Genomic DNA, 261473 nt, shown 5'->3' with positions numbered 1-261473 from the left:
ATAAGATGTTTGTTTGTTGAAATAAAATATTATTCACATTTTCGGCTGAAGTTAGGGTGTGCTACCCTTGTTGCAAATGTCTTTTTTCTTTTTCTCAGTGGTGTTTTTGCTGTGGTCTTTCAAAATCAAGACAATAAGGCAATTTTTAGACAGAATTAAGCTCACGAGTCAGAAATCAGCAATGTTAAAAGATGGCATGTGGAAGTGATTTTTCTGCTGCTCTAGAATTCTGCCTTACTATTCTTTCACGCAATTAGAAATTGATGCGTAACTCAGGTTTCTATATTAATATTTAAAGTACCTTAAGAGCACAGACAATATTTCCTGTCACTTGGCAGTCAAATATAATGTTTTTCATAATAAGGGATTTCATTTCATAGCTGGATATTTCTCAGTTGATGGTTTCTGCGGTGTGTTACCGCAGATTGAGTTTTTAGTTCCACATCTAATTCTGCAGATTGATCAGAAGTTCCAACAGTAACCATTAATTAGGTTCTCTAGCCATTTTTCACTTATGTTCATGAATTTTAACCAGAAATTCTGCATTAACTCACCTTTTGCATACACTTTTATTCAGCTAAAAGCTGACTTGTAGGTATGCACAATCTGTTGTTGGTGACAAACATTTGGGAATTTCTTTGCTATAGTAAAAACATTTAATAATATATTTGAAACAAAGGGAAGAGAGGTAATAGCACTTTAATATACCAGTCTGACTGTTCTGTATTCTGTAGCAAATGGCCAGTGCTGAACTTTAAATCAGCGTAGTTTATAGGTAAAAGTACCTAAATGACAACAGCTGAGTGAAGAACAGTTGTTGGGCGATATTATTGATGGTATAATTTCTTAGTGATCTAATAGTGTAGCCAAGTTAGAAATATACAGCTGTTTGTGTTTTACAACATTCCAAATAGAATAGTCTTAGCTGCTTTTGTGAAAGTATTTCCTTGAGTCAGGAAATCTCAGTTGCTGCCATTCAGTTTCAAAAATGAAGTTACCAGGCTACAAGGCAAGTTTTAAATATAAAAAAATAAAAATTTATTAACTTTTTCCAGAGTTCAGTATTAGAATTTAATATTTCTTGGCAGCTAATTCCATCAATAGTTCACACCTTGTTTTGAGTTTGAAAAATCCAATGTTCACAAGAATCTCTACCACAGGTAACTAAATGTGCAAATTACAAACAAACAAGCAAATAAATACTCAAGTAGAAGTTTAACATTTGACTGGGTTATTTTTTACTTCCTGACTGCCTTTTCATCAACAAAATAAGTCTGTTCTATTGTACAATAATTGACGTAGGCAGTAACACAAATTATCTGCAGTGAAAGGCAAAATCTCTTTTTAAAATAAAAATTGAGTAAGTCTACATATGCTCATAAATTTGACCTGTCTTCTTGGACTCTGTGCACAGCTGCCTCTGTTTTTTTTCCCAATGGGGTTTGCAGGCATCATTTCTTGTTTTATTTGTGCTTTTGCATATTTACCATCAGATATAAGCATACAACAGAACAGTGTGCTCAGCACTGGACACTCACATTTTGGTATATTAATGCAGTTGTGATCTCATTAGAAAAAAAACAAACACAGAGAAGTGCATTTCTTTCTAAAACTTCAGGTTTCCCAGAAATATAAAAAGAATACAATTCTTTTTTTTTAATTCAGAATTTATATAGAAGCCCTAATTCTCTACATTGTTGTCCCAGTTCATGTAACAGAACATTTGGCATAAAATTTATGTGGCTAATTGGTGCAAGTAGAGCAACTGCTAAAACTTTTTAGTTTATGCATATTTTCTTCCTTGGATTAATATCTTAATCTTAGAACATTGGTGCTCAGTTTCAACACCAAAGTTGAATTTGCAATTAATAGAGCTTTGAAATTGGTATTGGCAAGTAATATTATCGTATGGCAAATATCGATCAATTTAAATAAAGACCAACCTAAATATCATTTTAGATCTAATAGTAAAATTACATTTTTCTGAAGGCAACACAAGAGAACAGAAATATGCAGAGTACAAGCACGCTCAGTTGAAATCCAGTAGTATGAAGAACATCAGCACTGAGATCCTTGCTAAAGCATAGGGGTTTTTTTCTACTGGCTGGTTGAAGTATACACTGAACTACAAAGATATTCCCTTTATGGTGACAAAGTCTTGGATAAGAATTAATAATCAGCGATGACTGATCCATTTCATGGTTGCTTGGAGAGTTAATGTGAACAGTTAAGCACACTCAGAATTGCTCATCATGTAATCCCAATGAAATCCTTCTTAAACCTTGTAAAAACATTCCCAAATCCTTCAAAATTAAGTCTCTTAATGCAATTAATCCAAATAGTTGCACTGTCCAGGGAATGTGTTCTGGTTATAAATTCCTGGTCTGCCAGTGATTTTTGTGGGTCATGCATAGTTGATACAGACACATAGTCAATTTTTTTTGTCAGTTATCTGAAAAAAAATAATGCTATGAGTGTTTGGATTCTTTTATTAGTAGAGAGGTCTTACTTTCCTTTACAAAAAAACCCTATACTATTGTAGTTTTGTTTTTACAGTTGCAGTTATTTTAAAGATAAAGATCAAGGTGGTTTTTTGAGAACTGTAGTGAAGCATCAATATAAAATTATTAACCAAATTGTGAATAACAGCTTTAGTACTAGAGTTTCTTGCATTTATTTCATTGTTGCAGCCATACTAAAATGCTACAATGTAAATACCATTTTCACTGAACATGGGAATATGTGTTCAAAATGGAATAAATAATGGATTAATGGTTTGGAAGTAAAAGGGATAGTTGAGACTTAGTAGTTTTGTCCTAATTTCTACCTATTGAAAACGGGTCACAGATAAGCATATTCTTAGGGCTCTAACTCATATACTAAAGAAGAAAGAAAGATACTTATAGAAGTGTATAAGTATTTGTGCTCGAAATTTCCAGAGAGGACATGCTTTCAAAGTAGACAGATAGAGGATGCAAAAAAACTAAACTGCTTAATTATGTGTGCAATTATATTTTTTTAAAAAAACTATTTTTTAATATTGTCACATTACCAGAATTTCCCTGAATAGTAATTAAGAGTATGAAAAGTTCACCTGTCAATGACTTGTTGGCTGTAAACAAGACACCACTCTTTTAAAAATAATAGTTTTTTATCTCTATAGCAGTCCTTGATTTCCCTAGAGATAAAAAAATGCAGCACCTTTAAAAATCTAGGCTAATTTGACATGCTAGCTTCAGCAGAGTAATTTTGGCATTTTCAGTCAGGAATTAGATATGGAATGCTTTCAAGCACCAAAGATCATAGTTCTTTCCAAAGAGATCTTCATGCTGTATTAATTTCTTTGACTTTGCTGGGTGAGGGCGGGGGAGCAGAAAAAATCTCTCTTAAATTTGAATTTTTCTGCTGCTCCGACCAAAGGGTTAAATGCACTAGAGGGAGTTAGGATTAAAAAGAGACAGTCAAGCTATTCACACTCCCTAAAATTCAGTAATAATCGGTGTCCATCAACTATACTATATATATCTAAGGTAATGGAAACTGTGAACTCTCTAAGTAATCAGTGGCAATAGGTAGGCACCTCACCAGACAGTGATTTAGAGCAGGGGCTTCATTAGTTCTCTCTCTCCATTAGCCACACAGGGAACAATAGCAGTTCCTTCTATTGGATACCCTGCTGTGAACCTTCAAGCAGTCACCTATTTCCCTTGTGCAGTGTAAGGGGAGAGTCATGTCAGAGAATATGACTCAGTTGTATGCTGAGCCAGGAAGTGCCAATGGAGATTCCGAGATGCCTCTGCCATCTGGATTTATAGCAGTGAAGCAGCTCCTTTGGTTAGAAATCCAAGCAAAGCAATAAAAAAAAAAAAAAAAAAAAGAAAAAAGAAAAAAAAAAAAAGAATGCAGCAGCTTCTTAAAGCTGCAGGAGCAATCCAAGCAGTGGTGCCTCCTTCCCCTAGGAAGTGGAGAAAATTGATCCTAGAAATTTTCTGAGAAAATATACAGTAGACTAGAAAAGACACTGTTCTAAACTGTTCCTCTTATCAGAATGCTTTTTCTTTTTGTAACATGCTTTCTTTTTCACTAGAGCTATTAATCTATCACCAAGGTGATAGATTTAATAATTTACATTAGACTGGAATTACCAAATATAACTTTCAACATATGACTTCTGAACATAGCCACCTCAAACTTTACATTTTGTAATAGAATTACCTCTGGAAGGATATTCTGATCTAAGACTGTGATCTTGCCATTATTTGTGACAGGGGCTTTTGAGATTATGAATTTAATTTTGGCTTGTTGGAAGTGAATCTGTGTCTTAATTGTGCTATTAATAAGTTATATTCTTAAGTATTCCTTATCCATCTGCTTTTTTTGATTATTTTTTATTGCAATGTTTTACTAAAAGATTCCTCTTCTTTTCTCCAGCAGTGTACCTAGTAATTCAGTGAAAATGACAGCTCCTTTGTTGACACCAGATCAACAGTCCATATGCTGCTTCAAATCATATGGAGTACTTTGAAGCTAGATACAGTCTAGCTATAGACTTGTGTGACTGTTTTAAGCCAGCAGGGGAGAGACTTGCAGAGACCGCTCCAAGTGAGACTACCCTCCTCACCATTTGCTGACAAATGCTGACCATGTGACCATTACAAGAAACTACATCTCTTGGAGCACACTCCAAGATATAAACAAGATATGTAGAGGTAGTTAAACAATTCCACCTGTGTATGAGGTATAGACAAAATGGTATCAACTCTTGATTCGTGAGCACATTCTAGAGATAATTGGCTGCAGCACAAAGTTAGCTTCCTAGGAAAAGACTTGGCAGTAGAATTAGAATGTCTCCTCAGCAAGTTCACTGCTGATATGAAGCTGCGAGTTTAGTTAAGTGAGGGTTTTTTGTGTAAGTAAGCAAAACTCGAGAAAGATCCAATAATATATAAATTTGTTCAGAGATGCTGACTGTAGTACACAAATGATGCATTTAAAATTTCTTTCCTAAGTGTTTCTTCTGTAGATCAGTATTGGAGTAGAATTGACTTAGACCCTACTTAAATTCAGAAATAAAATGTTTGGGAAAAAATTGAAGAGAAAAAAGTTACTTCATAAGTTTGTAATGAAACTTAAGAACCTTAAAGGTTCTTATTCCCTTCCCAGATACATACTCTTGTTGCTTTTAGATACTCAAATCTGTCAGCGTAGATGTCTCTACCCATTCAGAACTGCATAATCTAATTTACAGTCATAGTTTAACTTCATTTGAAGGAACAATATGACAGCAATATGCAACTGCCGCAGGCTGGGGACAGCAGATCTTACTGAAGCTGGGATAAGTACAGACAACCTTCTTGGCAATTTATGAACACTGCTCATAACTTTACTGCATTTTGAGACACAGTTCAGGGCCAGTAGTCTCCCTTGTTTTGTTGATGGATATTGGCTCATCCTAAATTCAATAAAAGTTACTTCACTTGTCTGGAGGAGAAAAGAAAACATTTAGACCTTGCAGTAGTTTATTCAGATGGTTAAGTCTTTAAGCTCTTTAAGATAAAGTGTCCAGCAGTGCCTCTAGGCTATCTACACGCTAAAACAGATGACAGGAGAGAATTGGTATCTGGAGAGAGGCAGAAAAATTTTTTTTAGCCTTCTCACCTCTATTGCATTTTTAGCTAAGCTGCTCTGAGGTGTATTCACTTCTGCTGTATGTTTTACATTAAAGATTAACACCTCAAGGAAAAATAAAAGTTAGGAGAATAGGATTCTGATGAAGAATTTACTGTATTTTCTTAGATGTTAAATGTTATACTTTAATGCCATATTGGAAAATATCTGGATAATATTTTTTCAAAATCATAGGTAGTATTAATGAAGCATGGACAGAAGACTCTTCAACTAATTAAAGTTGAAAAGTGGTATGTTTATTACAGCACTGGACACAAGCAAAATTATTTCCAAAAGCATGTGCAAGAAAGTCACCAACTCCCGCTCTCTATTTATCCAAAAAGGTTTTACATATTCAGATGTTTTCCATATGGTTTCTACAATGCTTATTACATAAACATTAGCCCCTGCCTGGTATTATAATCAGCTTAATAGCCATTACAGCTGTACAATTGTTCTCTTTTGGTGGGCTTCTGGGGAGGAAGTAAGATGTCTTCTTCATGGTAAACTCTTCATCCGTGTCAAGTTGGCCAGGCTGCTTGACTTGCAGGTCACAGTCCAAACCCCCTCTCATTCTTAGAAGTCAGTGGTATTTATGGCTCCTGTACTCTACAATACTTCATGTATCACCTGTCATTCCAAGCCTTGTTTCAGTTATCCCCACCTGGTATCAACTGATGTCCTAGTTAAGCTCTAAAGCTCTAATCACAGTATATGATCTTTGCTAACTACATTTCTAACTTAACCCCTTGACTCATTAGAAGTGGTCAGGGTGACATGGCTTCAGTCGGTTGAGCACCATGGTGAGCATTTTTGCATGTGAATCACTTTCTCTCTTGTGAGCTTTTGCTTTTAATATTGTTGCTTTTTTTGTCGTTTTTTTTCCCCCTTATCTCATTGCTGTTTCCAGTAAATTGTTATCTCAATCCATGCATGATCTTTGCCTTTTGTGCCTCCAGTTTGCCTCTCCAGCCCTCTGCAAAGTGGGAGGGGAGGGCAAGGAGAAGCGAAGGAGTAGCACATCATTTGGAATGTCTCAGTGAGAGTCCTAGATTGGAGGATACTATTCTTAAACCATGAGAGAGGACCATAGCAAAAATTTTGCTCTCTCCTAGCAGATGCCATGAGTTTTTACTTCTTTTTCTGACACAAATAGTATGATTCTTAGTACCTTGCTATAAGCCTTTATCAGCTACATGTGCCTATGCAGCACTCCATTTTAATTAGTCTGAAGATTCAAGGCTTAGAAGGAATAGCAGGGGTCTCTAATTATCTTCACAAACTAGTGATCTGCCCAGAAAATGAGGAATGAATAAGCATTAAGCAGTCAGAGGCCAGTACTTAATCACAGAGAGAAGCAGGAAGAGTGGAAGATAAAGAAATGCAATTTTTACTGATTTGGCAGTGCCCTGAAAATTACTAAAAATAATCCTTCTTTAGTAAAACACAGCAATTCTAGATATAGAGATTTATGATTTATTCTTATCTGTAATGTTTGACTAGATATTTTAGAATATTTGTTTTTCTCCTTATATCTGTGCCATACTTCTGATCCTTTTATTTTACATGTGTCTGTTTAGGCATCAGTAGCATTTCTTGAAGGACTCTTATGAGAATAATGTTTTCAAAACATTGTTTGTAATTTTTCAGTCCAAGTTCCAAGGAAATAAAGACCATTCTTTCCTTCCTTTGAAAAAAAAAAAAAAAGATGACATTGGGATTTAAATCATTGCTATTCACAAACTGGCCCTGACAAAAAAGGCTGAGGATTATCTCTTTAGCAACTTTTGAATCAAAGCTGCATTATTGATATGAAGCTAAAAAGGCTTTGCAATTCTTTATATAATTAAAAGCAACTGTTATTATGGAAATTTTTCAGAACAGCTGTTGTATTGGAAGAAAGGTTACACTCTTCTCTATCAGTAATCCCTTTAAATCTCTGACATGATTCATTGCTCCTCAGACAATGCCAGTGAATTAAACAAAACTGGATGTCTTCCATACATATATTTATTACTTGCAACCCTATCAACAAGGAAGAATGGAAAACAGAACTCAAATTGGCTAATGCAAGTAATGTGAATGTCCCATTTTATGAACTTTATTTCTGTTTTTGTCTTCCAAAATACTCATTTTACCCAAAAGTGATGTCCAGCTTCCTGCCTGTACCAAAGAGCTTGCAATCACTGCTTTATTCTTGAGCCTTAGTCAATGGTAACAATCTGGAAGGAAGGGATAGATCTTGCTGAGTTTGGTAAAGGCTAGAGACAGTTTTGATGTAGGATAAAAAGCTTTAGCTCTTTATGAATTTCTGCCTGTCCTTGTGCAGATTCAAAAAAAAATTTTTCTCCTGGCTAGAAGGAGGAAGCATATCATTACTGCAGCTGAGGTTTTCATTTTGTTCCTGGCTTTCAAGCCGGGAAAGCGGAGAAGGGCCAGCCAAGATTTTTTTTTCCTCAAGGAGCTAGAAGGAGGCAAAAAAATACAACAAATGTGGGCCTGAAGGAGGAGAATTGGTAAATGGCTTGCTGAGTATCAGAGTGAATAGACGTATTTTCTAGAGGTGGGGAAAGTCATAAGCAAAGAAGCCTGGACTTGTACAGAAGCGAGAGGATGCCTCTTTTTCAAAGTCCAGCTCTTGGGGTGGAACAACCCCACGCAACCAGTGCTGGCCGGGGCTTTGTGCAGCGGTGAAGCGGCGCAGCAGAATGGGCCTGCTGGCGGCCCGCGGGCACGGGGAGCGCGGGACAAGGGCTCCCGCAGCGCTCCGGGAGCTGCGGGTGCTGCTGTGTCATGTCACGGGGAACCATGGGTTCTGCTAGGTTACATCACGGGGATCACTGTCACAGGGAGCCACACCTGAGCTCCAGTGTGTAGCTTTGGATTTCTCTGCACAGGAAGGCTTTGACAAATTAACGCAAATCCAGCCGAGCTCCACTAGCTGGCTGGCAAGAAGCTGAGAGAGCAGTGTTTGCTTAGCGGAAGAGAGCAACAAGGCTTTCTGCACTTCTCTGATCCCTGTCTTCACCTGCTTAAGAAAAAGTCAAGTTGTTAAGGATGAAGAGGCTCTTCTCAGAGGCTCACAGCAAAAGGACAAGAGGCAATGCAACACATTCAGGAACAGAAATATTTTTCTATCTAAAGAAAAAAGAGAAATTAATGAAAAGAGTTAAAGAACTGGAGTGGGTTGTCCAGAGTGCATGTGAAATTTCCATATTAAGAGAGTACTCTTGGGCAAAACGCAATGGAAGCTGATATTACTTAGAATATTGCCTTGCTTTGAGTGGGCCTAGCTGAATAGAGGTTTCCTCCAATCTGCTTGTTTCCTGTGGGTCTAAGATCTACACTCTTCATCAGCCAGATTGCTCTTGCTGTGGTTTTGAATTCTGTGTGAAATTCTTTGTTACTCAAACAAATTCCAAATCATATTGTGCACATGCTGCCTACTCAGACTTTATTTATTTTTTCCCTTCCTGATAATGAAATATTGTATCTAAGAGCTGTTGGAAGAGGACTGTCAAAAGCAATTGCTGATTAAACTGCTACAGCAGTAAGAGGTGGGCTTCTGTGCAAAAAACTTTCTGATGTTTCGTGAAGTGGGGAGAAGGTTGCTTTGGCAACAGAGTTATTTGGATGAGTATAACGTGACAGAACTTGAGGAGGAAGAGGTTTGACAGGAGTACCAGAAAGTTCAAAAGGTACAAAACCTTTCTTTAGGATGCACTTTTTTAGTGTAAGGGTTGGCAACGCTGCAATACTATGAATGATTTATTCCTTTTGCTTTCTGGTATTTTGAACTCTCTCTGTATTTCAGTCTTTGGCTTTAGTTCCCTCATGCAGATTTATGGTGATAATGGTGAGATTTTTATTTGATGTGGCCCATCACAGATAAGAGGGTCGTTGATAAGTAGTTGTAGACTGTACCTGTTCTGTTGCCCATTTTTAAGTCAGATCTAATGAAAAACTAAAAAAGGAGGCTGCATAAATCAGTGAATAAAAGTGCCATCATTGTAAAAGGTTTTAGACAATGCAGTACCTAAGGGAACAATGATGTTGGCTAATACTAAATAGAATCTGATGAAGAAAATGGAAAAAACTGCATAAAATAAAACAAAGCCTTTAACTGGACTACAGAAACACATTAATAGGATTTATATCCACAAATAACATAAATAATATCTGAATCATGAAATTACACAGTAAGAATACCAGCTGCAGTAATCTTGGGTTTAAGCAGACTGCTGTTTTAAAATGTAGAGCCCCTGGACTCTTTTTGTAATAGTGGGAAACTTCCACTATGGCTTCTGCTGTAGAGATTATATAGCACTAACTATAGAGATTATTTATACAAATGGAATAAGAGCTGTTGAAACTCACAATGACCACTAAATGTCTTATTTTTTATTTATTTTTTCAGAGGGAGAAAGACCTTGCTTTAACCATCTGTATGCTGACTTGGCAGCAAGGAAATTGACACCAGAGATTTAACCACTGAAAAGCAGCTGGCGATGCCATGTAAGTAACAATGTTACATAGATCACTACCCGGGGTGGAAACTTATCCAGAGAATTCTGCACCTGTAGAAGTATCTTTACAAAGTAACTTAAATACAGTTCAACTTCAGCTAAATAGAATTTGCTACCAAAGATTCAAAGGAGGTTGATTTTCAGCTTAATATGCTCTGGTTTGGGAGCATTTTCATAAAGTAAGTTCCTTTCTTTTATTTCTTTGGATGGGTTTGAGCTTTCTTCTTCCTTTTTTTTTTTTTTTTTTTTTTTCTTGTTTCCTTTAACCTGGGAATTGGCATCTCTCTACCTCCATTAATTACTAAGTCTTCTTTTCAAAAAGTAGAAATGTGCTTCTATGAAAAGCATTTCCAGTGATCTGGCTGCTGAACTATCTCTCAGGTATCAGGAACCAAAAAGTTCAGAGATCTTCTCTAGAACCTTGTCAACACTCTTCATTTTCTGTCTTGCAGCAAGAAGCAAAGAAATTCAGTGAATTTCTCCTCTAATTGGTGTGATATGTTCCCTGTGGATAACATATCCAAGCAGGTGGGCAGCATTCTTTTACATCAGCTATATCATCCAAGTAATCTCCAAGAAAAGGGGATGATGAATTATGTTGTGAGGAGAAATGTCTGCCAAGGCACCCTGGGAATAGTGTTAAAACTGGTTTTATTTAACATCTTCATTAATGATCTGGAAGAGGGAGTAAACAGACCATTAATTGAATTGGCAAATATTGCACAGAAATAATTCTAGGGTCCTAGCTAGACTAGAAATAAATGCAGACTAAAAGCAAAGACAAGTATTAAGAAGATAAGAGCGATTTATGAAAACAGATTGTCTGCATCCATCTTTGGGTTATTTTTCAGATTATGGTTGCATATACTTTTTGTGAGCCACACATTGAAGCACTGTTTAGATGCAATGACACACTCAGCAGCTTGAGAGAAGTAACAGCTATATAAGATACATAGTTTCCTATTTAGCAGGGGTGAGGGGGCAAGGTAGTGGAAACTGTGGTTTGGTTCTTTCTTGGGCAGAAGAGTAAACTACAGTTCTCTTCAGAGACAAAGTCTACACTATACATTTACCTGTCAGTATCAGTATACCTTTTATCAGTATAGTAATTTTTGCCCAATTCTAAAGTGTTGAAGTGAAAGGAGATGATTAGAATTTGACAGACACCTCTGCAGGCACCCCAACTTCATACTGGTAATGGCAACTACTTTTTTAGATTTTTCAGGTGGATTAATTTACTTCATATTTTTGAGCAGATTTTAGACAAAATTGCATATAGTCTAACAATGTCACAAAACCCATTTGATGATAAGATTTTCTAGAAACAGTGGTGTGTTTTTTTAATTAAATCTCCTTAAATTCCTTACTGAAATAATGTTCTATGAGCAGTTTTATGATTTTGATAGTTCCATATTAATCTATCCATGCTACAATCACCATGATAGTTTCCTGTTTGAAAATTATTTTTAAAAGAAAAATGAAGCTCATTGTTTGTTATATGCCAGTTTTATACAAGGTCTTGTCAAGTACACATAAAAAAGTAGCTCTAATCACCAGCCCTAAAAATCAGGCTCATCCAAACGACATAGAATGAAAATCTGCTTGGTTTTTCATAGGCTGTGAATGTACTTCATGTGTAATGATCTGTGTGGAATGTGTATAGGTAAGACATGTTCCCTTTCCCTGTCAAAGAGACAGAGCTGTCTAGACCACACTAATGTGAGCTGTATGCATTTCCCTTGGAAAAGTCCCTTGTTTCTGTAAATCATGGATAAATCTGCGCGGCATGTGTTGAGTTGGAAATAAGCAGCCAAACTGTAGGACACAATGCTGCAGCTCTTGTGGTGCTTGGAGCTCTGCTTTAGTGCTACGTGCAAGCGAAGGAAGCAGGCTCCTGATCCAGCAGCGCTCTCAGGAGGAAGCTGGCAATATAGCAGGATCTGAATAAGTCAAAAACTAGAAAAGTATTACTGCAAGTGCATCTGTCAAACCAGGGGATGCAGGAGAAAATGAGGTGATGACAGGTTCGGCAGAAAGAGAAATAGCATAATATGAAGTGAGTTAATGATGCCAGCAATTTTTAGCAGTTGAGAAAGTAAGGGCTGCACAGGCAAGGTGGCACTCTATGATTTATGTGCAAGAGGTAGGCAAGGTGATATTTTTTGAAGTGTAGGTTTTAAGCTGCTAGGCTAAGTTCAGATGTTCGATTTCATTGTTGCCCAGGATATAATTTTAAAAACAGTTTTGCTGGAATTATTTGGTTATTCGATGATTTGTTCTTTCTTGTGTCCCAGACTAAATTAGATTACTTACTACAGAGAAATATTTACTGGTAATCAAGGGGTTTGGTTTTTTATGCCATATCTATGCTGAAAAATTTTATTTTAATTGAATTATTACTCCTGATTCACCTATGAAAAAATCTTTAATTGAATTAAAAATACTTATTATGAAGATTTTCTTTCTGTTTAAGTCATTTTTATTGGCCTGAGATGCCTGTTGCTTTCATCCCACTCATAAAAAAACTATAGCATGGGCTGTATAGCAGAAATAAGTCATGCCATTTGAGGTACCTGAGTTATTATTTATATTAACAGGATAAATATTAAAGGAAATGAAAAGCAGTAGAATACTTAAATTGAGCTGTTTTATTTTCCTTATGAAAATCAGTGAAAACTGAAGAGATATAAAATTTGACAGAAAGCTAAAACATAATTCTGAGCATTTCTAATAATGTGAAAAACAAGGGGCCTCTCACATTTCCTTGGCAAGAATTTCTTTTCAGTATTAGTTTGCTACAGCTTATTTCAAGTTATTTTGTGTGCAAAAATGAGTGCACTTCACTGTACAGCTGTGTCATCTGTGCAATGTATGTTATGTGAGCTGAGCAGGTTATTTTAACAATGAAGTATAAATGTTGTAGATATGAAAATATTATTAATGTGACCTAGGCTAGAAGATTTCTATAAATTAAAGAAGATGAAACAAATAGAACTGGGTATTGTGTTCAGTGTTCATTTGACCCTCCATATTTCAAGGCTTGTTTAGTATCTCAAACTTATTTTCATGCAAATTACAGTCAGGGTATAAGCTGCTAAAGTTTTTTCTTTAGGTGATGACTAGCTACTCTAAAAAGGGTTTGATATCTCTAGTTGATAGATGTCTAAACAATGTCTAATGATGAAACTTCCAGCTAAAGAAAGAGGCTATCCAGATGTAATATTACTCAGTGCATTGTGTGATAGGGACATTTAAAAATAATAGCTGTTAAAAGAAGCTTTTGAAATAAGTTTGCAGTAAATAATAATCAATAATCCCAGAGGACAGCAGTTGAAATTTTAAAGAAGTATAAAATGGCATAATATGTTTTGTACTACTGGGCTCTTCTCAGTGTAAACTAGTAACAGACTTTTTTTAATTCCAACTTTTTGTTAAAAGTTGTTACAATATATTGCGCAAAACAATCTGGTGCTTTTCATCTGCATAGTCCTATATTGAAAATTTCAATTTCTGTGCTAATAGAAATCCCTGAGTATGAAAATAAACTATATGTAATTGATGAGTGACACATCTAGTTCTCTTTAGACCTAGTTACTTTTAAAATTAAGAAGTAACTTTGTCCTTAACTCTGTTAGCCTAAAAGTAGATGCACCATTACATGTACTTCCTTTTCTTGATTCTGTACACAGAAAAGGCAGGCTTCCTAATGAGCATCTACTGAGAAGCTTATCAACACACCTGCACTAATCTTAGAACAGCAAGCTACAGAAGTAAATAGGCTAGTCTGTCATAGGAATTGGTGTGCCAAACCCTATTTATCTATTATTTTATAGGAACTGATGGTGGCCAACATCAAATACTCCAGCAAAGTTGAAATAAATTGCACAGGAATGACATCCATTAAAAAAAATCAAAAGAAAGATTTTTCAGTTAAGCTGAGCTTGAAAATAACTTTTCACATTGCCTGATATCTCTTTGTCAAAGTTAGAGTTCATACTTAAGAACTTCAATGAACTGATAATTTCTTTTTCTTTTTTTTTTATTTGTGGTGACTTTGATATCATTATACCTTTAGGACATTTAAGATAATCTACAGTTTACAACACAAATCTCATGGAAAAAGGAGATTATTTACAGCCCAGGCTGTAAAACATAGCCTCCAAACTGGCAGTGCTTGGGCTGCAGCAATCTGCTGGATGAAGGTTGGACACGCACCTATGTACACACTTAATCTTCTTTAAAAGGGACAATGCATTTTCACCAAAATAAAGGAAAAGGTTCATGTGGAAAAAATTATTTAGCTAGTGTACAAAATATTTAGCTGTTCTACTTCTGTTAATTAATTCAATTTGAGCAATGTTAGAAGAAAATACTTTTTTGATGTTTAGAACCATTGTGTTTTCCACACCATGCATCACAACATTAATTTTGCCTGTCAAAGACACCACTTTATCTCATTCATTCACTATTTACAAGTCTTCACCAGACTACCATACACCGTAGAACTGACTGGAAAAAATCCAAGATATACACATTTTTCTTGGAAAATGAATAGGGTTGAAGCATTGGAGAGATCTAAACTAAGAGATGCATAATAAAAGTTCAAGCCTTTCAGAAGCTGAGTGGTGGTGCACGATCTGTTTTGCATAACAGCTGTAATAACAGTGATGTTTGAATAAGGGGATTTAGTATTATTTCACTTTCATTTCTGTGCTTCTTTGCTTTGTCAAAAAATCTGATATGACTAGCAATTCTCTAATTGATTTACATCTATGAAAGTATATTTTAATATTCTGTCTAGTGTAACAACATTCATTAAATTACATGGCTTTTCTGTTTCCTGCTATCATTGTTATCTTGTGGAGAGTTTAACACATTAATTATGTGCTTCATAAAAATATTCTCTTTTAAGTTCGAGCCTGATTTCTTGAATGAATCCTTACTCTTAGATTATAAAAGACGATAAAGATGTGTTCCCATTTACTTCTTAAGATTCAGCTTAGATTCACTGCTTTTCAGAAGCCATTATCAGTAGAAAAAAATGTATATCTAGAACTGAAAGATTTTAGAAAACTGAATTTAAAATACAAGCTTGTGTATGCATTCTTGTTTTCCCTACAGCTTATTATACTTTAGGAGCACAGTTCAAACTCCAATTTACCTGGTAGTTCTTCTTCTTTTAGCCCTGAACTCTACTGGTCACCATCTTCCATTTCTCAGCTTTTTTCTTTTTTTTTTTTCAATGCATTAGGCTTAAGCAAATAAATGTATACTATATGGAGTACTGTCATCTTTATTTGCATGTTGTATCACCTCAAACAGCCTGTTTCTTTACAATTACTTTAATCTGATTTTTGCTTCTTTCAAAAACAAGCCGATATTGAGTATACCCAATACAAGAAATGGTTACCAGTGCTTGTCTTACTTTGTTAACAACTGTACTGAAATCAGTACTCCTAAGGTAGTGAAAAGTACCTTGACATCCAACATACAAGGTTTTTTTGCTCCTGCAAGTTAATTACAACTGCAAGATCACTGATGCCTGCCACAGACCTGGCAAATATAAGTAGTTGTCTGTATGTAGTCATACCTTAGAGGTAGGAAGATTACTTAGCTGAGCACTTACACTTTCTGTATGGTGCCAGATGTACAAGTGGAAAAGGATTTGTGTTAACATGGGAACACTAACTGTACCATTAAAGACATATCAACTGCTGTGAAATATCTGAAGAATTTCTTCCAAATCTGAGTTTAAAAACCTCTGGTAGAAGGGAATGATGAGGATGTAGAAATTATCCATCTTATAAAAAATGACAAAAACTTCAAAAAAAGGAAAAAAAGAGGCAGACAGATGGTGGCAGGTGTCGTCTTTGGATGACAGGTTGCTTTTATAGTCATCTGACTCATGAATTTCTCTCATTTATTACTATCAAAGAGAGGATGAAACAGCTTAGCTTCAAGGCAATACCTAAGCCCTTTACATCGAACTCCAAGCACCTGGCTCACTTCAGAAAGAAAAGCTACTCATCTGTCAGTCTCCAGCTTGAAACTGGCAGTTCCCATGCACTGTTTGCCAGGTACAATTACATCAGTTGGCACAAGACATTAGACTCCCTGGTAAACCATCACAGAACTAAGTTCCCTAGTTTCAAGAGTTATTACTTTGAATTCTGTTAGATACTGAGTTTTCTGATAGGAAGTTGTCAGAAAGATTGATAACAAAGGATATAATAATGAGGTTGCAGTCTTCTAGAATCCATCAAATCCACGGCAGATCTTCCTTAAGACAATTATTACTTGTTCAGTCTGCATTTAAATGATGTCATATATTCATCAGTGGATTCCCAGGTCCACACAGAGATGCATTGAGATAGCTAGTGCTAGCTAGATTTTCTAGTTAGACAAGTTATAAAAACAATAAAGAAAAAATGGTTTACTAAATGTCATTTTACTATACATTAGAACAAAACAGAAGTATGTACATGGTAGTTACCGCATCTCCATATATACACCATGTTTCAGGTGAGGTGTAGTAGTTAACAGCTGGGAAGCAGCTATCTCCAGTTGAACTCTAACAGAATATTCACAAATTATTAGCTTTTCTGAAACTACAGAACATAACCTGTTTAAAAAAAACCTTACATTTGTTGTCCACAGAGTACTTAATCCAGCATAGCTAGACTCTTAAAATTAGCTCAAAAAATGAAAAAAAGGGATCAAATAAATTGTTTGCAATAAATAGTTCCCAAACATACCTCCTTTGATTTTGTTAGGCATACACTAGGGAAGAACTTGGTCTGCTCTTTCTCTGGCTGACACTAACCTCCAGTTGCTGATGCCATTATTAAGTTAATTGTTTGGATCATCAATCTGTGTCAACAAAGCTTTCAGAGTGCTTGATGAGATATCAAGCATCAAGCTGCGATGCATTAAAAAATGATGAATTTACATCCAGGTAAAACAATGCCCTTCAGCTATAATAATGCATCACTACTTTGTTTACAAATGGGTATTCATCATGAGACATGGCAAGCACAGACAGTTTTGAAGGGGAAAGGCATTAGCACAGTAAATGATCTTTGCAACTAAAGCTGAATACATAGCAAAGTGAAAAAGGAGGGCATGTCAAATTATCTTTTCAAAAAGGAATTATGAATGCAGATTCACACTGGTGTTGCCTGACTCACATTAAATATTAACAAAAGATACAATTCAGTATTAAGATGTCCTTTATCAGAAGAGATGAATCAACACAATAGACTTCTTCCAAAAGTTTCATTATTGAATAGAATTTCTCAGTATACACTTTTAGATCCTAGAGTAAATTGTTATTCTTTTACTCAAAATTAAAAGCTACTTCCTCTAACAGGCAGCAGGTGCCAGTGGTCTACCTCCCACCATTCTGGCAGCCAAGGAAGATTCAACCATGTTGGCTGTCCCTCTTCATGCTGCTTCTGCCATTGGTTGGGAAGATTGATATTATTTTGCTAGGCCTGTCAGCCCAAATAACTGTGTGATCACATCACAAGTAAATTTAGTGTAATTAATCTCACAGAGGCAGTGAAGATACTACTGCACGGGCTCAGGAAGCCAGAAAACATGCAAAGAATTGCCAATTGCCTCTGATTTCCAGCAAATGAGTAATGCTGGGCAGATTATAGATATCAAAAGTATGACTGCCTGCCTTATAATCATAACCAGATCATTATATATATATTTCTAATCTAATTTATTGCTATTCAAGCTCTGGAATCATCAGTAATGTCTAGAGGATTACCTTCCATGTGATAAAGTCTGAATTCTTATGACCCATTTCTAATTGTCCAGAAACCCTACTCCAGTGGTATTTTCCAGTAGGTTATTCAGCAGGGCAGTACCAACATCCAGTGCTGTGGACATATCAACATAAAGAGTTCCACAAAGCAGGAGTATAAATTAGAGACTCATTAACACCCCAGCAGTAAACTTCTGCTGTAAAGATCTGAATAAATTGTTTGTTGATTCCAGAAGCACCAAGCCTCTGACAATGTATTCTTTGGGAGAGGAATGTACTGTAAAAAATGTAACCATGGCAGAAATCTTTAATCATATTATTCAGGCTAGTTATCATCTTTCTTATGAATAAATTATAAGACTCTTGAAGCAGCTTTCTTAGGCTGGCCTATGTCTGAAAATTCTTAGAGTAGTCTTGGTTGACATCTTCAGCAATTAGGTTGCAATTGTCTCAACAGCACACTTTGACAAGAAAAGAGTTCTCTGGTCAAAGTGACACATTCTGATGGAAGTTTTGACAGACAGGCAATAAGTATTTCTTCCAGATACCTAGTGATTCTCAAGTTAAAGAAAATTTGTTCTTTCCTCGGGGTATGAGAAAAGAATTTGTGAAGTCAGTAAGCTACCAGCGCTCATTGTTCTCCTTTCTCTGTGCAAAATACTTGTCAGCCTGGCCACTGAGGAGAAGAGGAGGAAACCTCAAAATGACCAGCAAGACTTTCATGCTGTTAACACCTTAGTTGCCTTTTACAATAATCCTATCTATCTCAGAGCACATTAAATTTAAAATAAAACTGACGCAAACTTCAGGACAGAAAGTAATTTTCGAACTTAAATTTGAAGTATGCTGGCAAATATTTTGTTTCTAAAAGGGAACAGGGAACATTTAAAGGATGAACAGGAGATGCCATTGCATGTTATAGAACATGCAATGGCATTCAGAATCATTTTGTACAGCTTCAAGGCAGTAAGTAATGTCTGAAGCAACAATATCTTAAGAGTGCTCACTACCATCATGCATTATTGATTATTTTTCATAAAAAACCACTTTTTTCCCCCGTAGTTGCAGGATTATCTGCCAAAGTTCTGTGAAAAATTACAATTAGCTCTAAGAATTGTTTGTATAAGGCAGAGGAATGCTTGCAAAGATAGTCTGGAAATGTTGCAACAATTCCCTTTTCTGCATTACATCACTAAGGAATCACCTTTATGTTCAGAAATTTAATTTGCAAACACAAGTGTTTACAGTTCATTTGGCTGAAGCAATTATTGTTTGTGTGCCTGGTATTCATTCTCTTGGAGGTTACTGCTTCTTTAGCAGGAGCAGCCACACACGAAACACGTTCTGAACTACTGCTGTTTAGTACACAGGATATTGAAGTAATCCTAAACAGCATCAATATAATTTGTTGTGGGTGAGATAGTGAACCATCTGTGATAGTTTAGGAGTTATTCCCGCTGTGGGAGCAGAAGCTTTCAACAGAGAGGTAGGGAAAACAGCTGAGAATGGTAAATTCTACTGTTATCTGACTGTAGCACGAATAATAAACTTCCACGGATGTTTCTTATTAGAGTGGGTTAACTTAATTTCAGGTGGAAGTGGAAGTGTTCTTGTGCTTCATCTGAAATTCCAGTCCTGTAACTTCCTAACAACTCATGTAGTACAAAAATCTTACATGTTTTATCCTGTAATTCTTGTCTATTGGTATTGGGGGGAAAAAATATTTCAGTCTATTGCTCGGAACTCTGACTGTTTTGAATAATTTTGTTGATTGGTAATATGCATCAGTCACATTCACAGTATATTGTAAAATAGATTTCAGTACAACAAAGTAATGTATCTAGAGTTGCACAGAGGGAGCTCTTGCTTTGTTTTTCCAATGCAGTAATGCAATATTTCTGGGCAATGAGACATTTTTGTTATTTGTTATAGGCTAAAGCAGTAGCACCCAAGATATTGTGTTATTTGCTGACATTCTCATATATCTTACCTAGAATATATTTTTTTTTTACATGTAGATGTTTTCCCCTGCTATTTGTTTCATATAAAGATAAAAGAATAAACTCTGTGTGAAATTGATACTTCATGATCCCCCATGGCTCAAAGAAATTTTTCATTCTAGAGTGTATAAAATATGAACAGGAACCCTAAAAACTATCAGTAGAAGATTTAACACTTGTGTAATTTGGTTCCTCCCTTTTTCTTGGATTTTTAACTATGTATTTGGTTCCCATCATTGTTAACCTTTTATTTAATCTGCAGTTGCAGTTCAAAACTTTTCATGTGTTCAACATGCTTGTTGTGTTTCAATTTTCCTTTTCCTGGAGTTGTTTGCTTTTCAGAGAATGTTTGAAGTTCAGCTGCTAAACAAACACTAGAAAGAATAAGGTTTCCTTCCCTGTTACTTATATGGAAAGCATTCTTTTCTTTTTTCCTCACAGGGAGTCAGAGAGTACATGCTTCAGACACCCTTAGGGTGGCAAATAGATTTCTGTGCAAGGAAAAGAGACACTTGTACCAGAATCTTATGCTGCATGTACTAACAAAACAAATACTCTTATGGGTGTGATATTTTAAAAGTGGCTGACTTATGTACCTATTTTCTACATGATATTGTATTCATTTTGTAGTTGTTTACAGTCTACAAGTGAGAAAAAGTATTTTTAAAAGCTGTTAGTTACTCAGCAGTTTTTAAAGAAAATTACACCTGCCAAATAAAGCATAGCTTGTGAAATTATATGGTATAGTATCTACAAGCTTTGACATTCTTTGCAATTCAGTGTGCTAAGTTTTTTGCTCAATAAACCAGAATACTTTTATGAACTAGCAGACTGTCAGTCCTGAAGGACTAAATAAGCTGGCTGCTCAGACTGGATGCTGTAGTAAGTTCTTTTAGCTGTATTTTGAGGTGCAGTTGCTCTCACATCATCATTCTGCCTGTCTGAGTTATTCCAATAAATCTGTATATCATGAAGAATTTAACACATATCTAGAATAAACTGGGATAATTCAGAAAAGTCAATGAAAATCTTGTTCATAGAGGTGAAAGAGTTCCAAAATATTTTTAAATACTTTAGAAAGCAGGATTTTTTTGTCAAGGTAATGATTTAAAAATTCCTAGGAAGTAAAGCCACTACTTTGCATGTCTACTTTAGTTTAAAATAAAGGTATGTGCCCTTGCATTTTTAAAATATTTTATGGGTTTCCAAGTCAGTGTTTACTTTACTAGAAACAATCTGAAACTTTAACTGATTCACCAGCATCAGTAAAACAGAGTGAGTGGTACTAAATCAGTGTTGTTGAAGGTCAAATACTGTTCATCGATTGGCAATAGCTGACAAGGCTCTTTTTGAGGTTCTTGTCTGAAAAAGTATCTTCATGTTTAAGGAACAAGAGCCCAACACTCCTAAAACATCCAATTTCAGATTATCCCAGGATAAGGAGACAAGGTTGGTTCCTTTTGTTCCTTCTTTGGTTTGGAGGCTTTTTGTTGTCGTTTTGGTGTGGGAGTGTTTTTGTTAGGTTTTTTTATAAACTGCAGTGTACTGGAAAAATATTTGGAAAACATTTGGAAAAAAACTTGGAAAACATTTCTTTGGAGGCTGGTTATAAGTTTCTGTTCTTCTTGAGCTCTGAAGAGGAGTATTTTGGCCTGGAAAACAGTAAATCATATCCCTGGCTCTCAGTGGGAATAAAATGTGTGTTTCCTGATCCCATTTCCAAGTTCTGCTACTGTTACATAAGCTAAAAGAGGAATTTTTTCCTACTTGGTCCTTGTAGGTGTCCTGCTCTACACCACTGTGTACGTAAGCTCTGTAGAGTCCAGGTTAGGGCTGTAGATTGGCTTTAAGGCATAGACTGGTACAATGTGTCAGGTGATGAGGAGAGTCAGCAGGTGAGACATCTGGCATTCCCTACCCTGCATGACATGGGACAGCATGGGATGGGACAGGAAGCCCTGGTGTGTGTGATGGAGACATTCCATCAGGCCAGTCCTATGAAGACAGACTCAGTGCACTCTACCTCATGAAGGCTGTTATCTGCTAAGATGCTAATGCAGAGGTACTGCCTTGGCCCAGGATTTCCAGCACTTTGGTTATGGTGGGGTGAGGTAGAGCTCCTTATGTTGTACTGTACTATGAGGTTGTGATAGTTGTGTTACAGGAAGGTTGAAACTGGGACAAATCCTAGAAGGTCTGCTGTGTGGATGCAGAAAGGACACTTTATGGAGAAGTGCTTTTAAGCATATACTTATACTAGAATAGCCCATGAAAAGGTGTGGCCACAGTCTTTATCAAGAACTGAAAGGAAAAATACCAGGGACACAATTGTAATATATTCTCTATACATCATACAATCCGTGAAAAATACTGTAAGAGAATGTTACTCATGGAAGAATATGGGATTTATTTTTAAGCGAATTGGAAAAGTTGAAGGCAAAGAGAATAATACAAAATGAGAGTTTCTTGCAATTTTTCTCTTTTTTGTCACCATGAGATTTCAAGTTGGTCAAAATTTAGCAGTATTTCAGCCAATTATACAAAATTTCTGGGTTTAGCTGAGTCAAAACATGCTGTTCCCCAGATGCAGAGGGTTTGTAGTTTACATTCTCTGAATTTGCAGTAAGCTTTTTTGTTGTTATGGGCCAAGTGATTTGTCAAAAAGCCCAATAACTACAAAAAAAAACCCCCACCCTATATCAAAATACCACTACAATTAAAATTAAAGAACTCTAGCCAGTGTGTTTTCTATGCCTTCTGTGATATGTGTAGATATTTGTTAACATTTCCACAGTGCCAGTACTAAAATTCTTTTACTTTGGAAAAAAAAATCCAAGTTTGTCTTTTGATTTGGTTACATATAGTAATCTTATAGTCTGTTCTTCATTTCTTGCTGGTGTTTGCTATAAATTGACTTTCCCTGAGTGAAGACTTTATGTATGGCCATAAAGAAATAATGATGTGTAGATAATAGTACTTAAACAGGAACATTATTCCCAGAGGGAATAAGTATATTTCCTTGAACTTGAAGATCTAAGAGATCGTGTGCCTTAGCAAATTGTCATTGGTTTGCTTGGTTAAGCAATCAAGAAAACTGACACTCTGTCCTACAGTAATAACCTTTCATAATCGTGCAATCCAGAGTCTTTGATCCTAGATGAAAGAAATCTCTTATTTTTCTACATACACTTACTGATAATTGTCTTGGATTTGCACATACAGATTTATATGTGTTACAATATTTCTGCTTTATCACTGTAAACATTAAATGCTTGTGTTTACAGTGCCTGTTTTTGAGATAATTACATTAGCCATTGAGTTATTTGTGTGTATGAAGCCAGACCTGACTGGACTTAGATTTTGTCCTAGCTTTTCAATATTTAATCTAGAATTTACTAGTTGGTGCAAGGAATAAAACACAAAATGCTGAACTGAGATATATCTGTTTATCCAAATGTAAAGCTTTCCTGTTATATAAAATTCCAGTATTTTATACAGATTATTTTGGTAAATGCTTTTATTTGATGCATATATATTACTCAGAGCAAATGCCAAAAGATTTGAAACAGAAATTTGTACTGGAACTGGCAAGTGAAATAAAAACAGTCCTGGGTCAAAAAACGATGTAAAGCTTCATCCAAGAAAGATGACAGTTTTGATGCATAATATTTAATAACTGTTGATCAAGTTGCAGTGCAACTCTGGGTCTTGTAGAGGTCACAAGTAACTGTTGTGAAATCACACTTTGACAAGAATCCTTGGCAAGAAGCAAGCATTTCTTATTACTTTTGCTCAGAAGAGCCAATGAATTAGATCATTCAAACTTGCTGCAGATAAGAGTGACAATTCAAGCTACTTTTGTATAACTAATAATAACTAGTTAACAAATTCAAATGAAAATATTGACCCTAGGCTGGGATTTACTAAACCTTATAGTAGTAATTTTTGTTTATATGCTGAATTTAGTTTTCATTTATCTACATTAATTTTATGGTCAGTATACATATAAATCACAAAAAAAATAGGCTCACACTCACAAAGCATATTATAAAAAAAATCCATTACATACCCAATGCCCTAACACTTATTCAAAACTGAACAATGACTGGAATCTATCCAAATGCAGACAAATGCTAAATACTGCCAGTATACTGCCAGTATAAAACCAGTCTCTCTTGCAAGTATGCAGTGTCCCTAAGGGAATAGTGACCCGTACATTGCCATCCATAATAGCTACTTTCCCAGGAATAGGGGGGAAGAGAATGTTTGTACAACCAACTTTGGTAAGTTGAACTGCTTTTTCTTCTATTTTATTGTGGTTTAGTGGCAATCAGTGCACTCAGAGAAAGGACTGTCTAGCTAGTTGCAGTGTCAGAGACAGAGGCAGAAGAATCAGTCAGAGCAAGTGTTAACTCTCTACTCATCCATTGCTCTATCTTGATTTCTAGTTGGCTTTTAAATTGCCTTTTCTGTCTAGCAGTGAGTTTCTTCTTGTCCTTCTGATTTTGCTATAACTTAAAACTCTTTGTCAACATACTTGGAATATCATTACACAGCTCAGTTTAAAGGTGGACCTTTCAAGCACTGAAATCTAAGACCTTGCCATAACTGTCCAAGAGCCAGGATGGTATAGAGGAGACAAAGAAGAAAAGAGTCCAGGAAGTTTTAAATTAGGATTTCCCCCATCTCAAACAAGGCCTTCCAGACAAAAATACCCCCACAATTCTTAGCAGAGGAGGATGTTTCTGATAGCAATCGTCTGATTCAGACAAATTCTTAAAAAAGGATAAGGATAAGCAACATAACTCATTAAATAAGTAGGCTTCCCCTTTGACACCAGTTTCACATTCACTCCAGAGTTTATGACCATGGGAAAGGAAATACAAAAGTTGCTAGACTTTTATGGGCCAGGCAGACAGAATCTGAGCAATTCCAGAGGAGCCTTATCTTCCTCTTCCATGTCACTGTTCTGTCCTCTAGTTCATGAAGAGAAGGAGCTATTCAAAGCATGTCTAGAAGGATTCAAGAGTTGAAGAAAATCCCATGCACTGTAAAAACACTGTGGGTGGGAAATGCCTTCTTCACAATGAGAAAATAGCAGGAAAAGATTTTTTTTGTCTTTAATCAATATACACAGCTGCACTCATTGATGGAGATGAACTGTAGCATTTTGCCTTAGCAGAGTGAGAAGAATTCACTGGTATCTCATCTTTTTTTCTCTTATTGGTTTTTTTTTCCTAAAGCCAGAGCACTCATGTATATTAGTAGGTGGAAAGAAAGCAGCAGAAAGCAATGTGAAAGGCAGGGCTCCTAAGAGGAGAGAAAAATGTTGCACAGAAGATGTTAAGTCAGACTTACATAGACTTGCAGGCATAAATGTTCCTTAGTGAGATCTGTAGCTGAAGGCACACATCACCTCTAAGGGGGGAAGCTCATTCAGTAGAGAAAGTGTGCAGCAGGCAGTGATGATGAAGGATGAAAATGATCATGAAGACAAGTTTACATCATGCTGTTTCTTTAATGCTACATAGGTTTTGTGAAGATTTGCTCTAACTCTCTGCTGGATGTTCTTGTTTCTGATGCCATCAGCAGTGATTGGTAGTATGCTAAATAGATACAAATGATGCACTCTGATTGGTTGGTGTGTTATGGAATAATGTTTACTGAATACTCAAATAACTGTTATAAATTTTTTCTGTGATTTTTTTTTTTTGTGTATGCTTTGATTTTCTCTAGGCCAAATTAAAATGTATAGAACAAGATAAAGGGAACTGGGAGGAATAAGGGGTGATTCTCAAGTCGTAGTTGCTTCCTATAAAAAACCTACCACAAAGCACATTTGATGACAGTTGGACTGAATTTTCCAGTTGGGCATCCTGTGAGAGGGAGGAAATTCTCTTGTCTTATTCAATAAGTAGGGCTGATGAGGAGATTTATGTGAACTATAGGTCTAAACTAAAACCTGAATGCACATATGCCCTGTGAAGAATAGCTTGGTGGTATTACAGGGACAGGTGAAAGTCCGAAGTAGGGATCAGGTGGAAATCTGAGCATCAGGAACTGGACAATTGAAGTTGTAGGCTGTGATTTCTTTACTCCTGATAACGTTCCTTGTGATCATGTTCCTTGTTTCTCTCCACAGACATAAAGCAATGATAAATGAGCTCAGAACTAGGTTACTCCTGTCAGTGTATGCTAGTTGTGATCTTAAAAGGCCAGCTAGATCTGGATTCTGGATTTGTACAGTGCTTGTTTTCTGAATGATACCAGGTTGACACGGAAATTAGGAGTTAATCTTTAGCATATCAGCTCTGGATTTGAGCAAGAACCTGCCATATAAATGCTTTGAGCACAGCCCAAGCACTGCAGCACTCAGGGAATCCAGCACTTCGGTCTTTGGCAGCAATAGGTTTTTATTGTGACTTGGTTTTGGTTATTCCTGTGTGCTTTAATCTCTTTCTTGAGAAAGACAGAATTCAGAACTGGTGGTTATGATTAGGATTTGGGAGCTGTCCTATTAAGCGCTATACAAAATATACTGAGGGACAGAGCTCTAAAGATAATATCAGGCAGAAGAAAAAGAGAAGTGAAATACCTTGTCTTGTTTCTCTAGTAAATCAAGGAAAAGAGTGTTTTCTCATTAGTCTTATGGCACATTAGTCCGTGTTGCTGCTTCTAATAGAACTGTTCACTCATAATTATTTGCAAAGTAACCTATTTGTTTTCAAATATGCTTCATTCGTTTAACAGCTTCTGACCCTTCTTGTGCTGCCCTTATAAACAACTATAAAGTTTGCTTTCTCTGGCCAGATTGTGTAAAGTACTGAGTTCTGCTAACTCTACTATATCGAGCCTTAGCTCCCTCCATGATCAAACCTTCCAAATCAAACTGCAATATAAATGATGAGTATTAAAGACCATAATAAATGGTTGAATTATATTTCATTGACAAGTAAATCAAGTTCCAATTGTAAAATTAATTAAAAGTATAGACTTCCTAATGTCTCAAATGCTGATGTCCAGTCTGCGCTAATGTAAATTCGTAATCTGCTTTCTGAGATTACCTTACCCATATTTTGTCATATTATTATTTACTCTTTATTATCTTTATTAATAAAGAAACTGTATTCTCATATATCTAACTTAAAGATTGATAAGCATGGACTGTAGATAGTGGAAAGAGCTGCCAATCCATTCTTGTAAGAAGTGGAAAGCAGAGAATTACCAAGAGAAAATGTTTACACAGATGCCGAAAAAGAGCATTTAGACACAACAGCTCTATTAGCAGAGTTAATTGATAAGCATGACCCAATTCCCTTCAGTCTAATTACACCAATTCCCAAATTCCATGAAAAACCAGCAGCTGAGTAAGACACAGCTGGAAGAAGGGCTTCAAATGCAGCTGTCTTGCTCCTTTTAACAGAGGATTAAAAAGATTCAAGACATCATCATGATAAATGGAAACCTTTTCCTCATGTAAACTGTGGAGAGATTCTGCTTGCTCTCTGCTTTCTCACGAGTGTTGAGAGATAATGAGAACATGTAAATCTTTTCTCCAAAACCATATGAAAGGCAAAACCTGGCTTGTTACTGAGCATAACAAGTTTGATCCTGACTGCCATATCATTCATAGCTCAGGAAATTCGCTATTCCTCTAGTGATTGTAGCTGAAAGCAGAACCTATTATTTTGTCATATGAGAATAGTTCTTTCTTTAGGCATTTAACCTTTTTTTTGAAGTTACTTTTTCTGTCTCTCTTCCAAATGCTTCCTACAAATTTTGTAAATCTCTTTAAAAATAAAAAATATGTTGCATTTTTTTGGTTAAATTCTTATTTCTAAAGTACCATTTTAACTGACTTATTATATGAGGTCTAAAACTAAGATCTTTGAAAATACCTTTTGTGGACTGATCTGGATTGCATGTGTATATATATAAATATGGCTTCTTTTTTGTGACACATTCATTCAGTATGTCTAGCTCCTTTTCACTGACATTTCTCTTTTCTCTATAGAGATGTATATGAATGTAAAAAAAAATTGCAGTAATAATTCAAAATATATTTGAAAAATGTGGAATTCTGTTTCCAGGGGAAAAAAATCATTAATCTATCTGTCAGCATTTTTTTTTGTTTTGTTTTGAGGCTTTTTTTTTTGGAGTATAAATAGTATGAGTATTGTACAGACATCCAGTACTGAAAGGGAACTGCTAGTGCTAGTTTACAAAGAACTGGATTTCACTGAGCAGCAGTTCTTGTTAAGTCAAGGTACTAGTCAAAAAGTCACCTGGCCTTTAAAGCCAGTTAATCCTCCAAATTAGACATCTCTAGATATGAGATGAATATGGAAAAATCTGCCACAAGATTGCATGTCACCTTTGTATGATGAGAAGAATTTTCAGTCCAAGCTGTCTCAGTTTGTCATCTACTTCATGTGATAGTATTTGGTGAGGAATTACAGCATCAGCTGACGTACTGTGCAGAATGGATGCAACACACATAGAGGTACTCTAAAGTTGGAGCTGAAGTGTCCATGCTCCTTTGTGTACCTAACAATAATCCCATGTGAGAGTATACTACATGTCTTCTCTCTTTTTTTGCCTGATCCTGCATTAGAATATGATAGCTTGAATTTAACTGTGAGAGTTTTTTTGAATCTCACTCAGTACAGAAATAGGAAACCCTGTGTCCTTTGGGAAGATGGGCAGTCTGGCCCCTACAGTCTGGACTCCCACTGCAGTTTCTTGGAAGCTGTAGAGTTAAAAATTCACCATCTCTGACATGATTTTGTACCTTTCAAGTTTTCTTGTCTGTCCTGTTCTTGTCTTCTCATATTGTACTATGATGGTATGCAACTTTCTTCTGGGATCCTTTCTCATATTGCACTATGATAGTACACGACTTTCTTCTGGGATCCTTTCTACATGAGGGTTCAATAATGATGTACAAAACACTGATAAGTTAATTTTTATCATATTCAAATAATGCTCAATTTTAAATGGTATTCTTCTGTGGTTTTGATATCTTATGCACTATTTTCTTACAAACCAAACTATTTTAACTTGAGTTTCACTTAATAATGGCAAAAAAACCCTACATGCTGATTCTCTTTTAATTTGATTATTTTAAAAAATCCAAAGCAAATATTTGTAGGATTTCTTCTGTTGAGTTCAAAGAATAGACTTCAAATTTGTATGCAGAAGGCTGTACTTGTTTCAGTTCTACAGAAGGCTGTAATTGTTTCATTTAAGTGCTGACTCCCATTGTACTTGTTTAATCACATTCAAAGATCTAATATTTGTGCCTAAATTGTATTTCTCTGATCCACCCTAAGCAAGGGGATAATGAGATCTATAGAGTCTGTGAGAACACCAGGAAATTTATCATGACTCAGAATTTCTCTTGTGGTTTCCTTTCCTGTTGTGTGGGACTGTGGGACTGCTCCACTGGTCTGTATGGAGCAGATTACTCACTGTTGTTTAGATGGCTATGTGCTTTGGCTAACAAGTATCAAAACCTTACCCTCAAGCATGTCTGTGGGGAGGGAGAAGAAAAAAATTATCAATATTCAGTCTGGTGTTCTACTGAACAGCTTATTCATGAAAAGTAGTACTCAGCTTTTGAGGGCTAAACAATTGTCTGTAAAGTATGGTTCCTTACAAACAGCAGCAGAACCTGTCTTTGAACTGTTATTGCAGTGATTCAGTATTCTAATCAAGGTATTCTTTGAAAGAAGGAATGCAGCTCAAACATGAAAAACTTTTGACATTACTTTTTCATGCCTATGAGCTGCATGTATTGAATATGGTATCTCACCTGATACCATATTCAATACATGCAATGTATTGAATATCAACCCTGTCATGTCAATTCTGGTTCTGAACAGAACAGTTCTTTGTATGTCATTCAATTGAATGTGAGAACTTAACACTTTCTTACACCTCCTTAAGCATTCTCCTATTTCCATATCTCCTTACCTTAAAATTTTTCTTATCTCCATAAGCACAGTCAATAAAAAGTCATAGCAATGTATTGTTTCTCCAACAGTACAGGGGAATAAAAAAAGTTTCCAGAACTAAAGAAGTAAAAGAGTACATTCTATAAAAGACAACCTTGATTTTTTTTGACAGCTTTTTGCTGCCAACCCAAGCTGAGCAGCAGGATTAAAAATATCCCAGATTGCTCTCTGTATTCAAAGGCCATGTTTCCAAATGAAGTGAAAGTAGATAGTCCTTTTATTTGCATGTTGAAAATCATTAGGCCAATGGGAATGCCTTCAGAAACATACTTGCCTTAGTGCCTGTCACATTGTGTTGGATGTGAAAACTGTGATTGATATAGAAAAATAAACACATGAAAACAGTTGATTTTCAGCTGTTGCACTTATTAAAAGCTTATGCTAAAGGTGACCTATAAAGATTTAGCAAAATATACATTGGCACAGGTACAAAGCTTTCCATTGTACTAATAAATATTCTGCAACTATAGCTGAGGGCTGTGTGAGCTACATGATTTTATGGGCACAATTGGACCTTTCTAAACACATTGCAATATAAAATAGAAGGTCAATAGTAAGATTTTCTCTTCTAGATAAATATGATTGTTCCTATAGGAAGTAATGTTCATGCTTTAGAAGTCCAAGCATAGATTTAAACAGGTTTGTTTATCTTTTTTCATTCAGATCCAGACCTTTATGTACTGCTTTGCAACAGAAAGCAAGCTGATTAATTTCCATGGGAGCAAAATGCAATTTATTTCCTTTAACAGCAAACTCTGATTTATATGGCTACTATTACTCCAAATCAATATCAGAATTAGTGAGGACAAGATCACTTTCTATGCAGTATGTGCACAAGCAAATATGCAGATACTTCCAGATAAATTTTTTTAAATGCCAAGAAATTACTAATTGAGAGCTGATTGCCCATTACAAGTGTGGGAGCTGGTAAACTGAGCAGCAAGTGTCACAATGCTGGGGGTTTTAATCACCCAAAGAAATATTGACACAGGGTGATAATCAGGCCCTTCTTTCAGTGATTAAGCACAAGTGGACTTATATCTTCTGATTTCTTTGTAATAAAATGCAAAACCAGTCTGAATTAGTAAAACTCAGGATCTAATTAACTGGCAGTTTTTAGTAAAGCTTGATTAGTTTTAGTCAGTAGAATCTTTTATTGACTTTGCAAGGTCCAAGAAAGGAAATTTGTGACATCCATCAGAGTTAACATGAAGAAAGAAATATTACTATCTCTTTGGATTCAATTTGGTTTTGGCTTTTGCTCTTGTTTCCAAACCTTTGCTTGAAGCTCAGATGGAAGAAGAGAACAGAATTAAACTGAACAAAGGGAGGCTCATTTTAAATAGAGAGAAGTATCTGGTTGCCGATATTTTTGTACATTTGATTTTTGTAGCTCATGAAAGCATAACTGGACATCTGAGCAGCTACTCCCCCAGATGGGACACTAGTTCTGATTTTTCTTTGCATTCTTAAGGTAGAGAGAGGCTCTCAGAAGAGACAACACCTGTTCCAGCTCTTCAGAGAGCCCATTGGCACACAAGGCTCCTGGCATGGAGGCTCACATCTCACCATTTCTCTTTGACAGTATGCATATTCCTGATGGAAATATTTTGATGCAAAAACACCCTTGCTTCTTGAGGTTTTCTTCTAAGAAACCTTTTTAGATTGTGGAAAAAACTAATTTTACATTATAAAAAGCACTTAAACAGTCCACTTAACTGGCCTAATAGTGTTTTATTGTACTCATGAGGACCTGGGCATGTAACTGTGCAGAGTAGTTTTCACACTCTCAGTATCCACAGAGTTTTCTTCAAGGCACCATCTTTGTGGTTGAGAAATGAAATGAATAATGTAACAGCCTTCTCCTTAGCTTTCATGCCTGAGACACATTTGTAACCACATACTGAATGGTTATATGATCTGAGGCAAAATTTTCAATCAGAGGATATCTATGGATAGTTTCTAAGACTGATTCAAATTAGTGATAGATAGAACAACTTTACCTAAAAGGGAAGAGAAAGGCAAAAGAATGGTTGATGATAAAGTAATAATACAAAATCTATTTATATTTCTATTTTAAAAAGTATGATAAAAAATATTTTGCTATTGCATAAATTTTCTCAGCAAAGGATGCTATTTTGAAACATCATAAAAAAGAACTTTTGTAGAATTGTTGCTTTCTTATTGTGATAGACATGATATATTGTGATAGATTTTAGCTGGAAATAGCTTTGCATGTTCACTTATTTAACATAACAAATTCTGGACTAAGTTCTCATGCTTTTGGCATTCCAGGCATGAAAACATAGGTCCTGAAAATGGAGACTGAATGCCATGGAGATTCTTAAGTGTGCACAAGCACCTTCATTTAGACAATAGAGTAATAAATCTTCAGGTTTTCTTGGCCACTTCCTAGCAAACAGAGTGTTAGAATAATGTCGACAATAAAGTTATTTTTGTTACTTGCATTCACATATATCTGCATTTCCATTTGAAGTGTGCCTTTATTTAAAAAATAGGGAAGCTGTTTTTCAAAACAAATGTAGTAACTCTATATATATGTGTGTATAATGAAATGTATGGAAATTTAAACACTTATTTACCATACTGTATTGAAATCAACTTATGGTATTTTTCTGTTGTTTTGTTCTACTGTTTTGGTCAAAAATCATGAAACTTTACAAACATTGAATATCATTTACACGCTATTGGATGAGGCTTGGTTTCTTTACTTAATAATGCTTGTGTATTCTCACCATTTATTCTGTGCATATTCATTTAATTGCTTTCTACCTAATAGCTTGTTCATGCAAGTCTTCATTGAAAGTGAACTTAAAAAAGTAAATTTTTGTGATTGACCAAAATTCATTCAAAATACAAGACACTGATGAAAGAATAAGTAATCAGAAGACTACAGCAGAAATATTTTCCAATTAAAATAGATTTACAATGTTACTAAGTGGGAAGCTTGATGGGATTTTGAATTCCTAGATGGTCCCTTTGTTTGCATTGCAGACTTATAGCTAAAGTTTTAATATACTGCCTGATAATTTTAATTCATGAGATATAAATTAAATAGTATGAGTATAGAGTATACAATTATTCAGACTAGTAAGGGAATAATGGGACAAGTATTAACTGGCAGAAGAACATTCTGCCTTTTTCAGATTTAGATACCTAGGAAAATATGGTTTAAAATATTGCTTCATATCTGACTCATAAGAACCAGTTTTTAACTTAGTTTCTCTATTTTATAAAATATGTTGAATAATTCTGCTAAACAGGGTATTTTTCTGTGCATGAAAACTAAGAGAAAGTGTCCTGCAGAATTCAAAACTAGTACACAAGTGTCTTTTCTTAGGTGAGATAAACAGTGTAAGAAAATGAACATTAGTATATTCAGAAGTAATAACTACTTTTATTTACTCTGACAGAGACAAGATAACTTCTAACTAGATAACTTCTGTGAGTTGCATAGCAGCGTTTTCAATACAGAGGATAGTAGTGATTCTGTGCTGGCTCTGTGAATCATGAACACTTTCTGTTTCAATTTGTGAGCACAGAATAGTTGTGAACCTGCATTCAGTTACATTTGCAAATGCAATTTATTGGATGAAGGTAAATATTGAAAGAATTTTTGTTAAAGTCTATTTAAAAGGAATTTATTTGTCCATGTATCATCATCTTAGCATTAAACAGCAATAACTAGAACCTGTGATATCTGATAACAGCAGACGTTCAATATGACTGAGAAGATGTACTGCAAACATGGTTACTTATTTTCACTTCAAAAATAGTAATAAAAGGAAATAGGGAAAAAGATGTATCTCTGTAAATTTCTCACATCCTCGCATGTGGCACTTTGCAGGAGGCCACTTTTTTGGAAATTCTACCAAAACCAAGTTTTTGTGATTCAGGTAAATCCAAACATAAATTTCTCAACTCACCTCTAGTTTTTATGGTGATGTGGTTTTTCACACTGAAAAGATTTATTTAAAAGAGCTTAATAGGATTTTTTTCCTATTGAAGAAAGAAGTTAATAAAACTAAAATAAATGCAGGAGAGATCAAAAGAATAGTCAAGACAAAACAGCCTATTTGAGAATTACGTTTATGCTTGCTTTGTTCCTCTCTTACTTTATTCAACCCCCCACCCCATCAAAAAATCCCGACAAAAACAACAAAAAAAAAAAAAAAAAAAAAAAAAAACCTTAAACAAATGAACAAACAAGCAAAAACCCCACAATCCAATCCTAAAATTGCTCTCTATTTATAGCATTTGTAGGGCACATAGAAAATAGCTCAATTCAAATCTAGTTCTCCTTCCTTGAATTCTTTGATTTTCCTTACCAAACTTTGGTTTCTGCACTGACTAGAACCTCTAAAATCCAGTTAAAGATACACAAGACAGATAAAGGCACTAGGGGGAGACATGAGCACATTGACTTAGTGCATTAACATAATAATTGTCTTGTGAGAAATGAAACGCTATTTTGAAGGAAGACTTCAGATGCCAACACCCTAAGGGTTTAACGTATGATTGGTAATATTTTTTAGAGCACTAATGAATATTACAGATCTTAAAATGTAAATCAAGTTGCTTACCACCAAGTGAAGTTTCCACTAATGTTCCAGCAGTTAGAGGTATTCTTTCAAATGTACTACAATACACTAGTTGAAAATTTTAACACAAAAATACAAGGTAAAAAGAACGGGTTCCAAAGTCCTGTACTAGCTCTCCTGTTTAGTTCTGCTTGTATATCTTTTTTTCTGTATACAGAGGTCTAGGAAATTTGAGAAGAGAAACAGACTGATGCCAGACAAATATGTGACATCCATTGGAAGGAAAACTTTTTATTTTCATTTGCAGAGTATTTTAAAAGAGAAAGATGCAGATTTTCCGGTAGGTTTATGATTTAATATAAAAAGCCACCATCTGTTTTTATTTTTATAACCTCATTTGGTAAAAGATAATAAATACATTGTATTATTATTGTAATTACAATTCTTTTTCATTACTTGAGAGAGATCACTTTACATCAAGCTGCCTAAACTGATAATGTGTTAGACACATGGAACATGCACAGTTTCTAAAAATCTAAGCTTTAGCTGGTAAAGCAATCAGTTAAGGTCCAGACATTTTGTGACCTGTAATGGGATATTGAAAGATCCATACAATTTGTTTGCGCAAGCCATCTGTATAAAATCCAAATGCCCAAAGACATGTTCAAATCAGATAATCTTCTCAGCCACATTCAGCTGTTTGAGAATAAAATACTGTTTTCTGCTGCTTTGTTTGCTTTCTCTAATTCCTTCAGCAACATTGATTTGTGCACTTAGAATACGATTCAGATGAAGTCTTTTAAAAACATAATATGTTTATTTGACATTTGTAATACTTTCTTTTTTACTGTAATCATTTGGGGTGTTTTTTTCAGCGTAACAAAAATATATTTGTCTGGTATACTAACTATGGTAAATTTTGATATAAATCAGTGTTGGTAGACAGTGCTGCCCAATGAAACAATAAGGTTTGGGAACTATGCACTTTGAAGAGAAATTTAACTTCTACTAATAGCTCTGTGTCTGGCTTTGGATAATTTTTTAATGGTCTCTCAGAGAAAATTGTCCTAATCCTAAAGCTTCATTTCCAAAAAAGCAATTTATGTGTTTTCTGATCTATATATACAGTATCATAATATTACGTTGATGGTTCATAATTCCCTGCAAAAGGTATTTCTAATTATTCAATAAAAAAGCAAGTAGAAGAACTATGAAAAAAGTCTCAGAATGCAGTAAAACCATTCAAAAGGCATTAAAAAATGTCAGCCCAGTAGAATAAAATACTAAAATCATATTCTATTTTATTACAGCAGTCTACATGCCTGAGGAAAAGCATCGTATAAATGTTAAGCTTTTTCATAATTAAGTTTATTTCTGTTGTTGACTGTAAAGCACTTATAAGAGCATGATACCTTCATGGACTTAGTATAAAGGGGGTTTTCAAAAAAATCTGCTCTTTGATCACAGAATACAGATACTTTTGTCAGAAGAAATATGAATATAAGTAAAAATTGCATATATGTGTATATATACATATACTATATCTATATATCTATATCTATCATCATCATATATAATATATATATATATATATATATATATATATATAAACTAGATGATGCATTTTTTCAGTATCCTGGACGAACTGGGATTTATGATTACTTGTACATTCATCCAATATCCTGATGAGTATTCTTAATGTTTGACATCAGCAGCAGGAGACCCTAAGAACCTTTCTGCCTTCAATGTGCAGCCAAGCTTCTCGGCTAGGGAACTGCTGGGCATTATGTAGAAAGGAGACTTGAACTTGTTGCTCCCATCCAGATGAGTTTTCTAGTTTTATAGTTAGGGGAGTCCTTCATACTTCCTACTTGGTAAAAAAAGAGCTTCCTAAGCAGATGGTGAACATTAGAAAAGAAGATTCAGGATGTTTTTGGCAAAAACCCCAACTGTTGTGAAGTAGTTATTACCAGTCAGACTAGGTAAACTAAGCCTTACTCTTTGCTACCTTTCATTCCCAAATATTTATCATTTTACCATGATTTTTTCCTATGTTCTTGATTCATATTATGCATTACACCAGGAGCTCAAATTCCAGTTCAGTGTTCAGAATTTATCCTCCATGCTCTTCCATTAAACCTGTACCTTGTGTCTTCCATGCTGTAAATTCAATTACCTATGTTTTCATATCCAACTACCATAAAAGGCATGTCAAGTAACACTAGATTGCATCTTTGTAATAATAGACACCTATTTAACAGATATACAATAATCATTAGGGTAAAAATGAACTGTTCTCAGTGGAGACAGCATTTATATGTTGGGAAGAAAATATCCTCCATCTTTGAAAGTGTGCACTTCCTGTTAATCTAATGCTGTACAGATAAGAGTTCCATAAGAGCATGGTTGGGCTGCTAGTGTTTTTCATTCATTCTTTTCTAAAGTGGCATGAGAAAATGAAAAGCTTCTTTAACAAATATATTTTGATTAAAAAAAAAAAAAGACGTTTAACTGTGGTTTGTGAATTAAAAGCAATTTCCTTAGTGCCAACAGTTCTCACAGTATCAGTTCTTTGCACGAAGTACAATATATTAGGATCCTAATGTTTTCACTAGGAGGTGGATTCACACAGATACTTTATAAAGACCCTAAGACAAATATCTGTGGTTGGCTTCTGCAATTATGATTACAGCAGGCACTACCATAGTGTGCATCTCACTAACCTGCCCTGTCAGCTCTGGGAAATTGTAATAGTATTGTAAATATTTTTATTTACAATAAAAATGCTTAGATGCCTCTGAGCACTCACTAGATATTCAGGTGACTTGAGTTTACTCTGTGTTAAACTATTTGTACCTAATGTATTGCTTTATTAGCACTTGATTAAAAATTGCTTCATAGGGATTGACTATTACAAGCTTTCTTCCTGAAACATAAGCTCTTTATAATTTAAAATACCATTAACTAATGCTGGGAGCCTTATACAAATATAGGCTGTTGATTTTGGTGTAATTCACCAAAATTTACAAATTCACCAAATAAATGTGTTATTTATTTAACACAGTGGCCCTATAAACTCAGGAAATGCCAGAAAAACTTGGTGCTTAATTTGCCTTACAGTATAGCTCTATGTAGGGTCAACTAAATGTCACAAAGACTGTCCCAATTAGGTAAACTCTTGGAGGGATTACATGCATATTCCAGTCAATTCTTAGCCAGAAGAAAATCACTTTGAAGTTGGAGAGCCATAAGCTGAAGACAAGCTAAATACAAGCTTTTGTATATCTCTGACATGTTGGTAGATTAGATTTACTAGAACACTCTATAGATTTATAGGGCCATTTTGGAACAGCTGTTTTAAATGCAGCCACTAATCAGCTTGGAGTTGCCTAAGCTGTTATTTGGGCAATTTAGTTTCTTTGAAAACTGGTAAAAAAATCAAGCTACGTATCACATGCAGGGAATTTCATTAATTAATCTAAGTATAACAAAAATGTGTTTCAAATGCATAAAGGGAGTATAATAGTTAAAAATTAATCAAATTAATCAAAGCTTTCACTGAAGTTTATGCTTTCTGGTACAGAGCTGTCATAATTTTATGTCAAGGTAAATCCAAAGTAACTTTTAGGAGACGAAATGAATGAAGGCCATGGTAAGGGACATTTCTCCTTATAGCATTGGAGTTTCCATGGACAAAATTCTCAGGTCTTTAACGTTCTAGCTGAGAAATACCATAAGTTGAAATGTAATTTTATAGCAATAAATAGTCACAAAAACAAATATTCAGCTTTTGAATTTGTAATTGGTTAATTAATATAGCACACGCTTGACTTATAATTACCATCTTTGAGAATGTTAAACCAAAGTTTAGACTTGCAAAATTATGAATTCATCTTAAAAACATCTTTTGATATGCTTTTTATAGCTGATGATTTTAACATTTTAAAATCATGGTTTAACAATATAATAATAACTATGAGGGTTCAAAATACCATTTAATTTTTTAAAGAGAGATTTTATCATTTTTCTTATTGCTTTTTAGAGATATTAGTAATAAAATAATGAAGCATCCTTAAAGCTCCATAGTGAAAAACAAAAAAGACAAATGTCTTTTCTCAAAATGCTTACAATTAAAGTAAACAAAACAAAAATCAGCATGAGGAAAAATACTTAGCAATGTAAACTGTTGTTTTCAGGAGGTAAATTAAACAAATCAGCAAGTTACACAATTCCAAGCTTCCCATTTTATTTTTTGCAAAAAATGACCATGCACAGAGTACAAAACCGTTAAGGCTTCACTTCAGTAAAAGAAAGCCAGCAAAATTAAAGAAATTGCTTAAAAATATATAAAAGCTTTTCTTCCTACTGCCTTTTCAGGAGTCCTTTTGAAAATTGTAACACATTGGGTTTAAATGTCATGAGCTTGTATTCATGTTTTACGGCCAAATCTAACAAGTCACACATTTGTTTGAGTACCAGAAAAATCAAATGTTGAACAGAAAACTGGTAGTCCAGTCCAGTTGCTGAATCACAGGGCACTTCTGTGACTGCACCTGAGTTATACAGCAAATTAAAATTGTTTAAAAATGTGAAGAATAAAGTACAAGCTCAGATCATATATTTATATTTTAGTGATGTCCTAAAGGGACACTCTTGAAGAGGGTAACTGATAAGAACAGTTTCATTTGAAGTTAACTCTCACTATCAAGGTCAGTTGCTTCATTTTTTCTGAAAATTTGGTTTTCTTTGATTTTGGTGATGAGCAATTTGTGACACTGTTTCTGTATTCAAGCCTGAAGTTAGATAAAAGGACATTATTACAACGTTCAAAAATAATATTTGCTATCTTGTCTAATGTCATTGGCCTTCTGTGATGCCAGTTTAGCTTATTGAACCAGAAGACACTCGTCTATTTAAAATATTTAAAGTGTCATTATTCCAGACAGACAAAAGAGCATTATTTTATCTAGAAATTCTACTGGGAATTCATACTGACAGGGACAAGCCATTAGCAGTAGTCTAGCTATGAATATGCTTGGCCTTCCCATTGAAAAAGAAGGTAGAGGAGAGTATTTACACAGACATACTCCTTTTGTTTCTCAACAAAAAGAAGACTCTGGTCCACAAAAAACTGTGGAATTAGAATATGAGGTAGGACATTTAAAGTAATTGGGAAGAGGACCTTGTGCCTGTAAAAAGTAGGCTTCCCAATTGACAGTTGTTATAGTTACTTTTACACTTCCGTACATTGTTTCTAGATGTCTTAGAAAGGTTTTGTATGTCTTATACTTAGCATGTTTCATAGCTTATCACTTGTCATGTGTTGAATTGAAAAATTAGTTGATGATACTTCTAGTTCTTTCCCTGTTTAAGCTTTGACATTGCTTTAAAATATGATAAAAAGCAGACAGTATAATTTTGTGGTTTTGATCCCTGAAGAAACAGTTTCTGGAATTCATAAGTTCTTGTAGTCCCTTATATTTCAACTTTACCTTTAAAATTTCTGCCACCTGGAGTTCCTTCCCTGGATCTTTGCCTCTAACTCTGGCACTAAAACCCATGTCAAATCAAGGATAACCAACACATTGAAGCATTTTTATCTTACCAATTCAGTCAAAAAGTGTTATAAGAATTTTGCTGGATTCTGTGTAGCAGTTGAGCAAACAGAGGGATTGTTTTTTCATTTGTTCTTTTGGAAGGGATAATTCTTTAAATAATGCAAGAAGTCTGTTCTATTTTCAGTTACATTTTTCTGAGTCAAGAGCTCCTCCATTCTTTCTGTTAATGAGATTTAATCCAATGAGAGACTACATTAAGTGTATTTTTAATTCCTTCTGAATTAAACACCATACTGTGTTGTTTCATGTGCTTTCATGTCTGTCAGACATTTTGTATAAAAAGAATGGGAGGAATAAACTAGAATATAAATGTATCCATTCAGAGTTCCACTGTGGCATATTGACTTGAAAGCTAGATTATCCAATGTACTACAGAAAATATTTCTAGAACCTTGCAAGATGAGGTAATACTTAGCATTTCTGAAGAAGGAAAACCACACAGATCACCAAAATGTAAATTATTATATTTAAGGGGTCACTGCAAAAATCAAATGAAGGTTGTAGTTGATAACAATTGCAGTTTCTCTATCTCCAGATATTTTAAATTACACTAGAGGAGGAAGATGATGTTTCTTTGTTTGTTTGTTTTTCTTTTGCACTAAAGGGAAAATATTTTTGCCAGTGAATGAGGTCTGTGTTTTAGTAACTTTGCCACCAGGCATTGATTATTCTGGGTTTGGTTTTTTTTCAGTACAGATTTCTTGCATGTTACTTTTTTTACCATCCCTAAAATTCATGATACTTACATATTCTTCTTCATTATGTGACTGACCAAATGTCTAATGGAGTCTTTGATGTCTTTGACTGATTTTGATGGATCATTAATTTTGTATTGTGAAATAGGAACAAATACACTAATTCCTGAATTCTCTGAAGAATTTGTGGTTTAAAATTTGATCGCTCTCAGCATTAACAGCAAGAACCCTTTATCTGGTAATTTCTGTTAACTTCTTATAAGGCTGATCTGAAACTTAGAGATGTAGAAACTTAGCTCCTAGGAGAAATAACATTTCTTCAAGAATAAGAATTGGAGGCATTTTAATAAAAACTCATCACTAATGCAGCATTAAATAAAGAATAATATAAAATAGTAAGTTTTATGTTGTCTTTCTGTATTTTTTTTCAAATAATCAAAAAGTCAGATTGGTAGACTGGTATCTGACAAAAAGTTGCAAAACTTGTTTTGCGCTGCTATTCCCCAAATCCCTGTTATTTGGTGTTAGAGGGCCATTCACATTTTTGGAAATTAAGTGAAGGCAAATAGTTGTTTCAAATTCTTATGACCTTAGCCAATAAACACATTTCATCACTATGGTTGCAAAAAACAAATACCCACTATTACAGTGTTTTTCATAGGCACATAAGAGTTAGTTGACATGGAAGGATTTGTTTTCTGATACTAGGTCAAAACCTGAATTCTTAAGGGAGAAAGAGTGAAAGTAGGGCAATATGATTAGATGAAATCCTGGGTATAATATTTTATTCTTAATGTGGTTTTATATTTGATCAGTTTTGATGTGTTCTTTCAAGAAAAAATGTCTGCTCAGAGCCCTACTTTGAGTGTATGAACAATGCTTGAACAATGACAGATGAGCTGTTTCATGGCATCTTTTCCAATTGCCTTAATCATTACATTATTGTGTACTTGGCCCCTAGAGGGGGAAAAAAGCATGTAAGGTAGAGTAAAAAGTCCTAATGTGGAATCCATGTGGGGGACAATAGAACTAAATAATAAGAGGGGATGGGAAAGAGCAGGATTTAATCTGAGTGTTTGAAAAACATTGCAGTAGAAATGTCAATGTTGCAAAGTCAGGAATTTTAAGATTAACATTTAGAGTCCTTGTGCAACTTCAGTGGAGCTGCACATAAGTTATGATTCAGATTTTAATTTCAGAGAAATGCTAGCTTTCTCTGAATAAAAAAAGTCCAAATAATGTTCTGTACACAAATACATAGTATTTGTTTAAATTCCATCATTTAAAGTATCCCTGAGATTTATTTGTCAACTTTGGCCAAACCCCTTTTGAGGAAAGCAGGCTACGTTTCTCCATAGACTTTCAGAATACTTATTCCTTATAATAGTTTGGGTACAGATTTTGCACACACACAGCTAGTCAAGATTTCCCAGTTTCCAATGCAGACAGAATATTGATTTTCCCACCCAGGAAAGACTTAGAAAAAAATGTAATAGAACAGAAGAGACTGCACTGATCTATTCACACACGACCACCCCTTTTTTATCCTCTTACCTTTCTTTTCCCACACTTGTTCCTCCCTAAACCATCTAAACACCTCCCCTTTTCTCCATCTTCTTTCCCTGAAGATCCTGAAAAATTCTTGTGCAGTCCCAAAACACTCTTCCCCTGAATGCCATGGCATGTCTCTGGACAATGGGCCCGTGGCTGTACCCCGGCAGTTCTGGAGACGGCCCAGATAAATTGTCTGCTCCTTGGAGTCCTTAATCTGTGCTCCATTGGGCCATTGTGCCCCTCTGCTCTCCTGGGGCTGGTGGCTCTTATCTGAAGCAGACGTTTTTAGTCCTTTTCATGTCCACACTCCACCTACCTGAACTGTTTCTGCAGACAGAAAGCATTTGTCTAGCAACAGACAGCTGTGGCAAAAATGTAAATAATGTTTCCGATATTTTCTAGCAGGACTGCACAAAACTCAAGTGTATCAGTGTAGATGTGTGCCATGGGCAATCTAGAGGTTTCTAGAGACTCTGCTAGCTTGATCACAAATGAAGCATTCCAGTCTTGGGCACCTTCACTGGTACAGTCCTCATCCATGTCTGAACAAAACAGTGTAGAAGCACCTAAAGTAACTGATACTTTCACTGTCCCTGTTTTGGGATATCATCCTTCAGGACAACTGATATTTAAGGAAATGGATTTTATATTATTTTAATAAGCCAGTATTTTCTAGAGGTTGGAGTCTTTTAAACATTTTTGGAGCCATTTAATTATGCTTGAGACAAGAAATCCAGATCCATAGATTTTTGAATCTAATACCTGATTTTTATTTTTTTTTTTTTCATAAAGACTAAACATACATTTAAAGGACACATTACATTTTTGTTTTAGCTGCTGGAGTAATCTTCTGTGAGCATCTGATTCTTCTTCCACCTAATGAGAATTGCTATTTCTGTGGATGTTTGTTGGCCCTCGTCTTTACCTAGTAGGATTTTATCTCTTCATAAAATGAAATTTTAGTCTCTTTAGTGAAAGAAGGTATGTGTCCTTTATCACATTTGAAAATTGGTTATTTTCTATACAAATATAGTTTGAACAAGGCTGCACTAGATGAAAATTGAACTAAGAGACCAAATAAACTGTATAATGAGCATGAAATACTTAATTAAATAATGACATGCTAAGAGAAACAGAGGGCATAATGCTTGCAGCATGAGTAATGCCCTCCAGAATACATAAATTTTCATATAAAATTGTGCTTCTACACTCAAAACAGGGCCAGAGCTATGGTGTTCAAAAGGCGTAATTCTCATTTTCAACATCAAGATAAAAACTGCATAACAGCCTAATTCTAGAAACAAGACATGAAAATATTCCTACCAATTTTTGGCACAGGAGAATATGGCAAATGTAGTCATTCTTCCCTGTTAGGTTTTGTCTTCACATGTAAAAGACAAATTCCCTGCTCAACCTGCACCACAGTGGCTTTATGTTCTTTTATTTTCATATCTACTCTGCTGAAAACTGTACCAGAAGGTATGCAGAATAATCTACAAAGCTTAGTCAATATACAGGGATTTTTTTTCACTTTAATAATGTTCAAAGAGGAAAGATGTAGGTTATGACATCCATTTGAGCACCATATAACATTTACAGGGATTTAGAGGAGACATAGGGTGGCTTAGCATTAGAATAGTGAGGTTTGTGATAGCAGGGCAGAATACAGATTATCAGATGGCAGAGGTCTGAGTAGCAGCTATTCTTCAGTAATAATTTACTCTAAATTCATATAATTTTTTAAGTATCCAGGTAAAGTTCCAGAAGCTTTTTATTTTTCTTCACATATTCTGATTTTTCCATTTGAAATCCACTTGATCATTGTTTTGAATGGATGCTTTTTAATCAAGTCTATGAACAGTCTACACAAACCTTCAGTCTTCCTGAAGGTTTCCTTCAGGAAGACTAAAGGCTTGTGTAGACTGTTCCTTTTCTGCTACTGTGGCATTGTGATTACCTACATTACAAACCCTACAGTCTTTAAAAATTGTCATAAGAACAGAGTATGAACATTCTGTTTGCCTTACTGAGCAAACTGTTAGAAACAAGCTAGTTCAAACTTGTCCATAATGCCAGGGATAGAAAAAAAGATGTTGATTCAGTATGCTCTGTTGTTCTCTCTCCACATCCCACACCTAAACCTACAAATATTCTTGTAATACTGCCTTATGCAATTTACACCTCCATTGCCTGTAACATTTTTTTCTGAATAGTGCAATCCAAAAGGACACCAGTGAGAGCGAAGACATAGTAAATAAGCTGGGAAGAATAAAATGTATTTACAAAGTTCATAAAAATAAATTTAATAATTTCTTAGTCTAAAAGAAAATAATGCTAAAAAGTGTAAGTTTACGTGCAATGTCTGTTAGCTGAAAAAAAGTCATTGTTGAAGAAAATATCTTCAGTGTCCAACTGCAAGGGAAAACATGTTTTACACATTTAGGTGACAGAACTCCCATAGTGAATTAGGAGTCTAAAATTTGGAACAAATTGTCCACTTGACTGTTTCTAATTGAAGATTATTAAATTATGGAAATGCTTTTGCTTTTGAGATTATGACCTCTGCTGCTGGGAATTTCATGTATGAAGAAAACAATGAGATGCCCTGTTGAGGACATAGGAAAGTAAATAACCAGGCAAATATTCCTCATGTACAGTCAATAGTGGAGCATTCCTTAGAGAATCAGGCCTCAAGTGTTTAATCAAAGCAATTTTTGAAACCCCTTACCGTAGAGCTCATGGAATGCTATGGAAAAAAACCCAGAGTGTTTTACCACTACTAAGCAATGACTGCAAATCACAGATTATTACATGACTACTCTAGATAATGCTTTTAATGTTGGCAACACCCAAACACATATTGAATCTGAAAGAAATCATGTGTTTTATCTGAATTTACTCTTTTAGGAATGTAAATATTTCCCTACAGCTATATTGAAAGACATTAGCTTAGGAGTTTGATTTTCCTTTTAAATATAGCAAAGGCGACTGTGAGGAATATAAAAACATTAGGTTAATTCTTCAGTTGGGGGGGGGGCATGGCACATGTAAACTTTTCTCAAATCCCTTAACCTAAAGGGATTGCCTCTAAGTATGAAAGTGGTATTAATCACAGTGCCTCTTCTGTTTTAATTTTGCTTTAGCAAACCAAAAGAATTCCAATTAGTTCCAAACTTTGTGAATTAGTTTCAGTTAAGACTGACCTTTTTTCATGTGGGAAACTGCAATGTACATAGAAATTTATCAGTGAATGTCAAAGGTTTAACAAACTGCTGTCAGTCATCTCTGTTAATCCTGTTTTGCTGTTGATGTCATGTGAAAGTCAGGACCAACCCAGAGAGAATACAGCACACATAGTTTTTTCAGAAAGCAGATTTCTTGTACAGGCTCTTAGAAAAAGGCATGGGCATGTGGAGATCTGAATCAGAGACCAGTGCAGAGCAGAAAGACACCAGTTTTCCTTTTGAGCCATGGTGTACTCCTTTGAACTTCAGATATTGCAAATTCATTTTAGATGAGCTCTGCTTCATCTTAGAAAAGTTGGGAACTGCCTTGAGTAAAAACAATGGTAATGCCTAGAAAAAATGCAGGAGTGTGGTGAAAAAGGCAAATAATCACTTTCTCTTAAATTTTTGCTTAGAAATGACAAATTAAAGCCTATGACTATACCATTATTTTAAAGAATGCTTAGCTGAAGTTACTGAAGTTACCATGGTTCCTGCTACAAGGTAGTATTAAAAAAGACAGGAGAAAAGTAATAAGGAATGAATAGAATACATAATCAAAGTTATGGAAAAACTGACAAAGATATGGCTTTTCTGCCTGAAAAGCAGACAAATGCATTGTGATATCACAGAGATTAGAAGTTGTTGGAGGCTAGAAGTGCAATTGAGAGAATGATTTTTCCCCTGTTCTTACATTCTCCTCTGGGGATCTGGCTTTAGTTATTGTCTGTGGCCTAATAGAAGTACCTGTACCTACAATGGAAACTACTCTGATATAATTTTTCAAGAAGGAGACAGAGTATAAAGAAAAACACTAAATTATTGGTAAAAGAACTACAAATCTGTTTTTGTGTAAGCCGATCTGTAGTAGGATTAATCCATCAAGCATTTTAGAAAAAGTGGGAGATTATAGGGTCTGCAGACAGATTTCTCCTAATCTGTAATTTATCAGAATTACAGCCCCACTTTTGTGAATTCCCCTGTGGCACTAGCTAGTCCATTTTTCAAGGAAAGCAATAAAAGGGAAGCAAAGACATATTGCTGCCCCACCTGGATTTGCTGTTTGGCTTTTAAGGGTAAATAGTGTAGTGGCCTTTCAAAAGGGGCATTTTTCTTGAGCATTTTTCAGTTCTCTGTCTTTCTGAATCACAGAAACTCATGGATTGCATAAAATGCTTCAACTAAATGCAGTTAAAATCCATATTTAGCTTTGTTTGTCACAAACCTATAAAGGTAAAAGATAATGTTGATATGAAAGATAATGTGGAACACTAACAACCACTTTAGCCCAGGTAAAGTACTCAGAACAACAAAGAGTGTCAACTGGACAATTCTTGCATACTTTGCAGATGTAGGCATATAATTTGAGGTTTAATAGACAGGGAATGGAAATGTTGCTATATCTGTTCCATAAATGCCTTAAAATAAGCCCATTTGCAAACTACTTAATTTTACTTTATTTATGCAAATGTAAAGCTTAACAGTCATAGCAGTGTATTGCTTTTATGCTTTTGGTTCTTTGCTACTTAAAAAAAATCACTCAAAATTGTTTCTTCCAAAATTATAAAGTTTGTGATTAAAATTTTGTGGTCTGAAGAGATAACGGAAAGCAAACAATTTTTTGCTATTTATGAGGAGTCTCCATTGATAAAGCAATATGCTCCTTACTTATTGATTTAAAAGATCAAATGAGGGATTCAGGTTACATTTCTGTTTTGAATGCCTCTCAACTGTGACTTGGTGTTTCCAAATGCATTTCCCTGGTCTGAATTTTCTCCCCATTTAAAAAGTTACAATCCAATCAAGTTATAATTAAATATCAATGTTGTACAATTGTATGTATGTAGCATCATTAATTTCTGTATTTTTTGACTAAATCTTGAGCTTTACTTGAGACTTCTGCTTCATATTTTTTTCAAATGCAGTTGCTGTCATATGTTCTGAAATATGGGCCAAACCTACTCTTTTTTGGAATTGAATCTATATTGCTTCTGTTGAGCTCCTTAGGCATGCTCTACCATCACCAAAAATGTATTATGTTCGACACAATGTGGAGCACTTCATTTTCTCTTGAGATCTCATTCACCCTCCTTCCATCATAAGGAAAAATAGCTCATACTCTCCTCTCCTGAACCTGTCAAACCTACCTGTTTGAGTAGCTCTCCTCTTTTTTGCATTCACTTTTTTCACTTTTTTTTCACTTTTTTTTGCTTTCTTTTAAAAACAATTTTGCTATTCTGGTAAGTCTATTCCTGCTGCCAAAAGTTCTTGTTAGTGATCATGTGAAGTTTCACTGCAATATATTCCCTATTTCACCCATTGCTGTGCTATTTGAATGCCAAAATATACAAAATATTTTCAACTGTACTTCTGTTTTTTGAAGCTTTTTTGATTTTTTTGGCAACGTCTTTATGACAGTTCTTATTGAATATACACAGCTTGTTAAATAGAAATCTACAATACTCAGCTGTAGATTGATAATGTTAAAATATTATCTCTCCCATATTTTTTAATGCAAGGCAAAAGAACATTCCTGTAATTTGATTCAGCTTGGTGTCCAGCCCTTGACAATGGATGCATAATCCAATTTATGAAAATGCAGCCATTTTTGTTTTCTACGTTATTCAACTTGACGGTATAAAAGTAACGCTGTCCTTTGTAACTGCTGAGGTTTTTCTAAGTGTGCTCTGCCTACTGCAGTATCCAAGCAAGTAATAATTGAAGAAACTGAGCCCCAGAATATTTCATTATGCTAATGTAAATTTGTTTTGGAAAAGATGATTGATTTTTATTTTTACAGTGAGTATAGAGAAATTAAAATTTCATAATTTAGAACAAACAACCAACAAATAAACCCCAAATCCACCAAACCCAAACTGTTCAATTAACCTGAAGAACAAATAAAATAACTCTTAACATCTCAGCAGAGTTGACTTGTCCAGAAATTGCAGAAGTAGCTATTTGTCTCCAGGACATAGGTTTGGCAGTCAAGGTTTAACTACTCTTCTGACTCTTTCTTAAACCATGTTGTTATCTTGGGAAATATTTTGTAATTTTTTCTTCATCTATGAAGTGAATGTAATCATAAACTTTTTTGTAAAATGTCACATGGTGCACCGATGGAAAGCAGTGTGTTAAAGCTAGCTAACTGTTATTCAGAGTATGTCTAGCCTGCCACTTAATGTTTTATACTTCACCACACTCTTACTTTTCTGCATTCAAGCTAGCAGCAGCATCTTCCCTGCCCACCAATCACATTGGCAGGACAGCAGAAATCTTGGTTTTGCCTAAGATTGAGATAAAAGTTCACTGCTAAAGCAACAGTACAGTCTAGAGAGCAGAGTATGCTGGAAGCAAAGGACATATGTTCCATGATCAGCAGTCTCCCAGCAATCCCAGGAGACTCTGGCAGAGTATAGGTCATGGAGCCCCAGTCAGATTTTACAATACAGAAAGGAAGTTGCTCTCTGCTGACAGTAAATTACATTCTTTTTTTTTTTTTTTTTCTTGCTGCAGGTTTGTCTGTGAGGGAAAGCTGGAGAAAGAGTGACTAATTCCAGCTTATCTTTTTCACTAGTATACCAAGAGTTTCTGGAGCATGCATTTGAACAGTGCTCTACTGTAAGTCAGGATACTACTGATAGGGAGAGTCTGGACCTAGAGGCCTGGGTCGCAGCCAGCCTCACCTAACCACAAGACATGATCTAAAAGCAAAAATTCAAGCCTCTGTTAATAAAAGGAGTAAAACATCTTCCAACTCTCACTACTAATGTGGTAAACTGCTTTTAAATGTGTGATTCAATTGCCTTCACATAAGCATTTAGTGCCCCTAGATGTACCAGGGTACCCTAGAGGCCTTCAGCTGCCACTCCAGATGGCAAAGGAAGCCCAAAACCCACAAGCCTAATCTAAAAGTGCAGCAGTAGTACCTCAAATATCCTAGGGAACAGAATCAAGTCCCATGTATTTTTCTTTACCAAAATCACTTGTCATTTTCAAGGAGGAAGGAAGTGCAGTGATAGTTCTTAACACAGTGGTATATTTGGTTTAGTATCAATCACATTCAGAAGATACAGCAGAAACCAGAGCTCAGAGAGGCATCTTTTGACCCTCAGCATGGTTTACATTACATGGCTTCCCTGCATGGTATCTTCTCCTGAGCAGCTGTATCTTTAAATTTGTCTCAAAATGAAGCTGTAGTTTTAATTTAAAATTGTAATGAATAATAAAAGTCTAGCAACATGAATATAATAATTTAAACAGAAAAGCACTGATGTATTTATGGTAACATGGTATAATACAATTTTTAATATAGAGAGGTGTACACTGAACCCACAGTAAGTTCACTTATATTAGACAGAGGAATTCAATTAAATGGCAGCAAGTTTCAGTCATGTCCAGAAACTGAAGAATAGCTACATGCCTGTCATGTCTTTGTCCTGTGCTAGAGAAATATGTGTGAATGTATCTACATGCATTACATTTGGAACCCATGTGTATGTGGTTTTTTATGTGCGTGCTTTTTAAAAAAACAGATAGAAATATGTTACATAATTTTGAATTTAGAAATTTGAATTTTGAATAGGAATTTTTTCAATTACTAAGTGTCCCACTCTGACTTAAAGTAGTTAGCGTCTTAGATGCTGACTAGACCTTTGAAGTCAGAACAATCAATGCTTAAAAGTTAGCAGAATATTAAATACTTTTCAATGCCATGAAATAAGCTTTTAAATAAACTTTATCTTAGTAAAAGAAACGACCATTTCTGGCAAAACTTTTCTCCATTCATCTGTACAAAATCTGCAAAAGTAAAAGTGTACACAGGCAAAATCAGGCAAGTCAAGTATTTTCAGAATATGGTTAAAGAAATCTAAGATGCTAAAAAAACCCCTTTACAATGTCACAGCCAGTACTCTGCACTGAGGTAATAAGGCTGAATGACTAATATTTATCAGATATGCCAAAGTGCCTGACTATTAGCATAGGATTATTTATGTTGTTTTAACTACTGTGTTTATTTGTGGTTTCTAAAAGTTAATAATTTCTTTGTTCTATTTTATATTTTTAAAAGCTGTGTTGTGCATCAGGAAATGGCATTGTGCAACAAAATCAGTTCTGGATAAACAAGTAAAGAGTTTAAACAAGTAATGAGTGTGCTATTCTGAGGTTAGTTGGCTTTTCAGCATACTCTGTTTTCTGTAGGATAAACATACGTATGATTTTATGTGATGATAGATTGTCAAAACAACATCTCTACTCTTGCCCTTGTGTTTCTCAACATTTTTAGTGAATGCCAAGTTAAAGGATCTATTATTCAAGTAGACTTTTAAAAAAATCATTAATAGAATAACTACTTGTTGAGAGGGGGAAAAAAAAGTGATTTACAGTTACCAAAAAAGTCTGAATGTTGAAAGACAGAGCCAAATAAAAATGGGTGAAGTGGAATGTTAAAAAATAAAAAAAAATAAGTGATAAGAAATGAAAACAATTTTCAAAGTATTATTTTCCTCTAATGTTATGTAAACATTTCAAATCCAAAACAGATGTAACTGATGCCAAATCAATTTCTGTACATCTTTTCCTTTCAGCAACTTGGAAAGTGATGTGGTTTCTGCTTAATGAAAACGAATATTGGTCCAAGAGTAGAAAAGCTATTTCTTATGGCTTTAAATGACTGAGCTGTTCCCCATCTCTGACTGATTATACAAGAATTATCTGAAAGAACACTGACATAAAACAGTGTTTGTACAAAGAAATCTGTTAAAAATTGTAGATTATTGATAAAGAGAGCTAAGTGGAAGGTCAAAGCTCAAGTAGACCATCTGTAGAACACAAGCAGGACTAATTTTAATATACCTTTTAGGAAATAAATTGGAATCCTTATGAAATTAATCTTGACAAATTTGCATATTCATGCTGATCTGTGATGGGCAGTAATTATTTTATTTAATCCAGTAATTGTTTTATTTAATCCAGTGTGAATTCTCAACTGAATAACCTAGGAAATGCAGAGTTTAGTAGTAGAAATATTTCTCAAGATTTATTCTGGTTAATCAAACCAACAATGGAGATAAATTAAGAAAAAAATGACATTTTTTATGTATCTCACGCACTATACTTCCCTAATCAGTCAATATTTTTCTGTTCAACTCTCCTTGTAGACAAAACTGAATATTTAAATTTTTTGTTTATGAAACTCTGCTTTCATGAATAAAAAGAAAGGTACATATATATAAAATAGCCTGATAAAATTACAAATATGGTACTTCGAAATTTATCAGTTCAAGCGCGCACACTGAAAAGAGATACTTGATAAACATTCCAGACAAAATTCTAAGTCACTGTAACTTTGCCATTTTTGCATTCTTTTTTCCAGTTTAATTTATTTTGATCAATTTGTTTGGCAAAATGGGATTAAAAATTCTGCCTTTTGAGCTGTAAAAACCATTTTGTATACAGAAGAAATTGGGAAGTCAAAAAATGTAGAATTTACTAAAAAGAGTACTTAAATGCCTGTAGATTGTCTGTGGATATTGAATAGTGTTTCCCACGAAGAGACCATTGAGAGTGCTTTTGGAGTAAAAGTATCAGAACTGAATGTAAAGGTGGAGATTGAACTGAGACAAGCTGCATGTATAAGGAGTATTTATACTCAGTGCATGGAATCTTCTAAGTTGAGCATGTGAATATTTTCTCTCACATAAAATCAGATAAATGACCTACATTGTGTTAGAATGTCATGCAGTTACCCCTAGGTACATAAGTGTAAATTAACAAATTCTGATAACTCCAAAATTATTCTAGATTTCCAAATTTACTTAATCTTGGCAAAATAGACACCAGTGCACTTCAGGTTTGAAGCACATATGTTACATACATCAAACAAATTGGATTTGCAAGTTTTATTTTTCTGTATTATCTTGCATCAGACCCTGTTGTGTGTTTCACAAATGAAGAAGATAATGTCCTCCAACATTCATATTTACTTATATACTTACACATATATATACTTATATACCTATACTTAGCCTGTCACGTGAAGCTGTTTTCATAGCCAATAACTGTTCAACATCACAGTCAACATAATCTGAAGTCTATTTCACATTAAATCGGCAGCTATATTTTGTTAGGTGCATCACACTTCAAAAGTGCCTATTTCTTCCACTGGAACACTAGAATAGATGTTGGCTGTTCTGTGCATGCCTGTGCTTCAGAGCAATGATTCTGAGCTTTGTGAGTGGGTCTGAAGTTATGTGCAAACCTTTGGCTCGGCAGAGATTCTACAAAACATGTATGACTTGGATGTTTGGTACATGTACTGTCCAAGCAGTCTGGGTATTTTCAGCGCCTCAGAACAAGCCCACAGGACTTACTGTAGGCACACAGGCTATTCCCATTGCATATATCAGGTTGAGGAAATCCAAGATTCTAAAACCCCCTGATATCAGCCGGGTGCCAGGTCTGCACGCGCACAGAAAATGTGTCTGGCATTTCCCGATCAGCTGCAAATGCTCTATCACCTGAAACACTGGACTTCCCAAGTAAATGTCCATGTTGCCATGTTCTTCTCAGGCAAAATTACCAAAATGAGAACTTACAGAATCCCTGGATCACAGGATGGATAAGATTGGAAAGGAACCAGTGAACCATCTGGTTCAAGTTCCCTGCTCCAGCAGGGTCATGCTAGAGGACATTGCACAGAAGTGCATCCAGACTCTTCTTGAATTATTATGGGGAAATCTCGAACTTTGTTAGCTTTCATACATTTCCTGAAAAGCACACCAAGTACAGATATTTCACCTGCACTCCAACTTCTGGCAGGGATTTCTCACAATGCAATATAAGCATAATTACATGCATATGACAAGGAAGGAAGGATTGGTCTTATGAAAAAGTAGTTAAGGTAGTCATAAGTCCTCAGAACTAATTTTTCAAATTGGTTTTATGAACCACTAGAGCTGAAAAGCCTCGGAGACCTCTTTGCAATTTCTTGGCAGAAATAATAGTTGGCTGAGCCTAATAAAACACAAAGTATCTCAACTAGGTATGAAATTGTTGGTGTTATTATTAGAAAATCACTGGCCATCTGGTTGGGCATTACGTGCAATAAGCTATAGACTACTGATGTAAAATTCACCATTATAAAGAATTTCTTGAAAATAGAAGAGCTAAATATAGTCTATATCATCCATATTCATAACTAGAGAAAGAAACATTTAAGGTCTGAACTCTGCAGTGTGAAAGCTAATAGAGGACAAACAAATGAATCTGTTTACTTGAAGATAAACAAGCATGCAAGCAAGGTGAAATTCTCATTAAACTCAGATACTGAGGGATAGTACAGTAGCACTTCAGATATAATTTAAAGCACTTAGGATAAAGCGATTGTGGGCATCATCTTGGAAGCTATGCCAAGATTATGTGAGTCAGAAAGAGCCCATTTTTCTCAAAAAGAACAAAAAGGGTACAAGAAAGACATTTCCTGTTTTCTTTTTTTTGCAAACTACTTTTAGAGTTTTAAGTCATCTTTGCAATTAAGGCAGATCCATGGAGCCATATAGCATCCAGGTAATGCAGAAAAATAATTTCTATTTATCCAATATACTATTCAAATCTTTATGATAATCATTTACAAATAATGTCTGATAAATTAATCCTTACAATTAATTCTGTGAGTTAAAAATGTGAAGTATTTGTATCATAGTCTAAATTACTCTAAAACTACACATTCCTTTTTAAAATTCACATTCATTTTGCTTCCAGCTGCCTTCAGTGCATTTATATAGCTATGTAATGGAAATTAACAAGAAATTGCTGTTTATGTTAAAAGATCATTTGGACTTCAACAGAAATTTTATTATAATTTTTGTTTGATTTAAATAAGTCTATGAAGAAAGAATAATTTTTAGGAAATGGAAAGTTAGAAATAATGTGACTAAAAAGAATTGCAATCCTGGAAAAGCTATAAAGCATTTGGATTTTCTTCAGGTCATTTTTAAGTTTGGACACAGTGGGCAGATCATTGACAATCTGAACACATGTATCCAGGAATTTCATGTTTTTCTGGGAGGGGAGCCTCTCTGGCTGTTCCTCCTGTGCCAGGCAGGAATACTTTTCACTGTGTTCAGAAGTCCTTTTCCCCCTGATTACTGTATCAGGTACCTGGCTGGATCACCCTACATCTTTTGAATACACATGCTCTAATTTTTGAGGGAAGCTGGAATATGTGTATGTCTTGAGGGAGTACAAAGGAAAAAGAATACACAGGTCTTCTTCTAGAAGCTGAGAAGCATTTTTGTGTTCCAGAGTTCTCTTTCTCTTGTAAAAAGCCAACTCCAAAACAAGAAGAGGATATGATTATAATCCCGAAAAAGATAAAAGGTATTAGGTCTTACTGTCATTATTTCAGAGTCAGCTCTTAGGGATAAAAGCCATCTGGGTCTCATATATGAAATCTGAAGTGAATGAATCTATTTGAGCAATTTGTTAAATGAAACTGGGGCAGTGACAACAAAAATAAAAGGAATATGCTACCTCCCTGCTGTATAATACCCAGCATGTCTAAGAGTAATTTGTCTTTTTTTCCCCTTGGGAAATCAATACTACATGAAAGGGAAATTCATAGCAACTGAAGAGCAATTTGTATGCCAGCATTCACCATATATCTTGAGATATAGGAAAGTCCTGCCAGGCATCAGCATTGAATAGCTTGTAGCAGAAAATATTTTTCAGAGTAGCAAAAGGCAGAAGGGATCTCTTTTATAATTTAAAGGGAAAGTCTGTGTAAATTTTCCTTCTGAATATTGATTGCAGTTGCTTTGGGCAAAGGATGAATTCAGTAAAATATTTAGTTTGTTGCATTTGAATTTATATGAAGGTGAAGCCACATGCTGCACAAGGGATAAATAGTGAGGGAATGTAGATTTCATAAGGAAACCCAAAATTATCTGTCCATTCCTTATACTTTTCTGTCTTGCTATATGCTCATCCTATGTTAAGGTGAAGATCTTTGAACACTGCTAAGTTTACCAGTATCCAAATCATGCAGATCTAGTTCCCATTCACAGTCATTAGTTCCTTTCATGTATATATTTAATTCTGATCAGCACATTTGTTTATTGTTATACAATAACAATAAATGCTAAAAAGGACAATGCTAAAAAGCTCAACCACTGAATGCTATGGACTACTGAATTAACTTTATGATGTCAAGTCTCCTTTATATAAATAAAAGAAACTTGGAACAGGGTGGTAGGGTAGGGTGGTGTGGTAATAGTTCTGTCAGATGTTCCACTCATAACTGATGCAACATATTCCTGCAATTCTTTACTAGTTCTGTTAATCAATGTAATATTGTAACATGATATTTTAAACATGTTCTGCTAAACATAATATGTTGTACTGTGCATGTGCAGGCAATCCTACACACATCAATGTAACAGAAAATATGTATTTTCTGAAAATTACAATTAAATTAAAAATTGAAATTAAATATTTAAAAATGAAAAACTAAATTAAAATCGAGGAATAAGCAATACAGAATGTTTTTAAAACATCAAGAACAAAGGAAAGCCCCAGATTTTTGAGGAGGTCTCTGCAATTTTAGTTCACTAAGCACATACATGGTTGTTAAAAAATATTGCTCTAGGATAAATTTCTGTGTGTAACCTACTGTCATAAAAGCATGGGGAGATATTTTAGTAATCAAAGTAAGGTTGTCTTGGTCATTGATACAGACAAAAATAGCTAGATTTGAACATTGTTTTAAAGGATGAGACATTTAAACCTCACAATATGTTTGTGTTTAGCAAGAAACAGGGGGTGAAGGGCATATCCAGGATTGAAAACTAGTGAAAGTAGTTGTTCATTTGGAGCAAAGAAAAAGGCATAATTTGATTTGTCATACAATTAGTGAAGAATTCATTTGGTCATGATTTCAGGAACAGTTAGAATTTTATTTTGTTTCATACAGCTGTATACAGATATACAACAGACTTTAGTCACAAGTAGGAACTCTAAAACTGATCCAAAATCAAATCCTACTCCTAATACTGATGGAAATATTTTTATTTGTGAGGCCTGCTGCACCACAATACATCATTGTCTTGTTCACTTATAATTTCCTGATGGGTTTTTAGAAGAATTTTGCATTATTTCACTGGGGAAGCAATGTGGTTTAAACATGTACATTGCTCTACAAATTGTAGGTAGATATTTTAATAGATGACTTATTCTGCTCTCTAAGTAGCATAAACAAAACTGCTTTAATGTCAGAGCAACAGAAAAAAAAGTTTTTTAAACTATACACTTTACAAAACCACTTAATATTATTTCTCTAAAGGACCTAACAAAACAATAAATAAAAGCAGGAATATAAAAGAGAATGATATAGTGCACCTGTTTCCTCTGTCATTCAGAATATTTATAGTATTTCCACACAACTGGAAAGAGACACAAGAAAAAGAAATGCTATAATTTGAATATGTACAGCACCTAATATAAGTGTGTCTCAGCAAACCATACAGAGTGGTTCAAATCAATTGTCAACATTCTTTCTTACTATGAAAACCAAAGGAATACTGGAATAAATTTACTGGTATGTTGTTTGGGTTTCTCTAAGTTCTTATTAATAAACAACAGTTTTAAATTTGGCATTAAGAGTAATATCTTCTACTATCACACCATTATCTAGATGGAGTCTAAAAACTGCATTTGCTTTGCCAACACACCTAATACAACACATGGCTAATTTGTAAGAAAAGGTCGCATTACAAGTATTTGTTGATAAATGCATATTACTGCAATTATTTAATTGAGAAAATATTTTGTGTTATATATTTCCCTAAGATCTTCTTAGGAAAAGTATAAGAGTAAAATAAAATAAAAAATGAAGGATTCTATAGTTTAAAAACTCACCTTGTGCATCTCTGCTCCTGATTTATCTATCCCGAGTGCCCAGCATTGCAGTGAGTCCAACTTCACATCACCAAGTGAAGAGGTAGCATGGCTGTGTGTGCTTTTCAAAAGCCTGGTATTACCTGCCTTCTCAACACATGCAAGCCTAGGCTAGTACATATTGCAAACATGTCTCCAGTTTAGAGGAGCTTGTCATCTCTCTACCATTCTCCCTTCCCCTTTCTCTTCTCCCCTTTCTTTAGTTCTCAGTCTTAGAGCAGACCCAGAAGAGAAGCAAACTTCACCCTCACCAAATTTCCTACATGGATGTGTCAGAGTGATACTGAGTTACAGAATCCCCTATGTATGGCTGTAAGTTGTTATAACTTAAGAGTAGCAACCAGAATTCAGAGAGGATGATCCTATTGGAGAAGTGATTAAAGAAATCTAGGCTCTGCTTGTTTTTCCCATAGCAACTAAATTACAGTATGCTTCATTTCTTTCCTGGGAAGACACAGAAAATATCTTTCTCTTGTGCTTTGATATGACAACTAAAATACAATTGTTGTAGGAGTATAGAATAATCCATACAGAAGACTGGAAAAGGGTGTGTCAGTGTGCTAGTGCCTGAACACAAATATAAGATATAGTGCTATACATAGAGTCACGAGTTTCACTTGGCATAAAAGACACTTCAAATGCTGATTGAAGTAGTCAGAATTACTTTATTCAGCTGGGTTTCAGTCAAGCTAAGTATAGTTTAGATGACCAAATGTGATTTTACTAGAAATAACACTGTTTAAATGCAGAAGCAATTTCAGCGGAGTGAAAAGTCCCTGCAGTTCTAGGGGAAAACAAGAAGTAGAGGTTTGGGGAACAATGTCCCAGCACTATGCTACCCCAATAACAGCACAGCATATTTTGTAGAATGTACATTTATAGGAATATTTACAGTTGTATATACAGATACCTAGGCACTTTATTTCCTCAGGCAGCAGGAGAAGAATTATAAATGCTTTGTGCTGCCTTTTTTTTCCCCCACTTGCTGTGTTGCCACCAATACAGAGAGAATTAAAAAAATGTTTTATGGGTGTTTTTGATGAAAAGTGTTTTAAGGCTGCCAAGTTCACAGTCATTTGTGCCTTGAAGGCTAGATGAGAAAGATTGTCAAGGAAACACATAATAATGAGTTCCAAAAGAAAATGTTGCCTTTAGAAAATTAGGGAAATAGGAGCCAAATATCTAGCAGGCTAATCTGTAATTGTTGTGGCTTTCACAATAGGACAAAACACTGCATGGATACATGCAGGTTTTGATGTAGAAAGTTTATTTGTGAGTGCTTTAATGAATTTTCAAGGAACATTAAGATGATGGGTGTCAAAAGACAGTTTTTACATCATGAAGAAAGGACTGCAATAATTTTTTGAAATGTATTCCAGTAACTGCTTGGGTCATTTCTATGCACATTAAAGATTTTTTTAAAGCAATAGCGTTATGTGAAGAACATTTTATTTCTTCAGTCCAACCTGAAATGTGATGTGATTTTATGGAAATTTTGTGAAGGCCATGTGAATTAATTCAATAGGAAGGGATCATATCTTTTATGTAATTGTTGATTTTCCAGAAGTCTGTCAATTTACCAGAGGTAAGAGAATCACAGAATGGTTAAAGAAGGGTCCACTTGAGTCATCTGGTCCAACCTCCCTGCTCAAGAAGGTTCATTCTAGAGCACAGGATTTTTTCCAGGTGATCATAGAATATCTCAGTGAGGGAGACTCCATAATCTCTCTGGGCAATCTGTTCTGGTGCTTGGTCACCTGCACACTTTCCTCATGTTTTGGTGAAATTTCCTATGCAACAATTTCTGTCAATTGCCTCTTGTCCTGTTGCTCGGCAGCACTGAGCAGAGCCTGGCTCCATCCTCTTGGCACACTCCCTTCAGATACTGACAGGATTGATGAGGTCTCCTCTCAGTTGTCTCATCTCAAGGCTGAACAGGCCCAGCTGCCTCAGCCTTTCCTTGTGAGAGAGATGCTCCAATCTCTTAATCATCCTTATTGCCCTCTGCTGGGCCTGCTCCAGGTTCTACACATCTATCTTGTACTGGACACAGCACTCCAGATATGTCCTCATCAGGGCAGAGTAGAAGGGCAGGATCACCTCCATGCCCTGCTGGAATGCTCTTCCTGATGCACCCCAGGACACCATTGGCCTCTTGGCCACAAGGTCACACTGCTGTTCATGGACAGCTTGGTGTCCACCAGAACCCCCAGGACCCTCTCCACAGAGCAGCTTCCCAGCAGGTTGGCCCCAGCCTGTCTGATGTCTGGGGTATTTCCCTCCCTAGGTACAGGACCCTGCATTTGTCTTTGCTGGATTTCAGCTGGTTCCTCTCTGCCCCTCTCTCCAACCTGCCAAGGTCCCTCTGGAGGGCTGCACAGACTCTGGGTTATTGGCCACTCCTCCTAGCTTTGTGTTGTCAGGGAACTTGCTCAGGAGGCACTGTTTATTTACATCAGACTTTATGATGTTATTGTAATATTCTTCAAGTTTGAAGTGTTTAACAGAGCAAAAAATTTAACATTGATATGAAGGAAACTTGGACATATTGCCTTCTTCTCTTTACCCAAAAATTTCCTGTTTAGAAGCATGATCTTGCTTGGCAAAGCAGTTCTAGAAGAGGATTTTTTGTTTGTTTAAGAGCTCATTGTAAGAGCTGTTGATGGGCAATTAACCTAAAATAACATTTCTATTTCATTGAGTCAGAATGGAGCCCATGTCTTCCAATGAAATGTCTAAAATACTGTCAGAAGCATGCAAAGAAATCCAGCTGCTGTAAAAGATAAAAATAAAATCTTCATTTCCCAAAAGAGTTGATTTTTTAAAAATGAAAATACTATGACTTTTCTGCTTTGTTTCATTTTGCTTTTTAATATAAATTATATATTAGCCCCCTGAGAGATTACCATTGGAAGGAAACAATTAAATGGAACCTGGCTTAGGAAGATGTCATCTGACTGAAACATACAACTTTTTTTTTCAATCTATCTTTCAAATGTAACCAAGTAGTGTCTTTTTGTTAGATACCATATTTAGGTTGCAAATATAGCACACAGGTTAAGCACAAGGAATAAAATCAGCTGGAAAGGCAATATATACAAATTAGGAGAGAATTGACATATGAAGAAAAAACTACATTGAACTACTACATAGTTCTTAGTTCAGTGTTGTTATCACCCTTTCTTGCTTCTAATAAATCTGAATCAATATGCATAATCATAATTGAGGTCCACATTAACTGGGAAGAATTTTTATACCACCTCTCTGGTACAAGGGGGACCCTAGCAATTTTCTGGAATGAATATTTGCATGTCAGCCCTGCAGGCTGGGTGTGCTGAACAAGCCACAGGAGCCTAAAGCTTTTTGTCATCCAAAAGACTCAAAGAAAGATGATGTAACAATCACTGGACACTACATATATCCATACATTCAGCCAAGTCTTTTAGAGCTGCTGAACCAGCAGGCCTTACAGATTTTGGAGCCAATAAAGTGGTGATACAATGTCAGTAACTTCAGAGCTGTAATTTGTCAACTGTCTAACTCTATGAACTGCTAGTCTGAGAGCCGTGAGATATGGAAAGTTCACAGACCTGCATTTAGGCTCCAGGATTTTGGTCATATGTGATTTCAGTTAAATAAAGGCAGTGGGAATAGCTCTGGCCTTTTAGTCTTTCACTGTATGACAGCACATATTGATTTAGTACTGAAAAGAAAGGACATAGAAAGCAGGTTTTGCACTACCAGAAAATTTTTTGTCAAGTTACTCATTTTCCTCCCCTTACTGCAATGGCGGTGGCATTAGGTTTGGCACTGTGAGGCATATGATGGCTTTTCACTGGTTATTACCACCTCTTTTCACTCCTCCTCTGTCACCTTGTAACATATTTAGGAGAAAGATATTCCAGATACCATCAGAATGTAGGAGGGGAGCATGAACCCTCTGAGAGCTGTTATATGGAGCAGTGGTTGTCCAAGTAGCTACCCTTTGATCACAGAGGCAGAAATGCACTTGCATCCAGCTGGACTATCATGCTAAGCTTGATCTCATCCATATTTGGGATTGTTTTGATGACACAGTTTAATTCCTTGTTTTGTCCTGAGTAACCATGACTTCTCAGTTGTTCTTTCACACAGAAGCTGGAATTAAGGATTTTATGAAGTCGATGTGCTTGTGTAAGGATACTGACTTTGCTCACACTCTACCAGCGAAAAAGCTGCTTTACTTTTCTTTTTTAAAAAATAATTAATCTAGCTTAAAAATGGATTAGTGTTGACATCTCTTCTTAACAATAAGGATAGAAACTCAGAATGAACAGCTGTTTGGACAATCTTGGATGAAAGCCTTTCCCTAGGCAAACACAGTAGATGCACAGGCACATGCAAGGGCACATTGCTGCCATTATTGATGCCCATCTGTCAGGCTGGCATGGTGCCCACTCAGAAGCTGAGACTAAACAAGGTCTTAGTGACATAGGCTCTGCCTCCTCTATGACAGTACTGCCACCTGGGTGCCAAACAACTTTTCACAACAGCTTCCATTTTTAGGTGAAAAGCACTATTTTTAAAAGGAGGGAAAAATTAAATCTAATGAAATGGAAAACTTCTTTTACTTTCAAGCAAATATGGTGCAATTAATGACTTTATATATGTGTGTGCAGTGCTTAAAATATATATACACACACACACAGACATTTATATGTAAAATCACATTGTTGTTGCCTGTTGTGACAGGGGACTAGAGTTACTTGTTTTCATGAAGAATGAGAATTTTTCATTTACCAGGCAAGTGATCTATTTCAGATTTCTCAGAATTTTAGGGGAAGGGGGAATTCAGAATATTTAGCAGTTTTACTTGGAAAGAGTTTACTTACAGAAAAATAATTTCATTTAAGTATCTGAGGAGACTGATTCCTTCTATCCCTGGAAATTCTTCAAATGACTACCTAAGAGATATTTGATTTCAAATGCTTTTGAAATGTCCATTCCTTACTTAGTGTTTCTGATGGACCCAACATCACCAAACACCTAGAGGTAATCTTTTCTAGGCAGTACATAGAATTCCAAGTAATTCCTACTGCCATGCATAATCTTCCTCCAAGCAGTTAAATGACCTTAACTATTGTGTGCAGTATTATAGCAGCAGCATGTTTCATGTCCTGTGAAAATTAAGCTTATTTTTCACACAGAGTATTCTATTTAATTATGTTTTCTTTAGCAGAAATATTTATTGTTGTATTTCATTGCAGTCTGGTAAATGAGGTGTGAAGTTTTGTGCCATGTCTAATAATATTCTGTAAAATATGGGTCAGTTTTTTTTTTTTTTTATGGCTATGACTCTAAGTATGAAAGTGATTCTGAGTTTGGAATAGTAGTCTATTGGCAATCTGCCCTGGAAATCTCACTAATGAGATTAACAAGAAACAACTTCTGGATTGTCTAGCTTTATTTTCCTGTGTAATGAAATCTGAGTATTTTGCCTTTAAATGCATACATATTTATTGTTATTAGAATTGTGCTTAGTTGTGGAGAAGAATACTATACAAAAATTACAGAAGTCAAAATTTACTTTAACAGTTTTCAAATAGAAATATTACAAAAAAATGTCACCAGGTGGCAATGTTACACAACCTCTTCCAAGTTATTTTTGGTGTGTAAGCAAAGAGACTGTAGTTGTGAAAGACTCTTGCAGTAACAACAATTCACCCTGAAGAGAAAACTTGATGAGTATCAGAAATGTTTACATCTTCTTGACTTCTGATTAGAATTCTTAACTGAGTCAAACCTGGCTGTGGATAAGCAGACAGTGTTTTCTGAGCTGTGTGAATGGCACACAGCTCGTGCCCTACAGGCTGCTCAGGTTACACGGTGTAGTTCTGACACTACCACTGACCTCCTAATTGGCTAAAGGGGCAACTGCTATGAACTGGAAATCCTCAATGTGGGGTTAGTTTTACTGTACAAAGAGCTTTCCAGAGCCCTAAGTAAAGACTCTGTCATCGTTTTTAGTTCTCTGCATTGCAAAAGAGCTACCTCACCAAAAAAAAAAAAAAAGGCTAGGTTGGAAAACAGGGATTAGCTTTTTACCAGCTGGTAGTGGCAGCAATGTCTCTGAATCTGCTGTAAAAAATAATAAAGGTTAAGTTAGTGTTTCAATAGGGAGAGATGGTTCATGTGTGTACAAGTAGGAAGGACATGCTCCTCCAACTGGTGAGAAACTGTCCTGGTTCTGTGGCTGAAGATTGACCTTTCTTATATCTGTGCAGTGGAATTAATGAATATCACACTAGATTAAAAAAACCAAATCCAAATACAACAAGATTTGAGTATTTTAGGTAATTTCCAGCTCGGTTTTATATTTAGTCAGTTGCATTTCTAAGCAGAAGTTACATCATTTTTTGTATTATTCAAAAGTCATAGAGTACATGTCACAGGGAAGATAATAAACATTAGCTTGTGGCCATTATTTAAACCTCACAGATATCTGAAAATAGTAGGGCAGAAGATAATTAATATGGTCTTGAGAAACATAGATGGAAATATATGTAGAATTCAACTCACTTCTGAGTTAACTGATTCAAATTAAATACCAAATGATATGGGAAGATAGATTATGGATTAGGGCTAATTTGCATAATAATGTGAATATTATAATTTACTGTGTTGCTGTAAGCTGACTTCAAGTAATATAAGCAGTGTAATGAATGCACAAAACAGACAGAGACACTTTGGGCCCAAGTCAACACAAATGACCCAATACTTGGGTTCATATACCTGTTTATTGGGCATTTCACACTGCTTTCATTTGCCTCTAACGTAACCGAATTTCTGTGAATTTTCAACAGAAGTAATCCATGTGAATAGCTATTTGCTGACTGTAAGGATAATCTCTCATCTCTAGCTGATAGACTGAGTCAAATAAACCAAAATTATATAATGGATTAGTTCAATTAATGAAAAAATATTTATGTTAGAAAATATAATATTTGTTATATTCTCTTATGGACTTTAAACTTCTGGAATTATACAGTCACGATTTCCCAGCTGCATGTATTGCTCAAACCAGGATGACCAAAATGAGTCTGAATAAGACATTACCATAGTTACTTTTGGCAAAATAAAGAGTAGGCTCTGGAAGAAGTCCAAAGTCAAAGAATATTAGCTCTGCAAATAGATGTGGGAAATCCAACTTCTTGCATCCTCCAGACATGCTAAGATGCAGTTTGTGAAATATCGCTTTGTTTGATGCATGAAATTTTAGATGTCCTGAAATAGTGTGACAGGAAATCTTTATTTATGAAAATCTTGGCCACTATTTCATTTTAATGCTTTAAATGGTTATTTCCCAGTGAGGTGCACTGGAAATAATATTTCTTAAGTTAATATTTAGAGTTTAAAAATATCCAAAGAAATTACTCTGTTTTTTTCAATAACTTGCAAAATCCATGGTGATAGTTGTGATAGACATGATTTTGCAGCCATGATTACCATTTGTTTAAACTATTGTTTCATCATATTTCTGCCCTAGAAAGTCCAAATCATCCTAGGGTTTATGCAAAAGAAAGAGATTTCCAGATTTATAATTTGATATTAGAGAGAACTCCTGAATTACCGTTGGTACCTCTAGCACTGATCATTTTAAGCAAAAGGGTGTTGCCACTACATGTTTATCATCTAATAGTAATTTGTTATGTGACTTTCATAGAATAGACTACTGCATTGTTTACATACCTCTACAATGTGCTTTCTTTGCAATAAATTGGAAGTTTCAGTTTATTCCATTTGCAGTACAATATCCAGGCCTGCTGCTTTAGGTGATCCTCATAATTTTCTTACCACAGGGTCCTTTTTTGTATTCCTACATACACACATACCCCTACAGTGTCATCCATCTGGAATTAACTTTTACATAAATCTGGCTTGGAGTCTGACTGTTTTAGAGACTACCTCTATTTCTCTAGCAGCTGAAATTAATAAGAATATTATGTCTACTGAAAAATGAGACTTTTTGAAAGTAGGAACAGGGCATTCTCAGTGCATGCAATTTATATTCAATCTACATACGATATGTGGATGTTCCCTTTTCACAGAGTTTGATCTGTTTGGAAAAAGACATTTGCCTTCCTCAAAAAATGATTTCAGAAAACTGAGATCATGTAGAAAAGGAATGTAAGTATTGTGTTTTCAACGAAAAGAAATTAGAAAAGTTCAATAGCTTTTCTATAAAACGCAGTTAACTTTGGGACTTATTTTTGGTTATATTAGAAACTGGAGCCAAGACTCGTACAGAAGTTTTCAGCATAATCCATCATTATTTTAATAGAAATCAAGGTAAACATAAATAAATCTCAGTCAAATAAACTTTTCTTTTCCAGGATGAGCATTGAAGTAATTGCAGTTAAACAGCTTATGTAAAAATTTTAGATAAAAATTAGGAAATTGCTGTACATATATATCAGAATATTCTACAATATCTATTGTCTTCTTTTATCTTGAATTCAATGTTTTTTACAGAATAAATAAGTTAAATGGAAGGAACTACTTCAAGATGAAATATATAACAACGATAAGCTTATTTAAAAGAAGAGTGCAGTAAGTGTAAAGGAAAATAAGATAGGAAATACTGTTAAACATGGAGGAAAAGACAGAATGTCTTCTATTCAGATTTTGGAGCCTGAAGATGGTGTAAGTACCTTAAGAATTATTCAGAATTCCAACATGATAATTATTTTTTTCTTTTCTACTAATATTTAATAAAACTGTATTGTATGTTTGGTAAGATTATTTTTCTACTAGTATCTGTTGGAATCCTGTTTTTTCTTCTGGACGAATGAGTGATAATTTCATTCTGGATTATGCAGAAGGCTCCATGACAATGCAGGTTCTTGGATATTTGTATCATCTACAAATAATTAGAATACATTTTATTAATTTATTTATAAGTTATTTGTGTGTGGGGAAAATGTATGGAATGCTAAAACACAGCAATGAATACTTTCAGAATATAGAAAAAAAAATCACCTCCACCACCCCTTTGGCTTGTGTATTTAAAAAGGATATGTGTGCTTTAGCTAACATATGTAACTATAGGAACTTACTGGTTTTTTCAGTACGAAAAATACAGAGGCCTAATAATCTTTGCTTATCAAAAATATTATCAAGAAAAAAAGATATTAAAGATATATGCTTGTGGTTTGAAAGTTCTTATACTTGTTGATGATTTTCTTTCATGTTATCCGCAGTCAACTATGACTCTTGCATCACAAGTGATGAGGGTCTGAACTAAATTTGGGTAGATCCTTTCAGGCCTATGCTTGCAACTTTCCAGTAAAATTATCACCTATACTCACAATAATAGATTCAATTACAGGACTGATTTTTATGAGGTTTCCTAAACACACCCATTTATTCTCAAAAATAATCGTATTTTGCGTGGGCTAGTGGGCAGTGTGGGAGGATACTATAGGGGAAGTCAGGCAGGGGCAATAAAACCAGGTAGTTCCCTCAGCAAGCCCTTTCCCTGTGAATTCCCTTTTCAAATGACAACATATGCATGCAACATTCATCCAGAGCTTTCTAGCACTAAATACAAGAGTTACTATGACTTGCTTATATTGAAAAGCCAAAAAATAACTGTTGTGTACAAAAAAATCAATTAGTGTCATAAACATCACTTTACAACTGAGACTAGATTGCTGCAATACACTTGGTGCTGTTCTGTTATGACTAGCACCATGTGTGAAAAAGAAATGGTTTGCTTCAAAGACCATAGAATATATTCACTATAGGCCTGTTCATAAACTGAATCATATCTCTTGGTTACAAACAAAATTTATACACACTGCTATATTTGGTAACATTGCTAACTTGAAAAAAATATTGTATTTCCTGTAAGTTTATTTTCCAAAATTTTTCATGGATGCCCGGCAAAGGACTGAAATGTTATTGGTTCTGAATATTCTTACTAAATCTTTAAATTGTTGTCAAAGACAAACCAACAATTAACTGTCTGTCTCTGATCTTGGCATAAGGCAGGAATTTAAATGTGTATTTATCATAATATGTATAAAATATTGAAGTTTGAAAGCTGGTAGAAGAAAAAGTTTCTGCCTAAAATCTGATGACAGATATAGAAGTACATGGAACTTCACAAACAATTTCACAGAAGTACATGCCCCAAGGCTGAGGCACCAGATGTGAGTTCTGTAATTTGTGAGGAAAGATGTCTAATGTGACCACTGCACAGAGAGTGTAAAGTAATACTTGGACTAATTACTTGTGGTTTACATAAGAGTCTATGAAGTGATAACATTAAATGAGTACACTTTGTTGAAAAATATTTATTCCAATCTGTGGTGGTCTGAAGTGAATAAATTTGATAGATATCACTCTGTGCTCCTGGGAATCATACCATAAAGGTCTCCAAGACAACAGGAGAGCACAGAGCTGATTTTTCTATAATATTTTTGCATAATGGTTTTCTTTATTGTGGGGAAGCATATTTTCTGTTGGCCAAGAACCAAATGTTACTAGAATTGTGAGATAAACTATAACAGGAGGGCTGCCAAGCAGCCCATTCCCTGTGATCCTAGTTGTAGAAGAAGACAAGAAATATACAAAATTTAAGAAGTAAAAACCCAGTTTTTAAAGTATGATATCAGTATTTTGTGAAAAATTAGGAAAAAAGCAGTCAACAGTTTGACTACATTCACATCTCTGATGTAGGTACATCTGTCTTACTTTTGTTAATCACAAACAGTCTGTTGCTACATTGTATTTTAGGCCTTTGTAACCCACATGAAAGGAGGCAAATTATTTCACTAGCTGTCTTCTAAAGAAACTAGGTAAAAAAAATTAGTCTGCTGCCAAGAAAGAACTTTGTTCCCAACAACTTACTGATACAACTAACAGGCTCTATAACAGAAGCTTAGAAAGTATTTAATTACCATATTAAAAACATTTCAGGCATTGTGCAGAGGAGGAATACATTTATGCATAACACCAGAAGCTTAAGTTATCTTGTAGAGAACCTTTTAATGAGTTTATTATTTCTTCACATATCTACAAAATACAGAATTTTAAAAATTAATCTGAGTAATGTTTTTAAAACTGGAAGGTACAGCTCAAAAGTCTTTTGGTAGTCAGGATGAACAAACATGGTTTAGAAAAAAAATATTTAGAAATGCCACTAGGCATCTAGTGTCAAATGTACACAGATACAAACTGAGGTTAGGAGGTTGCTTCTAATGTTTTCTAACTCCATATTCCTTCACTGTACAATTTTGCACATAAATATGAACCTTGGGAGATAGAAGATCTTGGGAGATAGAAAAAAAAGTGGTTTAGCTTCCAGTGATGCAGAAATTCAATGAAGTTTGGCTGCAGAATTCATGAGTTAGAGAGGAAACTGTACTGAACTCTGATGCTCCTTAAGGATCCTTCTTCCTATTGGTTCCCTTTACCTTTAGTGTTCTGTGACTCCTGTTCCTGACTTCAAGGCCTTCAAGATATCTGCCTTCCTTGGTTCTTCCTTTCAGTGCCTCCAGCACTGCCATTTGAGGAAGAGATGAGATTTAGAAACACTGACTACATATGCCCACTTTTTAGTTATCAAGTGGTTCATTTGGCTCTTGATCATCTTTCTTTCCATGTAATTTCCTTCCATCTTCTTCCATATTATTAATGCTTTCCAACAGCTGTACTATTCCTTCAGTTTCTTTCCCATTACAATACTTTTCTCCTCTATTTATATTTAATAATCTAGATTGCTTTTTTATCAGTCCTTGTTATCAACCTTTCCATCCCAATCATCTTCCAATTTCTTTTAGCAGTCAATAAAGTCTATCCTTAATGTCTCTTAGTCATTTGTATGTGCTTCAGCTCATTACTCACATTCCCACCTTCTTACTTTCTTGGTATAGTTTGTCTAGCTAACCTCAAATTCCTACTCTGCTCACTGGAATATATTTCTCTTTACTGTTTCCTTCTCATCTTTAAGCAACCACTTTCCTTACAACTCAGATCTTTTCTCCCAATGTTCAAACAACTTAAAGAAGATCTTTTAATGGGATAGAATTTTTTTTCTTACACCTTAAAAAGTGTATGGGACTTTTGTTACTGCTTGTCGAACTTGTCAGAGTAATCTGAAAAACTTGTCAGAGTAATCTGAAAAAAATGGAGGCAACCTACTAAGTTTTTCAGTAACAAAAGAAATGTAGCATATGTCATACTGAGAGCTCACACATTGGGCCAAACAGAAAACCTAGACATCCTCCCCCAACAACTTAATTCCCATAGTCTGCTCTCTTTTTGACATAACAGTGTGCCTCCCTTCCTGCTAAATAGCAGTGGTCCCATGCCACTGGAGATATTTACAATATGACAAATGTATTACAGTAAAACTCACTTATTTATTGCCAGCAGTAAAAGATCTTGTAGAGGTCAAAGAATGCTGTTAACATTGAATTCAAGCATCTGATGGTTTCAGTGATCCCCAACTCAATTCAATTTTATAGAAATGAACTAAACTTCACACAGAAAATATTTAGTAAACAACATAGTGCAAAGTCTCAGATGCAAAATTGATGCAGCATAACAAAATGGATTTTACGTGCTGGAAAAATGTACTTGGTGTCATATGAAACTTAAAATCAGACAGTCTCACAATTTTTATAATACCAGTTGTCAGGAATACTTTTTAATTACTTTGCCACACAAATTAAATATTTACATATGCAACGTAAGATTCATAAGCATGCTAACCTTAACCATTTAACAAAATCATATGCGGCTGGAAAGTCTAGAGAGAAACAATACTGTGCTGATTACAGTTAGGCCATTTATTAAAGTGCTAGTGGGGCTAAATAACACCCATCCAATTAAAAAAAAATTAATAGAAATCAAATATGTAAATTATTATCCTGCCCAAGACTTCTTCCCAAATGGTCTTGTACATGCCACAGTCATGTTCCATTAACAATGAATTAAGTAATTATATATGATTGTCAGGCAGCAATAAGATTCCCAGAATTTATGGGAAACAATCTCTTCCTACAAGGATTATGCACACAAGGAAGTGAATGCCTTGATTTGTTTCTCTGTGCATTCTGAGATTAACTTGAGTAAAATGTAACTCAAAATATGCATCAAAGCAGTTCTGTAATTTCTCTTCTTCTCACTGAAGTGTACAAAACCAATAATAAAAGATGCTGCCTGTAAAGATTCTACCTGTAAAGAAAAGTAATGAAAGAAAAATTATTTTGAAATTTAGTTATTGTGGGTACTGAGGAGGTAAGATGTTCTGGTAGTAGTTTCTTGTTACCTAGGCAAGTGTTCTGACCATTACCTTGTTAGCTAAAATTTCCTTCTGTGGCCAATTTATAGTATAAAGAATGCATGTCTACAATTTCATTGGAGACAGATCAGGCATCCCAGAAATTCCACCTTCTTGTTGGATCCCAGATGGGATTAAGTGGGATAAAAATGTCTAGATGTTCAGTCCCTATGTTATTGTGGACTACGTTTTTGGACATAGATTTTAGATGTCAAAATTCTTTTACAGATACAGCCTTTGACATATTGTTACATGTGATTGAAATCAACTGCAGTTGATAATCCAGCAGCTAAATAAATTGTAGTTCTAATCTAAAATAACCAGACTGAATGACTAGGAAGCTTTCCTGCAGATTTCTGTGGCTAGAGCTGTCTGAAGGGTTTTTTTGTTTGTGCCAAGTGCTTTTAATTGTTCATTACCAAATGAAAGCTGCTAGTTAATATTTCTTTAGCTCTTCAGTAGGTCTTTGAGGTTCAAATTATTTTTCATTGTAGTTCATTGCATTTCACTATATTCCTCATGTGGCAAGTTAAAATTCATAAACAATCTGCCTAGTTTCTTTCAAACAGTGACTAACACTGCTTTTTTATGTGTGTGTGTGTGAGAAACACTATAATAATATACACAATATTTGTGAAATATTAAAAAGCATACTTTTAACAGAAATCAAGTGAATATTAGGTTTTCTGAGTCTTCCATAATTCTGAAGCATTTCCTTCCATTTCCCACTCTTTTAAATGTGTTACTGCCCTTCACAATGCTATGGATTAATCTATGTCTATATAGTCCCAAAAATCTAGACTGTATTATTAAAGCTGTTCAGTAAGTTTTTGATTGCTTTTCTCTGCTTTGTTTATTCTGCATTTAAGCATAAGCAATTATTTTCAGAAAGCTTTTCTGATTTTAGATGCATGTATATCTTCGGTACGAACTCAAATGACTTTCACTGGGCATGAATCATCTTTGGGCATGATTCAATTTACATCCAGAAACCTAAACAATCACAGTCAGATTCAAATTCTGGAAAAATCCTGGCTTATTCAGATATGTCTAACTAATGCAAGATTATTGCAGCTGTAGCAGATTTGAACATTTGGTCATGAGACTGAAGGGTGAATAACAAAATACTTGGTTTTCAAGACCAGATTGGGTGGTGCTCTGAGCAACCTGGTCTAGTTGAAAATGTCCCTTCCCACAGCAGGAATGTTGGAGCTAGGTGGTCTTAAGGGTCCCCTCCCAACCCAGACCATTCTATGATTCTATGATACTTCCAAAATGAAAATACCTAGAAAAATTTTACTTTTCTCACTCTGGTTGCTGATGTTTAGAAAAAATCTTTAATAAACCACATCTTCTTGAGAAATTGTTCAAGTTTGGTTAAGGTTTCACTTCTGTGATTGTCTGTGTGATCAGAACAGCATCAGGCAGCTCCCTGGGATGTGGACCCAGTTTGGGAGGGCCCTGGTCAGGCAGGGCAGGGCTGTGGGGAGTGAGGGGCTTGCCCTGCTGTGGTGCCAGTGATGCCACTGATGGACATGGAGGGAAGAAGGTCTCAGTGGTACCCTCACAGCCCTGGTAGCAAGTTGGGAAAGACAGAGGTGGTCACATGCACCCAAATTTACTATTAATTCTCAGCATCTCTTTGCACTGACAGATTATCACCAAAGGGGTATCGGGGACAGACAGAGGTGATACAGAGACTCCATCATCAGAAGGCATGAAAAAGCACTTTATCATTAGAAATCCACAGTTCTTATAGAAACAATGGAGGACCTCAGACCTGATTGCCTTTAGGAATCTCCTCTCTCCTATTGGTCAAGAAGGGACAGCTCCTTCTTGCAAACATCTTTGACGGAGATTGCCTGCCAGGTGCAGAGACTGAGATAATAATTGTTTTAATTCTTTCAGTGAGCTTTTTCACAGCTTCCCAGGAAAATCCTGGGAGAGCTATCTCTCTCTCTGTTCAGAGATTACCATATCAGGTTACCTGAATTACCTGAAGCTCCATGATGACATCTATTTGCACTTTTTGGTGCTCTTTTATGATGTCTCTCTTTACAATCTAGTGAGAGATACTGGATGTATTACTCCCAGTGAGAGCTAGGTTTACTAATCCTCTTTCTTTTAATAGTATTATAAGCAATTTTTCTCTTATTGTATTTGGGATTCCTACTCATGGATAACTTCCTATAATTCACCCAAAATGGTTTTCAATGAGCCTAAAGTGAGTATTTCTGCTTTTAATACTGAAATGGTGGGTTTTGGTTTTTTATTGTCTGTATAATACCTGAGAAACTGACTTGCCACATATTTGCTAGTCATTAATTCATCTCATTTCTTTCCTGGCTACTTAAGAAGTTTTGACTAAAAGACTCCAAAGTTTTGCTAGCAAAGCTTAGGTAATTTTTCATTACTGAGTTTGTATGTATATTAAAAGAGTGGATATCGTAATCTAACTACAGGTGGTAGCAAAAATACAGAGCTATAAATCAGATTAGGCTGGGTTTTTTGTGTTTTGTATTTCAACCTAAACTTGTTGAGGTGGTCTTTGTTCATAGAATAAGATTTGTTGAATAAACAGTAATGAATCACTGGCTCTGACATCAATTTTAATGGAGCTGGACTGGCACTGACAAACATGACCTACACTGCTTTTCAAAATAAACTTCCAGTAGATCCTTGCTAGTGTTTCTCTAAGTTTCCTCCAATGTCAGGATGAATTAGTCAACATGTGATACTCTGAATCCCATGTAAGCCTCAAAGCTGGGTCAAAAGTAATTGGCTCAGGCACAGATCTGTGTTGAGCTGCAGTAGATGCACTTCTAGTCGCACTCCAGCTAATCAGCCAGGAGATAGCACAGGTATCTCACAGAGAAGTCAGCCACACAAACTGACTGTCAAATGAGTTGGCTTGCATCACTGAAGTAATAACAGCTATAACCACATAGCAAAAGCAAGTTCAGTTAAGCTTCTGTTGTCAGAGATGTAAAAGAGTTCAAAATAATTCTGTTGTCCTGTTCAACTTTTGTTGGAATACAAGTATTATTCAATCTGTTACTTCAGAGTGAGATACTTAACATTCTCACGATGAATTTAGGTAACATGACCCAGGGGTTGGAGGAGGTGAACACACACACACACACACACACACACACACAAAGACACAACTCCCTGTTCCCTGATGGCTCAAACATTCTGATTGAGGCTGGCTTCAAACTCTTCTGCTGGATTTCTTTCCACCATAATACTGCTTCTCTGTTCAGGTTGAATAAATCTAATTCAGCGTCATTCTTAATGAAATATTCCCACTTTGCTGTTCAAGCATGTGAATCTTTCAGAATTCCAGCAGGTTGTCTGCTGTCTTTAAGACTTTTGTACCTGCCTAAATACTAAAGAAAAAATGTAAGCTTACCTACTGGAGTTGCTATGACACTGGTTCAAATTTTCATCTCATGGTTTTTATATATCCTCTGTAATTTCTCAAAAACAAAAGACAAAATTCTGACTTCTATGACATTGAATAGATTATTTTGGCTTACTGATATATTTAAAACTCTATCTTATATCCTAAAGGATATAATCCAGTTTAAGTAACTTTAATTTTTAAATACGGCAGTTATAAACCATCAAAGGGCTGTTTCTCAGGAAATACTCTTTTTATATGATGTCTTAGTTTGCAAAATTCAAACAATGAATGCATGGTTTCTTCTCCAGTAGCTTAGTGATTCAACAATGAATGGCTTCATATTAAGATTTTTGTATATATTCTTACATGTTTTAACTGAAAGAACCACAGAATCATTTAGTTTGGAAGAGACCTTCAAGATCATGGAGTCCAAATGTTAACCCAGCATTCCCAAGTCCACCACTAAAGCATGTTCCTAAGCACCATGTCTACATGTACTTTAAACACCTCTTAAAATAGGGCAAGAAGTAGGAGTTGGGGATCTACAGTTTGATAACCTTCTGTAATGAAACAACTGGTTTGGTGAGGTCAGACCAGTAGATATTGTCTGCCCTGACTTCATAAGGCTTTTGACACTGTGTTCCATAAAATCAGAGAAGCAAAGAATTGCATAGAATGGTTTAGAAATAGGTAATCTTTAAAGTCCCTTCCAACCCCCACGTCATGGGCAGGGACATCTTCCTCTGGATCTGTGGAAGACCTCTAAGAGAGAGCTGAGATTCTTCATCCTGGAGAAGAGGAGGCTCAGGGAGAAACTCAGCAATAAACATATCTGATGGGAGCTCATCTCTTTCCAGGAGTGTCCAGCCACAGGACAAGGGCAACAGGCACAGACAAGAACACAGATTTGGTCTGCATGTCAGGAAGCAGAAGGTGCCTGCATTGGCACAGATTGCCCATAAAGGTTGTGGAATCTCCATTGTTGGAGTCATTCAAAAAGTGTCCTGGGAAATCTGTTCTAGATGGTCCTCCTTGAGCAGGAAGTTTGGACCAAGTGACCTCCAGAGGCCCCTTCCGACCTCAAGTGCTCTGTGATTCACTGAGCCAGATGTAGGGCATTTCTGGTGGACTGTAAGAGGAGCTGCTTGTGGTTCACTAAATCACACTAATTTTTATGAACCCTATTCAGTTTTGATTAACTGGATTTTCCAGCCATGGAAAATGATGAGCTAAGATTTGAGGAAGCTTTACCATCACTGATGCCATGAAAATTTTTTCTTTGGCTATTCTAAATATACAGTGTGAACTCTGGGCAACTTGGAGGTTTGCAAGCCAAGGATACAGATATAAGAGAGAGACAAAATGAGTAAGTTGTAGTAAAACCATCAAATGTCTTCTAGGAACCTCTAACACAAACAAAGTTTTATCAGAAACAATTTGTGTATTTTAAGGAAAAAAAGTTTCAATATTTCACAGACTCCTTTAATTTCATATAATGAAAACACAGTGCATTCCCAGCACTGTATTTCCTGCTGAGTGCCTTTCAAGAACTGGAAACCTTCCCTCAGTACTTTTTATTTTCAGAAATAAACTCCCTGATTTAGACATATGTTACTACTAAAGTAATCGCATCTTGTTCCACATCTCTCCCATAAATTTACAGAAAAGGTCTCAATTTTTTGAGTATAGCAAAACAAGAAGTTTTCTGCTGTGTTGGAAAATGAGCATAGTGACATTCTCTGGACAACTGTAACCAAGTGAAGAAACAGCTGGATGAAGAGGCAAGCAATGTCTTCCTGTTGAATGGAAAGAATTTAAATCAGAATTTGTAAAATACAGTGCAGTATTGGACAAGTTCATAGGAGCAAGAGAAAGTCAAAAAAGCGCCAAAAAATGTAAATTTTCACATATTTCTGGAAGACAATATCCCAATTTTACAACTTTCCCAGAAGAAATTATTTCCTCCAATCCAATTTGACCCATATGCATATGGTTCAGTGCTAGAGAACGCCTGCCAAATGTTACTCTAAATGAAAAAAGTTGGGAATGCAATTCTTGCTACAACTGCAGATTGCAGAAACAGAAAGAGAATCGTAGCATAAGCCAGGAACAAAGAAACATAACACTGGAAGAAAACAATATTCCATAATTCTAAATTTTTATCCAGTCAGCCTGTCCTGTGAAAAAGATTACAGCAACAATGAGAACCTTCCAAATGTAGATGATTGTCACTGCGTGTTCTGTCCTACAAAATGTACTGTAAAATATATTATAACTGACATTTTGAGGCAGATTCAAAATGTTGCAAATATCTTTAGCTATGTTAAAAGAGGAAAATAATTCTTAAGTTTCAAAGAAATTATAGACCTCCAAAGCAAAAACTGATTTTCATGCAATTTTTTATGAAGTTTGCATTTCTGGTAAATAGGATTTTTTTTCTGGCTGCAGAGCTTGACTATCTAATCAATGGTTTGAGACATTAACATAAACACATTTCTCAGGTTTTGATATGCTAGCAGAATTATCCAATTGCATAGGAATGTTACTCTATGATGCTTCTTTCTGTAAGTCAGAAGGAAGCATCACAGAGTAACAAATGTTATAATTGATCTAATTTTGGTTGGTAGCTCAGTCATTTCACAGTTCTGCTCATTTAGAGCTAAAAATCATAATAATTTTCTACCATCTTTCCTTTAGTTTGTGAGACTCCTTTACAGACGTGGAAAAAATAGGTATGAATAGAAGCTGGCTTAAATGAAAAGAACATACAGAAAGATAGAAATAAATTATCATTAATATGGCAAACACCTCCCAGTTTACACAAGCTATGGCTATGCTTTTTGAACTCCAGTAGAAGTGAGATTTTTCCGTTCCTTATGTGGGACTCATTCTGGTGAAAACAACTTAATTAATTTAGAATAAGAAACCTTTTCTCCAGAACAGGATACTTAGTAGATAAAGCTGTGTGATGTATATGTAATAGAAAGCTGGTAGAGCCAATGGGAGTCAGGGTAGGATGGTACATGAAAAGATGTGTACATGTATATATTTATTTCTTTATGTTGATAATTTATATATTTTGATGGTTAAAGATATAGGTATCAGATGGATGCCTAGAAACATCAAAACTTAGCTTGTTTGCAAGCCAGAGTTTTTTCTGTTGATAGAAATTTGAAACTATGAAGTAATAGATGTTTTATTTATGATGAAAGAGAGCATTCTTCTGATAATCATATGAAGTCATAGCTCTTTTAACTGTATCTTTAATGATTTTCTAAATCTTCTTAAATCTGATATAAACTATAAACCCTCTTTTTTAAAAATGGTGGACTAATTTTTCAAAATAGCTTATTTTTTATTGATAAATATATTTTTTCCTTTGAAATCTTGTCAACTTTTAGAAGGATAAATTGCAGCATTTACTTTCTGTAGAGAATACTTTATGAAAATACTGAGATTTGAGCCTGTGTCTGAGACAGACATTATTATTTTTATTTAGAGATAAACTTCGATTTAATAGAGTATGATAGTTTCTGAGCAACTGAGAAAGATCATAACAATCTTAAATCACCATTCTGAGTTATCTGAAGCAGCATTGTATTTACTTTATTCATTGGCACAAGCTGTATTATTTTATTCTTTGGCCCTTCCATTTGACATGTCAAAACATGTCAAATGAAATGGCCAAAGAATAAATATATCTATTTTCTTTATGGTATATCTATTTTCTTTATGACCACCCTACAATGCAACCTTGCAGTAATAGAAATTAATTTCCTCCTGTGGCCAAGCTCTCTGATTTATCATTTGTTGAAGTGAAGCTGTACTTCTGGATTAGGTAATTTAGAATCTCCACGTGACACCAAGTAGTGGCTCACTACAAAGGTGTCATATAAGCAATGCCCTAGAAAAATATTTTTACCATGAAAAACTTCAACCATATTGGTAACTTTAAGAATTCCCCGGAGAAAATTTGAGCCTTGAATATAAAGGTGACCCGAACCACAGCCATAAATCCAATTGTTATCATAAACTACTAAAATCTTATGCTGTTTCACAGAAAGATACAATTTTTCATAACAAATAGAAAGATATAATAATTATTAATTATTTTTATTTCATAATAAATAAAGAAATTCAATTTTTTTTTTTCACACGTACTGTATAACTGAAGGCAAGTGATTCATACTCTAGTATAAGCAGTTTACAACTAAATTTCTTCATTCTAGAAAACTGCAACACAATTTCATAAAAGCAGTAATGTACTATAGTTTATTCCATGGTGTTACTATAAGACAAAAATCAGAAATGTTCCTTTTATACCTTGAGGTAAAAAGTAAATGTGACAACAAACACAGAGCAATCAAGTAACAGAATTAAATCAAGATAGTTAAAAATGAAAAAAAAAAAAAAAGTAATATTTATTCAATATCTGCTTCATATTTGTTAGTAGTTTCTGCTTTTTAATAAATATTCATATTCTAAATATTCTCAAAAATCAGTTATTGAGGTAGCTTGATACAAATCTAAAAAATTAAACCCAAACTAGGAAGTGACCTAAGAGTCAATCTTATGATAGTTAAAATGGCTTTTTTGTAACTTGCCTTCATTCATGGAGCCACAAACAAATTGTTCTAAATCCCCTCTGTGTACATTTACAAACACTGGTCATTCCATGTTGTTTCACTCTGATCTGCCCCATGGCATCTGTTAACAAGAACCTGGGTTACCTTGCTCTCTGGGTGGGTCATAGCAAGGATAAATCTTATTTCTCTGACTTTTTGGGGAGTTTAAATCTGGTTAGGAACCTTTTCTGTCTATTAGCTTGAATAGGCACAGTAAAACATTAGCTCCTTAAGGAGTTGCATAAGTGGACTAAAGTAGTTTGAGGTCTGGTGACATGAGTTTTAACACTTTTCTTACTGAGACAGCCATAATGTCACTTGACATGGGTCAAAGAAAGGAGAAAACCTGTTGACAGTCTGTCATAGCAAATTGTCACATTTTGTATTGTGTTTACCTCTTTGACCTCAAAACACTTCATTTGTTGCCTTCAAGGGGCACACTGCAACCACCTACCTACCAGGGTTTGGAGGTTTTCAGGCATTATATTTTAGAGGGATGGTGTGATCATTACTGCTTCATGAAAATACTTTGGGGTTTTTTAATGAAATAGAAATAGAAATAATAGAAATAGAAATAGAAATAGAAATAAAAATAGAAATAGAAATAGAAATAATAGAAATAGAAATGAATAGAATACTTTTTTGGAAGGGATCTACAATGATCATCTTGTCCAACAGCCTGACTGTTGAAAGGCAGGCAAGAATTTAAAACATGGTTTTAAGGGCATTATCTAGATGCCTCTCATAGGTTCTTGTCTCCACAAATTTCAGCTTTGAAATCCCAACTCTTTGAAACCCCAAATTCAAATAATGTAATAATTTGGAATACTCCAGCTTTTAAGTGCTTTTTATTTTATAATTTTAATATAAACCTAGATGCATGTCTCATTAAATGAGTTTAGGTAGTTATGAGTTACCCACTAAAGCTAAATAGGAAAAGTTCCTGTGTATTTCAGTGACAGCAATAATAAGCTTAAATTTTTATTGTTCTTGGGTTTTGCACAAGTTGGATTCAAGCAGAGTTTAAATCATGACAGATGTTTTGAAACAGACTGCAGGAGCTATGAGCAATATAATAACTTTTAATTTTGTGTTTCTAAGGTGTTTCTAATTAGAATACATGTTCTTCTAATTTTCAGAAATAATTTGTTAATAAAAGAATTCTTGAATGCACTGTGTATAAGAAATTACTATCCTGACTATTTATGTCATGTGCACATATAATAAGCTGCTACAGGAGGGAAAACTGCATGGAAAAATTATATTACTTTGTCCTTATGATAGTATGAAAGATCCAGATTTTATTAAAATATTTTAAATGGGTGTGTGACAATGAAATTTTATATTCCATCTCTTTATTTTTATTTCATATATAGGTTTCATAAATACTCCTGTATTTTTATGTTGTATAATGTAATTTTTATAACTTACATAACATTTTAGTTGCCCTAAGTAATTTCTCATCACAAGGAGTTTCTCAGAATACCTACTAAAATGTATAAAGGGATATTTTCAATAATGTTTGTAAGAGAAAGATCATAGGAAAGTAAAATTAACCTTTTGTGGAAGCTATATAAATAATCTATTTACACTGGAGAAAACGTTCTTTTATTGTCATACTCTTATAAATATGGACCAACTTTTTTCTAAAAATGATTTGAAGTCCTTTGAAGTACTCTTCAAAATGTATATGTCTGGGTTTTTAATGGTAGATTTGATTTTGGTCTGTAGGAGAGTGTGTAATCTAAAAGTTTGTGTGTTTTTAATAATTAATATTGCTTTTCCCATTTTCACCTGAGGCTATATCAGAGAAATAGGAAATCTAAATCTATTTTAAAATTTTATCAAAATAAGTATACTGTAAGCTAAGTTTAAATTTTTCTGCTTTGGAAAGATAACCCAATGGCAAATAGCAGTTGGGTTAGAATTCCCATATACCTACTTATGCTACTGAATCAGGCAGTCTTTTCTGACCATTAAAATTCTCCATGATGTAGCTAAGTCCAGTAATTTATTCAAGCATATTGAAAATAAGGTATGCCTTATATATAATATATACACAAAATTATGCTAAATAATGAGCATTGAAATTCATTCTGACTGAGATGGAGAAAGCAGAAGAAGGGAATGGACATCAAGTCTTTGTCTAATAGACTAGTGTGGTTCAGATTACTGCAATGGTTTTTCATTGATTCATACCAGCTGAAGTGCTGGCTTGCCCACTGATTTTACAGAATTGCATCTGGCTAATTGAAATATTTTTTTCTCCCCATTCATCTACTCTTAGCTCTATTGTGCTTACACTATTCTGAAATTCAATGTAGCTTTTTCAAATTTCAGTTTTCAGTTTAGATTTCACACCAAATAAATGCAAAATCCATCATGGCAAGGAAAATTCTGATAATAAATACCATAAAGTTGGTTCACCATGGTGAAATGGACAATGTGTCAGAAGCATGCATCTAAAACTGTCCTGCTGCAGGAACAATGTGCCAAAAGAATGTGTGTGGGCAATCCCCATAGAGGCTACTCAATTTTTGTTATTTAGAATACATGTATGACATTCTGTAATGTCCCAGTGGTTATAGGAAATTAGAAATCAGTTGCAATATCACAGAATGAAAAATATTTTAATGCAAAATTATATTAAAAAATAAGCTTCTCAATTCTGTGTCATGTGCATACATTTATGTTTACATTATATATTATTAATTGGATTTTTTGAAACCTGTGGGAGATCTGCCTTTACCTTGAAAGATGCCAGAGTTTCACCCCAGTGTCAAAGACTTGTGAGAATGCCTTTAAATATCTTTCTGTGCCAGAATGAAATGCCTTGGAGGATTTGATGGGTTTAAAAGCTTCATGGAGTTTGTTCAAGAATGATTAAGTGACTTTGCTAAATAAATACTATTCATTTATGTTTGGCAAGGCAACCTCATTCATACCCTCAGGCTAATGAAAGCTGAGTTAAGAATACATAGAGCACTTACACACCCAGCGTAAGGGGATTTGAGGGTCATTGGCATCTATTTGAACATTGAAATATCTGTGCCCAGCACAAATTATTTCATTAACCTTCTCATTCCCTAATTCACAGATTAGTTATCATGTTGTTATCTTACTTACTCGTCCCTTCTGGCTAAAACTATGATGTCAGCCCTACCACATTCATAAAAGAAGTTTTCTTTTCATGTTCTAGATTGCTTTCATTGATTCTGGCAGTACCTTTTAAGCCACCCTCTTATTCAGAACTATTACAGAATATCCTCTTTCTATTCAGTTTCTACTGAATACTGTTCAGTATTGATTTAAAAAAAAACATTGGAGAAATAATTGAAGTGGGGTAACTGGTATAATAAATAGTGACATAATCAGAGAGAAAAGTGATAGAGGAAAAGAAAAGGAGGTAGAGGAGGAAAGGAGAAAGGAATGTTCAGATGGCAGCAAATAGATACATTTACAGATTTGTAGGGAAAAAAACAGTTAAAGGAGGAAAAAAAGAAGGACCTCTTCTTATGAAAGAAGGACCTAGTAGATAAAAAATGTGAAGGCAAAATCAGCTGAAAACACTTTGCTGAAGGCAAAGTCAACTATGAGCAACATATGCAGAATTGATCTATTTTTTTAAGATTAAACGAAAAAAGTGAAAGGAAAATGAAAATTGAGCTGAGCAGTTCTGAGATTGCACAGACATCAACTTCTGGGCCACTGAACTTAAAATTTATATGTAGTGGAGACTAGCAAGTAAACAACAAGTTTCTTGCTATAAACTAATTCATTTTCTCACATAAAAGGGAAATTAAAAATTAAATTTATTGTAAAGAGTTTTGGAAAGCTTTGAAATTTTAGTGAAGATGGTAAAAAGGGAGACGAAATTCTATACAGTTAAAGGCACTACACATTCCAAAAAAAAAAAAAAAAGGTTATCCACTCTCGGGGCAAAAAATTGAAGGTATGAGAGAGAATTATATGAAAACATCAGGTCACCACTCAGAAGCAATCCCAAAAATATAATCAGAAGTTATAAAGTAAGCAGAAGGGACAACCTTTAGTATATGCTCCAATACACGATCAGGGAATATTGATGAAATTGTCAGGCAACAGGTTACTTTTCCATATATCATTTGAAATGTCAAAATTTTGTGGAGGTTCAAAAACCAAGAGATGAATTAATGAAAGAATATATATTAATTGAATAGGAAATCTGATATATTAGCTCTGAATCAGTTCCAGTTTCATGATGAGGTCTTCTAGTAGAGTCATTCTTCAAGGACTGAAGTGTCATGGATTCTGTGCTGAAGATCAATCAGTAGTTCTTTATTATATTTGCTTTATTTATTTTTTCTCTAACCTATCCAAATGGTTAGTCAGGAAAGAAGGAATTCAAATGCCTCTCTGACAGTTCTGATGATTGAACTTTGTAGTTTAAATATGAAGCAGGCACACAGTTTGTGGTCATTGGGAGTGGGGCTATGTCCAGCCTCAGCCCCAGTGGGTACAGCTGTGAGCAGCAGGTGAGCAGCACTGACAGCAATGAGCCATAGAGTGCCCAGGGGCACTGAGCAACCCCCACAGGGAACAGAGGGCACACGGGTACAGTGCATGGACATGGGGGTATCAAAGGTTGGGCTGAAGAACAAGAAGGGCCAATGCCTGTAGCCCTCTGAAGTGGAATGGTGTTACTGTGTATGGGCAGATGCTTAAAGTCCTCTGAAATTGTGTGGTGATGCTCTGTGTATTGTGGCCATCTCAAATGTGATAATATGAGACAAAAATGCAGTTGCACACAGATAAGTTAAAATTTGATATATATTATCAAAATACTCTATATTTCACTCAGTAAGAAAGTTAGTACAAAATTTGTTACAGCTAATCAGTGATGGGCAAAGCTGGAGGCCAAGTTAAAGTGCTTTTCAACTCTTTATCTTATACTACTTTTCAGTTGTTAAAGAAGTTATGTGGATGTTCCTGGGTTTTTTTTCTTTTTATATACTTTGTTAGGCTCCCAGGAGTTCATGTTCACATTCTGTATATGACAGAACATTCCCCAAGGGAGCTAGTCCTATATCTAATTATTGACTCTCTCTCAAAATTGATTCACAGTGGTGAGAAATATTGGGTCAATCTCTAAATATTTCTGGTATTAATACACTTGGAACTAAACCCTGTTACTTCAGCTGGTTAAGACATTCAATTTAAGTGAAATAGCTTGTCTTTGTCCTCAGTGCAAGTGCAGCTTATTGGCATGAATCATCTCCAAAACTGCTTGGGAACATCTTAATATTTTTCCCCTACAAAAATGTCATTTTGGCAGAAATAAAACCTTTTTGGAAGAACATTTCTGTTGGAAAAGTATTTTTTAGATCCAGATGGCAATTTCTAGCCAAATCTGTGAAAAAATAGATCCATCTTACGCTTCCTAATTGTTCCTAGGACTTCAGTCAGATTGGTGAAACTCTGGATTTCTGCATTGCGTTAAACACTACAAACACTGGGGAGTGATCCAAGCAGTGTCAGCCACCTTCTCCATAGCTGTGATCTACCATGTGCATCTTCAGAAAGAACTGCTAACAGCACTGCAAGTGATATGAAACCTTCAGCATATACATATAAAACACAAATATACTTTGACAGACTCAGTAAATTATGACTTAAGCTTGTTGGAAAAGTTTTTTGTTATTCACTTCAATGAGACCAAAATTTCAGCTTGCTGAAGGAAATAGCTAGATCCTCATGGAATTTCTGTTTAGTATTTGGTAGAAAATATAGCTGCCTTCTTTCCTCTAAACATTGGGTTCCTAGTAAGACTATCTTTGATTTACTATGGTTTGCTCTTGTAAAGTAATTGACTCAAAAATCGACTGAGAGAAGTGCTTTCTACATGAAGAAGAATAGTAAGAGAGGAAATTAAGCTACATCTTTTATCAATCTGTACAATAGCATATATACACAATACTTTGAAATGGATTTATTTTTACCAAAATAAAAATTCAGGTTTTCGACAGCTCAGTTTCCGTCATGTAAAAATACTTCAGGAAATAATTTTGCTGCTGTCAAAATCTATTTTCCATTAGAAATCAATGTTGAGAAAAATATTAACTTTAGCATATTTCTAAAAATATAATAACCTTTCTAAAAATCTAACATTTTCATACTGGAAGAACCTGATTTTTTTTTCCCAGTAGTTAATTCATGCTTTTGTCTTTGCAAACTTCACTTTCAAAATGTGAAAAATAGTTTGGATACTTGTATCAGCACAGTGTTTCATGTCACAAGATTCAACAGCTTAATGAATTTCAACCAACCACTTGGACAGAACTAGTCTAGGTATAGCAGTACAGCAGCAGTTGCTCTTCTGTAACTTTTTGATCTTCTTTTATCATTTATTTAATGAATTGTTGTCTGTGAACCTTCAGTTTTTAAAAATAGGTCCTAATGATTACATAGCCCATTATGAGCACCTACATTCATAATTTCTAGGTTGCTTATTATCTTGATAACAACTTTCTATGCTAAACAGCAAAAATTATATAGGGAAGTTTTCATATAGCTCTTAGTGTTTCTGTCTCACTTGAATTAGAATATTTTAAAAAAATGAGATAATCACTTATACTGGAACTATTTATGCCAGTTAAAACAAAATACACAGCTGCCATGGCAAGGAAATCTATTTTCATAGAGCTTGGAATCTACAGATCTTCTCAGACAGAATATTAATTTCAGCATTTCTGTTTAGCTTCACTACTCCTGCTAGGGGACTTCTCCTTGTGCAAAAGATCAGCAATACAGGATAAAATCACCATTGCTTTCAATTTGTGCAAAGTGAGACAAAACTGAAACAGGTCACTGAGCAGCCTTCTAGTGACCAGGCAGTTGGGGTTTATTTTGAAAGCTTTAATCAGTCAGTGTCAAGCATGTGATCAGTATAAATAATAATCCATCCTGTGTAAGTGTTGCTTCTACTGGCATTCTTACCAAGGTCTGTGTTGAAATTTGTCCTTGGAATATCTCTAGTTCCAACAACCAAATCATAATTTAGAAATCATAGAATTAATGATATAATTATGAGAATTGTAGATAACACTTGGCAGTGAGAAAGAATGGATTGCTGATATTTTCCAAAGGGAAGTAGAAAAAGAATGTATATCTATGTGAACTGTTCCATATAAAATATATTGGAAAAAAATTGTTGACATAGCAACCATTTTCCATTGACAGGAAGGAAAGATGAGGATGAGAAACATATGCAGTAAAAGATACAAGACTTAGAGTAGGCACAAGAGAAATGTAAAAATGTAAAAATATTTCTCACAACTAATCAGGAAAATTGCCAGGTTAATATTTCTTTCCCTCTTTGTCCTCTAATGAAGTCTCATTTGTTTTTGAGAGAAAACAGCTTTGTAAAACAGTTTCACATCCAGAGAGAAACAAAGCCAAGGGTGAATACAATGCTTTAGACATGAAGTCCAGATGAAGGAAGGATCTGTTTTAGAAATTCCAGCCAACATCCTTCTCGCCAACCTTTTCCCTTCAGTCTTGCTCTATGACTTTCATATTGTCAGGAAAGAAAAACTACTTTTTTTTTTTTTTCTTTCTGTTCATATTGAGTCATACTGTTACCATGCATATGATGCAGAAGTGAGGCACAGTTCTAATACTGGGATGTTTCTAACTTTGCTAGATGGTATTGCCTCCAGTAAAGCTGTGAAATCTGTGGCTTTATGCCTTTCCAGGTTCATCTTGATGAAGTTTCACATAAACCTCAGTTGAAAATCTACTGTGTCATTTCAGTGCACTTGCTAGTAAATAAGATCACACATTCTCACACTTGATACAAGCATTACTAATAAATGGGACAAAATTATGGTCATTTAAGGCATATGCAGCATTAAAGATATCTGTATTAAAATGAGAATTAATGTTTTACCACTGAAGAAGTTTCAGTTATTTAGTTACTCTGTTTCTCTGCAAAGAAATGGAAAGAATTTACTTCTCTTTGTCTCTGCTTAACTACATATTGCATAAAAGAGTCTGTCAATGAAGTTGTTAAAGCTATTGTTGAAGCACTGGGCTGGGATTCAGCACACAGACTATTTATCCATAGCTCAGATGACCTCTGATCCCCTAACTGTTCTGAATTCCATTCTAATTCTTCCTAGACTATAATTAAGGGTATACATTTGGCTTGCCTAGCTAATGGCTGCAGTATTTGCATGAGATGTTAAAAGCCAAATGTCGCAGTGCCCACAGCTCAAAGATACTATGTGTCTGTGTATTTAAGCTGTAGATTCACTGTTTTATGAAAGGCAATTAATAATGATATCTACTCAAAGGTATGCTAGAGTGAATACAATAAAGATGAAGAAATTTCAAGATATTTACTAACCGTGGATTCATTACTTTAAAACCACCTGTACAGGTGGTTTTAAAGTAATTGCTTTAGGCAAATTAGCACTAGACAGAATCTGTAAGCAAGTGCAAGGAATAGTTTAGGTTAAAGGGTTTGGTAGCTGTACTGAACAGACACAAGTACTTTTTTTTCTTTTTTTTTTTTTTTTGTAATTATTAGCTGAAGACTGCAGAAGTGCATATATGTGCATACAACTTTATTTATTTATAATTTCCTGATTTACTTTGTGAGGGATGCATAGAAGGGGTTGCATTTTAGGTCAATAGTGCAAGTGAAATGTTAATTTGACCAAAACTGCAGTGCTAGTATTGTTAAAAAAATAACAAGTGGTAAACTGCTGAACTCCTCCAGATTCTACTTGTTGGGTTTTTTTCTTACTGTTGAAAAGCTCAAGAAAAATTCCAGAAACCAAGAATTCATAATCCTGTGATCAAGGATTGCAAAGTGTAATGGTAGTGCTGGAATATGAATAAGACAGAAATAGAAGTTACATAAACAACACAGCTGACCTCTTTATCAGAGTTTACTAGAACAAATACCGTGCCTGAGAAAAGAACAGATAAAGTCAAAATATGACCAAAATAAAACTGCCATGTTTCAGTTGGAAGATACCTGGAGACAGACCTATGGTTGGATTTTCACTCAGGTTCCTCAAAAGTACTTTAGTGATAATGCTGACCACTTTAGGCACTTAAGTACCCATTTAGGCTGCACTGATATCACAAACTGCCACCTTTCTCCAAAGCCCAGTGCGTTCTCTGGGATTTCGGTTTCTGTCTATGAATTTGTGTGCACATCAGTTCTCATTCCAGCCTGCTATTATCCTAGTTGATGTTCAGTCCCAAAGGAAGACTCCTAACCTAAGCTCAGACTTAATTCTGAAGGCATGTTCTGACCACAAATACAAAACCAGATTAGAATGAAATTGCTCTAGGTATTGAGCAACAATTTTTACTTTCAGACATATTGTACCTGCAGAACACCTAGAAAGTGTTACAGTGAAAGGACTTTCTGTGGATAAGGGACCTCAGATGAAATTCCTTTGTCAGATTAGGCAAAGAATGGATCTGAAGCTATTTCCTGAGTATTTAATCTGGTCTATTTGTTACAGAAGAGCTGTATGTTTCTGCTTATACCTTGTTTTGGGTTCCCCTTCTGCCTATAAAAACACAAACAAGTTAAACTGGAATCTGTCACCTCACTTCCATGAAAGGAGTACATGGTTTAGGATTGCATCATACTTCTTGGTTAGCTCATGAGATATTTTTTATGATCCTTAATGTATATAGTTAGGTAAAATGTAGCAGTTACTGATTTTACTAGGTAATAGCTGCATCAAAATTAATGGACAGCTGTATAAGTATTTTAGAGCAACTTTAAACTGAAATATTCAGATTCATATGTCTGCTTTGAAAGTCAAATATCTTAGACCAAGTTTGAAGATAGACATAGTGAATCAGTAAGAGATTGTGAGAGGACCAAGCAAGCAAGATGAACATAGATACTGGATTCAAAACCGTTGGCTCATTGCTTATAGGACCAGAACTGAAATTAGAATCAGCTATAAACTGTGTTTTGATAGATGCCTCTCTTGAAAAGATAATGACCATATTTTCAAAAATAACTAATTTTCAAATATTTTTTGATAAAATATTATGGGAGTGATTTGGGTACCTAAACAGAGATGTCTGCTGCCTGACACTATTCTTGTCCTTGTCTATAAGGGCCCTACCCAATTAGCCAAAGACTCAATGTCAAATCCATTCACCTTTGGAAACCACATTCTTCCAAAGTTAATAGTTTGACTTTATTTAATTATGGGCCCATTTTTCCTTCAGTTACCTCAGTGCTCTTTCTCTCGCCCTCTATATGCTGCTCCCTCAATCTGGACATATTTCTTTTTGATGCTCTCTCAGCTGTGATAGTAGTTTAATAGCAATTTGGAAATTTAAACATTGTTTTCTAGAAATTGCACAAGCTGTTCCATCCATACCTTCTACATTTCATTTTTTTTTTCCTGAGTGGAAACAGTTTTCTTTGTTACTCCCCTATCCAGTGTGTTCCATAATGAAGCCTTTATTCATAAATAGATATTTTGCTGTTAGCATAGTAATAAATAACCAGGCTATGCACCCATGGTGCTGTCACATTTATTATGTATTATAATAAAATTATTCCTAAATACTGAAGAATAATTTCATTGAGCATCTCCTGGAGCTGTTCTAAACTAGGATTCTGGGGGCACCTAACACCATTTGCCTGGAATGAAGCTTAGTTTTAATCCACTGAAATTACAGTTCCACAAAATTCGATCTGTCCATGACTGTCTTTCTATCTAATGTCTTTCCTCTTCAAGTCACCCACCTTCCTTCAGGAGGGGCCAAATGCCAACAAAAAAAACAGCTTTGCAGAGCAGCTCACAGACAATGCTATATTTAGTGATCTTTTCTGGACTTTACCAGTATTCACTGGAGTTATGAAATATCTGGAGAGAAACTTGATGTGAAAGTTTTCTGTTAGGATAGAATTTTGGCTAACATAGCTCCCAAACTCTGTGAGGGAAGATCCTGTAACATTGCCTGAAGTACTGAAAAAAACTGGCTTTCCATTTACTATCAAGACAGAAAGAAAAAATTTCATTAAAAATGTCATGCTGAGTAAATAACTGAAGTACTTCATATTTTTGTTATTAACTTTTGTGCAATTTCTGGTATCGTTCCATTCTAACAACATGCAGAATACCTCCTAACACAGGCTGAAGTTCAGTATGTCTGCATTTCCCAGCTGATAACTGAATTCCATGCTGGTGTACTGGTAAGAGTCAGATATGGATGTGACAGGAAATTATGTAGATGTCCTTGAGAAGATCTTATTTTAGAAACAACTGATGCTTTAGAAGGAGCATGGAAACAGGCTGGGCTATAGGAAAAGGCTCTTGCTTTGTTTAAAATCACTACATAGCCAGATATTTAGACATGCTAAGCAGACAGGTTTTAAGAGAGAAGTATCGACTTTAAAACAATTTTTTGAATTCTAATGCCCAGATCCAACAAGTGATTCCTGAGGTAGAATGAAAGAGCCATCTTTTAATGGAAAAATGCAAAACATGCATTTCCATTGCCTAATGGAGGACAGCATGAAGGGTGAATGAGGCACATGGAGTCTAATATGTTACTAAATCTGGAATTCAGAGAAATTTTTTTTTTTAAGGCACTGCTGGCTGTTTCATAAACATCAGGACACAGTTTCAGCCTTACTTATAATTTGCTTTTGTGTCAGATACAAGTCATATATTACATTGTTTTAGAGACTATGGATATAATGTTTTAATATTCTGTGATAAGTTTCAATGATTCAGTAATATTTGCTAGAGATAAATACAAAAATCATTTCTAGTCCAGTTTTTATTACTCATCTGCTAATAGGGGAGATATGTTGGCTAATCCAAGCAGCTCTGTTTCAGATTCTCTTAGAAAAGGAACTATTTTCCATTTTTAGCTTAGTGTTTGGTCTCTAAACTGAATCTTTTCCATGGAAAACATTCACTGATTGGCAGAATGACTGAAAAACACACCTACACATGACTATTCTCTGATTGTCTCTTTAGTGAATCAGGGCAAACCAGCATTTTAGGTTAAGCAAAACATGTTGACATCAAAATCTCTCTGTAAAACATTTTACAGCAAATACATTTCATTAGTTGAGATTATCAGCTATTTACTTTGGGTTTTATCCACAAAATCTCTCCATTAGTGTTTGAAAAAGCAAATTGGCTACTGCAAAATGCTGCCAAAGACTACTTATTGCAGAAGTTGGTTTGAAGTTAAAGGCAGGAAATGAGATAAAAAACCCTTTGAAACATGCCAAGTGCTAACACAAGTTTTATTTTTGAAATTTATATTTCAAACCCTCATGTAAAATGAAGAGAATGAGAGAAAAAAATGAAACCATAATTTTTAAAGACATAACTTCCAAATATAATAGTGATTTTATTTTCTCAAGTAGGAATAATATGAGTTGTCCAATGAGAACTAGTCCAAGAGTTACTTTGTTTAGGCTTTTATTGGTCTTTTCAATAAAATAGAAAATATCTTTTTAGAAAACCATTTTTTTAATATAATCCAGAAATATAACATTTTAAAGAAAAATCTGTTTGAAGAGGCAACAGTTGTTTCTTTTTCTAATTCAACTTCTCTACCCTAAAGTTAAAAATGTGTGAAATACAAGTAATGTTATTATCTGTCAGAAGAAATTCCCTGGTGTTTAAAAAACCCTAACTACAACTAATTGCACAGGCTTTGTGCCATTGCTAGACCTTGACTTTAACATTTATACAAAGTGGACTTTGAGCAAAATAACAGAAATTCCATCCTAATGATGTGCAAACTTGGTCAGACACAAAATTATAAGAACCGTGGCTGAGCTGACCTACAAGTCCTAGGAGGTTTTTTTCTGTCTGTAGTTCTGGGGACCTTCTGCTAAGAGATGAGAAATTTTTTTCTGGCTCAAAGAAAAGTGAGGTCTCTTGAAGCCAATTTTTTTTCTTTTTTTTAATATTATTATGAAATATCTGGTCCATTAACCCATTTCATTCAGTATTCACTAAGTGAAGCAGTTAACTTAGAGATAATCCCCTTTGCACTGGATCTTATATATGCAGTGTTCAAAAATCACTTGTACATTTATTCTTTTGTTACAGAACTTCAAGGTGCTTCAGTTATTAGAAGCCCATTATTTATTACTTCTACATCTGTACACTCCCCTGAAAATTGGAAAACTTGTGACATTTTGCACCCAAGGAAACTCCCAGACCTATGGAAAGTGCCTTAACATTTTTGCTAACCACAGTAAGCAAATAAAAGCAGGGGAAAGTAAACCCAAAACTTAAAAAAAAATAGGCAAATAAATTATTATACTTTGTGAAAAGTCAGCTTTCCCTTTTCCTGACTGAGTTGTCTGTACTTAGGTGAATAGTGGTATTATATATCCTATTATATACATACATACACTATAAAATATAGAGCATATAGATTATTGCTGTTGGCAGCTGTATATCCATAATTAACAGGCACATTTTGATATTTGCCTATACTAGTCTACCAGAAGATACCTATCATATTGTGCTAAGTAATACCAAGCCTAAATTTATTATATTTCTTTCAGAAAAGCAACATGTAGAAATATGAAAATTGACAAGCAGCAAAAAACCCCAATCTGGTGTCACAATAAAATGAGCAAAAAAAATTAGTTGTAGTCCTTAATTTTTATAATTTTAACTGATTTCAGTAAGGACCATGAACTACAGTACAGAAAAACACTCCAGCCTATTTCCTGAGATAACAGTAATGTAAACAGACACATATATACAGCCTTGGGAAAAAAAGTAAATGCCAATTTCCCACTGAATGCCTGGCAAGAACTGCCAGCAGCAGTGTCACTAAGCCTTTCAAAATGTACAGCTATCAAAACATGTCCAAACCATCCCCAGAATAATGTAACCTTAAGAATTTTCAGTGATGGATTACAAATCTAGGTTCTCAGTCTCCACTGGAAAATAGTAGTAGTTAAAATATGAACTGAATTGGACAGTTGGATTAAAAAAAACATACTTAGGCATCAATTTTGAAAGGTATATGTTTATAGACATTCATGTTTTCATATTGTATCAAAAACCAAAAATAAAACTATGTGCTTGCATCTGTTTCAACAGCTACCTTAAACTGAGGTACTATATTATGCTAGAAATATTCTAATTTTTGCTTAAAGAGAATCTGTTTTCCCAGCAGTGGCAGGCATCTTGTTTCTGGAGAAAGATGATTTTTCAGACTGTCTTGTCCAATCCCCTCATTTAATGAGGACAAATAAAGACACATGAATTACTTCAAGACTTTGTAGTTCACTCTTGAAATTTTTAGAAGAGTTGAATTGTCTGAATTTGGGTATTGCTACTACATGGATTAAGCAAACCTGTCTTTCTTTTCCAGGAATAAATATTGTGCATTAAAATAAAGCACTCTTTTACAATACTGACACCATTAAAATTAACTGTACTATTTTAAATCTATCACAAGAAATAAAAATCTGAACTTTCCTAGATACTTTAAAATCACTATAATCTTTAGTCTAGGAATAAGTTTTATGTGAAGTATTATTTTTAGAGATTAATTAGGTATAGAAATAGCTTCATATAGTTTTTCATATGAAAGAATACTTTTTTTGTCAGATTAAATGCCCCACTGTCATCTTAGAATGCCTAACACATAGGAAATTATTCCTCATATCTAAGTTTTCTGGTAGATATGTCATGGAAGATTCAAAATTTAGGGCAATTGGGATGTTGTCTTATATTTGTAACTTTGTATTTAGTTAAATGAGAGTTATGAATGGTGTAAAATCTATGGCACTACCATTTAGCTTTTTCTCATGCTCTTCACATATCTTGTTGTCATGTACTATTTACATAAATGACAAATTAGTTCTAGCAGAAAGTTCAAGATTTATGAGTACAGTTAGTGGTTGAATTTAAGCAATAATTCTAAACACATCCCTAAAGAAAAAATCTGGGGTTTGTTTTTGTGAAAAAATATTGCTATGTTTGTCTTTTAGGGAAATAATTTATCAAAAATTATGAGTACACAGTTTCCACTGCACATGAAAATACTTAACTTACATGTAACTTGTGGCTCTATGTAAATTAGGTTTTTATTTCAATTTTAACAGTTCTCTTTAACATCAGATCACATACTCTTGGGAGCTAAAAAAAGTGTGTACTTGCTCCTGTTTTTACAGGTACCTTGGATTGGGTCATTATTCCTTACTGTTAAAATTATAACAAAATTATTCCACTTTTTGCTTAATGAGAATGAGTCTTCCCAGGAGGATTCTCTTGGGTGACAGACATCTTGTTGTTTAGCTAGAGAAAGCTAATTCTTCAGATCATTTTGCCAAATCCAGTCTTTTCATGGGTCATAATGAGACAAACTGTCAAATTTTATAAATAAACTTCTGGATCACTTCTAGCTTCTGAAAAAAAGCCAAAAGGCAATGCACTCAGACACTAAAATGTTCTGAGAGAAAAAATTAGTTTATACAGGAAGTAATTAGAGTGTCTTGATAAATTTCAATATCTGCAAAAATATCCTGCCTGTTCAGGTTGATGTTTTCAAGGGTAAATTATTGAAGAACTTGATAATAAAAACCGCATTCAGTCAAGTAACTTTTCTATATTTATCAAATCTATTCAGCAATTTTGTTTACTGAGCCTGACATTTTTCATTTTATATGCATATAGATATCATGTCAAGTATGAAGTGGGCAACTCTTTGTAAATGACATGAGAGATGATAAATCAGCTCTTTAAACAGACTCAGGTTTCCAAACAGACCAGAGGATAATTATGTGGGATATGCATCACATAATTAATGTGAAGCTCCCAAGTCTGGCATGCTAACAGCCACAGTATCAAAACACAGTATCAAAAATACCCCTTTTGCTTTCAGGAAAGTAATAATTCAGATACATTTTGTCCAGATTCAGAGTCTGATAAAAGTAATATTAACAAAATCTGTTGGTTGACTTAACTGTTTGTCTGTCGGGTTGCTAAGTTAGAGTTTGTATCTACAGTAGTAAAAATGAAGTGCAATTTCACCCTATGAAATATTACATTTGCTTTATTCATCACCATGTGCATGACCTAAAATAGCAGAAGCTGCTTGATTTCCTCCGAGAAAATTCTCATTGTTGGAGAGTAGAAAATATACATACTGAATGTATGTCTGCATACTGAATATGTAGTATGTGTGCTGAAATGGAATCACTGAAATTCAGTGTGTTCTTCCCCACTCAACACAGCAGTTGGGTTTGAAGCAGTAACAAAAGATTTTGGTGTTCTCTCCACTACAGAATGTTTTTTAGCTGGAATGATGTAGTGATGTTAAACCAGGCCAGATAATGTTTCTAAGAAACAATGATTCTTTCTTAGAATAAGAGCTCATATTTTCAGCACTAAAGTTTAAGAGAACAATTTTCAGGAAGTTGTTTATCTAGACAATTTAACTTAGATTCTGTTTTCCTTTTTTTTAATTTGTGCTTTGATTAAGAGAAACTTGGATGGCTTTGATATAATTGAGAGTACAGTTTGACCTACTTGGTTTTTTTTCTACATTACTGAAGTTTTGGCTAATCTCTCATACAACAAGAAAAATCTAGGGAGTACTGAAAGTTTCATAAATTGTGCAGTTTCAGTCTGTATTTTAAATTTGTTACTTCAAATACTGCTTCTCACTCAGATAAATTGTTCTCTTCCCACAAAGTTAAATTTAAAAATTATGGTTAGTACAATATACAATCATTATCTGAAAAGCACATACTATAATGAGATCTAGAGGTCCAAGAAATTATGTCATCAAATTACTTAAGATATTAAACATCTGTGTTAGTTATGCAAAGTTTATCAGGAAGCAGTCTCTAAGTATAAAATGGAAATAGATTGGATTCAGGAGAACACATACAGAAAATTTTTCAAAGCTATGTTCTCAACAAGAAGGTGAGATATTTAGGCACATTGTAAAAACAATCACTATGTAACTAGAAAGGATTTAGGTACCTAAGTATTTTTGATAATCTAGATATTCTTCTGTGGAAGTAAATCATAAGGCTGAAGATATAGAAGCTTTTAAATTAAATATTAAAATCCCATCATATTTAAATTAATTATAAATTATAATGATAAATTAATTATAATCTGTATACTGCTTTGGGGAATCCTGGTAAAATATTATGAAATTTTTGGGCATATCAGGATGAGAAGTATGTCAGATTTTAAACAAAATTGGGCCATAATTTTAGGAAGTAAACTTAGACTTTGTTTTTCCCTTCATTCCTCCATCTCTTTTTACAGTTTATTAGTCTACTACGTTCCTGATGTGTATTGAACTGAAACGAATTTTAGTGCTGGAGATTACAGATCTTTTCTGACTTCAGAATGCTTCCTTTTCTCATGATGAAGAAATATCTACTTACAGATCAATGAAAGGCCACTCTTTTCCATCACTACGCTGGTTTAGCTGACTGCTCCCTTCTTATGTGCGGAGCACATATTGCTTCTAGAGCCTGTTCTTCTTTTATCATAAATCCAAGTCCCCAAAGAATTGGAAGATTTTGTTGGCATTACTTATGTTTTCAAGTAGGAACATGAAGTTCAAATTCTGAAATATTTTTGAAAAGGAAAGTCAGAGCTGTTGTTATTAGAAGGAATTCAAACTTCTTGTAACACTGACATGAAACATTGCACTCATTGTTATGGGGGAAGGTCAGTAGTTCAGATATAATCTGTATTACAGAGAGCTCCAAAAATGAAACTAAAGGAGCACCGATAATATATTTTTAAAGCACCTTTCCCTGTGCTCACTTATATGTTATTCATAAAAATGTGGTGGTCTTGCATCATAGAGACAATTAAGGCAGTGATTTATACAACAGGCTTATCATAACATGTATTAAGGAGTGAAATGAAAATGTAGTCCAAGATTTCATAGTCACTTCTGATTTTTTAGGACGTGTGTACAACAGAGAGAGGCTGTTAATGGAGGCATATTTGCTTTTAATGGATGGGGTCCTAACAGGAGAGGGGGGGTATTACTGAAAAGCACTCAAGTGTTACAGACAAAATTATACCACTGGAATCCTGCTAACAAGAGAATGTGCAGTATCCCTGCAATGACTGGATTATAAACGTGTTTTGATCATAATATTAAATATTTAAATGAATGAACGATGTTTGGCCTTTCTTCTTAGGAATATGAAACAACTTGATCATATGCAATGATCTTATAATGTTATAAGATCATTGCAATTCTTGGGCCAACAAAGATTTGAATTTTTCATTCTCAAATGCTATATGAACTTTTAAATATCTATACCAGGATAAATGTTTTGTCTTTTATTTACCAGGGAATTATTTTGAACAATGAGAGTAATGTATACTGCAGTATGCTCAACACAGGCAATTTCTATAATGTTCTGTTAATGAAGGGTATTCCTCATTTATGAAAGTTTAAGCCTGATATAAACATCTCTGTCACAAAGAGTGGTGAGAAACAAGACAAGATTTCCTAAGCAATCAAACCTAACAACTCTGGTTTGCTCTCCTGACATTGCCATTGTAACATGCATCACAGACTGCTCTCCCGCTCTCCAGTCTATCTCCTCACCTTGGGTAAAATGATTGCATTGATAAAATTTTTTGTCAGACAGTAAAAGGATATGTTTGATATCATACTATAAAAGATTAATTATTTTTATGAGAGCTATAATTCATGTTACATCAACCAACATGGTTGGAAACATGACTAGTTTTAGTAGCAGCTGAAAAGTCTTATTAATTACTACCATGAAGCAAACTGTTGGATAACGTAAGTATAACATTAATGTCTCTATGTTCTGAGATTATTTTAAACAGAAAGATAATCCTCACATTCTTTAAAACCCAACTGCAAAACTTTAAACCAATTACCTAAGCATCAGTCAGCTGTATGCTCATGTTTTCATTTCTATATACTAATCGTTGAATTCTTTTACTGATAAAATACATTCGTTGTAAGTTATCAAAATCTTAAGTTCTCTATTTATTTTTTTGTCAAGTGGATAAAAGGAAAATTTAACTAAGAAGTTTTTAGGCTAGTTAAATGTGACTCTAACCAGTCACTAATAAGTGACTGGGTTTTTTTATCTTCAAATTGATTAAATGGATCTCTCTACTAAACTCACATTGTTTGCACTTCCAAGTGGCTTGGAATATTTGATGGCATACACTCAGTGTATGAGCAACACATTTGTGGAGCTGGATCTGGAAAATTGTAAGGATTTCTTCCTTTAATGTCAAAATACCCAGCTTCTTTAGAATCCGTTGCACATCCAATATTACTTGATGATGCAGAATTAGGTGAACAACTATAGGCAGATATTTGAAAGAAGTTGGGAAGATGCTCTCTTATATCTAGCTACTGTGACTATCCATAATAGTGAAGAGAGAGAAGCACATGCTTTATCTTATGCCAGCAGCCAGTGTACACTCTTCCCAAAGCCTTGGTCTGCTGTTTTCTTGCATGTCCTAAGCATGAGTTGCTGTAGGTTTGTGTTTTGTTACCTATATGAAGCTAGCTGAAGTGTGCATCAGAGTCATAACATCTCATGCTCTTGGAATTGCCCAAGAGAACTGTTAGAGCACATTCACTGGATAGGGGACTACACAAGGCAGAATGGCAGCACCTGAGACCATTCTGTTGATGGTTGAAGCTGCTCTCATCCTGAAAGGGATTTTCCCAAATGTAGATTCATACCTGAAGGAGAATATTCATTTCAGTCCCATAATTTAGAAAAAAATCCAGACTAAGTCAGGTGCTGAGCTCTTCCCAGCGCTATACTGTTGCTTCTGACATGCAAATTAATAACTCTGCAAGGCACTGCACATTCACAGATGCAAAGCTTAGAAGACATCTCTTATCCTGTCCATAATTTAGGTGCCAGCATAGAAAGAAGTCCAGAGTCTCAGGTGGGCCTGAGCTGTTCTCATTTAAAAGGGAAGTTGTGCCTGATGCTCAAAAACTCAGTGAGATTACACATCAGAGAAATAACACAAGGCATGCTCACAAACTGCTTTTTAACTGCTTGCTAGCCAAAAAAAGGTCTTTCCTGAAAATGAAATACAAGTATGTGTTCGCTTATATCTTTTCCCACCTTCTAAGCTATGGTTTGCTCAATTAAATTTTGGCAATTTCTAAGTGTCCCAGAGCCCTAATTTCTCACTGCATAACTATCTTTGTTCACAGAACCGTAAACATTCAGTGATTTTAGGCACCCTCAGGGTTACACCCTGAAACTGAAATTTTGTAGTAAAATTTAAAAAGTTTAAATACATAACTAAGTCATCTGTGATCTTTCTATACCCTTTGTATGAATCTAGCCCATACATAACATTTTATCTTTCAGTAATTAATAAAACTCGTTATGCGTTGGAAGCTACTGACCTCAATCTAGTTATTTCTTTTCCTGTTTTGCTTATTTATTGTTTGCCAAATAATCTGAGTGCAGAAAAGCGTAGGAGGATTGAAAATCCATTAGCTTTCATTTATTTGGGCCATTTCATTATTAATTGTAGATGTCAAAGCAATTTTCTTTGTTATAGGTAGGAATGATTTTTTTTCAGATTAGAATTTGCTTTCTATTTTACTAATAATTTTCTCATATTATAAAACAAATTTTAAGCTGAGGTATGAAATTTATTTCAAATTTGTGGTATTAAATGACCTTTACTCAAAGATAATACATGGCCAGGTTAACACACTTCTAGAAGGTTACATTGGAGTTGCTCATTTGCTTTCTGCTAACTCAGGACTCTGGCCAGCAGAGGTCATACTGAGTCAGTGGGATTACATATTCCTACTTCTCTTAATATCTCTTCAGGTAAAGTTGCCAGTAAAATACAAAACAATTCATCCAACAAAAATATCTGATGGCTGTGAGAATATTCCTGGCATGAACTGAGCCCTTTCTCCCACGGCTGCATGTTGCCAGCTGTCTGCACTCTGGCAGTAGTGTCTTGTGATTCTGGCAAAATCCATTTGCTAGGCTGTGCTGGACTGTTATTCATGTCAAGTTCTTCTCCCTCACTGTCCATCCACACAGCTTAAATGACCTCACTGGCTGATGCCAGTTGTATGACTTGCAAAACACAATTCCATGGCAATGATGACTTTCTCAGGGCAACTCAACAGCAAGAGGCACAACTAGGAGTAGAACTTTGCCTCTTAAACCATAAATGAGCATGTAAATCACCAACCCACACAAATTTTCATCAGACTGCACAGCCTGGGTAGTTTGCCTCAAGCACCAGAAGAAAGAAATAATCTAGGACTGCATAGCATTGGAAGGTATTACTCCTTTCTCTGCATTTCTCTGTAACAGCAGAGAATGCACTGGGGGAGGGATGGATTGATCAAAAGCATGGACCTGCACCAGAAATTAAACACTTGTGCAAATTATTTCACAGCAGAGAAAAGGCAGGGATAGTGGTATTGCAAGTTTCTCTTCACAGCTCTAGAGCAGGAAACAAGGCCAAAGCAAAAATACCTGCTAGATCATTAATTCAAGGAGGCAGCTAGCAGGAGCTATGTCAGGAACTGAGAGAAGAGAAAAATGAGGACATTAGCTGCTAAAAGAAAATGAGCAGCCATGACAACTCCTGCCTGGTGATCAGGGGAAAGCTACCTAGAGGTATTTTGCACAGCAAAGTAAGAAACAAATAAAGTCTGGAATGGAGGGGAAGAAGGGTCTCCTACTTGTTTTTAAAAATAAATTAGTAAATACTAATTTCTCCAGTCACTTTTAAATCTTGCTACTTATATTAGGTGCTGCACCATCTCTGAAGACTCAAAATGTTGCTTTGAACATATGCAACAGTAAGCTTTATTTGGATTAACTTAGCTCACCAGGCTGATCTATGCCTGCAAGATTGTCTCCTATTTCTTCAACCTGTGAGAGAATTCACATGGCAGTAGAGCAAGTCTAGTCACTCAGAAACAGGCTATGAGGATGGAGAAATTTTAGATGGTTATGGTTCTCATTCTCTTTGATAGAACTCATTGTGTGTCCAGGAAAAAGCTACTTTTTCTACCAGATTTCAGATTGCTTTAACTTCTTTTCCTGAATTGTTTTTGGTGAGTTTTTGCTTTTATGACTTCCCTGTTGCTTGATAGTATAATTTTTGCTCTCAGTGCTTGCACACCATATGTGTGCTACACCATGCATTAAATACTTCTGGATTTTAACAAATATGAAAGATATGAGTCTCACAAAATGTCATTTATGGTTGGAATTCAGTCTGATGTCAACTGGTTGGAACCCATACCAATATCAAGGATTTCTTCTGAATGTGAAGTCTTCCTTTTCTCTCATCTGTTGGCCCTCAAAGTCTTGTCTATCTGAGACCTCAAGTTTATTTACAGAAGCTTCATTTAGAAGCTATTACTGTCAACTGGTATGGATGAACCTATATAATATTTATACTTACTATATGGCCTAAGTACTATATACTGTACACTGGAAACCAAACACTATATTCTGTATACTTCATGTCATATACATGTTATGAAATTATTATTTAACTCCTTTATATATGTATCTGTAGTGTTTATGATGTATACAATATCTCAGTGAAACAATGGCTTTTTGGAATTAGAAATTTATGGGTGCATGTGAATCATCTTGCATGCAAAGGCTTCCATTGAGTGCTATGATCAACAGAATCCAGCTTGACAGAGTTAGGCTCCTGCAGGAAATAGATCACTTTATCCTAGGTAGAATTTTGCCTGTAGGAAACTGTTGAGTTCAGAACATAACACCAAGGGATGACTTTATATAGTCTGGTATTATTATACTATAGGACATATCATCTTATTACACAAAAAGAAACTACACAAATTTACATTTAAAGAAAATAAATCTGTGAATGGATCACACAATCAATTCAACAAATAACAGTCCAGTACAAATTGTTTCATGCTTGGTGTACAGCCAAAATATGCTGAAAGTATGTACATTATTTTTGGCAAAGCTTGAATTCAGCTTGGAGCATGCTACTGGTTGCTTACTTTTCTCTTACCACAGTTCACATAACTACTGCATGCACTGAGTATAGTAGATAACATAATGAACTGTAAACTGTATTGCTTGCTTGTACCCCTGCTAAAGAAAAAAAATAAGGATCTGAGAGCACTTGGAATGTGTGGGGTTTTAACTTAGCAATTTTTGTGCAGTGCTGGCCTTTGTGGTATTCTGGGACATGTTAGGATTCAATTAGCAGGAGTCTGCTTTGTTTTCATTTTTAGTACAATATAGAAGCACGACACTATCTAAATAAAACTTTAGTATAAAAATAACCTCTTTCATAGCCAAATATATGAACATTGGAGAAGAGTAAACAAAAGGAGAGGAAAGGACACTAAACGTAGAGAACAACTTCAGGAAACTCATTTCTATAGTATGGAAGCATTTTTGTTTCTATTCGTCATATTAGGTCACTTCTGAAATGTCTGTTCTTTTTCTCCAGATAGTAAAATTATTTGAAGTACAGAAAGTACACTTTATTTCTACATGGCATTGTACATCAGAGCCCTGTTCAGACTGGGCTGAAAAATATTTCTGAAACAAAAAAATAGATTTTTACTGGAGATGACTTCTAACTATATAGAAACTAATTATTTTTAAGTATTTTTTTTTATTTCCTTCCTGAAAAATATATTTATTTGTAGTCTGAGACATCATTTGAATAGCAAATTCTTGGATAGTGACATTTAAAAAGCTACTTTTCATATTTCATTTTCTTCTGAGATTCAATGTGGTCTTTACTAAAAAAATTATGAGGCTTTTGAGGATAAGCTCAAAAGTGTTTGTAAAAAAGGTACTAGTACAGCTTTGCATCAGTTTGACCTACCACAGTTTTTAGTATCATTAGTTGGCAATGATTCTAAAGCAATCAGGTACAAATAAAAGGGCAAAAGGACAGGCTTCTCTGGCACTTCTTGTAGATTACATAGTTGTAAAGACATTCCATTAAAGATTACTGATAATATGTAACAGACATTTAAAAATTCCTGCTTTGGTTAGCAAGAGAATTAAAGATGTTTGCTTACAAGTAAACTCAATTAACTCAGAATATATTTTCAGTATGGACTAAACCCAGCTGTGTTTCTGCTGTGCTAAAAGGGCCTAGTGGTCAGCTATCTTTACTTACAAAAACACCCATTTCCCAACAGTTACCAGACTGTGGGGTGCAAGATAATGCCGTTTACCCTTTCATTATTTCAGATACCACTGTGTACTGGCTTAGTAAATGCAGACCTTCAGTGTTCAGCTGAGCTGTCCAAATATTTAACTGATCAAAAAATCATCTCTGTTTTCTTAGTTTAGTGGAGACTCTTAGTGGTGTTTATGTGGTACTAATAAATGAGCACCTAAGAAATTTCTCCAAGAGTTTTTTGTTTGGAAAACTTGTCATCTTCAAAATGGGAAGAAAAATTGCAAATTATAGAGCATAGCTGTCAGCATCAGCTAAATGAACAACAAAACATGTAATAATATTGGGTCACTGACAACTTCTTGTCTAGTTTGTAAGATGCAGACTTTAGAAGTCATTTCATCTAGCTAAACTTTAGCATGCTGTGAGTATTCAACATCTATTTATTAAACATTTAGAAAATAGAATTCTTGCAAAAGGCTACTTACATGTAAATATTTTATGCAATATTTTTGAACTATCATAACGAAGTTTGAGGTAAGAAGTGTAAGAAATTGTTTTGTTTATTTCTGGATGTACTATATACAATTTATAGGAAAGATCTTTTACTCGAAATAGAACTTTTCTAGCAGTTTCTCTGACACAAACACAATTAAGGAAAAGACGTAAACCAAATGTAAAGCATTATTCAAAAGTACAAATTAACTTAGGTACAATGTGACAATTATTAAATGAGAAGCTAAAGTGTTGCTTGGCAGAACCACAGTCCCAGTGACTCATGTCTGTTGTGGCTCCTCGTTAGAAACGTGGGTCTTGTGGTTATGGCAGGGAGCTGTAACTCAGCAGAGACACATTTGGTCTCTGGTGCTCCAGTTTTCCTGTGTAATATCTAGAGTGGAATTTAGGCTAGATTAACAAAACCAGGCAAACACAAGGACACTTGATGCTGCAGTGCTGAGCAGCTTTGTGCTGAAGTCACTTCATTGCTGCCAGTTTCTACACGGTGCACAGGACTTGTTCAGCCACACTTTGAGCAGAGAAGCGCTTCTTGCTGACTCAACCTGAAAATGAGAATGTGGTTTAATTTAAACCCTTATTCTATATTTAGATGTTTTTCTCATTGCTGCAAAGGATGCCTACCATTCCAACTTTACAGTCCAAATTGTACTCTTCAGATAGTTGCCTGAATCCTTTCCTTCAAAGGCTGTGTACAAGTGGTGATAGTGATGCCCTCTCACTTTTGCTTTTTTACAGTACCTTACTAGTTAAAGCACTCTCTTAAGATAACAAAGACCCAGATTCAATACACTACTTTGAGAAAATTAAAACAAAATTCCTTTAGCCTTTCAATCTCCCTCCTAATGACCAACATAAAGCTCATGAAAAGATAAGTACAGTTTCTACCACACATGTTTTAACTGTTCTGATAGGAGGAGGGAAAAAGACAAAAGTTGTTAACTAGATCAGAGAATGTCACTAAGGCAAGCAGGTCTTCTAGCCTAGTGGTGAGGGTTTTCAGCTAAAGGCAGCAAGATAATAAAAACCTTTCTACTAAGACTTGATCCCTAGTTCTGTTGTCAGTGGAAGAGATTTCTTTCCCTATTTCCATTAACCTGACCACTTTTGACAAGAAAGTCTCCTGCCTATAATGGAAGTACTGCCTACAGTGATGCATGTTACAGGCTACTGGGTTTATCACAGGTTTGCAGTCACATGTGCCCCTACAGAATCTGGCAGATGAGTAGAAACCACAGATAGAAACTGCATTTACATTAAATCTGGAAAATAAGTGAGAATTCATGATTCTTGATAGATTCAAACTGTCTCCTTAGGGTCTAGTGGTAATGCTTTACCAAATTGTTCTGGATCTCTTAATTTTATTCTACAAAACATATGAGCTCATGAATGAGAAGCTTAAGGCTTGAAAGAAAGAAGCTGATGTTCATATCTTTTTACCATAAGACTGCTGTCTGTAGAATTTTCTAACTCTTAAAATCTTTTTAACTTGGAAATATTTGGTAGTTTATATTAGATGTTTCTTAAAAGCTTGCAAAATATTTTTTAATCACAGTACTTTGATTCATGCTGTCTTTAGCATAGAGCAGTATATATATTGCTGTATTTTTTTCTCTTCTCTACTAATATTTTTCAAAAAATGCTCACTTACTTTTTGCTGATAACTAATAATCTCCAGTCAAGCATAGCTTTGCTGTTGGCAACAGTGACAGATAGAGTGCTATCAATCATACTTCATTAACAGCATGGGAATAGTCTTAAGTGTCTTAAGTCTTTTACCTGAAGAATTTTGACAAATCTTTATTGAATCTTAATTCTTCCATCAGAGACTACATTTCAAAAGGTAGGTTTGAGTAATGAAGGACACACCACAGAAGTGAACTATATCTGATTCATAAAACTAAATTTTATTATATCCATTGACACATCTGGGTGTTCTTTCCTGAGGACAGTTTTTCTGGCATTCTGCATTAAGCTGTCGGCCTCACTTCTTTCATTATGTCTTACTCAAATAACTGAATATCCTTAGACACCCCAGGAGTCAGTGGGAATGGGATTGTGTTCTTTGAACTTCACAGAATTGCATCAGATTCTTTTAAAACTGAGCTCATTGTTTTCATTGTTTATTACATCCAACTTAAGTGCAAAGTGAAATGCAAAATAGAAGAATGTATATAATCAATTTATTTATTTTGGAACTTCAAAAGGTTGTTATTGTTTTAGAGAAGAGGTGGCTGCAACACTGAGTTTATTGAACTTCTGTATTCTACTTCTCTATGTTTTTTGCATAATACAGAATACAGAATACTTCTGTATTCTACTTCTCTATGTGTTTTTCATCCTCTCTGAGCTCCAACTTTATAAAATCTACCTATGCTTATGGTGCAAAACAAAGGTTTTTTTTTTCCCAAGCAGGTAATTTGTAGTTTTTTATCTCTACTCACCTTTATCTCACACAAGTATATTTTTTAAAAAAACAAACCACCTTTTTTTCATGAGAGCTATGCTGTAAATAACAGCGATAAACTTCTTGTGGTGTAACAACATGATCTGTTAGTGAGGATGTACAGGTCTATAAAAGATACTCAGAAAGGATCTGCAACTTTATTTAAGTATTGAAGACACAGAAAAGCATAATAATCTGATCTAGTACTCTGCAGCTGTTACTGTATTAAAAGTTTCCTTGCTAGCCAGATCATTCAATCTGTTCTTACCGTTGTTAGGGAGGTTTCAGGCACACAATTTATTATTTGGAGAGGGGAAGAGGGCATTTTTATTCCCACTTCTTTCTATATATCTATCAAAGTAAGAATGCCACACAGGCATAGATATGTTTTCTGCTATTGCAAACAAGCACTGCAAGGTTTAAAGATTCAAGAGAGCTCTCTTTTGTCCAACTGAATGCTGTTCCCATCTAATCTGCAGTTTATAAGACTACAGGAAACCACAAAGTACATATTTCTTCTTAAAAATCTGCAACTTGGTAAATTAATACTTGTATAATTTTGTATCAGCACTTGAAGTATTACAGAAACCTAAAAGCCAAATAATATGAAACAAAATAATACCATGCACTGTGTTGACTCTTCATAGCATTTATCATTTTCTCATGCATTTGGTTTGCATTGCATTTGAAAACTGAACACCAAAAGATCTTGTAAAGCTTGAAGGTTAATGGCATTAGTCTGCCCCTTGACTATAGGAAGCTGTCTATCTAGTTTAAACTGACAGATGTGCTTTTACAGCTGGAGCAATACGGAGATCTTTGAGTTTTGGCCTTTTGGGAGAAGGTAGTGGGTAAAAGAGCAAGAAATGCCACCGAGCAATTTTTCCAGAAAAGATTGATCAAAGTTTGGAATGTATCTTGACCTGAGAAGCCCCAAGAATTCATAGGAGTCTCTCTGAAAAAACCTTTTTGTTGACTGAAAACTCAGTTATACCAAAAAGAGTAATGGAACTGTATGACTATTGGATTATATGAATTTATCAAAACAATATTTATTAGTTTGATGGCTTTAATGTATTTGAATAACCCATTGAATAATTTCCTCACCATATCGTATTTTCAATTTTTTTTTCCTAATTTAAAATTATTAAATATAAGGGCAAAACATGACATTTTTGTTAATAGAAGAGTAAGTAATATGTAAGTTTTGTTGTCAAAGCATGCATTTTTCTGTCCAAGTTTATTTCCATGAAAAAGATAAGTTACTTCTGCAAGGCTTTCTAATTTGTGTTTCATCTAAGAATCCTGAGATAAGTTCTATCTGATAATGGCTTGTATGAATTAAGTAAATGACTCTTTAAATACCACTTTTAAGATACAACTTCCTACATTTGTGAAAGAAGTTATACAAAATGTATTGTATTACAACAGGAATGGTCTTGGTGACCCAGAAAATCAAATTTAGTCCTATCATATCCTAAATATGTATAAAACTGGCTTTGGCTTGAGAATTATTCATATCATAATGACTGAAATATTGCACATTTTGTCTTAGAAATAATTTTAAATATAGATTTTTTTTTTGCCTAACTAAGACTATTCTGAGAGAAACAATAATTACAACATACTTGGAACTTAATGGATTTGAGAGTCATTTCCTCATTCTCTGTAGAAAGTGAAGAAAGTGGTACAAAAAGTGCTACTGTTGATCTCTAAGGGCCAGCACTGAATTCCCCTGAGATAATACATAGATAGCATCGAAAAGTTTGTTTGGAGTAGAATTGCACTGAGGTCACTGTTCAAGACAACAAACTGTCTGCTGCATTCTCTGACCCCAAAAGGTTAGAGTTGAGGAATTTCCTGGAGAGATTCTGTTTGGTCTAACATTTTTATGAAAGTATCAAGGGGATAGTTAAGAGCAATAGTGAGGTTATTTTCCCCAGAGCTGTAAAACTCTTTTATCTAGCCAAAAATACTTTCAGGGAGATGCCTGTTAGGTCTGTGTGAATGCAGTGGAGAAATCAGAACAAGGAAACTGTTTTTTGCAGGAGTCTAGGAACACACCAATTTTTAAAAAAATAGTTTTGTGTTTACTTTAACTAAATATATTAAGTGCATTTATGTAAGTAGCATAGCAGTGTAATGTTTATGTTTTGTAGCACATGAAAAGAAAGTTCTTTAACATTTATTCATATTTTTAACCTATTTTCATGTACAAAACTCTCTAAAACATGGAAGAAAACAGATACATTTTTCATTGATGCAATGAATTTGCTAATGATGTGTCCTGAAAAAACAGCTGGACACAGCTGACTGAACCCTTGATGATACAACTTTATTCATGATAACTAAGAGGAAGTCAGAGGAAAGTTAACTTTGTCATAATTACTTTCGTTCAGTTTTCTTCTACTTGATATGTGGAATATTTCAATTCTAAACATGTACTGCAAATCATGGTGTGACATAAAAACATCTTAGTGAAGAAAGGAAATTAGTGTAGCTTTGTACAATCCATAACACTGCTAATTTTACAGCAGAAAAATTGATTTTCAAGAGTATCCAAAAAGATACATTTTCTGACAAACTCAGCATGTGTTCTTTATCAGTGTGTAATTTAGGGTGCCTGTAATAGCTCATTAGTACATCTCCAGGCAGAATGTCAGTGCAAATACTGACAGGTCAAGGCAGACAAGTCCTCCGACCCAGGACGGTGCTGGAGTCAAATGCTGATATGGTGGATAGCAGTTGATAGTGTGACTGCTGGCAGCAGGGCATAGCCAGTGCTCTGGAGGTCAGCTCAGCCAGAGCTTCACATGGACACAGCACAGGTGAGCTGGTATAAACAGGGACACAGCATGGATATTGAAAGAACAAGCAGGCTGTAGATCCTTTAATGGGCACAGCTATTCAGGAGCATCCTGATAACAAAGTCAGAATAGGTGCTAAAACCATGGTGTCTATTACACTGACTGTGACTGTCACCAGTCACCTAACCTATCCCACTGCTACATTCTTCATCTCCACTCACTGAGGCACCTACAGCTTATATTCAGAGTTATATTCACATTTAACTCTCACTTCTTGATTAACTTCCAGCACGGTCTAGTTTTCTTTGATAATTTATTTTTTATTGCTAAGGGTCTGTTCAAGTTTCAACCATGTGTAATTTTGTTCTTGTTCACAAGTGTTACCCTCATTCCATCAACCTGTTTTCCTTTTTCCATCCCTGTCTCCCACACTTCACTTTTCACTTAGGGCCTTACTGAAGGCTGTTCTTTACTGTTTCATATGGATTCTCACATTTTGATTTTTTCCTGAGTTCTATAAATACAAACAATTAGCAGTAATAGAGTTATCCTCCATATAAGTTTAACACTGAATATTAATGGGATTGTCACTCATATAGGCTTATTATTATTTCATTGCTTTCTCCTGGGGGTTTTGTAGGTGGTCACTTTCCAGAAAAAGTTTCCTTGGAGGAAGAAAACCGCTTTGTTTTTCAGTATCTTGGAGATATCTATAAGATCTTCAGACAGACCCTATGTCTGCTTTCTGTGTTGCCAAGCAAATCACAATAACCTCCATCTTACAGCCATGCAAAGGGCAGCCCAGATTTTATAGAACATATCAGAAGGAACAGTTTGCTAGCTGGATCTAATTTTGGTTATCAGGACTAAACCCAAAACAAATGGTCCTTGTTCATCATGATTTTTCTCACTCCCTGCAAGTGAAGGATGGTTAGATCAAGCACATCTGATTGATAAAACCCACAGGAGTTGGTCCAGTTTAAGTCAGTTGTGAAGATCTAAGGTACATGTTACACTAAGAGAATCACTAAGCTTGAGCAACAGGTTCTTTCATGTCTATTTATTCCAAATAATACACTCATATCTTACTATCTTATTGTAAATGTAAAATATTTTTTGCTATTTCTAGGCTTCCTATATTAACAGTGTAATACAGCTTTCAGCTGAATAGTTGTGAGATGCTTGTATAACTTCTAATAACATGTTATTTACTGGCAAAGGCTAATAGTGAAATATGGCACTTTCTGTGCAATTTGGATCTTTATCTACAATAAGTCAAGGTTTGAATTCTGTTTTTTCACTCAACTGCTAAATTAATTAGTTTTATAAATATTTTAATTTTTTTTTTTGTATAAACCTTTTTGTAGGAGCAGCATGTGTTCTGACAAGGAGCTCACTGATTCAGAAATGAATCTAGAATTTGTAAAAATAAGATCTGATACTGAATTTCCAAAGCCAAATAATATTCAGCTTATTCAAAGTGCTGCTATAGCAATTAATAAGATCTAAAGGAAAAAAAATCTACTTGTACTTTGGAATTAGCTTTTTGTAGTGCTTTTTGTCTCTCACCATTTTGTATCTATCAGCAAGGAGAATATTTATGTGAGCCACCTGCATTGATGAGTTCATTAGGGTAGAGTGAGGTTAGACTTTTAGTTTGCAGAAAGGAGAAAATACAAGACCTCCCTAAGTGTTCACTAGAAGGGTTTGGGAAGAGGAATCTGGTAACTAAGAGGAAGTTCAAGGTAATCCTTAAAACTAGGAACAGGGAGGGGGAGAATTAGGACAGCATTCTTACTAAGGACTGTTCAGGAATATTTCTTCTAGCCTCAATGCCTCCTGAGAACTAAATGAGGTGTTACTGTCTGCTAGGAGCTGCCCAATGAAATCAGACATTTTCTGCAACTGGGATTAAAAAGGGAGGTAATTGCCACTTGTGTACCAAACCAAATATGGTAAGAAGGGAATGTTATAGAGTTCTCAGAGGAAATAATGAATTTAAGTAATTGAATCATCCATCAATTCTGAATTTTAAAAAAATCATGTTCTTTGTAGTCTTTCAGTATTGCTTTTCTGTCTGGAATTGAGATTCCATTGTGCCATTAAATCAGTATTAACACACTCAATTTTGGTTTTTGGCTTCTGCCTCTAAGATTTCATGTCTCTTAAAAGACATTTCTAAAGATATTTTTCCTAACAAAAGGCATAACATCTAACTGGGAAATTTCAGGTCTTCCTAATGACCTTGTACTTGAATAGCTACTTTTATCCCCAGAGGATTTAGTGGCTCTTAAACTTAATAGCAGCAAAGTGCTTTAGAACAGGATGAAAAGAATCCTTCAGCAGTTGAAAATGCATGGTAGAAAAAAAAGTTAAGTACTATTATTTCATAACCAGACCAGTTTCAACAATTCAGGAAGGCATTCTGTAAAGTATATTGAACAGAAAAGGAGATTGTTTTTTTCCTAAAATCTGCCTGGGGAAGTATGGATTTTAGTTGTAGTTGTCAATATAATTTTTGAGGTTTGGTCACTGATCCTTGCTTAGGTGAATTTTTAGTGTAAACAAAATAAAACTGATCTGCTAAATTCAAAATCATCAGCCTCAAAGATTTACATGAAAATTTAAAATTTTGTCTTGCAAAAAATGTAATAGAGGATCTGATATGTCTGAAATAAATCTGAGAGGATAAATCTGAAATAGGTATTAACATCTTTCCCACTCTGTATATCCAATCAGAACAAGCTCTAAATTTCCAGTTAGAAGGATTATATGTACAGTTTATCTGAAATAAAAAGTTCCTTTTAAAACTGAAATTTAACCTCAAGCAGTACACACATAGATGAAAAGTCTTCACCTTTCTGATGCTGCTTAATAGCCATTTAGTGGGCAATAAAGCTTGGTCCCTAAATGCACTGTACTGTGCAGTCTGTCCTTGAACTCTCAAGTGTTACATTGGCCTCCAGCTGTTAGCAGTGCACCACACTAATATCAGCAAGAGGTATCATTAGTGCTACTAAATGGGCAAAGAAGAGTATTTAAGTCACTGTGATCTGGAACATAAATAAACTGTTTCTTCATATCCTCTGTTCAACTACTCTCTATGGCTGTGTTTACATCTTCCTGCTGGGACATATTATGCCATGCACTACAGTCCAAATTAGACATGTGTTCAAGGAGTGTCATGGTTCTCATCCAAATTGGAAGTCTGTGAAGAATGAAAACCAGGTCACAAGGAAAAAAAAAAATCTGTCTTGGGTATTTCTTCAAACACTATGAAGACAGTAACTTATAGGTACACCAGTTCCTAAATTCTATTGTCTTTTTATTTCTTTTCCATTTGGGTGCTTTTAGAAATAGCAATTCTACAAAATTTAAATTGTTTTGTTGAGGAAAAATAATGCTAATTTTAAAAATTTCAGTAATTTTATTTTCACCAAAATGCAACTTTTTACATACCATAAATTCATTAACTAAGAAATGCTTTTATTCTCTTGATTATTTATTAATCCTTCTACTCATTATATTGTCACTTTTAAAAAATTTTACAGTATGAGCTTAATTAGCCAGAGGAAAGACAGACTTTATTTTTGAACACTCCCTGGTTCCAAGAAACAATCCTGCACTCTGTATCTTTGTCTTCTTTGAGCTATGGCTATGTGAAAGTTATGGTACACTGCCTGATTTCACTGTTCCCACCAATATGGCAGAACTCTGGAAACTTGGGAATGAAAGAAGACATGAATAAAAAGTCTTACATTCCAGAGCAAGGGAGTATTCTTAAGAAGGGGGGGAGCAGTAGAGAGAGGGAAACTAGGGCTTTGTCTTCCAAAGCATGTTTATAATAGAGGAAACACATAGCCTTTAAAAACTGACTTGATTGGAAGAAAATTACTTTTAGCCAGCTACTGAAATCCCTAAGCACATGCTGGTTTGTTTAATGGGAACCGATTTTGAAAGCATTTATGGAATGTATAGAGGGATCCTGTCTGAAAACATATACAAGGAAGGCATACCAGCTGCAGCTATTCCCTTCATCCTCACTGACATTAGCAATTTAAGATTTAGTCAAGCACAAAACACCCATGACCTTCTGAGCCATGCAGTCCCACAGAAAGCAGTCGACCTCTGCAGTTAGGCAAGCCATCATGAAGAAACATCACTGTACCACAGAAGACCTAAAATAAATCTGCAACAGCATTAAAAACTGTGGGACACTCAAATAAGAAAAGCCATAAATCTGTGTCCTGCCTTGTCTGTTGCAATACTGTTCTCAGAATCTTTATCCCTGTAAAGCTAGCCAGAGAACAAGCCTGAAGAGGCCTGTAACTCAGCATGTTTTGTTCCTATTGTTTTCCCTGACATCAATTTTTCTAGCTTTAAAAGTCATCCAGAAGCAAATGTTCAATCATGCTTCTACCTGGTTCCTGCCTTAAAAAATAATCCATGGTTTACAGAGAAATCTCCATGCTATATGAATTCATTGTATGGTTGATCAGAAGCTTGTAGAAGTTGTGCCATTTCCATTCCAGCTCTCTGGGCTGCCCATCTTTTAAGTATCAGTTCATTATAGAAAAATGTACCTGGCTGGATAAAGTTTTTTTTTTCCCTCAAAGTTAGTGAAGAATAACTAGAAATATACAGAAAGGAGGAGGGTTTAATACTGAATTAAAGCTCCTTTTTAGTAGTTATCTTTGTTGTTGCTAATCAGAGCTTTTCCAGAGGTGGGTCTAGTTTACAGCATGACTCTCCAAGCAGGGGCATCAGCATTTAATGAGGGTAGAAGTGAACAGTGTAAGGAAGAAAATGAGCTGGTGGAGACAAAATGGATGTGGGAAATTCCTAAGTTAAATTAGTAATTTACAGTTCCAGAACCTACTCACATTAATGTGGGACATTTTATTACAACTTGCTTAGTTATTTTCTCACATCAGAAGGATGTCAACAGAAGAAATTGAGGAGAACTCCCAAAGCAGATTTTTGCCTTTTAATTTTGAAAAGCAAAGCACTGTCTAGGAGGCAAGCATTCCTACAGGCTCCTAGGTTCCAGATAAATTATTTTCTCCCTAAGGAATATCACAACATGCCAAAATGTTCACTTAAGGTGTAAGGGACTCGCCTATTCCAATTACAAGTAAAAAAGAAAAACCCCTAGAATAAATGGAGTTATTGTTCACAAAAGAGAAAAGAAAAAGATCCACCTAAACACCTGAATTAAAATTTTAGGCAAAGATTGACTCATTGAAATAAAAAAAAAATTGTATTCTTTGCAAATATAGACTTCGGGGTGAAAATACTGTTGTGATACTTAAAATAAAAGTTCTAGGCAAAATCTATCTTCATAATAAAAAGAAATTTTCTCCTGAAAAAAAACCCAAAATTATGGGAGTTTGCCCAAATGGTTCTTGTGAGCCCTCGGCATATTTTTTTCTCCTTCTATAGGGAAAGTAGAAGGAATGGTGATTAATCTTGCCAGCATTCTTGGCAGAATTGTAACAAAAATTTAGCTACTGAGTTCACATTTCTAAATAATATTATAATTTATGAGCTTCATTAGTGGTGTACACAGCATTATAAGACCTTTGCAAGCCTTACGAAAGTTCAAAAAATGCCCAAGGCAGTCTGAACATGGGAGATTTGGGGGTGATTTTTCACTCTTCTTTTAACAAATAGTGTTCTTGATACATAATGAAAAGCTCTTTCTTATCAGCATTATCAAATACATTTTTATCGATTGAAAGCTAGAGGTATAAGTTAATTCTTTTAGCATGATTAAATTCACATTCCTTGCACTACATTGCATTTGTATCTAATATTTCCCTTTCTAAGACATGACTGAGAAATAAGGACCTCTAGGCTTTTGCTATTGGCTTGAATATTTATTTTACAGCTTCATAGCCTGAGAAAATTGTATTTCAAATGGAGAATGGGAAGAAAACCCTTTATCTTAAATACAAATACCATGCTCCCTCCTATCTTCTCTTTGGTAGACAGTCATGTTCTATGTTGAGAACTTCTGATACAAAGCTGTGTTCATGTTCCTAGACATTCTCCTGGGCTGTGACAATGTGCTGTGATTTTATTGGTTTTGATTTGAATTTGTGACACTCTATTGTAGCTATGCAGCAGATCAGTCAGGTGGAATGAAATTTAAACCTAGTCTCTAACTTGTTGCTGATAAGAAAGCGATTTGTTGAGGTTGGCATATTGGAACAACAGTAATTTCCCTTGGTAAATCTCTTCCACTGAATGAAGAGCAGCCTTGCTATAGGTATTGCATCAGAAATGCTTTCAGACCATCCCTCAGTCAATCTAAAGCTAAGACTGTAAGTGCAGGCAAAGACCACCTCCAAGGAGGATTGGCAGATATCAGAGTTCTCTAACTCAAAGTACTCGAAATAATGAAATGCTCTGTTGAATTGTTTTGGTCTGATAGCTGACATTATTGATTAGAATTTTTCACTGAATCTTCCATGCTTATCTTACTAATCATCCCTTTTCCCTGAAACATTGGCTACTTCGGATTGCACACAGTGTGAACATTTGGTACAGAAAGAAACCAATCTAACATAAAATCCCTGAATGCAAAAATAAAAGAGCAAAAACGCTGAAACTTTTAGGGAATATGGAAAATATTCAAAAATTGCCTTTATTTTCCATGGTATCTGACTGAATTGAATATAAGTTGAACATCCAACTTACTGAAAACTGTTAGATTAAGGCAGCAAGGATGGAATCAATGGACCTTAGAATCTCACCAGGCTCAACCACTCTACACAAACAGAGTCAGCTAATTCTATGTAATTCCTGGAAGGTGCTTGTCTGGCCCTAAACATGCCCAGACAGACACACCATATATCTTTACAATCCAACCTGTTTCAGTGCTTAATTATGACCTACCATTGGATTCTTCTAATTACAAATGAAAATCCCTTGTTGCTTCCTTGTTCTCGGCCTATACAGAGAATATATTATTCCCTTCCTCTTTTATGTATCTGAATACTGTTTCCATGCCCACCATTTTTTCCTCCTCAGCCTAAACAATCATGTTTTTGCAGGTTTTTTCTTTGAATTCATATTTCCAAACCTGCTGCACCAAGAGTTATGTACAGAAATCTGCACTGTGCCTTACTCCCCATAAAGCAGGCAAGCCATCACATTTTCAAACAGGTACCACAACAAGATGAAAATGAGGAAGAATTTAAGCTTTTTATAGATGAAGCCACTACACACTGTCCTTATAAAATTCTAGTTCTGTTATGATGGGAAGGTAGAAAAAGTGGTCATAAGTACCCATTTTTACATTAAAAGCTTGTCCATATCATGAATTCATTAGGAATTGCATGTGCTGCTCAGATAGGAGACAGGAAACATTTATAATGAGGCTCTAAAGAAAGCTGAAGGAGTCTGAGTGCCCCCAGGAAAGCTGCTTTTGACCTATGACAGAGGCTGAACAATTTTATTACCCTTTGAATTATAGATTGACTAGAAGAACATAAAGAGCAGATACACTTGCTGGTTGCCTTAAAGAAACATGAAACATATTTCTGTTGTATGGGCCCAGAAACATTCATGAAGCAATCAAAAACCTTTTTGACTGATTGAGATATAAGATGAGAGTTGTACTGGAGAGTTATGCTGTCAAATGTTTTTCACCACTTGACACGTCAGCAACAGGATTTGGGCAGGTGCTGTGAGAAAAACAAAGTATGTGTTTATGCACATTCAACACCTTTCTGCAGGCACCCTTGCCTCACACTGTCACACTGGGTTGCTTTCAGCACGTAATGTGCTTCACAGGGATAAAAATAGCACAGATGTATGATTTTGCAGAACACAGCAATGTTTGACTGGGAAAACTGAATAGTTTTGAAAAGAGCTGTGATTCCTGGGCTAATGCTCAGGAAAGGGAGGAGATGAATGTCAGTCCTCAACAACTCTTTTCCTACGTGTGCCAATACAGCAGGTAAATTACTGTATGGTGAATGCTATTGCCAGTATATCTGCTTCAACAAACAAGAAAGAGATTTTAAAAATGCTTAAACAGCAATTATCCATAGAGATATTGATTTTTTAGGTGCTCAGCAGTAGCAGAAGCTGCAGTTCTAAGATTTTATAATGAGTATTGGAGAGTTTTTCTAGAGATCTCAAGGAAGATTTGCTTTTTTCTGACTGAAATTTAGATAAAACTCACATTTCCCAAAAGTAATTGGCAAATATTTATGAGAGATTTTGCTTATTATTTTATAACCCAACATTTGCTTGGGTTTTGGTTTTACTGTTTTGGGGGTGGATTTAAGTTGTTTTTTGTTTGAGTTGGGTTGTTTTATTTTGGGGGGTTGGTTGGTTTTGCTTGTTTGTTTGTTTGTTTTAGTAGGGATTTTTTTGTTTGGGATTTTTTTATTTGGTTAGTTTTTGGGGAGAGTTGAGGTTTTTTGAGGGGAGCTGATTTTTTGGTTTTGTGTGCTTTTTTGGTGGTGGTGTTGTTGGTATTTTGTTCTAATTCTGTAACAGGATCATTTGCAAACTGAAGGAAGTAGCTGGTGATTTACCACTCACTCCGTGTAACTAAGGAAAATAAAGAGATATCCAGACCTAGACACATACCAATTTACTTACTGAGCAACTTTTCCAAAGAGAAGTGATATTCAGCTCCACTGCAGAACCTGAAACCACAGAGATATTAAGAAAGGCTATTGGTAGGAGTAACTGTCAGCATACTCTCCCTTTTGGAATCTAATATTACTTCTATAGTGCTAACAGATATATAATAATACAAAGTCACTACTTCAAGAAAGAAAGACCTGAAAAATAGAAGTCCTACCAATGTCCTTTCTCAAATGAAGGAGGGACAATTTTTATTATGGGATTTATCAAAAGATCTCAGGAACGTGTTGAAATATGTGTTTAACCCTATGCAAGAAGATATTTAGGGATTGAAAAAGCATGCAGTTAGTGATCTAAAATAAAGAGTGACACTGAAGGAACTATTGCTTCTTGCCATCCATGCTGAAGTCCAATCAAGCAAAAGAATCCAATTAATTAAAAAGCATTGATGGATGTTTTTATTGATGCCTACATGAATATGAATTTAACCTTTTTGTAGACTTGTTTTTAATCCTTGGTATAACTTTATCAGAAGTAATAAAAAAAAACCAGCAAGGTCATGGTAATGTTAGTGACAGGAACAATTTTGAGTGTTTTTTACTTAAATAAAGTTTGAACCTATCTCCACAAAAATATGATTACATATGTCTTCTTTATCATCTCCTGACTCTCCAGCAGAAAAAGGCAAACAAATGTTTCTCATTAGAAACTAATCTGCAATTACTCTGGTCAGATAAGGAAACAGATAAAGAAAATATCAGTGTTTTTATCTTGGATATGTAAAAGATAAAGAGAAAAATACCAACTTGTTATATTCATTACTAACAGACACATAACAGTACAAAGTCTCTACCCTAAGAAAGATACCTCAAAACATTTAGATCTTACTGATGGATTTAGGTCAGCTCTTTTTTTGTCTTGACTCCTTGAAAAGCTCCTAGTTTCTTTATTAATTGCACAAAATCTTGTGTACAGGGGCTTATATTGCTCAGTCCACAGGGGCTTATATTTTAAGTCCACATGAAGTATCCCAAGAGCATGAAACTAAGGCTGAAGGTGTTTCCATGGAAGAATGCAGGTTTTGCATTCTGCATATTTTTTTTTTCCAGTTAATAAAATGTAGAAAATCACCATTAGATGATGGACAGTTGTTCCAAGGAAAAAAAATAACAAAGCAGTTGGAAAAACCTAAGTAAGAAAGCCATTAATATGTGTGCCATAATAATCCTGCTGGTGTGTAACATAAAAATATGGAGCTGATTTGCAGGAGACCACTGCAGCAGGTATTGGTCAAGCTAATCCTTGCCCTGTGTCTCAGGTTAACTCAGAAGGAGGGAAAGCTGTGCAGAAACTCTTTAGCTACCCAAAACTGAGGTAATTAACTAATTAACATGGCTGGGGCAAGGACAGTGACTGCTCCTTTCATGACTTGGTCTCATCTCCAATTTGAACTGTGTAGATTCACACAGAGTTAGCCTGAAGGTTTATGTAAGATTTACTGGGCTTTATTGGAAAACTGATGAAACACAATTCTGTCACCCTCTTGTAAGTCATCTAACTGCAAGTCCAAGTTGAATTTTTCTATCTTTAATATGTACTAATCACTTACAAAAAGACTTTTTTTCCCTGTGGAACAGGAAGGGTGATGTAACAAGGAAGCATTGCAAAGTACATTATTTAACCTAGAAAACTGGCAATCAAGCTTCTGAAGGCTTATATTTTGAGCTAGAAATATTTAAGTTTCACTGTTGGTCAACCATATTCAGCAACAAGCCAGACTCTAGTCCAGCCTAGCTCCTAGGTACGACTGCAATTTACTAGAACATATCTAGTAAAGCCAATAATACTAGATAACTGACAAAGTTATGTGTGTGCCTCATGTCCTTTGAAGCAAAACAATGCTTGTGGCTTCCTGGAGGATACAGTTATTCTCATAAAGAAAAGAAATGCATTATAGAGAAGTTCTAATACAGCATGGGAAGAACCCTTACCCCATCATGGAAATTGCACCTTTTATTTTTAATTAAGTGCAATTCTTTGTAACTGCTATTGAAAATGAAATTGTCAGTTAAGAAAAAGCTCACATCAGCAAAGGGAAGAGGGTACTTTGCCCAGTTTTGGGGGAAATGGAGGTTGTGAAGAACTTCATAAGTATTTGGGGTCTTCCTTGCAAAGCCATTTCTATAATGTGAGAAATGGAAGACACAGGAAAATAAGCACATAAGCATCTGAAGGAGCTATTTAATCCCAGTGGAGTCTGTGTGGTCTCAGCAAACAAAGAGGCCTCATTTTCCAGAACCTTACCAGTCTGTAAGAGGGTGACTCTAGTAAAAATGGCTACCCTCATACATATGTAAATATTCTACTTTTTTTTCACTGTTGTGTAGTAGGTCTACATTAGGGTTGTAACCTCCTTCATAAGCTTGAAACAAACAAAATAAATTAATCAGCATTACTATCATAACAAAATTAATAAAAAAGATATAAAACAATCAAACAATTTTTAAAGGGTAATATCTTAATCCTCTTCCCCCTCATTATTTTGGCATAAATTTTTCTGTTAGGAAATTCCCCAGCATCATCAAACTATGTAAGGAGGCCTCATACTGCTTCAGGTTAATAAAAAGAAAATAGTAGCTTTGATGATCTGTATTATTCAAACTTGTTTGAGTGCAAAGTCATTACCTTCATTCCATCCTGGAAGGAATTAAGAACCAGCTGTCTTTAATCTGCTCTGCTGTTCTAGTCAATCACAGTTCTCCTGAGCAGCAGGGAAAGGAGGACTCAGGTGTTGACACTTGCTTCTGATTGCTGTGTGCTGATGGAACACAGCTGCCCAGATGAGGAGTTTGTATCAAAACTTTTCATTTTGGCACCATCTCCACTGCTTAGTTTCTTGATTCATACAACAAATTTTTGTCTTTTTTTTTTTTTTTTTTGTTTGTTTCTGGTAGTCTATATCTATGTAAGGATAGATTAATATCCAACTAAGACTAGGTTAAATGATTACTTCTTTGTATAAAATCTTGTTGTTGTTGTTTGACCTCAAGCATGGTAGTCACATTGGTGTATTTCTATTTCCTGAAAACCAGCCTAATTTAGCAAGGCCTTTTGTCACTGTGTTTAGCTAAAATTCACTTCCTTTTACATTACAGTGCTGTATTGCATAGAAGCTGTAGGGAGTAAGTAGAAGTGAAATAAAGAATTTTAATAGCTGTTTCACTTTAAATGGGTTTCAGTACTGGCATTCTCATTTCTCTATGGAAGTAGAGGAATTGGAATGACAGAATCTCTTTTACTGTAATGATTTAATGTTTCAGTACTCTAGCAAAAGAGTGAGATTAAAAGGCAACAAGTCAAAATTCTCTGTGAGAGAAATTATGATGCCAGAAATGACTAACATTTGTACTAATTTTAAATTAAAATATGGCCAGAAAACATGGACTAAACTCTTAAGATACATCAAAAAAGTTTGGGCAGTATTTTCTTTTTTGCAAAGGAAAAGAAATCATGTTCCTCACAAAAGGAACATGATTTGGTCCCTGGAAGAATATCAAATTGTACTTAATCTATATTAGACTGTTCTTAACAAGATGACTTAGTCATTAATATAATATTACTTAATGTTATAAACTAATGTGGATAATAATTTTTGATGCCAAAATTTCTGCTGTAATGAGTGGGAATGGAGTTTAGAAAATCTCACAAGGAATTAGTCCATAGGTTAATTGTAAGCAGTAATTGTAATTAGTCCATAGGTTAATGAAGCACTTCCTCACGCACCCCTGTGCATTTAGCACCAGATTTTTATTATCCTCTTTGGTAAAGCTCTTATTTGACTAGGAGTAAATCTTATGATGTATAATACTATATTGAATACTTGTTTTCTTATTTACATGCTTTGTTGACTTCATGGAACCTTTAGGTGGGGAAGTAAGAGAACATCATGAAATAGAAAAATCAAGGAAAAAATAACATTAAGATCACAAACAAGAAATAGGGTTATGTTAAAAAGAAATATAATTCAGTATTTCTGAAGAAATAATGTTTCAGTAATCGTAAATAGATCAACAGGAGTAAACAACAGGAGTTGTTATTTATTACAACAAATTGCAAGCAAAGTCAGTACAGCTCTGTTGTTATGACAAGTGGTCTGTTTTACTGTCTGCCCTATGTTTTCTCTTCCTGACCACCAAAATCACTCAACCTTATTACCTTGCCTAGCTTCTTAGCCAGAAACCTATTACTGAAACCACTTCACCTCAGTGAATGAGTCTTCCTATTTTCTTGTGTCTACCCCTACATAATTTACTAATGGAGATTGCTCTTATAGAAATAGGATTTTCCAAATGGAACCCAGTTTTAAACAAATGCTATACAGAGACTGTGAAAGGAATTTTTTTAGCTGCCTTTTGATGGATTTTTAATTGGTGAATATATTTGTGGAATTAGGAGGGAGATAGAAGAAGATCCAGGGTAATTCCTGGAACGGTGAAAAGTTATGATAATCCTTTGGGATTTGGTGACTGAGTCAAAAGGCAGGCAATCATACTTTGATACACTTTTACTTTTAAAAAATTTTCAGTAGGCATAGCAGATGTTTTCTAATGCAATTTGAGTGCCTCAATTAGTTGCAGGTAGTGGGTTGCTTTTTTCAAGTGAGGAGTTGGATGGGCAAATGAAAGAAACTAAACCTCCTCTGACAATCTGTAACTGAAGGAAAACGAATGGAGTAAGTGAAGAGAAAGAAATTAAATGAAATGAGATCTTCCTGTGAAAAGTGTTCTTTTTTTCTTCTCAGAGTGGGAAAATGGTCATTAGAAAGGTGTTTTTTTCTTGTTTGAGATTGTAGCATTGATAATTAGTGGTGATTCTAAGGTGTCTAATTTTGTACTACCTGTCCAAGGAAAAGACATGGTTTCTGTTGCCTAAACCTTGAAAATAAGGAAATTATGTGTTTCCCACCTCCTAAATAAGTTTTCCATTCAGAAGATTTAGAATATATTTTTAAATTCTGTTCCCTGTTTTTGATCCAATAAGCCTTTAGCTGCTGTTTCAGGAGCTCTTTCCGGTCTAGAAAAACAGTTAAAAATATAGTCTGAATTTGGTCACTTATTAGTCTCCTGAGAGGAAGGACAAATCTTGTGACTTTTGCATCTCAGGCACATGACCACAACTCTACATATATTGATGTGCTTAATATGGCTGGAGCAAACCTAAATGTTTGCTTACTGCCAGTCTTCTAACAGCCTGAATCACATACAAGCATGAAAACAGAAGGGAAACAAAAAAAAAAAACAAAAGGAAAATTTTTACCCTATCTCACTCTTTCTATTTTGAGCAAAGTGCTACTGAATCATGGGCAGTAGTCCTTTGACTTCATTCTCTGTATCCCTCTCAATATAGAGTACTGGATGTTGACATATCTCTTAATTCCATTAAGGTGTTCCCTAAAGTAACTGAATTGAAGGAGAAATTAATAAGAGATTATGAAACTTAAAGGATGAAAGTCATCATTCCAACAGGAACCGTCCCATTTCTCGTTCTAACATCTATTGAAACACAACAGGGTTATATATGCATGGTATTAGTTGGAGAAAAGTGAAATAATTAGAGCTTCTGTTCCTTTCTCTGGTGCAAGTGTGGGCTTCTAGTTGCCCCTTAAAACGTTTTGGTTATTTTTTGCTTTAGGCACTGAATGCATAAACTAAGTACTGGAACTCACTGGCAACAAGAATTGGGCATACCTAGACAAACTGCCAGTCTAATTTGCATTTTTCTCCTCTTTCCACATCATGTTTTAAGTATTTATTTATGCACATATTACAGAAAATAGTTAAATACTGAATTCATCTGAAGGAAAAATCACTCAAGCAAATTAGAGATTGATAATGGATGTATTTTCCTTTTCATCTACTGTGTAATATTCCTAATTAAAAAAAAGAATCCGAATTTAATATTTATGCTGACTCATACCAGCTAAGTTCCTGAAATAGCAAAGCAGCATTATTATCTAAAATTCTAAAACTAAGTTGCCATGCCATTGATCAGGCATTATTTAAAAGGCTTAAGCAGACTTCCCAGGGAGGCTCATTTCCATCCAAATCAAACCTATAGCGAGTGTACCCTCACCTTATTTGTAATGCCTGGTGGGACACGCTGGGCTCCTGTTGTTTATGAAGTATTGCAGTGTAAGTAATTTGCCTGCGTAAGAGATCTATAGCTTGAAGGTCAAAGGTCTTGATGGCCTGTGACCCAGAAACAAGAAATGTTTAGCCTTTCTGTGTACATAAAGTTTGGCCACTTCAAAACCTTTTGAATGGGCCTGTGCTGTGCCATGCCCCTGCAGCCTTATGGGACTTTTCTCTCAACAGTATTTGTTTCAAAAATTCCTTTAAAAATAGTACCTTGCAGGAACTGCTTGGCCTCCCAGAGGGTGAATAAAAAATACATTCACTGCCACGTTTGAGCTCTTGGGAGTGAATGATAGACTTGCCTAAATATTTGTTGCCTTACGTTACTGTGAAAACAGTAGCTTAAATTGAGATTTCAAAGACTATATTTATCTCCATGGTTTTAATTACCTGTGCAGCTTTGGTATGGTAGTGAGCCTCGTTGGTTTTTTTCATCTTCCAGAAAATCTCAGCTTACAATAATTCATGATGTATAAATAACATGTTACCTACAAAAATAACTTAGTTTGGTCAATTTCAGGTACCTCTCAGATAAAGAAAGGATTTTGCCAAACAGTCTGGAATATATTCCTGCAGCTGCTGGATCAGGCAAGCAAGGGAAGTTAATCCAAAAATATGATAAAAATTTGGACAAAACCAGGGATTTTACTGCAGCCTCTTTCCCAGTCTTGAATGTGATCTCAGCAACATTTTAACTCTTTTTATTTAAAATTAGATAACCAAGGTGTGATGATCTCACAAGGTTCTTGGCAATGAGATTTTTATAGTGAGCTGAATGTCTCTCCTTCCTTGGGCTGAGTGTTTTCAAAACATTCCTTTTTTTGCTAGAGTACAGTTATGCCACTAAGAGGCTTGTTGAAAGTATCCTAAATCTATTTTGGGGCAAAATAGTTCTGAAATGGTCAATCAAATATCCATAGGTCTCCAATTTGTGGATCTTTTCACTAATGAATGGAAGCTGGTAACAAAATAAGGTTTTAAGAGGAAAACCTGATTAATCTGTAGAGCGGCAGATTGTGAGTTAATAGCAAGAGCAAGGCTCTTTATTCAACAATTGTTCAGGATACAAATTTGCTTTCAATGCTGAGTAGAGAAGTTCTCTCTGACATTACCCCAGTGAAGAGCTTCTCTTACACAGCTGTGCTGGTCTCTCTAGCTGTGTACAGGTGAAACATCAGGGCGTGCAGTAGGCAGGTGATGGTGGAGTCCAATCAGGATAAGAGTTTACGCATGAGAGCTTGTAGAAATTCTAGATTAAGTCATCCATACTTGGTGTTTAATGGATATTTTGCTGGGATAAAGTGTCTGTATTGCTCTAGTTAGCTTATTTAGCTGATTTAAGGCATAAGCCAATTAAATTACTCATTTGATTTAAGTTTTTATGTAGGTTTAATCTCTGAGCTGCCGCCTTCTCAAATTTTCCCAAGGTTCCTTTTTTTTTCACAACCTTTTCTTATGGAAATAGTGACTAGAGAAAAACATGTTTTGACTATTTAAGCTTTTAAATTTTCTTCTCAGTGTTTGGGGTAAGAGTAGAGGGAAAAAAAAGGGAATCATTATTAAATTAACAGTAGAATATGTAAAGCAAATATGTTGAATTCTTGACTGCATCTCGTTATAAATTAGTTATTAATGGTTCAGTTCCTTTTTGCTCCGGTTACTTCAAGCAAACATTAGAAAAAATATTCCAATTAATTTCATTATTCTAATTATCTTTTTGTGTAAAGCCCTGAGATTGGACAGATGTTTATGAAGTTAAACACTTAATTCAAATGGTGGGGTTGAATGTATTTTTTCATGGTGTTTTAAAAGATCTCTGTCCCCTTGAAGCTTTTGTTATGTCTGAGCTGGTAAAAGGTAGGATGACAACAGAAAACTGGATGGACAGACAAACCAAGATACAGTTCTGTGTGCAGTTTATAAATTATTCACATTGCTATTTCATTTGTTTTCATTATATCTTTAAAAAAACTGCTGAAAATAGGAACATAATATGTTTTTCTAACTACATCTTTTTTTTCATAGCATACCTCATTTTGGCAGTGGATACTAGTGTAGCCTTACATGGAAAATGTAAGTTACTTAGGATAAGCAGGTTTATTGTAATTCTGAGTCAGACATGCCATTTCTGCCTTTACTGATTGTCACATCTTAACTTTAATTTTTATAGCTGACAATGTTTTATCTCTTTTGTGCATGGATCTCAGTCCCTCATAGATTATATGCAACTATTAATTTTCTTTGAAGGGATGGGGACTTACAGGTCAGTGCTGACTTTAAATTACCATTTATTTTTAAAGAAACTCAAGTAGTCAGCAGACCACATGGGCTGCTTTTCACTTTGGAAGATCCCCATAATTGTAATGCTATTTGTCATTTTAAGACTAGGAATATGACCTAAGTTCCCAAGCCCACATAGCAAATAAACACTCCATGTCTCTTGGGAGCAGCACTACCACTCCACTACTAACTTTGGCTCATTACACTGAGTTTGCTGAACATTTAGCCTTTTCAGTGTACTGTGTATGTGATATATGAGAATGAGTGAGTGGGTGTTGCTTGCAAATGTCCTCTGTTCATCCATAATATATACAGGCCATCCTTACTGGTCCCTAGGTAACCAGTTTCTGGCTCAGTGTTTAAGCTGCAGAAAGATTGTGTGTTGGACCTGGTTCTGTTTGTATTAGAAAATTATCTAGAGTTTGTAGAAAGTCTAATGATTTACTGAACATGATTCTAGCATATATAACTTAATTTGAATGCCCTGATAACTCCTTTACCCTATTTATCATAGATGCTGAAGCAATACATCATTCTAATCCTTGGGTTTGACCCCTACAACATCTTTTCTTTGTCTTTTGGAGGCTACAGCCAGCAAACTGAAGTTCATTAACTCATGGTCTAACAGTGGGGTACTTTGTTGCTTTTCCCTGGATGCCTTCTCCTTAATGTTGTTATCATCACTTTTTAAAATATTTATTGATGATTCATATAGAGTAAATAGACTCACTATAATGATTTGAAAAATGTTTCTTCACATTTTAAGTTCTTATCTGAGACTCCTAGCATTAGAAAACAGCAAATGAGAAGGGTGTGTGGGAGAGTCTGTGCTTTACCAATTGTAATTTTGTCATTATGCTCACTTGTATTGCACTTGCCACCTCTTGCACTGAGGTTGTGATTTGTTTCTAGCTGTTCTGCTTTGTATCCAAATGACAAATTATCAATCTTAGCATACTGAAGCCTTCATCTTACACTTTCTTTTCCATTAGAACTTGGAAAAAATGGTCAGGCACTCAGTGTAAATTGATTCAAATTTGATTGGAATTTTTTGGTTTGGTGTGGGTTTTTTCTGGCATTTGTAGAAAGAGGACTTTGAAGGTGAATTTTAGGACTTCCCTCTTACACTAAGTTCTCAAGGTGTCTTCATCTGTGAAGTCCCTCTAGCTGATGTGTGTGATGTGTTCCAGCACATATTACTGCCTGCAGGGCTGTGGCAGGCAACTTCAGAGTCTCAGAGTCTTGTCCACTCTTGTCCTCTCTTCTACTCTGTTTGCTGCAGACCATGCACTATCCAGCTCTTGTAATGTTTATCAAGCAAAAGCATTCTTTCCACCACAGACTCAACCATGAGAGTTGCTTTCCTCTCTTATGATTTCTTTATTGTCTTTTGTATTACACCTGTGCTTCACCCATTAAAAAACAGTACCATAATTTCCTATCCTACTCTAGCACAGATAAATCTCTAAGTAGATGATATCCTGGACATAATTTTGTAATTTTTACTTCTTTTTAGTAGAAATGAACGCCTCCTTTTTCTCTGCACCCCAGTCACCCCTTGAGCACCACATTGCACCAGCAGTCATGTCTCTGTAACTCAGGCATTCCTTTGCTACACTTAAAATGTGAAAGCAGAATGCAATATACAGTAATGTGGGAATTGGTTGTGGCATGAATTTTTGGAAGACCACACTGCTTGAGCATTTTCATTCTATAGCAGCTGTTAGTTACTCTTAAAAGAAACGAGTGGAAAAAAACTTCCTGAATTTCAGCCATGACCACAGATATAATTTGTATCATAAAACATTTTGCATAGTGGCCAATGTGGCATAGTTTATGGTTCAACAGGTGTTGACATGTATTATCAATTTATGTCAGAGTATTCCAAAAAGCTAATAGAACCTCTCGACTCCTCTTCTTAATTATATTTCACTTCTATAAAGTTCACGGTTTTAATATTCATTTCAGAACTCTTCTTGTTAGGTAGTAACTCAGAGGCACTTCAAATACCAACCACGAAGTAAAAAAATTGCAAAAATGAGGCTTTTGATCTGCTTTTTGGTTATTCTTCACTTGGACAAATTAGCTTGTGAGTTCACCAGTGCATATGGATCCATTTATGTCATTTGAGCTGCACTCCTGTGGATGTTCTATGCTGGGCAACTGAAAAGGAGAAGAAGAGAAGTGGAAGTCCAGGAAGCCACAACTGGCAGTTTGATAATTTGTATCACAAGAGCTCTTACCTGAAATGCACAGGACTTGTACACAGTTAAATGAACACAGTTAAAATTGTACTGATATTTCAGAGACATATTACTTACAAATTTTGGTGCTGTGAGCTTCAAGAGTAACACATATTTTCTGGTTTATAGCCTCTCTTTCCAAGTATTTTTGATGCCAGAAAAGTAAAAATATGTATGATGTTCATACCTATACCTTCTGAGAAAAGGCTAATAGGCCTTTCAGATCCTTGCCACACATTTTGTATTTTGTGGGTTAGGAGAACAAGGTCATCTTATTGAAAAATGCACATAGCACTGATGTGTAAATACTCTGTTTTATTAGGAAACATTACAGAGAGTTGGAAGAGGGAAAGCAATAAAACAATTATTTTGATTTTCCAGATTTAAAACTGATCAGACCAGTATAACACCATATGTAAGAATTTTTTATCTTGAGTTTTGTAACCTAGAAAATTCATTCAAAATATCTAGTATTTAAAAATATGTATATCTAACTGAAGGACTTGTAGTAATGGTTTGTTTCAATGAGTGCTGCGCTCACTGATTAAAAATCGATATCTTCTTTTTATTAGTATTTGCTTCAGTTTTTTGATTGTCTTATAATTCTGCTTCATTAAATGCTTTCATTTCTGCCATCAATTTTTTATTTGTTTTAAGCTTTCTGGAGCCAAATATCTGAAGTAAAGGCAACATAAGAATTGCAACAAGACTCCATTTTGATTGGTCTGTTAAGATTTTCTGCTCTTTAGCTAACCTGAAAGTCAAAGTGAAGATCACTTAAAATTATGGGTTTGTATAATAGAAAACTCAAACTGAAAACTGTAAATCTTTTGAGAGCTGGCAGCAGGAAACATCTTGACCACAACCCAACTGAATATTTTATCTCCTGTATGCACATCTTTTCCTATGAATGCAATTTTCCAGAAATGACCATCAGTTGGATGACTGTGACAGATGTCACCGTCAGTTGCTCATTGGGCAAAACGGCCCCTGATACCCTGACTGATACAGCATCAGCAGCTCTTGCAGAAGATCACTCTGCTGCTGCAAGCCTTGGCTCACACAGGGCATTAATATAAATTACTCTCCATTACATAGGAAAATGCTATGGGGTTCATGTGGGGTGACAGTAATGGGGTGCCTGATCTTATTCTAGCAGCAATAGCACTGGTAGTCCCTTTCAGGTGCCACAGTGTGTTGAGGAGCCCCTTCTTGTCCACAGAATGAAGTCTAAAGCATTACTGTGTCTTTATTTCTGAAGAAGATTCTGGATGGTCTGTATGAATCAGGTTAAAATTGAGGAGGAGCAAGTTATTGCAGCATCAGTATGCTGTCCTGGAAACACTACTGCTTAGCAAGGGCAGGTTGTGTGATATTAGCAAACTGAGCACTTTTTTTCAAATATTGCTTGATTTCTACTTTAGATATTTAGTAAAGCATCTGGAACTTTAAAACTGAGTCATAGGCTTAGCACAAAAAGCTGTATGACTTGCAATATGAAAGCAAACATTTATTTATTTAGATTCCTCTTCAGGAGCAAAGTTTTGTAACTATATAGGGAATATTTCTTGACTTAATGTTTAGTAATAAAGGAAGAAATCAATGTTAAAAATTATTAGGAATGTAATAAAGAAATTAAAAAGAAAACACCACTGTGATTGTTTTTATCGGTAACAAACATACAAGAACTGTATACAATTCTTTTTTACTCATTTCAGTTATGCATGAAAAAAGGTTTAGAGAAGAATGAATGTATAAGAATGTATAAGACCATCATCTGCATGAGCAAAAAGCATACTGGCTAGGATCTTTCACAGAAAAGAAAACTAAAGAACATAGGGAAGGAAGTTTACAAAACAAAGTGTGGAGAAAAGGTGAATGAGGACTTATTTCAGTTCTGTCATGAATGAGAGGAATAAAATGAAACTAGTAGTATTCAGAGCAAATCAAGGAAGATGTTTCTTCATACAACTTATTGAGCTGGCACATGGTGTTATGGATAGTGAAAATCTACATGATCTCAAAGTATGACGGTTCAGATTCCTGGAAGAAAAATAAGAACAGTTACATAGAAAAATAGATAATGTTTCTGCTCAAGAAGTTTTTAAGCTGCATCTTGCTGAGGTTTAGATAATATTCTGAGAAAATATAGCTTTGTACTTGCTTTCATTTTCCTCAGGTTCCTGCTGTTGGTCACTGTGAGGGTCAAGATAGCAGGCTGGAGAGACCCTTTTCTCCCAGTATTTCCACTCAACATACAAGCTGCATCTATTCCAGAAATATTAATACCTAACAAGAAAACTAAAAGTAGGAAAGCCTTTTGTCTAGCATTTACCTCTAGAAAAAAAAAAAAAAAACTTTCTTCCCTGAAAAAGAACCATTTCTGTGAGGATACAGCTGTCTGAAAAAGGCCTTATGATTTTCATGCTCCTTGCTTCTCAGCCACATTTGGTTCAAAGAAGTTACTTCTTCTCACTTAACCTTTATAAGCAATATCATCTGCAAAGACAATTATATGTTGATTTGATCACTTTTAAAATGACTAATGCATTGCATCAGACAGAATTTTGCATCTTCTAAAAAACATGTGTTCAAATTCTTTTATGTATCTACTGGTTTCCTTTATTGACATTTTACATAGTTTTCATAGTTATTCTGATTGGACCACAATATATTCATATTCACTTTTTTAAAGTAGAAAATAAAAACCAAAATTCTAGCACTGTCTGTTACATACCAGCAAAATAATTTATCTAGTTTGATACATGCTGCCTAATTTAGTCCTGTTATTACTCTTGTCTCTTCTCTTGATTACTTTTTTCCTATTCTATAGTTTAAGTTAAAATACTGAAGAGTTAAAGAGAAGTAAAATAAAAATTTTATTTATTTTTAATGGGGAAAGTAAAGTTCATCTGTTAACTGCTTGGTCTTTTCTTTCTATTTATTTTTTTTTTTGTCTTAACTGAGATCACTCATTATTTATTCGCTAGTTTATTAGGTCTCTTTATTCTGATGAATGCTTTTGGTTTTTCTTTTGTTTTTCTTTTTTTTTTTTTTTTTTTTTTTTTGTTTGTATTTTTGGCATTTTCCCTATATTTTGCAGTCCAAAAGTTTAGGATTTTTGTCCCAAATGGAAATTCATTTCAAAGAATTCAATTCCAGAGTCACACAGAAAAGTTCTTGGCTAGGATTGCATTTTCTTTGCAACACTAAATTACACATTTCACAATTTTTCTCCACCTGGTCAAAGCAGTGTCATTAAAATTACTTAATGTGCAACCTTAAAACTAAATATTCAGTCTCATAAACTCCTATACCTTCAGTTAATGGGCTGAGGTAATACACTGTCCATTACCCCAGAAAATAATAGACTCCCATCTTTCTCAATTTGTACTTATTATATTTTATGTGATACCAAGGAAAAGAAACTTGGTAATATGTGGTTTTGGTTTTTGGCTCATGCTCTAGGGTGGTTTGCTGTGGATTCCCAGTAGTCATCTTTAACTGTATTGTTGGAGTTTTACAGAGGCTGGCAAGAATTCCCTGCTTCTGATGGACTTTTATGGCTTTGCAAACCCTGCTAAATCACCTTTACAAGTTTTTGTTCATACAAAGTTCACAAAGGAATTATTACATTTCTTTTAACAGAAAAAAAAAATCTGATGCTTGGTATCTGAAGAGAAAAATCCTGGGGTTTTAGCGAATTTCCCACTTTGTATAGCATTTGTTTTTGCTATTTCCCTTCTTCAAAGTTGCAAAACATTATTTTACATGTTTTATTTAAGGGAGGAGGAATATTTTGGTGGGTTTCTTGTTTTGCTTTCAGAACTAAGTATAAATATTTCCAGAGGTGTACAGCGGTATATGAGGTTTTCTCTGCTCCATCAGTTGTGATTAGAGTGGGGAAAATAGAGGAAAAAAAGTACTTTCTAACAGAGGTAAAACAAGCAGTTAAGCCTTGCCCTCCACTTCTGAATGTACACACCTATAACTTTCCACAGTTTAAAAAGAAGAATTCTTGTGGGAGCTATTTGCTAAAATAGTACAAACTGTCAAGATTCTTGGCTTGTTTTCTTCTATTCAAAATAAGCACTAATTTTCAAAAGGAAATTAAAGAACTTTGTAATGACAGAATCAGCTTAGTGTAAGCCTCATCTTGTCCTTAAGTTACATTTTCATTCCTATAGAATGAAGAAATAGAAAGATATGTAGCTGAGTATGCCAAGCTGGAGAAGGAACACTTCCCTTGCTTTCAATGCAGGACTGAACACGATGGAGAATTAGTGATTGCTTTTGCAACACAAAACACCAGTGCTGTGTTGCCATCAGTTTTGCCAAGATCAATGCATTTGTAAACCCAAGGTGCTTCTAGATTTCTTCATCATGTTCTGCCTAAAGAGCAAAACTCTAGGCATGAAGCTTTCTCACTGAGGATAGTGGAACATTTTTTTATTGATTTTTAGTAAATTTCGGATTTAACTACTATCGGAATATTGCCTTCCCCTCATCCCCATCCCCAAGGCAAATAGTGAGCACAAGGCTCTAAATTATATCCAAAGTGTAACTTGTAAACACTGGGACTGGAGTCAGATTTGCAGGTACATACTTGGTAAATTTTTCTGCTAATTCAATACAACGTAGGTGTTGTTTCATTTTAACACTTTGGTATTTGTATTGAAAATAAAATCTTACTAAAGAGAAAAGGGAAAAAATCACAGAAATGGAGATGGAAAATCTTTGGAGTAGGACAAAGCAATTCTGTCCAAGTTAAATATTGGATGCCAAAAGGGGAAAATACCTTTTAAAATCCCATATTTGCAGGATCCTTGCAGTTTTTCTGTAGGTAACCAATCTTAAGCAACATTTTGGCTACATGGTTTATTCATCTCATTTCAACTATTATGGTAGCATGCTTTTGACTGAGCAGCAGGATATCTTTCATGTACAAAACACCAAGTATTAGTAAATTGCATTCCTGTCAATCTATTATTTAAACAAAAGCAAAAAGAACTTAAAGGCCTTATGAAAACCTACTAAAGGTTTGTGTTGCTTTCTCCCAACACAGGATGATTACAAGTGTGGGAAGATATCATTCTGAAAATTTCTGATATGCAAGTATAAATAAATATTTTAATAAAATATAAATGTACTGTAAGAATGTTAGTGACAGGCTTTCTGCTTTCCCTAGATGTCTTGTGTCCCTCTGCCTGATCTTTGGAAACAATAACTGTGACACTGATGTATTCAGTGCTATTGTGCCTGTTGTATTAGGAAAAAAAAAGACACTTCAGAATAAGATATTCTGCTTAAGACACATTTGGATGAACCTGGGGTAAATCTGCCTGGGAAAATGGGATTTAAGTGTCTAGAAAACAAGATTAGCCTTTTCCATTTGATCTTTGGTGAAATCACGTTGAACTGAGATGTTTTAGAGTTGACAGCTCCTAGTGAATTCGCTTTTTCTTCACATTACAGAAGTGGAGAGCAGAGGCCACAGGCCCTGCTGCCCTTTTATTGTCTTACAGCTCTGTTGTGTCAATTCTCATGCAAGAACTTGTGCTGCATGTATTGAGTAGCTAAAGCTTCACTAATAGTATTTGACAATATAATAGATGTCTAGCCAAAATTATAGAAAAAGATTAGATGGATTCAAATCTCTGTGATTAATAGGATATGTTACTTCATGCCATTTTTTTCTTCTTTGAAGTAAGAATACATAATGAATGTCATAATGTAGTTGTAATTTTTGCAACTTCCTTAAATTTTTTACCTCAAATAGGTGGCAAAAAAGGTAAAGACCTCTTCCTTGTTATAAAAAAGTCAAGCAGAAACCTGTGTAGTTAACAAAAGAGAGAAAGTTAAGTGCTACTTTATTTTCCTAATTACAGAATGCTGAAGGCTTCATACATGGTACCATTTAAAGATAAAAATCATGTGGCAGACCAGCAAGATTCAGAAGAAAAAATTGCAGTGAAATGATTATTCACAATTTTGTAAAAGACAATCAACACTCTATATACAAGATAAAAAGTACAGTGCTTCTGAAGAGCATATCTCTCATGTTGAAATCATATCTTGCTCGATGCTCTCTTTCTAGCCTGCTGTTACTTCATTGAGCAGTTTGGATTTACTGCACAAGAAGCTTATAGTGAGTTTCTAAATAATGAATTTCTTCATTCCCAGGTAGGCATTTACCATTTGCAATAAGAATGCCTATAGAGAAATAAGACACAATTTTCTGAGTCTCCGGTATTAAAGAAATCAAGTTTGCACTCAGATAAACTAAATTTAGTAGCCCATAAAAGATGATACTTGTGAAAATCAGAGCACTCATATGGAATGATTGATATTTAGCTATAAATGAAAGAATACCTGGAACACAGTTGTCTCATTTCCATTTCATTCTTGTGACACACACAAAGGAAAAATAGTGTTGTTTAAATTAAAACCATAAACATGGTTTCAACAGAAGGAATGGATCAACTTGTGGGTAGTTTTCACATCTGGTTTGCTAAAAAAGCCATCTCATAATACATTTAGAGTGTAAGGACTACTGCAGTGATGTGTGAGTAAGGGAACTCTGTGTGCTTCACTAGTGTCTGAAAATCTGAGACTCTACTAATTGAAACCACTACTCCACGACACTTTGAAAACCTGATCTGGACATACAATCAGTCCTGCCTAACTGGAAGAAGATCTCCTATGAACAGAACTATGGTTTGAATCACAGGAGATTTTTAGGCATGCATTTTTCTCAGGTATCTACATTTCTAATTCAGAATATTTCATAATTGTAGGTAACATATTTCATATTTCTCCCCTCCTCAAGCAGGGTTGGGTTTTTTTTGGGGGGAGTCTTGGGAGCCGAATTCGAAATCTGGTTGAGAGGAAATGATGTTGGATTTCAATGCTTAATATTAGCTATGTTAGTCATCCATAATAAAATCTGAGATTTTGTTAAACAGCTTTTTTTAGCTACAATAAAAATGGACCTTTAAAATACCCAGCTGCCCACTTTTTTACATGGCAGAGTTAGTATGTTTTGTATGTAAAGCATGATACATATAGCAGTTACAGGAATTAACATAAAAAACATAGCAGTTCTACAGAAATATCTTTGAGTTAGCTAAAAAAAAAAAAGAAAAAAAAAAAAAAAGAAAAAAACAAAACCAAATTCATACAGAGTCCAGCAAGGCATGTCACTATGTTACATTAAAATCCTCATAAAGTTATGATTATCAAAAATACATGTTGTAAAAACTTGTATTTGCAGTGCAAAGAAAAAAGGGTAGAAAAATGGCATGCTCTCTCTAATGGTAAAAAAACAAAGAACCTCTAAGTGTTGTTTCTCCTTGATAAAATTGTAACCTTTACTTGTTGTGCAATATCTGTTCACTTTGGCAACTGTAGTACTTTGAATGCATTACTGCTGAAATACCAAAGGAGCCATGAAAGAGTCAGTTCCACCCATGTATAACAGATTATTCAGATCAACAAAATTGTTAGCGAGTTTGTCTTAATGTAGACTTCCATAAGAGAGGTTCTTTAACTAGAAAGAGACAAATTGGTTTTTAGTTTCCAGAGTTTAAAAGATTGCGTGGAAAAAATCTTATGTGTGTGGGGGTGAGATGTCAGGTTTTTCTGGGCCTAGGGGTATTGAATGAGAAGCTTTTGACTCCATGAAGTTTTCACTCTAGTTAGGGTTACTTTAAAAAGACTTTGTAATGATCAGATGAAATGTGGGGTTTTTTTCTTTTTTGACTTGAAATCTTCTTAATCTGTTTTTTGGTCTGCCTCAACTTTTTAAGCTTTTTCCACACCTGCTGTGTCTCAAATGCAATTTTCTTCATTTAATCTGTCTACTTTCACACTTTGTAGATCACAGCTTTTTTAATGGTGTATTTCCCAACAGATGACTGCATCCCAAAACTCAATCAGAATGTCAGATCATCTAGCAACATCCTGTTTCTGTATGGCTTGATTTTGACAGTCCAAACGTCTCAGATAGAAATCAAAGTTCTTTATTAGAAATTACCCCATAAGCAAGATGACAATATTAAGGGCCTAACAAATTTTTAGTCTGACTTAATCAATTGGAATGTGAAATTTTTTCATTCACTCATTTGATAATTCTCCAGTTAAACCTACTGACATGTCTAATCATCTTTTGAAACAACGTTCAATTTTTGTTCAATATAGAGCTAAAAAGATGAGCAATACACCAATTTTAATATGAAAGCTTTATCAGTCAACAATCGAATCCTCCCCTTATTTTATCAATTATGCCATTATTATGTTTGCTCCATTTTGATAATCAAATGGCCATGCTGGAGACTAAGTACCAATCCCTCTTTCCACCTGTATTTATTGTGTGTCCCCTTAGGCTTCTCCCTAGGTGACAGATACTCTAATGCAGATTCTCAACATGAGACTTCTTTTCTGTAACTTTAGGGATCTCAGAGTTAGCATATAGTCTCCTTCTGACACTAACTGAGAGAAAACATAGTTTAGCACATGTCCTAAAGTGCCAAAGAAATGGAAAGCTACTTCCTCTTTGGAAGGAGCCTGTTTTGTTTTTCATTGACTGTAATGAACCATCAGATGCTTGGCTTTAGACTGGAGCCTTAATTCTGGGATGACAGAAGGGAGATGAGGTCCTCTCTTATTTATTTTACTCTTTCTGTTGTTCAGTTAGTTTTGATGAATATCTGCCCACACATAACTACTGTTGAAAACAATTGTAGTTCTTCATTTGGATTTCACATTCTTTGGTCAGTAAATGTTGGCACGATGCAAGAGGAATATCAAGGCAACAATGCCCTTGAGGCATCCTGGCATTTGCTTGGATTTGAGGATTTCCATGTATTCTAAAGGCTAGAAAAAATACAGTTCAACTGATGACCCTAAGAAAATGTCAAGAAAGCAGAAAACATTTTGGTTTTTTTTTTTAATCTTTGCATGGTAAAAATTAGTAGAAATAGCCTGTAAATGTCTATTTAAAGATAAACTATCTTTTTAATGAAAGAAGGCATTTAAACGTGCTTTGAAATGTCAAACTGGCAGCTCTGTTTTGTAAAAAGCAAATGGTTTGGCTTTGCATCTTAGGAAGGGTGAAAAAAGGAGTTTGCTTATAAGGTCAAGTGTTCAAGCCAACCTGAAAAAATGAGTTGTGTTATAATTACTCCCACTGCTGTGCAAGCATGAAGTTGACTGATGAAATGAGTCTTCTTAATTATGAACTTTGATATTGTATATTTAGGGTAAGCTTTTGAAAACTCACTGAGCTTGATTCAAGCTTTTTTTGACCTTGACTGAGAATAGATTGAATTGTTTTATTCCTACTAGCACGCAGCATTATAATTTAACAAGCGATCTGTTACACAGTTTTACTAAACAATAGGTCACACAATGTGCAGAAAATCCTTTGAATCTACTGTACATCTAGACTTTGAAGTTCTGTTTTTTAAAAAAAGGGAATCAAATCAAATGACTTTTGGAGATCTCCTATGAATATTAACAGCCTTGCTGTGAATATTGCTGCAGGAATACATCTCATTCTCATTTGAGTCTTACCCCTTTTGGCTTAGGTGATAAACATCTATGGAAAAGGGCAAGAAAAGGAATAGGGACTTAGAAAAACAGATGTGATTTGGAAAAAGTCTATTACAATATAAAAGGATATTATTACAATTAATTATGGCTCCTAATTCCCTCCAGTTGCCTTAAAGATTTCAGTGCAAAACTGTGGGCTATAAATATTAGCTGGTCAGATTAACAGTTTCAGAATTGTGAGGAAACAAATATTTCTTTGGACTATTTTTATTTTTATGTAGTTTTATCAACTAGAATACTAGAACTTCATAGGTCCACTAGTAAACACCTATTTTCATTCTAAAATCTTAGAAAATTACTAGGAGTAACCCAACAGCAAAAAGTGTGGGGTGAAGCCATATGCTCTCTGCAATGCCTTAGAAGCAGAAAAATGCTTTTAAAACTATAGCATAGCTTGTCTCCTCTCTCTTGTGGCTGTCTTTGCAGTCTCAGCAGCAGCACCACTGAGTAGTTAGGGCTCCCTGAACTTCCCCAGGTTACATATCTAATATGGCCAGGTCCCAGAAAAAAAAAATCCTGTCTCGTTTCTTCTCTTTGCATGTAGCTGAGCTCATGGGCTTGGGGAGGTTGTCAATGACCATACACTAGTCCATAAAAGAGATTAAAGTTACCATCAGGTGGTCTGACAGTCCAACCTCAGCTGGGGCAACTCAGAACCCAGCACCACACTGGCCTGTTCCCTCATCCCTGAATCCTTCCATGGCAGAGGTGATGCTCCTGACTGGTCACATCTCAAGGGAGCAGAGAAATATGATGGAAGGATAACTCAGACTTTTCTCTATCCTGCTTAAGTGAGATATCTATGAGTGGCCATTCAGTTACATAAAAGATAATTTTTGACCACTCAGAATTATAAGGCAGAAAAAGTAAGCAAAGATAATATCTGTGCATCTTGGAAAATTATTTTAATGTTATAATCCACAGTTTAGAACCTATAATTTTAAATTTTTTAAATAAAATATTTGAAATTTCTAGCTTTTAAAAATTATACATGCTTGTCTCTCTGCTTCTTCCTCCTCTATCCAGATCAGCTGGTTACCCTGGGAAGATGCCATCACTGCAGGGAGTCTTACTAAGAAGCTGGGGTTGGTTTTAATTTTGAATACACTCAGGCTTATGTTCATTATCAATAGAGAAGATTAGGTTGAGTTCCACAGCTGGAACCTGCTCCTGAAAGTGGTCTGTTGATCTACCCTTTGCACTTAAGAATTTTATACTGGGACAGATTAGTTGAAGTGTCCCTGTGGAGTATAGCTGTAGGTTTGTGATGGGATAGGAATTCAAATAATAGATTAGGCCCAGCATGCTACCTGCTTTTTAGGTCAGTAGTAACTGCTTGAATTCCAGTTAGAACGAGATAAGCAAGCAGAAGGACGATGAATGTGCTCCACTTTCTGCCTGCTTTGCCCAGTGATGGTCTCATACCAGTTGCATCAGTTACCTAGTTTAGCCTGAAGTGTTGAACATCAAGACTCTGTTTAGAGACAGTTTAACAGGTTTTGCTGAAAGTAGGAAAGAACTGAAGCAGCCACGAACTGGTTTAAGTATGTCTCTTATTGCATAAATTCATTAATGATAATAGGGGAAACTAGCATGGCTTTCACTATATCACAGCAAATTAGGACCTCGGCCACCCAGTGTTAAGCGTGTAGGAAAATGAAATTTTCTGGCCAGACAGTGAAGGAGGGAATTATTTGGGGCCACTGATGCAATCTCCATATCAATGCACCCTTGTTCTTTAATTTGTTGTCATTGCTTTTTGTTTGTTTGTTTTTTCTTAGCAGCTTTTGAAAAGTGAAAAGGTTAGGGATTGAATTTTGAATTCTTAGAGATGTTCGTTCCTCACCTTTCTAGGTCTGTGCCCAGGGTGTATCCTGAGGTCTCATAGAAACAATAATGCTCTTGATTCAGCACAAAGCATACAAATCTTTGAAGGGAACATGTCATGGTTTTTATTAAGCAATTACTTAGCAGAGAACAAAACCTTCTTAATAACCTAGTTAAGCATGCTGCAAATTCAAACTTAGTAATGGTAACTTGCTGACTGAAAGTTGGTATGCAGGTTTCTCATTTTGCTTTGTCTTATTTGCTATGATATATAAAAAAAGAGGACATAAAATATCTGAAGCTGCTGCTTTACTGTTTTTCTGTGAGATGCATCCAAAAAGCTGGTACATGGTTTTGTTTAGGTTTTTGCTCTTTCTGACTGAATGAATAAATCTAGTTTCAATGAGGATGGCAGTAGTGCTTTTATTCATTTCATTGAAAATTATGAAGACTATTTCAGATTTGATTTCCTGTGTACTTCCTTTCAACCCTATCTGTTGGACTGACTTTTGGTGTAATAATGAGGTGTAAAAATAAATATTTTTGTTATGAATAAGTATAGTGGTCTGAACATGAGACTGTAAGACAAGAACAAATTTACTATGTGGTTTGGACCTGGATCAATGAGAAATGGATTCAGTTTCCCTCATATATAAGGTATGTCCTATGGACTTAGATAAACCATCTGTCTAGACTGTTTATCTATTTTTTTTTCTCTAACAGTTACAATTTAATATGCTACTTAAGAAGAGCACAGTGAGTGTCTGCTACTGCTATCAATTTCCTTCATGCTTTTCCAGCATCTGTATTCATTGAATAAAGTATCCAACATTGGACTACTCCTCCCTTTCACCCCTCCAGCTCCCTTTTACTTAAAAATCATTTTATGGTCCTGTTGTCCAGAACCATGTCTGATGTATTTTTAAACCTCCCAGTTTAAACCTCTCATAACAACAAATTCCAGAGGTTTGCTACCTGGCATATCAAGGAAAACAAAAGAAAAACCCAACAAACCCAAACCAGTATCCAACCCAAACCACAAATCTCTCTTTCATCATTTTTAAGTTTTCAGCCATGTGAAAAATGAAGTTGGAATTAAGCAAGAACCTCAGTCCTGTATGTCCCCACATTTTGGTATTTATGGTTTCTGAATCAGTATGATGGGCTGAAGCAAATCCTGCAGTGTGGATCAGGAAGTCAGGAGAGAATTTTCAACCTATATACTTTGCAATAGGTCAATAACAACACTTTTTCTGACCACAAGGAACCAACGGCAGCACAGGGCCAGTACTGTTGCTAACATATTTTATGAAAAATCCTTTACTTAGGATTTTTCCTTTCTTAGAGCTGAGAAGCCTTGGAACACTAAACAATTCTTATCTGCTGCTGTGGAATGCCATGGGAAAATCTGTGATTAGCCCCGTCAGACTGTTTCCAATTAAGAGCCTATCGCAATTCACCTGTTCGGCCCGTCTCGAGCTGAGAAGACTTCAGTTTAGACATTCCTATTCTATTCTTAGCTTAGCCTTGTAGTGAAACCTTTCTCTTTACTCTTTTAGTATAGTTTCTATATCTTAAATATCATATCATAATAAATCAAAGCCTTCTGATACATGGAGTCAACGTTGTCGTCTCTTCCCTCATCATAGGACCTCAGAAAACCCCTGTAATACAGTACACCTCTACTTTGTTATGTGTAAAGATAGGACTAGGGAGCAAGGACTGCAAAGACAGATAGACTTAAAATTGGAAGTAATTTTCATGGAGTATAAAAATAACTAGAAAAAAATTGGAGGTAGTTCCCTTTCTCTTGAGAAATGAGAGTGTTCCAATGTGGAAAGAGTCAGATCTACAACTACAGGAAAAGGAACATCTGGCTGGATAGAAAATCCTCAAAAAACATACAAAAATTGCATCCTATTGCAAGCTTAAAATGAATCTGTTGAAAAAGCAAATACCACATGGGAATGTACACGCAGAATAATGGGTTGGGGTGTTTTGTTTTGCTCAACACAGGCAGTTTTGAAGTATCTTTGTTTAGTGTTAAGCATCAGTTTTCAATGAATCCCTGGATAAATGTTATTCAAATGACAGTTATAAGCGTAACTTCGGAAAACAAAAATTTATCAAGATTTTGAAAACACTGATCTTATTAAGCTTAAAACTAGAAGATTAGGTAAGGAAGGCTACGTGCTCACATCTATAAAAGGTTATGTTTAATTGGAGAAAATAATTGACTTTTATAAATAAACCATATTAATAAAAAAGGAGGCTCATTAAAATAATGCATTTATACTACTCTGGGTTTGGAAGTGAACTGGTCTCAAAAATGTTTGTCAATATTTTTAAGGTTTTAATAATTCAGCATTTTACATGTAGGGTTTAGCATATTCCTAATTTCTAGAATAGGCAAAATATTGAACAGAAAGTTAGAAGCACTGAAGAAAAAGAGAAAGAATGCAGCAGATATCCAAGTGCAGAGGAGGTATACAGGAGCAAAATCAGGGGAAACTGCATCTCTTTAAAGAAACACTTATTTCTGCCATTGTTTTAGAAATTACATAGAAATGTCTCTTGAATTGATTTGGTACCATCTTGCCCTGCTATACTATCAAATCTTGTAAGTACAAGTGGAAAGAAAAAAATTTTGAATAAGCATCTTATAGGTTGTCATTTGGAAAACAACTGCAGGAAGGTATGCATCATGCTAAGTGTTTGTATGTTTAGTGGTCATGTGCTGTTAGCTCCTAATATTTTTTGTTGAATCTAAGACTGTTTATTTAGTGACATGGCTTCAGCTATACACAGTTTAGATTGTGCACAGCTTTCAGTTAAGAGGCAGCATAAATTTGCAATCATTTTATTGTTTATAGTCAGAGGTTATTACAATGACCATCAGCAGTCTACAGGATGTTAAATTAATGTTCTATGGATACTTGCTGTTGTGTCAGACTTTACATCACAAGAGGGAAGAAAAACTGTGGTAAAGAGAAAAATCATAATGTAAGTCAGCTAAATAAAATGTGTGCTAGGCCTTTCTCCATTCTAAGCTTTAGAGATATGTAATTTGCTTTGGTTAATTCAAACACTTTTCTTGAGATTGCAGCCTGGTGCTGTCCATTTTTGCATCATACTACCCCTTTTTATAGCAAGGGTTGGAAGGTTTTACACTACTGCAGTCATATAGTCTGTAACACAAAGAAATGCTAATGTTAGGTGCCAATAATTTTGATTTTAACAGTTTAAAAAGGGAATCCCTGAGAACAAAGAAATCCCAATAATCCTGTAATCCTTGAATATCAACCGGTGTCAAAAAGCTGAATTCTAAGGATTCTTGTCTTGTTAATTAATTTTCAAAAGGGACCAATTTTTATACTAAACAAAAGACAAATTTCCTATAACAAAGTGCTGGCTGCTAGGTCAAGCATTGCAGAAAATGATCTTGCAGCAACGATGTCTTTCTCATTGAACTGAAGTTATTTGTCCTGGCAATAATGCAAATGAATGGATAAAACTACATTTCAGGAGTCTTAGCTGGAGGTTTGGTGTAGAACAGTTTCCCATGGGGTTTTACAAGAGAGGATGTCTGATCAAAGCCAAGGAAAATATTTCAGGAGTTACTGATGATCTCCAAGCCACCATGCTTAGATCCTTTTCTAGGATTATATAAGGAAATACTGAATGAGGGCTGATACCAAGAAAAAGATAGGGCTTTAAATGTGCTTTTGATGGGTGATGAAGGACATTACTCTCATAATCAGTAAAACTGGCAGTACTCTTAAATATTTCCATTAAATTATGTTTTGTGCCAGTAAGAAATGTAGAGAAGCAGACTGCAGCCTCAAATCCACAGTATCCTCCTTTTTCAGTTGCTAAGTCTTCTGTAAAGCTGGTTACTCTGAGTAGATAAGTAATAAGAAAAGAAATGTGTAATAAAACTTTGGATTGCCTGATTCAGTGGCAGAAAACGTATCAGCGAGCAGTTTTGTCCAGTTTGGCACTGAATTGGAATTACCTTTTTTTTTTTTTTTTTTCCTTTTTTTCCTCTAAACATTTGCAGTAATTTACATTTTCCCTAATTTATGGTATCTACACGGGACATTGATATTTTAGACATTGATCAATACCCGATTTTCTTTTTTCTAATCATGAGAGGAAGTATGGTGGAGTTCCATCTGTAAAGGAACTAAGGAAGCTTACTTAGTGCCTTCATCTTTTGGGATGCTCCAGAATGGTACTTCCACAGTCTTTTGAGCTGCTACACACAGGGAGCAATGGTTTTTACCGTTGAGATTTACATTACACATAATGCCATGGAAACTTACCAGTAAGACTGATGTGTATTAAAACAAATAAAAACCATGATATCTGATTTTAACTCTTGAGTATGCCTCTGTCTGTCTGTTTAATAGGAGAATGAGAAGGAGATTGCTTTAAAACAAACACAATAATTTAAAGACAATGGAAATCACCTCTGTGAAAAGAAAACATTTGTTAGCATATATTTCTACATTAAGCAAGTAAACCTCATTATGAAAGCATGCTACTGTTTTTTCTTGCTGCTCTTAACTCTCATGTATTTCCCACTTTCTGCTCACATTTCTTGCAGCTGGTTTTCACACTGCTAACAAATGGATAGGAAACAGACATTGAAATGCATCTTTGTTTCAGAAGCAGAATGTACCTGAAAGGAACACATCAGGCATTTCTAGATACAAGAGAGGTGTGTTCTTGGCAGACATGTTACACCAACTTGAACAAGGGATTGGGGCCTGGATTTTTAAAAGTCATTCTTAAAACAATATTAAAAGAATTCATTCGAAAGACTCTTACTTCTGACATAAAAATAGTGGTTTTATTTTTTAACAGCAGCTATTGTTGTCATTGAAGCATAAAGGACAGTCAGATCCAGACCTGTGTCTTTACATTATTAGGATATCTCTTTAGTCATCTGCGTTTATAAGGTCAGCTCACTGTTAGTGTACACAGTGTCACTTAGAATTTTAAATTGATTGTCCTGTAGGCTGATTTTTACTTAACTTGAAAACAAGACAAGAAATATTAACTATTAGGTGGTGGAGAAAGTATGAAATATATTTTAATTTGTAAACCTTTAAATTAGCCATCTTTTATGGGATGGAGAGAAATTAAGTCTAGATTAGGAAAAACCTTAGTGTCCCAGAGGCGATGGAATATTTATGTGTTTGTGCACAGAACATACAAACTATCATAGATTTCAACCACTTTCTTGTTAAAACTTTGATTAGGCTGAGACTTGAGCCCCTATGACTATGATTACTAGCTTGCAATTATGACACTTGAAACTTGCTATACAGGGCAGTTGGTGGAAATGCTCTATTACATAAAAGCCTTTGATGTCATGATGGATGTTCTATGAATTGTGGGGGGAAGAATGGAAGTGCTGGAGAACTGGAGAAATAAATAATGAAGCCAGCTGATATTATGATGGCACAGCAGGAGTGGTATGTTTCATTCTGTTTTGTGATTTAGTTGCGCGGCTTCTCCTTGCACGGCACTCACTTATTGAAATAATAATTTCTGTGCTTGATTTTTCAGGCAGGTTTTAATAAAGTGCTGCACAAGAACAACTTCTCTATACCAGCCTGAGGTACTTTTGAGAGATTTTTAATATATTTACATTCAAATCAGTAATGCTGCATTTCTATTTAGATGGATTTTGCACCCTGGACTATGCTCTCTTTGGGCTCTAATCCCATGCTTTGAAGCGCTGTAAGGGTCCAGTGAAGAACAATGGTCTTTTTTAATTTATGTATGCTATTTTGTATCTTCATAGCTGTTCTGTTTAACTTCTACCCTGACTTTATTTCGCTTTACTCCGTCTTGAAAGTATTTAGAAAAACGTTAGTGCTTTAATAATTTTCTAATGACTATACAACCTCTTAAAATATAGCCGTATTTAAACTTTAGATTTCATTCTGATTGCAAATGAAGTGATTACTTTCTAGCATCAAAATACTTGTGCAGCAGCACGCTGAAATACCATCTTGGAAATGATAACAAATAAATAAATAAACCCAGGAGGTATCTGAGAGCTTTCCAGAGACACCTTTATGCGTAACTCCCAGAATGTCGCTCCCAAAATAATAAAATAATGGCATTCCCCAACAATAAGAGCAGTGTAACATGAGCAGACTGCCAGCATCTAGTCAAGGCAGTCAGAGATCTGCCACCACAGTTGGTTCCCATACAGTCTAATTACCAAAAGATGCACACAAGCAATTCAGAAAACAAATTAAAAGCTTTTTAAATATTTACAGAAGGGTCGATAATCAAGCAAAAAATTAGTGTAGGGAATATAACATTTTCCTTTTGTGTAGTTGAGATTTGAGCAGGCTGTAGAGTGTTACTTTGATAGCAGTATGCATTCTTTTTTAACTTTTAATCACAGTGTAACCACAACACAGGATCTATGCTGTTTTATTTAGGGCTCTGAATTGGATGTTACTTCTCTTCGAAGAGGGCTTCAAAATGTCACTGATAGGAAGGATACAAATAATTATGGTGCTCTTTGGATTACTGTTTCGCCTAGCGCAGCGGGGCCCCTCGGCACCGAGCCCCCGGCCCGGCCCGCGCGAAGGGATCTCCCCGGGTGCGACCGGCCGCTCGGTCCCGCTCTGCTGCTCCCTGGCTCTCGCTCTCTCTCTCTCCCTCCTTCCCTTCCCTCCTCCTCCTCCTCTCTGCGCTTTCCACCTCCCCTGCTCCTGAGTGAGCGCAGCCTCGGATGTCCGGTTTCCTGGTGGGTTTTTTACCTGGCAAACTCTGGATAACTTTGGTGAGAATTTGCAAAGCGGCTGGGAAAGTTGGGAACTCCCCTGCAAGCGCATAGGAGCTGCTGCTACCGCATCTTCTCCATCCCACGGATTTTACTGCCTTGGATATTGCGAGGGGAGGGAGGGGGGAGAGGACAGCGAAAGAAGGGGGGGAGAGGAAGAGAAGGAGCTTCATAATTTCGGCTGCATTCCTCCGACTGCCCCGCGGTCCCGCTCCGCGCCCGCTCTGCCATCCCTGCACCATGCACTTGCTGGAGGTGCTCTCCCTGAGCTGCTGCCTGGCTGCCGGCGCCGTGCTCCTGGGACCCCGGCAGCCGGCCGCTGCCGCCGCCTATGAGTCCGGCCAGGGCTACTACGAGGAGGAGCCCGACGCGGGGGAGGCAAAGGTAAGCCCGTGACCCCGCTGTAGATGCCAGCTCCTCTGGGCATGTGGCTGCGAGTCCATTTAAACGGAGGGCTTGGGAATTCCACCAAGGAAAAGATGTGGAGAAGCCTTTTGAAGTGTGTGTGTGGGGGCTCCTTAAAAGTGGGGGAAGGAATTTTTTTAAAAGCGTATGAGTTTTCGGGGTTGCTGGAAGGCGGGCTGCACGGGGAACAACTGCGTTTACAGAGACGCGAAACACCTGATGAGCAGAGACAGCCCGCGGGCTGCGCTCCTGCCCTGGAGCGGGGACTGCCCGGCCGGGAGCGGTCCCGATCCCGATCCCGGCCGGGGCAGCGGCCCTTGGGCTGCGGCTGATGCGGGCCCTGGAGCTGGGGCGCGCCCCGCAGGCGCCTCCGAGCGGGGTCCTGCGCTGGGGAGCGCGGAGCGAGGGAGGGCGGGCTGAGGAGCGCTCCGGGGAGCAGCTGGGCGCAAGAACGAAGCGGCCCGGGAAGCGTGGGAGGACGATGACAGCAAAACCCTAGACTTTCCATTTGTCGAGAAGTCTCTTGGAGTTACTGACGCTTAGGGTGAGCTGCTGCTGCTGCTGTGTGACAGAGTTGACGGGAGGTGTAAGGTGACACTCCAGTCTGAAAACCTTAGTTCTGCCCAGAAGCATGGTGAAGGTTGGGCTTAAATTCTCGGATTCCAGACACAAATACTTAAAATTCTCGGTTAATTTTTGTTTGCATATTAAGTTTCGTAACATAAAACTCAAGTACCTTTGGTAGTTGTGGTTATGCAGTTGCTGGTATGCTGATGCATAAGAAAGATGCATAGTATGTGGTTGTATAGGCATGTGGCATTGTTAGGGAGACCTTTGATGTCTGTCTTACCCTCATCTCATTGTTTTGAAGATTTCTGACATACTTATTGAAAGCAATCATGACCTAGCTCATTCATTATTCATTTCAGTATGGGGCAGGGAGGGAGTTGTGTGGATTAAAATTTAAACTAATATTCTGATTTTTTTTCTCCCCCTATGCTGTTTGCTTTACTGATTAAAAAGTTTGGGAAATTTTATTGTAACTACCTGGAAATCAAGTTTTGATCGTATACATTACCTGCACTTCAGGTATGCAAACTGTTGTACACCGTACGTTGTACACAGAAGTCATACTTTCATACTTTTCAAATCTGCATGGAAAAGTTTACTGATTATACTGTACTCTCTTAAAATATTTTAACTACAGCTGAATGCCTACATTGCAATATTCTGAGTGCTAATATGCTATCAGTGATCATTTTGCTTAAAAGTGTATAAAGTATTTTTCACATTTTAGTATTTTAAAGTAGGATCAATTCAGTTAGCCACTCTTACCACTTAGACTATTTATAAAAATTTAAAAAAAAGAATGCCAAAACTTAGTGGAGGGTAAAAATACCTCAACTCCTTCCAACCCATGACTGCAAGTCAGTTATTTACTGGGTGAAACTGGCATTTGAGTTGTAAAGCCTTGGAACAGCTTATGCTGAAAAGGTAGAGACTCCAAACTGGAGCATAGCACATACTTTGTGTACTTAGACTGCTGAGGTAGAACAGCTGATAGTGAAGGTACTCTCCTCAGTGATGCTTTGTGTTCCCGTGCATATGGTGTGGAAAGTTACTCTGTTTCTTGAAGAAACCTCGAAGTATTTGGGAGCTGCCACTGCAGTGCATTGTGTATAAGTGCAAGTGCTCCCTGGAAAAAGAGGAACTGTCAGCAAAGCAAAGGAAGGAAAGGTCAAGAGACCAAGGAGAGTGGGATAGCATGTGTTAAGCGATTACGTTAATAGGAAGACGGTTTTGTGCCTGATTACTGCTGAGTAGTAAGTAGAGAAAGATTCTGGATCCAAGCAGACTTAGTCATGTTGGAAGCCTGTAGTCATGAGTTTGTTGCTTTTGCTGGAACTGTTTGAGTGAGCAAGTACTGCACATATTTGTGAATATTGAGATGAGTATCTAAGGTAATTATGAAAGGATTAAATAAGTAAACTGCAAATAATTGTTTCGAAGAAAATACGATTGTATTGTCAGTATAAAGCCAACTGCTTGAACTTTGTTAACTTCAAAGAAGTTCATAGATGTTATGTTTTTATTTCCCATCAAGATGCTGTGCTGCTGCATGTTAAACTGATGCCTAAGTGCAGGTCATACATGCCATTGGATCAGCTCTTCATACAATATATTTATTTCTCTTCACTCCTATTTTAAGAGCTTTAGCTTTAGAAAGCACTTTAAAAAGTTGAATGAAGTTGAGTCTTCTCCAACATAGGAAGAAAAGCTGGCCAGAAAATAGGGGTATTGTGTTTTTAAGCAGGTAATTTTGACGTATTAAACTTGTCTAGAGATTTGCCACAACTTAGAAGTGTTACAGATATAAATAGTAGTAGTTCTTCATACACAGCTCTTGCAAGGGCATGTTCTGCAGCAAGTGGGCACTGATAAGCTTGTGCAACACTACCTCATCCCTCTCCACTCCTACCCCCCACCCCTACCTTTTTTTTATTTTTTTTTTTCAGCCTAGGGGTAAGGTTCCTTATTTAACAAGCTTTCAGGGCCCAGCTTAATACTTTTCAGCTGAACTGTCAGCTCGGTGGGATGGGAATGAGCCCTGCCTGTAAATCACCTCTTGCGGATTTCCTGCAGCACAGGGGGCTGTCCCGAGGAGCTGTCCCCCCTGGCAGCCACACCCGCCCCTCCCGGCGGGGCAGGAGGGTAGCCCTGGCCCCTTTCTCCGCCTGGCTGGCTTGGTGTGGAGGGCAGCCCTGGCCCCTTTCTCCGCCTGGCTGGCTTGGTGCGGAGGGCAGCCTGGTGTGGAGGGCAGCCTGGCCCTTCAGTCAGCGCTGTGCTCCAGGCGGGCCCGGGGGAATCAGCCCTCCTGCCCCGGATTTCACGGGTTTGGCAGGGACCCGCCGCCCCGCAGGGATGCTCGGAGCAGCTGCTGCGAGGGGAGGGTGAGCTCTTTTGCAACTTTAGCTCCTTGTACTGTCTTTGAGTGTTTTAATAACTTTTATAATGTGTTTGGTCTCTGGCTTTTGTTCTTTAGGTGATTTTGTGAGGTGAGTATAAACTGTCTACCTGGGAGAGTATTATTTTAAAGAAATAAATAATGCCTTATTGTTTGCTGAAAGTTTAAAAATGAACTGAAGGAACTACGTGGGTATTCTGTGCAGGAATTAAACTTCCGGGGTCATTGAAATAAAGGTGTGGCAGTAGCATGTACCTAGACTTCATTAATGAAGGCAATGAGGTAACAATAGCAGGAATAGGTTATTATGGTAACAATAACTGGAATGAAACTACACAGCTGGCAGGGTTTGTCATAGCTGCACCATCATTTTGTTGCATAGTCTTTAGAATTATGTGACTATGCAAAAGCAATATTGGTCAATTGTCCCATAGTAGTTTGAAAAGGTTTAAAACTATGTTTATGCAGAAACTTTTAGTTTTGTATTAGAATGAGAATAGCAAATGAAAATGTATTTGCCTTTTCTAAAGCACTTCTCTGAAAATTTCACTGGGGCCTCTTTGCACAGGCAACAATAAAGTACAGAACAGTTTGTGCTGTGATTCTGTCATTTAGGGGTTTTTGCAGTGTAAATGCATGTGCTTACTTGAGCTGCATTTTTCTTGGATGCTACCTGAGATGTACCTTTGTAATTTGATTATTATAAAATTATTTCAGATCTGACCTAATCATCCAGTGCTGCTCATTGATGGCTAACAGAGTTTGAGTACTGTTAGTGGGAGTGTGAGGGAAGCAGCGTGTCAGTTTCCTGGGTTTCCTGCTGTCCCTGTATCTCCATGGTACAATCTCAGAGCCGTCAGTTTCATGGCCACCCATCCGTTTACCAAGTGCTTTCCTCCGTGGTCTGTGCACAGGTGAGAGACGAGGCTGCCTTGTCTGTTTTGAAAACAAGCACACACCTCACTCCCTGTACTTAAACAGTGTTAAGCTGAGCATGTAGGGAGAATATTTTTTCCTGCTGTTGCTGTTTATTCTGCTGCAAATTTTCTTGTACGTGTGTAGCCCCTCTCTTTTCAGACACATGAACACAAAAAGATGCTGTTTTTTACAACCATTATTTGTAGCAGATGCAATGGGATGAACATTGTAGTAATTCTTTTAAGGACTAAGCAATGCTTCTGCAAACAGAGATATTAAACTTTGGTCTGGCCTTTTGTGTGAGTAAAGTACAGTACTAAGCCCAAAGAGCTCTCTGCACTTTCTAGTTCTTGGAGAGCATTCCTGTCTAGCTTAAGCACGCTAGTGTGCCTGGGAGGGACTTCAGCTGTTTGTCAGCAGCAATCCCATGCATTTATGAAGGTTATAAAAAAGCTGTGGAGGTCATTTTAACTGCAGTGTTTAGAGGCATACAGAAGCATCCCATCAAAAGTATTATTTTTATGCTCACTTAGGCTGTGTGTATTCAGAGTCTTGCCTGTTTTTCAAGGGTGTGTATCCACTTACTTTAGTAAAAATAAACCAGGACTTAGACTTCAGACTGTTGTAGCTGAGGGTGATGGTAATAATCTTCTCTCACTGATACCCTGCATCCAGGATAGAAGTCTGTTGAGAACCTTCTGCTGCTGTTTTTTTTAAATGTGGTCAGTGATTCATGAAAAAAAAAAATCTTTGGAAGAAAAGGGAATCCAACTAAAGTCACACTGGTTTCCTATCAAATGTAATATCCTGTTTAATGTAAAAAAAATGTGTTACAGCTGTTTGTAGAATGAGTTATAAGAAATTCCAAGCAAGATTGTCCCTGAAAGTTGCAAGTTCCTTTAAATACTAAGTTGCCTCTTGGGAGTTTTGTTTGGTAAAGTACTGAGTTTTGATTAGTAAGTAGGATAGGTATGACTATTTTCCCTGTCTATTACAAATGTTTATTACTTTTTAAATTTCACCTTGGTTCTATTCAGAGTGATAATGTAATACCAAATTCCCCTCCATGTAAATGTCTTATCTACTTCAAAGAAACTAATGGCTGTATAAATTGCACCAGAATTTTAATTTAAAACATTGATAAATTATGGGAGCATGGATGATTGTTTGTTGACTTTGTTAACTTGTTTGTCTTGTTTTGTATTTATCTGCTCCAGAAGTTCTTTTGGTGACAATATTTGTGTTGCTCTCCCTCTTTGTTTCATTTCAGACTTTAGTTAGGAAATAGCTATGCTGTAAGTCATTTATTCTTCTGTTCTTCCATTGTAATCTTCATAAATCAATCCCTTTAACTCTGTAGTAGTTTGTTGGGTTTTTTCTTTTGACATTTCCTGGCTTCTCTAAGATAGCTGTAACTGCTTACAAGTATTTAGAGACTGCAGTTGCCAGTGGAAGGAATAGATATTCTAGTAAGAAGCTACTTTTTAGCAAAATAACCAAGAGAAATGGTCTTCTTTGGGGAAGGAGAAGAAAACATGGGGGTAAAACTTCTGATAAGAAAAGGAAAAAATCATAGCAATTGTTGTATTTTGACTGTATTGTAGTCTTTACTGAGTGTAGATGAGCATGTAATCATTCTTCATGTAGTTACTAAGGCCATATGGCATCTGCAGCTAACTTTTGGGATCTTGTTTGTGGTTGACTTCAATTACATGGTTTAATTCTTTGACTTTGCTTACTCAATAGTTATGCTCTGTTGAGAAAGAGAGAAGAGAGGAATTAGCAGAAGGGATAGCTTCTGAGAACAGATGCAACAGTTGGCTATTTCCTAATATTTTTTCCTTGAAGATGATCCATAGTAAGTCCCCCAAGCATTTCTTTACTGAGAGGATTATCAAACATTGGAGCAATCTTAGAGAGGTGTTTGGTGCCCTGAGCCTGCCAGTGTTTTGGAGGCATTTGGACAATTCCTGTAACAACATGCTCTAGCTTTTGGTCAGCCCTGAAGTGGTCAGGCAGCTGGACTTGGTGATTGGTGTAGGTGTCTTCCAAGTGAAATATTCTATTCTATTTGAGATTGTTTAAAAGAAGCAAAACTTACTGTTGTTGTCCTTCAACTTACTTCAGCTGCCAAATTCAGCTGGCCAAATGCATTTGTGGTGAACTGCTCCAGCTGTCCAGAATGTACTTGTGGCATCAGTTACAATATTTAGAGCCAGGAAAAAAACTGGCCAAGTGAAGCTTTACACCTTATCTACTCTTGACTTACTCTTGTTTGTGTAGACAATCAAATGTTTGGAGGGCTAGTTTGTTTCATGAGTGTATTTGCTTTAGAGGGGGAGAGGGAAAGTTACAGCTGGTGGGTAAACTCTCCAGACTGCTTAAGTCTCTTTGGTTTTCTTTGTTCCCTAAGGAAAAAAAAAAAGGGAAAGCATTTCTTACCTCAAGTACTGGAAGTAATTCTGAGAGGTTTTGGTGGGTTTTTTTGGTGTTCTTGTTTGTTTTTGTTGGTTTTTAAATCTGTTTTTTTTTTTTTTTCTTTATGTTGCCTTTGGAACCCTGTGAATTTACCAGTCCTACCTGTCACTCTTCTTCACTAACAACTGGGAGGTGTGGCACACTGTGTGACAGCTTTGTGACTGCTGTGAGGTGGAGACTATGGGGGTACCATAACAGAGGGTTTCACTGAAAGTCACTGACAGTGCTTGTACTTTGTACCCCTGAAAGGATAGTTCTTTATTTGGTGTGCTGCTGAGGAGAGAATCTCTGCTTAATTGCACACTTAGAATATGCCACTCCTGTTTCTTCTTAGAAATAGGGAACTTCAATCAGTCCAGCTCTACCTGTTTGTAACTACCCACAGATACACTTTACAGAACACAATTTGCCTGCAAAAGTAATAATAATCAAGAGTCTTGGTGGAGATAACAGTATAATTTTTATAGAATTGCTACTTATGGTTAGATCAACAGTGCAATGAATTGTGGAAGGAAAATACAAAATAAACTTGTGAGTTGATGCCTTATTGACGTTTGTCCCTTCTCTAGGGACAGATGTTTCCAAATTAAAACAGAGCCTAGGACTTCCTCTTCACCCCACCCTCTCTCCAGCACATCTTACATAATGGCCAGGGCCCTGCTGCAGTACAAATACAACAATTTACTTTGTTTCATCTGACTTCTAAATGTCAAAGTATTCATATTAAGCATTCAATATCTCTTTGCCACAAGGATACTTTCTAATTTTACCTCCTTTAATTCATTAGTACTGAAATTTTCTGTGATTAGGAGGAAATGAGATGACCTTGTTACTAAGCAGGCTTGCGCAGTATAATCAGTAAATATGGAGAATTTGTTTTTCCAGGAAGGACAATTACTTTGACTTTCCAGTTGGATGTTTTTCTGGCTGAAAAGGGAGGGCAAAATGTTGGTGCATTTAAAACTACCAAGAATCTTGTTGATCAGCCCACAGGGCACAGCTTTCAGGAGAACATTATTAGCTGCAAAAATCCCACAGATGTGATGCTCAATATGATGGGTATTGGCATGTCTCCTTTGTAAAGTTTAATTTCATCTAAACTGCCAGGCAACAGAAGCAAGAGGCTCAAAATCAAATTCTCTGAGGTTTCCTTGCTTGCTGGAGTGTCAGTGGTGCTGAGTTTGTGCTTTTTGCCTTGTGTTCCCAGGCACACCCTGAGGTATGGGAACTTCTTTGAGCACAGGGTTTGGAGTGGTCTGGGCTGCTTTTGTGGCTCAGCAGAGCCCAGCAGGTGGGCAGCTCCTGGCTACCTCAGTGCAATTTGTTCCAGCTGCCAGGAATGCCACGTTAATAGCACTGGACACGTGAGAATGTCCCCCCTTGGGAGGGGTTCAATGCCTGTGTGCTGAGGGAGGTAGTTTAAATTAACAGCTGGACTCAGACTGAGATCAGACCACCTTAGAGTGGCAAACTGCTTGATGAAGGGTTGCCTACAGTTGTGGTTCTCTCCAAGATTGTGGTGTTCAAGTCTGATGAAAGGCAGCCTGTACAACTGAGAGTTGTAAAGTGTTTTGTGATAAAACGCTTTTGTTTTTCTTATCCAGTTCTCTCTGAATTTTTCTTATGCCAATTTCTCTCTGAGTATCAGTTATGAAAATTATGAAGATTTTTAAGATTAATGATTTTTTTCCTCCATGTGGCTGGGCCAGCAGGTGATCAAATCACTAAAAACAAATAAAGGAGTAAAAATCTGTAGAGGAGCTCTGAAGTACTTTCCTTTTTGAAATGTCTGTGGATGGGCTGTAAAGCAGTAAAAGCACAATGAACCATGAATTTGGAACAGGAAGTAGGGAAAGGAGCTAAGAAGACTTTTCAGAGGGCAGGGCCATGCTTCAAAGGAAGGAAGAATTAGGCTGTTCTATTGCATCAGGTAGAACTAAAGATTTAGGCAAACTCTAAATTGAACAGTCACTACTAATCTGGATTAACAGCATAAAAAGGCTCTTTGTAGTAATGAAACTCTTTGGATATCTTAGCTAGCAGTTTCAGAAAATTAATGAAATTTTCAAATCCTCATCTCATGTGACAGATGGATGATCTGTTTTTACTTTGAGCCTGTAAGTTGCTGCTTTACTCCATGATTAGTTGGCTTATGCTATAGGTATGGAGTATTGAAGTCACATAAGAATAGAAGAGTATCTGCAGCTGGTCAGGCAAAATGCCTGATTTGCCCTACATGCCATTCTCAGCAACCTCATTGGAGAGCCCATGCTGCATAGCCACTGGACTTGCACCCTGTGCCCTCCTGATGTGGCAGAGGATGACGGGAGAGTGATGTTGGAAACCTCACACACAGTACATGATGAGAAATGATCTGTCACATCTTCCCCCTGGCACACCCTTCTCCCCAATTCCTTCCAGGTGAAGGCTTCCCTGCAAGAAGACAGGACCCAGTGAGTCCTGCCCCCAAAATTTTCTTTTTTTGCCCTCAATCATGTGAGCTGCCCTGATTGATTCACCTGTAGGGAGTTTGATGCACAACATCCAGCTGATTGGTCCTCGAACCACCTCATGGAGATGGCTTGGGAAATTTCTATTCCACTTTTTTCCAGAGACCACATTCAGGGGAAATACCTGATGTGTCAGCATGTACCTGCTGCTCACTGCTTGGCCAGCTGGGGACTGCAGTTAGAAAACTCAGCAGCAGACATTTGCAGGATCCCCAGACTCATGATGTTTGTGAAAGGGCAGCCATGGCAACATGCACCTGGCTGCAGGCACTCTTCTGGTCTTTCAGTACCTCTTAGTTTTCTTGGCTAGCCTTCTTTTCTTTTTATTTATGTCCTTACCATCCTAAGCCCTGCCAAATTACAGGATCTACTTGACAACCTCCTTCTGAGCAAAGAAATGGAAAGTGTCACTGCGTGCTGACAGGCTGTTGGCTGCAGCTTGTGAACTTCCTTGCCTTAAAGGATGGGGTGTGTGTGTGTTATTTCGTTTTCTTTAATAGCTTTCAGTTGACTTTTCTCCAGGTGTTCATTGAGCCCACAGAAGCTTTGCACAGCAATGCTTTTCTGTATCAACAAGTATGCCTTTAAGTGGATGTTCTATTTACTATACATAGTGGTAAATTAAAAAACAACCAAACAAAAGCTCAAGACAAGCAAAAGCATTGGTTCTGACACCTGCTGATTAAATGTGAAACTTCCTGAGTCCCTCCTCTGGACAAGGCAGGGAGTAATTCTGTTCATGCCACTTGTGGTTTTATTGAGTTCTCTTCTCCACTGTTCTTTTTTCAGGCTAAAGATCTTTCACTTATGTAACCTGCTTTTTGAAATGAAACTGTTCTTTACCTTTGATCACCTGAATTCATACCTTCTTAATTCTCTCTAAGACTGCGGAAGGAGGAGAGGGGAGAGCCAAGAGAGCACACAAGATTCCATATGTGGGACACAACAGATGTGCATAGGGACACAATGATGTTTTGTTCTCTTTCCTAATAATTCCACTTGTGTATTTCTTTTAAAAGTGTGTCTTGATATGCCTGTATTTTGTAACATGTCAGACATGAGTATGATTAAAATGCCTCCTTTAAAGAACTACCCATATTTATACTGAAGAACAGGATGGGGGAAGGCATTTCATAGTTATTACTACTTCCTCAAAATTCACATAAAAGTTGTTCTTAGGGGCCTGTTTCAAGATGATGTATGATTATTTAGACTTTTGTGTTCATTATGCTTTTAATGTGTTTTTCTGCCTGCCACATGTGCACAGTAAGAGATTTAATGGAACTAGCTATCTTTTGAGTTATAAACCATGAGCTGGATATTTAACGTCCTTAATGATTTTTCTTTAAAAATGAGATGTGGTCTCAGTGTGATCTGTGAAATATGTCAGTAGTCTTGCAAGACTCTTTATGCCTGCGAACAATAAGATGTTACTGTCAGGCAAGATTTGTGAAGGCTTGGTTATGTGCACTAATTAGGTGCATATGACCAGGCAAATTTTAAAACCTGCTCATGCTTGCAAATTTTTAGATAGATGTCAAGCCTAGCCTAAAGCATAAGAATATAGGAAATACCCCACTGGGGCAAGCTAATGGTTTGCAAGTGGCCTTTGTCATGTCAGCAGCATGTGCCCTTCTGTTTAAGGAGAATATTTGGACTTAATCAGTTTCTTCAGTGCATCTCCTCCCCACCTAGCATGCACAGTTGTTGGATTGAGGATATTAGAAGACATGCCTCTGCCTCTTCAGTATCTCTTTAAAGATGTCTTGTCCATGGGTTTGGTCTGTTTTCATACTGAAGATTCTATTAGCAGTTGGTAGATTCTGAGCTACTTCGTACCATGGTGGTGCTGCTTTGGGGGCAGTGGAGTTTCTTTCCCTTTGTAGACTTGCAGTATATGTCAAGACTTGTTCTACAGTTAATTCTGATTAATATTATTAAGATTTATAATTTGAACCTTGTGTTGCACAGGCACAAAAGTTATTTTCAGCACTTCAGGGGGAAAAAAGGGCATTTAATTTGAGGATCTGAGATCCTTAAATTTTGAAGACCAAACTAAAGCAGAAACAAAAATGTGTCATTTAATCATTTTATTTTGTATTTCAATCAAATACAAATTTCATTAGCTCATATATTTTGGCCAGTCAGAGTGACTGGGTGCATTGTCAGATTTCTCTCACCCTCTTGGTTAAGAGACTGATTTTATTTTCATCTTTAGACCTTTATTGTATATGTGGTGTCTCTTTAGTTGCTGTCTGTCTGTGGCTTTGCCAGCTTGGGGAATTATTTTCCCTCCAGGTCAGAATTAAAATCTACAGCTCTTTTGAGGTGTTTATGGTGCCTGAAACCCCCTGTTATGGATTTGTTTGTAGGAAATTCCATCTTCCAGATGCCATCTGATGAACAGTAGTGCAGGGCTGAGTACAGGGGCAATCCAGGAGACCCTTTCTTTCCCTTGATGCCCTACTGCCCAGAAAAGTACAGGAACAGTTTCAAGGATATTTAGAGGAAGGAGGTGGAGTTGAATCACAAATTTCCCTTAATTCCCTATTCTCATCTTCTGGGAGGAGGGAGAGGATAAGGGAATTAAGAGAAGCCCTTCAGATAAAGATTATACAATGTGAGCTTTAGCAGACCTTGAGTGTTACCCCCTCAGAAACGTCTGTAGTCTTCTGAAGAAGATGAAGTCATCTAGGGTTAGGATTTTTTTAAAAATTTAACCTTGCATTGTTGTTCCTTCTGCTTTGTGGTATTGGAACATTTTTCTTCTGCCTCACTAGAAAAGTACCATGTTCTGCTTTTTCTTGAGGAATTTGAGGAATTTTTTTTTGAGGTATTTGAGGAATTTCTGCAACTTGCCAAAAGTCCCATTGAGGCATATTTATTTAAATATTTTTTGTTATAATAGAGATATTATCTAACAAGTCATATATTGAATAAAATTGAATTTCTTCTAGATAATTAAAACATTTTTGATTTCTGAATATTTTTTCATATTTGTGCCAACCTATTGATTTCTGTCATTGTTCTGCACATCTTTATTACAATTGTATTTAGGTTTGATTTTGTTCTTTCCTTCCTCAAAAACCCTGGTATGTGTATTATCATAAAGTCCCCACTTAGACTATATAACATGTATTCTTTTAAAGACTTAAATTTTTGTCATTACTATACATATATATTTTTTTAACCTTCAAACTGCCTAATGAGGAAGCTATTAAAAAAGTTTTTTCTGAGTCAGGGTGGGTTGTGTTCATTAGCTAATTAGTTTAATCAGAATTGGAATTTTCTTTTCACTTTGAGTTAGTGCAGTGTTGAAGAATTTAAAATGCAAAGTCTTACTAAGATGTGAAATTAATTGTTCTTCTTACAAAGCTTGCACTGATACCTCCGTAGCAATCTTAAAAGAAAACCCAAATTAATAAATGAAAGAAAAATTGAATTAATGATTTTGGTAATCATTAAAGTAACTGAATTTCATGCAGAACTACTCTAATCCACTGCTTACCAATTTTCCCATCTGCTTTCATAAAATCAGAATTAGTTTGCAACCAACCAACATCCTGATACTCTGATATGTAAGTGCTTTAGCTGGGCTGCAACAATGGCTTCAAAGTCTTCTTGGGGACTGAAAGAAAACAAAGAAGAAAACCCCACAACCTCTCTGACTCTAGTCAGTGAAGATCACAAAAGTTTGAGAAGTTTCTACCACCCTCTTTAGGGTCAGTGCATTTCATGCCAAGCTCTGACAGAGCTTACCTTGGAAGAACAAATTGTATTATTAATTATTTTTTTATCACTGAGTTTGCAGTGGTTTTACTAGAGTTGTCTGAAATATGTGAATTTTCTAGTAGAATTGTGCTCTGTAAGCAAAGCTGATAGAAAGGTGTAATTGATCCTGCCTGTCTTGGTCCAGCCCTAGTAGTTGAAGAAGGTAGTATCTGTGACAAGTACCTGTGCTGGATATGAGTTATGGTAAATCAGGCTGTACTTCATTTGAAGAAGGGATGCTCCAGCCAGAAGCCTGTCCCTGTTCTCCTGGTTTTTCTCCTTCTTCTATACGTTGGGAAGCTTGTAGTGGGGAGGGAAGTACTCCTTTTGGTAGCAGCATGGATTTATGTTGGATTTACAGTAACTGTGCAACAGTTTACATGTGAGTACTTCAGGCAAATAACTCCTAGTGGCTGATCTTGCTGTAGTGTGTAGCAAAATTAAGAGTAGTTGTGTACCTGGATGCAGTGTTTCACAAACACTTCCCCATGACCTGTGACTACCAATGTGAACAGATTATTCTAATGAAATTCTTTTGCATTTAATCTTTGTAGGTAATAAGGTTCTTATTAGCCAAACTAATGTTGCTGATTTTGTTGTGGTTTTTTTTTTTTTCTTCTTACATACATATAAGAATAAGCAATATTGAAGTGGAAGGCTGGTAATACTGGACTGATTGCTAATTTAACTAGTCACCTATGCTTCCTGCAGAACACAGCCTCAGGAACAAGTGTGAAGCTCCAACTCAGGTTTCACTGTGATTAGATAGTACTGTGGTTGTGTTCTGTGTAGTGTTAAAGTGATCTGGTTAATGATGTTATTGTTAACAGGTTAATTTTTGCAACAAATTGCATGTAGTTCATGAGCAGCTAAACTTGCACAGGCAACTTACAAGACTGTCAATTGGTTATTTATGTTGAGTGAAGGTAGTTGTCCAAAATTATTTCTGTAGAAATAACCAAACTACCAGAAGGACATATAAATATTATTTGTCTTCTACTTTGTACTTGGACTTTCAGTGACATAAGTTTGGAGTCTGGGAATCTTTCTCTTGCTGTGATATGAAGATTTATTATCAATGCCTTGCTGTCATTCCACATAAATAATGTGTTTGACTAGAGCCAAGATAAATCTGGTAGTGCTGACAAGCATAGAAACCACAAATGTATGAAGTGTATGAATACATACACTACAGCTTGCTACTTCAGTAAAAATAAAGAATTCAGAAGTTGGATAATGCTAGTGTTAAAAACTTGCTTTATTTCTGATGTACTTCTGATACTCTTTGGAGTTACCCTGATGTTTAGGGACTTTGAAAAGATTAACAAAAATGTCTGCAGCTGTTTTGTCCAAATCTAGAGGACAGCCTACAGTCCTCTACAGGATGGGGCTGGCTATGGGAACTGGGAAGCAGCACCAGCCTTAGTGCTTCCACTTACCTCCCTCACTGCAGCCTGTGAATTACATGCTGAACCTAATTTGAGGACTGTGAATTGATGCATAAACTGATACAGCTGAAGAGATAGAAGCCTGTGTGTCTTAACACCTTTGAGTGTTTTTTGCTCATTTAGGGCTGCATTGTGTAAGTAGTAAAATAGCTGAGGGGGCAGCAGGCTTGTGTCCTTTAGCCTTGTGTCCTTTACCTGCTTCTTGAGCACTTCCTGTGTTTTAAATCTATCTTTAGTTTCTTACTGTGTTTCTCTTAACCTTGCTTATCTTCTTCATCAAACTGTGAAATAATCTGATCTCTCCCTTCCCATCTCTGTACCTATAATCAAAATTTTTAATTGCCCTTTCTCATGTGAATAAGTGGCAATGAGGTTATGCCAGGCTGTAATGGCTCTTTGATTCCTTTTCCACTTTTTCTTTAGCAAATAGCAAATTAGTGCCAGTGTATGCCCCTCACAGAATGTGTGTCTCTCCCCATCTCCCTCACTAGCTTCAGATCACAGCTTTCTTTTCTCCTTGTTCTCACTCTCTTCTCTGAGATCCAGATTTCAGCTGCAGACTCCACTCTCTTCCCTCCTTTCTTTTTCTCACTTTAGTCTTAGGGCAAAATGAGCCTTGTGTTTCTTTACACTGAAGTTTATTCTTCTCACTGCTGTTGCTTCATGACCTGCTGCAGACCGAAGCTGTACCTGCTCAGCAGGTCTTGTTTAGCAGCTGCAGGGAGCATACACTGATTATTCCTTAAAACTTTTTGTGTTTTAGCAGAGCAATCTGCCAAAGTCTACCATAAATTCATAAGTTGTGAGGCTCATTTGTTGGCTAAAGTTTGCTGGAGATGTTTAAAGTATGCCCCTGAGGCACCCTCCATTTTTTTCTTTCTCTTCTTATCACTCCATACCATACTTCCCTGTCAATTTAAGGTGCTGCAAATCTTCATTGAGGAGGCTGCACTGTATTAATGTGGACAAGAAACAGACATTAGGACAGTTCCTCAGTGGAAAAATCAGGCTTCAGGTTAAAGTCTGTAAAAACCCTTGAATAAGCAGCTAGAAACAAGGTGTTACAAGTGGACAAACTGGAGAAGTTCCAGCCAAAGTTAACTGCCAGAACCTGCATAGTTTGGTGCTGCCAGCCCAAATGGTATTTATTTCCACTGCCCACTTGCATGTTTGTCACCTGCACTGTACTGTCCCTTCTTGAGTGCCAGTGGGAGATGTGGGGAACTGGGTTGGGAGCATGATCCAAGTGGCATCTTGCCTGGGCAGAGGTGTGAGGGTTAAGGAGCACTCGGTTGAGCTAGTTTTTTAGTTTTTTTCTTTAGTCTGGTTTACTTCTTGACTTCACATTTGCCTGTGTCTACCCAGGAGACAAGAATTTGTCTGGGAGGGCATGAATAAGCAGTTGGGAATAGAAAGAGTGGGTGTGGGTTTTATTTTGGGATAGTCTGGGACATTTGTTGATCAATAACTTAGATCACAGTGGTACTGTTAACCCAGCTGTGAGGTCCTGTTTTCTTTTCCCTTTGCAATGTTCTATGAAAAAATAGCCTGGAGCAGAAAGTGCCATGAAGGAGGTAGTCATTCTTTGAAAAACATCTGTGATTATTGTGCCTTAACTGCTCAAAGTTTAAGCAACTGAGTCACGCTGTCTGGTCTTGTGTTGTAGCTCCAAGACAGAGACTGGCAGCTATGAGGAGCACATGGCATGGCCTCGGTAGCCACAGTTACAAGGAATATTCACAAATTTCAGTTTTCAAAAGCTGTCTCATTTAAATGGGAAGCTGATTGAGGGACGGTTAAATAAGTGTGCACTTGCACATTTTTCCTGTGTAACCAGAGCAACTCTTTTCAGTTGCATTTCATGTTTTCCTCTTTGGTGAAATTGCTGAGGGAGTTTTCTGGAGCATCTGAAACTTTTGTCCTCAGATCAAGCTTAGGTTTCTGCAGTATTGAACATCTGCTTGGTGTTTAAATCCCGTTGGTTGGTGCTGAGTTATACATAGCAAGTAGGGGAAGGAGAAGGTGAAAGAGATAAAGCAAAGGAGCAATGAAGACATGGGAACTGCTATCCAATTTATTCCTTCTGCTCCAGTAACATATATGCAGACACTAAGGTTAGTAGGAACACTATATAGCATACCCTATGCTGAGAGAGTCTAAAGCACATTTGATTTTTTTAAAAAAGAATAAAACTGTATATAGATCAATGCATCTGGTTGCTAGCACCAGCTGTTGTCTTGATTCCCATTCAGTGCTAATACAGTGGAATTGAAGGGGAGATAATTTTAGTATGGAATTTCCTGAGATCATATAGTTTTATTTTAAGGTATTGTTCTGTATCCGGATGCTGTTGCTTAGTTTAGATCTAGCTATAGAATATAATCATGCTGTTCCCACCCTTTTATGTATAGACACACAAACACACAGGCACATTCACAATATGTGTCTGTATCTATATATACACATAGATTCTTTAGATAACTTGAAAATAAGAATACAAATGTGTGTTTAAAACTGTCATATTACAATTCTGCTATAGCTGAAGTAAAAAAACTTAATTTTTTTCCATTAATTAATCTCTGTTAGTTTTATGGTTTTCTTTCCAGTAGGTCAGTTTCAGTGTAGAAAATACAGAATCCAAAAACAAATTTAAAATTTAAATAGTCTGAAAACCAGGTATTTACTGCCAAATTTTAGATTTTTTTAACTGCCTATTTTTGCAATGCCTACAACTTTCATACTGACTGTTATGGATTCACCCCAGCTGCTAAGTACCACACAGCTTCTTGCTCCCCACTGCCCCCAACTCCTAGTGGGATGGGGAAGAGAATCTGGAAAAAGAAAGAAAAAACTCACGGGCTGAGATAAGAAAAGTTTAATAATTGAACTGTTGAATTATAAAAACAATAATAATTGTAATGGAAAGGACAAAGAAAGAGAGGACTAAAAGCAAAGAGAGACAAGTGATGCACAGCACAATTGCTTCCCACCTGATGACCAGCCCATCCTCAAGCAGTGATGGGCTCCTCCCAATTTCCATACTTTTAGTGATGTTTTTATATGGAATGGATATGGAATATCCCTTTGACAACTTTGGGTCAGCTGTCATGGCTGTGCTCCCTCCCAGCCTCTTGTGCTCCTGTTTGCTGGCAGAGCAAGAGAAGCTGGAAGGTCCTTGGCCTAGGCTAGGCACTGCCCAGCCACGCAGTGTGTTTTCTGTGTCAGTCTCATAGCAAATCCTAAAGGCAGCACTGTACCAGCTACTCAGAAGAAATGAGCTCTGTCCCAACTGAAAGTAGGATGGTGACTCTGTTAAATGGTGAGAGACTCAAATTGCACATCTGTAAGCTGTTTTTCAGGACCTTGTGCTTATACTTATTGCAGTCTTGGTGTATCTTAGGTGTGTGTTAAGACTCCAGGATATTTACTTCTTATGCTTGTCAATACTTTATTGCTATAAGATCTGAAGTCTGTATTCTGATTGACAGTTGGAATCTCAGGGTAGTAGAATACAGCAAATCTTCATTATCAGGAGAACTGTTCATATTTAGGGTGAAGCATATTTTCACGCCAAAATTGTGTCTTCATTTAGAAAAGATTTTGGAATTGTTAGCTGCCTGACTCATCATACTGTCAAATCACAGTGTGCGTGCTCTCTGATGTAGTTCAGTGAAGGCTGACTGCTTTCACTTAAAGTATTGTATTGTGTTCTGTATCACTTCATATTATAAAAGGTGATCAAGATGTGCACAAGATAGATGCCACTGAGTTAGTTACTTGCCTGTTTTGAATGAGATACTTTTAAGTAGGTTTACAGGTTTTTATTCCCTAATCTTCATGAAATACATGCATGACTATAAATTGTTTCATATCTAAATGTGACTGTCCAAAAATGTGCCTTTAGGTAAACTCAGAAGCCCTTTTGGCAGTGCTAATGAAATAGCTGCCTGTGCTCTCAGATGCCAAAGGTGGGGTCTCTTTCACTTCTCCTCCTGCCTTCTTGCTTCATCTTTATTCTTCTTTAATAGTTTTATTCTGAGTGGGAAAGCAAGACCTGAGTCACCTCTCTCACACTCATTTCATCTGAGTCAGAAGTGTTTTATAGTTACCTCATTTTTTTTTGGTCATATTTCCCCCAAACTGCAAAGTGTAATATAATGCATATTTCTGCTTTAAATAGAGAAAGTTGTTTTCTGTAGATTGCAATTTCAAGAAGACCAAGGTGACTTGTAGGTGAAGTGCAGTTCCTGCCTCAGTACTCCAAGTGATAGTTTCATAGAAAATATGATAAATGAGGAACGCTGAATGCAGTTCCCGATATTTCCCATTCATGTCTTTATGGCAAAAGGCTGGTTAATTTCATTAGAAAGGAAAGTGAAAATGAATCGATTAAAACCCTTACCTCAAATCCAGTGCAGTACCTTGATTTTTTTTTCAACTTGATAATCCTGACCCTGTCAGTCCTATATTTATGATTGCTAATGTGCACTGACAGAAACAGAGAAGATGTATTCTTGTAATTGGAAGAATGGATCAACTGTCCTACCATGCTAGTTTAAATTGCCTTACTAATAAATTGCAAGTGTTTTATATGGTCTGTAAAACAGCAACCTATAAAGATAGGGAGAACAATGAGCAAATGTACATTACTGCTGCAGAAGTGCTTTGTATGTCATTGTTATCTGCTGTGTCACATAGAGAACCCTTTTGTACCTGCTGCAGTAAAATGCCAGCACTCCCAAATATGAAAAATTGTGATTCCAGCAAAGCAAAATAATGAAAATTTAAATTCATGATAGTTGAAATAAAACTGGGATTTACCTTCTAGTATTTGACATTGAATATACTTGTTGCATAGAAGACTAAATGTGAAATAGTACTAGAAGGTTGATGTAAAAGCCACATTAAGTAATTTCTAAGTTCCAGTGCTGTCAATGAGACAGCATTATAAGAATCTCAGGCATATAAAAAGGAAGAACAGTGAATTGTACCTTTCTTCCCTCTTCTGCATGTGGCACTAGCAAGGCAGGTTTTGAGCTACTGTCTCCAATTTCAATGTCTTCAGATGAACTTGTATTGAAAAATTGGGTTGTGGGAAGAGATGCATAATAATCGAGAGGCAAATAACTTCTAGTAAGAGTTTAAAGAGTTTTAACTCAAAAGGTGACTGGGGAAACCATTTAGAAATCTTTAGAAAAGAGAATTTAACATGGTAGAAGGCATCAAACTGAAGTCAAAGACATTGGTGTGGGTTTTTTTTTGTTCTGAACTGTGAGAATGACTAATCTTTCGAAAAAACTGTCAAGGGAAATGGTGACTTTAACATCTATTCTTGAGTTTAGCTCTAAGATAGGAGCCTTTATGTTTTAAGACATTTGGTTCAGTGTTGAGATAACAGATGAAAATGGCGATTGCAAGCAAGAGGTTGGAGCAGACTTTTAGAGTCTCCGGCTCTCAAAGCAGAAGACCTTTGTACCAACATGTATAATATGGCATGCCAAAAGCCTCTCTGGTGATGACAAGTACAAAAAAGCCCTGGAAGTACCCTGATGAAGCTTGTCTGGGTTAATATTTCATCTGCTTGTGATGGTAATAGTGAAAGATGGCATCTGAAGTAGAGATGAGTTTTTTCCAGTATCCTTTGGCTTCCACCTGGCAGCAGAGGGTAACTAGCGGAGGGTAACTAGGCTGAATTAGGGTAACTAGCCCACCAAGTCTGTTATCCAGTTTTTTATACATCCCCCCAAGTTTGTTGAATTCTTTGTTGTGGCTGCTTGTAGGTGTTGCCTCCAGAGCAATGAGTTTGTTGCATGTTGTAATTGAGTCTTAGAAGGGAGGTGGAAGTCTCCTCTCCACCCCCTTTACTCTCTTATTTGGTTGCTTTTCTAGATTTCAAACAGTTCTGGTTTTGTAATAATCAGTGTATAATTATTTTTGTGCTGCTATTTGTAATATTATTTTTATTTTGCATCTCTCCTACAGGAACAGTGGGGTGGTGGCTTGTTTTTCTTGTCTTTTACTGTTTGTTTGTCAGATCCTCTTCTCGTTTTGAAGTGGGGTGATCTGATTAGTGCAATTTGTGAAGAGAAAGTGGGCAATTAATGACGTGTCATCATACAAGACCAAAATGTAGTTATTTCTTGTTGACACAGCTGGTGGTACCACTCAGTTTTATTCAAGTGATGCATCCAAACATCATTTCAGCTCTATTATGCTAATCAGGGAGTAACATGGGTGTCTCTCTTCATTGTAATGATTATATATTTCATCATGTGATTGGAGGTTGTGTGCTGCCTCTTAGATGTCCTTCTTGTCCTTAGTTGTCCTCTCACAAGAACACATGCTGCTTTTATGTGACAATATATTCATGCATCATAGATCAGTAAGCCAGAGTGGGTATTACCATGGTGCCTGTTTCTAGTTAAGTGAAGAGAGAAGAGCTGTGATCTTTCCACAAATGTTATGACAGGGAGCAAGCTGTGTGAGTAATTTGTGCAGCCCCAGCTTGCCTGTATTTACGTCTTGAAGTATCTGAAAAAGAGCACTGGAGGAAGCTGTAGCTACGTGCAAAAGGAATTATTATAGTGAGCCAAATCCAGTCAATAATTTTGGGCATCTCAGTCCAAATAACCTTTCTGGCTTTGGAAGAAATATTTAATTTTTTTTGAGCTTTTTGTCATTGCTGGTCTTTGTATGGAAACATATGTGGAAGTTTGACTTGTGCCTCCAAGAGTTTAAATAAAACAGTAACAGTTCTGTCTGAAGATGGAAATAAGATCTGGCAATATTGCTAACAGGAAAAGAAAAGCTTTCAAACAGTGTATTTAGGGAACAAATATAATTTTTTTGGTAATTAAATATAAATGCACTTTTCCTCAACTGAGCATGCTAAACCTGAAATACACTTTTCATATTAAAAATATGGGGCTGTTCTGATCTGTTAAGGTGCATAAAAGTCATAAACTAAAGAAGTGAAATCTATAAATCTGAGAGTTATTTTGGCTTAAATTCTCTTATTTACTTAGTTTTATATCCCAAATAAGTATATGAGGTCAGTACTTACTCTGGGCTTGCACTTATGTGGAAACAGAATGCAATCCATGTTTTTGTCCCAATCTGCAGACTTATGTCAGACCCACACGTAGAAAGAAACAAAATATGGAGCCTGCATCCTCAAGAGAAATCTCAAGTCTTTGCTCTTAGCTATACTTTTGGGTAAAAGATCAAGGGTCTGATCTTCGTGGCAGCCAAGTGGGGAAAAGGGGCAACAAGCTGCTAAGGGCCAGATTCTGTGATCAGGGTGCACTCAGGGTATCCATGGCTGGCCTGCTGGCACTGAGATGCTGGGTAGCTGCCCAGAGTGAAGCTAGACACCCTGATGGTTGGGCAGCTGCTAAAACTCACTGGGTGGTTTTGAACTTCTGATAGAAATTTTTCTGGGATAACAGTACCCATTTCCAAGGAAAGCATTCAGGACACCAGACCATACATAAAGAGTGGTCACTGACCCCTTCCTCTGAGTGAGATTTTTAGATGTAAGCCCCTGTTGCACTTTGCACGAAACTCAAGCTTTCAGAGTGTGCCAAAGTGATCAGCTTCATGGAGAGATTCTCCTTGGTGACCTTCCTTTGTGAATCCCAGATAACTTCATGTGTACAAATGGTGCTTGGACATGCTATTGTTTCAAACTGGTAAGCAGGTGTGGGTAAGTGTGGTGAAACACCTTTGGGTATTGAGCATGGTTAGATAGAACTGGCAGCTCCAGTTAATTTTGTTATCCCTGCTAATATAGCGAGATGGAATGCTGTTTAGTGTGGCATGTGATAGAAGCGCGTGAGGTGCGTCTTTGGTGCACGTCATTTTCTATCACAGGCCAGAAGAAAACTGTTAGGAGGGATTTTTAGTTTTCACCTTCTGAGAAGTACAGGTGAGTGTAGGGTAATGGCCATGTCCTCTACCTTTAATTCTAAGATCTTTTAAGGTCCTCTTCCTCTAATTCACTCTACCAGGCTGTGCAGCAGCCTGCTGAGTGAATTAGAGCTGCTTCAGGCCACAGTAACTGTGGTGTGGAAGTTCTTCTGTGGGCATTTGTCCTCCTTCTTTCATTCCCTCACTAAGAGGCTCTACTTAGAAAAACCTGTAGCACTTCATACGAAACACTGCTGCTCAAGAAAATGCTCCTTAGAGCCACTGAGTCCCCTTCCCAGCCTGTGAATGCAACTGCAGTGTCATGTACAGAGGGCAGACCAGGTCACACTAATTCCCTCTTTGGGAAGCCAGAGATTTGACATGTGAAAAAAGCTCGTTTTGGAGAAGTCATGGACATGGTAGTGAGAGTTGGTGTAATTCTCTTCTTATTTATGGAAAACAAACAAAAAAAACCACAAACCCCCAAACTGCTGCATTGCTCAATGTGTATACATAAAGCCATAATAATTGCTACAGTAAGTGGAGACCCAAAGCAACTCCTTTTGTTTTGCTTCTGTAATTTCCAACAACCTTTTAGTTAAGGATTACAGTGGGAAGAGAAGTTTAGAAAGCACTACCTTGAATCTGAGAGGACACCTGTTCTTGAACCACAGTTTAAGATAACTGGAGGATAACATATAATATATGGAATAAATATATTATATAATATATTATAAAATATATATTATGTGTATTTTTATATATATATATATATATATATATATATATATATATATACACACACACCACTGGGGTATATCTAGGCATAGCTGGGGCAGGGTGCATTTCTGGGAGACACTGCAGAGTGTTTCTTGGAAGGATTTTATCCATGCTTAGTTCTGTGTTGTAACAGCCACTTCACTAAGTAACTAATGTGCTGTTAACTCACATGTTGTCACAAACTACCTACATTTTCTTGAAGGTAGTTTGAAATTGAACTTGAAATGAGTGCTGTAGTTTAATGTATGGTACGTACCATGAAGACAGTGACAAGCTCTCTATGCAGGTTTGTCACTACTGGTTTGAAGACCTGCTTTGGAAATTCAGGTGTTGAGTAACAGCTGTGGTATATGCTTGGAATATGCTTCTAGTTCCAAAAAAAAAAAAAAAAAAAGCATAAATGTGGAAGTGTACTTCTTATCTCTGTGTATGTAGCATTGGCTATGCAAACTGCAAATTGACAATGTCAGGTTTTTTCTGCTAGTAGTTGTAATTTTGATATCTGTATACCCACTTTGAGTTTACTAGTTACATCTCTGTGTTGAATATTTTTGAACTGATGTTTCTGTACAGGAAGATTAAGAGTTCTCTGGTAGTTATGAGGTTCAGGATTTGATTCAGTTTCTGAAGCTGGCAAAAAACAATGGATTTAGTAGGCTGTGATATAGTCCAAGTGCATGTAATTAGTTATTTTAGTGGGAATAAAGTATGTACTTCAAGATCTTATAAAAATTAAAAATTACTGCCAAGTTCTTTTGCCATTACTTACAAGACCCAGTTGAAGATTGAAGTACATTTAAGCTATTAGACAACTACACAGGGATATGTGAAAATATGTTAAGCTACTTGTTTTCTTTTTAGTGTCCTTTCTTTAAAAGGCCTTATAGAGTAATTTCTAGTGAGTGGTGTCAATTTTTTTTCCACAGCCTAAAAAAAACCTCAGTAATCTTTGGCAAATAAGGGATTTGCAAGTTTGTGAGCAAAGGAGTAGTTATTACCACTGGAGGACTTTAGTGTGCTTGTTAACTGAATTGCATTTTGAACACAGTCCAGCATCTATGGGCATTTAGCCATGTGCTGTCTTAGAAACTTGGTCACCCAGAGCTGTTGTGAGAGATCAGGGAGAGGGAAAAGCTTCAAAGGATAAACCCATGCAAATTCTAAATTATCCCCTGGAAGTTCTCTCTGCATGGACTAAGGCATTGGGAAACTTGAGATAGCTAGAGCCTGAAGTGGAATGTACACATATGATGGATTTATTTTTTTTTTAACTTGAAACAAAATGTTCTCTTTTTTGATAATAAAGGTCAGGTTTATTTGCTACATTGCTGCTATTGAGGCAAATTTAAAAATATTGACCTTTTAGGTCTATGACTTAGATCCGTTTTTATTTGTTTGGATTTGCAGAGGTTTGGAGATTTTTTGATTATTTTTTTGTTTAAGAATCCCCTACTCATGGGTTTGCTGTGCCTGGATCTCACTAGGATGACTCTGAATAGGTTCCTGTTTATCAAGGTAGGTTGAAGAAGCACTTTATCTTGCCTTGATATACATCTCATCTCTTAGAGCAGGACTTTCAGACAACTTGGGCATCCAGTAGCTTAAACTTCTGCTTTCACAGGCATTTCTTCACTTTAACTGAGATAGATGAGTCAGTGAACAGCTTGGGGCTTTACAGAGGTTTCTAGGAAATTTGCGTTCCAAAAAACCCAAAAAGAAAAGCTGAGGCACTAGTGGAGAACCCTCACCATGTTCTTTTCTGCTTCTATGTTCCCCACTACATAAGCTTTAGAGGGCAGCCAAGATTTCTCTGCTTTCGTGTGGCTGCTGAGATGGAAGGTGTCCTTCTTCCTCAGGTGGAACTGTAGTAGTCAAAAATACCATTCTGCTATGAAGCTTCTGCTATGTTCCTTCACTTTTCTCTGTTCCATGATGACATCCTAAGAAGTGGTTAAATCAGGCTGCAATATGGATTTATTGTGCTATAACTAATGCAGCCATTCATTTAACCTTAGTATTTCATGAAACCACCTTTAGGTAATTATTTTATCTGTTTTTTTTCCATATATTTGTTTCTGAGATTTCAGTGACTATTCTTTTGAGAATTTTTTGTAGATAGCTATCTGATCCAACCATATTTTATGTTCTTTTAAATTCTCATATCTCTACTTTTATTTGAAAAAAAATCTTTATAAAGATATATAAAAAAATCTTATGAAAAACAAATCTTAGATCTTCTGAGAGCTCATTGCCCCTACAATCTCAGTCATACCATATTGTGGGTTATGTAAGAAATTTCAGCTTCTCCAAAGTCAAAACAATGATATCAGGAATTAGTTTAAAAATTAGTATGTATGCCAAGTAAATGTCCACAAACAACTGATATACATCACACATTTTAATTGACTTAATTTTCTTTTATTTCTAACAAAGCCTTTTTTGTCTGCTTAGTTAAAACCTAGTAGATTTTTATTAGTAGAATTAATAGAAAGGAAAATAGTTGTTGCTCAGCTATTGGAGTATGCACCTTCAAAGAGTTTGAAACTTTCTGCAGTGAAATTTTTCGCATGCAGAAAATGAGATTAGTCTTTCAAACTTCATATTTTAATTTATAGAGAAATTACCTAAAGTTAAGATTCAATATGCAGCTGTTTCAGCTATAATTTAAAATTGTGTGTTTAAGAGTTTGGGGGGTTTAAAATTTTCAGCAATTGCTTTAAATTGAATTGAATTGTATTCAAAGTGGGACCAATAGTAATTTTCTTTTTTATTCTCTCTAAAACTAAGTGGTTTAAAAGAGAAACACATTTGAGCTCAGTTACATAAATGTAACCTCAATCAAAGCTTCAGTGCTAATGTCTCTTATAGGGGGAAGTTCTTTCTGAAAAGCCAAATGTTGCAGCTTTTTTATGGCTTCATGATTATAAAAGATTCTTACTGTAAATCGTCTGCAATTCAAATAAAGTCATGATTTGATTTCTATAGCTCTCCTTTAGCTTAAAACCATAATATGGTACTGAGTGGGTTTTGATGGGATTCATTCACACTTTTAATTATTAGAACTTTTAAAACAGTTTTTCTGATTAGAAATTATGGTTTAAAATCAACCATGTCAAGTACATCAAGTGTCTATTACACAAAGGATTAGCTTTGGTGAACAGCTGCATGAAACAACCTACAAAGGAGGATCATTTTGTAGCTAAACCATAGATCCATTTTTATATAGACCCAGTGCAGGGATGGATTCAGGGATCTGAATTCATGAAGGGAAGGTAGTCAGCAGTGTAAGTGTGCTCTGCTCACTGAAAGATTACATTTCACTGTTGTGACTCCCCTTGTGTTTTGTCTTTTTAAAGCCTAATCAGATCTCTGCCTATTTTCATGTTTGCTTTTATATACACTTATATATGTGGCCCGACAAGATTGAAGTGTATTTTTTTCTGGAAGTCATTGCAAATTTTGCACAACTACTAAGAAAACAAAATAAAAAAGAAAGAGCCTCCTGCATTTCAAAGTTTTTGGAATTGATCCATTGGTCGGAAAAAGATCTGTTTCCCTTTTACCCCCATCCTCTTAAACTACTGGATGGCAATATGGTAGAATCCTGTTTTTGGAACAGGTGTCCAAACAACATTTGTTAGGCTGTTTTGTAGCTGCAACACAAAGTAATAGTTTAGAAGTACTTTATGTATTTCCACAAAGCAATTTTGGTGGGTTATATCCAACACCTTTAAGGAAAAATCACTCTATTGGATTATTTCTTGGGCATTTTTAACCAACTGTGTTTTCCTTCTAATATATAATTACAAGAAAGGACACTTTTTTTTGGAATCACATTCACATGTAGAGCTGTCCACTTGAATTTTGAAGGAGTTACTTGGTGCTCTGGATCTAGCTGAAGCTTCACAGTAAAAGAAATTTTGAATCAACGTGTCCTTATTTTGTTTCATATACTTGGACTATTAACAACAATTGCAAATGAGACATGCTCATCTAGTTCCATCAGAGAAGTTTGTCTTGATTGCTTTCCTGACCTCAGCTGCAGCAGTAGTTTTACAAGATTGGCAGAAAGCAAGATGCTGGCTAGATTCAAAGCAAAGAAAAAAGCCTCAAAAAAAGTCTTTGACTATTAACAGACAGAAGGGGAATTTGGTTAATATAGCTTCCCATATAGATCTCTAGGAAAGAAGTCGTTTCAGCAGAATTCTTTTTCCTAACATCTCATGTAAATAGCATGTGCTATAAGTATAAATCTGTTACTCTTTGTCCAAGATAATGTGGATATGGAACATTACTTATTTCCTCTTTCCTTTTATTTAGCTCTTGAGTTCCCTCAAACTCCTCTTCTTTAGACTAAACACTGGTCTCTTGAGTGGGTTCTTTTTAGTTTTTAACTCATGTTCAGGTTGTGACTCATAGATGTCTCTCCTGGAGAGCTGCTACAAAGTTAGAACGTCTTCAGTTGTGTTTGTCCAGTTGAGTATTTCTGCTTGAAGGACTGAACTTAAAAGATTCTGAAGAGTAGAAGTGTCCTAAAAAAATCTCATAACCTTTTTTCCCCTGTATTTCTTATATTGGCAGAGTTTCTTTTGAAATCCTGTCCTGTCATCCAAACTTTTTACAGTCTACCACTAAGCAGTCAGAAGCATATTTTGGTCAGCATCTCCCTCTTCAGCTACCCAAATCCAGAATGAATATGTTCATCTGCACAGCAACAAGTGTGTTAACTTTGACAGAGAACACAGCTGTGTTCACTTTGACAGTGAAACATTGACAAACAACATAGGGTACAGTTTTCCAGCAGTTTTGCTTCTCTCTTTGTAGTAACTTCCTCTAGACCACATTTCCTGTGTCTTAGAATATCAAGGAAAAAGCCTTACTAAAGTCAAAATAAATTACAGAGTGGACAAGATAATGCTTTTATTTCACACTGAGGTCACAAGCTTTCCAAGAAAACTGAGCTGGCAGAAAAAATTACACAGAAATCTTCTCAAGAATAATTGTAAGAGGAAGTGCAGCTCCATGACAATTGTTTGTATTTCTTGTAGTCCTTAACCAGTGCAACACCTTGGAAAAAGGGCCAAGTTTGCTAATCAGTATCTTTTAGTGGATTCTTTGACAGGACCTCTCAATACCATTCAAGGAGCAGGATCATGGGGCAGGGGTTGGGGAAGCTGTTATACAGATATCATGTGCAGCCAGGTCAGGTCTTGGTTTCTGACTTTATTTAGGCTGCAGAAAGAGTGAGTTTAAAAGTATGTGTGATCTCTTTTGCTGCAGAGGCTATCTGGATCTGACTGGGGGCCACATATGCATGCAGAGATGGTGCAAGGTTGGGAGAAGAGTGTTGGGAGCAGTGAGGATGGGTTGCAGGCAAGCAGAGGGAAAGTTTGGCTCCTCCCCATGTGACAATGCAACAGTGCTGCTTATTACCACATAGAAGGTTTATCCTAACTCATCTAATCCATATTGCTACTTCCTTGTCAGGAAACCTTTCCCTGCCATAACAGGAAAAGATAATGATATTAATTTGATGTGATTAGTGTATTACACACAGCTGTAACAGATGTTTACAGTCTTTTGGAGTGTAAGGGATAAGGATGATTCTTCATTTTCCTCCCTAAGAACTTGCAAATAACTTGCTTGTTTATTGTTTGCTCTAATGTTTGTGCAATTGGACTTGAGCCTGGGGTAGGAACTCTGGTTTTCTTTCATACTCTCTGGTAACCAGCAGTCCTCCAGATTGGTTGTTCTCAAAGATGGCAAGTAATAGCTCTGTTGTCATTTCTGACAAATTTGAAAGCATTTTAGAGAAAACTAGACAAAGTAATTTGATTTTTAAGTATTCATGTTAACACATAGGAGAATGCTTTCTTCATTTTAGCTGAAGCCCTTTGTTACTTTGTTACCCATGTCAGCTGCCTGGTTACCACTGACCTCTTTTAAACCTGAATGTAAAGACTGAAAGACATAAATATGTCTCCTCATCGCCATCTGTCCATAAGTTGCTCCTCTGCTGATTAGGTAGAAGATCAACTTTCCTTTGAAGGTTAATGCTCTATTTAATGGAAAACTATTTCCTTCTTCACAGTCTGGATTAAATCCTCCCATGTAGTTTGAGTAGACTTCAGAAATATTTGCTCTCTAGTGGTTTGCTCTATCCTCTGTACTGAAATTTGTGATAAGCCCTTAACAGAAGCTTGCTGGACAATCTGTTCTGCTTCATTTTTTCTTTGTCAGATGGGAGAGTTAAAGCACGTTTGTTTCTCAGCACTAATGTCCCATACATTGGGTGGTCGGATCGTGAGAGGCCAAGTCCTACTCATCTTTCTGTGGTCAACGTTCTTTCCACTGCCTTTATTCTTTTTATTCTTGTCACTATCCAATTGCAGTGGACTGTCTGTTTAAAAACAACACATGCTGTAGTGGAGATAATGATGCACAAATTGGCATCTATTGCAGATTGAGCTTTAAAAAAAAAACCCAGCAGTACTTGCTGATACTCTGCTTTACTGGTACCATGTCTCATGTTGTCTGTGGAAGTCAATCACTCAGTTAAAAAAAAAAGGAAACAAACAAAAATCCCATAAAACAACAACAACACCAAAATCCACCCCCATCTGTAAAAGATAAACTAGATAAATTTTGTCTGGTACATAATTTGAACTGATTAGAAGATAGAGTCCTGGATTTAGAGCTGTACCACTTTTCATAAGCTAGCAATCTGGTCTAGGAAAGGAAAAACAGCTTTATATTTATAAGGACATAAGGTAGATTTATTTGAGTTTGTGTTTTTGGTGATTGATGTAGTACATAGACATAATAAGTGCCAGCTGTTACCTCTCTGTAAATCAAAACCATTAATATTCCCTTTTATTTCAGTGTGAACTATCTGACTTGCTTGAATTCCTTTTTAATTCAAAGGACTTCGTATTTGCAGTTACAAATTAGAAATATATCTACACAAACAAATTAGAAACATTGCACTATAATACTCTAATGGAACCTGAGAGCAGCATCCCAACTGTGTATTGTCAGGGTTTGTTATCCTTCATGAGCTAGATCAAAAGCATTTTTCCATTTCTGCCCATGCTTCAGAAATACGTATTTCTGTCTTTCTCCATTAAAGCTGATGTGGTTTTGGCTGCTCACATCCCTTGGTACTCTAGCTGTATATGGAAGCATCGTGTTTTTGTTAATGGAACTGAAACAGACTCGACTCTTCTATTCCTTTTTATCTCCCCTTTGAAAGTTCCTGCTTTGTTAGCAACTGTTAAATAACAGATTTACATATTTGGCATGAAAAAATTCAGAGTTTTGATGTGCTGTCAGATAAATCTAGTGAACTACATGCTACAAGTAGTTGTTGTAAAGTCATGATTTATCTGGTCTCTTTAACCCTTAAGGAGACTGCATTTCCACACTCTTTCTTTTCAGTTTTCTGTAACTAACTGACATGTTGATAATTGTCATGTGTGACATAACAGGATCTAAAAATAAAGTATTGTGTTTGCATAGTGTAAAGGGTTGTGAACTATGTAAAATGGAAGAAAGTAAAGTTGAAGTAAAACAATTGTTCAATATGCATAGTCATGTAATGCAACAAGCACATTCCTGCAGCTTGTTAATAAATTCAATAAATGAGAGTTATCAACGGCTGGTATCTGCCTCTGTTGTTATCCAAATGAACAAATGGTCCATGGTGACCTTTGATAGTTCATTTTAATTATATTTTAGTGGCTGTTTAGGGTTCTCAGACAGGTTTAGTTAATTAAAAAAGTATTCTCCCTGACATTCTCATAGATAATGAGTGTCTTACAGTGTTTCTCAGCCTTCAGTTTTTGCCTTTCTAAATGAAACCATGCTGCTGCTTGTAAAAGACACTGCTGCTCGGTTCACGTGGATGACAAGTGGCATCAGTTTCCTTAAACAGCTTCCTGTGGTCCACTGATGTTTCATGTTTAGGCACAATCCTGTTAACTTGTGTGTGCTTCATATGGTTCAAGATTTACTGAACCTTTAACTCCAGATGGGGAGAGCTTGCAGACAGTAAAAAGTGGTTACTTTTTGTTTGCGCCTGAATTTTTCTGTTTTAGAATATATGAAAAAAAAAATATTTCTTTTGTTGTTATTTGTATCTTTATAATGTTCTGAAGTTTAAATAGAAATTAACTGAAACATTTTTATTTCTGGAAACACACAAAATTATAATTTGCTTTTAAATTTGACATTCCAACATTTCAGATGTATTTTATTCTTTCATTTGCATCTTTTTACTCTTTAAAAAGATAATTAGAAGTCAAAATACAAGGGTGCTACCACTTAGGGATGTGAGATGAAACTTTGTTATTTTAGGACCTGTGCTTTTCAGAAATGTGTTTCCCTAATTTGACCCTCAGTAACCCTTGAGAGACTTGAGCACAAGTTACAAACTAATTACATTAATTGCTTTACTGGAACTTGCTGGGCATTTTCTGTTTATACATTAATGTAATATAAATATATCTCAGGCAACAAAAGCCCTTGGGGCAAATTTATGTCCTGAGTAACCCTGTTCTAGTGACCTCAACAGAATTACTCAAAGTCAAGACAGAATTTAAATTGGAAGACCAGATCTTCAGCTGCTGTTAATAGTCTCAGCTCCACTAAAATCAGTGTAGCTCTGGTCACAACAGCCAGAAATGGCTCCTTCAATTATGTTTTTGATTTGCAGGCTCTTCCAGCAAAGGGGTTGGGCTGCCTTTTAATTCCAGGTTTAAAAATGAGCAGAACTTAGCTATAGAAACAATTTTGATTTTAGTCTAGCAATTTTATAATATGCAAAACCTTCTTTTGTCTGCATTTTGGAAAAAGCCTTCATGAAATAGTGAGGAACACAGCCTCTTTTGGTCCTGCATTTTTGGTTTTTCTGTGCCATTTTCTCTGCTATGATCTTGCTTCTAAAAAAAGTTTGTCTAACCAAGCAATATATAGGAAGTTATACTTAACAGTTACATGGTGTTGTTTAAGAGTCTGTATAAATATAGGAACAGTCACCTAGTAATAGAAAGCTTTTTTTCAAAAATAAATTTAAAATGAAGGCTAATCTGTACTCCAGCCCTACAAATGTTTATATCACTTTATTTTTACCTTGGGGACTATTTTCTTGGTTTAATTAAAAAAAGATGTGCTCAGAATTGAGTCTGGATGAAAGAAGATTTTTAACTGGAAATTTGGATTGTGAGTATTTTGTTTAGGAGGAACTGCAAGTGATCTACATTTTTTTTGCAATATTATAACAGTGGGAGTTGTTTGGTAGAGTTCTCATTCAGTAGTCACCATTAACACTTTTTTTTTTTTGCCAGCACATTGAATTGTGTTTCAATTCCTCCTCTTAGAAGTTTTTTTGTACTAACTGTAGGGGTCAATAACATCTTGTTTTTTTAAGTGACCTCCATTTGCTAAACAAATATTAAGTTACCATCAGTCAATTGACTTGCTGGGAGAGAAACTGCATACATTTCTCATAATGGTAGCCTGTAATGAGCCTGAATTTTGGTTCTCTAAAGCTCTTCTGCAGGCTTAGCCAAGGAAGTGGAATTGCAGTTCAAGATGCGAGGCTGGTGATCCTCGCTGTTGATTAATGTTTCAGTGTCTTGCTGGTCAGTATCCTCAGCAGAACTGAGGCCCTGCTGATTTTTTTGTCTTAGGAAATGTTTTCTGTCAAGGCCTCTTGTCCATCAAGAGAGTCAGCTGCACCTCCCAGCTAGGGTGCCTGCGTTCTGATCCAGAGTGCATCCTGTGCCAAATTTAGGCACTCTCAGGACTGCAATCTGCAGATATTCCTAGGGCAACTTTTCAAAGAGGTGGTTGGAGTACCAGTGCAATATAGCTGTACTTATGTGGCTGTTTGCTCAGCTCCAGATAATATTTTCAGTATTCTGTTTTGGTCTTTAAACTCGCTGTGTTAGATGAGATTTTATCCTTGTTTGGCTAGGATGAAACCTTTCCTCCCATTATCTACATATGTGATTCTGATTGAACATGTTATTGCATAGACTTCTACAGGTTTTTCATAATTTTAATTTGCAGCAGTACAGCTTCTCCCAAAGCAGCAGTGCTAATTTGAAAGTGTGACAGCTGACAGACAAACTTTGTGAGATTGTCTGTACACACTTTTTAATTAACATTTTGTTACTGGAGTTGAGAGGGATGGACCCAGATTTTAAAGCGAAGGGAAAAAAATTGTTGGAAGAAAACAAGCAAAATTTGGGTGACAGACAGAAAAGTACTATCAGCAGATGGTCAAATCTGAGGAAGAACAACTCCAAAGCAAAACATAAATCTTCTGGTTTATAGACTGTCAGGGAAGAATTGCCTGCAGAGGGATGCACACAGCATAGGAATCAATCAGGAGGAGACAGACCTCTGCATGCAGACCCATCAATAAGGCATTGTTGGAACAACTGTGATGGATGGATGTAGGAAGACTGGCAGGGAAAGAAAGGAATGGGGGTTTTGCTTTGAAAATAGAAGCAGTTTGAGTGGATGGGTTTCTTGTTGATCAGGATCGGAGGAGGGGCAGGTATGGGTGACATAATGGTGAGCATATTTTAGGGATCACTTGCTTAGTATGAGAATAGGATAATGTCATATTTAAGCAACTCTGAGACTCTTGTTCTTGGGACAGACTTTAGCCTCCCTGCTGCCTGCTGGAATGGCAGTGCATAAAAGCAGCCCAGGATGTTTCTGGACACTGTCAAAACGACGCTAATGAGGGTGCAATGTATCGGAGTGAGAGAGTCCTCACAAATTAGGATCTGGCCAAGAAGGCAATAATCAAAGACAGCCTTGGCTTGTAGCAACCATGAGTTACTGAAGCTCATGTGAGGAATTCAAGTAGCTGAGTATCATCCTGCCCTTGAAAAGAGCCAACTTTGGGTTTAATTAGAGAAGTGGTAAATGGGATATTTTTGGGGTCAGACTGTGAATGCCAAGGGTAAATCATGCTTGACAAATCTGATCACATTTTCTGATGAAATTATTAGGTTTGTGGCTGAGAGTCCTCTCCAGGGATTTGTCCTGTTTTACTACAGTCACAGATTCCCATGTTATTCTGAGTTGGAAGCGACCCACAAGGATTGTTGAGTCCAGCTCTTAAGTGAATGACCAATTCAGGGGTCAAACCCATAACCTTGGTGTTACTGTGCTCTAACCATGTTTTTATACCTTTGAGGGTTACAGGAGAAGAAGTTACATGTTGGTGAGACACACCATACCTTCCTATGGTTTTGTATAGCAACAAACTGGAGGCAGTGAAGCTGATAGACTTCCTTGCAGGTTTGCCATTCAGATGGACTCAGGTACACTGGAAAAAGGGACTAACTGGAATCTGATGATATTCAATAACAACAAATGCAAGTCTTTAACCTGGGATAGAAGAGCTCCTTGCAATGATAGAGGCTGAGGCTCAGTGGCTGGGAAGCAGCTCTGTGGGAAAGGGCTTAGGGTTCCTGGTGGAAGCTGAACACCAGCCATGCAGGCTGACAGTGTCCTGGGCTCCCTCCAGAGGAACGTGGCCAGTAAATTGAGCCAAGTGGTTGTCCTCTACTTGACTGTTAAACCACATGTGGAATATTGTGCTTGGATTTCAGCAAAAGGAAAAAAAAAACATCAAGAAAGATGTTAATGAACTTGACTGAGTCTAGCAGTGGGCCACCAAGATGGGCTGAAACACTTGCCCTATGAGAAGGGTCTGAGAGGACTGGACCAGTAGCGGGCTTCCACTTGCAGGTTACTTCAGATATGGAACCAGGCTTTTCACTGAGGTGCACTGGCTTAGAACAAGAGACAATGGTTGTATTTTGAAGCAGGAGAGGCTTCCGAAGGATATAAGAAGGAAAATATATTTTCTATGGGGATGAGTAAGCAATAGAACTAGTTTTGTTTTTCTTTGGAAGTTTGATTGGGATATTGAGTAGATGGCTACTGGGGACCTTTCCAGTCTGTTATTGTAGGAGGATTGCAAAGTAATTTGTACTAGCTGGCCATAAGAAAGCAAACAAAACAAGAAGAAAAAAAAGAAAGAACACCCCCTCCCCCAACAAAAAAAAAGAAAAAAGAACAACCAGAAAAACCCCACACACATTCCCCCATCCTGACCAGGCTCATAAATCTAGGAGATTTTTAAATGAAAATTATATTTCCAAGTTTTTAACTCTTCCCCTACTTATCGAAAATACTGTCATGTGACCCAGTAATATATCTAAATCATGAAAATCGGAGTCTCTAATATACTTGTGATAAATCTGAAGTCATGAAAGAGCACACATATAACTATATGCCGTTTATACCTCTGCTAGATTTGGCTATATTGCATTGTCTTTTTTATTTTTTATTTGAAAAAAAATCATAAGCCTGTTTTAGAATAATGTGCCATATTTTCTGTCTGACAATGCATTTTCTGACATCTGTTTCTGTCTAGAATAGTTCATGCTTTCTGAAAACCAGATTAAGTTTAAATCCTGAGGCAATCCCTTCAAATATTATAGCAAATCAACATCTTTTTGATATAGTATACCTTCTGATTCAGGATATGATACCAAGTGTAACTTCTACATTTTATTTGCAGGTGTAAGGCCTTTTGTCAGGAAGATTGGTATAGTCAGTTAAAGACCGCTTTCTGTTTGTTTTCCCCAGAAGTTCTTTGGCTTTAAATTTGGAAGTACTGCTAAACAGGTATAATTCTGCCTGCTAGCCTGTTTGCCTGACATGGCTATCTCAATGAATTCACATGGGGCTTTAGTGTGTACTGGCACTGGGCAAAGCTCCAGGAACTGAAGACCTACTGCTTCCTTTTCCATGTGTTTGCTGTGATTTTATACTAATGTGATTACTATGTGCTTTTTGTACTAATTTTGTACAGGGAGAGTATCATGGAATGTTTCTGTTCATATAAGGAACACCTGTGTGCTCTTCAAAACTACCTGCAGGTGTGCTTAGCCCTAAGAAGGATCATTTAGCATCCTTCCTAGGGTAAGGCTGAGTCTGGCAGTCTCTCTCTGGGCAGGATCAGTAAGCACAAATAGCTCTGACAGTTGGAGCTGGGAGACTATAGTGCTTGTGTCATTTGGTTCTAAAGATGGTGGGGAGAAGTTTTAGGCAACTCATATAAGGAATACTCTAAGGAAATGTTGGCATTGAGCTCAGGAAGCCAGCCACATGTGCCTGCAAAGAACAGGGATCCATCCTTAAATGCTGAGTATTTGTTGGAAATCTGAAAAAGGCTGAGAATGGAAAGTATGTATCTGGACACTTCAGAGAATTATTTTCTGTTCTGAGTGCAGGCTGCAAAGTACCATGACTTAGTGCAGGCTTTACTGAAAGAAGGTCAAAATAAGACACACAGGAATTTCAATTCACAGAAAAGACGTGGTTTTGAGTTCAGTTGAAAAGCATGCACTCATTGGCTGGGTAACATGCACTTTGTTACCTTCCAAAATTTGATTGTCCAGTTCTAATTAATACTTTCCATGTGTGTGCTTCATGTGCCTTATAGAGAGGACAGTGAGATAACATGTCTTTTATTTAAATTATAGCAGTCTAGACTTCTCTGCATCTCTCTGCTGGGTTATCCAGCCTCCCTTATTTGATGAGACAGAGCACTGTGATACTGAAGAAGACTAACAAGTGTTTATGCAAGCCCACAGGCTGAACTGTACTGATCTGTACATTATCTGGAAATTAGCTGTGCTCTTCACTGCAACTGTATATGCCAGGGCAAGAAGAGAAGGATGGTCAGGCTGGTGCTGGAGCCCCAGAAGTTAGCTACTGTTTCTGTATATGAGGCTAGCACCTGGTGACTGTAGCAGTGTCCTAAAGTTACCGAGTTTGCATCCCTTTTTGTCAGTGGGAGTTAAGTGCTCTTTGGCATTTAAAGTAAATAGCTGATAAAATCTTCTGACTAGCATGTGCCTTTCAAGCATGAAAAATACCAGTTTGTATGTCATTTGGCAGTGACTGCTTCAAACTCTACTGGAACATAAGGTAACCTTGAAGGTGGACACCATTAAATTGTATTCTTATCACTCCTATAGTGATGTCACAGCAACTGCAAACCTTGAGCAGCAATTATATATTTACTGCTGCTTGCAATTCACTAGAGACTTTTTAACTAAATGAATATGCTTTACCCAGTGTGTGACTTCAGTTTATGCTTCTAATTCTCATGCAAGCAATTCTTCATCTTATATCTGCTGCTCAAGAAATTTTGTTCAAATTACAGTAAAATGTTATTAAAAGCATGTTGGAGTATTGGCCTCTCATAAGACAAAAACCACTGAACTCAGTTTCTCAGTCTGTGCCTCACAGTTGACATATTGCTCAGAAGTCAGATATTAATATTTAGAATTGAGTCTAACACAAACATTTGAAGTTACCCACATGAGCTAAAGACCATGGGCCTGGGTAGAAACAAAGTCTATAGGTTTAAAAATCTAAATGTTTAACATAATAAAAATATTGAGTGCTCACCAGCTCATCTTTCTAATCAATAGAAAAAAAAAAGTGAATTTTTTTCTTGACAATACATTAAGGAGATATGTATTTCTCTAACATAAGATTTTCTTTTTCTACATCTCTATTGAAAGTGTCATGATGCAAAAATGGAGATGACGTCAGTGAGAGCAAGAGTATGAATAGCATGACCTGAGGTAGGATTACGAGTGTGAGGGAGTTCAGAGGGTGTGAGACAGTCAAGTAATGGTTCCCTATGGTGAGACCAGTGAGTGCTTGGCTTTCTACCTGGACAGCTTTGCTTGGGTTGTTTTTGGTATTTTGTTTGAAGTGTTTGCAATAACAGAGGCTGAGTTTGTGATGTATAAAATCTTCCAGAATTAATGATTTTTTCTTTAATCCAGCAGACAGTTTAGAATCCAGGGGTCAGAGAGCTTGAGGCAGCTACATTTCCACAAAGACCTAGCATGGGGAGGGATATGGAGAAAATCCCATTTCCTAATAAAACTTTATTTTGTAAATACACAAATGCAACAGGGATTTTACATGTATCAATAAATTTGATTTGACTAAACTGTAGCCCTCTGAAACTGCTTGGCTTCATTGTGATGACTTGCATGGGTAAGTTCCTGAGCTGTAAATTATATGTGCTGTCCTGGAGTTTCACTGATCTGTTTTCACTTTCCAGGGAGTCCACGTGGGAGGCTTTACTTTGGGAGGTGTTAGGAGTTAATCAAGGTTTTGTCAAGGGTTGCACCAGATGTATCTCATGTTCATGGCATTTCTCAAGGAAGGAAAGGCTCCATCTAGGTGAGCTTTGTGGATTGTAGTAGAGAGCAAACTGGAGCCATCAGGCCCCTTGGTTATGCGTCCCCCCAATGTCACTGCTGCCCAGAGCAGGATGAGCACACGCACTTGTCAGAGCATTTTGTCAATACTCTCAGCTTCTGTTTAATGTCTCTGAGACATAATTACTGGTTTTGTTGCTTTGTAGGGTCCATCAGTTCAGAGAAACTTGGTTTTTGGGGGGTTTTGAGTGTATTTTTGATTTTAAATTGTCAAAGTATGTGCTTCAGCCCCTTGGAAAGGTTTTTGTGTAGTGTGATACTGCAGGTTGCATGCCCCAGGAGGTGACAAAAGGGGTTTTGGTAGCTAGAGCAGCTAGGATGTTCTGGGGACAAGCTCATGGTGTTTTGTTTTGTGCTGTTAGAGTCAGGTGCTGGAGTGAACTGTCTTGTCAGCTGTGTCTGGGTTTCCTCATGGGTTCAGTTTGGATGAAGAAGAGACCAACAGGCCTGAACTGACAACATAGAAACACCCTTGTCTTTCAGTTGTACAGCTGGTCTGATAAAAAATGATGGCATGCACATTGTAGTGTTTGCATAATGATGGGAAAATGTTTCATGAACATATGTCGTGGGGTAAACTGGGAAGACTGCAAGGCAACCTGATGTAAACGTGTAAAAAAAATGGAATTGGGAATTAATAACACAAACATGCTGTGGCAAGCAAAAATGTTTAGAGAAGTCAAGAAAAGCTATTATGGGTATTGGTAAGATCATGTAAAAAGCACCAGATTGCTTTAATAAGGATCTGAAATGTAACTGAGTAGGAAATATACTGTCAGTGTTTTAGCAGAATGGCTGATATAGTAGTTAAGTCAGTAGGTTTAGAAAGAAAATTAGAATGTTTGAAATGAAAATTATAGCACCAGTAAGACAAAGATGGGCTTCCAGGTAACTATTATTTAAAGTCCAATAGTGTTGACTGTGGAAGAGCCAAAGAAAGAAAAGGATTAAAAACAGAAGCTGCATTTTAGGGCTTTGGAATAGTAAAAGTCTTAAAAAGCTCAACATGATATTTTGGGCTGGTAAAACTACAGATCCTGTAACTGTAGGACTGGAGCATATTACACACAGCGATGTATAGATGCAGTAGTTAAGCTAGGAGGCTGAATCCTGTAATCCTCACTAAACAAAAATCCCATTGAAGTCAGTAGAAGATTTGGGTGAACAAGGAATGTATAACCAGGCAATTAGAGACAAAGTTGCAGCCTGACCTTGACTGGGCCTTTGTGCCTGTGATTAGCTGTACCCAGAGCATCTGGGCACATTTGTTTAAAGGCACAGTCAATTTTAATGACAGCTCAAAAAAGAAATACAATTATGCCATAGTTTAAGTTCTAATGGATCCAAATGACGAATGCACATAATTGCAAAGAGACATATTAAGGCAACACTTCTATAATCCAACTCTTTTGAAACAGCAAGTTCTGTGTTCTTTGTTCCTTTCCTTCTCAGGAAAAACAGGAATTTAATAGATACCTCTCAAGTTTTGGCACTTATAATAGAGAGGCAGCTATTTGACTTTTCTTAAATGTAAGAGAGCATGGGAGCTTATTGTGGGAGGTATCAGAAATAACCTCTAGTTAAATTAATAAAAATACCTGACAGCATTTGCCATACCTGTTTATAAAGTTAAATTAATAATTGCTCTCCAAATTGTTTTATAATCATTTCAGTATAAAACAAAATGTCCTTAAAATTCACCCATTTATGTTTTTCCTTCTTTTGCGATCCTAGTTCCAATAAATTTGAAAATAAACAAAACACTTTCTTTTGAAGCAAAATTTAAATTCAGCTTACCAGAAATGTCATTTTCACTGCCAGTTACTCTAATGAGACATGTGTTCCTTGTGTCTGAATCTACTTTGTTTGAAAAGAGCTGCTCTTAAAGCATTGAGGAAATTGCAGTTCTCAGTAAAAGAAATGTTGGAAACATGCAAGAACAAACAGAAATTGTTTCATGGCCTGGTCCTGTAAATGGTGACCTCAGTGACTACAATTGGCTCTTGGTATTGCTAAGTGTCTGTCCAAAATTCCATTGTCCAGGACTGCAATGCTGTAGATACATGTGTGTGCTTTGTGGTATGTGCAATAAGCTATTGGGGAAAAAAGTCAAAGGAATTCTTCTACTGCATTATTTTTGTGTGCACATAATTCCATCATGGCTTTATATGAAAATCATTATAAGTAATCTCTCCAGATTTTTTTTAGGAAGTAGTTTCATATGCTTTGAAAAGCAATTCCTGAAAGGTTGCCAGTAGTGCTAGAGAATTTGAAATTTCTTTCTGTATAAGTTCTCCTACTTTGACACTTTCTCCTGGTAAAATCTAAGAAAACTTCTAGAACCTTTGATTTTGAAAATAATGAAAGTGATAGGATCTATTTTTTTTTTTTCAGGAAGTCAAGAGCCTTTTGTCCTAGTTTTTGTATCAGAATCTGTCAACTCAAGATGTGTACCTTTCCTGCTGAAGAATAAAATCTCAGGGTGCTTCAAGCTGGAGACTGTCATAGTACTAACCCACTTTTACTCCCTTATCTCTTCTCCCATTCCAATCTGAATGGGTTTCTTTACCTGAAGTTCTTCCGTTCAAGACTCTGTGACTGAGTAACTACAAAATGCAATGACACAAACCTAATTTTTAAAATTAAAAATTTGTTTACTTCTAAGAGCAGATAAAAAATTTAACCTTACTAAATATTTTAATATAACAGTAAGGCTTATGTCTATGCTTAGCTTGATTTTCAACATCTTCCTTGCATCTTTCCACAGAATTGGAATAGCTAGAGCCTCTTTATCCCTTTCTCCTGCTCTCTGTATGCCTCCTTTTAATATATATATTCCATATGAATCTGTTTCATTTTTCATTAGTTTCTGGGCTGGGATAAGAATGGAGGTAGCTCAGCAAGGTGGTATAGGACAAGTTTCAACTAATGGCATTATGCTGGATTTCAAGATGCAATGTTGTATCTTCCATCAGGGGTTATATGTCTTCTTGCCATTCAATGGAAGTTGATTCCTCAGGGCATACTTCTTGCAATAACTTCATTCTGCAGTCAAGCCTCATTCAAAAACTCTTCTGATAGCATACTGTGTTCAGCATTGGATTACTCTATATCCTGTCAGTGTAAATTAGGATCTGTTTTAATACTGCTGATGTTCCCTGATCCTTTTTAAGTAACGTTGCTGTACAATGCACTATTCAGAATAATTTAAGCCAAAAATAATGGGCAACATACATTTCTCCTGATTTAGTTGCATGAAAGGAAATTGTGACCAAGTCTCAATTTAGTTCTTGGATTTGCCATTCTCAAGGTTTCATTTGCCTTTCCCTATCTCTCATGCCTTGCTGGCAAATCTCTTAATACCTGTCAGGTTTTATATGGTACAGTAAGCTTTCTCCTTTAGTGATACAAAAGCATGAATTCTCTTCTTGTGATCAAAGACCCTTGTTGTTTCTTATTTTTATTTTTTCTTCCCCATCATTCAGAACAGGTGTGACAGCTCCACAGAACCACTGATTTTTTTTATACTGTGGTTTGCAATGGAGTTAGCCAATCAGGGAAAGCAAAAAGGGGGAAAAATATTACAGGCTCAATGTCTAAACAAATGGGTTTGTCTTTGCATGACTTATCTGTAACAGATATCAAATTGTGGTACAAAGGATGTTTCACACAGAATTCAGAGTAGAAGAAATTTCCAACACAAGTTATCAGGTTAGGCACAAGCGGATTTTGGGTAGCTGGTCCTCTGAACTGTATAACTATTCAGGTTAAAAAAATTCAGGTGTTCTCTTTCTTTGTGCCTGGATTAGCAAAGATTCTTTTCATAAAATAGTTAAGTAATAGCTTGATAAAAAAAAAATAAAAGCTTCTTGTGGTACTTTTTTTATTAATGAAATCTCACAATTTAATCCCTTTGTTTCCAAAACCTGTCAGATATGTTAGTCTGGTGTATTATTTTGCTTATTAAATAGACTTGTGTCAAATCAACTGAAAAAACATGATGCCAAATAGTATAAACCAATAAAATTGTAATTTTAATGGCATATACTTAGAAACCCTGAAATGAAATAAAATGCACAGGTTTCTGAGCCCCTTTATTTTCTGAGCCTCTTTCATATATACAAAACCTGCACGTAATAATTTAAAACAAAGACTTTGAAATAGAATTATTGTGTTATTACTTCCTCACTTTTCTTTAGTTTTTTGTTGAATTTTAAGTAGTGTTGTGTTTATGGCTGGAATATTTTATTTAAATAGTGACAGAGTAGGTGGTCTTGTAATTAATATTTCTGTACAGATCTGTAAACTGTGCAGGATTTGTTTAACAAAACAAATCATGTTCTTTTTGATTAAGACATTTGTTTAGGAATAAAGTTCAAGTTTGTCTTTGAAATTCAGTGATGTTGTTTCATGGCCTGTGAAATTATTTGTTTTATAAACCATTTTAAAAGTATAAGTAATTCAAGAAATTTCTGTGACCTGTTGGTAACTATTTAGACTATGGATTAATTCTATTTTCTCGGTGTATCAAATAGTGATTTTAAAAACTTGGTGAAAAGGCAAGTTACTTAGTAGTGAGAGAAATTATTCAGCAGTAAGACACGGTGTGTTCATATAATCTTTTCCTCCTATAAATTACTATGTTTTCAAAAATTCAAGAATAGCAAGGCAAGCAAAGGTGTTGAATTGAAAACTAAATAGTCTTACCACAGTGAGAACCTTTATGTTCAGCATAACTCAGAAATGTGCAATTTATTATTCCTGCCCTTGGTGAAACCTTCTTTTATGAATGATTGACCTGCAGAATAGAAAACACGAGGTAAGAACTACCTTCTGCCTTCTTGAAGCCAGTCCCTTGATATCCAGCCAGAACTCCTACTCACTGACTCATTAGGATCTGGGATGTAGTCATGTAGAGCAGGTACTGTGCTCAGGCGGTGTCTCAGAATGTGCTGGCATTCAAGTTAGTTAAAATAATTTAAATTCATTTAAAATGAATTTACCCCTTACCTCTCCCCTTAGTAACTCTCCGTTTGCTACTGCAGAAGTTTGTAGTTCTCACTGCTGGTGTTACACTTGCTCAAGACTGTAGCTCACTGCAGTGCTACCAATTTTCCTCTAAAAAAGACTCTATTTTTGTTTGGGATTTTTGACAAAGCTAATGATAGTTGTTAATAAAAGCAATGCCAGTGAAGGCTAAGCAAAGACAGAATAAGCAACCTTCTTTGCCTGATAGTTTATTCTGTTGTTCTGATTTTGATGGAATACGTGTGACTGCTGTAAGGAAAACAAGAGGTTACAGAGTTTTTTTAAAAAACAGCAATATTCAGACCATATTAAAAAAAAAAAGCTTAACTGGCATTTTATCTTTTTCTGAGAGAGTAAGATATTTTAATCAGGAAGATTTCTAGTAGGAGTGCAAGTTTTTCTTTTCAGAATTGTTTGCTTTGCTTTTCTCAACGTTAGTTAAAAGTTGCTTAAAAACATTCAAAATGAACATACTGTTTTTATAATGTGTCAAATTCTGCAGAGCTGCCATGTGACAGCCACCCAGATGTCTTGTAGAGGCAGTGCACACAATCTGCACCAGGACCTGGCTGGCTGCAGTGGCTGGGTTGCAGAGGGTGCTGGCATTCTCATTCCTTTAGCTGTGTCCTTCCTGGCAGGGTTCTGTGTCTGTTCATCATCTTGATATCCCAGTCACAGTGTTGTCCTTTGTTTTCACTTTACAAATGTTTTTTACTTACAAAGGGCTTCCCCTTTCTTCTGGTCAGGCGTGGCACTGCACACATTTGTCACCACTGGTCACTGGAGCTGCTGATGGCCAAGAGAGTAACACACAAATCTCATCTGGTACAGATTGAGCTGCCTGATGTCGCCAAGATTTAATCAGATGTAAGCCTTTCAGCAGCAATAATCCAAATCCTTATTGATTCCAAATCTATCTGTAATGCTAGCTGGAAGCTTCAGTGCAAGCCTTAGAATCAGCTGAACAATCCAGATGAAGCTGCACTTAGACAGCAAAGGGTTATCCCACATATTTGCAACCTTTGACCTTTTCTGAGAGATCAGGCTGAAGTGTGTGAGAACAAAACCCTTCCTGTTAATATAATCTAGTTGTGAAATTTCTTCCAAAAAAGGAGTCTAGCTAAGGTGCCACAAATCCTTGTTCTGAAATCTGCTCCCTGTTACAGTCAGGAATGGTGTTGATTGCCCAAGTTTGTAGAAACCTGAGAGAACAAGCTGTCCAAAATGAGTTTCTAAAGCAATCAGGCAGCAGCTTACAGAGTTACTCTAGAAAGCAACTAGAGTTTTGTTTTCTTTTCCCTCTGCTTCCCAGGGAACTCAGATTTAAAAAAAAAAAAAAAAAAAAAAAAAAAAGGGTATTTTCATAAGTAATTCCCATTGTTTATATGAAGGTACCTGCATTTTTTTTAGTGAAGGTTGAGAACCACTGAGAAATGCAGGTAATTGAAGAGTAAGTACCAGCCAAGAAGCATGTTTCAGAACCTCAGCAGCAGCTAAATGTTTCACTTAAGGACTTAATGTAAGTTACCTTTGTGCAAATCTATAAATTTAGATACTGTTCCAGCATTGTCTAAGAATATCTAAATACACATTGCCCTAAAAATGCTGAAATGCCTAAAATTTAATTTCCCTTAACATGGAAATTTTACATTAACAATTACCTTAGCCTTAATACTTGTACTTAGGAATGGGAGGAGCAATATTAAGTAGTATAAGCCTAGGATGATTTTCTAGCAGTTTATTATCTTCCTGTCAAAAAAAATGGCCAAAACAAGAAAAAAAAGACGTGATATATATAATATAGAAGTGACACTTCTGTAGTCTTAAGTTTATCCTTATGGCCAATGTCTTTTTCTTCCTTCCTAGCAAATTCTTTTGAATTTCTTCCTCATTGAAGAGACTCATTTATTTTTCCTTGCCTATCTACTTTGTGCATTCCTCACTCCTCCCATTTATTTGTTTTCTTTCCCTGATGTTATCATTAGTATTTAAAATGTCATAGTGAATAGAAGTCCCTTAAAGCAAAATATATTTCAGATTTATTTATTTATTTATTTATTTATTTATTTATTTATTTATTAGTACTTTGATTCTTACTTTTTAGTTTGTCTGATGTGCTTTGTCAGCTCTTTGGAGCAGAGACTGATTCTAATCTCTCTGCTGTTGTCAGGATGTTTTGATTTAGTTCATATTAACTGCAGTGGTCTTTCTACTTATTTGAAGTGATGTGAAATAAAAGTTATGTTCACTTTTACTGTTTGGCTTCTGTAAGACTGTTTTGTTACTGTATTGAATGGCAACTTAAAAGTTCTCCACTACAGTCATCCAAGTTTCCTGGTGACAAATGGGTGCATGGGAGATCAAAATCAAGGCTTTTCTAGTAAGACCATAGAAGTGGGCATAAAATTTGAATTTAATTCTTAACTATAGCTACAATTTTAAATTAAAATATTTTCTTTTTTTATTGGCATCAATGTCTAGCACTGAAATACATGAAAATTGCAGTAATGTATTATGCAAGTGAAGTGTTTATAAATACTTTTGCAATATTTCCATTTGCTTACAAGTCATTTCAACATTCAGATTTAAATACTTGATTTTAATCTATTTCCATCAATCGATAAGTACAGAATATACAGAAACATCCTTAAATACAGGGGTTTGTAGACAGCATTTTCCTCTTCAGATTGTCCACAAAATCCTTGAAAATGAAATGAGCTGACAACTGTAGCCAGAACAGATACAGAAGGTACCATTATAGCATATTGCACCATCAATTATGTGTCAAGCATGCTGCCAAATATTAAGTGTTCTGACCTTTGTTATTAATAATAGAGGCAAACACTGGGGACATATGAAAGATAAGTAATGTAATGCATGGAAAATCTATTATACATTTGACTTTGTTAATGGATATAGAGCCTATTTGTATCCTGCCCTTTCCCTTGTAAGCTATAATCTCATGAAAAACTGGGCATGCCATGTAATGGAAAGCCACATTATGAAACACATACTTTGATAGAATGAAATATTCTAAAGTTAAATAATAGCAGGAGAGCACTTGTCATCAAGCTTTGCACCTTTATTTATATGTATTTGTCACTTTTCCTGTTCCTCATAAAAATGTGAAATTATTGAAATGGAGAAGTGTATTTTTATTGTATTCTCCATTTACACTTGTATTTTTAGGTTGTTATTTTGCTTAATATCACCTATCATCTTGTAGAGTTTTGCTTGTCAAAGGTTTAATCAGTGTCTTTCTCTAGAATACACCTTCTTGCCTTTTCAGATGTTCATGCAGGACAACACTGATAATAGGTAAAAATTACAAAGAATAGTAGAATGGTAAACCAGAGGATAAACACTTAGGAAGGGAGTGGTGGTGGTGGTTAAAAAAAAAAAAAATTAAAACCCTAATCCCTTAACTGATTTGAAAATGCCAAGAATATAGAAAGCATGGAATAGAGAAAACTCCCTCCTGTTCAGTCACTGTTGGCTCTATTTCCTGCTTCCTTCTTAATGTAGAACATAGATTCCAGAACGCACTACCAGTAAAACATTAAGCAGTTGGTCCACGATTTCATCAGGAGTGCTTGTAATTATATGTAAATCAACAGTCTGTTTAAATTTATTAAAAAGTGTTCTTCAGTCCTAAAAGTCATAGAATCTCTCTTATTACAACCTGTGCTAATGTTCTATTACTTTTTTTTCCCCCCTCCCTTTGAATTTAACATTTGGGAATAACTAACTTGGTGACAGTAATTGCAGCTACAAGCCATATTTCTTTCTGAACTTCACTAATCTGCACTTGCATAAGAATGTAAAATGAGAGCTTCTCTAATCTCTAGTACATTTTTGTTGATGCTGCTTTCTTTGTGTCATCATATATTCCAAATGTGTTTAAGTCTCAAAATTGTTTTTCAATGGAAATCCAGTGTCCTACACTACAAGCCAATGCATAATTAAAAAGATATGGACCATGGCAGTATATTTTTGTGAAATTACCAAAATTTGCACAAAATCAAAAATGTTGCCAGACCACTATTATATTTACAGAAGCAGATTCATTCTTCCCTTAAAAAGTAGGAAACTCTTTCTAATGATCCTTAATGATCTGATGCTTATCCTGCATGCAGAACACACTCTTGTAATCATCCAGAACTTAAGATTTCATTTGATGTTCATGTCAACAAGATGTTTGGCTGTTGTACAAAATTAAATCACAAGTTCCTTAAATAACTGTTCATCTAAACAGTTTTCCACAGATGAGAGTAATTTGCTGCAGTTAAAAAATACAGAGATGTACAGGAAGAAATCATTGATTTGTATCTCAAGGTAACACTGTAAGCATATTGAAAAAACATTTTTTTTCTCCCTAAATCTGGCCACTGGGTGCAGTGTATTTAGTACATATATATGAATTTCCTTCTTTTCTTTCTAAATTGGAAAAGGGGAGAGAACAAAAATTTTCTCATGATCAGATTGTTTTTCCATGGTATAAATTTGAATTTAAGCCATCTTTACAAGCAAATTATGCTAAGCAGAAAATATTTCAGCTGCAATAATTATTATTTTTTGCAAGTAATTTTCTGTATCTGCTCCAAAAATTGTTTTCCATTTGTTTATATGAAGGGAGTACTCAGAGAATCATAGAAGAAGCTGAGCTGGAAGGTACCCATCAGAATCACTGAAGTCCAACTCCTGGTTCTGCACACAGCAGCCCCAAGAGTTACACCATGTCCCTGAGAGCATTGTCCAAACACTCCTTGAATTCAGACGGGCTTAGAGCTGTGACCACTTCCCTGAGGAGCCTGTTCCTGTGCCCAGCCACCCTCTGACTGAAGAACCTTTCCCTGAAATCCAAACTAAACCTCCCCCAACTCAGCTTTATGCCATTTCCTCAAAGCCTTCCACTGGTTTTGTGATTAGATCAATGTCTGCCCTTCTGCTTCCCCTCGTGAAGATGTTGAAGACTACAATGAGGTCTCTGCTCAGTCTCCTTTAGACTGAACAAACCAAGTTTCTTTATCACTTCAGACACTTCACCAACCTTGTGGTCCTCCTTTGGGTGCTCTCTAGTAGCCTGATTGTTTTTTTTTTAATACTGCGGCACCAAAAACTGCACACAATATTCAAGGTGAGGCTGCCCAGTGCAGAGCAGAGAGGGACAATCCCCTCCCTTTTCCAACTTTGCCTGATGTCTCCCAGGACAGGCTTGGCCCTCCTGGCTGCCAGGGCACTGCTGACTCAACTTGACATCAACCAGGACCTCCAGGTCCCTTTCCAGAGCGCTGCTCTCCAGCCTCTCCTTCCTTAACCTATACACACAACCAGGACTTCCTTGTCTCAGGTTGTGGGCACATGGCACAATGGCCCGTAGAGTATCCAAAGTTAAAATAAGACTTTATTATATTTGATACAATGCTTGATTAAAGCCATGAATTTCTTCATATTTTGAGTTTTATTCGTACATATTTAATACATGTATAAAAAAAATTGTGTCCAGCTGAAAAGGCATAACTTGATGCATTATTTCTAACAATTTCACTTTCCTGCTCCATGCCTGACTTCTTATCAACAAAGTAATACTGAGTTTCATTTTCCTGATGCTCTAGGCCTGTATTTTGAATATCTGCAACAGCAGTAGCCAGTGTTTTGTCTACTTAGTGCTGTACAGGCTTTTAAGGATTAATCAAAGGTGGCAAAGCTTTGGTTGAATTCTCTTTCCATGTTACCCCCATGATCTGCTAGGACTCCTAGGATCAGCTACTGGATGGCCAACCACAGGTTTTATTCCTCTGCCTTTTACATAACAGCCTGGCTTCCAGCCTTGTGACAGGATATCCACGCTGTGCCATGCGTGTTCCCATCACGTGGCAGATGTGCATCTGCAACGCTGGCACTGTGCTGGTGCAGCAACTTGCTTCCCATTACTCAGGGGCCATGTGCTGCAGCACCCTCAGGAAACAGTTTGGCAGGAGTGAGGCTGCTCAAACCCTGCTCTTCTCACCTCTCAAAAGGTGCAAGCAGCAAGTCTCCAAATTAGTTGTTTGTTAAGCTTGGATTTTTGTTTGTGACCCATTGATTGAGACCTTGAGTGGCATCCTGCAAGGAGAGCACACTTGATGGGGAGTGAAATGCTCTGTGTTACCATTACATTTGAAGTCAAAGCTCTCAGAATCTGCTTGATGCATGTCTTGGGTCAGGAATGGCCCTTCCTATGGCGACCAGGAAAGAGATGAAGAACTGCATGGGCACACTTCTGAGACAATGGCTTAGTTGTTGAACCTCCCAGGATGGTCATCTGCAAGGACACTGTGCTTAGTGAGGCTTAAGTAAAAACATTTTTTAAGCTTCATAAGACTTTGTCAAATTAAATTATTTTACAATTGGTATTAGAATAATAGAATCACATAATGGCCTGAGTTGGAAGAGTCCTTAAAGATCATCTAACTCTGGGTCCCCTGCCATGGACAGGTACATCTTTCACTACACCAGGTTGCTCAGAGTTACATTCAGCCTGCACTTAACAATTCCAGGGACTGGACATGTACAACTGCTCTGGGTGACCTGGTTCAGTGCCTCATCCTCTTCACAGTTCTGTATATAACTGTGTTTACAGAAATGAGGTCTGTGAATTTGCCTTATCCTGAGGTGTTTCTGCTGTATTTGACACCAGATAAGGGAGTAGATGAAACCATACATGCCGTTCTATACCCTCACAGTTGTTTGTGAGACAAGGAGCAGTTTTGATTCAGCTGGGCTAGTTCTGAGCTACCTGTTTTACTCATGTAAAGTTCAAAATCATTGAACTGAAAAAGTTTATTTTTTTTTTTTAGTGGCAGAGTTGGATAAGAAATTTTAAATTTCAGTTCATATTGCTTCGCATTTCTGCATTTAGAGGTTTTACACTCTTACAGGTTTTTTGAGTAGAGCAACAATTCTGTAGTAAACTGTAGAGAGTCTCCAGCCAGTTGATGCATTTTGTACTAGTGTGTACCTTTGTATTTTGTGTCTCATACTGCCATCTAAGGGCCATGTAGGCTGAGAAGGTGGCTAAAGGTTCTTCAACACTCTTCTTTCTCCATGCTGCTCTTCCCCTTGAGAAGACAGCAATCCATGGATGAGAAAGGTGGGCAGGGGATAAAGACCAGTCTTGTGGTGCAGTATGTTTCATCTAAGAGAAATAAAGGAATCTTCCTGATAAGCAATAAACTGGAATGTAAATCTCATTCATTCAGAAAACTACACTTGCAATGAGTTTGTGTAAAGGCCAGAAATAAGAAACCAGGATTACAGGATTTGAGGCTACTCCTGAAACAGCAAGGGAGTGTGGGGTTTAGACTCTTCAAGGTACCCAAATCCTTGTGTCCTACTGATTTAGGAAGTCATGCTTTGTAATATAATTTGCTTATTAAGATTTTCACTAGAATGGTACTAAATAACATGATTCGTTTCTTTGTTTAGTGTTTTGTTTGTTTTTGGGATTTGTTTTAACTGGTTTTGCATTTCTGGGTGTTTGATTTTCTGGGACTGAGGGATTAAACAAGAAAAACTTGGTGTTACTTTAGGAGCATATGTTATTAAAAAATATCAACATCATTTAAGTATTTTGGGGTTCAGGCCTTCAAAATTTTGTCACAAAAACTTACCTTTCCAGGATAAAAATGCCTTTACATATATATATATATAATCAATCTGCAAACTGTGTTTGTGTGGGCTTAATTCTATAGCTCCTTTCTCACACAACTATTTTGAACTACCAGAGTGATAAAGAAGTGGTGGAAGAAGCAAAGCATTTCTTTGTTTGTCAATATAGTAATGTTGGCACTGACTGACAGAAGCAGATTTTATGATGAGGACCCCTTTATTTTACAATGTATGACTTGCTTTTCAGGCTAGTTTCCAGCAAACCTTGTGTACCAGAGAAAGTAATTATTCTTGTATGTTACTTTGGCAGGCTCATGGAAGCAAAGACCTGGAAGAGCAATTGCGGTCTGTCTCCAGTGTGGATGAACTCATGACAGTACTTTACCCAGAATACTGGAAAATATTCAAATGTCAGTTGAGGAGAGGAGGTTGGCAACACAACAGGGAGCACTCCAGCTTTGACACTAGATCAGATGATTCCCTGAAATTTGCTGCTGCACACTATAATGCAGAGATCCTGAAAAGTAAGTACAGGACACAATCCATGTTCCAACACCCAATGAATTAAATTCTGCAGGCTTTTCAATTGTGTCAAAAAGACTTTAAAAGCTAGGCATTGTCAGTAAACCAACATCTGCAGTTTGATAGGATGGGTTGTCTGTAATAGAAAATCGTTGATAGGCAGCCTTTCATAAAGAAACAATCACCCTGCAGATATATTTTAGCTATGTCCATTGAACAAAAGTGCTTTCTCGGCTCAGTAGAGAAAGTGGAGTATTTGTCTTCAAGTATAAGGAATCCCACTTCATAGAGGCTGTAACACTTTTTCAGAAATCAAAGAGGATGCTAATAGTTGGGCTCATTGAATTATTTCTTCTCATTTTCTGCCATTGCATCACAGCTGGTAGTGCTTTCTTCTCTTATGCATTATGGCTTTGGAATGCCAAATAATCCACTTGTAACTTTTTCATGTTACAAGAGGCCAGTTGTAATGATGTTGTGCTAAAACAAGCAAAACAGTTTTCAAACCAATGTGTTTGAATACCTTTCAGCGTTTCAGAGAGCTTGGATGAAAATATATTAACTTACAGTTTAAGCCAGTGCTTGTAGGCAGAGAATGAAGGATTTATAGCAGGAGGTGTATTTTTGGACATGATATTGGAAATCAAGTACCTTAATGGAGAGTTTAAAGTACACATGAGGCAAAATTTCCATTTTTGTTGAATAGCTTACCAAAATCTAGTGCCAAAAGGGAATAAACTTACTTACAGCTATAAGTCTTGAGGCTGTTTAGTGTTAGATTATACTTAGTAAAATGCTGTATAACATGATACAAAGTCTTTGCCCAAATTTTTGTGGATAATCTGGGCACAAAAATCATCCATCATATGCTGTACATAATTGCTAAATACTTTTCCTTTGAATTATACCCTTCTAGTTAACAAACTAAGCACATATTTAAATACATTTCACGTTAAGTGCATAAAATTTTTAAATTCTAATATGTTATATCCAAGTGAAGTACTGTGTGGGGCTGGTTAGAATTTGCAGAAGTGTGCAGAGCTCAAGTGCAGACTTTACACAAGATGAGACTTGCTCCAGGTGAGGAAAGGACACGTGCAGCTTTAGCTGCTGGCCAGCAATTTGAGGGAGGTGATTCTGCCCCTCCCTCTGCTCTAGTGAGACCCATCAGCAGTACTGTCTGTGTCCACAGTGCCCAGCTCAGGGGCCCCCAACACAAGAAGGATGTGGACCTGTTGGAGCAGGTCCAGAAGAGGGCTGTGAGGATGTTCAGAGGGCTGGAGCACCTCTCCTGTGAAGATGGGCTGAGAGAACTGGGGCTGCTCAGGCTGGAGAAGAGAAGACTCCCAGGAGTTCTTATAGCAGCCTTCCAGAACCTAAAAGGGGTCTGTAAGAAAGATGAGGAGAGATGTTTTAGCAGGTCCTGTTGTGACAGGACAAAGGTAATAATTTTAAATTAAAGAAAGTAGATTCACACTAGATAAAGGGAAGAGAAATTTTGCTATAAGGATGGTGAATTACTGGAACTGGCCCAGTGGGGTAGTAGATGCCCCATCCCTGGAAACATCCAAGGTCATTCAGTTTAGGTGGGGCTCTGAGCTACCTGATCTGTTTGAAGACGTCTTTGCTCATTACAAGAAGGTTGGACTTGGTGGCAGGTGACCTTTAAAGGTCCTTTCCAACACAAGCCAGGCTATGATTCTGTGCTTTAAGGTCTCCCCTGCCTGTTGGATTCCCTTTTAGTTCCACTGTAACTTTTCATCTGCTCCATGATGATATATCATGTCCCTGTGAAGGAGAAAAATCAGCTAGAAGGTAACATAGACAGATGTGTGTTTCACTGACTAAAGGGTGTGACTCTAGAATTTCATATTCTGGTTTTGAAGTTTTAAAAAGGAATCCTCATTTACTGCAGGATAGTTTGGGTTTTAAACAGTTACTTTATAACATGCAATTCCCTGTAACTTGGCAGGTATCGATACGGAGTGGAGAAAAACTCAGTGCACGCCACGTGAAGTGTGTGTGGATGTGGGAAAGGAGTTTGGAGCAACTACAAACACCTTCTTTAAACCCCCATGTGTATCCATCTACAGATGTGGAGGTTGCTGCAATAGTGAAGGACTTCAGTGTATGAATATCAGCACAAATTACATCAGCAAGACAGTAAGTTCTCACACCTTTACAGTTCTTGTACCCCTTGCAAATACATTTATGTTCATGCTTATTTTAAACCTTCTTATTGCTACTGTGACAAAGGAAATAGTTGATTCCAAAACACATAGGAAAAACAGCTAAAGACACTATTGCCTGGAAAAAATACACATTTAATGCTCCCTTCCCCAATATATTTTTATTTTTCAGAGAAAAAAATAAATTATGATGTCCCATTCTCAATTTTGAGATTATCCATGAAACTTATTAATTATCTTTTTTTCCATCTACCTTATGCCTGAATTTGGGCAAGCACTCCATGGAAATCTAGCCTGTAATTTTGTTAGTGTAGACTGCTGCAGGACATGTGCAGGCAGGATGCATGTTTCAAATAAAGCCTTTTAGGAAGGGTGTTTTACTATATTAAGACATATTAGCTTTATGTACCTATTTGTTTGTTGTAATGCATCTTCTTCCAGTGTATATGCAGGTTTTCTTAGTCAAGTTCAGGGTTAGAGATCTGGTAGGAGTGTGCAGAGATCCTGCACTGAGCTTGTGAGCTGCCTTTAAAGCAGCATATACTACATTATTCTAAGTAGATGTGGGAATTATCACAATTTTCCTTCAGCATTTCCCTCAACAATCATGTAAAAATAGTCATACTTAAAAGCATTTTGTAGGGTATTTTCCTATTATTATAGTATTTGGTAGGGGTTTTGTTGGTTGTTTTTTACTTTTTAGTGTCAATCATTCTTCCTTTTCAAGAGGATTCATCTAGCTGAAGATGCAGTACATATTTGTAATTAAGACCCAAAACTGCATAGCCAGTTATGAAATTGCAGCCCCTAGAAATGTCACTCCTTTATCAAAAAATTCCTCAGTGCTCTGAGCCTTTTCTGGGGGAAATTAGGAAAAGGGAATGTAAAGAAAACAGCAAAACCCCCTGGTTTTGTAGAGTGCACTTTCTGCCCTGATTTCTCACCAAATCTGTCTGTCTGAAGTGGTATATCCTTCCAAGAATTTTCAAGCCTAAATTTAGACTAGTAGTAGACAACCACGCAGCACAGGAGCAATGTAGCTCAAATAGATTAAATGAGGACAACTACAACACTGGCTTTGTTCAAGCCTTACAATTTTTCTCATTATTAGGAGAAACCATTGTCTCAATCCCACTTGTTTGAAAGATGCAAATATAATTTTTATTTTAAAACCCAAGAAATGGGACTTTTTCTTTTTTTTCACGTGTTGGTAAAGTTTAGCTTACCAAAATGAAGGATTCTCTCATCACAGAGAGGGCTGTTCCACATAACACAGATTTCCTGGTTTTTGAGCACTATGTCAGTTTGGGCTAAATCGTATCTTGCTCTTCATCTTACTGTCCACACCTGTTGAGTGAAGTAATTTTTTACCCAGTAGAAAATGTTTAGCACTGAGTTTCTTTTTGAAGTTCTTGATGTTATTGGTGATGATATGATGTAGAGCATTTAAAGATTTGAGAGACTCTGAAAAGGAAAATGTTTCAGGTTTTACTAGAAAGAAGAGGCAATAACACTGTTTTGTTTTCTTTAACTTAACTCTGTAAAAGCAAGCAATTGTATCTATGAGTTTTCTGTCTTGCTTCTGATTTCCAGTGTTATCTGGTCCTTGACAGAATACAGTTTTAAAAGAACCCTTAATAAAGGAACAGGCCTATAGCTATATATGTTCATCTGTCACCATCTCAATTTTTTAAAAATTATGTGACCACAGTTTAAACCATATCAGATGAGAATTAGAAAGAAAAAAAGTATTGGATTCAGGACCTTCTGTGGAATTCAAGTACCCCACACATCTATTTTCACCACAGTTTCTCTTATTTCCTGAAAGAAATGAGTACAAATAGTTTTCTCATAATTCACGAATTTTTAGCTTTATTTTTTGTGCATAGACTCTATAAGGTAACTTCATACTGTTCACCATGCAGAAAAAGTGCTTAATGGGAAATTAATTTTTTAGCTGGAGTTCTTACTGTGAGGGCAAGCATTGGTTCCAGACATTAAAATACAAAGATTATATTGGCTTTCAGCAAAATTGATTAAAAATAAAAGAACTAAGCACAGAAATTATTTTTATAGATTTTTTATAGATTTTGAGAAGAATGGACCAGATCAGGTGTTCCCAGATTGCCTTGGAAGTGGTCCAGAGCAAGTGGTGGTCTAGAGCAAGGTCAATAGTTTCTAGTTCAGGCTGTGTTACTCCTTTCTAGCTACTTAACTTTGAGAGAAAAGTAGAAATGTATTCTGCTTTGTTTTTAATACCATTTTTTCCCAAAACCCGTTTTTGTAGTTGCTAAGGGATATTCATACAAGCAGGATTGAGGTATGAGACAACTTCTTAATTAAGATGCAGTACAAGGTCTGTGACAATATTTGAAGACTCCCTAGGCTAATTCACAAACTGCAGTAGGTCCTTTCCTGCCTGCAGCAGCCCAGTTTTTAAGTGGTGGCTTGGCTAGTAAGGATCTGTGGGAAATAGGCCTGGCTCGTTTTCATTTTGTGGTGTGGTTGTTTGGGTTTTCCCTCTGATTTGTTATCAAGCAGCTGTTCTGTGTTTCCACAGCCCTAATAATTCAGCTGTGGTTATAAAGACTGTGGTGCAGTTATGGCCTGTCCCTCAGCAGCACTTTTTAATGCCCCACCTACAGGCACTTGCTTATAGGTTGAAGGGAAGCAGAGGGCTGATGTCAAAGAGCTGTTTTATCCCATTCTCCCTCTTGGCTGTCAGGAAGGACATTTTTTTGGCTTCTTTCAGATCACTTGTTGTAAAGGTCCTAAATCATCTTGTTTCATGGTTACAGTTATAGTCCCTCCAGGGAAAACATCTATCCAAGCAGATCAGAATTAGATTTAGGGGAGATTTTCTCACAGGAAACAAGTTAACAGCTTGAAATTGTTTGCCCAGTTTGGGATGTATGTGATGTTCTTTTTCACAATTCAGAGGTATGCTGCAAGAATACTCAGTTGTTTTCAACATTAACATTTCTACCTTTTCCCATGCATTTTTCTGTTAGACTAATTGTTGTAGTGATATAATAGGTACTTTTAATAGTGGGAGATGTATAAGTTCCAAATGTCTTTTTGTTAATATTTCTGGGAAAATAAAGGGATTAAAATAGAAAAAGATAGAATAAGGAACCTGTCGCTAACGGACACGAAAGAACTAGACGCACACCGCTGCTCCAAGGTGAAGAACAAAAGAGAGAGTTTATTTTTTGACTTCAACATTTATAGTTTTCCAAAAGTGACAGTGGATTGGAGGGTGACAGTGCCACCTCTCCAATGCCACTGGACAAAACTACCAGTCCATCAAGTCTCTCTTCTTCCATAAAAAAATGCAAAACAATGTGTTATCTCTAGACAGTGTGCGATAAAATTCTCCACAAAGAAGTAAACATCAAAAAGCTTAGAAAATCCTAGAAAATCAGGGCGACAGGAACCCAACACTATTAAACAAGTATTAATCCATTATATCAAATACCTGTTGTTTTATCAGACATAAGCCTTGAAATAGTTTTTCAAGAAAGTTCAACCGTAAAATAATGATGATGTGACATTTCTCAAATAGTTTATTTTTATTCCTTTCAATATAGAGAGGTTTAGTTTTGAAATCAGTCTTATGTCCTTAGTTTAAAAATCTCTCTAGACCCATTGTACTGTGTTACACTGGTTTTATTTGGCTGGCCTTACTGACACTTTAGAAAGTGCAAAGATCACAAGTGATGGAAGCTTAGACTCAATCAATTTAAGGGAAGCTTGCCAAAATAAACCACAGGCCATCCGAAGAACATGGGGTAGTTAATGTAAATCTTGAGAAAAAAAACATACATAAATCCTGCATTTGAAAAGTATCTAGAATGATGGCCTTCCCACACAATAACAGTTTTGATATATTTTAGGAGACAGGGGGAATATTAATAATTTTGTGTGCTGATACAATGGATATTGGCACATATGATGATAGTGCTGGCTAAATTATTTAGCCACTGAAGCAAAGAAATGCTTTGTATAAAAAGCCTCAGTTTTTCTGCTAAGTATGCTGTGAAGTCCTTCTAGTGTAAGGTGGAAGCCGTCCACTGTGGCTCAAAATATAAGCCTTTTTGGGCTTTGAGTAACCTGGTCTATGGAAAGGTGTCCCTGCCCACGGCAGAGCGGTTCTAATTAGATTATCTCTAAGGTCCTTTCCAAACCAAACCATTCTATGTTTCTAAGGATCAGTGAGAAGGAATATATGGAAAATTGCTTTTTCAGGAGTTCTGATAGCGCTTTTTGTCCACAAATTCAGAGATTCCCATCTTCTGTTAGATTTTTTTTCTTTTTTTCTTTTAAGTTTAAAATCAGATTAAGTTCTAGGTTGTGGACAGTACTTGGAAGAGAAACCCTAGAAATGGTGTGAAAGACTGGAAGACCTGCTGTCTGGCTTTCTGTGATAAAACAGCCTTAGACTGGCTGAATGGCAGGTGTTGAGTTCTTATTAAATGCATTTAATTATTAATGGCTTTCAATTGTTCCTCAATTACACAGAGCTTCTGTTAGTGTGTGCTGTACTCTGAGATTAACAATGTGTAACTGATTTATGTTTACAATTAGCAGCTTTTCTGGAGGAGGAAAGGGCTTTGTGATGATGTGGGAGGGAGTTTTGGGTTTGTTTGGTTTTTGGTTGATTTGGGTTTTTTTGTTATATATGTATTATTCTTTAGTTATGCAATCGCTTATTGCTTCTGTTGTTGCTTTGCACTGGTTCCTTGAAAATGCAGTGTTGGTGGCAAAAAGGTACAGGACAGCATGGGCCAGTTGAGGCTATTTTTGTCTTTTATTTGCCTCTGATACTCATGAATTGCTGTTTTATTTAACTACTAACATTTTTTAGAGCAATAAATGCTCTCCACTTTTCAAAGACTTCTCTAATCCCTGCTGCTGTCAGATCTTATGTTCTTTTGGGGACTTAAGCTCAAAATTGTAGTCTTTGGTACTGAATATCTGTCTTTAGGGGTTGGTACCTGAAGGAAATGCTTTTTCCCTTTAGAGTGAATTAGTCTGTTTTTTTATCAAAATTTAAAGTTGGAAAGGAGGAGAAGATTTGGGCTTCTAGTGATGCAGTAAATCCAGTCTTTTAGAGTATGGGGGATCAAACAGAAATATAAGCCATTTGGTCTCCAAGAGGAATTACCCATTTGGGCCATGTGGGTAGCAGCAATAGTAGGCACAGCCAACTGTGGTGCCAAAAAAAGAATTGAGAACCAACCGTATATATAGATGGTATGAGACATTTTTCATAGAAATATCCTTTCTGTGTGTTGACATTTGGCTGTTAAATGTTGCCAGACATGCCCTATAGTGACAGCAGGTGTTAAGCCTATTGTTCTGTTGGATGAGGAAGGAGAGCAAAAAATAAATTGTAGATGTTATCAAAACCATAAAACATTGTTCATGGCCAGGTTTTACATAATCTGAAATGCTTTATTTAGATGAAGATTCAGACATACCTGATGCATGTTGAGAGTTTATTCACTTACATAGTTTCGCTGAATAAACAGTACCAACTATTGGATGAGGGAAAATACATTACTCTTAAGAGAATTTATTTGAACAAACTGAGGGTAATTTGAGGAGGTCAAGGAAGTCAGTCTACCTTTCCGTTGTTTAACTAGACTTTTTTCTCACTGCAACACTGAAGAGGTGATGGGAATAGTTGTTAGCAATATTCATCTCCAAACTGATACCTTTCACAGTGGAGGGATAAATGTAAATTAAGGTTAATTCACATTCACCATCGTTTCCATTTCCATTATCATGATTGGTATGTCTCAGCTGTTTTTGTGAAATTTCTCTCAGTGATCTCCTGAAGCCAAACAGGACAGTTGGGCAGGGACCTTCCTCTTTCAGGTGCTTTGAAAGTGTAGCAGTCATCCTATGCTGCCATCTCCAGTGGTCCAGTGCCATTTGCGATATGGCAAATTGATCTACTGGAAGAATACAGGAAGAACATGCACTCGTTTTCCAGCTGCAGTTAGGTCCATTCACAGACTCATGCTTATTTCACTTTCTAAGATTTATCCCTACTCCCTATAGCGGGTTTTTATTTCAGCTTCAGAAAAGCAAGGTCATACTGTCATGAGAAAACAGAAAAAAGATGATTCTCCTTACATGTGTAATATTGTAATTAAGCTCATACTCTTTGTTCTGCCCATCAATTCATACCTACCTTCTAAGAATCAGCTTTCTAAGCAAGTGAATACATCCCTTAATGGTGTCTTTTATATTTTGAAGTATTAAAAATTACTGGTATTCTGATTGCATTTGCATGCCGCGTATATGACATACTCTAAAGTTACAGATTTTTAAAGAGCATTGCAAATACATCTCAACTAAAAATTAGTCTTTTTATACAGTCTTACCAACTGGAACTAGAATAAAAAAACAGTGACCATTTTTAAAAGTAGTAAAGTCCCCAGAAGATGCAGAAATGTTCTTAAATGTATTTGGAAAACTAAGTGAGGACCTAAAGGCAGCAGTGCCTTTTAGGCACTATCAAAAACCAGCTTTTAAGACTTTGACCTAGTGTATTCATCCTAGCTTTTCAGGAGATTATTGAGACTTGATTTTTACAGCAAAACCTGCCTAATTTGATAAAGTAGATGTCCTGAACTGAAAACAGAAGTTAGTGTCTCTGTTCTTCTGTTATCACTTGTTCAGTTTTACTACAAGACATCACTGAAGTTGTCCTCTTTTACCAGTTGAACGATAATTTGCACTAAAATTAAGATTTTGGTAATTCACTTACAGATTATTTTATCAGTAGTGTATGTTTCTTAATACTTAAAAAAAATGAATAGTTAAAGATCTATTTCATCAGGATAGGCATAGAAATTGCACGGATAGAAATGCTAAAAATTTTAAAAATGTGGTATGCTGTAGTTCAAATGTTATTCATCCAGAACTGGTTTAATCAAAATCCACTGTACTGCTCTTTTAATTAAGCTTTTGTAACTGTGCAGCTGATGTATTAGGTGGTAACTCATTGTCTTCTTTATATTATTCTTCAGCTTTTCAAAGCACCTTCCAAAAGTTTCATTTTGGATGAACTTGAAGTCATCTCCTCTAGAAAAATGAGTTCTTTGTTCATTTTCCTCTCGTATATTAAATGTTGTAGTAAGCAAACTGGCATGTAACAGGGTTTAACACTAAAAATGTTAGTTATCACATCATAGCAATTACATTAATTTTGCACGTAATAATTATTTAGCAATATAATTGAATGCTGGAATACAACAAAAAAATCTGAACCTAAATTCCTGATAGGTTTTTTGTATGTCCTTACATTAGTTTCAGCTAGATGTGTATCAGGAGTTTTCTGCTTTGCCTTGCCTTTTGTAGCTGTTTGAGATCACGGTGCCGCTGTCGCACGGCCCCAAGCCCGTCACCGTCAGTTTCGCCAACCACACGTCCTGCCGCTGCATGTCCAAGCTGGATGTGTACAGACAAGTCCACTCCATCATAAGGCGTTCCTTGCCAGCAGCACAAACTCAGTAAGTACGAGGCTTCTCTTTCCTTTCACGTTATGAGCAAACCTATATAATTCAGATTTAAAATACTGCTGGGGAGTTTTCACAGTTAGGATAGGCGAGCTGTGCATGGCAGTAGCAGAATGCTTTCTGCAAGGGAGAAAGCATTCTGCTACTGTCATGCATAGCTCCATTATTTTACACAAAGACAATTTTACTAAATTAACATCACCTTCCTACCCAGTAGGTAAACTGGAGCGAGATGACTTAAAACTGAAGAATAATTCCAAGCAAGTGGGATTTGCTTGATGAAAGAGCTACAGTCCAATTGAGACTTAAAAACGAATCAGCAAAATCAATTTATTTTCAAAAGAAGAGCTAAAAATATCTTTGTAAATAATAAGGAGACAGCATTTTTCTCTCAGTCTGTATTTTCATATTTTAAATGCTTATTTTTAAAAGGCTGGTTTTTAGGGAATCATTAACTCGCAAATCTTTCTTTACTTCTTCATGTGCCAGAGGTGCATATAAAATAGAATGGAAGGGGAAAATAAAGGGTTAATTGGCATTCCACAGAAGTAGAATATTGATTTTTTTTGTGTGTGTGATTTTGAATGAAGAATGTCACAGAACAATCTGGCACCAGAAATCTGATTTGAAGTTATTAAAATACTTGAAGATCTCCTTCCTTAATTTAGAGGTTTGAGTGATGATTTTATGATGTGTAAATATTTAGAAGGTCAAAAACATATAATAGAGTAACAGTTGCTTTGAGGAAGAGTCAATAACTAGAAGCCAAACTGGATTGAATTGATATTTTTAATAAGGTGAGTGAGTAGAAAAAATTTCTCAGAGGTGTTAAACATTTTTCTCAATGGTTTCAATCTGTTTAAGTCTGGGTGTTTTCTGACACATTCCTAAACATAGATTATATTCTATTTGAGTTTAATTTATTTAATGTGTTCATCAAAACATGGATCATAAACAGTGGCTTGGAAATAAACCTATTCATAATTAGTTTATTACATAATTAACAGATTATTAAAAAAAAAACCTCAAGAGTTAGTAAGAAGGTCAAATTATGTTGACTCTCTCCAGCTTCTCTGTGTTTCTAAGAGCTGTTGAAATGATCAGTGCAAGAGTTTATTCTAGCCAGGAGACTGCTACTTGTAGTTGAGGGAGATGAGAGTACAGCTAGCAGACTTGGACCAGCACTCACAGTTTTTCCTGTGACTAAGGAATCACTCTTCAACAGAGGTAAGACAGCATAGTACTAGATCAGAATATATAAAGGTCTTCTCTACTGTTACTTAATGTCTTTAAGTTTATAAACTGTGGCTTTGTGCAATGGAGCAGGCAGGAGGGTTTGTTTTCTTGTTGTTGTTGTTGGTCTGATTTGGTTGGTTTGGTTTGGGTTTTTTTAACAGAATAATATGTCTGTAGATTATCCGTACTATTTCTCAAGCAGAGTTGGAAGGCAGGCTAAAGGAAATGGATGCCAAGTGAGGCAGCAGGAGTGAGATCATTTTTGGGATGAAATCAGGAAACACCAGTTTGATAAAATGTGAGGTGAAGCAGGGTGATGTTAAACCACAGCAGTCTTTACAAGTGGAGTGATTTAGTGTGTTGAAGGGGAGAGGTCTACTTGAATGATGATCACGGAAGAATATCCCAGCACCTGCATTTTTGAATGTGTGAGTAATGGTGCTCAGGGTAATGAAAAGTGCATCAAATGTCTAAGATAGGTGTTGACTTAAAAGATTAGTGGGATTTTAGGAATATTACAGAAACAATGAATGAACATAGCCCGGATACATGAAGTTAGGCTTGACTTGTTCAAAGATGTAATGCCAGCTGTGGTGATAAAGAAATTACAAGCAAGGAAGATGAGATAATACACATTAATATTCTATCAGTCATTCACCAGACAGCTCAGTTCACTCATTCTTTAAAAAGGCAACAGCTGCTGTTTGGGTTTTTGCTTTCTTTGCCACTACCTTGGCTGCAAACTGTAGCAGGAAAAGAGGACTAAAGTGTTAACTTGTTTATTGTCTTTATTTTTAATGAGAAGAGGCATCACTGCTGAAAGCCTAATTCTCTAGATACGAGAAGGCTGGCCAGAATGAGTGAGAAAGTGTTAGCTAATGGCGCATAAATTTCACATAAAGTGGAATGGAAACTGATAAACTGATTTTATTATTTAAAGTTTTGCCTACAGAATTCATTCAGAAACTATTATTGCTGTCTTTTGACATCTTAAATTTGAAAACATTTTTGTACTTCAAAAAGCTACATGGAAAATGATGCCTGTTACCATTCAGTATTTGGCATGCAAAAGAATTTTTATACTAGTCTATATGAGGCTTATGTTCTAGGGTTAGTCTGTTTCAAAACAACATCAGCAAAGTACAAATACCAGCTTCTAGAATTTGGAGCTAAAACTTGAAATATGAGGTTTCTTCAACAAATGGTTGAAAATCTCTGTAGTGGGGAGAACCTTTAGTAGCAGATTTGACAGGAATAAAAATAAAATTATGAATGAGCTGACACTCTTAGAAAGGTATTTGCAACAGTGAAACTAAAGCAATCAACAGCTGAAATAGATTCTTTTTCTCTTTGAGTTCTTATGGTAGTAAATCAACAGCATTTTTAATTTTGCAGGTGTCATGTGGCAAACAAGACCTGTCCGAAAAATCATATTTGGAATAATCAAATTTGCAGATGTTTGTCACAGCATGATTTTGGTTTCTCTTCTCACCTTGGAGATCCTGGTAAGCACTTTCCCTTAAAGCCTCAAATGTCCTTCTAAAGATGAGAACTTCTAGTAATTATTTGTATCTTTTTCTGTATCATTGCTACTACTGGTTGTTGCTGTCTTTTGATATATGCTTGTTTTTGAAACACCATAAAAGGTATGGATTTGCTCATTTCTTCACATAAAAATAGGTGAGAGAGTAGACACAAAATTGTGGTACTAGTGGGATTCCTCTGCTGCTTTTGCAGACACATCTGAAGGATTCCATATCTGTGGACCCAACAAGGAGCTGGATGAAGAAACCTGTCAGTGTGTCTGCAAAGGAGGCGTGCGGCCCTCGAGCTGTGGACCTCACAAAGAATTAGACAGATCATCTTGTCAGTGCATGTGCAAAAACAAACTTATCCCTGCATCCTGCGGGCCCAACAAGGAATTTGATGAAGAAAAGTGCCAGTGTGTATGTAAAAAGACCTGTCCTAGACATCAGCCACTAAATCCTGCAAAATGCATCTGTGAATGTATAGAATCACCCAACAAATGCTTCTTGAAAGGAAAAAGGTTCCATCACCAGACATGCAGGTAAAACCACAGTTTTTATTTCTTTTATGGTCTTCAAGGCCTAAAATTTTGGGTTGTGACATTAGCTGTCTTGTTGAATTGCTTTGTTGTCTTAATTAAACTCTCTGCCTTTTGTCAGTTCAGTTTTATCTTCTATGACTTCTGTAATCTCTAAGAGGAAGCTACTAGGCATAATAAGTATTCTAAAGCATATTTAGTTTCTGGTGCTCTTAGACTGCTCCTGGTACTTTTCTTCCTTTTCCTTTTCTTTCCCCTAGTAAAAATGAAAAAATTAGTTGGAATAAAATATATATATATATATCTATACACACATATATACACATTTGCTCATCTTCATAAAGAAAAATTGTCAAATATAAGTAGTGACACTTGTGTTGAAGTCTCTAGAATGAGGGAACAGATTATTAACTGGCATTACTCGTTTACAAATATTTGGCCTTTTAAGTGATGGAGAAGAGTTTTTAGAAACATCAGAAATTTTCTCTTCTCTTTAATTCAATTTTATGTTTGCATAGAGAAAGAAACCAGCCTGGTTACATAAGCTTTACACATTACAAAGCCTTTGGACTATAGGTTTCACTTCCAGCAGTGCTACAAACATAAACCACCTACAGTTTAAAAGATCATTCACAACTAGAGAAGTCAGGCACTTAAGAAGCTAAGAAACGCCATAATAAATATCTGATGTTGATTTCAATATCTCTGTTGGTTTAAAGATGGTATCTCTGTTGGTATTTGGGGGAGGAAATTAAGTTCAGCCTTTCTCTGTTGTGTTGTTGAATACGACAGAATCATTTTCTCGCTTCCCAGGACAGTATGATAGAGGATGCTTTTAACTTTTTTCTAAGCTTTTTTTCTTTTGTCTTTGAGTGCAGAAAGGAAGGTTTATGTATGTTTTTACTTTATACCTCTAGAACCAATAGTCCTGTAGATCTTAGCACTGTTAGAGGGGACAATCTCTCCTCCTTAAGAAATGACAGCATAGGTTTCTCACATTTTGGCTCTGTCCAGCACAAGCTGTTTCTAAAAGGAATAAAAATCCTGCAACATCCTTTTTATCTCTGAAAGGTCCCTTGCTCGTTTAAAACAGCATCAATTGTACAATTTAATTTATATAATAAAAATATGAAATATAATAATGATAAAAAATTATTAAAGATAAATGGAAGTACAACTCTGTTGAGCTTTGTGCTAGACATGTGAGCTCTAGACATGACCATAATCCTGTAGTCATGTCCTAGACAGCTCCCTATCCTACAAGTAATGCTTGTAGCTTATGGTTTTGAAGCACTAATATTTCTATGCACTGTAGCTAAAATGCCTGTGCCTCTAGTGTTACACCCTGCTTCAGATGAAAGAAATACATAATCATGAACAAAGCACTGGATTGGAAGGGAAAAAAAGCTCTCAGCATACTGCTTTTTAAGGTGATTATACTGTTTATCAGCCCAAGAAGTAGCATTTCCTTGTTTCATCTATGGAGTTGTTAGAGTGCCCTCTGTAACAATCTGGGCATCATTCTGCACAGCAAAAATTCCCAATTATTGACCATAAAGAGAAAGTTGCTGCTGCTTTGCCCGGCACTATGAACAGGGACTAAACACCTACCTTAGCTCCAGCATGCTCAGATTATCCTCATTGAAGCAGACGTCTGTCACATGAAACCATTCTGTAAACAGCATTCAGACCAAATCTCTTGAAAGACCTGGTCTATTGTTCAGCAGTTTCCTAAGGAAACCATATTTATGTAGTTACAATGACTCTGCTGCTATTCACTCTGTGCTACCACCTCCAAAATTTATTTTGGTCAGTTTTGGCTGGGCCAGATAACTAGGAACTTCATCTGCTAAGCACTTTAGAGAAGGAGAGGGACTTTCTTGCTCTGTTGAAATATCCCAGATAAGGATAAGACTGAAGTAACCTGACCTTGACTGCTGTTAGACAGAAACTCACATGGGAGAGGTTCTCTATAGCACTCCCAGCTGCAAGCTGAAGTTCACAAGGAGGCACGAATCTTAAACAAAGTGAGCTCCTCATTCTTAATGCTTTCATGAGTGCTTTTCATTGTGTACAGTCATAGGTGTGTGGAAGAGTTTGGTTTTGCCTCTTTTTCTTCTTGTCTTTATTCATTTTGCTGTCATTCAGTACATGAAATGGTCTGAACTTTCATGCCAGATACAGCAGGAAGGTGAGTTCAGTGTTTCATCCATTGCATCTCTGTGGAATACCTTTTCTCCCAGAACAGACCTACTTCTGGTTGCCTATTTGCTTAGAATATTAGATCCTTCCGCAAACTTTTTCCTTGCCTTTTACCATTGTTTCCAAACTTTTGGGGGAATAGATCAGTAGGGGTTTGAGAGATTCCCATGAGCTGCTATGCTGATTTCAAATCTCCATTAAGCGGCACAAAATAATGTTACTCCCTTAGTTACAGAGACCACAGTGGTGAACTAATCTGTGATAAATGACATTGAAAACACTGAACGTGATGTGACTGGTTAACAAATGTCCCATTTGCAGTCTTCCTCATTCCTTATCGCTTTCCTCATAGCCAGATTCATTGGTTGAACTGGATGGTGTGAATTTATGTAACTGTAGTGCAGACCTCATATCATAAACAAATTATTGCAAAGTAGTAACTTAGTATCCAAACTAAGCACACAGCATACTAACTTATTTGCAGCAACAGTAAGAGTAGCCACAAGCCTGAAACAAGAATTACCTAAGGAAGAGGAGAGTAACATTGCACAATTTAGCGGGCTGTGTATATGCAAGTAAGAGTTATCGTAATAGTTCATAATATCAGTGTTTCACAAACAGGCACACATTATTTAAATACAAGTTTTAAGTATAACTGTGCTGAAATTCAAGACATATACTTTTGTCTTTTGACTCATTGCCAGTGTCTGAAAAAGTCACAGACTTGTACTTTGTCTCTATTATACACCAGAAAGTATTTAGCATTGTTATTGTAAGGTTATTTTGGGTCAAGTTCTTGTTTTAATAGAAAAATTAAATAGGAAAAGGAAGGGTTCAGGGACAACCAGAGATATTATCTTTGTATAAGTTCTATTTTTCAGTCAAGGAGTTGGTGAGGAAAACTTCTGCCGCTGCATAGGGAGATGTGATTTGTGGTTCAATGCTGTATTACTGTTAAACTTATTTTAATCAGGTAGACACTAATTTTGTTCTTTCTACATTAAGATTTATCAGAAACATGATAAATTTGCTTCGTTTTTTCTTCAGAATGCACACAGATGCAATATGAATGCAGATATATTCCCACTGGCTCAGAGGCTGGCTGTGGGAATTTGCAACTTGAAAGGAAGTATGCTCTCATTTTCCAGATCGGAGTCACAGTGTAACATACGTAGACAAACCTCTCTCAGGCTTATTGAAGTAGTCAATAAGATGAGAAACAGTCCTGGGTAGGAGGGTGAGAGATTTGGTTATCACCTGAATGGGTTACCACCTCAAATTTGCAGCATGCAGTAGGTTACAACAAACCAATCTGAGTACAGAAATATATCCTGTTTTCAAACTAAAACTTTAAAAAACAGTACTCAAGATTAGAATGTAACTACAACCAGCAGTGTGATAAAAAAGATCCATATGTATCTGTTGCAATAGAATAACTTCTCTTCAGTGTAATTTGTTATTGTTTCATTGTCTTTTGTGAAGAATAGTTCAACTAAAATTGTTGCAAGAACATAAAAACTTTAAATATATGTATTTGTAGGAATTAAATATTCCATTGAGAAATGGCAACGTGAAGGCACAGAGCTTTCTGCTCTCTGCTTTCTGTTAACTGTAAGTGATGGTGTTACATTAATGCCTACTTTTCCCCCCTTCCTTCAGTTGTTACAGACCTCCGTGTACAGTGCGGACGAAACGCTGCGACGCTGGCTTTTACTTCAGTGAAGAAGTGTGCCGCTGTGTACCTACATACTGGAAAAGACCACTTATGAATTAGCCAAGAGAGCACTACTTGCTACGTTGGTGTACATTTTTCCATTAGAACAAAAGAACAACAGAAACTTTGCTAATATTTGGAACTAAATGTTCACCAGAGACCCTGTGGGGCTTTCAGAGACAGACTCGTGCTTTTCTCAAGACGTGGAAAGCAAATGTAGAAAACAACTGGGGTTCACGTTTTGTAAAGAACTCAGTAAGGACTTGTTTTCTGTCAATGACCAAATGCCTAGGTTCTCCTTCTTGTGATTTTTTTTTTTTTTAAGAGATAATGACTATATAATTTATTTCCACTAAAACCATCGTGCAGCATTTCTGTTTATAGCAGTAACAATTGTTAAAGCTCACTGTGATCAATATTTTTATATCATGCAAAGTATGTTTAAAATAAAATGGAAATCGTATTATATAATGGTGAGAATGTTTAATCTCCTTAAAAAAGGAACTCAGATTCAGCTCTATTTTCTGGATTCTTAACAGGGAAAGAAGCAGTAAGGAGAAAGCACTTTTATGAAAGAAGGCTGCAGACATTTTCCTGTACCTGTTGTGTTTGCCATTTGGCAGAGTTATCCTGAGGGGTTTTGACCCAATGGTATTTCTGTCTCTAGAATGAAAATAGCAAAGAAGGTACAATTAATAACAAGGAGAACACTGAAGATTCTGTACATTGCCCAAGTATAAGGACTACGTTTAAAGCACATCAACAACTACTCACACTCCAATATAGTCATCTCCTATTTTATTTCTTAGTGTCATTCCCAAGGAAAAGTATAAAATAGTATCTGTTCAAGATCATTGACATGTAAGTGGAAATACCAAGATTGTTTATTTAGTGTTACAGGCTATGTTATAAATTTTACAACTAAAGCTTTCAAAATGCTTTGATGAGTTTACCGTTACGTAGTCAATCAGATCTTTTGATCAACGTAGACAGATGCAAATATATTTTGAAGGGGAAAAAATATATTCCAATGGGGACATGAAAGGACTTGTACCAGTCTGCTGGCGATTGACACAGTCTTTACATTAAAAAGGTCTCTTCCAGAAAACATGAAATCAAACATTTTAAAACAAGGTAAGATTTTTAACTTGTGTGGGAAGGGCAATCTATTCAAAATTAAAATATGTTAGAAGTTGGAAGGAAGTTTTTTACTTACAGAAAATTTGTTGGGTGCAGAGTGGAGCAAGCAAAGCTGCAAAGTAAAATTTTTGTGACAGGAGTGGTCAGAGCTCTAAAAATAATTCTGATGGGTCCAGGCAGCTGTTCTTAAGAGTTATTGATGAAATAGTGTTATATTCTAGAACGTTGGCTAGGAGGGGTTTCTTTTCTAGATTCTTTGTATTTCATAGTTCTTAAAACTGAGTTTTGATTACTCAGTCTCCATTGTGTGTTGAGGCAGTGTAATAGAATGAGATACTTTGAGACTTCACCACTTTCTACTGTCTGCCTGCTATGCTCAGTGTTCTTCCTATGAGGCCATCTATTTACTATCCAAATAGGATAACAGGGTGAAGTTTAGGAATGCAAATGCTGAACAATGTCTTTATTACCATATTGCTTCAACAGTCAAATGCAGGTAGAAATGTGGATGGCAATTTAACATTGATGTACAACTTCAGATGTTTTGACAACTCACACTTTCCATCCATCCAGTAGGATTAGTAGTCACACAAATCGGCAATGTCAAACATAATAGCCTGGGGTTAATGATCAAATTTAATTCTGTATTCAAAAAAATTCAAGCATCCACTTCTTTTGGTTACCTGCTTGAAGGAAGCCTAAAATACCTTAAGAAGCAATTGAATAACAAATTGGATTACTGCTGTGACTCATATTGGTGGACCAAAACTACTACAGTTTTATAAGGACATGAGGGAAACAAACCCACTGTAGCTGAAGATTTTAAATTTCTGTTCCAGCCCAATACAGAAGAGAGGCAGTGAAGGAAAAGACAAACCAAATCTGGTACCAGGAACAGATCCTAAGTAAGCAGGTATCTATATAACTAACAGATCAAAAATGTACTTCTGGTTATGAAGCAGAAGGGCACAAGTGAAGGCAGAACAAAATCTACATTCCATCATGTAATTCCACAGAGATTATAAAAAGCACATGTTAAAACAACATGCAAATAAAAAACCAAGCCCTGCAAAACTGAGCAATGATCAAATGTCTAAATTTTTTTTAAAGGGTTCATGAAAACAGCAAATAAACCCCTTGTGGCTAAGCAGGTACTTGCATTTCTGCATGTGCATACCTCACTCAAAAATGGTAAAATCCATCTGAGTAGGGAAGGGAAGGCAGAAGTTCAAAAATGAGATCAATGACCAAGAAGTTTCAACATTATCACAAACACTAGCATCCAATAAGAATTACTTTCTTGAATGCACATTTTTTCTGGTTCTTAACTTTCCAAGTATTGAGACTTTTAGGCATAAATTATGCAAATCTAATTAAAATAAGATTTATAGAGAGCAAATTCTTGACTTGTAAAAGCTACCACAAAATCAGGTTTGTGTCTGAGCAAAGTGAATAGTTGACCATTCACAAAATTAGATGCATAGAATAATATATATAAGTAGTTGGTAACATTTTCTGATAATCAAAATCTCCAGTTCTACTTTCCATGAGCATAGTTTTATAAAAATGCATTATACATAACACAAACATTAGGATTATTATCATTACTAGTGGATAGACTCTACAGATTCCATGTGATAAATGTGATTCCATTTATCTCCATACTGTCATGAAATAATCTGTAGAGCAGGTCTTCTTTTAATTTATTACAATAAGTGGCTTATAAGTCTACACTGTTTTCAGTTTTGAAGTGATACTTGATTATGATCTCTTTGAAATTTTCATCTTCACTTCAGACCTTTATAATCTTAAAAAAATATAAAAATCGGTTATACAGCTTAAAAGGAGATTTGAAAGACAGATAGTTCTATATGCAAGTTATTCTGCACTAACTCCAAATAAAAAGCTTTTATTGTTATTTGTCTACAATCTCTGTACCTTGTACAAAACGTACAAGGCGGCTGGGAGAAGGAGAGCACATGTAACTGCAGTAAATCTCTCTTAATAGTAAACAGACTTATGCTTGCATTTCATCAGGAATTTACAGCAGTTTCTGTACTCTTTCAATATTGTTCTCTAGAGAGACCATAAATTCTGCAGGGTAAGCCCCCTTTACCTGCATGACCAGGGGGACAGGCTATTTACAGTGTGAGTGTTGTTAGTCAGCTGACATGTTTGTTTAAGTCATGCTGAACAAGTTGATAGTAAATCAGGTCTCTCAGCTCTGTTTGGAAGACCAGCATGAAATCTTGCCTATGTACTGTATCATTTTGAAAGCCTGAAGGTGAGGATTGCTTTCGGTATTCTCATTTCCAGTCTTTAGATCTCAGTTACAACTCCAGCTGCCCTTGAATTTTAGCGTATCTCCCATTTCTTTTAAGCATAACCACCCATCCCATCTATGCCAAAAGATAGGAATGGAATAATTTATGCAGTCAGTAAGCTTGTTGACAGATAGCCTGAGGAACAGAGTGTGTTCTTTTAAATATTATTTATTTTATATTTAAGGATATATTCCTAAAAGATTGTGATATAAATATATTTAATTTTGCATCATTTGGAGGTACAAATGGTTGCTGTCAGGTGGAAAAGTTTGAAAGTGGTCAATTCAGAGTTTTCACAACTTTTTCATTAAGAAAATATGACATAGGATGAATTTTTTATATTACAGGATTTTTTCTTTCTCAAAAGAAATAAAAATAATAGTTGACAATTTATTTAATAGCTTCTTTTTGTTCTCATTCTCTTTTCCTTTTGCATTTCAGATAAAACTACTGGGAAAGAACACAGGACAACCTTCTAATTGAGTGATGAAATAATAAGATCAAATGAACCAGGTATTTTTTTTAAATTTAATTAATAATAATGGCTAATAATAACTAATGAAATTAGGCCACTTAAATACAGGTTTAAGACTCCACAATACACTAGAGGTCTCAAAAGCTCTGGAGAGATGAAAACCTTTTTCCAGAACACAAGTATGGACTCATCTATACTCTTGATCAAATGTTGTAATGGAATGAGGACAGTAGAAAACATGAGAATGTCAGAAATTTTACTATTAAAAGTTATAAAACTTTATTAATTTATCATTAAAAAATTATAATTTATCTGTAGTCTGGATCTGTGAATTAGGAGACCTTATTTCAGCTTGAGAATGTACTGAATTACAAGTAGCACATTCAAAAAAAAATCTTAAAACACATACAAAAACATAAAAATCTTTGCTCTTTTCTCAACTTAAATTACTTCTCTTATATTTCTGCACCATATCTCAGTCTCCCCATAAGAGCATCTGTATTTCCCTGTCAGCCTTTTCTATATATCACTGATAACTCTAACCCTTCTATTTCCCTTTTTTATCCAATCTCTCCCTAAAAATAGCATTGCTTTCTTCTCTGTTATCACTGACCCCACTTTATTCTCTCTCTTAAATAATCATGCCAACATTGGGATTAATCTTGTTTTAGATACCTAGAGTTGCTCTTCACTACACGTACAAAAAAGCAAGTGTTAAAAAAAAGTCTGAAATTTCACGTTCCAAGTTTGCAAATCCAATCTGTCCAAGCAAATAATAATTAAATATAATTAAAGTTGAGAGCTCCCCAAAGCAAACTTGAAAAAAAATATAACAGATACATTGATCACCCTAGCAGATACCACTTGAAACAGAAAGGATATTTTACAAACAAAAAATCCATTTATAATATCACTCTCCCAGTAAAAAAAAAAAAAAAAATCAAGCTTTAGCTCTGGTGGATTATGCAGTCTAACAGTGCACTCACCCAGCCCCCTTGATGTCCAGCACAGCTTTTGGAACTAAATTCAGCTTTGTTTCTGAGTTTGTGTTCACATCTCATTCATGCTGTGGTGGGGAATAAAATCTTGGATTCAAGGGCAGGTAAGGAGACTGTGTTCTTCCTTAGGACAAATTTACCCATCACCTGCTTTGCAGCACTGTGAAGACAGATGAAATGGGGTTATGGAATCTTTTCCAGAAGGATAATGTAATTTTTAAGGATAGATACTATTTGTAAGCTCAAATCTTATGGATGTACTTTTCACTGACCTGCACCCTGTCCAGTAATTTGGCTGGAGAACACTTTTGGGTCAAGGTAGTCTATGGGTTACAATCAGAGTAGATACTATTGGGTTCAGCTTATCCAATCAGCTTTTGTAGACCATTTAAGAGAACACTAATTTTAAAGTGCAGCAAATAACCTCTGACTGAAGCACAAAAATACCTTGGACTTGTATTGCTTTCAGGAAAAAAAATTTAAAAAATTAAAAAAAAAAAAAAAAAAAACAAAAAACCAACAAAAAAACCCCTAATCATATGAGCAGACACACTGCCTGAAGGCTTAGTTTGAAATAAACCAAAACTAGTACTAAGATCTAACTTCACTTCCAAACTATGAACAAAATACATGTTTTAAGTAGAGAATAATATTTTATCAAATGTAATTTCCAAAAATAAGAGAATAGGTTTTCAAATACATATTGGTGTTATCTGTCAGGAAACTAGAAGTCTATGTGACAGCACACTCATATTTTTTTTGAAAGAGCAGGCTGTGCAGCAATGAGATGTCTTGATATTGCTGCAAATATTATGTATAAAAGATCAGTATTCTTTTAAAAGATTAATAATAGTAGGTTATGCTTTAGAGAATCCAAGTGGTAGGTAGAGGTTTATCTCTTCATTCAGTACATTACTGCAATAATTTAAAAAACATTCAGCTTTCATAATCATAGGTCTTTATGTTTCAAAGATCTACAAGTTAACATTTCCTTTTATTATGGCATTGTTCTTTGAAACATGGAAGAAGTATGTCTCATATTCTTTAACTTTAACTTAATTTGAGAAGCAGTTCTAAAATAACTATTTTTATTTTAGTAACTCTAACAATGATAAACAACCAGTGGGTGAATAAAACTTCTCCTTTCCTAGCCTACAGTCTCAGTTCAGTTATTCACTCTATCTGCAGTCAGAGTCCTGCAGAACTGTGCACATGGATTCCTTAACCAGCATCCTCTTTCTGAGTGGTTTCCAGTTGGGAATGCAGCTGCAGCCAGCAGTGCCAACAGATTCTGGGTTCTTCTGTGACTTACCCATCAGGCAGCTTCTAGAGGCAGCTTGGAATGAAGATCAGCTGTCTTAGGGGCTTCCTCAAGCACCCAGGAAGAAAAATTGATACTCAAAAAAATAAATTAATTACTAAATAAATAAATAATAGTCTCAGTGCCTGAGAAAAATGCCCAGAAGAGTTTAGCTGAAGGCAAGTCAATACATCTGCAGGATAAGGCTTGTTGCTGACATCACTGATTCTTTCTTCTGATCTGAGTGGCATTACTCATTTCAGTGGCTTCAATGTAAGACTGATCAGTCTTCAGAGTAGCAAGGCCTGGTACATGTCATCAAGTACTCTTGTTCTTTACAGGTTGTTCTAACATCATTGATTACTGAAAAAGGGGAGAGCTACACTTACTCAGGAGTATTTTACCTGAAAACTCCAGGTTTCACTGATTGGTACCTATAGCTGTTACAGCTCCTTAGCTTGAGGAGATATCATCCCTAAGTTTTGATCCTTTTCCATGCAAAATGAAGCAGCAGATATCTACAGGGATTTCTTGTTAGCTCTCCCAGAGAGAGCCAGAAACACTGTGAACCTCAAAGCATGCCTCATGGAAAAAGGACTGAAAAAATAAGAGAAAATGGAAAATCTCACAATTTATGAAGTGTTAATTAAGATTAGGAGCGTTTGAAACAACTTCTACTGACAGCAGAACCATTCATGTGAGGTTTGGGAAGTTGTGAAACAGACAGCTGAAACCAAATTGTGGTCTTCACTGTTTTGTCCCTGCCATGAGAGTTTGCAACACAGTGAAATGCCACACCAAAACATAGCTAAGCCTTAAGCATGTTCACCACTCAGTGCTGAAAATCTCCTTCTCACTGAAGAATCTGTAAAGAGGAGGATGAAAGGATACATAAAGGGAAAAACCACAATGAATTAGAGTCCCAACTGACTATATAATCACTGGGAGTGATACATAAATGCTAAACTCAGACCAAAAGAATTCCTCTTTAATTTGCCATCTTTTCATGTAAGGCAATTTCTGAAGTAATTTTCCCTAACCTGAAGATGCACTTTGGCAAATGCCTGGAATGCAGGGTATACACCTAAATTCCATCAAGGCATGTAAACTGATGATTTCTCTATTTAAAAGAAGATTCAAGAAATGGAAAACATAATAATATAAACCAGGGTGGTTGACTTAACCAGGATTCCAGTGCCATTTTTTTGACCATCATGTTTTTGTAAGAGAACACCAGATGGTGGAGAAGGGGCAGAATTGTCCTGGGGGTTATCACCTGCTGTCAGCTAGTAGTTCTGGAAATTTTACATGTATGAGAATAAATCCTTTTCATCTAGTTCATGTGACTATTTCTCATTTCTCCTGGGAAATGCTTTTGTCATGCTTTTCTTCTCTAGGATATGACATTCTTTGCTCTCTTTGAGTAAGAGAGAGCAATGGATCTTCAATGTACAAAGAAATTCCTTATATTTTTTTTATTTTTGATGTGATTTCATTAATTTGTTGGGTAAATTGACACGGTTAGAACTTGTTTATATTTAAATTTTCAGCTGCCTTGCCAGGTGTGCTCCTGATTATTTTGGAGTATTTCTTGGTTTACAATGCTTATTCAATGATTATTAATCCTTTATATATACTTCCTTGAAAGCAACAAATTTCCATTTCCTAAGCTTGCATCTTCATATGTAGTAAGATATAACCACTAAAACATTCAAAAAAGAAAACCATTTTTAATAAAAAAGCCTCTTAAACTTCAATTGTTTAACATATATTAAAGAGTTAAATGAGAAAACTTTTAATCTGACATTTTTTGCAGTAAAAAATTGTCATTGAAGCAATTATATAATGTTCTGCTTGCCTGTCTTCAAGACCCAAATGTCTAAATAGATACCTAATACTCACATGTCCAAATTTATCTTAGCAGAAATGAAAAAACAAAAGTAATTACCTTTCAAAGACAAAAACAACATTCAGGAATTGATGAGAGCTGATCTGTTCTACCTCTAAAGCCTTGAAAGTTTGTTTTTTCCCTTTGATAATGTTAATTTAGCCCTATTATTTGCATTGTCTACATTTTCTTTTGTCTTTACATCAAAGAAAACATTCATTGACCTAAACTGTCATCTGCTGAGTAGAAAACTATAAGCAGAGAAGGTTGCTCAGCTGGATCATTCCATCTGCTGAGACACACTGTGTATGAGAAAAGCATCAAATATGCCCTTAATACACTGAAAAATAATGTCATGAAAGCTAATTTATTTCTTTAGTTAGAATTCTGATACATTCTGGTTTACTTCCATATTACACCAAACAGTGTGCATTTCTGACAGATCTAATCTCATGCCAAAATACAGGGGAAAAAATGTTAAACATACTCTCTAGAGATAGTGCAAATAAGACAGAGAGCACTTCAAGATAACTCCATAAAAATAACTCCAAAAAAACAACAATCCAACAACTGCAAAAACTCCATAAAAACATCATTACAGTACTATTCATCTATTTCATACATTTTCAACAGATGTAAAAGTGTACTTAATTGAAAAATAAACACAATGGAAATAGTTTTCTCTTGCATAAGCCATTTCAGACCAGAATTAATTTGTTTTCTAAACATTCCATAAACAGAAAACTAATTCCCATGACAAGACTCAAACAAGACATATCCTCTATTTCAGTGCAAAACTTGATGAGGATTAAAAATTCTTCAAGTTCTTCACACCCAGTTATTAAAATCTGGTATCCAGCCCTAGTGAGCCAGCCTGTCTCACTATATTATATCTAATTCATAGATAGAATATATGCAGTTCATGTACAGTCTGATCCCCTATAATGTTTACAATGCAGCCACTGGCCAAGTTCTCTGATCCATTTCTATCCTTTTACTGCAGTTACTGTTTCTGTGAGAAACACCAGTATCTTCACAAGAGCAGAGCAACAATCTCCCCTCTGGCTCAGTTGGCTTCATGCATCCTTCTGCATGGAATCTCATAACCCAACATCTACACACATCTTGCTAAGAAGTATCCAAATAAAATCTGTATTGTGGTCCAGAAAAGGAGAGCTGTTGCCTTTGAAAGACGGGATGAGAGACAGTGAGGAAAAATAATGCAGAACAGTTCTGGATCTGTAGTAAAACCATCTGTTCCCATGCTCCCAAGGGTGCCAGAATTGTAGCTCAGTAAAGCTATTTCTTTTCTTCCCATTGCTTTGTATTGAAATTAATTATTTCAGTCAATTTGTATGAAGAAATAGGTCTTGAATTCTAACATGCTTTAATTGGGAAGTGCTTCCCAGGCAGAATTTTAATTCTAATATGCAAGTCAAGCAAAAAGATGCTTAAACTGTAGCATAGTTCTTAGTGACCTCTCACAATTATGTCCTTTTTTCAATGACTGATCAAGAGAGTAGCTATGTTCTTATTTTTTGTTAAAAAAAAAAAGAAATGGAATATTCACATAAAAGTATAGAATATAGCTGTTTTTTTCTAAATATTAACAACAGTTGCTAAATTCCTACAGATATATTTTGGTAACTAATAAAGCTTATATAATATATCTCCACAGAAATAAATAGATAAATAAATAAATAAGATGAATATATACAGTTAACTAGAGTAAAAAAAAATCAGAGAGATTTTGAAGGTAAGTCTGGGGTAAAACTGTTGTTTTGAATGCCTTCCTATATGAATAACATTACAAATACATACAAAAATAAAAATGCAAGGAATAAAAAAAATCTCTTTCCAAGAACCATAGTATCCTTACAAGTAGTAATGAGAATTTTAACCTAAGAAAAGAAATGATCCTTCTGCTAGGTCTTAGAGCAGACAAAGTCAGATACTGCAGCAGTGTACCAACCTTTTAAAGTGTGGCCCATGATACACGATCTCAGTACATATTATGAATGACTTACAGACAATGGGTTTTTTTTTTTCCTATTCTTATATAATGGGTAAGAGAACATATGTTTAGCTTTTTGTAAGAAATTCTATTTTAAGTAGTATTACCTGAAATGAATTTTATGTAAAATGGTACATCAAGTCTCTCTGGGCTCCTGTCACCTTTTAGCTTCACCACTTAATTTCTCGTGCAATCTCTCTATAGGGATTTCTCTCCCATTGTTTCTGTAGTTGTTGGTTGATTCCCTATTCATCTCCCCACTTCTGAAACTGATACCAACTGCTGTTTGCCCCTGGATCACACCCTGGCCAGTGTTGGAGCATCCAGTCTCTTGGATATTTTCTCTGCCTACAGTGATAGCAAGCTGTCATAAGAAAGGCCTGAATGTGGCATCACATAGTTTCTCTCCTAATGAAGCAGCTGAGACCCAAAATTGAGCACAGTGATTTTAAACTACAGATAGTTACATTGAAGGACATTTAGCATCTCCTCTAATGAGACTCACCTTCTCTTTGATAAGATGTGGTAAGGAAAATATCAGTCTTCCCACTATTCTACATACAGCTTCTCCCACTTTGAATTAGCTATTGAGCAATGGAGATGAAACTCTTAATTCTGGTCTCTGTAGCAAATTTCTAAATTTGTGCAGGTGGATAAAAAAGTGCTCTGCTGAATGCAGTTTTGCCTTTCCAATTTCGTTTTACATGCTAGCTGCACACCAGTTACAACTGAAGACTGAAAGTTATGCCACTGGGCATAAAATTCTGATTAAAATGGCATAATTCTCATGATTATGTTGGGCATAGATACACTGACAAATTAGTAAGTAGTTTTGGCTCTGTTAAGCAATGCATAAATATTTCTGAGCTCATTTACTTCCCAAGTACAAACTTGTATAGTAGTTGCTTACACTGGGTACGTAGCTCCAGCTGCTTTTCCACACAGCATGGTGGAACTGTACAACTTGTGGATGAAAACAGGAAAAATGATTACTTTGGATAAAAGCCCTCCACGTTTTTTTCTGTGGTAGGGACATAGGAAAATTATGTAATGTTATACTCCATTCATTAGTATCACATTTGCTCAGTAGTCAAGTAACCACTTGTTCCTAAGTGGATGACTGTGCCAGCAGCATTTTTTGGACATAAATTAAATGCATATTTGACACTTAGTTCTGCATTGCTTAGAATGCTTTCCAGAAATATTTTAAATAGCAAGTCTAGGAATGCTAATTATGCATCATTTGGCATTACAAACCATATTTTTCAGCAATTATTGTCTTTAAATATTTAATCCAGTTTTACCCAATATTTGGAATAGGAAATAACTGAACAATCTCATTTTCAGCTTCAAAGTACTGGCAAAAAGAAATTTCCAAAAAAAGCTGCCTTTAAGATCTTATAGGGCAATACCAGTCCAACCCAGATGTGTGCCCAGTTGGCTCCAGAGAAACCTTCTAATTGGTTAAAGCACTTCAAAAGTCAATAGGAAATCCAAATCAGACATCCAAAAACTCATAAAAGATGATGGCATTGATAGCCTAACTGAAATACATCTGCACCAATGCACGCCACATGGACAGCATCCAAGAGGAGCTGGAAGTCATTGGGTGTCTGTTGCCATCACAGAAACAGTTCTGGGCTTCTCAGTGTGAGTGAGACATCCAGGGGCTGGAGCAAGTCCAGAGGAGGGCAACAAAGCTGGTGAAGGGCCTAGAGGACAAGTTTTGTGAGAAGCAGCTGAAGGAGCTGGGGATGTTTAACCTGGAGAAAAAGAGGCTCAAGGGAAATGATCTGGCTCTCTCCAAGGAGGTGTTAGTGAGGTGGGAATAGGGCTCCAAAGCAACCAGCAACAGGCTGAGAGGAAATGGCCTCAAATTGCACCAGAGTAGGTTTAGATTGGATATTATGAAAAAGATTCTTCACCAAAAGGGTTTTTGAGCACTGGAACAGGCTGACACAGGGAAGTGGTTAAGTCGCTTTTGCTGGAGATATTTTAAAGACATTTAGATGTGGCACTTGGGGACATGGTTTAGTGATGAACCGTGGCAGTTCTAGCTTTAGTTTGGACTCTATGATTTTAGAGGTTTTTTCCCCAACCTAAATGGTTCTATAATTCCTTGTATACAGATATCTTCCCAAACATTTCGCACAAAAGAGTTTGGCACAGAAGAGAAATTATATCCAGCTGTGGCCAAAAGTGCTTAAGAAAAAAGGGTGGAATTAAATCTCAGGTGTTTAGCAATTCTGTTGAACTATCCAGAAGTGATCTTATTCATGCTGTTTCATTAACTGCTTACCAGAATACACTAATACTATTGAATAGTCAGTAGAATATTAAAAAAGGTGATCTCTGAGACTAAACATAGCAAGAGTCTTGTTTCAGACACCAAGCATAGCTGACACTTCAAGGCTGTCAGGTATAAATGCAAGTCCTAGAGAAGATAAGGATTCACTTGATATTCAAGATGCCACTGGGCATCTCTCTCACTAAGCATTTGGATTGAACATTGAACTTTTATTTGCTTACCTAATTCTTTTTTTTACATTTATTTCTTTTTTTGTTTCTGTCTGAGATATTTAATTATTCAATTGTGTTACTTAACTAATTTAGATATTATTAAAATTTAACTACATTCTTATCCTGAGTGGATTCAGTAGTTTTAACATTGTTTCATCTCCAAAATACTTGAAACACTTCCCAAAAGCCAAGTTGTCTATTTAACCATGTCAGTATTTTTATGCATCTACAAAGACACCTCTTGTGAGAAACACTTTTTCTAGGAATATTAGCTCATACAACTTTCATATTAACAACCTTCTCTGCTACTGACTCTAATCCCACTACTAACATTTTAAATAGATTCCATCATTGTCTGTGTCTCTTGTTGCACCTGAGAAGGCATTTGATCTCGTACAATATGTAGCACTTGCTATTGTTCTAAAAATTGCTTCTATTGGCTTTTCTGTGTGAACAGTTTCTGAAAATTATGATGGTTGAATTTGTGGTCAAGTCAGTCATTCTGAGAAAGCTCATTAAATCCCAAGGGACTTGCAAAGAACAATCAATCCCTACATCAGGAAGCAAAAAGGAAGTGCCAACCCAGTGGAAATTTATTTATGACATGTTTGAAGTCGGTTGGAATAACAAAACTCTGGACTTAACCATCAAACAGGGCATATACAAAGGCAATGAAATTAAATCTTATTTTCAACAAGGGAATGGTATTCAAGTAACTATTAAAAACTTGATTTTTTTTTTAAGTCACTCCTGAAAAGTTAAAAAGGTAAATGTGATCATATATGTTACATTAGGCATCAGTGAGAAATTTTCCTTGAGCTATATCCTTGCAGGAAATTGGCTAAATGTAGCCCCTTGGCGCCAAGGAGGTCATGAGCTCTGCGTCAGTGCTAATTCATTTTTTGTGACTGCATTGTGTTGGGAAATCCTGATTCCCAGTGCTGAAGTGTAAAACAAGACTTTGAACTCTATGGGATTATGCATTTAATATGCCAAATATTAATGAAATTTCATTTCCTTAAACACGCAAGGAGTGTATTTACGCAGCAAATGTTCCACATATCACTAATTATTTTCTTTTGCAAAAGTTTCAGACAGTTTTCTCTCCTGAAATGAAAATTTTATTTGGAATTAAAATACTTAATATAATGCATTTTTTTTCTGGTTTTTTTGTTGTTTTTTTTTTTTTTTTTGTCCCTGGAGATATAACCCTAATTACTCAAATTAAAACATTCTTAAAGCAAAAATAGCCTTTAACCACCATTCAAGAATCTGTCAATGGCAAAAAGATATTCACCAGAAAAAAAAAACAAGCTAATTCTGATTTAGAAGAAGACCAGAAAAAGAATTAATCCAAGTGTGAACACAGTAGCAACCAAAACCACCACACCAACAGGCTTTGCTTCCAAGTCAAAGTTGCATTTAAGCCCTAGCTTCTGTTTAATAGAAGACAGTCTGGAACATATTTTTCACAAGCTGAAAAATATAAACATACCACAGCAGTTAAACACCACAGTTCAAACCCTGCAAATTGTAATGTGCAGATAAATCAGTAGATGAATAAAAGTGACAAAGACTAAGGTAAAATATTCTCAAAGATAAATGTTCATCATGCTTACAGGACACATCCCTCAACAGACCACCTGCAGCACTCTACTAGTATGTCAAGCTTTAGGTTATACAGTGAATGTTGTGGCTGCGTTTAATAAAACTGGGGATAATTCTGGGGATAAAACATTCTCGAATGTTTCACTTCAGAGAGAAAAGATATTGCTCTTTTCACCCCATATGCAACTACTATGCGTGTGTAGAAAATGTCTAGAATTCAGGACACTGTAAAGCTGCTTTACAAATTTTCAAATCTTTGTAGACCCTCCTTTGAAGACTCCCAAGAGCTCTTGCACTACTTCACCTGCTCCATGCATCAGTGTTTGGTGTTTGTCTAGACAGAGCTGTGCTGAACTACTTCTAATCTATGCTCAGCTTCCTCTACAAAAGGGAATAGGAAGGACATGCCACAAGTAGCCCTAAACAAGTCATGAGAGTCATTTTTTCTCTGCACTGCAGGTAGTGAGCTTTGGAGAGTCATACCAGGCACACTCCTCCTGCATCCATTGCCACCCACGAAGCAGCCCTCTGAAATGGCTCTTGCAGAATCTGGGAAAAAAGGGATGTCTTAAGCAGCAGAGCACAGAGATTTAGATAAGGCAGAATATCTTTTCCTAGTGCTAAGATGCTGTGGCAGGGTGTACAATAGGACACACAGGAGTTCTAAGGGTTAGGATCATAGCCATCAATCACCACCAAAACATGTATAAACTGTAAAGTTATTCCAGGAGGAAGAAGTATATTTCTCCACCATGGTAAGAATTATGAGTTTAGGTGATGTCAGGGAACAAGTTGGCTGCTAATCACGTACAGGAGGTGATCTCTTTCTCCCTCTTGTGTGGCACTTCCCCACTGACAGGCAGATAATACTTGTCAAAAATAAAATAAACAAAAATTTGCAGGCACCCCAGCCCTTAGTGAAAATGTGATGAAAGCTTTTTTTGTCGAGTTGTCTAGTCTCTCCTTTCTCTGAATACAGTGGCAAATACCTCTTGGAAAAAAATTCTAATAAAATTTGTCTCTAGTTGCTTGTGAAAAGGCAATAGCAGTTCAGAGCTGTTGGCTCTTTTCCACAGGTTCTTAAATTCAGAAAGCAGATTTTCTCCAAGCTCTTTGGAGAACAATAGTTTGTTGCTAAAGTCAGTGCAGTAACTTCTATTAATAACCAGTGTTCATAACACAGCCTTTAAATCCCTTCCAGGCATCATGGCTTAGTTCTTGCAAGCAACAAGCCATTTACTATTATTTTGTATCCATGAGCTGTCCAAGTTGTCACAGTAGCAAAGGCAAGGCCAGCTGTTTATGTATTGGTACATAGAATCATTTAGATTGGAACACACTTCTGAGATCATCCAGTCCAACCATTAACACAGCACTGCCATGCCCACCACTAAATCACATCCCCAGCACCAAGTGCACAGGTTTGTGAACACTTCCAAGGACAGGGATTCTCCCACTTCCCTGACCATCCTGCTTGACCACCTTTTCAGTAAATTTTTTCCTAATATCTGATACCTAAACCTTCCTTGGCACAATATAAGGCCATTCCCTCTTGTCCTATTGGTTGTTACCTGGGACAAAAGATGCACCTCCAGACCTTGAACATACATAGAACATGTGTTTTTGGTAGCAGGAAACTGGAGGAGTTTATGTAGCACCCTATCCAAGCATCAGATTTCATTCCCAGAATCAAACTGACCCAGGAAAAAGAAGTTTGTGAGTCCATGGAATAAAAGTTTTAACTGTCTCAGAACAAAACAAGCCATAAAAGACTCCACTGCTCTGCAGCATGTTTAGAATGTTTAATAGAAAACACAAAGCACAATGTCCTTAGCTGACACAGAAGGCCTTGTGCTTGAACTGAGTTAGGGATATTATAAAATAAATAACTTTTATTTCTGGTAATGGAATCGGGTATCTTGTCTAAGCTTATATTACTGTAGGAAGAGAAGCAATTGAAAAACACAAATTATACTTTATTCTACATTTTTTCCCCTTTACTTCTCATCCTATTTTCCTAAAGAGTTGCTACCAGATTGAAATGGCAAAACTCTTGAGAGCACTTATCCAATTCCAACCCATAATCTATTTAGCATATGTTACACACTGAGCTTATTGTACTATCATTAGGGAGATGGTTTCCATTGCCACATGTCCATAATCATTAGCTGTCTGGCTTGTGCAGATTCTTAGCATCATTATTTAAAAGTGATTCGAAATACTACTCTTATTTGGGGCCAATACGGGTTACCTCATGCAAACAGATCTTGTTCTCTTCCTTATCTAAAGAATCTTTTTGTTTATTTGTTTTAATTTCCTTGCAAAGGTCGCTTCAGCTTGACTTCTGGCAGTTCTAACCTCTTCCTACTTTCTCTGACCTACAAGATAAAGCTCTCTTTCATGCTGTCTTTAGGGCAGGAGGGAAGAGGTTCTTTCTCAGGTCAGGATTCATCCAGATAAGCCTGGAAACCTTTCTTTGAAGGGTGATGGTTTTGGGGTGTTTTACATTTTGACTTGCAACCGTTTTCTGCATTTGAGCCCTTGACCTATTTAGTTCAAGGTAATTAAATCAGTATATTGGAACAAAATTTCTCCTAAAATGCCATTTTGCTTTTTTTCCTACTTATATTTTCTATTGATATTTTTGTCTGTTTTAGCATCTGGAAATATTTTTTAAAAAAACATACTTAGTGATTCTTACAGTTTCTCACTCTGCATTAAATAGATACATATCTAAGCCAAATAATTATTTTATAAAGATGAGCATTATTAGACATATCCACATCCAAACACTGAAGAAATAACACATGCACATACATGTTAAAATGGGCGTTTAAGCACATGACAGTATTGCAATGCAGCCCTCCACAAATTCAGGGTTTGTTTTGGTCCCCCACACTTAGAGTATAATGTTTATTCTCCTTTAAGTAGTATATACAATTTGAGACCTAAGCATAATGTCCCTCTTCAAGCTAATGACCGTGCACAAGGGCTGCCACTCACACGTCTTGTAGGTCAGACTAAACGCACATTAGGTGTTGTCCCACATCCCGAGGATGTCATTTGATGTGTCAACATTACAGTTTTTCTTTTTATTAGTCCCAGGAGCTGCACTAATTTTGACAGCTGCTAAACTCGTTTCCCTGCATTTTAAATTTTCTAAGACAATCATCATAAAGGGACAAATCCTGCTTGGCTCTGCAGAGCAGAAGGGCTTTGCGCAAGCCTTTTAAAAAGTGATGAAAGCCAAATGATTGTTAAGACTTTATGGTTTGTTTGGGTTTTTCTTTCCATTCAAAGCAAGGCAAAGTACCCAAGCAGTGATCTTTGTTCCTCTTTTTCCCTCCCTACAACATTAATAGGGAAACTACCTAAGCCCTGACCTTTAAAAGTACATATTCTGACAGTTCCTAAACTAAAGGTGAGCATTTGTTTAATTAAGCAACTTCTGAAGACAATTACAGAATCAAATCACTAATGTAAATATTGAAGCAAATCACTTTTGAGGAAATGTCTTACCCTTAAACTTTAATTTATAATTAAACTGAATTAAAATATATTTTTAATGGAAATAGGAGCCATGTTTTGTGGTGTTGCTCCTCCAGAACACATATTATCTAAGCTTTTTCATATATCTCATACATACTATGTGAGAAATGTTGGAAAAGCCCCAAAAAGAATAAAAAAACCACAGTAGTAGACCTTTTGTCTTGAAAGTGAATAAAATGGGAAGAGCAGGAAGAATTACCTCAAAGGATGCTGCCACTGCAAGAAAAGGAGCAATACATTTAGCCAAGGAGATCTGTGGTATGCATTTCAAAGGAGGGACTGCAGATGTTCATCCTTCCAGAGGATGCACCATCCTTTCAGATAAAGCAGCAAGTAGAGAACATGGTTTAAAATGTGGCTAATGAAATTAAGCATCTGAGCTACTATCATAATCTAAGCTCTACACTGCATTCATTTCTTTCAGGGAAAGGATTCTTTTCAATGATTTTCCAAAAGCAAGTCTAGAAGTGAGTTTTAAAGGTCAGAGTGTCTCCCAAGAAGACTTTGTATATGCTGTCAGAGATCATACTTCCCCTCTCATTTTCACCCCACGGAGCTATCCAAAATCCTGATATTTACAAGTGAACCCAATCAACAGGCTGGCTTCAAAGATATTAACAATCCTATTTACGACCAGTCCTACATGTTTTATTTCCCATTATCCTATGTTGATTTGATTGGTAACAAATTCAACTAATTCCCCCAAGGCAAGTCTGTTTTGCTCATGAGGGTACCTGCTGAATGATCTTTGCCTGCCCTTATGTCAACCCACAAGCTTTTTTTATATTTTCTCTCTCCTGTCCAGTTGAAAAAGGGAGAAATAAGGTGGCTTTGGTGGGCACCTGGCATCCAACCAGGGCCAGCCAACCACACATATTATTTGCAGTACGTGAAACTTCATACGCTCTCTAAACTGTAAGGAATAGGTCAAGTTTCCTCCTTTGGCTTGTAACAATCTGCTCTTTGAGAAGCAAAGAAAGACTCCAAAATCTGCTCAGAGGTGAGAATGAAATACAATAAATCTCCCAATCTTTGCTTGTACATATTCTACTGAGTAAAGACAGTAAGTGCAATTATTATTTAAAGCTTCCTAATAGAGAGGAGGAAGGAGTTACAAAAATTATGGTCAAAAGGTTACAGGTGGCAATACTAATTGCATAGTCTGATGAGAAATGCTGTTGAGTTCTGGTAAAAGCTGATGGGGAGTTTTAAATTTAATTGAAGACCCTTTTCAAATTTTACATAAATTATCATTATGCTTGCCGATGAATTAAATTATATTTTCAGTTACATACTGATATATTGTGATGACATCAAGACAGTGTCACTAGACAGCAGAGTGAGGAAGTTATCTGCAGGTGACACAGACACATGCCAACAGCTCTATGGGGTTAACAGCAGTAGATGCCTACGACGTGGGTAGCTCTGTCTAGGCAAATTTCTTACCCCATAGCTGACTCCCTTTGAAACAAGTCTCAAGGCAATTATTTTATTTTATTTCACCTATTGGTACCCATAGGATAATGGACTAGAATTTCCCTCTTCATGAAGAAATAGTTCATGCTCCTTTGCAATCCAAAGTTGCAGCACAGCGTTATTCAACATTCACACACAAAGCTCCTCAACACCACCGTTACAGTGCTGTCCTGAGATACTTATGGCAGAACTGAAGGCAGAGTCAAAAAAAGTCTTAAAGGCTATTTTAAAAAACTTTTCTTTACCAGTTCCCTTGAAGGCATTTCCTTCCATTGTCTTTTGAAAGCTATGTCAGCTGTCCATTGTTCTTCATGGACGGGGCTGACAGCAAGATTTTTATATGTGCCTAAATTTCAGTGTAATTTTCCATTTACAATGACATTTAACTTCCAAACTCTTCAAATACATGACTTTCAGGACTGGGATTTCAGCACTTGTATGACTTTGAAACTGGTTTTATGGAGTGCTACATGGATACAAATCATAAGCCAGGGCTGAAGAACACCTGTTTTCCAAGGGTCAGCAACCTAGTGCAGCATTTTAGTGAGTTCAGATCATTTTTCTCAGCTCCATGCACATGTATTTTTCACAACAAATACTTCATCTTTTCAATATTTGCATTGAGCTAGACTAGTATCTTTGCAAATTTGGATTATTTTGGCATAGTTTCTAATTAAGTAAATGCATTTCAGCTCCAAGCTTTCTACTAACCTTTACCTTCTATTAAATGTTTCTGAAATATTTTCATGTGTTTTTAAAAAACATCATCATCTCTCACCCTCTATGTTTTATGACTTCCTTCTAGGTAATTGTTATCTGAAAATATCCTACATATTCTTTTTATTCTGCTATTCAAGACATTAAGTAATAGCAGCAGTACCAGTTTTAAATTAGATTATTGAGGAATACTATTTAATAAATCCACATTGAAGCAGTAATCTATTTCAGCTCATAATGGTGAGAAATACAAATGTTGATTTTATTACTAACTTTTTTCTGCCCTTCCCACCACATATTTTTGATATGATACTCATGATTACAAGTGATTACAAGTGATTACAAGTGATAAATCTGAGACAATGTACTGTGATTTCAAAAACAAATGTTAAAATTGTGTGTGCTTGCCATTATTCTTTTTTTTTCCCCTTCTTTTTATTTTAAGATTTAAATTTCTGTTCTGTATCCTGTAAGAAAGAGGAGACTATGGAAATTTGAAGAATCACCAGAGGTACACAACCTGAAAGAGCAAACACACTGAAAGATTGAATCTGATCCTTACGGGTCATTTTTAACCCAAGGCATTCTATGATAATTATATTGTATCTTGTAAAAGTAATTTGCCTTCGTTCCTCAGATCCAAGGTATAGGGATAATAAAGACCAAAAATTTCAAATGAGAGTATGCATTTATCACATTTCATCACACAGTTAAATGTATCTCAAAATAGCTATCCAAGAATAGACATGTTCCAAATCTCTTCACACGTTCAGAAATTTTAAAATTTTAGTTCAGAGCATTAAATACTGGAATAATCTAAAATACTTTTCTCACAACATATAAAATTACCTGCTTTTATTTTACAGTTCTGACTTAATATGACAGCTAGGTCCTTTTAAATAAGATTCCTATGGCCTCCAGCCTGTCCTCTCCACCTCAAAGGACTTGGTTTTCTCAGTGGATTCCATCAGAGATGGAATAACAAACAAGTAATGCATGTGTACTTCAATTATCACTTTATCATTTCCTTAATTGATATAGAGACTAACTTTCAGTTCTGTGAAACCAAGATAAAAAATTCATATTATTGAGGATATAATAAGAGTTAGGAATTTCCTACAATACAATGGAGTCATTGAACAGATTTGTTTACAAAAGGAGGTTTTTTCCTCACAATCCAAGCCCCTTCTACTTGATTCTGCAGGAGAAAACACAGACTTTTTTTTTGTGGTCAAATTTGTGAATGGAGAGACCTGTTCTACCCTAAATTTATCATTGGGGGAGACAATTTTGTGGCAGGAATCTGAGAGATGACATATCAGGAGAGGTCAGCCATGGTATCATGCCACAGAGTTGGGAACTGATGAATAAACTTAAGAGGAAAAAAAATACAGTCAATTAAAGAACTATCTTTAAGGAGTAAAATATATCATTAGACATGTAGGATTACATTTCAGAACAATCTAAGAAAAAGACAAACTACTACAATAGATTCTTATGGATTGTGAGGTGAAAGTGGTCAAAAAATGTGTGCTGCTGTCACCTTCTTGTTTACTGAGGACCTTCTAACAATACTAGATCCCACTAAATGCCAGTAGTAAAATATAAAAAATACACCTGGGACAGCCCCATTCAGGTCAGCTTTGAGATCCAAAATTGAGGTAGGTGACAACAAATCTAAAGCCTTCAGAAATGCCCAGAAGATAATTCCTCTAGAAAGGCACATGCTTTCTTCCAAAATAAGCTCTAAGACCAAGCGAAAGAGAGTCCTAAATGAAGTTAAACTGCTCCCCTTTTCATGGAAGTCCAAAAAAAAACCCAAAAAACCAGAAAGCAGTCGGAAATGGTGCACACAACTTTGTTGAAAGCAGACCACTGCTAAGTAAACCTTCAGAGCCGCTTTGTAAACAGCCAGAAACATCCAGTCAGTTTTCTGTAAACAGCGAAGTCACGCACCAGCAGAACACAGCAGCCTTCTGTGGAAGGCTTTGGTTGATGTTTAACAGGGTTACATTTCAAGCCAGCTAATAGTCACAGCTATCATCATTGCAGTTGGATTGCACAAACCAGAAAACTCTTCAAAAAGTGGGCCACGGCCTGTTCTGCTGTGGCAAAGCTCTTAGGAAATAAATCAAAGAGAAAATCAATAGATCTCCTAAAATATGCCAATTTATGCAAGGTCCATTCCTAATCTTCATGAATAAGCAAAAAAGACTTAGTTCACCTTGAGTTTACAAGTTCCAATCCAGTGCAGCAGACATATATACAAGTATTTATTCCATCCTTGTTTGCTTCTTTCTACTTTATCTTACACCTTATTAACATATTTTGAGAAGGAATTGAACTGATCATGTGAGTTCTTTCCTGACCTTCAGAACTTGAAATATTAAAAACTTGTATTTATTCAAAGCAATATTACATGCTTAATTTGAATAAATGATCTTCTTAGATTTAGTGTTCCTTCTTAGTTTTCTTTATAAAGTGAATGTGTAACCATCACTCCCACAGAAATGAAATTTAGTTTAACAGCTTAAGTATTTTCATCCTGTGTCTTTTATGGCACCTTAAAATAAACTAAATTACTGTAAAACACTCAAAGCGTCACAGCAATGAAGATCTGGCAAATTAACCACAAACTCAGATCCCAGTTGCTCTCACAAATTGCCTTGTGAAAGTTTTAAAACTTCCAAGCTCTTCTGGGTTGAAAGGCAAATTAAAATTGTTAACAGAGTGAGTATATTTGCATATTTCCTGTACATCGTGTGTTTTCTGCAGAAATAAAGTATGGTCCATTCTCCATCTCAGTGATATAAATGAAAAGTGACAATGTAGGACTTCTACACTAAGGGCTTTTGAATGTTCATTTTTAGTAAGAGTAATAAATATTACATAACCTGATTATCCATTGTTATCTTGCAGTAATGATGAGTATTTTTGATGGTGTATATAACTGAGCCCAATGCTGAGTTTAAGTACCCAAATTCTTCTCTTTTTTTAAGAATTTAAAGTGGTTCTAGCTTTTCAAAACTTGAGAACTGGAAAAGAAATTTTAAAACTTTAAAATAGATAGTAAAAAAATTACTGCAATCCTGCATTACTAATGCAAGTTTCTAAGTAACTTCAATAAAGTATGGACCTAAAAAGAGGAAACTAATACTTTCAGATCAGTGTAAGCTGGAGGATAAGCCTGACTAATATATTTAGGGAACTTTGATATCTGTGATTAGCATGCAAAATATGTGAGGAATTTTGTTATGGCATGGATTTTGAACACAGTTTCCCAGCCCTAAATTTGACAGCTTTCTATAAAGCTGCAGATTAGTTCTCAGAATTGTCTGCTTTTTAAAAAACCTTACTATTATTTTCTAATAAGTCTTAAATGAAAAGAGGTAAAGTCACCAGGCAAAATCCCTTAACAGGTGAGGTAATTAAAAACTATTCTCAGATAGAAATAATATTGTTTGCATATCTGGATTTCTAGTATTCAAGCTAACAACTGATTTGTTATAGAATCATAGAATCACAGATTATGTTGAGTTGGAAGGGACCCACAAAGGTCATTGAAGCCCATCTCCAAGAGTCACAGCATGTACCCAAGAGCCTTGTCCAAACACTCCTTGAACTCTGTCAGGCTTGGTGCTGTGACTTCTTCCCTGGGGAGCCTGTTCTAATGCCCAGCCACCCTCTGGGTGAAGAACCTTTTTCTAATATCCCACCTAAACAGCTTCAGGCCATTCCCTTGGGTCCTGTCACTAGTCAACAGGAAAAAGAGATCAGTTCTTGTCCCTCCTCTGCTCCTCACAAGAAAGTTGCAGACTGCACTGAGGTCTCCACTCAGTCTCTTCCAGGCTGAACAGACCAAGTGACCTCAGCTGCTCTTTTTATGGCTTCCCCCCTCAGGCTCTCCACGGTCTTTGTAGATTGTCTTTGAATGCTCTCTAATTGCTTGATGTATTTTTTTATATTGAGGCTCCCAGAACTTCACACAATATTCAAGGTGAGGCTTCCCCAGTGCAGAGCAGAGCGGGACAATCCCCTCCCTTGCCCAGTTGTGATGCTGTGCCTGATGCTCCCCAGGACAGGGTTGGCCCTTCTGGCCACCAGGGCACTGCTGACTCTTGTTCAGCTTGCCATCAGCCAGGGTCCTCAGATCCCTTTGCATATCACTGCTCTCTGGCACCTCATTTCCCAATCTGTCTGTACATCCAGGGTTGCCCCATCCCCAGCACAGAATCTGGCACTTCTTTCTTAAGCTTCCTACAACCAGTGATTGCCAGACCTCTGATTTGTTTAGGTTAAGGTTTTGCTTCGTTTATGCTAAGTTATGAGTTATAAATAATAATATCCTAATGTTTTTATTTGCTTTAAAAGGCAGCATTAGAAGAACGTAACTAATATAAACTTCTCCTTACCTAAGCATTCTCAAAGCCTTTTGTGTCTTAGAGTCACAAAAGTCATCTTTGTTTTTATCTTAAATAATTCTGGGGAAAGGGGCAGAGGTAGACAGAGGAGGTGAAAACCAGGCTGCACCTAATTTCCCTGGTCTTGCTTCCCTGCACCCTTTAGGTTTTCCTTGATGTGTGCTAAAGAAATAAACAAAAGCACACATGGTAGTTTTTACTGCAGGTTGGCAATGACTGAATATCATCATCTTTCACACAAAGAGTTCTATAAATTTGGTCAAACTCCTCTAAAGATTAGGTATCCCCAAATCTTAGTGTATTGGCATCAATTTTTTTCTAGCAGAATGTTAGTATCATGAGAGGTAGCAAAGGGAGATGCACAGGAGAGAATGAAGCCTGATGGACCCTTTGACCTGAAGTGATATCTGCTTATGACAGTCTGTGTTCAGCCTTTGCTTTAAAGAAAAAATGTTAGAGAAAAACCCTATAGTGGCCAAAAACTCTTGTCCTGTCTGGATTTAAAAGGACTATAACTATGGATGTGTTTTACTTCTTAAGCCAAGAGGAAGAACTTTCACCTTTTGTCAAATGAGGGAAAACAACATAGAGGATACGAAACTAAAGCTAAAAAAGGTTTTGGCAAAAAATTTGCAGGAACAGTTATGGAACAAGGAAGGATGCAATATGAACTTTTCCAAAGTGCTTACAGAGGTTTTTGAATGTTGCTTCATTAAGCTGCTAGAAGAGTACCAGTAAAAAGCACTATCTACAAGAGGCTGTTTTATCTTTAATTATATTTATTGTGTAATCATAAAATAATGAGATATGATGAGCTTTTGTCTACATAAGCTGATAGCATCTTTCTCATCTCAAAATACGTGTTCATTGTTTCAACTTCCTATGGGGAAATGGCATTTCCTTACCTTGGCATGCTATATTTCATGATGTAACAATCCATCTCATTCCACTTACTACAAGTTATCTAATTTTATCCATCTACTGAAATTAGCCTGAAAATGTGATGATAAATAAACTTTCATAGTTACTGGATTCTACTTAGTGAGCCACAGAGCTCGGATAGCCTAGGGGAGCAAGCTGGCAGACAGATAGTGAAAGCAAGAGATACATGATCTCAACTCTCATGGAGCACCACAATACTTTAAGGAACCAGATTTTAGGCTGATGCAAAAAGAATGATCTTTTTGTGGTACATCAAAAGTAAACATTTTGCTTCAGACATACTGATGTAAAGATTTTAGTTTCGAGCAGAAGCAGCTTTGCAGGTAGGAAAGAGCATGCTGAGAAAAACATTTCCCTTCTATTGATCCATTAAAAGAGAATTTTATATATATATATCTTCTCCTTTCTTCTGCAGATGAATAAATAATAGGCCTTTACACATTGCTGAAACTCTTTAAAAAATAGTGGAATTCAGCATACTTAGATTCCTGTGGCTAGGAGTATCATGGTTAGATGATCAGGTGTCTACTGAGTTGAGGGTTTTTCTTACAGATGAATCTACTCATGGGTCTCAGTAACCTTATACCACAGCACAGCATTTTACTCAGGAAGCATCACCCATATCCAATTTTGAGGTTAATTTTCATGAATCTTTATGAACTTTATAGCCTTGAGCCTGCTATTAGTCTTACAAAATCAGTTGAAGCAAGCCAAGTATATAAAATTTTTCAGAAAAAGAGAGCATGATTGGCTGGATTTTTTTTTTTTACATGAAGTTTGAAATAACAGAAAAGATACTGCTGCATGATTACTTTCTCATTAGAATGGAAAACAATAAAAAAATGGTATATATCACTCCACTTTTAGTACAATTTGGAAAGCAGACATTTATCTTACCTGCACACAGTTTTGCATTTCAAACAAAAAACCATAATTTTCTCCAGAAATTAAATATTTTACAAGCTGAAAGAATCATTACAAAAGTGAATTGAAATGCCCCTTTAATAAATAAGGTTAATAGGTTAAAGCAAGTTTTCGGACAGAAAACTGAAAGGCAAAAGTAGGAGCAAAGAGTTTCCTAACAAAGCTGGCATTTTTTGCATTTCAAACAATTTAGAAAACTCAAAAAAAATCAGTGCTGAGAGAATGCAAAATATTTTAAAATGTATTCTCCTAAATCTTCACTATTTTTAGATTTAATTAAGCCAAGATAATTTTTGCAGTATTTGCCTACCCAAAGCAAAGTCCTTCTGATGTGATAGGAAACATCTGATGAAATCTTTCCTTCTTAATGAAAGTCAACATGGAACTACAGTTTAATACAGGACACTTGACAAGAGAAGGGCTCTATTTAAATAACCTCAACAAACTCTGATAACAGTAAAGTAATATATGACTTGTGTAGAACTAAAAATTATGCATGTCTTTTGATTTGTTCCTAGGGTATGGGTTCAAACTGTCTAAAACTGTTAATCTAAATGTTGAACTGGAATGCTCTCACATCTTCCCACATGATCCCTAATTCACATCAAGGCTGGAGAATATTTCCAGCTGTTACTGATATGTTAATAGGACCACTGTGAATGCATATCATTTTTTAAAGCCATACATACAAGAAGAAGTATGGATAATACTTCCAAAATAATTTCATCCAGCCCTGTAGGGAGATTTTTTTTTTGCTTTGAAAGTTGTACTCAATTTCCATTCTTACTAACAATGAAATTAATCACACTAGGTATGCCAATGGTACCCTACTAATACTTGCTTAAATACACACCTTTGGAGTACAGAAGAGTGAGAAAGTGCTGTGGAAGAGTTCCTAATCATCTGTAAACATACAATAGGTATCAAGTCTCAATCACTCATACTTCCACTTGAAATTATTTTCTTTATCTTCTTTCGCTTGCTCATGCAATGATCTCCAAGAGGGGGAAGCAAAACAGCGCTGTCAAAATGCTGCAGAAGTTGCTTCCTGCAGTTTGCATGAGATAAAAAAAAAAAAACTTATGGGTTAAAGACTCATTTTTGTAAATCTCAAATCATAACAGACTAATGAAGGAATTATTATTAGCCCAGGACTCCTTATTACAGGCAGAAAAAAAAAGAGAATAATCAAAGAAAAAATTTTATTATAGAAAAGTCTTCCAAAGTAGTAGTTAAAATTGAATCCACCCTGTTACTAGTATCTGCACCTTCTTCTTAGTGTTATCACACCCTTCCTTTGGTTGAGAGTGTAAGTTGATGACTGCTTTCTTGTCTTCTCAAGGAGAAGCGTGGTGTTGGTTTTCTTCCTCCCCTGTAAGGTCTCTATAAAACTATTTTGATGCACTTTCTAACACGCTCTACACATTGCTTGTTCCACTGGTTTACCATTCCACAGTACAACTGAATTCCCTGCACACAGCACATTTTAATGTACTGGATACTTCTCCCCTGCTCTCCTTGCAATCCCTAACACTGGTTTTGACCAGTCCCAAGGCTGCATTTCTGTGGTGACCAATGACTGACCACATGGAGTGGTTTATAGCACCAGGGCCTCTAGTATAATTTAAAAGGCTTTACTGTCATTCCCTGTCCCCTCTACCCTACATTTTATGCCAGGGTCAATCATAGTTCATTCTATATAGAACAGCTTTATTATATTATTGCCTATTATTGGGCACTTTACGTAACAAGAAGCACTATACCACAAAATTGCACAAAGCTAAGCAAAAGATAGAACGAGCCATTCATGGCCATCTTCTCATTAGGCAATTGCTGCAGTAGCTAAAAAAGCTAAAACAAACTTCCAGGAAGATCAAGACAAGGTTCAGGCAGAGCCAGATAAGCCTGAAGCTCCTCTGCCAGCTTAACGCAAAGACCAGTGGCATTTTTCAAGTAATGGGAACTCCTACATATGAGGTCACAAGGCTACATACCTGTAACATGGATAGTAGTGGGAATCTAAATCCAACGTGTTCTCCTTCTTGTGACAGACCTATTCCAGACAATGTGCAGTGTGATTCACTTCTATGGATGTTGGTAAAGCTGTGGTACCAATGCAGGCACAGATTATAACAGTCTCCAGTAGGATGTTTTGAGCATGACATCTAGGAGTTTTCCAAAAGTGTCCCACAGAAAGAAAACCCATGTCTGAAACCTTAGACCTAAATGAAATAAAGATCAAAAGTCTTTGGACTCTATTTCACCATACCAAAAATCAAAATATGAAAAATAGACGTTTCAGTGTTGTTCGTACCAAATAAAGATCCATTAGAGCATCTTAAAAGGACACTGCAAACATTTACATTTCAAAATTATTAGACTCTATAAAAAGCTCAGTGCAACAAGTTATACTTTTACAGGAGAGCAGAAGGAATAATGCACATTCAGCAATTGCTGTTGGAATTACAGCACCACCTAGTGTGCTCTGGAAATGCTCCTAAGAGTTGACTTCTTAATTTGGATTTATGTTTACCTTTGGAATTGAAATCAAGTCACTATCATTTTGTTTCTCATAATTCCTGCAATTTGTTTAATAAAGTTGTAGTCTGAGTTTCATTCAATTAATGGATTTTGGCTCTATCAAAACACCACCAGAGGAAGCGTTACATAATATTAAACTAATTCCCACTCCAGATGCCAAGAAAGTACTTATTTCATTTCCTAATGAAAGGATCTGAGAGACCTTCTTTTCCTTTAACCCTCTTTTTAAGGAAATGAACATAGTTCTTCAGGCATGGCAGGAGGAGCCTGTCTGCAGAAACTGAGATGGTCCAGAAATTTTTATGAGTACCTCAGAAACACCCAAACTTGGGCTCTCCAGGTTTTTAGCTGTCTCAAGAAGTGCAAGGACACCCTCTTCTCTCTAGTGACCCTGAGCATTGTGAGACACTATGGAATAAACCCTGCACCAAGCAATGACTTGTTGGGTTTTTTTTCTACCCTGCAGAACAGAATATTCCTAGAATATAATATAATATATTGAGTCCAGAATATTCCCTGGACACAATTTGATAACCATACTCGATAATGACAAATTACCTTTCATAGTTTTTTCTCTGTTTGCTGTGCATATACCAGGGAGAACAGAGAAAGGTCTGGATTGGGAAGGTAGGTTATTTATTTACATACTTATCAAGATGGAAAAATAGTGCTAGAATTAAAAAGGAAGGACAGACACAGTGATTGAGCAAGCCTCTGAATTTTCACGTGTTTGTGATGTCACAGCTCGCTTTTACCACCTGATTACTTTCAAATTTCAAATGAAATTGGTGGGGGGTTCTTGTCTGCTTTTCATGAGAATGATCAGCAGACCTGGAAAACCTCAGCCTTTTCACACACACACAGAATCACGAGGTTGGAAGAGACCTTCAAGGCCATTGAATCCAACCCAGCCCTAATACCTAACTAACCATGGCACCAAGTGCCACATCCAGCTTTTTTTAAACATATCCAGGGATGGTGACTTCATCCCGGGCAGACCATTCCAGCATTCCATAATGTATTATTTAAAAACATTTAAAAATTTGGAAGTTGAAAAGACCCACTAAAACCTAATTTGAAGTGGCCTAGACAAATCTGTGCCATTGCTAAAAGGGAGCAGGCATATGCCTGCCCAAGGCATTGCACTACTCTCTCATACAGTGAATTTATGGCTAAACATAACTGATTGCTGCTCAAAAAAAGACTAAGAACAAAGAGTCATTATGCAGAACTTTGCTGCTGCTGTACATTGTTCAAAGCCAGTCAGGTTTCTATATCAGAGGGTTTTCCTTGAAGAGGGACAAAACCAGTTGCAAATGGTAGGAACTACCTATCTCTGTGCAATCATCTTCTGATAAGAGCACCTTTCCAGGAAACAACATATCCCCATAACTGATAAGCTGTCCGTGAGCTATAAAGGGACCAGTCTCCTTCCCCTCTCTGGTAAATACATATCTGTGCTGAAAAGATTCAAGTATTTAATACACAAGTGACAGCCTGATTGTGTGACCTAAGAAGAAAGACATTTCCCATGGGAAGCTCTGAGATCTTGTTTTTGTTCACTGTGTCCCTCGTGCACTCATTTTCAATGCTTCTGAGTAAATTGCTTCCAAGGATGGCTCATGAAGGAATAAGAAATGCAGTCACCTCTGTTCAATGGAATTTTCTTCATCACAAAACTGAAAATCTTCAACTTTCTCAAGAATAAACATATGTCATTTATTAAATCTTAAATAAATCAATACCAAATACAGCCCAAATCTATAAGGGGGAAATTGCAAACCTGACTGCAATTGCATTCATCATAATCAGCTTTACCTAAATTACTTATTTTTTATCACTGATCATAAATTTCTGGAGCAACACTATTCTACCACACAGTTAGATGCTTTAATGCAAAACTTTTTATACATTTCTAAAATTTATATTGGCAAGTCAGAATGATCCTGAACTTCATAACCTAGCAGGAACACAGAATGAGAATTATAATACTTGTACTTGAGTACTTGTAACTCAAATTCAAGAAAGGATTCTAAGAAGTTCATAAAAAGTTGCTATTGAGGTTTTTTATTGGGCAAGAAGTCCAGCAGGTCAAAGAGATATAATAAAATAAGAAAACAAAATCTAATTAAATTTTATTCTTAGCAACAAAGTAGAAGCATGTGTTATATATGAAGAGTAGTGTGCACTCACATCTGGCTCCAATTCCACACTGTATGTAGGGGAGCTGGCTGGAGATGTCTCCCAACTCTGTAAGCAGTGACATGTGAGCTTGGCTTTACCTGAGCTACCTCTGTGTCCCTTCACAGGCAGTGGAGAACACTGAAAGTATGTGGTTTGTCTTACCCATTTTAGAATGAGATTAGTTGTACCGTAGAATGCCTATTTCTCTATTCTGCCTGTAAAGGAACCCAGGTGACTAATTCTGATTATTGTATTATGGTTGTCAATATTTGGTCAGTTATATCCCAAACCATATCCCATCCCAACTTTCTTTACTAATAGTACCATTCTTACAGAAGAAATACCAATTTTTGTATCTTGAATATGTGCCTGACCACATCACTGACTTGGGAGCAAAATATCTTAACCATAACTTTTTACCTTATACATATTAGTGTGGCTTAGGAAAGGAAAAAAGGAAAAAACACGTCCCGACAACACAAAGTCAACATATTTTGGGAAATGGAGTGAAAATCTTCTGTATGTTTAAAATCTGACAAATACAAGGATTCAGAACAGCAATATTTCAAAAACAGTGATGTTTAGGAAAAATGGCTTAGAAGATAGAATTATTTTCAATATTTTAAGATATAATTTTTATTTTATCTGCACTGATAACCAAATTTTACTTCAATTTAGGATTTGGAGAGAGGGAATTTTCCGAAATACTAAGTAGGTGAAGAAGGTCAGATATTCAGAAGCTGATAGGCAACAATTCATAAATAATAAGAAAATATCTTTCACTGAATACATGAAGCAGGTTTTGTTGAGGTGTCTGAAAAAATGAGCATTGAAAAAATACAGTTATATCCATTTGGAAACAGTTACTTATATTAACATGTCTGGCGACTATGCAATTATATAAAAGGGTAGAACAAGGCCACAGTCTAATCATATACTAGAACTTTTCTTTTTTTTTTTTATTTGAGTTACACCAATATTTGACTCATGACAAAGCACCAAATAAAGAAAAGCAATCAAAGAAAATTGAATAAAGACTGAAAACAGTTGTACAATCAAAATTAAATCTAGCCACAATTTTTATCTTGCAGAAAGGAGATGCACGAAGACAATACCCCCTGGAGAACATATTCATCAAAAAAGACAGAAGATAAAAACCAAGAAAGAGACATGAAGTGTGAGATAACATTTGGAATTATTTGCGATGATAAAATATTCTCTCAAGTTAAAAGAAAATTATATCCTCCAAGGAAACAGGACTTCCTATTTATATGTCATCCTATGGTATGAAATCAATTTTTTTCCCATGAAGCCATGAGTACAAAGACCACATGACAGTTCAGAAACTTGGTAATATTCAACAGTAGTGTAGCATAATGGAGTACTTTAAGAACAGCTAAGGCCTTTTTTTTTTTCAATTGTATTCATGAAAGATAAATTAACCATAAAATGTAATTTATAAAACCCTTGCTGTGAGTCTTTTTCCACCAGAAGTCTTTGAATTTCATCTAAACTTTTCTAGGGGAAACAATAAACTTTCAGGAGAGAGCATTTTTCTTCGTGTAGTATTGAAGATATTTGAATTAAAAACTTAACTTTTATTAAACTATTCCTCAGTTCCTCGCAGATATGAGAGTCAGGAAAGCAACCTTCTCCAACAGAAAGAGGATTGACTGAATTGAACTGAAATAGTTACTACATTGCAGCAGCATTTGTTGCCAAAACCTGCTTTGTTTGTCCAGTCATTATTCAATGATTTTCCTAATAATTGCTATAGCTATTAACATAGCTTTATCAGTTCCCATAGGAAATTCAGTATGTGAAATTCTTAGAGTTGTTTAATAGAGAAGTTTAGTTGCACCTTTTCCTCATGGCACAGATTTCTGCAGGAAAGTTGCATCAAGAAAACCTCACCCAGTCTAAATTTACCATCCTCCAACTTGCCAGCACCCAACAACTCAGAAAATATTTTTTCTTTGAAGATAACATGAATAAAATAAAAAATCCCAGCACTAGAATAGGTAAAAACTTGAGGTTTCTCCTCCTCATTTTCTCTTCTAGAAGAAAATGCTGGGGAAGCTCCCTAGTGTAAATGCCTACTATAAATGCCCTTGCTTTGCATATATTTGATAAAGCAAAGTCAGCTAAGTAAAACTACAAACAAAAGGTTAAATTCTAAATTAAGTCATATCATGCAATCATTTACTCATAATAAATTGGCCATTGCTAAAAGAGGCCTTAAAATTACAATACACCACTTAACATCTTTATACAATACATCACCTAACACCTTTTCAATCTTAGCACCAGGTTTTTGCTGATGCTTTTGAACTTTGCTGCGATTTTTCTGATTTAACAACACAACATTTTCTCTGGTTAATACTTGCTCTGTCTTGATTCGACCTCATAGTGATCTCAGTCAAATTCTGAGAGCTTTAATTTACCCAGTACAGAGTATTTAAAATGTCTGCTTCATTTCACCTTCCATCCCTTTCATACCTTTCTATGAATCATTTGGCAAAGTCTTCACTCTTATGACCAAAACGTTCATGCAGGTGAGATCTACAAGAATGGACCCCACAAATAAATAAGGAGAATCAGGCAGTAGCATAGGAATGAAAAGTCTGTGGGTAGTATTTCAGCTCCTTACAGATGTCTGTTTTTCTTGTGTATCCATATGTGTGTCTTATGACTTCTCTCTTAGAAGACAAAGCCAGCCTGGTTGCCTTAGAGACAGCTGAGGTATAGTGTCAACTACAATGGAACAAGCTACAGGGAATGTACAGGAAAAACACACTTAATAAAAGAGTTCATTGCCAATAGCCCACCCAGTATAAACATATGCTGGCAACTGAAGATGCAATTGTCTGTACAATACAACCTATTTTTAAGCTGAAGCCCTGTTTTTTCAAACTGTGTAGGTGCATTGCTGAAAGATGGATCATCTGTGAAGATGTGCTAAGTACCTTCTGAAACATGTTTTTACTTGACATTGAGGTCACTATTGTGTTAAAGAAGCTAAGTATTGATTTGCAAATAAAGCCTGAAAGTGTATCAGTGGGAGATGTATTTGACTTTCTGGATCTGTGAATTGCTGTGAAAAGTTTCTGTAAGCATGTGACAAAAAGCAAGAAAATTTTAAAAATTCTAAAGTACTATTGCAATCAAGGATTACAAGAATAACAGTCAAATCAAGTTTACTAAAAATGAAATCAAGAAGCAGCAAAAAAAAAAAAAAAAAAAAAAAAAAAAAAAAAAAAAAACACCAAACCAAACCAAAATATTAAAACAGCAGTACAAAAATGAATCAAAGCTGAGTGGGTACTTATGGAATACTAAGCTCATAAATACAAGGAACACGGGTTTATTCCCAAGACCTTGAGTAAATTCCCTAAGGGATGCTATTTACCAAATGATTTATTCTTTAGAATAAATCTATCAAGAAGTTTAGTCCTTTTCTAGTTGTTGTTTGCCCACCAAAAGATTTCAGAGAACTGACCTAAGGCATCTCTCTTTCAGCCCCTTATTAATTAGGAGTCAAAAATCCCCATAGGACTTAAAAAAAAAATAGAAAATGTGTATCTTGAGTAAGAAGGAAATATGACAGTGAAAAATGTTAAACTACTGTAGGATAATTTGACCAGCTTGCAGGAAGACACAGCTGAGGGGGAAGCTACAGATTTTGCCATTTGCTCAAAAGATTCTGCCTTGCCAAGCTCATCTGGGTTGCAGCAAACTCAGATGGCTTTTGTCCATGGCTTGTAATCAGCCACATGTAAAGGAAGGCAATAGTTCCAGCCAAAGAGGAAATAAAACCAAACAAACTTTGGAACTACAAATGACAAACTACAGTAGGATCAGCCCTCATCCACCCAAAGATCTGCTGTAGCAATTGAAAATATTTTTTAAAAGCAGATAAAAAGTAAACTAAAAACCCCAATGAAACAAATTATATCTGCTATTTTGAGTATTTCAGAGGTTAAGGCTTTTGAAAGGCAAAAAGTAACTGCCTATAAATCAACTTCTGCAATGTCTCAAAGAAGAATGAATGGAGCTACACTACAGCCTTTCCTTCTGCACCAAAACTGCAAAAATTGCAGTGAGAGCTGTTTCTGACAGAAGCAGGAAAACACCTTCCAGCTCTAAAACTGCTGACTGAGAGGAGAGGAATGAGGAGGAGAAATGTACTCTAAGTTTAATTCAAGGTGTAACATTTCAATGCAGCTTTTGTTATAACTCCTTTTTCCCTTTTCTTCCTTTACTTTTAGAGTTAGTTGATGCCTAAATTGGAAATGGACATTTTTAAATGAAAAAAACCGTACTGTTTTAATCCAAGAATAAATGAAAAGAAACATATGCATTTTGTCTTTTGCTCCCCTTCTTTAAAACAGTCACATAGTTTACTTAAAATTTTCTCAACAAAATGTTAAAGATCAACCCTTTTTAGATAGTTCTACATGCTAGAGAATATAGCTCTTCTGTCAGATGCCATAAGGAGACACGAAAATGACCACTGCAAATTAAATCCCATTGCAAATTTAAATAGATTTAATTCTGTTATAAATATTTAACTATTTTTTGCTATTAAATAAGGTCTAGTTATTAAGCAACATCTGATATTTACCAGCAACTGCCTGGACTTATTTAAGGATGTTTACTGTTTAATTTTCCCCTCAAGAAAATATCTATACTTGGTGGAAAGAATGGGCCCAGCTATTTTTCCTCATTTTTCCACATTCACATAAGGGATGAAAGCTGATTAATATTTGGAGATGCCCATTTTTACAAAGAGGATCTAGAACATTCAGCAATCAGGAAATATTTTTGCTGTTTCCTTCTAGCCTGATAAACTACCAGAGGATTCATTTCAGATGATACCTGCATACTTATCTGTCAAGCAGACTCAGACATATTGTCATTTTTAAAAATTACCTGAATAGTAAAAAAAAGTGGAAATACATGTTTGATTCATAGTCCTACTGCTGAAAATGTAGGAAGAATATTTCTGAAAGTCTTGCAGATCACTTTTCATTAATTCTAATCCCACAAAATGGATTTTTTTCACAAATTTCAATTTCTTGCTGAATTGCAAGCTTGCTATTATGCAAGCTCAGATTTGCATTTCTAAATGCATCTGATATTTCAGCTGTAACCAAAAAAATGCTTTTCTCTGCAACTCAGAAAACTCAACGATGAAAAAAACCAAACCAGCCTTTGAAAAAATTTTTGCATAAAAGATTTTTAAATGGATATATAGTTTAATGATCCATAAAACCATTTTTAATGACAATTTTTCTTGATTTTTAGCTTAGGCTATACCCCTACTTCTGATGTGTGCCTGACCACACAGTGTCTCCCTGTCAGCCTTGCCTTTTTATCTACTGAGCCATCATTTGCCTTATCTCTTCTTCAAATGAGCTTCAGCACCAGACTCCCAAACAAGCCAAACAGAATCTCTCCATTCCACACGGAAATATCAACAACATTGACATTCCAGCCTGGAGCTGGGTAGAATGTCTTCAGTGCTGTAATAAGCATCAGTAATGGAAAGCATCACTTTGTACTTTCCCCAAGTGTAAATATCTGCTCCTGGGTGTGCTGTGAAAAGGTTAACAGAAGTTCATTCCTTTCTGCTGTTAAACACAGAATTCAGTGAGAGACTGTCCCAAGTGTTATTACCACTGATACACATCTTTTTAAGTAGAATTCACATTACACCCTGCAAGATCAAGATTTTAGGGGAAAATTCCAGTTAGGCATGAAGTATATAGCATTTCCCCATAACTGTCCACATCTAGTCAATCCATTGCAAATATCCAAGTGAAAAAAGGTCCTGATTTACCAACCTGGGCTTGCAATTGACTGAGGAACAGCACGCCCATTTCCTTTTTTATTTATTTATTTTTGAAGCACTAAACACCCCACCCTCTAATTCCCAGAAAAAGAATTTGACAATAGACTTTCAAATTCCATAGACGTTTTAGAGATATATAGAGCCAGCAGTGTGCATTTATCATTACCTATAATTTCTCTATTTATTTATGGATAAAGTTGGTTAACACCCTAGTGGGGATTCAGCAGCACAATTCAAATGTTACAATAGCTAGAGAGAGCTGCCAAGTTCCAATACAGTATTCCAGAGCCAAGATTATTCTAAAATTATTTTCTATTATAGTGCAAAATAATTAGACAGATATATTAAGTATATTCAATTTCAATGTAAAAATTCATATATTTCCTGAATCGGAAGCTTTTAAATTGCTAGAGTATTTGAATTATGTCAATATATAAATACTCATAATTTTTTTCCTATTATCATTCAGATGCCTCTCCACAGGCTTGATCCCCATGAGGGCCATTCACTTCAGAGCTGGATTCAATGTTCCTTCTGGGTCTCTTGTGCCTCAGCATATTCTATAAACTCCGTAATTAATAACAGGTTTTGTCCATTAAATAATTTTTTCTATCACCTCTGTTGAAAAATTTTCTGAAACAACACACAATATTTCAGCATTGTAACGCTTTGTAATTATTATAATGTTATTATGAAAGAAATAACATTAGATGAATAGAATAAGTGGTGATCAATTTACTTCTCTTGCTCAGCCATGAGGATATGCATAAAAAGAGCAAGCAGTGCTTTTGTCAATCAGAACTGTTTTCCTTGCCTCTGAGCAGAGGATTCACAAAAATAATAAGAGGACCTAAGCATTACTTTTTGTTCAGACCCAAGAAAAAAGATGAAATGCTGACTGAAAATGCTCATCAAAACAAGCTTGCATCTGGAAGTTTTGCTTTGGTGCTGTTGATATGGAGATATGTGTGTACATGTGTTTGAGACATGTGAGGAGGAAAACCAGCCCTTCAGCCTTAGCCTGACAGCTCCTCAAACCCTGAGAGACATCCACGCAAAGAGCGCTTTATCAGTTCATCTGGAAGGGAGCAGGAAGTACCAGCCCACTGCACCTCCACCTATTGCTTGTTTGACAGCTGTGGGTTAATGTATGAGCAAGCAGACAATGGGCAAACATGATGGGGTCATCCTTAATGCAGATAAATGAAACCTGACAAAACACAGGATTTTACGAGGCTCCTAATGAAGGCTCTCAGGAAGCAATGGGAGGAAGACACTCGCTCTACAGTGTTCTTTCTCTACTTCAAAATGTCTTGCAACAGTACTGGAAATTTTAGACCAAACAATTCGCAGGTGAACTCCCTTCAGCCACTGAGGACAAGATAATATGACATCCCATTTCCTCCTGCTCTTACAAGTAAAATCCACAGCTCAGTTCCTGAGGGCAGAGGTCTAGAGGGATAGAAGGGAAATGAAAGAGGACCTAAATTGGCTGAGATCTCAAGTCCTTGTTCTCCATACCACTGCAGTGTTCTCTGGAACTGTCTCATTCAGAAACACAGCCTTAAAAAACTCAATCAGAACCCTCCCTTGCCCCAGCCCCTACAGCAACACACAAAATGCCTAACCAAACATAAACAAAACCAAAGAACCCATCCAAAAGCAACCAATCAACCCCAAATCCCACAAAACCCTTACTTTCTCACTGTTTCAGGAGTCATCATGTTACCAGATTAGCTTGTCTAACTTCAGTGACAAATGACTTTAAGTAGCTGCTATAAATATTGCTCAGTGGGAAAAAGGCAACAAAAAATTGTCAGGAAAAATAAAAATAAACCCAGGATGAAGGGCATTTAGTTATCTGCATACATATTAATCGAAGAATACTTGGCACATGAGTTGGACTTCTATGTTCTTCAACAAAAGGTCAAAAGCCAGTCAAGTGTAGTCAATGATTTCCAATGATACCAACGTGTTCTACAGCAACAGTATTTTGGTATGGGTTATTTTTAATGAAAAGAACACTCTAAAGAAGATTTAAAAAAAAAAAAATTAAAACCTCCAAATAGTGGAGGTTTGACGTGACTAAGAATTTGTCTATCTAAAAATCACAGGTACCAGCATAGAGCTTTATGTATGTTTGAGATGGGTTAAAAAATATTGTAGAATATACAAAACACAGGTGAAGAAATATTTACACATATGTTAAAGTACATACAGTAATATGTACTATACAATCATTTATTGTATACATGTACTTATCTAAGTACATTAACTCAATTAATTTTATTTTAATAGAACATTTGTAAAACCAAAGTAACTAGAGAAATCAAACATTATCAACTACTTCAGTATATTGAAGGTCTTACAGTGAAAGACACTAATGAAATAAAGGAGACCAAGGTGAATCTGAGCTGAAATTGGAAATTAGTTACTGTGGTTAAGGTCTCATTCTTGATGTCCTGCTTTAGGGCAAATTTGGGAAAATTGCAATATTTTCTATGTAAACCTACAAGACAAATAAATACTAACAGAAAAAGTAGAAAATTGTCAGTTTTAACATCATATAAATAAACATATGAGCCTAAGTACAAAATAGTATGTGTTGCACATAAAAGATATTTTGTATAGTGTACGAATGGTAGAGCAATTTCAGAAAGGGCCCACAAACAAGGTAGAGAGAGTGCTGGCAGGAGTACACTAATTAACAAAAAACTCAACTTTTTTAGAGAAAAATTAAGTTACGAAGACTATAATGAACCAATCTGAACTCACAACTTCATTTTTGTTGAACAAAAAAGTGAAGTGTAATTCACTACTTAGGCACAATTATGTATAGGTATTTTGATTCTATGCAATTTCCAGATCTTTCTTCCCCAAAACTCATTGTTTTTCTTGTGATCTGTTGTTTCATAATTGTTTTATTGGTATGCTTTGATTTTCATTTACATACAATTGACTACTGTTCTTTGTTGACCTAGAAAAACAACAAATTACATGCCACTTTGGAGCTGTAACTGACTGAATATTAATTTTTTCTAGAAAAATGTTGAAAACTGAGTTTTATTGTAATCTGGCATAGCCTTGCAAGCATGCATGCACTCTTTTAGAGTGCTTGATTTTTCTGTACATTCATATTCGATTATATTCAAGTTTTAGCTTTCATCCACTTGTCTCTGTCTGATCAGGCATTGGAAGATGCAGATGGTTTTGATTAAATGATTACTTAAAAAATAAACCTGATTTATGCTGAAACTTTATAGAAACTTGTTGCTTTCATCTTTTATGTAATAAATTCAGCCTTGATAAATGCCAACTCACAACTGGTTGTAAAGCAGAAAGATCAAGACAAAATATATATGTCTTATACGAAGCACTTGGGATGTGGTTTTGTGTGAGGGTATCTTTTTTCATACAAATCTAACACTTCTGTGAAAATCAATAGTTTTTCAGTAAGATTATTTAATAACAGTTTAATAATAGTTTTTAGTAAGATTATTTTAAAAATCTTAATTTATATAGAAATACGTTTGAGCAAAAAAAAAATCAAAGTTCAAAAGTTTTCATATGAAAACATCTGGAAGGATACATCAAACATGATTTATACTTCTGCCAACCTGTATTTTTGCTGCTTCTTTACCAAGAGAAGTGACTGAACAAGAAAGTGTCTCTTCTGTAGAAAGCCACAAGACAAACCCACAGTAATCAACTCTGCCAACTGAGAAGTACCAGTGGTGTTCTCAAATAAAATAAGGTTTCTCTATTACAAATATAAGCCACAAAATTACTCAAATTGCTGCTGGAAACTTTCTAGAACAGACTGATGAACTCGACCTGTCTCTCTTCCAACAGCTGCCACTATATGCTGCTGGTGGCATGACAGTTACTAAAACTGAGTGCAATTCTACAAAATAATTATTTAGTAATTCCCAGTCTACTCAGAACTTCAGCAACATTGCTATAGATGAGGTTGGGTGAGGGACAACATAAAAAAAAAGTAATTAAAAAAATAAAAGAGGAAAAAACCCCAACATACTACATGAAGAAAAAGACTGTAGTGCAAAGGAGAATGAGAGGAAACACCAATGGTATTGGATAGAGGCAAAACATCTCCAAAAAAACCTCTCAGTCCAAGTCCTTTGACATGTTCAGTTACATTCAGTTTCATAATTTTATTCTTAAGCACTGGTAAGGATCCCAGTCTTGAGTCCAAATAAAATAAAAGCTACATATCTAAACAGATACCTAAGCTACCACAGAAGAGGTGCTTGATTGCTGTTGTAGGTGACAAGTCAGGCAGAGATGAAAAACCTGCATAAAAATTTATAGTTGAAAATTGTCTTCACAAGTTTGCCTTAAAAGCTGTATCTGACCAATATTCACTCACTGGTTCACTGCTTTAGAAAGAACAATTCTTTCTGTGTTTTGAGAATGCAGTATATAAACAATTATCTACATGCATTTTTTCAGGGCTACTCAGATATTTCTGAAAATTAGCTAACCTAATTAGCTAACTAGCTCAGATAATTTATCTTCTTATTTTGAAAGGCCACTAAGATAAGAAAATAAATTGTTAACTTATTGTTAATTTATTCTGCTATTAACATAGATTTATATTTTTCCATTTGAAAACTTCAACCCCACGTTTACTGGTTTTGAGGCTCCTGGATCAGTCATCTCCATCTCAGTTTGTGAACAATTCTCTACTCTGCTCTGGTCCATTCACAATTTATACTGCCCTCTCCTAAATGTGCTGGCTGCAGCTGGGCACCAGAAGGCAATGCCAATACAATACAATACAATACAATACAATACAATACAATACAATACAATACAATACAATACAATACAATACAATACAATACAATACAATACAATACAGCACTATCACGCAGATATTACTAATCTTTGTAAAAAGGATACCTAGAGTAACAAATAATTATTCATGCAGGCAGGCATTGCTCACTGTTGGAGCAAGTCTGCTTTGTGGCCAAGGCACTGCCAACACCACAGTGTCCAGGAAACAGGACCCAGATTCTGTATCTCTGTGCTGATCTGGGGAGTGGTGAGATCCTAAACTCCAGACTGATTTCTGCACACTTTTGCCATTCTCTGCCCTGCACATCACAATTGAGAGGAAGCTCCAGGTAATTTCAGCCAGCTTTCTCATCTGTGACCATAGAAACCAAGACTCTACCCCATAAATAAGGGTTTAATGTCACAAGCAGCCATCAAGTATGATGGAAGTCTATTTGAGCTGAGATCACAAAAAGAGTAGCACAGCTATAATGCATGTTTTGGAGCAGATAGCCAAGACTTCCAGAGAAAGCCTTTTTCATTTCATCTTGATTCAAATGACTACATTTAAGAAAAAAGTCTATGCACATGAGTTCAGACACTCCTCTTCAATCTAGCTAGGCCTTTACAATACAGACAAACTATAGGATTTTAGACTACATAAAGAGTACCAGCAGCTTGGGTGGTTATTTGCACAAGGGAAAAAAAGTGCACACAAAATGTTGATTAGGGTTCATAATTATAGAGGAAAAAATTGTAATGATTGGGATATCCTGCCTCCACCCTATCACGTAAATCTGCTTGCCTACCCAAACAAATAAAGTGTTTTATGATTTACAGTTCTCAATGCTAATTAGCCCTCTCTTCATGTTTCCTTTCAAACTCTAAAACCGGTTTCGAAAGATTTTAAAATTCATTATTGTTTGATTCTCTAGAGATACAGAGTGAAACAACACTGTGTAAACTTTGGAAGTAGGAAAATGTGTCAGTGATTTAAAATGCTTTATCAGCCAGAGACTTGTTGAATATTCAACTACTTTTTCAAGGGTATAGACAAATGTTTCATATAAACTGTGCTGAAATGTTTACAAGTGACATCTCATCTAGTCAAAATACAATGAAAAGCATTTGCATGGGTGTGTATGAGAGAGATAGGGAGTTATAAAAATGCAGTTCTTAAATAAGTTATATTTTAATTGATGTGAGTTTGGCAAAACTTATCATGCTTATGACATCTAAAACTTTTTAATTGGTCTGATTTAAGATCAGGTTCCCAGACTGTCTGGGTTGTGACAAGAGAAAAAATCCCAATTATTTAAAGTGAAGCATTAGGGATAAATGATGATAAAAAAGTTTCCCTGCAGTTGAGTCATTTGGGTTTCTGGCTTTATTATCAATTGCCCCCAGAGCCAGAATATTTATGGTGATTTTTAGGAGCTGGCTGAAGAGACAGGATTTTTGCTTCATGTTATGCTTCAAAAGTTTCTCAAATTTGTTTTCTTGGTAACTAGTGACAACACAGGCGGGAATGTGTGTCCACAAAAATATCACCTCTTCTATTTGTTTATGGCGACTCTGTAGTAAATTCTTTGTAAAACAACATTTAGCTGCTCCCCAGGATTAATAAAGTTATCACCTATTCCTGTAGAAGAGTGAAAGAAATTCCTTAGAAAATTAATGAAATTTTCACTTTATTGAACAGATTCCTGTTTCTTACAAAAAGTACTAATTTGAAAAGGTTAAGGTCAGAAGCAACTCAGATCAATTGAACAATTTAACCCTGACTAGAGATTTTACTGTTTTCTTTACAATTATTTTGGTCGTTTGCTAGACAGATTCAATGTGCAGAGAAGATTTAACAGACCCAACTCTCCCCACCATCAGTTTAGACTATACAGTACCATGGTTTCCAAACTACTGTTTGGATATAAAAGAAAGGAAGGTAATTTTTAGCATCTACTTAAGTGCAAGACAAATGTCAGTACTAGTTAGAAGAGCATCAGTGATTGATGCTGTGAGTATCCTGATGTCCTGACAAAAAAAATGTCTTTCAAACAGCACTTCATAGCCTGAATAGCAGCTGATTTCACACAAAAGTGATGGTAGCTGCCAGATGCAGAAGATATCAGTCTTTATCTTTACAAGCTCCAGTTCAGCTTCAGGCTGTTAAAAACCACCCAGCTGTAATTGCTGCAATGATTTCACATTACATAATTCTTGAATTTCTGAAAGAATCTCCTGTGAACCCAAACACTTTAAATCCAGTAACATGCTAGCTCATTTTTTTTTCTTGGAGGCAGTTGAACTTGCTATTTCAGGGCTGCTAAATTTAGATCTAGTTTCTGAAGTTAAATTTTCAAATTATAGCCTTATATTTATTTATCACTCAATAGAAACTGTACTTTGAACATTCTAGAGCTTTTTTTTTTTTTGTCATTTGAAAAAGCAAACTGTCCCAGAAATCCACCCAGATTTAACATGTAAAATGATAGAAAATTAATCTTTTTGTGTCTCAAAACACATCTGCCTTTGTTATATTTTTGAAGAGGATAGCAGTGTCTTTCTTAGTATGATATAAAAAACAATCTCACATTTTACCTGCAGTGTCTCTAGAAACATTATTTACACTTGCGGAATATTCAGAAAGAAATATAGCATCATGTAAATTGTTTTTTTACTACTACACTAATAAGGTTTTGGACCTGTTATCTAACTGAGAAAGAACTAACTGGCTGAATAATAAAACTACCTAGTGCTTCCTAACCTGCAAAAACAGCTGATTGCAATCATCTGCATAAAGCAAAACTAATTACTAGACTGAATATTTAAGGAAACAATTACTGAAGAGTGGTTAAGTAGAAAAAAGACTTAGCTCTTCCTGTGTTTTTATCTTTATCCAAGTCCTCATTTATGCTGGACACTGCCAAAGCCTTTAATAGTGCAGGTACATCCTTATCAAAGACACAGTATGAATGAAACATTAAAATACATTAAAATTATTTAAGCACTAAAATGAGAGTTTCCGTCCAATAGAGGAATGTAGATATTTCAGGTCTGATGATTGATTATCTTTTCTGTCTTTCTGGCCTTAATTCAAAAATTTTTTATCTCAGTATCAGATGAAATAAATTTGAAGGGGAATAGACATTTTATTCAACTTAGTTTGTTTTGGCATAGCATTCAATAAAAGACTTTCATTTAAGTATCATGTGATTTGATAAAACAAGTTGCAACTACTGCACAAAACATGCCATCATTCACACTCATTAAACACAAGCAATAATCTTTGCTTTTCATATACCTACAGATTCTTTTCCTCTCCTGTGAATTTGCTTCCTAATAATTTATTTGTTAATGAAAATAAAATTACTTCAGAAAGCACAGTTTCTGAAAACCTCTAATTTAGCATGTATTAGACATTTTATTTTACAAAAAACAGGAAGAGGATTTTAGTTCAGACTGTTTTTAGAGGATAAAACAAAAGCTAATTACAGAAAAATTGCATTTTAAAGTGCAATCATATGGTTAGCTAACAATTTAAAAAAATACCTATTTCAAAAAACAGTACAAAACCATTTAATTTAGATAAAATCTAGGACATCTAATAAAATAAATATTTTAAGATCAAGGGCTGAACATTTCTGTGACAAGTAGATAAAAACATAAAAACAAGTGTCAGTGACATGGTTTTCTGAAACTTTACTAATAAAACAATTGCAGAATGAATGTATGGAAAGTCTTGCTACAAAGAACACAAGAGATACCTGTCTAGCTCTCTGCTGATGGAAAAGGAGAATCCACAGGAAAAAAAAAAAAGCTTTTTCCCTACTATTTTATCCAAACTGAATTTTGACTACTTTCCCTTTGGAAAACAGATTCTTATCTAAGAATGTTAAGAACTTTAAAGGATCTCATCCTCTTGAGCAAGAAGAGTAATAGACAGCATGTTTTCTAGGGTCCTGATTTCATACTAATCCTTATTGCTTAAATCCACAGACATTATTTTGTCTGAAGCCTTGCCAGTCCTACCAAAGATTGCTGTCATGGCTAGGTAGAAGACGCAATGCCATGCAGAACAAACCACTTTTCTGCTTCCAACACTATGGATACCTACAAGATTTTATTTGAATAAAAAAAATTTAAAAATCAATCTTTTTCTAGACTCTCTTTTTAATGTTTTTAAAATATTTCACTTGTGTTGAACAATGAACAGGAACAGCCAGTATTTTAGGGTTTATGGATTGGCATAATTTTATCCTGTGCTCTTTTCACTAGCAGCAAGAAGGATTAGAGTGAAAACACTGCAAACCAAGACTGAATGAACTAAAATTCATGGGAATGAGATGGAACAAGAAGCATTTTTCTGCCAACATAATATTCTTTAAATACATCAGAGCAGACATCTTTGAGATTTTTTATAAAATTTGGATCCTAGATCAATTTATAAAATTAATTCCAGCAAGGAAAAATAAACTGCAATATCATTTTTAAGAAGACTGTAAAGAAGAGATAAGTCAACAAGATTTCATTTTCAAAAAAGTGCTTTCTAGAAGTATGAACAGCAGAACACTAGAAGGAACTGTCTAGGGATGCTGGAGTTCTGTGCTCAGACAGATCTTAAATATTCATCAGGGAAGA

At 36.0% G+C, this 261473-nt stretch overlaps 1 protein-coding gene across 4 annotated transcripts; it reads left to right on the top strand.

The window, feature by feature from the left end:
- The first annotated feature begins 24145 nt into the window (after positions 1 to 24145).
- On the top strand, positions 24146 to 215645 carry VEGFC (vascular endothelial growth factor C). 4 transcript variants are annotated; one of them, XM_050973701.1, is made up of 8 exons: positions 146749 to 146885; positions 150589 to 150785; positions 198014 to 198227; positions 200198 to 200388; positions 207789 to 207940; positions 210578 to 210687; positions 210920 to 211250; positions 215109 to 215645. In XM_050973701.1, exons 2-8 carry the CDS (start codon positions 150708 to 150710, stop codon positions 215221 to 215223), a joined length of 1191 nt encoding a protein of 396 aa, XP_050829658.1. In that variant the 5' UTR covers positions 146749 to 146885; positions 150589 to 150707; the 3' UTR covers positions 215224 to 215645. The 4 variants fall into 4 exon arrangements, with proteins under 4 accessions (XP_050829659.1, XP_009099291.2, XP_050829658.1 ...); XM_050973702.1 differs by lacking the exons at positions 146749 to 146885; positions 150589 to 150785 and adding an exon at positions 24146 to 24250; XM_009101043.4 differs by lacking the exon at positions 150589 to 150785 and having other exon boundaries at positions 146259 to 146885; positions 215109 to 215644.
- Positions 215646 to 261473: the final 45828 nt, after the last annotated feature.

This window comes from Serinus canaria, chromosome 4 (genome assembly GCF_022539315.1).
Source record: "Serinus canaria isolate serCan28SL12 chromosome 4, serCan2020, whole genome shotgun sequence".
In the NCBI taxonomy this organism is placed as follows: domain Eukaryota; kingdom Metazoa; phylum Chordata; class Aves; order Passeriformes; family Fringillidae; genus Serinus; species Serinus canaria.
This window is presented reverse-complemented; position numbering and strand designations above follow the sequence as displayed.

What these genes read in the sequence shown, in the direction of transcription:
- VEGFC (XM_009101043.4), top strand. Translation starts at nt 146,742, where the DNA reads ATGCACTTGCTGGAGGTGCTCTCCCTGAGCTGCTGCCTGGCTGCCGGC. An exon ending in TTGCCAGCAGCACAAACTCA is followed by an intron (nt 207,941 to 210,577) that starts GTAAGTACGAGG and finishes TTAATTTTGCAG; the next exon opens with GTGTCATGTGGCAAACAAGA. An exon ending in TTCCATCACCAGACATGCAG is followed by an intron (nt 211,251 to 215,108) that starts GTAAAACCACAG and finishes CCCTTCCTTCAG; the next exon opens with TTGTTACAGACCTCCGTGTA.